The sequence below is a fragment of the Peromyscus maniculatus genome, chromosome 1 (assembly GCF_049852395.1).
Source record: "Peromyscus maniculatus bairdii isolate BWxNUB_F1_BW_parent chromosome 1, HU_Pman_BW_mat_3.1, whole genome shotgun sequence".
Classification (NCBI taxonomy): Eukaryota; Metazoa; Chordata; class Mammalia; order Rodentia; family Cricetidae; genus Peromyscus; species Peromyscus maniculatus.
In genome coordinates, this window is record NC_134852.1 from 214,071,675 (window position 1) to 214,311,125 (window position 239,451).

Below are 239,451 nucleotides of genomic sequence, written 5' to 3' on the forward strand. Positions count from 1 at the left end.
CGAGTTTTTTGTATGGTGGGAAAATGATTTATTATTTATAATCCACCTGCATTTTAAGAAGACCCCCCCCAAAAAAAAAGAATTCTTCACTAAATGTGAAGAGGAAACGAAAGAAGGAAGGGAGAGAGGGAGAGTTGGCCTAGATGGGAGATAAGATGATGGCATGGGAAGGGAAGGGCGGATGGGCAGCATCTAGGAAGAGAGCAGAGATCTCTGGAGGGAGGTCGGCAGGGAGCAAATGCTTGCTCCCTCCCTCCCAGGTGTGGACAGAACCTGTGCCTTCACAGTGTACTGACCATCTAATATCGAGGAAAGAAGGACCAGACATAAAGAATTCTGGGCCTGGCACCCAGATATACCTGGGTAAGAGTAGACACTGTCTTCAGTGACCCAGTCATTCCAGGTTAGAACTCCATGTGTCATAAAGAACCCAAATCCTTTCAGCTGGAAGAGGTTGAAAAGAAGTGTCATTCCTGCTAATGCTAGTGCCACCAGAACACAGCCTCCATGTGACCAGCCCTGACGCCTGGTGCACTGGCCACAGTGAAATCTGTCCACAGCACCCAGGTGTTTCCTAAGAGCCCATGGAGAAAGACAAGCATGGGTATTAGAGATTAAAGATTGTTCTTTACAGAGGAACTATCCATCTGTGTGAAGGATGTTTTTTGGACACAACAATCACCTAAGAAAGTTAACAAGTTTTATATGGCCTCCCACATCTTATGACTTCGCTGGTGCCTATGAACACACAATAATGGAAAAGAAGAGCTACCAGCCCCAACTCAATGCCGTGTCTCAGCAATGCTCATCCCCGTAAGCTGAGGGTATTATTGTTGTGAAATATTAGTTTAAGATGTGTTGCATTCATTTATGCTGTGGAATATGTGTTTAATGATGCAAATATATGTTGCATTCTTTTATGTTACATTTGTTTAACTCTGCAAAGCTGTGTTACTTTGCTATCTAACCCCCCGATTGGTCTAATAAAGAGCTGAACGGCCTATAGCTAGGCAAGAGAGGGATAGTTGGGGCTCCCAGGCATGGAGAATAAATAGGAGGAGAAATCTAAGGAAATGAGTGAGGAATTAGAAAAGGAGAAGAGGATACCAGGGGCCAGCCACTCAGCCACACAGCCAGAAAAAGAAAAGAAAAATATATAGAATAAAGAAGAAAATATATAGAATAAAGAAGATATATAAAGAAAATATAGAATAAAGAGGAAAAATATATAGAATAAAGCCAGGAGAGGAAAGAAAAATATATAGAATAAAGAAAGGTAAAAAGTCCAGAGGCAAAATGTAGTTACAGTCGATCAATGGTTGCTGAGAATCGGTTTTCTTCAGGGACAACTCCCTGATAAGTTATCCAATCACAAGTGGTCAGCCCTACATCTAGGTATGAGCAACACTAAATGAATTCAGTAGGCTTTTGTGTTTCATTTTGTTTTTATTTTTGCTTTGTTTTACGGGGTGTGTTATGTGTTAGTAATAATTAAGAAGAGGTCATGAATTTGAGAGGGGGTAGGGAACATGGGAGGAGCTAGAGGGAGAGAGGAAGGGGCAGAAATGATGTAATATAGTACTCATGTGTGAGATCTTCAAAAAAACACTTTCAAAAACCTTAAATTACTGTATATCTTATAAAACCAAGAGAAATATGGAGAATTCTTTACACTTCAACTCCACAAGGACCTCTCTTGCTTCCCAGAAATTCCTCAGTCTGCAGTCTCTCTTGTCCCACGACCCAGCTCCAATCTGCACCTGTGCTTCAGCCTTCTCTCGGGTTTCATTTGTTTGACTTAATTGCCCTCAAGAGACAAGCCTGAGCTGGTAGTTTACCCGCCCATTTCCCCATAGTATTCTGTAAGTGCCAGTTAAGTCACAGCCAGAGAAGGAGCTGTGGCTGCGAGCAGCAGCTCCTCATAGGCGACAGGTTTCTTTCTAGCCAGCAGAAAGCCACCAAAAATAAAGTTCCCGTGCAGGAGGATGGAGGCAGTATCCTGTCTGCTGCAGAATCCTACTTTGCCCCTCCCTTTAATTCCTTGGAGGCAGAGCATCAGTTTAAGGGAAAAGAACTGGTTCTCACACCTGTTCTCCTTCCTTTTCTACTTAAAACAAGCTTCCAGCGGAAGCAGTGACCACTGGTTGTGAAGGGGTCTGACTCAAATGCTGGTCTCTCTGATTTTGGCTGAAACAGGAACTGTGCCTGACCAATGGGCTTTCTAGTGCCCTGTGTTCAGTGTCACTCTCTGTCCTATCAGAAGACTCTCAAATGTTCTAGCAGCATTAATGTGTCAGATGCTCTGACAGATTCCATCAGTGTATTTCCTGCTTTGTGATCCTGTGACCTGCCCTGGTTAATGAGTCTGTGCCAAGGTCAGCCATGGTCATGTGATCAGCAGCAGCATTCCCTCATTCAGTGTATTACAGGTCCCACACATCCAACCCTTTGGAGAACTCCAGAATCAAAGCTAGAGGAACAGACTGAAGAGATGGCTCAGTAGTTAAGAGCACTTACTGCTTTTGCAAAGGACCTCAGTTCCCAGCACCCACAAGGTTTAGTTAAAATCCAGACATCCACGTGGTGGCTCACAGTCTCCTGTAACTGCAGTTCCAGGGGATCCAACACCCTCTTTTGACTTCCATGGACTTCTGCACACATCTGTGCACATATACTTAAACAGGTGCATGGGCATGTGCACACACATCTATATATGTGCACACACACCCATATATGTGTACACACACACACACTTTCTTAAAAAAATAAATATTTAGGAAAAAATGAAAAACTCAGAGCAGAAACTGAAAGTAGAAATATCAGGAAAAGGTCTTCATGGTCATTTTATTCCCAAGCAACTGAGAGTGAAAGTTAGCATTCATCCAACCTTTTGATGTTGTAACAAAATGTCATCTACAAAGTTCACATTCAAGAAACTCCCAGCCCATCCCTACAGACAGCTCATCAAGCTAAAAAGAACTTGTTGCACAAGCCTGGCAATCTGGGTTCAATCTTCAGGGCCCCCATAAAAACAAAAAGAAAGAACTGACTCCACAAAGTTGTCCTGTGACCTCTACCTGTGCTCTGTGACACTTGTCCCCCTCCCCCATGATAAAGTTTTTAAATTAAAAAAATTTTTTAAAGAACCACACAATCAAGTTACTCACAAAAATTGCTGGAAACATCTCAGTGTTTTAAGTATGTTTACAATCTTGTGTTGGGCCACATTATTAGGTACCCTGGAGTAGGTGTAGCCTATGAGCCACAGGTTGGGTGTTCCAAAAGAAGCACATAGGGTGGATCAGAGAAGGTGACTGAGAGGATGCAAGCTTAAGAACAACTGCCAGTTGTGAAAAGATAGGTGTGAGGAAGTTCTTGTGGGAGAGGGAGGACCCTTGAGGTGCTGGATGAGAAGCCTTCACACAGATAGCAGCAGAGGCATTACAAAACCACTTTGTATGGCTATCTGCTGGGAGTACCATGCCAGGAGTTGAACACCTGGGACAGATACTCTAATCTTCCTGGCTGAGTGATGCTAGAGACCTTTATGGGCTTGTTTCTCCATCTACAACATGGACTTCCTAACAGACCTCATTTTTTCATATCACTCCAATGAGTTTAAGGGAAATACAAGGTAAAAAGGGTTCTGTGTGGTCCAGGTCCTATATGTAAATGGTGCACAGTGAGTTTTGGCAGCCATCATAAGCCTTTTATCTTTATACTTCCCAATAGTTATTACCTGGTTTCCTACCTTGTAGCTGCCCTGGGCAGTGTGAGATTGCCATGCCCATTCTACAGATGCACCAAGAGGTTGGTTTCTGGAAGACACTATACAAGCTATACCTCACCCTGACATCTAGGACATCAACATTGTATTTCTGCACCAGCATAGCTACATAAATAGTGATGTGTGACAGGGTGTGTTGTTCCCATGTTTCATGGTTGGGAGTTAAGCATGTGCATGATATAGTGAGTGCTGGGCTTTAAACACGCCCCCAATTAAATGTTTTCTTTTATAGGAGTTGCTTTGGTCATGGTGTCTCTTCACAGAAATAAAACAGTGACTAGGACAATTTCCCTATCTCAATAGTAATTTTTATACCTCCCCAATAAGACTGGACAAAGGACTTAGAATAGCAGTTGGAACTGAGCAGGTTTCACAGTAAATATGAAGTTGTTATCCATATTTTAATGGCAAAATGACATCTGTGCAAAAGGGAAAGAGGCTGAAAGGTTTCTAGTATTCTGCCCGTCTTTCCAACCCTTCTGCTAAAACCAAGTCTGAAGCACTGAGGGCTCTGAAGCCTCTTGCATCTCTTGGTTCCCTAGCAGCTGCTGCCCAGTGGATCTGCCACAACCATCTAATTCAACTCATGCACAATTCCTTCTTCCACCAATGGGCCTTTTTAAAAATATGAAATAGGTGATTTTTCATTTCCTGAAGCTTTGTCGCTTTTTGTCATACAATCAAGAATTAAAAGTCTCAAGAGGTAAAAAGCTGTGTCATGAATCCAGAGGTTAAATCAGGATTTAAAGGCTAGGTTTTGACAGATGCCCTGAGCAACAAAAGTCAGATGTGTTAAACAGGTTGAGAGCTTAATGAATGAGTGCTCCAGCTCTCTCCTTCAATGAGGATTCTTTGAGTTCAAGTGAAACACTGGCTGGAAATGTAATATGCTTTCCCCTGCTGTGGCAAAATAAAAATCTAATTAAGTCACATAATGTGCCACTGAGAACTCTGTTGAAGCCATAACATGATTAACAAACCAGGCACTCAAACAAGTGCTGTGATCACATGCAGACTCAAGCTGTCACAATGGATGTTGGGGGAAGGGTCATCATTGGGATTTGTATAAATCTAGTACCAATCACATGCTACAAGTATTAGAATATTGCCAAAGTATGGCATCTGAAGTCGTTGCTTCCTGATTCAGTGGGAGTGTGTGTTCCTCTAAGCTGTGTGTGTGCGTGCATGCATGCACGTGCATGGGTAGGTAGGTGGTTTCTGAAATAAGGTTTCCTACAGACCTGGCTAGGCTCAAGCGCTCTATGTATCTCAGACTGGTCTCCTGATCTTTCCGTCTTTCTACCTCTGAGAGTTTTGGGATTGCAGTATGTACCATCATAGCCAGCTCAAAGGTACATTTGGAAATCATTGTGGTGATGTTGGGAGGCAGAGTGGTACCTTCAAGAAGCTGAGCCTAAAGGGTAGTGGATAGGCCACTATGAGGCTAGCAAGTTCCCAGGAGAGGGCAGACTACAAATGTGCACTTGCCCTTCCCCTCTCTGGCATCCATCTCATCACATGATATCCCTGGCTCCCTTGGACTCCCACCACAGTGACATCTGCCACAAAGGACTAGTGCCATCTCTTTGGACTTTCAGCCTCCAGAACCTGAGACAAACAAGCCAGTTTTCTTTATAAATTATTCAGCCTTGAGTATTTTATTATGGAAACAGAAAACAGACAGCATACTCTCCATTCAAAGACAGGAGCTTAAAATACTAGAAAGGAATTGCACTTTTATTTTTCAAGAGTCCCAAATCATAGGCAGAGAATCTTCTCCCCAGGCTAGTGAAAAATTATGTCAACAAGATATGACAGTTTTATCTTATACCTGTCAGAATGGTTAAGATCAAAAACACTGAGGACAGCTTATGTTAAAGAGGATGTGAAGTAAGGGGAACACTCCTCCATGGCTGGTTGGAGTGAAAACTTATACAACCACTTTAGAAATCAGTATGGTGACTTCTCAGAAATTTGGGAATTAATCTACTTCAAGACCCAATGATACCACTCTTGGGCATATGCCCAAGGGATACTCAATCATACCACAAGGACACTTGCTCAATTATGTTCATAGCAGCATTATTCATAATAGCCAAAACCTGGAAACAACCTAGATGCCCCTCAACCGAAGAATGGATAAAGAAAATATGGTAAAAAAAAAAATGGTATTATAAAATTTGCAGGCAAATGGATAGAACTAGAAAATATCATCCTGAGTGAGGCAACCCAGACTCAAAAAGACAAACATGGTATATACTCACTAGTAAGGGGATACTAGTAAGGGGATAGATATAAAGCAAAGGATAAGCATACTACAACCCACAGCTCCAGAGAAGCTAGGTAACAAGGAGAACCCTAAGAGGGATGCATGGATTGCCCTGGGAGGGGGAAATAAAGACATCTCCTGGGTTAACCTGGGGGGGGTAGTAGAGAGGAGGGGGTGGGGGATGAGAACATGAGGGAACAGAATGGCAGAGTTGGGGGAGGGACAGAGTGGGAGAGCAATGAAAGAGATATCTTGATAAAGGGAGCCTTTATGGGGTTAGGGAGAAATCTGTTGCTAGGGAAATTCTCAGGAATCCACAAGGATGACCCCAGCTAAGACTGCTAGCAGTAGTGGAGAGGGTGTCTGAACTGGCCTTCCCCTATAATCAGATTGGTGAATACCCTAACTGTCATCATAGAGCCTTCATCTAGTAACTGATGGAAGCAGATGCAGAGATCCAAAGCCAATCACCAGGCTGAGCTCCAGAGTCCATTCGAAGAGTGGGGAAGGATTATATGAGCAAGGGGGGTCAAGATCATGATGGGGAAATCTATAGAGACAACTGAACCAAGCTTGTGAGAATTTACAAACTCTAGACCAACAACAGTTGTGGAGCCTGCATGGGACCAAACTAGGCCCTTTGCATGTGGACCACAGTTGTGTAGCTTGGCCTGTTTGAGGGGCCCTGGCAGTGGGATCAGGGTCTATCCCTGGTGCATGAGTTGGCTTTCTGAAGCCCATTGCCTGTGGTGGGAAGCCTTGTTCAACCTTGATGCACGAGGGGGGGGAAGGGCTTGGTTCTGCCTCAACTAAACATACCAGGTTTTGTTGACTCCCCATAGGAGGACTCACCCTTTTGGAGGAGTGGATGGGGGGTGTTGAGAGGGAGGAGGCAGGAAGAGGGTTAGAAGGGAGAACTGTGGTTGATATGTAAAATGAAAAAAATTAAATAAATAAAAAGAAAATATATGAGGGTTTTGTTTTTGTTTGTTTTAGGTTTTCAAGACAAGGTTTCTCTGTGAAGCCCTGGCTGTTCTAGAACTTGCTCTGTAGCCCAGGCTGGCCTTGAACTCACAGAGATCCACCTGCCTCTGCCTCCTGAGTGCTGGAATTAAAGGTGTGTGCTACTACTGCCCAGCTTGGTGTGAGAGTTTTATCTGGCTGGAAGTCTAGCATGCATTCACCAAAAGGCATAGTTATTAAGAAAACTAACATGTGCTTAGGCAACATGTATGATAATCACTACAATAATGGTTGATAGGGTAGAGTGTGAATTTAAGACCACTGTCCCATTCTCCTCACTTATTTACATACGTATATAAGATCCAGCCTGGAAGAAAGATATGATCAGCCACCTGTAGATGACAAGAATACATCCAAATTAATGAAAAATCTAGACACCACACACTGAAAGTGTTTAAGCTGCTGGGAATAAAGATGAAATAGGCTCTCAGCTAGTAAGACTTGGGGCAGAGGAGGGAAGGACTCAATGACCCAGAGAAATATTAATAAGATTATCTTGAATATGAATATTCCCTCAAATATATTCTTTATTAACATATTATTCATAAGACAAATCTAGCCCAAAGAATTGCTTGTACCCAGGCATAGTTTTATGAATTTATTATATAAAATACAATTATATGAATATATTTTCTGGAATATGTTTTGAATGAATTAATTATATCTAGTGAATTTATCATCTGAAGGCTACACTCTCATGGAATGTTCCTTTGAAGTTGTGCATAATTTCCATTCTGTTTCTCTCCTCCAAGGCTTCTTTTCTCGGCCTCCCTTATTCTCCACTGTTCAGCCGCTGGCTTTGGTAACAAGGCAATGGGGCAAAGATGAACTGAACATCCCTGAAGCTAATTCTACTAAGACAGAGGGAAACTCAGCACACAAAATTACAGTGTTATGTCAGGCATAACGACTCATGTCTTCAATCTCAGCATGTGGGAGGCAGAGGCAAGCAGATCTCTGTGAGTTCGTGACCATGTTGGTCTGCACAGTGAGTTTCAGAACAACCAGAGCTACACAGTGAGGCCCTGTCTTGAAAGAAAAAGTACCCTATTTTATATCATTTCAGTTTTGTAGAAAACGCAGTAAACAATTGAACATCTAGCAAATTCAGTTCTCTATCTATTGAGTTATATGGGAAAGGTAGAAAGGTGTGAGATTTAGGTGGCCACCAGACCAGTGTGAACCCACTGTGAGAGTTAGCTAATAAGAAAACTCACACTCTGGCTGTACCAAAAATGACTTTGACCTTAACCATGGTTGGTTAAATTATAAGTGGTCAATGGACCCAAGCAAGGTTAGGGTTCTTCAAGTTGAAATTGGGAGGGAGCACGATCAAACTTGAGAAGAAAGATGGAGCTTTGGGGCAATGAGCAAACTTACTTCCTATCTGGTGAAGGAAGTTACCACCTGCAGGGAGAATAGACTGAGCGGGTTCTCAGATTAAGGGAGAGGTTTGACAGTGTCCAGGCACCTGACATTACTTTTCCTGAAACCCTGCTGCCCCGCTAATCTACCCAGAGGAGGAAGTGGCTGACTGAGGCCCAGATCATGGCCTTCTCAAAGAAGAGTCAAAGTTAAGTGTTTAGCCATTAATGCAAGTACCAATCTCTCAACTTGCTAAGAAACATTTTTCTCTTCTTTTTCAATAAATGAGATTATTTCAATAAATGAAAGAAGCTCCGGAGACACCTAGGATAGGACTATAATCTGGTGAAACAAACCCAGGAGCCACCAGGGTGGCTGCAGGAGAACTGCAGGGCATTTCCTTTCACTGCAAACAAGGTTCTTATTGAGATTCTTGAAAGATTCCAAGTTCACAGCTGGGAAGGGAGAAAGACCTTACACAAACATTAATTGTGTGTGTAGACCAGGCTGGCTTTAAACTCACAGAGGTCTGCCTGCCTCTGCCTCCTGATACTAGGATTAAATGCATACTCAGCCAGTCCATTGCGTTGTTGGAATTCTTGATTCTCAGCTGGTAGGAGAGGCTTCCACCAGATTTCAAGATGATGGGCTCCTTTCTCATATCATCGTAATTTCTATTTCTTTTTATCCTGCTTTTACCTGAAAGCCTTGCTATCAGGAATGGTTAAGTTGAAGCATTAGGAATGATAAGGAAGCTGGTATAGGAAAGGACCAACAATATCTGCCAACTACTGCTAAGTAAAAAGGGCAGTCTATGACTGTGTCTTAGTGCAGGCTGCTATGGCAGAATACCACAGGCTAGTTGGCTCAAACAGCTGGATGTCCCAAGGTCAAGGGGCCTCCAGGCCTGATTTCTGGTAAACCTCTCTTCCTAGATTGTAGAAAGGATGTTCTCAGTTCATTCTCATGTAGTCTTTCCTTTTGATGCAGACTGAACCATGGTGTCTCTTCTTCCTATTAAATACACCAGTCTCATCTGCGGGGTTAGGGCACCCCAGAAGAACCTTATGATCTCGTGGCATCACTGAACCTTAATGGCCTCCTGATTACTTTTCTCAATGCTGTCACCAAATACCTGACAAGAAGCAACTTGTCATGGAGGAAGGTTTATTTATTTTTTGACTCACAGGTTTGAGGGGAAGGCAATAGGAGCCCCAGCTTCCTCTAGGAGGTTTTTCACATGCTATCCACAGCCAGAAAGCAGAGAGCAGAGGAAGGAGGGCCACGCTGTAAAACTTCCAGCCTCACCCAAAGTGACCCACTTACTTCAGTGAAGCTCCACCTCCTAAAGGGTCCACAGCATTCAAAAACAGTGTTCAAGCATGTCCTCATTTACATCGTAACACCTCGTGAAAGGCCCCGTCTCTGGGTCCAGTTACATGGGCATCAGGGCTCCAGCGTGTGTTGGAGGAGGAGAGCACACAGTTCAATCAGGACGGTGGGTAGATTTGTCTTTCCCACTCTGCTGCTGCTTTATATGACAGCTGTTCTCAGGAGGGCAGATACAGCCAGGTGGGTGGATCCCTGAAGGGTCTTCAGGTTGGTTGGAACTGGGGAGCACCAACTTGCTCTGCTCAGGGTTAGGCAGGCCTGGAGCTCCCAGGGATAGTGCGGGAACTAGACACAGGAAGGCTGACATGGGGGTAATGTCCCACCTCCACATATTCAGAGACGCTGAAAAGCATGAGAGGACTTCCCATGAAAACTGGTGACGCCGTTAGGCTCTGTGCCAGTTACTTTTTGTCAACCTCACACAAACTAGTCACACAAACTATGGAAAGACAAGACTTCAGTTGGGGGATTGCCTCTCTCAGACTGGTCTGTATGTGGAGCATTTTCAACAATGTAGGAGGTACCAGCCCCCTCCTGGTGGTGCCTCTCCTGGGCAGGTGGTCCTGAGCTGTATATGAAAGCAAACAGAGCAAGTCAGAGAGGAAGCCAATAAGCAGTGTGGTCTCTGCTTCAGTTCTTGCCTCCAGGTTCCCACCTTGAGCTCCTGCTCAGGGATGAACTGTTACCTGGAAATGTAAGATAAAACAAATCCTTTGGTCTCCATATTGCTTTTGGTCATGTATTTATCACAGCAATGGAAACATGAACTAGACACCAGGCCTGGGACTGTGTGGGTAGAAGCAAAATTGGGTGGGGGTGAGAAACCAGCGCGGGGAAGACCAGTAACCAGGAGGCCCCCAAACCAGCAGACCTGGGGGCTGTGGCTTGACTGTGAGGGGTTTGTGAATCTGCACTGTCCTGGAACCACCTTTGAATGTCTGGCAGGGGCAGGCGTGATGGGCCCACAGTACTTAGGAAATGTTTCAATACTAGAGAAAAGCCTAAGGAAGGGAAGCACATAGATATTTCAGTAAGTATTTTGATGTCAGTGGCAGCTAAGGAAGCCCGCCACATGGCTGAGATAGGAGTAAAAATTACCCTGCAAGTTGCTGTTATCTGATTGTATGTGTGTGCATGTGTGTGCCAGTGCATGTGTATAGATGGGAAAGTGGAGGCAGAAGATCACCCTTGGGAATTGTTCCTTCCTTAGCATTTCTCTTTAAAATTGAATTTATTTATGATGGATGTGGGTAGGGATGTGATTGGGCACCTGCAAACCAGTGTGTATATGGGACTGTGTGGCTTGGTGGAAGCTGGAGAGAAGCCCTCCAGCAACAGCACATAAATATGTTTTGTGGTTCTCTGCAATGTACACACACACACACACACACACACACACACACACACACACACACACACACACACACACTCTTAGCCCAGAGTGATTTGGTAGGAAACTGTCCTTTGATACATAGTTGGTGCCATTTCTTCACCTGAAGCATTTTCTGCCAGCTCTAGGCTGCCTCCTTCTCATGCAGAAGATAATTCTCAAATGAAAGATGTTACAAATGTTGCCCCTTGCTGCCCTCCTTCCTGCTTGTTCTCAGCCGGCTGCACAGCCTAAGCATTATTCATTATCATAGCGACAAGATTACCAGGGGACTTCATCTAAAACATTTTCTTCCAAGTGTGATCAATTGGGCTCTTCAGGAGACAAACAAGCTCATTTCATTATGCCAAAGCACCCCATTTGGTACCCAATTTCCTGCCACACTCAGCCTCCCCATTTCCTCTTGGGGAAGCATGGGCATAAAGGCAGGTGTGCACAGGCTTGCCTATCTAGGGCTCCTTAGCAGCATGCAAGGCCACTTCTCCATGAATCTGGGCTCTTGGGAGTGCAACTGCCATTTATTATGTGATTAGTCTCACCAGGGCCATCTTAATTTGCCCTTCACAGGCACGTATTCCAGCCACACAAATTGAGGAATTACATCTCCAGCCTGTAATAAGACAATGCCTTCAGCAGCGTCCCGAAGCACAGCAGCACATCCTGAGCTTGGTCATGGCCTTAATTTCCATCTGGACTGAGAAAACACGTACATTCTGAGAAGCTGCAGCTTTCAGATGACCAGTACACTGCGGGGAATGTCAGGCAAGGAATGTGTCTTTGGGGACTTTGGAGAGGTGAGTGGGATGAACTTGGGACTCAAAGATCAGAGCTAGAATTATAGTTCTTTCTTACATGTGTGGTCCTGGCAAAATGACTTAACCTTCTCTATGACTCACTTCCCTCATCTATAAAATGGGTGTGATTATAAGTATCCTGTGTGTTGGACAGCCTTGGATGTTTCTTAGCATCTCTATGGAGCCCTCTCAGGAGACTATTCCTTGACTTCCTTTTAGGGAAACTTCTTTCACTATGTATACTCTCAGAGAGGTAGAAATCAAGATGTTCTGCCCCTGTCAGGCTGGGAAGGGCATGTAATCAACCTGGGTGATTCTGGGGACACCCTCAGGATGCCCAGGGCTCTTTGTTCTATTGGCCACAGTGGTGCCAGACTGGAGAGATGTTCCTTAGATCTAGGATTTCTCTCAAGTCCCAGGTACTCTGATAACCCCATTTCTCCAACTCTCTTGCCCCTCTGTGAGCTGACGAGTCTCCCTTGGAGAGAATCTTTTTTGATTCTGTACCCCAGGGCCATCTCTCTTGCTCGTGACCAAAATTCAGTTACTACAGCTCAGAGCTGGCCCACCTGCCCTCCTCCAGAGGATAGCAGAAGCCATGGTGGTTTTAAATTGCATCTCCGTATGTGGGATGAGCCACCTGAAGTCTCATCAATTTGCCTAAACCTCAGGGAGTGCAGTGCCGGAGCCTGAGATGCAGCAAATCCAAATGTGTCAGCCAGAAACAAATGCTGATCAAGTTACATTAAATTCGTGAAACCACCTTCTCTTTTTCAAGAAATAAACAAAACTATTTTGTGAGAAGTTAGACTTCATAGAAAACCACACAAAGGATCTGGAAATCATATTATCATCCACCTAACTAATAGCTGTGAATATATTGTCTATTTTCTTCTACACATTAAAAAAATGAACACTGGGAATACAGATAAGGCTCTTTGACGTGGCATTGGCTCATTCTGCTTTGATCCCTCAAGCGATCATGTGCCAGGAAGTGCACTATAGTGTGACTTTTCCTGGGGAGAAATAACACAAATGTCTACTTACCTTGATGGAACACTAAGGACAAATCAAAGTAATAATTTTACCAGTCAATTTGGTTTTTATTGGGGTTACTTACAGGAACAGGGATGACTCATGGGCAGCTCTGAGTTCCTGAAAAGCCCACCCAATACAGGTTATGGCTCATGGAAGCTGCATCTTCCCAGCTTTCTCCATTACTTGCAGACAGGTCCTTAGCAATTTGATGCTGTGGATATCGTTCTGTATAAATAAAACACTGATTGGCCAGTGGCCAGGCAGGAAGTAGGCAGGACAAGGAGAGAGGAGAATTCTGGGAAATGGAAGGCAGAGTGAGGGAGACACTGCCAGCCACCACCATGACAAACAGCATGTGAAGATGCCGGTAAGCCATGAGCCATGTGGCAAGGTATAGATTTATAGAAATGGGTTAATTTAAGATGTAAGAACTAGATAGCTAGAAGCATGAGCCATTAGGCCAAACAGTTTAAACAATATAAGTCTCTGTGTTTACTTGGTTGGGTCTGAGTGGCTGTGGGACTGGCAGGTGACAGAGATTTGTCCTGACTGTGGGCCAGGTAGGAAAACTCTAGCTACAATTTGCTGCTTTTATAACTTTAAGAGGGGACTTGCAAATCTTAGAAGTTTCTGCTTTTCTGGGACTTGTGAAGTTTGTTTACTTCCCAAGTTTCATGAGTCTTCCTTAATCCTCCTAGAGGGAATGCTTCAATTTGGATGAAATTTGCTCACATACACATTTGCACATGCACACCCACACTTGTGCGTCCTTTAATAGTATTCATATTAGTGCACCAGTGTTTTAAAAAGATCCTATATATAACTTTTGACATCTTGCTTTTCATTCAACATTATTTTTATTTATTACTTTACAAGTTTGGATATTTTTGCCTGCATGTATGTCTGTGCACCACATGTGTGCCTAGGAACTGTGGAGACCAGAAGAAGGTACTTCAGCCACTGGGGCTGCAGTTACAGATGGTTGTGGGCTGTCATATGGGTTCTAAGAAAGGAACCCTGGCCCTCTGGAAGAGTAGTCAGTGCTTTTAATCACTGAGCCATCTGTCCAGAGCAAAACTGTTTTTGTTTTTTAATTTTTATATTTATTTAGTGTGTGCAATTTGGTAGACTTTTTATCATTTGGCATGTGTGTAGTAGCGCGGTCACAACCATGAGAAAAGTAGCTAACACAGGTGCCTTTGACCCTTTGGCTACCCTGTAAGTATGAGCATCAGAGTGGATCTTGATACACTGATCATATGATTCCATAGGCTCAAGAAACTTGAGACCCCACTCTATCCCTGTGCAGAGAGAAGGACAGACAAGCTGGAGGAAGGAGGGTGTTACCAAGAAGGTTACTTGTGTTCTTGAGGCTTACAAAGGGTACCATTAGCACCTGCCTCATTAATGTGATACATCCAGGAACTGCCATTCAGGATCTGAGAACTGATAAACTGTCACTTCTTCTGGCCAGCTCAGCAGACAGAAACAGCTGCTTCCCTGGCAACCACATTGGAATCACATCTGGGAGGGTCTGTTCTGACAGAGCCTTGGTTTTTGCATTAATGATGCTCTAAACCTTGAGATCTGTCACACCATGAGAGGGAATGAAAACGCAGATACCTTTGAGTATAAATGAATCAGGTAGCTTCAAGAACAAATGTGCTTCCTTTTCCTTTTTCTCTTTTAGAGTCATAAAGAAGCTTATGAATTATTTAACCCAACTTCAAAATAAGGAACACTGCCAGAGATGAAGAGAGACCTTTCATGAAGGGGGTGGGGGTAGAAAAGAGTGTGTGTGTGTGTGTGTGTGTGTGTGTGTGTGTGTGTGTGTGTGTTCCATCAGAAGCTGTAATATTTGTAAATATGTGTGTATTTTATAACAGAGCTTTAAAATATAGGAAGCAAAAAACAGCATCAAAGGAGAAATGGACAAACCAATGGCCATTACAGGGATGTTCCTACTCCCCTCTCAGTAGCTGATGGAGCAGAGAGATTTGTAGACAAAGGCTGTGGAAGGCCAGGGCAGCACTATCAACCATCTTGACCTAGCTGACATTTATAGAACTCTCTGCTGAGAACACACAGTCTTTTCCCCATATAAATGGAACACTCACTATGATAGGTTTTTGTGCTGGACCACAAAACAAAATTTCAAAAGGTTACAAATCCTGTTAGGTACATTTCCCTATAAAGTACATTATCTCATAATAGGTAGGATCTGTATTTCAAATGTATATATGACTTCACATACACATATAAGAACATACACATGACAAGAAACATAATGGAGGACTACTTGGAGGAAGAAGGGACCAACAGGAGAGAAGACAGAAAAGAGAGAGTAATAGGGTGAACACAGGTACAGAGCAATGATACACATGTCATATTAAACATTATTTTGTATGATAACCAAAAAGTGAATGAAAGCAAAAACAAAATATCTGGAAAACTAAATATTTAGAAATCAAACAACACAAATTTATTTTTATTTTTGTCATGCTAGGGATTGATCCTAGGGCTTCATGAGCAAGTGCTTTCCTGCTGAGTCGCATACCAAACCCAATGATATTTTTCCCCAAAGGTTAAAAATGTGTGTGTGTGTGTGTGTGTGTGTGTGTGTGTGTGTGTGTGTGTGCGCGCGCGCGCGTGCGTGCGCGCCTACATGTGTTTATGTGCACCATGTGCATGCAAGTGCCCTAGAGGGCATCAGATTCTCTGGAACTGGAGTTATAGGCAGTTGTGAGCTTCCTGATGTAGGTGCTGGGAACTAAACCCGTGTCTTCTGCAAAAGCAGTAAGCACTCTTGACAACTGAGCCATCTCTCCAGCCCCCTTAACTCAACAACACAATTTTAAATAATCCATTGATCAGAGAAAAAAATCACAAAGATTGACAGTTTCTGAATTCAAATCATGGTGGTTTCTTTCCCTCTGAGAAGTGTCATGGCCAACTGCTCCTGTCTGCCTAGATCTATGTCAGTTTTGTTACATAAAATCCTAAGAAAGCCCTGGGCTCTGGGTAAACAAGGATGGATGGTCCTGGGATAAAGTGCTTGGTCTGGCTCACAGTGTCATTTTGGGCTGTGAACCAGACTGAAAGCAACACCCAAGCCTTTGTTAACTCATGATGGTTGTGTAAGTAAAGGAGCCCAGAGAGAAAGAGTCTGGCTCCCCTCAAGTGGAGGGGAGCCTAGAAGAGGTGTGGGGGGTGTCTGCTGAGGTACTCCCAAAAAAAGCCTTCTGCTTTTGTGGACCAAGGGGCTAGGGCTATGAGTGGAAAACTACTGAACTGGAGTAGATCAACTATCTTGAGTAAAACCTGTCTGAACAGAGGTACATCATGGTGAGCCTGGCATGTTGGTCCATACCAAGATATTAGTTGTCTATGCCAAACTTCCTGTATATGAGATCCTGAGTTTTGTCATACTGTATTGTTTAGTGTAGCTATGCAGACTTCGGTGATGTGAGAAATAATATAACTACTTGTAATGAAACTGGAAGACATCTACATTGAGACCACCACAGAGCTAAAATGTTAATGTCATCACTGGATTCTTTTTTGTGAGTGGGTTTATGAGGAATGTGCTATGTCCCTGTTGAAGTGTGTGCACCCTTCATCTGCAGCCCTTGCTGGGAAAATAATTGGAGTGACCCCACAATAGGATATATTGGTGTTGTCTGAGAGATTGTCTTGTGAAGAGGTCTGTCCAGAGGTGCTACTATCACAGTGTTCCCAGTTCAGGTTCCATCCCTGCTGCGAAGAACAGGAGCTGTTAAGCGCCTCAGTGCTAACATCCTAGAGGGCCTTGAGAACTCACCTTCTCATGAGGAAAGCAGCTTGACTTTTACAACAGACAATACTGCACTCAAGAATCCAGGGTGACAAATGGCAGGAATTTTACACGTAGAACACAGAACAAAAGAGCCATCCAGAATCCTCTCTTTGTAGAGGGGAAAGATGCTTCTGGATGGAACAATGAGGCTGGAGATCTTTGCACTATGGAAGAGGTTTGGGTTGGTTACATAACATAATATGGGGATATCATTATGTAATTGCTATTTATTTTTAGTACAGAGAAATATGAGACAGAAATACAGCAAAATAGGTAAGGAGAATAAGCCCATCTGCCTCCTTGATAAACACACCTAAAGCAGAATGTGCCTTGTCCACAGCCAGGATGAGATGGACAGAATGATTTACATGGAGGGACAGAAGACTTGGCAATGGCCTGCATTCTGCTGGTGGCACAGGGCAGAATGGACGTCAGGGCATGTGTAGAGCTAGTGGGCCTGGACAAGGCTCTCTCAACGTCACAGCAGTAAGCTCCCATTTTCCCACACTGGACAGCATGGGAGTAAACCAAGGCCAGGGACAGAGACTCATTAGGGCCAGGACCCCATTGGAAGACCTCATATTTGTGGGAAATTTACCTGAGTAAGGGCTCCTAAATATTAAGGGAACTCCTTGGACTGCTGCCCTGACATTGTGGAGTCGTACCTCTCTATCTTTACTCTCACTAACAGTGTGTGTCCAAATACATGTCTTCTGAGTCCAAAAATCCCTTAGAGCAATTCTCAGAAGTCCCATGATACAGTGTCCATGTCCTGATACTCTGGGTGAAAAATAATGGTCCCTACCCTTGGGCCCTACTGGCCCTACACCCCCGGGACAGGTTCCTTCCCAAGCCTACTCTATCTCACAGGAAACTTCTCCAGCTCTGGAGGGACTGGGTCTGAGGCATTCCAGGCTCTCCCCCTTAGCCAGTGCCCCCAGCCACTGCAATAGGAACTTGTTCTGGTAGAGGTCAGGCCTCAGTGATGTGATGATTAGAGATAATAGCACTGAATCAGACACAGGCCTGCTTTTCAGCTGTTTTTCCAAAAGGATGGAGAAAACATTGCTACCACCACCTAGACTGGCTGTTTACAGTCTGCTCCAGCTACCACCTTCCTTCCCAGCACCAGCTTCTCAGAAATGGAAAATCCCCACTTGCAATTAGGTGAGAGAAAGACCAGAGCTGATGGCTGAGCTGCAGGCTCCCTAAGGCTAAGTGCTTCCAAAGGCCAAGATCAACCCTACAACCTCTGGAGGGTCTGTAAAGCCTTAATAATAATAGTAATAATAAAAAACCTCCAGCAACCCTTATGAACACTCCAAGGTCCCTGCCAGAGTCCCTACAACTCGTCATGTGGATGGGGTGGGTGGCTTCCATCACCATCACCACCACTTGGGAGGTGGAGAGGAAGTGATCAATAGCTCCCTGCCTATGTTTCCTCCTCTAAGCCATATTCTGAGTGAGGGTCAGAGTGGACTGGACCTCATGCCCTCAGCCGTCAACAACTTTCTTTCTCCTAAGGGCTGAAAGCTGCCTCTGAAAGTCCCCATCCCTCCTCATTCCCAAAGACAGTGACAGTGAGCAGCAGACACTGAAAGCTCAGTGTGTCTGTGTGGAATATGTTAACCCTCTAAGCACCCACAGGAAGGACAGAGTGAAGGGAGGGGCTCTGAAGCTCTGTGTCTCCATGCACTGGCATAGCATGGATGTTCTCAGGGTGACAGAGGGGCACCCACAGGATGAGAGTATAAGAACTTCCCCTTACGTGCTGCTCCAGTCTCACCTGTGTCTGGCTTTGGACTGGGTCCGACAGGACAGAGGGGCCTCCTCACACTGGTTGTATGATCACAGGGGCCACAGCAACATATACCCTTATCGACTGTGGGTCTCAGTGCACCCCTAAAATACCTCAAGCCAGCAGCCAGGTGAAGGTTCCAAAGATGGCTGAGACTATGCCTGTCCCTGCCATACTCAGGAATCTGGCATAACCCAAAGAAGCCCCACATCCCAGAAGCTGCTGTATCCCCAGAATCCACAGTACATGATTCTAAGATATTTCCATTCTAACTTTCTTTCATCCTTGATATATCTGCTGTATCCTGTCTGTTTTCTGCCAAGGGCCTAGTGCAGGGGTGGTCTGTGAAAAGTGAAGAGCCTGGAGATACTATTTGACCCCAAAACCTCTACCCAATCTAAAGACCACCAGGCTCAGAACTGCCTCTCTCCAACTCCTCCTCACCCCTCAGGCTCTGCTGCCCCATCCATACAGCAACCATGACATTTACCCGTGTCTTGAAGGAGGGGGTGGACCAGGTGACCTTCTGAAGGTGTGTCCTGTCTCAGGCTTTCTAATATGCTGATCACAGAGTCGGTTACCACCCTCTAGGTCCCAAGTGGCACCAGGACCTGCAGGTGCTCAGCAAAGACTGTAAAGTTAATTCCTCTTCCCGTGGCTCCTGAACATGGCTGAGGTCTTCCCTGTCTGTGTCAGTACCCAGGCACTGGAGTAGGCCCTTCAGGGCTTCTTCCCTCCTCTCTACACCTCCCAGCAAGAGAGGCACAGCCAGCCTACAGGACAGCCAGTCAGTTTCCAGATGAGGATTGAATAGCTGATACCAGCCCTCCATTCACTACAACTGCCAGATGACCGGCACCATCATCTGATAACAGCAGGAAGCTCATCCCCTATAGAAACCAGCAGGCAAAGGCACAGCAGGTGGAGGCCTCATGCTCTAGTTTCCAAAGTTCCCCTGGTTATGGAGGAAGACAGGATGCAGAACCTCAGAGGAAGACAGTCAGGGCCACTAGAATTGTGGGAGACAAGCAAGTGCTGAGTCCACACTCACTCTGGCCTGCTCTGCCTTCTCAGCCAAATGACCTCCTCTCAAAGGTGAGTCTGACAGGCTTTAAGCCATGGGCCTGACTCTGCCATGAGCTGGCACTGCAGGCCCAAGGGGCAACCTCAACCAAACCACTCAAGTTTCTTGAAATTCATTTCTCAAGTGTCAAGTGCAGCATTTAGATTAAAAGATCCAGTTTTCAATCATGATTGCAGCAGATACCTCAAAGGTAAGCAGGGGAAACACAGCCTGGATATTTTGAGGGGTTCTGAGACTGCTGGGGAATCACCCAACTGCCTGTGCAATCTTGCTACCCCTTCTCTCTGGGTTATCTGAAAGATCCTCCATGGGAACCTAAAATGGACCAAATATCAACCAACCCAGAGAAGATGAAATATCACACATGTAAATTTCATGCAAACATTTTAAACAAAATTAGCATAAACTCTAAACTTGTAGAGTGGAATGTGGGTAATTAGCTTTCTTTTCTTTCATAAGCTACTAACCACTATGTTCAGCAAATAAAGCAGGAAATCTAGTTATGCAGGCACATGGGTCATTTGGCAAATTGATGGATGATTTTGATCAGAATGCAGACCCACTGAGGCTGCATCTTAATGAAACCCCAAAGGACACTTTCTGCTCTTGAAATTGAAAAAGCACTCAATTTTGAGAAATGTTTTAGCCAGGGTCACCACTAGCTTTAACAAGACAATCAGCAATAGGTGCCACCTCCAGGGTCTAATTTCATTGGCCAAAATAAGGGCAACTTCTTTGGTACTTTTTAGTGTATGTGTGCACTCAAAAGTGTGGATGTATCTATGCCAAAGGTCAACCTCAGCTCCACACACTGTAGTTAGAAGATTTCTCTGGTCCTGCCGGGCCCCCACAGTCCCATGGCCCACTTATAAAATAATCACTCAGAAGCTTATATTAATTATAACTGCTTGGCCATTAGTTCAGGTTTATTACTGACTAGCTCTTACACTTAAATTAACTCATAATTCTTATCTATGTTTACCCATGGGGCTTGGTACTTTTTCTCAGTTCTGCCTTGTCATCTTATTCCTCTATGTCTAGCTGGCAACTCCTGACTCAGCCTGTCCTCTTCACAGAATTCTCCTCATCTACTCACCCTACCTATACTTCTTGCCTGGCTACTGGCCAATCAGCATTTTATTTATCAACCAATCAGAGCAACACATATTCACAGCATACGTGCTGGACTAGAACTCACTGCTTAGTCTAGACTGACTGGCCAGTGGGCCCCAGGGATCCACCTGTCTCCACTTCCCCAGGGCTAGGATTACAAGCATGTGCCCCACTTGGCATTTTTATGTTGATTCTTGGAATCATACTTAGGTCCTTGTGCTGACAAGTGTTTTACCAGCTGAGCTAGTGCCCAGCCTTTGAGTATTTGAAATGCCCTAGAGCACATCTGGCAGCTCCTACCCCAGCTGGTCTCACATGGCTCCATCAGCTCCTTCCCTTTTCCTCCCTCTTCCCCCAGGACCTAGAACTCCAAATTGTGGTAGATGCTCTCTCTAGCATGTGATTACTGTCATCATGGCTGACAGTCATAACCAGCCATCAGCTGGGGAGAGGCTTCCTAGTCCATACTGCTTTCTAGGTGGGGAAGAAATGACTCCCTGGCATCTGGCAATTTCAGAAACAAGCCAGGTGTAGTCCAGGGCACTACACTTCATTGGCCACTTGCCTTGGGGCTTGTGGTGGATTCAATAAGAATGACTCCAAAAGACTGATATATTTGAATGCTTAGGGAATGGCCCTAGGAAGTGTGGCCTTGTTAGAATAGTTATAGCCTTGTTGGAGAAAGTGTGTCACTGGGGGTGGGCTTTGGAGTTTCAAATGCCCAAGCCAGGCCCAGTGGCTCTCTCTCTCTCTCTCTGTTCTTGCTACCTGAGGATCTGGATGTAGAACTCTCAGCTACCTCTCCAGCATCATGTCTGCCTGTGTGTGTCATCATGCTTCCCACCATGACAATAATGGACTAAGCCTCTGAAATGTAAACCAGCCCCAATTAAATGCTTTCCTTTATAAGAGTTGCCATTGTCATGGCATCTATTCACAGCAATAGAACAATGACTAAGACAGGGCTTGTCTTGGTTGGTGAGCACATCTGGAAAGAAGGCTCCTGTCTCCAAGACAGCACAGATAACAGGGATGCCTCCAGGGCTGGGAAGTAGGAACAGGGGACAGTGTTGCAGCCTAGAGTCCAGGTCCCTTGAGGCTCAAAGAGGAGGTCCTGGGAATCTGTCCAGCAACACTGCTAGCTCCACTCTCATCAGACCACCTGGGGCCTTTATTAGGGTGGGTGGCCGACTGTATGCTGAATTCTCAGTTCAGCATGTCTGGGGAGGGACACAAGAATTTCATTTCTCATTTGATTGGAGGACTACATCTTCAATGTAGTCCTGTCCCTTCCTGCTGTGTGACCAATGGCAGTGGTTGATCTCTGTGTACTGAAGTCCCTCTCTGCCAGATAAAGCTAAGGACAGTAGTTGTATCCTTGAACTGTAGTGTGGAGCAAGTAAGGAAAGAATACTGGAGCACAAGGCCCTGGTGCTAATGCACTGAACTATAGCAATCACTAGTTTGGGAAGTGTGTCTGTGAGCCTCTCTCCTTCCAGGGATCAAAAGCACTTTACCAAATCATTTTTTAATTCTCAAAGCAAACCTCTAGAACAAATGCTAGTAATAGTCCCACTTTACATATATGAAAACTAATCAGAGAAGCGGAGTCACTTGCCAAAGGTCACACAGCTAATGGAGTTCAAACTTAAACCCTGGCTTCAGCCCCAGTTGCCCTCCTGCTGTTCTTTGTACAACCATGGAAGTGACCTGACCTTGAACTCAGCATGACCAGGGATGGGGTTGGATCTAGCAAGGGTAGCCACCACGTAACTATTAGTTGTTGGTGTTCTTTGCATTAGATAAACATAAACCCAGCTCCTCTGTTTCATTGGCTTTATACACAGGGCCCCAAGGGCCACATTGGACACTGCAGTTTTAGAACATTCTCATCTGCACACAAACTACTGTTAGACAGTGCACCCCATAGCCTTCTGTACTGATGACTCCTGGCACTTCTGGGCTTTCCAGTTGCCCCATTCCACAATTAGAATCGAATGGCTGCAGGCCAGGTCTAGGGAGGTGAAGACAGGCAGATCCCTGGGTCTCACTGACTAGCCAGTCTAGCCTCATCTGTGCATATGAGACCAAAGAAGGACCTAAAACAAGGTGATGTCTGGCTCAAAGTTATCCCTCCATGGGCATGAGCATGTGGCTCTACTCTGGTTGGCTCTCCTGGCTTTCTTGACAATGGCTGGAGCTTTGTTCACAGGGCAATAGAGACTAGAAATGAGTTTTCCCCTTCAACTTTGTCTGTCTACACATGACACCCGGGCTTTGGAAAAACATGCATCTGTTATTCTCCACATGCTACAGATGCTGCCAGCCTACCAGGGGACCAAGACAGGAGAAATAAGGTAGGATGAAGGCTGGAGCCCTCAGTCTGGGCTCAGAGATATCAGGACCCCCAAGGGTTGTCAGGGCAGTTGATAACACAAATTTGACAATAAAAAATTGCTGCCTGAACAACTGAATTAATTGGTGTGCAGGTCAGAACTAGAGCACACAGTTAGCGTTCATGCCTGCTGGCTGTGTGACACTGGACTTCAGCATAACCTCTGAGCCTCATGGAACTGCTGGGAGGATGGACAGAGATTGTGTTAGTGGAAAGGGTTTCACACAGTGCCCAGGGCTGTTACAGTAACAAAATGAAGAAGGGATCAATGGTTCCTCCCATCTCTAGAGACAGGGCACCATTCAGCCCACCCTTGACACCAGCAGAAATCACTAATAGTGCTGCCAGGCCGGCACTGCTTCTGCAGAGAGGACTCTAGGCCACCAGTGAGGTGGTTTTTGTGCCCTAATGGCCAGAGGCCTCCCTCTGTGTCTCCTGGGGTCCAGCCTTGTGACAAGACAATGTCACCCTCTCCAGCTCCTGCTCTCCTTCCCTCTGGAGAACCTCAACAGGGCACCCCAGACTCAGTATGGTGGGGGGAGTTCAAGGTGAGACTTTCCAGACAAGTTCCTGCATCCACAAGGTCTCTTGCCTCCCTGCAGTAAGCTCTTCTATATCACAGCCCCAAGACCTCCCTGCATGAGACTTCCCCATTTGTTTTCACTAGCCTTCTAAAGTCTCTAATACAGGGCCCTCAGGATAAGCGGCACCCTCATAGTCTACCACTGGCTTGGAGCTTAGTAGGTGGGAATGCCCAGTCATTGCCTGAGTATCCACTCAGCATCTGATTTATTTTCTCTCAGAGCCTGCAGGAGCCAGTAGCACCCAGTAAGTGACAGTCCTCCTCACCATACCCCTAGGCTTACTGATGGCAAAATCCATGGGCAGGAACAGAAATCCTACCAGTTTCCTCCACCAGCAAAGAATGGGCCCATGTCTGGTTGCCAGAGTAACCACTCAAATCTACCTATTTAGGAAGTTAAGCATCCTATTTATGTCCATTGATGTAAGCCCCTGATTGCAGAGGGCACTTGGGAAGGGGCGCTCCACCACGAAGTCCCACTCTCACAGCCAGCTTGTTGGGTAACCCTGTATCCCAGCTAGGCCAGCAGCCACTGGGATGTTCTCACCTGAGCTGCATATATGCCCCAGGCCTGGTAGAAGGAGGGGGGCCTGGGAAGGCCCCTCTTGAGGTCCCAGCAACAAGGCTAAGGAGAGAGGCAGCATGCACTCCAGTAGGGCCCTTCATGCCCTGTCTGCTAGACCTACCAGAGCACTCCACCTCTTCCAGCAGCCACCAGGGACTCCATCATGTGGATCTGGCATTCTGTGTCCCTCTCACCCCTGCCCCAAGTCTTCCTTCGTAAAGAGAGCTCAGCGTACAGTGTCAGAATTGAATAAAAAGGTCACCGAAATTGGGAGTCTAATTTTAGCCCTGAAATGAGAAAAAATAAAAGATGACTTAAGAATTAGTCTTCAAGCAGGTTGTGGTGTCACACACCTGTGATCTCAGTACTTGGGAGGTGGTGACAGTGGGGTCAAGAAATCAAGGCAGTCTGAGCCACATGAGACCTTGTCTTGAAAAAAGAAGAGTCTTCAATTAGACAGTATGGAAACTGGAACCTGAGACTTGATCCAGCATCTTTGTCTCCAAGAGGTAGGCTTGTTATGCACAACTGAGCCATCTGGAGTGTGGAGCTGAGGAGTAGGTGCTGGGGCTACTACACATATACAGAACCAGAACCTCAGCCATGCGTAGTGGGCAAGGAAGCAACATAGTTGACAAACCCTCTCAGTGACAGCTCTGCACACAGGAGCTCAAGAGCTCTCTTCTTTGGCCAGTGAGGAAACAGAGCAGCTAGGTGGCTGGGGTCTCGGCCAAGCAGTAAGACTTGGGACCCAGCTCTAGGAAACACAGCTGTCACTGGCTGGAGCAGCTGGGCAGGCCAGACCTCAATTTGTGGGAGCCTCTGGACTCTTGCAGTAAGATGATCTTAGAAGCCTGTAAAGAAAACTTGGGTGGCAGTGCAGCTGGGTCACTGCAGTCTTTCAGCAGGATCTTCAGGGAAAGGAATGGTGAGGTAAGGTTAGCTGTGGCTTTCCCTATTTCCCTGACCTCTCTCAGGCTTTCACCCTTATATCTGGCTCTGTTTTTTTTTTTTTTTTTAAATAAGACCATTAAAAATTCGTCTACACAAGTTCCTGTTTCCTCATGCCTTATATACCTTTCTGTGTCCTGCCATATTATTTCCTGGGATTAAAGGCATGTGTCCTTATCAAGCAAAGACATGAGATCTCAAGTGCTGGGATTAAAGGTGTGTGCCACCACACCTGACTCTGTTCCCAGTGTGGCCTTGAATTCACAAAGAGCCAAATAGATCTCTGCCTCCTGAATGCTAGGATTAAAGGCATGTGCTACTACTGCCTAACCTCTATGTTTAATATAGTGGCTGTTCTGTTCTCTGATCCCCAGATAAGTTTATTGGGGTGCACAGTATATCAGTCATGATGGGTTTATTTATTTATTTTTGTTTCAAATGCTATCAGTTCCCCCACAAGACTCCTGATCATAAGAGGTGTTTCCTCAGCCCCAAAGATGAAACACTCAATAACTAGAAGCCATCGCCCATACCCAAGGATAGGCCTTGGTAGAACTGTAGTAAGATGTGGGTGCTTTCGATTACCATGACAATTGCCTAATCCAGTACACAGAAGATGCTCAATAAACATTCATTGAGTTAAAAGAAAATAAGACTCTAACTTTCTTTCCAAAAGAAAGTAAAAAAGCTATGTGAATAATGGGCTATGGCTAGACAGCACGGTAATTTGTTTTTTTAGCACTTACAGGAAACTGCTTTCTTCTAAAGAAAAAAGCCTTCTATGCCTATTGATTGTAGTTTTGATCATTTTCTGCCAGTTCTGGGCAGGGTGTGTCCCCTGTGCAGTGGAGATTGAGGATGGGGTCACACAGCTGTAGGAGCAGAGCTCAGAGACTGTGCTCTGGTTTGCCCAGCTCCCTTTAGCATCCCGTGCTCAGTACCAGGAAAGTGATCCAATTGTTATGTCCTCACTCGTCTCGTGGGAGGAATAAAGGGAAGTCGTCAGAGCCCTCTAGGGATGCAGACACCACTGTGCATTACGCATAGGTATGGAGAATGGAGGGGAAGAAAAGCAGCTCTTAGCACACAGCACCATGTGGGGACATGTGGCACACTGTGAGGACAGGGCACAGGGCTTATCATCGAGCTCTCATTAACAGCCTTTATAGAGAACTATACCCTGCTCAGAACATACTGAGACCACAGCGGCTCCTCCCTGTATTATGTGGCTGGTGGTGGGTGGGCCACCTCTGGCCCATCATTAAAGCCTACTGTGCAGGGAAAGAATCTCTGATTGGGGCCAGTCACCTGCCCCTTCTCTACCCCCTTGGCCTGGCTCCCACCCTGCAGAAGATGGACAGTCTTCTGAAAGCCAGGGACACCCTGCACGGTGGACCCTATCCAAGGCTGCAGGCCAGTCCTGTGAGCACCTGCTGTGGTGGCTGCCAGTATACTGTTGCTGCTGCCTGGAGTTGGGAAATGCGTTTTTCACCTTGTCAGGAAGCAGGGCAAAAGCAATTTACAATGGTCAGACAGAAGCAACATGCAGCTAGAGGTGTTTGACAGTTCATTAAACAGTGTGGACCAAGGCTTCCAGACATGTCCACACTGTGTATCGGCGTTCACTCATCCAGAATTGGCAGGGGCTGTGAGAAGACTCTTGGGGTTCTTTGCTGGTGAGTGATCAAGTATCAGGGGCTCTTAGGGACTCAATCTCTGGGCACTGCATTCTTTCCTCACCAACTCATAGAGAAGCTCCATTCCTTAGAACAGCAGAGCAGGACCGTGGGGTCTTTATAAGGAACTATGAAGCCATTAAGAGAGATAACTTCTGTTAATTGATGGACCTCATTTATGGGAAACACTTTCCCATAAATGAGACCACCCAGCAGGTGGTCTTTTGCCCAGGATCATTTCTATTTCCATTTTTCTACCGTAAGTCAATGCCAAGGCTCCCTCAAGAGAAACCTTGCAAGAAGCCCTGCAAGTCTTCTTCAAATTCTCTCTATATAACTTTTGAGCTAACTAAATCTGTTCTTTATGATATACTCGACCTCAGGAATTTTGTTGTTACAACACACAGAGGGCCAAGACAGGGAGCAGCCTGGAAAGTGTCCCCTTTGTCTACAATGAGATTGTCAAGTAGCCATCTTTAGATGCATTTATTCACTTGCTCACCCTAATCAGAACTGCTCTGATATGGGTAACAAAGACCCCACTTATGGGGAATGAGTTATGTGGGAAGCAGAAGCCCCCAGATGCTTTTCTAAGAGTCTCAGGATACAGAGCCTACAAGTAACAAAAACCGACTCATCTTTCAAGGTGACTGAAGTAGGAAAGACATGGGTACTAAGGAAGAATGGCAGTCCCTAAGGACAAGGCTGAACTGTAGTTTTCAGGAGTGCCAGTACCAGACAATGCCAGGATCTTCACAGCAGGAGTCCAGCAGTGTCCACTCCTGGCAAGGGCTGGCTCCTGCTAATGACAGACTTCAGCCCCTAAACAACTGCAGCTCCAAGAGAAGCCTAACTGGTTAGAATCACATGTCTACCTGCTGGTTGCGGGAGGCAGGTCCCCTTCACCAATCATACCCCCACAGCTATGTCGAACACAAGTACTGCCAATTAAATGACATGAAGGGCAGGGGGAAGCCAACTACACCCCAATGTTGGTGTCCTCTACTGTAGCTAATTTCTTTTATTAAAGCACAGAGACATGGGTGGTCAGAAAGGCTTGATGACTTACCTGGTGAAGTAATGGTGGGGCCAGAATCCCAGTGTGAACCTGACTCTAGGGTTGGCCCTCCATCTACTAATGCCCACCCTTGGCCTGTACTTCCTGCCCTCTGCTCAGCAATCCGTGACCAGCCTTTCCAGGGTGTGCTATTTTCTGATCCTATTGACAAGGTAGGCACTGGAACTTAGTAGTCTCTGGCCTCACTGAAACTGTGCTCTGGACAGACCTGTGGAATGCCTCTCCCTCCATGTACCCACAAAGCCTGGCTTTGTACTTTCAGATGCTAGGGCACTTGGTTAGAGCAGTAACCTGGAGTTCTGTTACAATCTAGAGATAGCCCATACATGGAGGATTTGGCCACTGCTGTTTATTAAGAAGAGGCTTTGTTCGCAGCCTGAGCATCTATGCCATAAAGGTAGTTAGGCTGCCATGGAGCATAGCCTGCTTTGTGGATACAAGAGAGGATGTGGGTACTTCCAGACCTTCTGCTCTGTCTAGTGGTATCATGGTTACACCTTGAAGCCCTATGCTGTGGTGGTATTGTGTTCCCCAAAACATTGTGCACCCTAATATACTTATCTAGGGCCAGAGACAGAACAGCCACTAGATACAAAGGCTAGAAAATGGTGACACTCACACCTTTAATCCTAGCATTCCAGAGGCAGAAATCCCTCTGGATCTGAGTTCAAGGCCACATTGGAACAGCCAGACATGGTGACTCATGCCTTTAATCCCAAGAAGTGAGCCTTTAATCCCAGAGAGTGATGGCAGATAGCAGAAAGGTATATAAGACCAAGAACTAGAAGCATTTAGCTGATTAAGCTTTTAGGCTTCTAGCAGCAGTTCAGCTGAGACCCATTCTGGATGAGGACTCAGAGGCTTCCAGTCTGAGGAAACAAGACCAGCTGAGGATCTGGCGAGGTAAGGTGGTTGTAGCCTGTTCTATCTGATCTTCCAGCGTTCACCCCAATACCTGGCTCAGGTTTGATTTTATTAATAAGAACTTTTAAGATTCCAGCTACACTATGCCAACGCTGGTTGGTCAGTATGACCATTAAGGCCAGCTGCTGGGACACAACTTGGTCAGATCACTTCACAGCTATGTTATGAAACAGAGTGTTAAGCTCTCTGACACAGTGGATAAATGGCTCTACCATGCAAGGGACATCACCAGCATTTGGTAAACACGAGTGAGCGAGCCCTTGGGCTGAGAAACCAGGAGACAGGGAAGGTACTGGGTTGCCGGTTTTAAAGAAGATACTAAGGTTCAGCAAGGTGAGGTGACCTATGCAGGGACACAACTTACTGGCCCAGAAGCTACCGGACCTCAAAGATATCTAGGTCTAAGTCTGGCATTCACCTACTGCAGTGTGGGACCTCCCAAAAGTTGTGATCCAGGTTCAGGCTCCAGCTTCACCACTACCTCATTTCCTCTGCAGGAGTCCTATCTCCTGCCCATAAGGGCTCATCCAGAATGACAACCTGGCATGAAATGGCTTGCCCAGCTGATCAAGGCCTAGTGTGCCTAGCAGTCTGATCCCTTGAAATGCATTTACAATCAACAGTCTCCACAGTATCTGCCTCACCTTTTCTGTTTCTTTCCTAGACCCTGTGCATCTGGCAAGCTGGGCCCTTTTAGGAGAAAGTACATACACATCTGCTTCCAAGCTTTTGATGTCCTTCCCTGTATTAGCAGACAGGGCTGGTGCTTTTCATTTTCCCCAGGCTATACTTGAAGGCTGGAAACAATTCTCCTCACTACCACCAGGGACTAATCTGAATTCTCATCCTTTTCCCTGGCTTGGGAACTGCCAAGTCTGTGGGAGAATAACTGTCACAGAATCACCATTGAAAAACCCAAGAGCAATCTGTGCTGAAGCTAAAGAAAGTGCTCAGGGAATTCCCCCAGCAGTGACTCAAAAGGTCCCTTTCCCATGCTTTCCCTGATTGGATGTAAGGACATGATGGCTAAAGTTAAACTAAGGTCAACTCCACTCCCTAATCCCTAATTGACAATCAAAATGTATTGTTAAAGGCAATGAGGTAACACTGAGAATAAAACACAACTGAACTCAGGCTGACCAGTTGGCTGAGCAGATAAAGGCACTTGTCCCATCCCAGGACCCCACATAGTGTAAGAAATTGTCCTCTCAACTCCTTGTGCCCCTCCCCCACAAGAGGGGGGGAGGGAGGGATTGTGCATGAGAGAGAGACTCATATGCTGTGGCATGTTACAGCTCAAACCATCTCAGAACAAATGGCACATTCTCCTTCTTGGTTATTAGTTTTAATACGTTCCTGTGTTGCCCTGCCCTCAGACACTCCTCACTGACAGATACAAGAACCAAATCTCTGAGATGTTTTGCTGCTCTTAAACTGACATCCTAGAGTCAGAAGCCTCTTGTTCAGCTCAATGATGTAACAGCTGACTACTGCAGCAGCCAAAGGACAATGTGGACCCAGATAACACAAGGAATATTAGATGTTCTGTCTTTGGGACAAATATCTGTAGCTTGAATCCTAATTGGTCTTAATAAAAACCAGAGCCAGATATAGGGGTAAACGCTGAAAGATCAGACCCAAAGGAACAAGCCACAGCTACTTCTCACCTCACCAACTTCTTAGCCGAAAGGGGTGAGCTTCTTTTTCCTCCTGCTTTATATTCCTTTCTCCCCGAAGCCATATCACTTCCTGTTTCAACCTCCCTAGTGCTGGGATTAAGGGTTTGTGTGCCTCCCAAGTACTGGGAGCAAAGGCATGAGATCCCAAGTGCTGGGATTAAAGGTGTGTGATACCACTGCCTGGCCTCTATGGCTAACTAGTGGCTAGCTTTGCCCTCTGGTCTTCAGGCAAACTTGGTTAGATCATACACAAACCATCACCACAAATACCCAAGAAAACAACTCCAGGAAGATTGATTTTTGTTCATGTTTTCACAGGTGTCAGTCCATCATTGTGAGGAGAGCTACTAACGTCTCAGAGGGCTGAAAGCAGAGAGAATGCTGGTACTCTGGGCTTTCTCCTTTTACTTTTTTATTCCTCTGCAACCCTAGCCTATGGGATGGTGCAGCCCACATTCAAGGATACTGTATCCCTTATTTAATCCTCTCTGGTGGCACCTTCAGAAACACCCAGATGTGTGATTTACTACCACTAAGCTCTCAACCCATTTGTTTTACCAATCTCCCTAGGCATTCCTCCATCCAATCAAGTTGACAATCATGAACTACCAGGGCAAGGCTAGCCTGGCACAAAGCCAATAGCAGCCCGCTCTTAGGGCTGTCAGGTTCCAAAGAAACCCAGGACAAACGACTGAGGTATTTATTAACATCCCAAAGTGGATGCTGGCCACCAGGCTATCTCAGCATTGCAAGTACCTGTTACAGAGTCCTGACTCTCAGCACTTCTCACCACCCCCACCCCTACCCTAAACCTCTCCTGAGGTTTACTTCTGAGCGTTACTTCTCTCCCCCCAGCTTCTTCAGCCATGTGCTCTCTAGGTCTTTGCTCTCTTGGTTCTTTTCTTTTAAGTGGATGGTCTGCACAGTGAATAAGATGTTCCACTGAGGCACAAGGAAAAACCAGGAGTTACGATTGTTTCTAAGAGAAAAGGGACTTTACCAATACATGGCAAGTCTCAGTCCCCATGTCAAGGATCAGATAGCACACAGGAGTACTCAAGGAACCTTCAAAAGACCAGTGACAGCCTCACAGTGCCAGGCCAGGGTTTCACTAATCCCTTCCTGAATATCATAGTCGCTGTGTTAGTTTGATACATATACTTTATCAACTTCCATAGAGCATGCTGACAACAATTTAAAAACATAATAAGAAAAATTAAACACCAAAGGGACTTGCTAGTTATTCAAAATACTGTCAAACTGAGGCTGAAGAGATGGCTAATCTGTTAAGAGCAATTGCCACTCTTCCAGGGAATGTGAGTTTCATTCCCAGCACCCTCACAGTGGCTCACAACTACTTGTAACTCCAGTCCTAGAGGATCCAACACCCTCTCCTGGCCTCCTCAGGCACCAGGTACACATGTTGTTCAAAGAATACAGGCATACAAAATACCCATACACATAAATAAAACCAATACATACATATAAAACAGTCAAACATAAAACACATTCTAACTTTCTGCTTAAAAACAAAAGAATGAATGATGATTTTGTAAGCCTTATCCCATGGTGAGAAGCATTTATAATAATATGCCATCTAGAAGGAGTTTTCAGAGTGAATAGGTAACAGCTTTTTTTTTTTTAGGTTGATTTTTATGGGTATTTTGCCTGCATGAATGCATACTTGCAAGCTGGTACACTCAGAGACCAGAAGAAGGCATTGGATTCCCCTAGAACTGAATTTATAGTCAGTTGTAAGCACCCTGTGGGCTCTGGGAACCCAACTTGGATCATATGCAAGAAAAGCAAATGTTCTTAACCACTGAGCCACCTCTGCAGTCCTCACACCTGATTCTTCTAGGCAAATGAGATAAAAACAGGAAAAGAAAGAGTTGTGACCCAATCGAAAGAAATTCTTGTTACGGATACTTTGGGATTATTAGATTTATGTCTTAGAGATTTTATTGCTGTGGCAAACATCATGATCAAAAGCAACTTGGGAAGGGAAGGGTTTATTTGGCTTGCACTTCCACATCATAGTCCATCATCAAAGGAAGTCACAGTTGGAACTCTAGGCAGGGAACTGGAGGCAGGAACTGAAGCAGAGGCCATGCCAGAATGATGCCTTCTGCATTGCTTCTCGTGGTTTGCTCAGCCTAGTTTCTTAAACACACCAGCAGCACCTGTCCAGAGGTGGCACCACACCCAGTGAGCTAGGCCATCCCACCTCCGTCATTAAGACCCTACAGACTGGCCTACAAACCTGATTTTATAGACATTTTCTCAATTAAAATTCCCTCTTCCGAGATTTGTCTGGGTTTCTGTCAAGTTGACAAAAACCAACCAGCACAATATGTAGCCAAAAATATCCACCCATAAAAAAATGTACTCTTAAAGCTAGGAAATAAAACCCCAGAATAAGTTTCTCTGTTGGTTTTTAAGCTATTGTCAACAGTGGTAAAGACTGTTCCTGTATATTCAGCAAGATCAGATTACTAACACCAAAAAAGCTGAAAATGTATTATCAAGTATTTGAGAAACACCTCAACAAACCAAGCAGTTGGAACTGAACATTTCTTCTAGAAAGCATAGGTATTTTACATCCAAAGGTATCAATGGGATAGCTTTTTCAGGCATAAAACAAGCCACTAAGTAGCCTCTAAAATCAAGCCTTAAACTTACCTTGGAACCAAAACATTGAGATCTTTGCATAAAGACCAAAAGAAGTTCCAGAAATAAAACATTTTTAAGGGCTCAAGGTGTAGTTCAGTGGTTCTCAGCATTACATGAAAAACAAAAACCCTTCAAAAATAACTTTTTAAATGTTTGTGTCTCATTTTTTTAGTATGATGTTTTTGTTTACAAGTTTTGAAATAATGAAGTGTGCTGGCTAGTTTTGTGTCAACTTGACACAGGCTAGAATCATTTGAAAGATGGGTACTTCAGTTGAGAAAATGCCTCCATAAGATCAGGTTGCAAGAAACCCTCTAGGGTATTCTCTTAGTGATTGGTAGGAGAGGACCCAGACTATTTTGGGTGGTGCCATCCCTGGGCTAGTGGTCCTGGGTGTGGTGACATATTGTGTACCCTAATAAACCTTGCCTGAAGATCAGAGAACAGATAAGCCACTGGATTAAACAGAGGCCAGGCAGTGGTGGCATACACCTTCAGTCCTAGTACTCGGGAGACAGAGATCCGTCTGATCTCTGAGTTCAAAGCCACCCTGGCCTATATGAAATTGACTCAGTCTAGGAGAGAAAACAGAGCTAAGCAGTGGTGACACACACCTTTAATCTCAATACTTGGGAGTTACATGCCTTTAATCCCAGTACTAGTAAAGTTGAGACAGGAAATTATATGGGTGGGCAGAGAAAGGTATATAAGGCATGAGGAGACAGGAACTAAAGCCTTTTCGGCTGAGGAAGCTCATTCGGCTAGAGGCCTATCGGCTGAGGCTCTTTCAGGCTGAAGGGGGGTGAGGTAAGAGGTGGTAGCTATGGCTTGCTCTCCTTCTCTGATCTTCAGGCAAAGTTTATTAGGGTACACAATATATCACCACACCTGGGTTCTATAAGGAAGCAGACTAAGAAAGCCATGAGGAGAAAGCCAGTAAGCAGCACCCCTTCATGGCCTCTGCATCAGCTCCTGCCTCCAGGTTCCTGCCCTGCCTGAGTTCCTGCTCTGACTTCCTTCAATAATTGACTAGAATTTATAAGTATAAGCCATAAACCCTTTCCTCCCCAGTTGTGCGGAAAAAAATATGACACAATACACATATCTACTTACCCCACACAAGGGATCCCACGACAGACCTGTAAGAGATTAGTATCTGCTCAGGACTTCTGAGAGTAAGTTCTCAGCACAAAAGAGATTTATTTGCCCTAGAGGGACAGAGGGCAGGAAATAAGAGACAAGACAGGAGATAGAGGACAAAGGAGAAGGGGAAGGAACAAGGGAGAGGAGGCGGGGTATTTGTCCAGGAGGGGAACAAAGGACTGCCTCTAGATAGAGAGGAGATAGACATAGCCCATTGTCAAATGGCAGTTTATAAAGGGAAAAAGGGGAAACCCAATGTTAGGATGAGGTGTTTAATTGGGCATGCTAATTAGGTGAGCCCAAAGGGGCTTTTGACTGATGGATTTAAATACTTTGATAGCTGGACCTTGTTAATCAGCCTCAGGAGGAAGTGGCCAAATAAGGGAAGAGACCTTGGTGGCTAGCTTTAGGAATGTAATCTAGCGGTTTGGGGCAAGGCAAAGGGAATGGGAGAGAAGGGCAAGGCCTGCCAGAGTCATGTGCTAGTGTCCCTTCAAGACCAATGTACAGATACCACCAAAGTCCAACTTGGTGAATCAGTGAGTTTTACTGGAGTTACTTACAGAAATAGGATGACAGCCAGCTGCAACACCAAGGCCCACTCCAGCATGGGTGACAGCTCACAATGCTGGGAAACCTGGAGCACACTGCACAGCCTGCAGGCAGGCTCAACAGGCTGGAGACTGACTGTCCTTTCCAAGTGACTCTGGCCTAAGTCTCTCTTCCAGACAGCTGGTCTGGTCAGTCTTCTTTGCACCCACCCCAGCTCCACCCCCAGTCGTTTTGTATTTGGCTTGTTTAAATCTTCTTTACAGCTTAGTCCTTTCCTGAGGGGGGAACCCTTAGCTTTTATTGTTTACTCTGGCAAGGGGGGGAGGGGAACCTAGGGAATCTGGCCAGTTTTGGGACTTTCTGAAGCTACTTTGAGTTTTTACCTTTTTGTTTAAAGAGTTTCCCTGCAGGATGGAATGTTTTAATCTTGGAGGAAACTGCTACACACCACCAACTTGCTTCTGATTGGTGTTTCAACATAGCAATAGTAACTCTAAATCAAAGTTTATAAAATAGTTTATGCATCCAAATGTACATCCTGTGTACATATGCAACAGTTCAAAGTCATCAGGAGACAATGCTGGGTGTGGCTCCTGGTCTTTCAGCTTGTATTTTTGAGACATGGTCTCTGTTTACCACTGTAATGCCAGGCTAACTGGTCATCAAACTTCCAGGGATGATTCTGTCTCCACCTCCCATGTTGCTGTAGGAATGCTACCACAGATAGCTTACATAGGTCCTTAGCAGTCAGACTTCGGCCTTCACACACGCATAGCAAACTCTACTGGCTGTAGCTGGAGAGTTTCTCTCCAGTTCCCACCAAGTCCCGCCAGTCCCGGAGCCCACTTATAAAATAAACACACAGAGCTGTCGGACTGCCGGGGCTTGGCCGAACCCGGAGAGAAAACTCTCCAGCTACACTGGGTGATCTCCTCAGTCCCAAATCATTTTTGAATCACACGGCTCTCACTTAAAAACCATTTTAGCACATCCCTTTAATTCCAGCACTAGGGAAGCAGAGGCAGATGGATCTCTGAGTTCAAAGTCAGCCTGGTCTACAGAGTGAGTTCTAGGACTGTCAAGGGCCAGAGAAACCCCATCTCAAAAAGCCAAAAAATCAAAATAAAAACAACAACAAAATTCCATTTTTTAAATAAAGAATAGTCTTAAAAGACACAAATACCACCCACAATAGTTCAAAAATATTCTCTCCCTTTTTTGTGTGTGTCTTATGTGTAGCAATATATGAGTACATGTTTAAATTTAAACAATTTGGGTGTGGATAGATGGCTCAATGTTGAGTGTGTACTCCTTTTGCAGAGGACCTGGGTTTGGTTCCTAGCACACAGACATCAGACAATTCAAAATTGTAACTCTAGCTTAGTGGTTCTCAACCTTCCTAATGCTTCAATCCTTTAATCCTCATGTTGTGGTGACCCCAATCATAAAATTATTTTTGTTGCTATTTCATAACTGCAATTTTCCTAGTTATAAATCATAATTGTCTGATAGACATGCAGGATATTTGATATGCAACCCCTGTGAAAGGGTCGTGACCCATAGGTTGAGAACTGTTCTAGTTCTACATTAGGAGTTCTCTCCTGGCCTTGGCATGCACTCTATGCACATGGTACATATAAACTCATGCAGGTGCACATATACACATAAGTTTTGTTAAAAATGTATCCATAAGTGCACACACTAAACACTCCATGGAGCACAAAGGCAGGTGACAGCATGTACACAGCATTTGTGTCTCATGATTATGTCCTTAAAAGAAAATTCTCCATTCCTAGGAGTGGGGATTCATATTGTCTTTTTTGTGCTGTGCTTTTAAATTTAATTTTTAGCCCATCTGGGCTTTCTTTGATGAATGGTATGACAGCAATCAATTTAATTTTCTCTAGCAGTTTTCAATGAATAACTCCTCATAGCCAGAATAACTCTTAAAAAGTCAGTGTTAATATATGCCTTCAATTCCTATTTTTACCCATTTCCCATCATCACGTCTATGTTTACACCATTGTAACTGTTTTAAATTTAATTGCACTTTTGAAAAATATGATGTATCTTTTTGGTACAGCAAGTTCCTTCTATTTTTTCTTCTTTCAATGGGCATTTTCCTATTTTCATCTGTTGACACTTCCATATGAGGTTTTAAATTATATTAAAAACAAGACTTTTGGTCTTTGGAATGGCTTTGTATAAATTCATATATTAATCCAAAAGGAAATGGCATGTTTACAACAGTCAAAATGTTCTTATTATCAAATTCTTATAAGCTTCTGGGCTCCTTCACCAAGGAAATCATGCCCATTATATATGCCTGCAGTACATTTATACACAGACCACGTACATCTAAAGCACACGTGCACATACTACACCTACAGTACGTTCATACATACATACTTTATACACCCACAGTACATGTGTGCACATATATTACCTACAGTATGCATACACACACTACCTACAGTACACATTCATACACTGTACACTACATCTATAGTACATGCTTACATAAACACCATATACATCCACAGTTCATGTCTACACACATACACTGTAATGCCTAAAGCACATATAAACAGTTTTGTAGTCACCGATCTAAAGGTTAAGGCTAACTGTGTCTGAGTTGTGGCTCCCATGTCACCGAGTACCCTGTAAGTGGAACTGAGCATCCATGTTACAACAGTGAACCAGGTATCAGAGCCAGGACATCTGCACAAAATTTATAACAAAACAAGTTTAAGGACATCTGTACAAGATTTATTTTCCATTGACCACAATGTTTTAGTAAGAATATACACCTAATACAGAAGAGTGATTCAAAATCCATCAAATGTTTATAAGGAGAGCCCACGCCAGCAGCTTTGTGCCCCAGCTCAGTAAGCACTTTAGTCTTGTTCTGTGAATGGGTGAGTGGCAAAGGACAGTACCAGATTTGCCATGCCTCATGACAAGTGGTCGGGAGACTGGACAGCAATGCTTCATTCGCTCTGCTGTGCTGGTGGGTGGCAAAAGCCTGCATGTGATCTCCAAATTTTGAATAAGCATTTGTTTGAGCCACAGTTCCTCAGGACTTGACATTAAATAATTTCTCTACAATTGCACGGCTGTAACATTGACAAATAAGACTAAGAAGAGCCAGGGGCACTGCCAATCATTCAACCAAACACACCCTAGGAGAACATTCAGTCTTACTGCATTTAGTACAGTCACAATATTTAAAAGACACATAAAAACCAATACAAACTATTTTCCAAACCACTCAACTTTTAACCCCAGAGCCATGCTGATGACTTTCCCAGAGGTGTAATCCATCAGCACTCTTCTAACAATGAATCAAACCTAAAACCAAGTTCTTCACAGCACAGCACAGATCTGTAAAATAACAGGTCCTGCAGTGAGGTGGCAGACCCAAGCCACTGGATCTGGAAAGAGGTTCAAGTTAAGGTCTCAGCTAGTGCAGGAAGGAGGAGGCAGTGACTGCAGTTAAGCAGCAGGGGGACCAGAGAGGAGGCATTTCTTTTGGGAAAGAACAAGTACCTCCTTCCCAAAGTTCTGGGGGTCAGAAACCAAGGCAAATTTCTATGTGGTAATTAAAGCACAAGAGCCATTTCTCTATGGACCGCTGCAACCTCTGGTCAAAATGAACCTCATTTTGCACACTATTACTGAAAGCACTCATCACAACAGAAAAGGCTCTCTATACTTGCTTCAGATGTCAGTTAATGGTGTCACATTCCAACCTTGAATTTTAACATCCCCTTAAAAGACCTACACATGGATAAAAGCAAATATAATATTCCAAGCTAAAAGCTCAAGGGATACACCATAAAAACAAACAAAAACTCTAAACACTCTAACAGCTGGATAGCTAATGCAGGGTTTTTGTTTTGCTTTTTAGTTGTTTCTTATTATCTCAGCTTAGTATACTCTATGAATATACATTCATAGAATAATGCTTAGTTTAATGTGGCTGTTTAATAAACAATTGAATCTTAGCTCAAGGGAAATTCTTTCTGCATACTAACTGTGGGAATAATTAACCACTGTGAGAGAGAAGAAACAGGAGAAAAAACAAAACAAACAGCCTCAATAAGACAGCAAAATCTGGAAGGTTATTTACTCTATTTACAGGGAGGTTGTTTAAACATTAAATGCTCCTCTTTCCATTACCTGCAAAAACCAGTTTTGTTTGCAAGCTCACCATGGTCTTTGCTAGTAAGTGTATGAAGCCTCTCGTGCTGATAACCTTTGATGCTGTTTGGTCTATACAGAGTACACTGAAGTGAGGAGTGTGCAAACTGTTCCTGAGGAATCATTCATGTGTGCAAATTTGCAACCTGACAGAGAGCAAACGGGGGGGTGGGGGTGGGGGGGTGGGGGGTGGGGGGGGGGGAGCTACGCAGATCTGAGCATTAGAGACATATATGCAGTGTCGTGACCAAGGGCACCTTTCCTCTGCACTCTCACCGACACTCAAACCAACTTCATCCTAGCAAAAGGGAGAGAAAGTGAACCAGAAAAAAAGACTTTTCCAGAAGTTTCAGTAACGCACACTTTGTGGCTTTCTTTTAAAGCATTAACTGCATTACACTGACTGGCTAACCAATCTGCATCATTTGGCCATTGAGGATCTGATTAAGAAAGTAGTCCTCAGTAAGGGTAGAAAAACTGCATATCTCACTGGCAAGAACACAAGACAAATGAAAAGAAAGTGTTTTCTGGAAATATAAAGTGGGAAAGAGCAGATTTTACTTCCTCATAGCTGAGGACTACGAATTCTGTTAAGATTTCAATTAATAAGCAAGGCCAATTTCACCTTGAGTATGTTTTACAAACCATGCCTTTCAGTATCAGTACAGTTGTATCCAGCTCTGACTCAATTTTACAGGCTTACCTCTACTTTGTGCTAACACAGAATGTGTATGATTATATCTCCATTAATTTAATAACACAAAAGCACACATTTTAATGCCAATTTATATAATATGATGCTTTTATAGAGAAAGTTCTATTGGAGAAAAAAAAAGAGAGTACTCTCTTCCAGTGGAGGTGGGAGGATAGAAATTAAGACACTGAGCTACTTACTTATGTCTCAAGAAATGTTCCAACTTTACTACTGTCAAAAATATTAAAGCCATGTAGAAGAAACCAGTTCTACATTATATTTACAACCTTGTGGCAAGCATTTCAACAGAAAAGTAAACTTTGGGCTTCTTGATAAAATGAAAATTTCCATTGACATTAGAGCAGAAAAAGCTGAACACCTACCTGTCTGTCTTTACTCAGGGTGACCCAAATAAACGAAGCCAATTAAAGTCCCCACAAACTACCGACTGCAGAGAAGTACCCGAAGGAGCCAAGCTGTCAGCTCTTACTATTCCTCCCCTAGACCATCATTTACAAACCCAGGACTGCTACTGGGCAACATTCTTGCCCCCAGTGCACCATTTCTAACTCTTCTGCCCACTGTTTCGAAGTAGTAACCTGGGGAGGCATTCTCTGAAGGGTCAGAATCACCGTCGGCTAAAGCCTGGTAGCACGTAGCCACTTCACAGTCAAGCAAAACTGAGAAGAAAAATATTTTTCCTTCACCATGCCTGTTTTTGTTTACCATTGAAAAAACAGCTAGAGAAAGCTTCAGACGTTTGTGAAGATCTAAAGAGCACTGTTGGTGTAGTGAAACAGACAACACAGCCTTATCACAGCTGAAGGAAGCCTTCAAACACCAGTGCACACTCTCCCCTGCTCTACTCAAATATCAAACATGATGTTGACAAGATGCAAGGCAGAGCTGACCTTTTACAAATACTAAAATGCACCCATCAAAATGAGATGGACCAAGAACTATTTACCATTTTTGGCTTTAACTACTATTGCTCCCTAGAGGGATCCAGGTAACAGCTCCCACAGCTGGGTAATCTCTACAGTATCACAGACCAGGACTCCACCCACACTAGAAGCTGGTAACATCAGGTGAGGTGACGGCAGAAAGGAAACCACTCAGTAAGAGTTGGTGCCCATGAGAACTGGAACAGAAGGGTGAATTCTGACCTCTGTCCATTTTCTCAATCAGGTCCTGCTACAAAGCCACACCAGAGGCCTTGGTAGGCCAGTTTGGGCTATCAACTTCTCCAGGAAGCATTGTGAGTTTGATGACATAGTCACATAGTTGCAAAGTGCACAAAGCTCAAGGCACAGAGTTAAAAACGTGAACTGATGGGGAAAGTTATAGTGAAAGCAATTATTAACATTTTTCTCCATAAGACTAATGCTAAACACAGACCAATTCTGAATTTAAAACAGATTGTTTGGGGCCTGGGTGAACACTGTATCGTAACATCTGCTTGGTTTTAAAGCAAAGATATCTTGACATGAGACACCATGTGCCAAGTCCACAAATGAACAAGACAAGTGCTTAAAAAATAATAAGATTCTATCGTTCTTGTATTTTGGAGGAAGCTGATTTGCATGTTGGGCTTCACTTAGCAATGGCCGCTCTCCAAGACACTTGCTCTGTAGATAAACTCATTAAAAGATTGTCCCATTTCAAAATCACCCCCAAGTCTAGCAGCAATTGTTTTTGTTAGTTCTTGTTTTTGAAAACTGAAAATCAAAGAAAGAAGTGTGGCATCCTCTCTGAGAACAGCCTTTTGACACAGCTCCTGAGTGGTGCAGGCCCCACTGTGCCTGGACAGTTTCTGCAGCTCCAGTGTCTTCTCTCCGAGAGAAAGTACTTCAGCAGTCACTATCTATATCCCCGGGAACTTGCACAAGCAGACGGACTGTCTGGGGGGAAAAAAAGGCCAGACAAAGAAAAACCATGAGAGACAGAGAGCACTCTGTTCACACAAAGCTATTTCTCTCCTGATTCCCATCTCCTGGTGTGTTAAAAACTTTGAAAAATAACAGTCTGAGAGAACTGAAAAGGAGCCAATATCACCACGAACTGATCTTGAGGCATTATCCCAAAGAATTTTGTGGTCTCTTGGCACCTGCCTGAGCCCAAGGCCAGAATGACCCCAATTTCACAAGCCATGCTGTGTCATCTAGACCACCACCCCTACAAACATGGTCTCCATACTCATCCTCAGAAGCTGGCCCATATCAAAAATTCATCAAAACAGGAAAAGCATTATCACTTACTATAAGCCAACTCATCCCCAGCTCTTTTCCGGGACTGGTCACCTCTAGGGATAAGAAAAGAGTTCAAAGAAGTCAGAAAAACTGACTAGTTTCTTTACACACAAACCAGCAGAAATAAATTGACGTGATAGCAGAAACAGCAAATGCTTCAGTTTCTAACCCAACAGACTGTTTAAACAGACATTAAACATCAGCTGGAGTCATTTACCTCGAGTATTCTTACCTCAAGGGTATATGTAGCCTGTTAAATATAGAAAGTTATTAAATGAAGGATCATCTATAAAGATGGTTTACACTGAGTACTACAAAGGTACAAACTAAAATATGTCTTTGACAACAACCATGGATTCTGCTAATATTATCTCCAATATTCTGCACGTACTAACCAAACTTTAAATATCAAAAAGAGGGGAGTTAAAAATCTTCCCCTCATGTCCCAACTGAGACCCTCAAAGCCTTTGGAAGTCAGAAACTGAGGTACTTGAAGACCCTTGTAGGTGGAGAGCACAAATCTTCATATATAGTGCCCAGACTAACCTCACAGGCCTAGAGGCAGTCACATTCTGTACTCCAGTTAAGAGTGGTTGTGAATAGGCCATGCCTCCCATGAATCACACTCTGGCTTTCTGGCTTCAGACACTAACCCAAACTCCAATGCTTAACCAATGAGCAATAATGGCTCCACTTACTTGCCTCTCAGCCAAGGTACAATCATCCCTTCTTTCTGAAATACTTTTGTTCTTAGCTTCTTCTGACCTCCCACCCACTGTTGGTGTCCTTTGTTGGCTCTGCTTAACAATGTCACAGGCCACCTTTTCTTCTCCATATACATTCTTCTCTCTTTTCTAAGATGCAGACCATATCAGTCTGTGGCTCTGAGATTTACAGGCAGCTCTGATTTCTGTCTGAGATCTGTAGGTTCAGCATTCTCATCATTAAATACACACTGAAAATTTTCCATACCCAGAACATAATGTCTGTTCAGCTCCATCCCCAAACCTTATATTATTCTTGACAAAGAGCCAGAGTGAGCTTATATATGGTATAAATAAAATTAGTTCACACCTCTGATTAAAAGTCTTCATAACTTTTCATTACAGTTCAAAATCAATTCCAATTCATTTCAGCCAGTGTCATGGCTCTGGACTCTCTCTCCCACCTCATTTTTCAGCCCTTATCACCTCCACTCAACTTTTGGGGTGATTATCTTTTTCTGTTTGCCGCTCTCTTCCCAAGGGAATCATAATCCCCGTGAAGGCCAACACCATGTATGTCACTGATTACCACCCCAACTCTAATTTACTCTCTAATACTCTTCACAGTGCTTTTTTTATTTTACTTGAAATTGTACATACTTTTACAAGTTTATTATTTGTTTGCCAACAGTAGAGCATAAGTACCACAAAAGTGAGGACTCCACCTGTTTTGTCCACCCTGGTGCCTCAGTGCCTAGCACATAAGAGACACTGGAAATGTATCTGTTGAATTAACAAATTGGTTAATAATTCACAATCTCAGATAATTACTAAAATGCTGATCTGAGCATCCCACATTTAAATTAACCAAACAATAAAACAATATCTGATTACTAAACCAATGCTAATTTTGAAATATTGTAAGATTTTGAATAATTTTCCAGATATTCCAAGTTTATTCTTTTTCCCAGTTGCTTCTAACCAAGACAGACATCTCTTGCTAAGCTAAGGATCCTTGATGGTTGGCAGAGAGGCCATAATACATGACTGAGAGGTATATGATTCTTTACAGTGAGCATCTAGAAAAAAATTCCACTGAATTCCCCAGGAACAGCCATGAGCAGCCTAAAAAGATATCCAACTTTATGCCCTACCAAAGCCAGCAAAGAGACTTATGTGGTTATAATGTTGATTAAAACTGAAGATACAAAACTTTATATCTGGAACCTCTACTTCTAAACAAAGCATCCCCATTCCTACTTCCTCACTGGTTAGATAGAAACAGAAGACCCGTACAAGTAACAGGGGAGAAATGCAGATGTGAAAACAGCAGGCATGAAGAAAGCAGCTGTTGTAGATGCAAAAGACAATACTGATTCATGAAGTCTGCAGCTGTACACTGTGCTCTGCTATGAAATGAAAAATCTCAAATTCAGGGGCCACTCTCTCAGCTAAAAAACAAACAAAAAACACCAGTATCTTTACAAAGTTCTACTGTATTCCAGAAACCAAGGTCACTTCTTCTCAGAGGGAACATCTTATTTGCCCTTGCAAAATGTTTGGTTGGGACTCTAGGCTGGCCTGAATGGTACACTCCAGCCCAAGGTTCATGTTTTCTATTCCCCAATAAACTTAATCTCCACAAGGTAATTTCTGACAGCAGACACCAACCTATCCAATCAATACAATTACCCATAAGAGAGAAAGATCATGATGAGTTGAGCTTTCCTATGTCTATTTGAGTTTTGAAATAAGTCTTCTTTGTACTTCCATGCATCTATAGATCTACTGCAGAGAATAGATCTGAATACATTTGCAGATTATGTAAAAACATTTCAAAGACTTTGACACAAAATGAAGAGCTTGTAATACCAATAAAGAACCACAAACTTGGTAAAATAAAACTCACAAATTACTGCTCATGCCCAAATAGGCAGTAAAAGAGTTATATAATAGCCTGTATATTTTGAGTTTTTCTTCTCTTTCATATCAGTGAATGTTATTTTTCTCTAAAACAATCCTAGCTAGATGACTAAAGAGAACATTAGTGTGACAGGGTATTACACAGAATGCCCATGACACAAGCAGAGACAGGCCTTCTACAGAGTTAGCTAAGCATGGCAGTCCTTTCTGATAGGTGATTAAATAAGCCTAAAAATGGGTCATAGGATATCTGCTTTGGCAGGGCCTACTCTGTTCAAAGTACCTGTCAGAATCCTTTAGAAGGCAGAGTTTAATCCTCACAGTAAATGTGTAATACACAGTGTTAACTAAAAAAAGTGGCTAGATTAAGTTTGTGCTACAAGACACTTCAATTTTACTACCTCTTGGAATACAACCTAATGTTTAAAACTCAGCCAGAAACTGTTTTAAAGAACCCCATTATAAGTAATAAAAATTCTAATTTACACAAAAAGCCCAAGGCAGTTCCCTGATGCCCTTGGCCTTGGCAGCACAATACTACAATAGTTCCTTCAAAGCAAAAGAAATATTGTATGATGGTGCTTCCAGAGTCAGCTACTCATCTCATCTCAACCCAAGTCTGACATAAGAGCCATATACCCAGCAGCTCCACACCCTGTTCACTTGTTTCAGTGCCCAAGCTAGGGCTAAGAGACACCTCTGGGTGAACTTCAACAGCTCAGTGACAGACACAAGAGCAGGTTTTCAAAAGGCAAAATTTTAAAGGTGGGAATTAATAAACTAATGTCTAAAATTAATTATTGTGCATTTATTATAAGTATTTAGGGTTGAAGAGATGGATCTGTGGTTAAGAGCATTTGGCTCTTGCTGAGGACCTGGGTTCAGTTCCCAGCACCCACACATTGACTAATAACCCAATCTGTAACTCTAATACTAAGGGGATCCAATTTCTCTTCTGGCCTCTGTGAGCTTCTGGACGTGTGTGGTACATATAAACACATAAATCTTTTTAACAGTGAAAAAAAGTATCTAAGGAAAAATTTAATTATAATTCAAACGACAGAAGTCACAAAAACCTTAACCTAGTATAGTTACACAAAAATGTAAAACCACTTTCTTGTGACTGAAAGCAAAGCCAAAAGATCAACTAAGGAATATTATCTTGGACTAGGAGCCAATTTCTTTCCTATATAAAGAGCTCCTAGAACTCAAGGAAAAAAGACTAACAGCAACGACAAAGGACATAAACAAGCAGTTAACAGAAATACAAATGCAAACATATGCTCAGCTCATAAATTCAGATTTAACTTATTCTGAGTAGATTCTACACTTTTTAAAAGTACAGTTATACTTATGTACACAGTGTATGTATGGCCACAAAGAGCATATGCAAAACGGCAGTATTAATCACATTTCCAATTATATCTAACCCTTGACCCAGCCAAGCTACTTCTGAGATACACATGCAACAAGCACAGAATAAGGTATGTTTTTGGTTTTCCAATGCAGTTCTGTCTGTATTACCAAACAACTACTAGGGCCTAGTTAAGTAACTAGTTAAGTTAGTACACCGAAAATAGTCTAATGAAGACACATAGCTGAATATGTGGGGGGGGGGGGAGAATAAAAATAAGGGAATACTTTAAGTTTACTTGTATTTATACTAAAAAACAACAACAACAACAAAAAACACAAAAAAACACTAGAAAGGATCACAAAAAACTAACAATAATGGTTACTTAATGGATTGGGGTAGACAGTGAGACAAGTGGAAATAAAAATTACTGTATTTTTATATTATTTAAAAATGAATATGGGAAGGAGGGATTCCTGAGGCTCCATCTCTAGCTGAAGAGCTATTGGCAGTTGATGGATGCTAGGGAAGGCGGAATTAATTTTCTTTGGGGGTGCCCATACCCTGCACATAACCCTACACCCATGTATATAGACAGCACTAATTGGACTCTGGATTATTTTAAATACAAACAAACAAGAAAACCATGAAGTTGAGAGGGAGATGTACCAAACAAGAAAACCATGAAGTTGAGAGGGAGTTTGGGGGAGGGGAGTTGGGTAATAGGAAGATGGGTATAATTAAGATACATTATACGCACCCATGAAATTGTCAAAGAATAGGGCATTAAATGGCTTCACTCTATGCACAAAATACTTTAATACTGGGAGATACAGGATGCCTCAATCTCAAAGAGAAAAGCCATCCACTTACATTCAAGCAACACCCACCTGCACTGACACTTCTGAGGTAAGCTGCAAGGGAGGGAAGTAAAGGGCCGGTGGAATTCTCAGTGCCTCCACTACCTTATGACTACAGATGTCACCAAAACCACAACCCGAGGCAAAAAAAAATCCAATCTGCAGGCTGACAAACAACAACAACAACAAAATTTCCTTTCTTTCTTAACTGGAAACAAATTAAGTAGGCAGCCATGGTAAAGGCTGTTTTGTTTTGTCTGTTTTGGTATGTTTCTGAAATTCAGTTTGGACTCAAAACTTTTTTAGAGGAATGTCCACCTCTGTCCCAATCTGATCAACATTCAATTTGTTGCTTGGGTCTTCTTTTTCATAAGTTTCCTTAATATTAGGAATTCAGAAACCAGAAGATAGGGGAGACAGATAAACAGTGTCCCTGACTACCTAACATAACCAAGTACTTTCCCACAGGAAATTACCAGATCTTTATATTATTTCATTCTTATTTAAAACAAAACAAAACAAACAAACAATAAAAAAAAACACCTGTACTTTCTATGATTTCTCTGGGGTATGATCATAATAAGGAATTGTGTTGTAGAATATTATTTTAAGGTGTGTTACTTTTGTTTATGTTGCATTTGTTTAACTCTGTGAAGCTGTGTTACTGTGCCTGTCTAAAACACCTGATGGTCTAAAAAAGAGCTGAATGGCCAATAGAGAGGCAGGAGAAAGGCTGGTTGGGAGTGGTAGGTGGAGAGAATTAATAGAAGGAGAAATCTGGGAGGAGAAAAGATAGAGCCAGAAAAGGAAGAGAACATCAGGGGCCAGTCACCCAGCTACACAGCAAGCCAGGGAGTAAGAAAAAATGAAAGGTAGACAGAAATAGAGAAAGGTAAAAGCCCCAAGGCCAAAGATAGACTGGACAAGTTAAGTAAAGCTGGCTAGCAACAAGCCAACCTAAGGTTGGGCATTCATAATTAAGAATAAGCCTCCATGTGTATTTCATTTGGGAGCTGGGTGGCAGGGCCTCCCCAAAGGAGTAAAACAACAACAGAACTGTAAACATTTCAGAAAAATAAACATATACATCAAAGGCAAGGGAAGGGAAAATCTGGACATTTATAAAGAGACACTCTACTTTTAAAGAACATTTAGATTTAGAGAAAACAAAACAATAATGTTTTTCGTGGTGGTGTTCAGGATTAATGTTAGAGACTCCAAGCTGGAAGGCCTTGTCCCACCTAACTGTCCATTCTTCAAAATGCACACAGAAATGAACAGCTTCCACCAGCTCAGCACCCAGTTGGAAATGTCCAGACAAGGAGTCCACAGCCCCAGCTCTCAGACATTGATTCTCAGCACTCTCTCTAGCCAAGCTAGAAGCCTAGGGAAATGGGCTATATTGCCACTAAAGGAAAAGCTAACTTGCCTGGTAAAACCGTTCTGTATAAGTTCTCTTTGAAGCTTCTGATCTTGAGCAGCGTATTCAGAAAGTTCAGATTCCACAGCTGGAGGCAGAATGTTTGGAATAAACTTAGAAAACAAAGTTGGAGCCATCTGAACCCATTCTGTGAGGGGAAACATATGATTCGTTAATAATAACAAATGAAAAAGCAAGTTTATTTAAACAACAAGAATATATATTAAACCAAATTTTAAAAAAACTTAGTCTGGCCCTATTTTGGTGAACACACAAAAATATTTTCTTTCTAAAAAGTATAAAGAAAATGGACATTTTTACATTATTGATTCAAGAAAATTGAATAAAAATCTATAACCTTTGAATAGATCTTGTAAAAAATTATAGAGATGTGGGAAAACACAAATGAGATTACTAGGCAATTCCACGTGGAAGAGGAAGTGGAGAGAAGCAGCGTGATGGCAATACCAGCTCTAGGAGCCATTAACTCAAACAACACACCAGTCCCAGAACACAGCACTGCAAAGGAAACAATCCAAACACGGGCAGGGAGGCAGAAAACCAGTCAGTGCTTTGGAAATAAAAATCTATTTTGATCCCTGTTAAATTCCAGCTCCGTGTGGGAGGGGAACACAACAGTAAAAGAGAATGACACGGTTATCAAGAGAAAGACCAAAAGAGTAATCTACAGAAAGTAAAAGGGCAAGGAGAGGTCATAGGAATATATTTCTACCAGACATAACCAACGTTTATCAGAGTATTTGTACCAATCAGGTCCAGAGATGAGTAAAGACAGGAATGGGCTGGGTGGTGGTGCACACCTTTGATCCCAGCACTCAGGAGGCAGAGGCAGGAGGATCTCTGTGAGTTCAAGGCCAGCCTGGTCTACAAAGCGAGTTCCAAGACAGCCAGGATTGTTACACAGAGAAATCATGTCTCAAACAAACAAACAAACACAGGAATGGATTATTTGAAGAAAAGATCTGCAACATTACATAGGCTTGTTAATATTAAATTAATTATTCAAGGTAAAACACACAAGCATACTGGTCCTCCATTCAGAGATGGCATCTGGCCTTCCTGAATAAGACTTCCATGAGCACTATTCAGCCTTTTCCAAGTGTTTCAGGTTAGAGCTTTCAAAATGTCCCTGTTATAAATATTCTAGCTGTTTATACTATAAAAAAACAAACAAAAACAAAAACAAAAAACACGAAAATGCCAATGCTCTGTAAAGCCAGTAAGCCCACTTTAAAAACTACACTCTGAATCTGAAAGCCCACATTTTTGATTCTGTGTGGTGGTGGCCAATGGCAAGTGAAATGTCCAACTAGAGAAGAGCTAAATTAGAGGAAACAGGCAAGAGCGGGAACATGCAGGCCAGCCTACACTTCCCTTTCACAGTGTCATGGCAAATGTTGTCAGTGGTGTGCCCCTCTAGCACGTAGCTTTAAAAAGAGTCATTAGAGTGTTCTGGAGAATGACTAGCAAATCAATCTGAGGCTCCAGAAGCCAAATCCTTTCATCAGGTGGTATAACTTCAAGTAGTCATTAAAATAAAGATAATGAAACAAAAGTGTATATATTAGACGAAAAGAGGCAGAGTAAGGTTGCTACATCTGCTTCTAAAGTGAGTTTCTAAAAACTCAGATGGAAATTTAACATCAATGCCAAGTCCTCCAAATTGGCAGTGGGTGAGGGCATGAATCTAAGGCTGAAAACCTACCAAGATGTGCTGTGGGATGGTCTGTATGTCAAATGCTCTGATTGGTCAATAAATAAAACACTGATTGGCCAGTGGCCAGGCAGAAAGTATAGGCAGGACTAACAGAGAGGAGAACTGAGAGAACAGGAAGGTGGGAGGAGACACTGCCAGCCGCCACTATGACAAGCAGCATGTGAAGACGCCGGTAAGTCACGAGCCACGTGGCAAGGTATAGACTTATGGAAATGGGTTAATCTAAGATGTAAGAACTAGATAGCTAGAAACCTGAGCCATTAGCCAAACAGTTTAAACAATATAAGTCTCTGTGTTTACTTGGTTAGGTCTGAGCATCTGTGGGACTGGCAGGTGACAGATTTGTCCTGACTGTGGGCCAGGCAGGAAAACTCTAGCCACAAAGATGATTGAAATGTAGCACACAAAGACTAACATTATTGAGGACACCTGTGGCAGAAGAAGCAGCCTCTATGTTTAAAATTCAGCTTTTGTGATATTCCAACCTTAATCTGTCAGGTGACTAGAATTTTACTAGACTAGGAACATAATGGGCACTGGCAAGACATGGAAATGTCAAAACATGTTTAATAGCGTCTCTGAAAACACCTAGGGCAGCAAAAGGTTAGTCAGAGATAAAATTCACCTTTTGAAAAGGACAATTCTCAAATACAGAATTCTCCTCACAAGGAGTATAAATCCTATTACAAGAGCTCAACCTGCATAAAACAGCATTTAGATAAACAGGCATCTACAATTTTTTTCTACCCATAGTGATCAGCTTTATTCTATAATTTTGCTGCATGTGTGAAAGGCCATCCATGGCTGATAAACCTGCCTACTTAGGAGGCAGAATTTGTCATACTACACTGGGAAGACTTCCAACATAAAAGAAAAACATCATTCATAATCTAGTGTACAAAAAAAAAAAACCATGAGGCATCTTAACACCATAGGGAAATGAAATTCAAATATCAGAAAAACTAGAAAAATAGCTTACTAGAAAATGTAATAAAATATTTTTGTAACTTTATAAAAGTAGTTACTTTATACAAATGATTTCTGTTAAAAATTACAAAGAATAGAACTCAAGGCCAAAGCCAAAGGTAGCTAATAAACATGAACACTCTACAAGTCACTGATCATTTTATAATAGCCTGAAAAGAATAATTTCTTGCCGGGCAGTGGTGGCTCACGCCTTTAGTCCCAACACTTAGGAGGCAGAGGCAGGCAGATCTCTGTGAGTTCAATGACAGCCAGGAATACAGGGAAACCCTGCCTCAAAATAATAATAATTTCTTGAATCTGCTTCCTTGATACCAGTTTCACTTGGTTCTTAATTTAGCAAGCCAAATTTTGAAGTGTCTTTTAAATTAACTATCAGTTATTAATTTGTTATAATAATCATTAAATTCAAATGATGAGTAACTACAGTTTAAAATGCTTGTTATTAGTATCAGATTAAACTCTTTTTTTTTTTTAAAGATTTATTTATTTTATGTATATGAGTGCTCTGTTGCGTGGTTGTGAGTCACCATGTGGTTGCTGGGAATTGAACTCAGGACCTCTGGAAGAGCAGCCAGTGCTCTTAACCACTGAGCCATCTCTCTAGCTCCCAGGTTAAATTTTCCATTCACATTTTATTTTTATTTCTTTGAATCTTCAGGTAACAAAATTTCACAAAACAGTAATTTCTTTCAAAAAAAAAAAAAGCATTTTTTGTGTTTATTGATTGTAGGATAGTGTTTTACCCTGAGATTTCTACAAGCTTCTCCTATAGGCATGTTGTAAATGGCTAGATAACTCAGTGGCAAGCTTGAGGCCCTACAAAGGCTCTTTAGATTGCTTTGCATCTAACCATGCTTTTACTATGAAGTAGACACACTACAGTCATTTACAGGCCTTGCTTGTGAATATAGGTATTGTTTATGTGTCTTCCCTCAAATCCTCATGACACAACTTTATCACTGTTCTAGATCCCTTTGCCAAGTTATTAATGAACTAGAAGATGTAATTTGAATGTGTACTCCTACACATCTGACAGGGTGAAATAAAGGAGAACCTCCATAACAACAAAGACAAAACTAACACCAAACACGAGATTCATTTTCTTGCTTTGTTTTGCAACACAGTCTACCTATGTGGCTTTCAGGCTGGATTTAGACTCACTATCCTCCTGCTTCAGTTCACAGATGATGACACTTTTAAGTGTCAGCACACATAGGAAATGTATCAGCAAATTATTTTCTGGATTTCTCTCTATAAAAACCAAAGCAGCCGCTTTTCACTGGTAGAAAATGAGTTCCAAGTGAGTTCTAAACCAACATTTCACACAGATTTAAGTTCTAGGATTTTTACTACAGTAAACCCAAATGTCATTTGGCCTTACGAAGCATATAAAGAACCACTGTCCTTTTGTATAAGGCTGTAATAAATAAAAACACAGGCCCAATCCCAACAGAAATGACAGGTGTTTACCTGGTCTGAGAGTGTACAGGCCTTTCACAATATTTGCCATAGTTGAAGGTGTGACCTGAAATGGTGTTGACTGGGCTTCTAAAAGTAAAGCTGGAATAAGAAGAAAAAACAGGTAAAAAAAAGAAAAAAAAGAAAAAGAAAATGAAAAAAATAAAAAAATAAAGAAACAAAAAATAAAAATAAAAAAAGAAAGAAAAAAGCATGTAACACTTGCTAACAGCAAAAATGTCTCTCTATTAGTATTTCTAAGTCTGAAAAGGTAAAGACCACAAGAAAAGAGCAGCACAAGACAGGTCAAGAGCTTATACACACAAGATTACAAAAGCCTTCAGCACAGCACTCTATAAAGCAGGAATCTGCACTGATCTGCTGCAGTACTAATAAGCAAAGCAGTGCAGAGGAGGCAGAGGAGTAAAGCCTTCCAGAAGCAACAGCACTGGGGCACTCATTGTGTGGGGTGAAGATGACACAGGACCTTCTTTCTTCAAACCACCCTCATCTAAAGTGCTTGGATCAGAAGTTGTCTTGGATTTTACTGGCTGAACATCCCTAATGTAACAAATCTGAAACACTCGAATTTCTGTTATGTTAAAAAAAAAGCTACAGATTTCAGCTAGGAATGGTGGCACACGCCTTTAACCCTGGCCCTCAGAAGGCAGAGGCAGGCAGATCTCTCGAAGTTAGAGGCCAGCCAGAACAACATAGTGAAACTCCCTCCCCATCAAACAAAGTAAATTAGAGATTTTAGAGCATTTTGGATTTTCAGATTAGGGATACTCAACCAACAGTAATTTTATTAACTGTATCAAAGCCATAGCTCCATCTTCTTATAAAAAATCTTCCAATGCAATGCTAGAGATGATCACAACTCACCTTTTCTACTTCAGCAACTTTGAAAGTAACCTTGACTTCTGACTCTGAACAGAGAGTCAGCTTTCTTTTATATTATCTACATTTTCTCTATTTTTAAAACAAGTAATTACTTCAATAACACTTCTATTATATCATTAACAGATACTAATCCCATGTTTATGGGCAGAGCAAGTGCTACTACCCTGAAACAGTTCATTTTAAATTTGTCTCTCAAAGAGTAAAACAAACAAACAAAAATACCCACTATAGAAATATTTACTATCCAAAACAAAAAAGGGGGGGGGGAGAAAGAAGAAAGAGAAAACTAAATGGTGGGATTTTATATAAGCCAGGTTTATAGTTAACTATTTTCCTTTATCCATGTCATTTTGAAAATGGAAATACTTCCTTACTTCAAGGATTTGGTAACTTTAGACACAGGTTGTGACTTGCTATGGAATTTACTAATAAAGATCATCAGAGGTGCTTTCTTTATTCTTCCTATCTTCTTCTCATCATCCACATATAGTTTCGATTTAGGATGACAAATATGAACTGTCATAAAAATCTAATGTTTAAAAACTGAAATTCTAAATGTTGTGTTCTGAAAGCCTTAGGTACTCAGCATGTACCCCAAATATAAGTGTTCTTTTTACCAATCTATGTTCCTAGTTTTTGACCAATTCCTGAGGCCTTCATACTTAATCACATACTCAATATGTGGCTAAGTAATGACTCTGCCAACAGTCCCTACCATAATTTCTATGCCAACCTGACAGCTATGAAGAAATGGCAAATTTTAAAAAGACATACACAGCACATGAAATGTGTATAAATAATTTGGGGTGAACTAACTATAAATAATTATATTCAAGAATAAATATTACTACAGGCTAGGGATGTAGTTCAGTTTGTTAGTGTTTGCCTACCGTGTACAAAGTTCTGGGTTTGACCCCCAACACAACCTAAACCAGGCATGGAAGGTGAAAGCAGAGGGATCAGAAGTTCAAGGTCATCTTTAAGAGTTTCAAGCCAGCTTGGGATATAAGAGACTCCATCTCAATAAAGCAAACAAAACAAAACCTCCAAACAATAAAGGGTTATCAAGAGCTGATAAAGTATTTTAATAATTTGCTAACATCCTCTCTTCTCCATCTACACTCTTCAGACAAAGTAAGTTTAAAGGATTTTCCAGATTTTTTTTCTCTAAAGAACTGGGACTTGCTAAGGATGCAAGGGGATGGGGTGTTTACTGCACCCAGCAAGTTCTGGCCTTTGCCATCTTTGTTTGCTTTAACTGGATGAGCATTTCATATGGTTGGGAAACTTCTATTCCCTCTGAACCCTGTAATCGCTCTTCCTTCACCAAACATATTCCACAGACTCACTTGTTTTACATGGACTGGTGCTAGTAAAGTGTTGTTCTTAGTAATTGGTTTCTTCTGAAAGCCATGTATCAAAAAACAGCGTACTTCAACAATCCTTTTACTCACAGAAGTATGTCAATCAAAGGGGGGTTAAGCCTAGGCATAGACATTAAATTCTTAAGTATCTTGCTGGGTCCTGAACTCCTCTGATGTTTCAAATATTTCTTGGTGCTAAGATCTTGCACAGGATTTTCTTTTACATTTTCATTACATTTATTTATAGTGTATAGTGCACATACATGCATGAATGCCACAGTGCATATCTGAAGGTCAGAAGACAACTTGTGAGAACCACTTCTCTTTCCACTCTCCTAATCCAAGGACTAAGATGGTCATCTTAGCAGAAAGCAACCTGACCTATTCAGCCATCTTACTGCCTTCATAGTCCAGGGGATTCTTTTATTAATTTGTTCTAGAAATGAAAACTAAAACTACATGAATTTAAAAAGTGTCAAACTACAAGGGTCTAAAAGTAAAATATAGATTCCTAAGGAAATTTAAGTACAAATATTTGAAACTATCTGCAAAGTAAACTACCTTTAACTGCAAAAGTCAACACATTATACTTTCTCTGGAAATGTCCAACCTGATTACTACATCTGCATCTGCTCAGTACAGTACCATGCAAATACTTTAATTAATGTAAATCCTCCTAGTTCTACATTCAGTTTAATTCAAAGTGAAAACAAATTTCTGAGGAAAGCAATTTTGTTACCAGTCAAAACCATGTCGCTTTATTTTCTAAGGACACATGTATGCAAAGATCATACACAGTGCTGATGGGAAACTAGCTTCACCTACAATAACAACACTCACTGTTTCTTAGTCACAAATACTAATTCATGAACATGAAGACATCGAGTACCAATTTGTTTTTAGCACACAGGATTTTATTTTCTATTTTCTTGCCTTACTAGTTTAAGTCATGGAATCTCACACACTCGTTTGAAATACTTCTCACTGAGAGATGGGGGTCCATGATCATCCCCCTCACCCCAGAAGTTTAGGCTCTGTGATTATTGCTCACCCAACAAAATGCAGAAAATTTATTCTGAGACCAGGACTTTAGACATAGTTTCCCAGTTTCTATTTTCTGAATATTAGAACATTCACTGTTGGAGAAAAACCTAAGAAATTAAAAACCACACTAACTTAGCAGTCACGTTAGCCAACAACAGAAAGCCCTAGTTGGGCCACATCAGCCAGTGTGGAGCAAGGCAGATAAAGTGCCTTACCAAGTCCTTTCCAGATTACACAGAAAATTAAAAGATGCTGCTGGTTGAAGCCACTATGTTTCCAAACAACAGTGAATGGAATAGTAGCACATCCAAGTGTGTTAAAGGCCAAAGGAAGGAAACTAATATTCACATTTTTAGAAAATTAGACACTAAGTATACTTGTATTATAGCCACTAGAGTCAACATACCAACTCTGAATCACTGTTGTTTTGACTTCATTTTTATCTCTCTGCCTCAATTTCTATGGTAATAACCACCTACCTATAGTGTCAAGATATTTAAATAATACTTGTAAAATATCTAGAACAGGTCCTACTACATGTAAACTGTGTGTGTTCCTGTTCAAAACTCCTTTAAATAATCATCTTTACAACTGTTAAAACATTTATAGAGCTCCCTTGTCCTGGGACCCAAACCAATGTGTCCTGCAGCCACTTTGTGTCTTCTATCATATGTACAATACCTACTAACTGCTCAATAAATATCTAATGTGTTTAGTTTTATCCAACTTACAAAAATTTAAGGGCTTTTTCTATTTTCTGGAAAAAGGATGTATCCTTTAAGTGTCAATTTCATGAAAACTCCAGACTAGAAAGCACTCACATCCAATCTAAGTGCAATATTCTCTTCAATATTTTTTCCATATGGCCAATAAAGTTAACTTCCAAATTATTAGCAAGTATAAAGACAAATTTAGAAAGAAAATACATATTTCTATCAGACATAGCATTTCTTTATAAAATTTTAACAAAGAAGAAAATGTGCTTTAAAAAGTTAAAAACAATGTCAGTATCCAAGGCTAAAACCAATGGCCAGAAGCTGGTGCAGCAATACACCTCTGTAATCCCACAAGTTGGAAGGCTCAGGCAAGAGGATTGCTTAAAGTTCCAAGCCAATATGGGCTAAGCAAGACCCTCTCTCAAAACCAAAACAAGTGGAATACCTCAGGGTTAACGTACAAAAATTCTTACAAGTTATCTGTCCAGTCTTAAAAACAATGCATGTTATAAGTCCAAGTTTCTGGATCTTCTGGGAGCAAAATGATGTCAACCAAATCTATACTAACTGTGTGAAAACTGTGACTTGCAAAAGTAAACTGGTCCAGTATATAAATCTCTTCTCTTATTTTAAAATCAAAAGTGACAAAAAGAGTTTGTGGTCAACCTTAAAACAATTACTTTGTAAATTTCAGTAAAACTTTTGTATGGCAGCAACTAATTACAACTAAAAGACTGGGGGGAAAAACTACAATCTACATTAGTACCAATTACTAAATACTGATCAAAACAGAGCTTTTTTGAAGGTGCTGAGTAACAAGTGATGGTATACCTGGAATGCACTCCTTTAGATGAAGAGGAAACAATGCCACCTATTGTGAGCCGGGGATGGGGAAAAACCTCACTGAGCTTGGCACTTGTATTATAATTAGCTATCTGTACAGCCATGGTAATATTTTACAAATGCTAATCCACAGGAGGCTAGCTGCTTGCTAACATGGGGAACAACAGCCATACTAGACTAATAGTAGAAACCAGATAGAATCTGTGCTGGCCTTCAGACACCCAGTGCTCCTTTGAGAGTCAATGACACTGCAGTTACATGTGACCCTGCTAATCATACTTCTGCTCAGTGAAGAAACAGCAACACAACCAGGCACAAGACACAGTCCAATACATGACCCGCCTAAGTATCTAACAACAGTGGATGATCCGTAAACCACAGTTTCAATCCCCAGGTATCTCTCTCCAGACTGAGGTAGGCTTTACAACTTCCTGCTCTCTGGTCCTACAGATGTCAATATTGGAGTTTAGTAGACAATGTTCTCAGATGAAAGGAAAGAGTAACACTGAGATGGAGAAGGGAGGGAGGAAGGAAAAAGGAGACCATGGCTAGTGCTGTCTCACCCCCATAAGAAGTAAAATTACTTACGCATTAGGCTGTAAATGTGCTTTTCTGCAACGTGTTCCGTAAACAGCTTTATAAGATCATCTTTTAAGTCTCTGTTAAGCTTAGTTTCTATGTAAAACTTATTCTGAAAAAAAAAAAAAGTTTATATATATCAACAATGGAAAGTAATCATTTCCATGAGTGGGAGAACTAAGTGTTGTTTTAGGAAATAATGTATAAATGTATCGATTTAAAAAATAATAAAATAAAAATACCCAGCAAACAGCAAAACCCAGCCATTCCTAGTCACAGGTCTTTTTGGCATGAGGTTAAAAGGCTGGAAGATCCAAACAATCACAGCAATATGGAGCCACACTGTGTGCCATGTCCTTTAAGCATTCATGAGAAGCATCAAAAGGCAATGCTGAAATTCGGGAAGGCACTCCTCAACATCCAGGCTGAAGGCAAGCAGTGGAAGCTACCAGGAAGAGTCCCTGTAAACATGCCCTTCAGCAATGGTCAGTGCACCAAATTCCAGATACTATCTCTGTTTAGAGGCAGATACCCTAATCAGGCTGAGAGCAAGCAGTCCTTGAAGGGAAAGTTGTTTCATTTATATCCAAAATAAGATGAGTTGTATGGTGTACAGCAAGGGACAAAACAGAAACCCTGATTAGAACACCCTGGGAACTGCCTACTCTCAAGGACTCAAGGTCTGCTTCCTTATTTACCTGAGTCACTTTGAATCAAGTTCTCTCTTTCTTGCAACCAAAATCAGCCTAACTAGGAAAAAAACAAACACAAATCTAAAAACATTACATTTGTTCATGTTTAAATGCTAGCTCAATGCCAAAGAATAGAAAACAAACCGCTCACTCACTCTCTTGGTTCTGAACAGTGTTTTCCCTTCTGTAAAAAAAGGCTATATAAGTCAGGCAGTGGTGGTGCAGGCCTTTAATCCCAGGCAGACGGAGGTGGATCTCCATGAGCTGGAGGCCAGCCTGGTCTACAAAGCAAGTTCCAGGGATAGCCAGAGTGGTTACACAGAGAAACCTTGCCTCAAAAAAAAAAAAAAAAAAAAAAAAATCAAACAAAAACCATAAAAACAAGATGTACATGGTTAGTTAAAAACTACAACCATGCCAATAGGTGTGCAATCAAAGCTGATCCTGTATTCTAGCTCTACATGAGTTTGAGGAAATTCTAGAGATAACATTTTGAGTCTTCCAAGGCAATTTTACCAATTCACTCTAATTTTACCAATTTATATCTAAATTATAGACCAGTTTTCTCTACAGCTTCATCAGAAATGAGTATTTCCAAGAACTTTTTAAAAAGTAATTTTAACTTGTATTTAACAATGATGTTGGATATAATTTTCCTTTTTTATGCTATGTATTTTCTGTGAACTATCCAATTCAATATCTTTTTGTCAAAAAACAGTATTGCTGACCCTTTCCTACGTAATCTATGAAAACTAGTTAGCGAAGACAAACCTGTGTCTTGTGTTTTGTAAATTTCCTACAAACTTCTTCACCTATTTTTGGTTTTGGTATTTTGCTGAACAAAGGTTTTTCATTCTAACATCAACTAATATTCTCCTTGCTGAAAGGAGTTAAAGGTCTTCTTTCAGCAAGAATGTGAAAATGGGACCTGTGGGAATATGGGGATGAGGGTGCAGCACCCCCCTTTATCTGGAGATAAGAAAGGGTTGGAGGAGAAAGTAAACTATATATACTATATATAGTATGAAATGTGAAAGAACAAATTTAATAAAGAAAATTATGAGGAAGGGAAGAAATGCCTTTCTTCATTCTCAAAATTGGGCATGATTTCGTCTCTCTCACCTTCACTTTTAGGCTTATTCCATTTAGATGTGCTGTAAAGAATAAGGTAGTGATTAGACACACCCATCTTTAATCTGACTCAGGAATGAAATGGAAATTAAAAAATACAGCAAAAGAAAACCAGAACACAATTAAGCCCACATGGTTTGGGAAAGGTAAACAGAGTTCTAACTTACCATATATATGAAAAGAGGCACGATGCTCTGCAATGCTCCCATATACTGTCCCAGAGCTATATTAAATCTTTCGATATAGAGGTCTGGAGGGCTGGCCTTTAAGAAAGAATATCAACATAAACACACTGAGAAACCAGGTGAAAGTCCTTCTTCAACCTCCTGTAATACAAACCAACTTAGAAAGAATCCAAATTCCCAGTAAGAGGGTGGGGTGGTGTGTGTGTGTGTCTTTAAAATACTTTAAAGTCAGTTAAGGTTTCTTTGTTCCAAATCAGTTTAGTCACCTTTAAAAACTGTATAACTTTAACATATTAAGATTTTAATAAATCACCATTGAATTAGGGAAGACGCTCCCTACAGGAATCAAACTACATTGGGCCCTGAATTGGGGTGGGGTGGGGGGAGGGGTAAGGAATTCAAGCATATAGAACAGGCTCAAGATACTACCAGAGGGGCTGAATAGATGCCCAGCAGTTAATTATGCTTGCTGCTCTTGCAAAAGGACCCAGGTTCAGTTCCCAGCACCCACATGGCGGCTTACAACCATCTGTACCTCTAGTTCTGGGGAACCCAACATCATCTTCTGGCTTCCACAAGCACTGTACATACAAGATACACAAACATACACTCAAGTAAAACACTTACACACATAAAATAAGCCAATCTTTTTTTAAAGACACTATTGGAGCGGCTACTTTTTATAATATTAGCTTGGTTTCTTTAGCTAACAACCTATCAACATGAGAAGTAAGGACTCAAATGACTCACATATACCTGCAGGTCTAGACTGAAGTACAGTATAATGCACACCTACTGTTACAAAATACTAAGTCACAAAAGTAACTAAGGAAACCTCTAGAAATTTACGGTATGTTGACTGAACATGTCTGATCTCCCAGTGTAGCTGTATCTAAAATAAGGAAACAAGATTCCATGAGGTCATAAGAGCATGGCCCTCATCCTACAAGACTATGTGCCCTTAAAGGGACGCCAAAGGGCTTACTCCCAAACCTTAGCTATCAAAATGTGGCACAGAGGAAAGGCTTTGGTGAAAATGCTTCTACCTACAAGTCAGCAAGAGTCCTCAACAGGAACCTCTAACCCAGAACTTGATCTTGAACTTCTCAGCTTCCAAACTACCATAAGAAATGTTTCCCAGTCTATGGTATCTTGCTGTGGTACTGTAAGTTAAGAGGTTATGTTTTACAAAAAAATTTATCCATGTACTATTTTATTTTATTCTTTATGTTAATTTTAATATTAAAGAAGCTTAAATGAAAGGGTAATTTAAAAGATTAAAATATTAGCAAATGATAAGATACACATGTTCAACCAAACATTAATTCCTGGGTCAGGGTGTTGAGGAATGGGAATGTATAAAATACAAAAACAAAACACATCCCACATAAGGCCTGTCCTTTGGAAATTTCACCTGACAACCAGACCTTAAAGACAATATCTTGCTTTCAAGTTCTGCCACACTAAGACTCCTAAGTAACAAGTCCAACAACATAAAATTAGGGGCTAGAGAAATGGCTCAGCAGTTAAGAGTGCTTGCTGCTCTCCCAAAGGACCTAAGTTTGATTCCCCAAACCCCTATACCAGGCAGCTCACAACCACTGGTAATTCCAGCACCAAGGATCCCAGACCTCTTCTGGCCTCTTCAGGCAGCCACTCACCCACACACACACAGAAATACACATTAAAAAATTAAGAATATTTTTAAAGTGAAATTACAGAAGTCATGTATTAGCTATTTAAGAAATGTTCAATGTTCTAATACTCTCAAATGTTTTTAATTTTTAAAATTTGTAATTTGTAAAATACCTCATAAATGTTTTCACTTCTACCTAGAAGCTCAGAATATATTTGGGGAGCCATCTCTACTTCATCTTTCATTACAGAGTATTTACAGGTTAGTGTTCTCTTTCCATTTCTTTTCTTAAGTCCTCCTAACTGCCTGTGGAATAAAGGTTTTCTTCATCATACATAGGAGGTAAACAGCTCAGAAACACTTAACTATTTGACTGTGATCCCAAGCTAAGTTTAATATGCACTAAGACTCAATCAGATCCTGGTGACTCTGAGATATTTTGTACTGAAACTCCCTTCTTAGTACTCTCAAATCCCCACTTTTTATTCTTAATTCTGACTTCTTAATTTAGGGCACACTGTCTACTTTTCTGCTTCTGCATCCTATATCCTCTGTATAAACTAGCCAATACCAAGTAGTATCAGTGTTCTTTTGTCTGCCCAAACATCTCTTTTCCTACCCTTCACCAGACTTGCTTTATTCCTTGAAGATATGTAACTTTCTCAGAATATCTGAGTTCCATGGCCCTTCAGCAGGCAACTCACTGCTCCCACTCACCCCTGCCACTAACTGCAAGCCCCTGAGGCAAGACCTGTGCCCTACCTGTTCCTCTCCAATCTGACCAGAATGCCTGGAATACAGGAGAGGAGACATATGTTTTTCAAAGACAGAGTCTTTTGAAATCTAAAATTTATGTATGAATCTAACCTAGCACTGTTTGAATCTAAATTTCTATTTCAGTATTAATAAGGCTTTATGATACTGAGTAACTAATTCATCCCTTTGAATTTGTTTCCATACTGAGGAGCAATACCCACCCTACACTATTTCTAAGAATGTGTCAAGAATCAGACAAAACAAACTCACATCTATATGAGTAGGAGTAAACAGCAACCATGTGCCTAACACTTAGAAAATTCCAGTGATATTTTAAAAAGCAATCTTTGTCAACCAGAGAACTTGGGGGAAATGGTTCCACATTACAGGTGAACCTAACCACTGGAAATGAACAGACTGGCATGCATCATCTTCCTCAAAGCAGCTTCAAAGAACTCAGGAAATGATACTCAGCATTCAAAGAAGTAAATTTTACACATATAGAAGAAAAAAATCTGAAAAGCTGTTATATTAAAATATTTTTCCTTTTTATAAAAGGACACTTCGTCTAAGAGTTAAAAACATGAACACTGATCAAAAGGCACATTTAACAGCAGCGAGAATAAATAAAATTGAGCTCCTTATTTCTTTACAAAGTCCCCAAACCTCAAAGGTTAGGAGTATTAAAAAGTACTTTTTGTGCTGAATCAAATGTCAGAACACTTAGCTTTTTTTACTTCTACATTTCATGCAGCACTCACTCAAAACCTTTGAAATGACAAGACTATAATGTATGACAGTCTGAGAAAACAAACTCCATCTTTTCCAGGAACCTAGAAATGAATGTCATTTTGAAAATACTAATCAAACTGTTCCTCTTTAAAAACCTACATTCTGTATTACTCTGGTCCCCATTGGGGAAAATGCTACCTAGTTTGAGTTTTACTATTCCAAAATGATAGTATCTGGCTTGGACATTAATTGGGGGAAAAAAAATCCCTCACATCAAACAAGAAAAAGCAAGCTGTGGGAAAAATAATGCCTGTCATAAACTTCTTCCAATATTTAGGGAAAGTGGTGCAAGTGCTTGGGCTGAACCAAGAGCCTCACCCAGTGCCAGACAAAGGTGCTCTACCACAGCCACACCCTCAACCAGTTCAAATGGGTTCAGAGTTTTATTTTCACTTCTTCCTCCATGAAACACCTGCCACTTAATTCTTTTCTATCCTTTCAACATATATTGCTTGTAGAAACAGGAGTCTAATAGCTCTTTACACAAATGTTAAGTTATACTAATACCAACATGTACTTTTTATAACTATCTTGGGAGTAGGTTTTATTCTATTGAGTCTAAAACATTTTGGTCTCTAGAACCATTTTCACTATTAAAAATAACTGAACATGGAGCTGGAGACATGGTTTGGCAGTTCGGAACACTTACTGTTCTTGCAGGGAACCCAGCTTCAGTTTCCAGTACATACAGGGTATTTTACAAGAGACCTGATTCTGTCTTCTTGACCACACAGGTTCCTGCACACATGGTACACATAAACTCATGTGGGCGCATAAGTACACATGAAAATAATCAATGATAAATCTTTAATCCTAAAGGCTCCAAAAAGCCTTTATTTGTGGGTTTCATCAAATATTTTTTTCTATCTGGAATTAAGAGGGTATAGTGAAGAGCACCTGTACTCCCAAGGAGGCTGAATCCTTTGAGCCCAGGAGTTTGAGAACAGCCTGGGTAACACAATAAGAATGTATGGTCCAAAAACAAATAAAACTGGACTTTACCAACAGGGTACTCTCAAGGAACACTCCAACTCTTAACCATGAAGAACCCAGACAGCAAGGTGGATTTAGTAAACATGATACTACCATTCACCAAAGCATATACAATTCCTAAAACCAAATTAGACATTTTAAGATGAGTGACTTGGTCAGCAATGGTGTTTAGATAGGCCAACTAGTTCCCAACACTTACTACTCTAACTCTACTGCCAAGCTCAAGGCTGGGACAAATGGACATTTGCCATTTACTGATTGAGAAAGGATGACAAGGCAAAGCCGAGAAATAAAATGTTCAGCGCTTACTAGTACCCTTTGGGTACTGCCAAAGTGGGAAAAGAAAATCACTGAAACGTTGAAACACAGCAGGAAGCATCCATTTTGTGCAAACACGGAGGGTGTACAAGAACAGACCACACCATGGCACAATGAGCTTCAGATATTGCAGACTAGGGTGGGGTGAATGGCTCCACAGATGAGGGTCCAGAGAACAAGCCCCTCAGTTTTCAAGACACATATAAAGCCAAGGGATGTGAATTCTATGGTGTGTCAAGAGGAAGAAGAGATGAAGTAGGATGTTTGTACAGCAAATGAGGGGAAAGGAGCCATTTTGAAGGAAGCTAGGAGTTCACCAAGAAGAATGAGACTTAGAGAGTTTTAGGAGAAGAAACTGCTTTCCTAGAAAGCAAGCTACCTCGTAGCTCAGCAATTAGGTGGCAATTTAAAAAGGACAAGGACCAAAAGAACTCCAGCTTTGTGTAACACAAAAGTCCAAGAGCATAGGTAGGTCATCACAGGCATCACCATTCAATTCAAAATAAAGGCGGCTATGCTTTATTGTTTCCTCATCACTAAGGTCTTCAAATATATATATATTATATAATATAAATATATATATATAAATATAAATATATATATATATATATATGCTTTGCAATACTTAAAATCAACATAGATGGAGACTTTTAAAAAGACTTATTACGTTTTAGCACAAATCTTAAAAGGTCTTATTAATAAAAACAAACCTGGAGCCAGATATTGGGATGAACGCTTGAAGATCAGAGAAGCAGAATAAGCCATAGCTAACCTCACCTCGCCAACTCCTCAGCTGATCCTGTTTCCTCAAACTGAAAGTCTCTGAGTCCTCATCCAAATGGATCTCAGCTGAACTGCTGCTAAAAGCTAAAAGCTTAACCAACTCTAGTTTCTGGTCCTCACGCCTTATATACCTTTCTGCTTTCTGCCATCACTCCCTGGGATTAAAGGCGTGGATCTCTATGCCTGGCTGTTTCCAGTGTGGCTTTAAACTCACAGAGATCCAGATGGATCTCTGCCTCCAGAATGCTAGGATTAAAGGCGTGTGCTACCACTGCCTAACATCTATGTTTAATATAGTGGCTGTTCTGTTCTCTGACCCCAGATAAGTTTATTGGGGTGCACAATATATCAACCACAATTATGTATACAGTATTCTGCCTGCATGTGTCCTTGCAGGCCAGAAGAGGGCACCAGATCTTATTGCGGATGGTTGTGAGCCACCATGTGGTTGCTGGGAATTGAACTCAGGACCTCCAGAAGAGCAGTCAGTGCTCTTAACCACTGAGCCCGAGATTTTCATTTTTGATAAAATTATCCAATTGGCAACATCCCAAGGCTGTTGTTGGAAGTTTTTACTCTTTTTTTGGGGGGAGGGGGGCTGCCACCCAGCTCCCAAATAAATCACACATGGTGGCTTATTCTTAATTATGAATGCCCTGCCTTAGCTTGGTTTAGTTTCTAGCCAGCTTTCCTTAACTTAAATTATCCCAACTATCGTTTACCTCTGGGCTTTTCCTTTTCTCTAACTTCTGTAAATCTTACTCTTACTCCATGGCTTGTTGTGTAGCTGGGTGGCTGGCCCCTGATGTCTTCCTCCTCCTCCCAGCTTTCTCCTCCTATATCTTCTCTCTGCCTGCCAGCCCAGTCTATCCTTTCTCCTGCCTTGCTATTGGCCACTTCTTTATTAAACCAACAGGTGTTTCACACAGGCACAGTAACACAGCTTCACAGAGTTAAACAAATGCAACATACACAAAAGTAACAGACCTTAAAATATTCCACTACATGAGCCTTTGTTACATTGTGTACCATGATAACCCTTTATATGCTTCAATGTAGCTTAGGAAATTGATACATTGCTATGATAAAACAAGTCAAATTTAAAAGTTAAAATAAATCTTTGAATGGCGGTCTATTACATTATGTTCACAAGATATATTACACAATGCTTTTCAGGGAGAGGATAAAGTTGAATAATTTTTAATAAAATTTTTCTTAGAAATATAACTATGAACATCTGAACATTAAATGTATAAAAAAGTTGATTAGTCCTAGAACATTTTAATTCTTTCTAACTTTTTTTTAATAGTCTGAGGCATATAATTCTCATTCCTTTATACTTGAATGTCTATATTCTAAAAAAATTAAATAATTTACATATTTAAAAATACAAATTAATTCATTCTAATATGATAATAGTCATTACATATAAATATACTTTTTATGAAAAATAATCTTCCAAAACAAATCCAAATGTACTTAAGTAACTTTGGCAATTATTTTGACACTTTAACAAGTCTCTTACAACTTAATTCTTGCCATCTGCTTCAATAATCAATTATTATGTTTTTTGAAGTAAAGGAAGAAAATTTAACCTCAGAAATTTGTAAATGGGGGAGGGAGAAACCCTCTGGTTTTTTGTCGTTTAGTTTTTTGAGACAGAGTTTCTGTGCAGCGCTGGCTGTCTTGGAACTTGCTCTGTAGACGAAGCTGGCCTCAAACTCAGAGATCCACCTGCCCCTGCCTCCCAAATGCTGGAGTTAAATGCGTGTGCTGCTGTCACTGCCACCTGCCCTTAGTAGCCTTTTCAAGACACAACAAATACTCTTTCTCAGAAGCTTAACAAATGATTGTTTCTTAAAAATTTGTTGCAGTGTGAATTAAGACTCCTGAAACTACCAGTGGGTGCACTAAATATTACATGGAGCTCTGGTTTATCTTCTACTTGGGAGTCTTTAATTTACATATTTTTTACCACAGCACATTGGCCACTGGAAAACAATCAGTTACATAGATCTTCTAACTGCTGACACATTTTAAGTACCTAAATCTGAATAATTAGTCTGTTCTTCATCCCATTCATTCTTCAAGTAAACATGGTGTTCTATAGGAAAGGGTAGTTTTCTCAACACTCAGACCATACTTGGGTGTATAACTAAGCATTCAAATATATGAGACTGTAGGAGCCATTCTTATTTAAACCACCATAGCTACTGTAAAAATAAAAACACAAAGGAGATGTGGAAAGCAGCATTCTTTGCAGTCCCTTTCTTGAGGACATAAATGTTGTTCATAAATGTCTTCCAATTTTTAGACTATTAGTATGGGGTCTGAATAAGTAGATAGATAGTTCATTCAGACTTCTTATAAGAACAGAAGTTCTTAAGGCATGTACCTTTGAATACAGATTTTTTTTTAATTACCTCAAAGTCAAACTTCAATAAAATGAAAAATTCTTACAGTTCTCAGATACTCTTTTTGAAGACTGGATCTTATTACATAGGCCAGGCTGGCCATAAACTTGCTGGACTGAGAAACATGCAGTGATCCTCCTAAGCCTCCCCAGTGGTAGGATTACAAGCATATGTCAATCATACCCTACCATGTAAGATATTCCTAAGTAAGACTGGATGAGTTGTTTTGTTTTCTAATTCACACATATACAAGTGAAAAAAGCTCTAGCAATTTTACCCACCACTGCTTACCTCATCACTGCAAATATTAACAATTACAAGAGGAAATAATACAAAGTAGAAAACCAGCTTTGATTTTGTAGAACCCTTCAACAAGTTTCAGAGCCCCCAGAAGTACTCAACAGGTACGTACATTGAAGAACTTCTATTCTTGTAAATGAAATGTCTGAATGTACTATTTATCTATTTATTCAGAATATCATATTTACTCATACCTATAGTCTAAAAGATGGAAGACAGGTTTATGAACAAGGTTTATGTCCTCAAAAAGAGGACTGCAAAGAATGCTGCTTTCCACATCTCTTTTATGTTTTTATCTTCATAGTAGCTATTGTGGTTTAAATAAGAATGGTCCCTAAAGGCTCATATATTTGAATGCTTAGTTACCAAGGAGTAGCACTATTTGAGAAGGATTAGAAGGATTAGGAGGTGTGGTCTTGTTGGAGAAAGTGTGTCCTCAGGGGTAGGCTTTGAGGTTTTACAAAAAAACCCACACCAAGCCCAACACTTCTCTCTGCTTGCAAATCATGATGTAGCTCTCAGCTATTTCTCCAGATCACATCTGCCTGCAACCATGTTTCCTGCCATGATGATAATGAACTAAGCCTCTGAAACTGTAAGCCAGTTCCCAATCAAATGCTTCCTTTTCTAAGAGTTGCTTTGGTCATGGTGTCTCATCACAATAGAACAGTGACTAAGACAGCAGCACCCTGGACTTGTTTTTTCTTTTGTTTAACATATTTGAGCGTTTTATCTGAAGACAGCAGTGGAGGCCAGAAGAGAATCCCTCAGAATTTGAGTTACAGATGTTTGTGAGCAGTCATGTGGGTATTGGAACCTGAAACTAGGCCTTCAGAAAGAGCAATGAGCGCTCTTAACCATGGTGCTCTCTCTCTCTAGCCCAATATTCATGTTTTTGAGTATCAGATATCCAAGATTTCCTCCTCGTAAACCTGCCATGTCTAATCAGGTATCTTAGTTAAAGCTATCACTGCCGTGATGAAACACCATGATTAAAAACAACTTGGGGAAGAAAGGCTTTATTTCACTTAAACTTCCAGGTTAACAGTCCATCACTGAGGGAAGTCAGGGCAGGAATTCAAACAGGGCAGGAACCTAGAGGCAGGAGCTGATGCAGAGGCCATGGATGGGTGCTGCTTATTTGCTTGCTTCCCATGGCTTGCTCAGCCTGCTTTCTTATAGAACCCAGGACTACCAGCCCAGGGATGGCACCACCCACTACAGGCTTGGCCCTCCGCCAATCACTAATTAAGAAAATGTCCTACAACCAGATCTTATGGAAGCATCTTCTCAATTGAAGTTCCCTATTTTCACATGACTCTAGCTTGTGTCAAGATGACAGAACTAGCAAGCACACTAGCTGAACTAAATTCTTAAGACTGACAAACTCCACGAAGGAAACAATGAACATACAGACTTCTTCCTCTTTAATAGTGGTAGCTATGGATTCAAGTTAGAGAACAAATGAAGGTACATTGAAGCATTACTGGCCATTGTGACCAACAGCATAGAATTCCTCATAGTTTCCATCCTGCAACTCACACCTGCTCTCCCCTGGAGTCTGAGAGTGGGATAGATACCTGAGAGCCTCTGTCTCCTAATACTTAGCAAACATTACTTTAGTCCTAAGTTTTTGGTTTTTTGTTATTGTTGTTTTGGGGGGTGGGTTTTTGAGACAGGGTTTCTCTGTGTAGTTTTGGTGCCTGTCCTAGATCTCACTCTGCAGACCAGGTTGGCCTTGAACTTACAGAGATCCGCCTGCTTCTGCCTCCTGAGTGCTGGGATTAAAGGCATGCGCCACCACCGCCCGGCTCCCAAGTACTATTTATTTTATGTATATGGGTATTTTGCCTGCATGTATGTCTGTGTACTATGCATGACCCCTAGAACTGGAATTACAGAAAGTTGTGGACTACCATATGGGTGCTACAATTCAAACCTAGGTCCTATGGAAGAACAGCAAGCATTATGAACTGCTGAACCATGGCTCCAGTCCCTAAGTGCTTATTTTTTAAAAGAAAATTTTTATCTTTTGAAACAATTACATGGCTACCTCAAAACAAACATTAAACAAAAATACAATCTGTGACCTGTGGGAACTAAAGAGATGGCTTGGAAATAAGCAGCATATGCTCTTCTTGCAGAAGACCCAAACTTTGGTTCCCAGCACCCATACTGTCGAGCTCAGAGCTGTATGACTCAGCTCCAGGAAATCTGACCTTCTGGCCTCTGAGGGTACCAGCACACATATGCACATAATTCCACAAACATGTAACATATACACATAACTTAAAAAATAATAAATCTTAAATTAAGTAAAAGAAATTCAATTTGTAAATGTACTCTACACATTCTGATAATAAGCAAATGCAGGTATCAGCTGTCTAAGTTCCAAGTTCAGGATCTGCCTCAACTGAAAAAAGCAGATGCCTCAAGAATCTCAGCTGTATAGCAACTTACAGAAAGTCACTTCTGAATTTGTCTGGGAAAGATCACACTAGGCCTATGATATTATAGGTTAAGGCTAAGTCTCTACTATCAAAGGCTGATGGTAAACATTAAAACTACTGTCTGAATGAGCACTTGTGGATATGGCTGAGAGTCAGTATCTCACTGGCAAATTCTCTTATAAAAATAACTTGTGATTGCAACTGCTTAAGTTCTAGTTTAGATTTAAAAACAGGGGCTACGGCGATGGCTCAGTGGTTAAGAGCACTGGTTGCTCTTCCAGAGGTCCTGAGTTCAATTCCCAGCAACCACATGGTGGCTCAGAACCATCTACAATGGGATCTGATGCCCTCTTCTCTCATGAAGATGTACAGAAGACAGAGCACTTACATAAATAAATCTTAAAAAAAAAAAAAAAAAAAAAAAAGACTTCCAGATAACTTACTCAGAAAAGCCTTCAGTATTCACAAGTGAATGATTCAATAATTGGTAATGATATATATTTTGTTTGAGATCTAGGAGGAAAGGGTACCAGGCAATTTTGTTTTAAGGTAAGTAGAGGGGTGTGTGTTTGCCTATGACCACATGTGCATGGGTACCCATGGAGTCTAGAAGAATGCATCAGGACCTCTTGGAGCTGGAGTTACAGGCTGTTGTGAGCTGCCCAATGTAGGTGGCAGAACCATATTCCAGTCCTGCATGAGAGCTACAAGTACTCTTAATCACCAAACTATTTCTCCAGCCCAATAATTAATTATATTACCTAAAATCTTCAGTCTAGTAAGGAAAAAACAGTATACTGGAAGTAAAGAGGGTCTTTGTTTGTTTTTTTTTTTTTAAGACACACTTTGTACTTCAACAGAATTAAAAATTAAGTCTTTTTTTTTTTTTTGCTAAGACAGCTGTAAGCAACCAGTTGGATTGTACTGCCACCCACTGGGCAAAAAGCAAATAGCAATGCAACACCTGCTGAGATCTCAACACCAAGACATGGCTGGCCCTTGACTTATATAAGTCAGTGTTTGTACAGCCTGAATAAAGTTATAACTAATTATGGCTTAGTTTCAACTAATTTCATTACTGATTGGTTTGTCAATTATAGTAACTAGAAACCAAGATATATTTATCTTAAAAGGTACCAAAATTACTAGTTTTATTATATTAAGGGTACCCAGTCAACTTCTTTTTAATTAAAACAGCTTGCCGGGTGGTGGTGGCACACGCCTTTAATCCCAGCACTCGGGAGGCAGAGCCAGGCGGATCTCTGTGAGTTCGAGGCCAGCCTGGGCTACCAAGTGAGCTCCAGGAAAGGCGCAAAGCTACGCAGAGAAACCCTGTCTTGGGGAAAAAAAAAAAAAAAAAAAACCAGCTGATAAGCACTTCTATAAAGTGCTGTTTAGAGGGGGCTGGAGAGATGGCTCAGCAGTTAAGAGCACTGACTGCTCTTCCAGAGGATCCCAGTTCAGTTCCCAGCACCCACATGGCAGCTCACAACTGTAACTCCTAAGATCTGACACCCTCATACAGACATACATACAGGCAAAACACCAATGCACACAAAATATAAAGAAATAAATTTAAAGTTCTGTCTGGAGATTTAAAAATGAAAACTTTTACTATCCCCTCCCCCGCTCTGTTTTTGGTTGCTCCTTGTCAGGACCTGAATGCAGCATTATCTGTGCTGTCGCCCCCACTTCGTTATTGTCTTTCCCTGGAAACAGTCTCTGCTTAAACAGCTCAGTGGGTAATACACAGTACAAGCTCCAAATGACTGAAAATGAGCAACTGTTAATGGTCAGTGACTATGAACTACATCAAAAGCCACAATGCTCAGGTGGTTAAAGTGGAGATATACTTGAAATTCAACCAAGTACATCAAATTTATCAACAAAATTGCTTGGGGGAAAAGTGCTTCACAGCTGTTTCAGTAGATTCTGCAACACACACACACACACACACACACACACACACACACACACACACATCAAATGTGGAATCACCATTTAAGACAGCTTTAAAAATAAAGAATGTTATAGTCATTAAATTAAATTACATTACCCAGATTGGAGTACAACAGAACAATTCATCTTAAATGCTGTTAATTTCAAATGTATTATTGAAAGCAAGGTGGGGGGAATTCCAGTTACCTACAATAAAGCTTAAGCAAACAGTCACCATCTTTACAATGGAATATCATTTGGGCATAAAAAGGAATGGGGTACTAATCAAGTATCACTAAGCCTTGAAAACATTGTACTACCAGAACCAGAAGGCTACATACTGTGTGATGTATTTGTCTGAAGTATCCAAAACAGGCAAAATCTAGAACAAGTTCAGTGGCTGCCAAGAGCAAAGGGGAGGAAAACAGTGACTGCTAAAGAGTAATAGATTCAAAAAGCCAGCTCATGCACCAGGAATAGATCCTGGTCCCACTGCCAGGGGTAACACAAACAGAACAGGCAACGAAACTGTTGCTCATATGCAGAGGTCCTAGTTTGGTCCCATGCAGGCTCCCTAGCTGTCAATCTAGTGTCCATGTGCTTCCACAAGTTCAGGTCGTCTGTCTCTTGCTCAGCCTTAATTGGGGGGGGGGGAGGCACTTGGTCCTGCCTCAACTGAACATGCCAAGCATTGTTGACTCCCCAGGGGAGGCCTTACCCACTAAGGAGTGGATTGGAGTGGGTTGAGGGAGGTGGGAACTGTGGTTGGTATATAAAATGAATAAAAATAAATAAATAAATAAATAAATAAATAAATAAATAAATAAATAAATAAATAAATAGACTAATAGATTCCTGTAGCAGGCTTTTTCTTTTGGGCCACCAACCAGTTCCCAAATCATGACACTGAGACTTATTAGTTTTGAGTGCTTGGCCTTAGCTTATTTTAATCTGTTTCTCTTTACGTTTTGCCTCAGGGCTTTTTACCTTACCCCCCCCACCCCCTTCCTGTATATCTTTCTGTATACTTTCCTGCTGTCTCCATGTCTGGCGAGAGGCCAGTCCCTCTCTTTCTTCCTTGTTCTCTTCTCCTTCTCTCTCCTTTTGCCTACATTTCTGCTCCTACTTATTCTCTCTGCCCACCGCCCAGCCTATCCCTCTTCTGCCTAGCTACTGGCCCGTTCAGCTTTTTATTAGACCAGGCAGGCAAGGTGAAACAGCAATACATCTTTACATAATTAAAACAAATGCAACATAAACAAATGTAACACATCTTTACATCATTAACAAAGGCAGCATAAACAAACGTAACACACCTTTACACAGTTAAAGTAATATTCTGCAGCATAAACAAATGTAACACATCTTTACATAGTTAAATATTCCACAACAGAGTCCTTTCAGTCGGAACTAACATGTCCTGAAATTAGTGGTAAGGAATGTGTTAACAAGTAGATATTAGAAACTGCTGTGCAATTCTCAGGGAGCGTTCAGCATTCAAGGAGCCTTGAACTCCTCATCAAAGGCTATGGCCTTGCTCTTGAGGGAAATGGAGTCAAAGGGCTTAAAAAGGTAGCATACGAAGTCTGAAAATTACAACAGACTAGGGGAAAGTATAAAGCCAAGATACAAGATATCTTTTCTTATTGTCTAGTCAAGCATCCAAGGAGGTTTAAATTAATGAGATGGGAAGTGAGAGATAAATTTGAGAAATTTCACAGCAGAGAAAATTAGCCAGGACTTGGAACTCAGTTTATCTTCCTACCCTGTCACTCTTCACATTTCAGAATATTAAAATGATCATTACAACTTTTCCTTAAAAAAAGCTAAAGAATAAAGCCATACTGTAATTTTTCTGTAACCCTAGTTTCTAGGTACTAGCAAGGCCTAGCATATATACATTAAATATTTGTCGAGTCAAACATTCTAAAACATTGACTTTCTATTTTCCCACCTCTAATGAGCACCTAACATTTTCTTTAAACAGAAATGATCTCTGGGTTCTGCAGCCGTATCATTTCTAAGCACCAAAGTAACTCTATGTACTCCTAGATAGTCTGGAACTATGAGACCAGGCCAGTTTTTCTCCCTTTTATTACCAACTGGTCCATAGTTTCATCAAGACTCCCAGGGCCAAGTGTATACCTTAGTTTACTCAGAGCTTGGCAAATTTAGAAGGCATTGAAGTACATAATCATGTATTATTTAAAGACCCCGTAGGGCCTGAGAATACACACTGCTTTTTCTAGGAGAAAAGTTAAGAAGAGTCCCAGTAAATTGTTCACACAAGTTTAGATCAAGTTTTGTCTGGTTTTTATGTGTATGAGTGTTTTGCCTGCACGTATGCATATGTACCACATGCAAGCCTAATGTTCAAAGCTGTCAGAAGAAAGCATCCAAATCCCTGGAACTGGAGTTACAGATGATCGTAAGCCATCATGTGGGTGTTGAAAATGGAACCCTGGTCCTCTGCAAGAGCAACAAGTGCCCTTAACCACTGAGCCATCTCTCTAGCCCCTAGATAAAGTTTTAATGCATGAGTTTGGATACCAAATTTATGAAAAGACATCCTTTTTCAGAGGTTTTTATTTTTTAGATTCTGGAATTACAGATGACCTGTCAGGTCACCACAGTCAGCACTTCCTCATATCCCATCCTTCCCACCCCAATCCATCTTATGACACTGATCCTCTAATACACAATTCCTGGCATTCAAGGGCTTCTACCATCTGAATTTAGTCTACCTTTCCCCTGCCAACCACACTGGAACACCCTTCCCTGTTTTCTTCACAGGACTACTCCTTAAGACCTGGGCAGGCCCACATCGCTCACAGAGCAGCCTCTGCCCATCAAGTCCTCTGGTCCCCTCTATGACAAACCTTCGTTGGTGCCACCATCTTCTTCACTGCCTTAACCAGGCTGGAATTGGTCGGCTTTTGATTTTAAGCAGCATGTTCCTTCTGCTCTGAACCATGGTTATCTGGGTGGCTATAAACAATGCAGTGGTCTAACAAGCTGGCATCGTGTTTTAATGCTTTCTTTAGGTCTCATCTGTTGTTTGAGATAAATGCTAAGGCTTTTGATTTTTCAAAAACTTCACTGTTTTCTAACCTAGCATTTTAAAATTTACTCTAAACCATATTTTCTTAAAACAAACACCCCCACCTTCTGTCTTGTTTGTGATAGAGCCTCTTTTTGCTGCCATTGTCATCATCTTTTTTTTTTTTTTTTTTTGGTTTTTTTCGAGACAGGGTTTCTCTGTGTAGCTTTGCGCCTTTCCTGGGACTCACTTGGTAGCCCAGGCTGGCCTCGAACTCACAGAGATCCGCCTGCCTCTGCCTCCCAAGTGCTGGGATTAAAGGCGTGCGCCACCACGCCCGGCTCGTCGTCATCATCATTTTTTTAACGATTTTATTTTTATTTTATGTGTATTGGTATTTTACATTAGGTGAGGGTGCCAGGTCCCCTGTAACTGGAGTTGCAGAAAATTATGAGCTGCCATGTGAGTGCTGGGAACTGAACCTGGATCCTCTAGACAAACAGTCAGTGCTCTTAACTACTGAGCCATCTCTCCAGCTCCCATCATCATCATTTCTGATGCATACCAAACTACCTGGCCCATGAGCCTCCAAAGATTTTCCTGTCTTCCACCATGTCCCTACAGAAGCACTGGTGTTATGTGTCTGGCTTATGAATGGGCTCTGGGGACTGAAAACTCTCCACTGAGCCATCTCCCCAGCCTTGTCTAACATTTCCAACATTTACATTCAATTTTTCTGTTTCCTTATCCGTATTTTTCAGCTGTGCCTCTTGGCAGCAACATTTGGTAGAGCTGTAGGATTCCATGCTTCTGGTTACTGCTTTTTCTTATGCAGCACTTAGCTTTTAGCATTTCATATAATGATAAACAGACTGAAGTTTAAGTTATTACTAGTCTATGCCTCATCTGTTCTTTGTGCCCTTTTCCTCCCTCTCTTGGCTTATTTTTGAATTACTATATTTTCTCCCTCTATTGTTATATTTAGTCCCCTTTAGAGGTTACCCCAAGTTTACAGTTTGTATCTTTGCCTTACTTTAGTCTAAAATAAATGAGTACTTTGCTACTTTCCAAATAATACAAGGTCCTTAGAACATCTTAAATCAATTTGCTTCCAAACCCTTATATATTATTATCATGAGTTCTGGTTACATGTATCTTTTATACCCTCTAAGAAATTAGCATCATTTGAGCTAATGAGATGGCTCAATGGGTAAGGGTAATTGCTGCCAAGCCTGAAGACCTTAGTTTGATCCCTAGGACTGACATGGTGAAGTTAATCAACTCCTGCAAACTATTCTGACTTCTACATGTGCATATGAGTCTCCCCTCCCCTTCCCTCTCTCCAGACAGCTCTTTATGTCACATACATATACACACACAAGTAAATTAATGTAAAAACAAAAACATAATTTACATAAATTTACCTGTTTTGTTACTGTTCTTCACACCAATATGAATCAAATTTTTACCTATAAACATCCTTCTATCATAAAAATACTTTTTCTTTGTTTTCCTTTTATTGAAAATAGATTCTTTTCTCATACAATATATCCTGATTACAATTTCCCCATCCTCTATTCCTCCCAGTTCCTTCCCACCTTCCCTCCCCTCTGGATCCACTCCTTTTCTGTCTCTCATTACAAAAGAGCAGGCTTCTAAGAGGTAACAAATAAATATGACAAAATAAAATATAACAAGATAATGCAAAAAACCATTATATTGAGACATATTTCTATCAAAAGAATGCTCTATAATATTTCTTTAAAGAGACTACTGGTGATGAATTATCAATTCCTATCTGATATTTCTTAAGACTTTACAATTATCTAACTCTACAACTCTGGTCATTTCTGATTGAATGCCAGACAATGATTATGAAAATTATTAACGATTCATGCCTAAGGAAGAATTATTTTCTCCAGAGAGAATCTACTTTTGCTTCTCATGACTAAAGGTGCCAGCAAGTCTAGACCATTATAATCTAAGCATGAAGAAGTCAGTCTACAGTTTGTCATTCTTACGGTTACTGGGATCTATTCCTTCAGTTTGATGAACTTTGATGGTCAATTTTATATCTTCTCCTCAAGTCTATCAGAGTTCTATTAAATTCCATAGTCCAAAGCTGAGGATGCCACTCAACAGAAGAGTCCACGCACATGTTTTGGAATATAGTGGTCTCCTCCCCTTCCAGAATAGGTAGGTGGCCCTAGCAGGCAGATGGTTCAATGTCAAGCTCCTCTCTCCTAAGTTTCCTCATCCCAGATATTTGCCCTCTAATTCCTTAGTTTTCTGTTGAGTTCTGGTCTTGTTTTTGAAAACTGTTCAGCAGGAGTGAACCAAATCACATCTTCTTATCAGGGACATTCCCACTGTACCTAACAGAATATCTTGCATACTTGGGACAGAAAGTGCTAGCTACATCAAATTTCCCAACAGAAATGCTTGCAACTAATAAACCAATTCAGCTGTTTCTTGTTTTAGGGTTTTTGTTTTGTTTTTAATAATGACTAAGAATTTAACTATAATTACTTGAAACAGGTGGTGGAGTCTTTAAGTTTCTGAACAAGAATATATGGCCACAAGCTAGGTATGCATGGTGGTGCACAGCTCTGATCCCAGAACTGGCAACCAGAGACAGGTAGATTTCTGTAAGTTTGAGACCAGCTGAGATTACACAGTAAGGTGCTGTCTCAAATACAAACACATACACATGCATGTATGCACACCACAGAATATATGGTCACAAATTTAGGGATTCTTAAGACATTATTCAACTGGATGAAGAGCCTGTAAAGGCAAACAAAAGAATACTGCATTGGAGCAGGTATCAGCAGGAATTAGTATGAGAGCCTACTAACTGATCGAACCTGAAAGCAAAAGAAAAGAGAAAGAGGACCCAAATATGAATGTGAGATCTCAAGCCAGAGAGGTGAGTTGGATCGAGGCATTCCACCTTAGCCATGAATGTGATGTATCTATCAGAAGTAATTTGAACTCAGCAAGCCATGTTCAAAGTCCTGCTCCAGGACCTCAGCCCAAGTATAGTGATTTCTATAAATTTAAACAGAACTTTGCAAAACTAAGCAGCTAGGACAGGAATGGTAGTGCACGCCTTTAATTCCAGCACTGGAGAGTCAGAAGTAGGTAGATTTCTCTGAGGCTAGCAAGTTCCAGATCAGTCATGGCTACATACTAAGATCCTGTCTCAGAAACAAACAACAAAAACAAAAACTAAGCAGAGTATTTGCTAAATTGGTAAAACAATTTTCTGTATATAATTAGTTCCATTAATTTGAGAATCAAAAAAACTAAAAACTCAAATACTCTGGAGATACAGAAAAAAATTTTTTAAATCTGAATTTCCTTATGGCATTTAAAGTGGTCAGAAATCATAGGAAGAGGGGAAAGAAAGAAAGAAAAGAAAGAAAGGAAGAAAGAAAGAAAGAAAGAAAGAAAGAAAGAAAGAAAGAAAGAAAGAAAGAAAGAAAGAAAGAAAGAAAGAAAGAAAGAAAGAAAAAAAAGAGAGGGGGGGGAGGGAGGAAGGAAGGGAGGGAGGGAGGGAGGGAGGGAGGGAGGGAGGGAGGGAGGGAGGAAGGAAGGAAGGAAGGAAGGAAGGAAGGAAGGAAGGAAGGAAGGAAGGAAGGAAGGAAGGAAGGAAGGGGAAAAGTAGGCAGGATAAACGGTCCCAACAATCTCAAATAGAATATAGACAAGCATCAAGTGAAGGAACAAATGAGAAGAATACTAAGTGGGTTTAGCTATTTGTTTTACCAATTCAACAACAAGCAACTTTTTAAGTTATCGAAGGGGTAGAAAAGACACTATCCCAAAATGAAAGGTATATGTGGGAGTGTAGAGTAAGTGTTTTAAAACACTAAGTTAGATTGTGCTACCCTACAAAAATATTTAGGTTTGACAGACTACAATATTCTCTAGCTTTTAGGTCAATACCAAAAATAAATACAGAATGCTATTTCACACGGCACTTTTGAGTGTCTCCAACAGAATGTGCCTTTAAATATGGATAAATAAGTCAAACCATAGCTATTTTAAGATGCCCCTGACAGAGGCTGATGCCCTGTGGGTCCAACCCATTGATCTGTCAACTGCAATGCTCAATCTCTGCTTATCTGCCAAATGCAACTCATCCCACAATACTACTCTGGCTCAAGAATTTTAAAAGCCAGGTTACAAATAACATGCTCTACCCAAATATAATGTCCTGCCCTGTAAGACTTGTCATAGTCTTCTGGTCTCCATGAAAACTACCTAACCATCTAGAGAACATGAAGATCAGTTATCAAAAGACTAGTCATGATACTTTTACTACTGGTACAAGTCAAACTCGGCTGACAAGCATCCACTCAACAAGTGTTTTCTGTGTTATGGCTGTGCCAGATATTAAGGCTAAAAAGAGAAACAGGACAGAGTCCTTGCTTCCCATGAGCCAGAGAAGTAGTTGGACATGAATACAAAGACAGTAACACAACCACAGTCCTAACAGACTTGTTACTAGGAGTCATAAACAAATGCCAACTGTTTATTCTGTTTTGTTCTATTCTGTTCTGTATTGTTTTGAGGGTTAGACAAGAATTCCAGGAAGGCTCTCTATAGGTGAACAGAAATGAATATAATACTGAGAAAGGAGGTTTTGCAAGGCAGGAAGCAAAAGAAAAAGGGTGTCTTACAACTTAGTGTAAAGGGACCACAGATATTTCAATAAAGCTACTTCACCTTAATGTTGAACAAGCCGACAAGATGATTTTAACATGTTTAATAAAAAGGCCTACAACTAATAAGTCACAAAGCTGTGACCAGGGTCTGAGGTCCCTTTTTTTTTTTTTTTTTCATTTTTCTTTATTAAGAAATTTTCTCTGCCGGGCGGTGGTGGTGCACGCCTTTAATCCCAGCACTCGGGAGGCAGAGGCAGGCGGATCTCTGTGAGTTCGAGGCCAGCCTGGTCTCCAAAGCGAGTTCCAGGAAAGGCGCAAAGCTACACAGAGAAACCCTGTCTCAAAAAACCAAAAAAAAAAAAAAAGAAATTTTCTACTCACTCCACATACCACCCACAGATCCCCTCTCCTCCCTCCTCCCACCCCCCAGCTCTCTCTCCCAAGCCACTCCACATCCCCCAAATCAAGGTCTCCCATGGGGAGTCAGCAAATCCCAGCACACTGAGCCTAGGCAAATCCAAGCCCTTTCCCACTGTACCAAGGCTGTGCAAGGTGTCACACCACAGGCACCAGATTCCCTGAAGCCTGCCCATGCACCAGGGACAGATCCCCTGGGTGCCTTCAAAACAGCTCAAGCCAAACAACCATCTTCCGTATCCAGAGGGCGTAGTCCAGTCCCATGGGGGCTCCACAGCCACCACCCCACAGTTCATGGGCTTCCACTATTGTGGCCGGTCATCTCTGCACGTCCTCCCATCATGATCTTGACGTCCCTTGCCTGCAGAATCCCTCCTCTCTCTCATCAATTGGATTCCCGGAACTCAGCCTGGTGCCTGGCCGTGGATCTCTGCATCTGCCTCCATCAGTCACTGGACAGAGGCTCTATGATGACAGCTAGGTTATTCACTAGACTGGTCACCAGAGTAGACCAGTCCAGGCAACCTCTGAACCATTGCCAGCAGACAAAGGTGGAGTCATTCTTGTGGATTCCTGAGAGCCTCCCCAGCAACCTGCCTCTTCCTATTCCCATTATGTCCTCATCTATCATGGTATCTCCCTCCCTGTCCTTGCACTCTGTCCCCATTTTGTTACCTATTTTAACTAGCTATTTAAAACTGGTTACCATCTTCCAAAAAAAGTCAATTAAATATTGGCAGGGTGGGGTGCGCCCATAATCCCAGCACCCAAGGAAGCTAAGGCACAAGAATCACTGGTGGTCTGGCACAATTGTAATTCAGCAGGTGTTTGTTAGGTGAAGCCCAGGTGAGATTGTCTCAAAAAAGCCAAGAACAGCTCAGTGGGGGAGCACTTGCTTAGCATGCACAAGACCCTGATTATATAATTCCCAGAACATCAAGGGAAAAAAAATTTAAAGAAAATAATATTTTTCAGACTCATTGGGATGTGTATGGCCTCTAAAAATTGCTGTGGGATGTTCTGTATGTTAAATATGTTGCTCTGATTGGTTAATAAATAAAACACTGATTGGCCAATAGCCAGGCAGGAAGTATAGGCGGGACAAGCAGAGAAGAGAATTCTGGGAACAGGAAGGCTGAGGAGGAGAGACCCTGCCAGCCACCGCCATGAAAAGATGTTAAGATACTGGTAAGCCATGAGCCATGTGGCAACTTATAGATTAATAGAAATGGGTTGATTTAAGATATAAGAACAGTTAGCAAGAAGCCTGCCACAGCCATACAGTTTATAAGAAATATAAGTCTCTATGTGTTTACTTGGTTGGGTTTGAGCAGCTGCGGGCCTGGCAGGTGAGAGATTTGTCCTGACCATGGGCCAAGCAGGACTGGGGAAAACTCTAGCTATAAAAAATAAATCCCATGATTTTACATCAAATATACCTTGACATTTACTAACAGTTTTTTAAATACTAAAAAGAAGAGCACAGCACCTTTATCTTGTTTTAATCTTTAATAAGTCTTTCCTAATAGGAAGTTAAAATTTAGTTTTGTAAAATGTTGTATTAGCTGGATGAGGTAACATAAGCTGACACAGATATGACTAAATTTGGGAGTCTAACCTGGTGTCTTTATGAACAACAAGATGACATTACCGACCAGACTGATTGTTCATCCAAGTATTATTAGTTTAAAAGCTACCTAAAGATTAATCAGTATCAATCAAAAGGACACAGGACAAACAGACCAGAGCAGCAAGCTGCCTTTAGGAGAGTTTGGGGAGAAAGGTGAGTCCAGAATTAAAAGCAAACTATTTAAGGCATAATAAACAGTCTTGGGGTTGTACAACTGACACAAGATACCCAGGCAGTAAATATATCTGTTAACAATTATGGTGTATTCAGTTACAAAAAGATGAAGAAAATAATAGGCAAAGTTGTATATTTTATAAAATGTAGCTCTGTCAATAAATGAGAAAAAAGAAGGGGGGAAAAAATAAACAACCTTGGGTCAATGAGGTGGATGAGAAGACGCCTGACACCGGCTGTAATGAACTAAGTCTGCCCTGGGATGCACACAGTGAAAGGAGAAATATGGTGATATTTTATTTGTGCTGAAATGTGATTTTATTTGTATGTTAATAAATGAAGTTGCCTGGGGGTCAGAGCTAAAGCAAGTCATTTAGCAGAAGTCTGGCAGTGGTAGCACATGTCCTTAATCCTGATCACATGGCAGGCAGAGTCTGTGTGTTCAAGGACATAGCCAGCTTGGAGACACATTCCTTTAATCTCAATACCAACCATAGAGACCTGGATGTCTGTACAGACAGGCAGTGACGAGGAGGTCATGTGGTTGGGTTTACAACCAATGAGAAGGCAGAACAGAAAGTCAATAAAAAGACACACACACAGGAAGTAGGTCTCTTTCTGAGGGGAAGGACGACAGCGAGGGGTAAGAAGGCGGTTTTGGTCTTAGCTCTTGGCTGCTGCTCTGACCTCTTGAGCTTTTAACTCTGCATTTGGCTCTGTGTTTCTTATTTAATAAAACCATTCAGAATTACATCTACAGAGAAAATCAACTGTACAGCAAGGGCACCCCGTGGTACATGTGCACACCGCGCCCCATACACACATAAGATAAAATGTAAAAAAACTACAAGGTGAGTGAGAAACAATTCACACACAAAGCCTACTGTTGGAGCTGTTCCTCACCCTGGAACCAAACTTGAGTGAGTTTCTAGGCCCTATTACTTCTACACCAGAATCCAAGTGTAGACCTGGCTCTAGCATGAAGCTAGTATCTGAGGTCAGGCACCCCACGAAGGGTTTTCTGCTGTTTCCCAGATATTAACATCTTCTGCAAGGGTTTGCAAATAGTTTCAGTTGTTCATACTACAAGTGTTAGAAACTAGGAGGCAAACCACTCACTCTTGAATGCTAACACAAATTCAAAAAAGAAGTTAAAATATATTAGACCTACTTTTTTTTTTAATTTCACCAGATAGTAAAGTTAACAGAGAACATGGTTTTAAATAAAAGAAATGCTAACGTTGTAATATGTTATGAGCTGAAATATATTCCAAATAAAAAGTTCCATAATTTATGTCAAATTTACAAGCAATTTATTCTAAAGATTAGATCATTTAGTCAGTTATCCAACTAGAAAGTATATACTTGTGTGGTAAATCAAATTAACAAGATCCCAACTGTTCATGAGACAGCCTAGTTCCACCCCACCACAAACACTCAAAGCAGCAAACACTGATGCACTCAGCTCCTTACCTGCAGCTCCTTGGAGACTCGCTCTAAGTGACTGGTTATCTTTTTAATCAGATCACTGTACATCTGTTCCGAGTGCTGCTGGCATACACACTTATATACACAACTGCAAGAAGAAACAGGCACAAAAACCAAGTCAATGAAGAAGCATTCCCCACAATTCCATGTTAAAGCACACTTTCAAAATAAAATTCACCAACCTACAATAGGTGATCAACCAGAAACTGGAAGAAAAATCTACCCTCCCCAGTCAGTGTTCTGATGGGAAGAAATGCAAACTAACTTCAAATGACCTGGACAATACACATTAAATAAGCATAAAATAATCCAAAATGAGGATATATCATCTGAATGTGGTAACCCCTTATAAGTCAGCTTCTCTCTTTTTTTAAAAAATACTTGTCAAAATAAGGAAGAGAGTGATAACCAGAAAAGAGAAAGTTTCTAACTCACAAAGGTGTTTGCAATACATTGTGGTGGTATTGTGTTCCCCAAAATATTGTGCACTCTAATAAACTTATCTGGGGTCAGAGAACAGAACAGTCACAATATTAAACATAGAGGTTAGGCAGTGGTAGCACACACCTTTAATCCTAGCATTCTGGAGGCAGAGATCCATCTGGATCTCTGTGAGTTTAATGCCACACTGGAAACAACCAGGCATGGTGACTCACGCCTTTAATCCCAGGAAGTGAGCCTTTAATCCCAGGAAGTGATGGCAGAAAGGTATATAAGGCGTGAGGACCAGGAACTAGTCTAGTTAAGCTTTCAGGCTTTTGAGCAGCAGTTAGCTGAGATTCATTCTGGATGAGGATTCAGAGGCTTCCAGTTTGATGAAACAGGATCAATCGGCTGAGTTGTCGAGGTGAGGTTAGCTGTGGCTTGTTCTGCTTCTCTGATCATTCGGCATTCACCCCAATACCCAGCTCCAGGTTTGTTTTTATTAATAAGTCTCTTTAAAATTCGTGCTACAATACATCTTCCATGTACACCAGTCATGAGGAACAACATAGATGTCACTTCTTCCTGTCACTGTGCTGATCTCATTTCCCACCCCAGTTCCTAATCTACTGCTTCCATTTACCGAGAGGTAACAAAATGCTGAAGAGAGTTAGAACTGCACATCGGCAAGCATCAACAGGATATATTTTTAGGGTCTCCTAAAAACCATGTATTTTTACAGCAAATACTCCACTAGTTTTTCTTACTGGCCTGGGAGGTTCTTCATTGTATATGACAGGCAAGCAAGCAGAGGTGGAAGTTAATAGTGTGGTATATACTCTATCTTGATTTGAAAAACACTTCTGAACCAAACCTCCAATCCACTAGGTGGAGAATATATACATCCAACTTCATCTTACATACTTTATATATCACATTCATGTTGTCAGCAATCAAATCCCATTCAAACTTGAACAAATTAAATGGTGACTTACCTGTAAATCTGTTCGTACGATATAGGTATATAATCACCAGGACTCTGGGTTAAAAGTTGATCTATGGCACCATCTAATTTTGGCCAGTATGTGCTCTTATAATCTTCAATTGTTATAACATTCATTACTACAAATAAAAATAAAATAAACATTACTATATGCAACATGGAAATACAAAGCATAGCAAGTGTATACTCATTTAAAAAAAATCTATCCTTTTATAACTTACCCATCCCATTCCAATTTTAAAAGAGAAAGAGAAAGTTAGGAGGTGGAGGCGGAGGCAGGCAGGTATCTCTGAGTTCTAGGATAGCCTGATCCACATAGTGAACTCTGAGACAGCTCAGTGACACTGTCTCAAAAAAAGAAGAGGGGGGGAAGTGAGGGGGAAAAGAGAAGAAAGGAAGAGAGAGGAAATAAGGGAGAGAGAATGATCAGAAGAGAGAGAGCATAAGCACACGCATACACACACAGTCAGGATATTAAGCAGCCATTGGCTACTTTCTCAATTTGCTGTAAGTTTCTATGATCAGTGAAGCATTCTTAAATATACCCTGACCCTCAAATACAGATTGTCACAATTATGTGATGTAATGAGCCATCAATGAACTACAAGAAGGTTCCAAGAACTGTGGCCTTCCATAATTAATCTTTATAGACACCCCTGGGGGGAAAAAAATCTACCTAATGACTGGACTACAGGGCCAGAGATTTAAATAACACTGTAGTCCCAAAAGAGGCTCCCACAAAATGTACTGAGATTTATGGTATCACAGTACCACTCAGACATACCTGGAACTTAACAAGCCCAAGGCAAAAAAGACAATGACCTAGAAACCTTGCACTGAAGGCTCACTTCATTTCAATGAACAGACTCAAACCCTCATCATGGATACTTTCAAAGCCTTAGCAAGCTGTTCCTAAGTCCAGGGATAACAGGTGTTTTATAAGAGGATACTAATGTTAAAAAGAGCTACCAGTGACTGATGGAAGCAGATGCAGAGATCCACGGCCAAGCCCCAGGCTGAGAGCTCCAGGAGCCCAAATGACGAGAGAGAGGAGGGATCATATGAGCAAGAGATATGGAGACCATGATTGGGAAAAGTACAGAGACAAATAGCCCAACTAGTAGAAATACATGAACTGTGATCCAATAGCTGAGGTACCCCCATGGAACTGGACTAGACCCTCTGGATAAGTGAGACAGTTGTTTAGCTTGAACTGTTTAGGGGGCCTCCAGGCAGTGAGACCAGGACCTGTCCTCAGTGTATGAGCCGGCTTTTTGGAACCTAGTGCTTAGGCTGAGACACTTTGCTCAGTCTTGGTGCAGGGACGAGAGGATTGAACCTGCCTCAACTGAATGTACCAGGCTCTGCTGACTCCCCAGGGGAGACCTTGCCTTGGAGGAGGTGGGAATTGGGGGGTAGTTTGGGGGGAAAGCTGGGGAGTGGGAGAAGGGAGGACAGAAGAATCTGTGGTTGATATGTAAAACAAATAGAAAATCTCTTAATAAAAAGAGGAAGAGAAGAAAAAAAAAAAAAAAAAGAACTACCCAAGGATCCCTAGATACCCAGGAAGATAAAAGGTAATAACTTCCAGATCAAGTATCTTACTGCTCATTTTACCAAAAGCTGGGAAGCAAGGTTAAGTGGCTTCCTCCAGAATGCATGGCTAATTCCAGACTGAGAGGCCAGGTCAGGGAAAGCCTTACTATTACATTACTAACATCTAACTTTAGCCATTAGGGATATATATATATCACTGCTATCATTTTATTCAATTGTCTCTAAATCAATTCACTTTTAGTGCTATAAAATGTATACTAAAGGGCACTTAAAGAATGACTTATTGACTCATAAGACAAAATGATAGTTTTTTTGTTTTGTTTTGTTGAGACAGGGTCTCATATAGCCCGCAAACTCTCTATGCAGCCATGAATGACCTTCAACTGCTCATTTTCCTGCCCCTGCCTCCCAGGTGCTGGAACTATAGCTGTATGCCAACACATTCAGTTTCAGTATAGCATAATCTTAAGTACATTTTGGGGATGTAACTCAGTAGAATACTTGTCTAGTACATGAGAAGCCCTGGGTCCAGTTATCAACATCATTGGGTGTGGGGAGCAGTACTTAATGTAAGAAGCCATATCCAAAAGTCTCCATATTTGTAAGAGTTCCATGTATATAAAAGTAACATAGGCAAAACTATAAGGATAAAAACATGTCAATAATTGCCAGGGAGTTACTAATAAGGAAAGAGCTTATTTATAAAGCTAACAGAGAGCTCTTTTGGGCATTGAAATGCTTTGTATGGAACTGAAATAACAATATACCACTCTATCTGTGTCAGAACCAAAAAAATTGTACACCATACAATGAATCAACAAAGCTGTAGGCTACAGAGGTAAAGATGAAATGGAAATGTGACAAGTCTAATTAACAAATGAATCACAGAGTCAACAATATATTGTAGAGCACTTGCCTAGCATGCATTAGACCCTCCTCAAAACTGGGAGAGGGGGGCCAATTATCCTAAAGACTTAATATCTCTATTTAGAAAATTTAAGCTCAGTGGCTGACAACTCACCTAGCATGTATGAGGCCCCAAGTACACTGCCTTAACTTTTGATTTAAAAAAAAAAAAAAAAAAAAAGTGTTTCTTATATAGCCTGGCATAGTGGTGCATACCTGCAATCTTAGCACTTGGAAGGCTGAGGAAGGAGGATTGTCTGAATTGCACAGTAAGTGCAAAGCCAGCCTGGAATGTATGATGAAAAATCTTGTCTCAATAAAAAGAAAAAAGAATGAAAAGTAAGTAAACTAGAAGATGTGAGTTCACAAAAAGACATTCCAATTCAAAATAAAACTTGTGTGATTTTTTTCAAAACAACTGCCACAAAGCCTCAAAATATATATGGGAAAGATAGCAAACTCACACAGCCTGACTCCTACTGCAAAAGTAGTTAAACTGACCATTACTGCAACAAAAGGAAACTAAGTCTAAAACATGAATAGGAGGAACCCAGGACTTGGGAGATACTATACAGTTGTCAAAAACTAGGAAACTATTAGAAATATGTCACTCATGGCAGGCACTTTCATCAACCAAATTAACTTTTTAAAACTTGGCACAAACCAGGAGTGATGGCACATGCCTTTCATCCCAGCACTCCAGAGGCAGAAGTAGGCAAATCTGAGTTGAAGGCCAACCTGGTCTACAGAGCAAGTTCCAGGACAGCCAGGACTACAGAGAAACCCTGCCGGAGTGCAGGGATGGGAAGGTGGTGTTTTGACACAAGCACCATAGAGAAGAAATTAAAAGCTAGTGCCCCAACTCTGAACTGCTGATGGGTAGTCAAAGTCTGTGAAGTGGACTAACAAAATAAGTGCTTGCTGGAGAAACAATCCAAGGCACACTATTTGCTGTTTGGAATTCCATTTCACATGGGCTGCTGCAAATCAAGGTGGTCCTACTCCACAATCCTTTTGCATTTACTTCTTGTGCTTTCGCCAGGCTGGTCTAGCTACTGCAAAGACTGATCATTACACTTCAACAGTGGTTCTCGAAGCCTGATGACAGAGGGAGCATCACTGGGAAGGCAGTTTGTCATAGGAACTGTCAGACTCCACCTATCTTATTAGGGTTTCCATTGCTGTGATGAAATGCCATGACCAAAAAGCAAGTTGGGGAGGAAAGAATTTATTTGGCCTACACTTCCACATTGCTATTCACTACTGAAGGAAGTCAGGGCAGGAACTCAAATAGGGCAGGATCCTGGAGGCAGGAGCTAATGCTGAGGTCATGGAGGGTTGCTGTTTACTGGCTTGCTTAGCCTTCTTTCTTATATATAGAACATAGGACCACCAGCCCAAGGATGACATCAACCACTATGGGCTGGGCCCTCCCACACTGATCACTAATTGAAAACATGCCTCTGATGTAGGCATTTCCTCACCTAAGGCTCCCTCCTCTCTGATGATTTTAGCTTTTGACACACAAAAGCAGCCAGTCTACCACCCTAGACCTGATCAGAACACTGGAGTTGGAAGAGACCCTAGAATCTGTTCAACACTCCCTTCACCAATGACCCTCAAGTCTGTCTAAGTTTGAGAACCATGGGCCCACATCACATACAGCTCAGTGTAGCCAGGGAAAGTCATACCTATTTTCTTCTCTGGGTTGCTAGTAAGTGGTCTGTCATCTTGCACTGTGATCAATTAAATGTAGAAATATATCAAAGACAATATTTAAAAAGGAGGCAGAAGCGCTTTCATACAAACTCACCAAAGTTCTACTTGTTACCCCTATTCCCCACCAAGAAAGCTACCTTAAATAGTATTGACTCTCTGACTTGGTAATGACAATTTTAAAATAAGCCAAGCTTAGCAAGCTAAACTGCATTTAAAACACAGCTTTTTAAATTAACTATAACTAATGACTAGGGTACCCTAGACTATTCATGACAGTGAGATACATCTGCTCCTGGCAGCACCAATTTATTTAAAAAAAAGGATGATGGGCATTGAAGAACCTCCATATGGAGTTTGTTTTTGTTGTGGCAAAGCTAGCCATTTGGGCAAGAAACTGCCCTTGCCTCAACTGCTGACAGTATGCTGTCCGAACTGAACAAGTAGGACACAAAAGAAGGCAACTGCCGAACTTTGCCTAGACAAGGTAGGAGAGTCCTTCAAAATTCCAGCTTCACAGAAAAGTCCATCAGATATTTTAGGTCTGTAGACCAAAGTTGGATGCCCCAATGTTACAGAGGAATCCTGGGGTGACTGTCCAGACAGTCAGATGTCTCTGTCATTTCTTAGTTTTGGAATTTGCTTGCTCTGCACTTCTGTTTACTCAGGTAATATTGTATCCTTCTCGGGTCTCTGATGGGGTTGAAGATTAAATAGTTATAATTACAGTTTTCCTCAGTTATGATAAAAAGTAAATCGGGTACAAAAATTTGGACTCACCAATATAGGATAGATAATAGAGTATTTTCTCTGAATTTGCCAAATACAAATGGACTGGACATTGTAAATGTAATTCTTACTTGATAGTTTTTCTTATTGTATATAATTTTACTGTATTAGAGTTAAAAACCTTTCCTTTTTATTTAGACAAAAGGGGGAAATGTTGTGGGATATATGTACATTGTGTGAAGGTGTGTCACTGTGGTTGGTTTAATAAAGAGCTAGACAATAGTTAGGCAGGAAGAGGTTAGGCGGGACTTCCGGGGACAGAGAGGTCTCTGGGAAGAAGGCGGAGTAACCAGGCAGATGGAGAGGAAACAGGATGGGCAGTACAGAGTAAAGGTAACCAAGCCACATAAAAGAACACAGATTAAAAAATATAGGTTAATTTAAATTATAAGAACTAGTTAGGAACAAGCCTAAGCTAAGGCCAAGCTTTCATAATTAATAGTAAGTCTCTGTGTCTTTTTTTCTTTTTTGCCAGCAAGCAGCCCCCCAAAAAAAACCTGTTTACATCAGGTGGAATGGACCAGGGAGAAAGTAGATGTTTTCTAAAAAAAAAAAAAAAAAGTCATCACTTGTTATCATAGCTTATTCATCTCAGTAACAAGCCAGTCAATGGGCATTACTCAAAACATAGTATCAGGCAGCACATTCTGTTCCCTCCATCAAAAGGGACTGACTGAACTCTTTGAAGTACTAGATAGAGGAGCTGAAGGCCAAGAATAAAACCTTCAGAGTGGGAAGGAAGTCCTTGGGAATAAGGGGAACAGATGGTCAAAATAAAAACAAGATGCACATTCTGTGGTGATATATTATGTGTCCTAATAAAATTTGCCTGAAAGATCAGAGGGCAGAACAAGCCACTAAATTAAACATAGAAGCCAGGCAGTGGTGGCACACACCTTTAATCCTAGCACTCAGGAGGCAAAGATCTGTCTGTATCTGTGAGTTCAAAGCCACCCTGAACTACATGAAGATTGACTCAGTCTAGGAGAGAAACACAGCCAGGCAGTGGTGGCACATACCTTTAATCCCAGTACTTGAGAATCACACACCTTTAATCCTAGCACTTGAGATCTCATGCCTTTTCTTAGGAAGCACACATGCCTTTAATCCCAGAAAGTGATGGCTGGGCAAAGAAAGGTATATAAGGCATGAGGAGACAGGAACTAGAGGCTTTTCAGGCTGAAGAGTCCTAGAGGTAAGATGTGGCAGTGACTTGTTCCTTTGTCTCCCTGATCTTTCAACATTGACCCCAATATCTGGCTCTGGGGTTTTTTGTGTTTTTTTTTACTAAAAGACCATTTTAGCAATTACAGCATTCAGGCAAATTTTATTAGGGTACACAATATATCACCACATTATTCTAATAATCAAATGGGAGTGTTTAAGAAGTAAAATCCAGCTTTAAAGAGACATAATTTACCTAGGGTGTAGCTTAGTTAGCTGGTAGAGTGCTTGCCTAGCAGGCACAAAGCCCTGGAAGGTGCACTCACTCCTGCAACCTGAGCACTCCAGAAACAGAGGCAGGAGGATCATCTCAAAACAAAAAGAAAAAGAAAATAACTTGACACAGAACCGTGACACTAAGTTACTAGAAGAACTGGCCAGTTTAAAAACTGGCGCCCAACGTGTTGGCTAGAGTTTCCACCTAAAACCCGAGTAAAAAGATTCTAAAACGAAGCTACAAACAGTTCCTAGTTGTCTCTTTCAAGTTAGCGGCAGCCTGCGTGTTTGAGCTACTATCTACTATGGCGGGTTCCTGGCGTGCTCGACCTGCAGTATGGCAGGAATGAGTCCTCTGCAAGTGGCATGTTAAACTGCATGGTGGATTTAGCCTTTGCTAGTACAAAACAAAAAAAGGTTTCTGGGCTGCACGCTGCTTTGGTAGAAGCATAGACCCACTATTTCTGAGAATTGATGGCTCCTAGAGCTGGTGGAAAACGTACCACCGCTATGTTGGGAAGCTGAAGTGGGCGGAGCCAGCAGCCACAGCACCGTTTCAGTCTTAGAATGCTGCAGTTTAAAGCAATAGGCTCAAGGTAATATAAAAAATAAGCCATGTAAAGATGGCTACCACACAGAGAATCTGGATTATGTTTTCTTTGGTATTCATAACTGAAGAAAAACATTTGATTGCAAAAGCTGTTGAGTTATGCCAAAATGTATATTTTAAAGGTACCTTGACTTCAAAATTTGGATGTAAGGATATGTTGCTTTGGAAAGGAGGCTCTGTTTTTGTTTCCACAGAAAGCCAGAGGCTATGGATTTGTTCCAGATTAAGATACATCAGGTTTGACCAGCCAAGACCCCCTGAAAGGTCTCCGATGACACCATGGCCCAGATAATCCAACATCCAGATCGGATTCAAGGCAACTGGCTCAGACGATACACCCTCACGAACTACTCCATAACCCTAAAATTTTCTTTGTGTCCCCATAAGATACAGCGCCCCCCTCCAGCAGGAAGTAGTAAGAGAAGCTACGCCCAAATTCCCAAGTATACCAAGCTGGTTTTGGAGATGTGTAAAAGTTAAAACCTTCCTTTAAAAAAAAGAAAGAAAGAAAAGGGGAAGTGCTGTGAGATGGTCTGTATGTCAAATGCTCTGATTGGTCAATAAATAAAGCACTGATTGGCCAGTGGTCAGGCAGGAAGTATAGGCGGGACTAACTGAGAGGAGAATTGAGAGAACAGGAAGGTGGGAGGAGACACTGCCAGCCGCCGCCATGACAAGCAGCATGTGAAGACGCCGGTAAGCCTCAAGCCACGTGGCAAGGTATAGATTTATAGAAATGGATTAATTTAAGCTATAAGAACAGTTAGCAAGAAGCCTGCCACGGCCATACAGTTTGTAAGCAATATAAGTCTCTGTATTTACTTGGCTGGGTCTGAGCGGCTGTGGGACTGGCAAGTGACAGAAATTTGTCCTGACTGTGGGCAAGGCAGGAAAACTCTAGCTACAAAAAACAAAAACAGTCCATTGTAAACAGCCTGTTCCTGAGGAGAGAAAATCTAACTCTGAGCCACTTACCTGGTTAGGTTTTGATTTGCCAATAAAAGAGAGCATCTACCTGAAACCTAGTAAAGCTACATTTCTTTCTACCTGGACAAATTATATGAAAAAGGTTTTGGGTATTTAGGGACTTCTAAGTTTGGGGGTTTTAGAGAACTTAAAATGCCTGCTGTGGATACTATGAAGTCACTGTTCTTATAGGTTCTAGAGTTATATTCACATAAACATATCACCAGATAACACTGGCATCTTGTTTTTATTCAGGTCCTCATTAATACATTCCTTAGGAGTTCTGCCCTATTCAACTGCTCCCAAAAAATACACTGGTCTAGGAAAGGAAGCAGCAAGCCAGCTATTTGCTACTATCTAACATACTTTGTTTCAAATGAAGTACTCTTCCCAGACACTGAAAGGTTGTAAACATCATTACTGTTCTATTGCTTAGAATGCATTTCTGCCCTAGGAATAGACTAAGAGAGTAGGCCCGCCTCCAACAGAAGATAGTTTAAGAAACCAATACTCGATGCAGAGACTACTAGCAAGATGGAAACATCTGTTCCTACAGTACAGTACAGTGTTGTGTACTGCACAACACAGCTCTACAATTCTATCATCACATTTCAACTTGAGACACAGCTGTGAACAAAAACTCATCATGACAGCACATGTATGAAATGGTCAGGGTTATCATGACATCTATTATGGTACCAACTCCAAAATAATCCAAACTCTCACCAAAGTAAAAGTATTTAAAATAGGAAATCTGTTCGCAACTACACTAACTTCAAGTATGCTGTTGCTTTAAAATTCTTTATTGTCTCCTAACATTTCAACAGGTTGATCACTCTTTAGCACTGAAGTCAAAAATGCCTGAGTTCCGAAGACGAAACAAAGACAGGTGCTGAGGTGGAGATCAACAATAAAAGGAATGTTCAAGTCCAATCAAGAGAAATAAATATACTACTTCCTGCTCCATTTATCCACCCCTTCTTTTTCTTAGAATGAAGATCCTTCTCTTGAAAACTGAACATCCCCAGAGATAGGCACTCATATACTAGCACTTGCCAATTCTTTAATAAAACAGCAGGCTTTGCATCCAATCAACCTAAAGTGAAGCCAACATTTACAACTTGGCAAGGCTGTCTTAACATAGAAGCAATCTAGGTGCTTCTAAAATAAAAAATACAGTCAAAATCTAATAGAGATAAATAATCAGGAAACTCTCAGACAATTAAGGGAAATAGAAGACAACAAAACCTAGCTAACTGACAGAAAAACTAGAAATTCCACATGACTACCAATAATTCAAGAGAATGAAGAGAACGGGAAAAATGTCAAGAAAAACCAGATACTGACATATTACAACATAAGAAAGTATCCCATAAGCTTCCTCAAGAATGAAAGTCAAAGTAGCATTTGATGCCATTCATTGTAGACAGCAAGCTTAAAGTCAAGGATAGAACATTTCAAAAGTTCCAGGGCAAATTCCAGTTAAGAATTCTTGTGATACCTAGGGGTGGGGTGGGGTCTAGGAGGGATGGGAGGTGGTAGTAATATTCTCCATCTCAACTGCCAATTAGGTAAGTATGAATGCAGCCCATTTTTAGCCAGGCAAGATCTAACATTCTTTATCAGGAACCTACTAGAAGACTTCTTCAAACATGCACGCACACCCAGACAGGAATGTATCACAAAAAAAATGCAGATGCAACCATTGAGGCTGAAGGTGTAGTTGAGCAACCATTGTTGCTGAGGGTGTAGTTGAGCAGCAGGGCCCTTGCCTAGCATGTATGACTGGGTCCAAGGTTTGACTTTCACCATCACCAAAAAATAGAGGGAACAAGGAAGAGAAGAAAGGCAGAGAGTGAGTATGTGCAGTCACTATATCCACCCGGGAAGCTGCTCAGTGACAAGTATACCTTAGCCCTAAGGAACCAAAAGGAAAAAGTGGACTGGAGACTTCATAAGCAAAGATCAAGTCACTAGATGTACAATCGAATGATGCTGTTGAAAAGTTTTAAGAATATGTTCAAGCCACCCGTGTTAGCACGTGCTTTTAATTCCAACACTTGAAAGGCAAAGGCAGGCAGATCTCAGTAACTTCTGGGCCAGCAAGGGCTACAGTGAGACCCTGACTTAAAATAAAACAAAAAAATAAAAGAGTACGTTCAACAAAAGTATGTCAAAGTTCTAGATCAAAGAGAATGTAATCTGAGTACTTTTTCAGCCCTTCAGTGACTATCAGGTCTTCTACAAGAGTATCAAATGCTCTTAACCACTGATCCATCTCTACTACCCTCCTAAACTTGTATTATTTTAATAACAGCAAAGGTTTTTGTTCTTTTTTTTTTTTTTTTGATGAAACTATAGGATCTCCAATATTCTAAGGTAAGAGAAATGAAACAGTTCGAGTTCAAACCATTCATCCTCCCTTCAACCCCAAATTTATGTAGACTCCAATCCCTAAAGACCTCTAAATATCTGAAAACCCTTCTCCAAAGCTCCATCTCTTGTCTACAGTTGCTACAGCCTCAAAATGGTCATTGTCTTTACCTCTCTCCACTCACACTAAGACACAACAAGGGCACTCAATCCCTCAACACTCCCTTTCATAGCCAACCATTTCTATCTTTTCAGGTTTAATTTGTGCCACTCCCTCCTACACCCTGTGCTTCCAAAATAACCCTGGGTCACAGAATGCTTCCTCTGCAAGGAAATCAGAGTCCAACTACTCCCCACTTCTCATTCTTCTGGCAAACTTCTCTTCATATTTATAAGGATTCTCCCTCTCCTTCCCTCCCACCCCCTCTCTCTATATATATAATATTCTACGCTATCAAGTATGTACACAACCCTAGCATCTAGTCATAACACACTAGCATTATGTCTGCTCATCATCTCACATTAATTTTGTCTCATTCCACAGCCTCATTATCAGAAGCTGAAACACTACTTTAGCAAACAAACACTTGCTGAATATAATACCATTCAGACATCTAATCACCACATCTGTAACTACATACTATAAATCTACAGAGGCTAACAGCCAAATTCTCAAAACAGAATGATGTAGTATGAATCTTAAAAGTTCTTATTAATAAAGTCAAACCCGAGGCCAGTTATTGGGGTGAATACTGGAAGGTCAGAGAGACAGAACAAGCCACAGCTATCTCACCTCATCAGTTCCTCAGCTGGTCCTGTTTCCTCAGACTAGAAGCCTCTGAGTCCTCATCCAGAATGGGTCTCAGCTGAATTACTGCTCAAAAGACTGAATGCTTAACCAGCCACATGCTTAACCAGCCAAATGCTTCTAGTTTCTGGTCCTCACGCCTTATATTCCTTTCTGCTTTCTACCATCACTCCCTAGGATTAAAGGCTTGCTTCCTGGGATTAAAGGTGTGATGAGTCACCATGCCTGTCTGTATCCTTGAACACATGGATTTCTGCCTCTGGAATGCTAGGATTAAAGATGTGTGCTATCACTGCCTAACTAGTGACTTTTCTGTTCTCTGACCCCAGATAAGTTTATTAAGGTACACAATATTTTGGTGAACACAATACCACCACAGAATGAGACACGAGACTAGTTTATAGTACGAAGACACTGGAAAGGGACAAGACTAGTTTACAGCACTGAGACACTGCAAAGGGACGAGATTAGTTTATAGTACTGAATCACTGCAAAGGGACGAGACCAGTTTACAGCACTGAGACACTGGAAAGGGACGAGACTAGTTTATAGTACTGAGACACTGGAAAGGGACAAGACTAGTTTACAGCACTGAGACACTGGAAAGGGACGAGACTAGTTTATAGTACTGAGACACTGCAAAGGGACAAGACCAGTTTACAGCACTGAGACACTGGAAAGGGACGAGACTAGTTTATAGTACTGAATCACTGCAAAGGGACAAGACTAGTTTACAACACTGAGACACTGCAAAGGGACAAGATTAGTTTATAGTACTGAATCACTGCAAAGGGACAAGACCAGTTTACAGCACTGAGACACTGGAAAGGGACGAGACTAGTTTATAGTACTGAATCACTGCAAAGGGACAAGACTAGTTTACAGCACTGAGACACTGGAAAGGGATGAGACTAGTTTATAGTACTGAGACACTGCAAAGGGACAAGACTAGTTTACAGCACTGAGACACTGCAAAGGGACGAGACTAGTTTATAGTACTGAATCACTGCAAAGGGACAAGACTAGTTTACAGCACTGAGACACTGGAAAGGGACGAGACTAGTTTATAGTACTGAGACACTGCAAAGGGACAAGACCAGTTTACAGCACTGAGACACTGGAAAGGGACGAGACTAGTTTATAGTACTGAGACACTGGAAAGGGACAAGACTAGTTTACAGCACTGAGACACTGCAAAGGAGGACAACAAACTTCACACAGTGCCCAATAACCTACAGTACAATGTGCATGGTTTAGAGCTCAGTTTACAAAAGAAGTAAGCTTTTTACTTCTTTTGAAGAAAAATTTTGTGTTTTCTTCAGAGATTTAAAACTAAGCTTTATATACAAATCAAAAGCGGGTTTGTCTCTATCAATGACATTTTACGTGATAACCAGTTTGTAAAAATCAAAAAGGCCCCAATAAGATCCTGCAGTTCAGCCTATGGATCATATTCATGGTGATGCTTGCCAACACAGTAAGCTAGGTGACAAGCCAAACACCACATTTGGAGTTTATCAACCCATTTGCAAACTGGAAGACAGGCCCTTGACAACCAAATGGAAAATTTAAAGTTTAGTAAAATCAATTAATACTTTCAATCAATTCAAAAGTTAAATTTTAGTTGATACTAGAAAAAAACAGAGTAATTTCACTAGATTCAATTTGAAATATTATAAAATGTCTGCTCACCTAGGGGCAAGAATTATTAGTGATGTGGGTTACTAAGTCTCCTCAGATCGAAGATGCCCACTGTTGCCCTCTGGCAACTACACATCCTCTCATATATGTGCACATGCAACTACACCCACACCACATCCACACACAGTCTCTTTACACTCTGACACATCAGCATCATTCACAGCAAGACCCTTCCACCCATTCAGCCATTCATTCAGCCATTATTTGTCCTGACACACCTTTAGTTCATCATGCTTTCTAATACACTCTGGAATACTCTATTTAACATCTATGGAATGTTAACAGATGTAGACATTCTGATAGTGTCTTAGTAAGGGTTTCTATTGATGCCACAAAACACCATGACCATAAATCAAGTTGGGGAGGAAAGGTTTATTCAGCTTACACTTCAACATTGCTGTTCACCACTGAAGTAAGTCAGGGCTGGAACTCAAACAGGGCAGGATCCTGGAAGAGTGCTGTTTACTAGCTTGCTTTCCCTGGCTTCCTCAGCCTGCTTTCTTATAGAACCCAGGGCTACCGGCCCAGGGATGGCACCACCCACAATTGGCTGGGCTCCCTTCCATTGATCACTAATAGAGAAAATGCATTACTGCTAGATTTCACAGAGGCATTTACTCAACTGAAGCTCCTTCCTCTATGGTGACTTAAGCTTATGTCAAGTTAACACACAAAACCTGCCATTAAAAATAGGCTACATTAAGATACGCTAATCTGCCGGGCAGTAGTGGCGCACACCTTTAATCCCAGCACTTGGGAAGCAGAGGCAGGGGGATCTCTGTGAGTTCGAGGCCACCTGGGCTACAGAGTGAGTTCCAGGAAAGGTGCAAAGCTACACTGTTGGGCCCTGACCAGTTCCTTGGGTAGCTGTTGCCTTGCTTGCTGACCTTGATCAGATGTCCTCCCTATGCTAATATCCTGCCAGTTTCATTCCTCCTAAACAGCTTACTAGAGGTTCCTTGTTTGCATATTCTGCATATTGGTGTAATGCTAGAATATAAAACATCTGTAGCGAACTTTTGCCCTCCCAGGTTCTTCCACTGTGCTGTAAGCCTGTATTTAAGGCCTCCTCCCTCCAATAAAGGGCATTCTACTGAGACGAATGACCCGCTGTCTTGTCTCTATTTTAATCCTCAGCCCCTTGCTCGGACATGGTGAATGGGTAGTAGTGTGGACGCTACACTACACAGAGAAACCCTGTCTGGAAAAACCAAAAAAAAAGGATATGCTAATCTAAACAAAAAAATTTTTTTTAAACTATCTTGTTTTTCTGTCCTCTCTTTGTCTCTACAAAACAAAATAGGATCTAAAATAAGCTCTTCTCAATAAGATCACATATGAAGCCGGGCGGTGGTGGCGCACGCCTTTAATCCCAGCACTCGGGAGGCAGAGCCAGGCGGATCTCTGTGAGTTCGAGGCCAGCCTGGGCTACCAAGTGAGCTCCAGGAAAGGCGCAAAGCTACGCAGAGAAACCCTGTCTCGAAAAACCAAAAAAAAAAAAAAAAAAAAAAAAAAAATCACATATGAAGGACCACCACAGCCAATCTCAGCCATTAATATTGTTCTGGGAAACTAGTCCCAGGCTGCACCAGGGCTGAAAGAAAATGCCCAGAGTCACAAAATTAAGCGGTTTCTATCTAAGGGGTAGGAAAAGAACACATATGTTGATGGTAATTCTCTTTATTCTCTCATGTTGCTCTCTTTTCTCATGTTGGCTCCTGCTTTTGTTTGATCTTACAGATCAAATAATATATACATACATATATATATATATACATATATATATATATATTCAATAGCCTCTTTCACATTGAATATACAGTTACATTTTAAGGTCACATTTCAGTAGACGATAACAAACAGAGCTATCCCAATACATACAAGTAACAAATCTCAACTTCTTAATTGGCTGTAAAGTACAACTACAGCTGCAAATAAATCAGTCATTACATTATCTAACATTTTGTGATTAAGAGAAATGTCAGGCTTTCTAGAAATGTTTACCGAAAGAGAGCTGTGTCATAAATGCTTTGGTAGGAACTCAGGTTTGCCTTAATTTTCTTAATATGCATTCACTAGGGTATTCTCCAATAGCACAGTGACAATAAAAATATTTTTAAGTCTTGAAATATACTTTCCTATCCTGTGTATAACTTCTGATTACCCAAGGACAACTGTAGCCCTCATTAGGGGCTGGAGTCAAATTATTTTCTGTAGCCTTGACTAGTCAGAATATATTTTTACAAATTGAGGTCAGGAATGGGTGCAAGGACTAAATCATTTGCTAGCTAGTAATAATTGGCCTATCTTTGTATTTACAACCTAGCCAGGCAGCTCAGCTGTGTGACCATGTGATAGCAAGGCACCTGTGTAGACAAATTTCTAAATGGTCTTATTAAATAAAAAACACAGAGCCAAATATAGGGGTGAAAGCCTTAGAGATCAGGGATATAGGAAAAGCCACCAGCCAACCTTACCTCACCAACTCTGCAGCTTCTAAATGCATCTTACTTCCTATTTACCCATGCCTTTATGTGCCTTGCTTTTCTGCCCTCTCATTGCCTCTTCTCACTTCCTTGTCACTGCCTGCCTGTACAGACCTCCAGGCCTCTATGGCTGGTACTGGGATTAAAGGTGTGTGTCACGATGCTTGGCTCTGTTCCCTAGTATGGCCTTGAACACATAGAGACCCTGCCTGCTAAGTGATCGGGATTAAGGGTATGTGTTACCTGACTTTGTTTACTTAAAATGACTGGCCTTTTCCCCTGATCTCCAGGCAAGCTTTATTTAAAGCACAAATAAAATATCACATTTCCCCCCTTTTTGACATATTGTGCACCCCAATAAACTTATCTGGGGGTCAGAGAACAGAACAGCCACTAGATAGACATAGAGGCCAGAAAATGGTGGCGCGCGCGCGCACACACACACACACACACACACACACACACACACACACACACCTTTAATCCTAGCATTCTGGAGGCAGAGATCCATCCGGATCTCTGATTTCAAAGCCACACTGGAAACAGCCAGACAAGGTAACACACATCTTTAATGCCAGCACTTGAGATCTCTTGTCTTGCTTGGGAAAGACACATGCCTTTAATCCCAGGAAGTGATGGTAGGAAGCAGAAAGGTATATAAGACATGAGGACCAGGAACTAGAGGTTTTTAAATTTTTAGGCTTTTTAGCAGCAGTTCAGCTGAGATCCATTCGGATGGGGATTCAGAGGCTTTCAGTCTGAGGAAACAGGATTAGCTGAGGAGTTGACCAGGTGAGGTTAGCTGTGGCTTGTTCTGGCTCTCTGATCTTTCAGCGTTTACCCCAAAATCTGGCTCTGGGTTTGTTTTTATTAATAAGACCTTTTAAGATTTGTGCTACACACCTGGTCTAATCTAAAGCTCTTTAGAAGCTTTGTGTCACTTAATGATGTACAAAAAAACCTGTAACTGTAATTCTCAGCATAAAGATTAAAGGAATTTAGCCAGTCTGGACTCAACTGTTTTCCTATGTCAGCCTGAGCTCTAATATAAAACAGTTCTCAGGGATTTGTAATTCCTGACTTGTGCAGTATTTCTTTGTATACGTATTTATTCATCAAACCCTGTGTAAGCTAACAATATTAATATTAGATGGGCAATACAGTTTAATGAGGAGTCATCTTTTAGGCAGTCCCCAGAATAAATGCCCATTAAGACTGAGATATAACCATGATATGGAAACACTGCAGTACAGCTGGTAGGGAGATTCCACAGCAGTTTCTAAACATGTGAAATTACAGACAGAAGCAAACAATATTCAGAGTCCATGGCCTCGTAAGCCTTGCTTGAAACAAGGTTCCTCCATCAGAGAATTATTCGTCGGGTGGGTTGACATTTGAATTATTAATTGTCATCTGCTGTATTATTCCATGGACCATGGCAGGCTGGAACCTCCAGCTCATTCCTGCTTGATCTGGAAAGCCCCATTCCTCTCTCCAAACCACGCCCTCTCAGAGAATCTCCAACAAAGAAAGGCGCCAAAAAGCCCAGTGCCACATCCTTGGCAGCTGTGGCAGCTCCTCCCCCTAAGTTGCCAGTAGCCCAAGACCCCGCCTGAAGTGGTCAGGTTTTTACCATACTCGGACACAAACCCAGCTTGTGGAAGACATGACATCACCCCTCACCTATAGGGTATACATGCTCCCTGCTTTAGTTAGGCCTCATGACTTCTCTGGCTTCAATCTCTGGGGCTGGAGGGCTCACCTAGGAGTTGCTTTGATCAAATAAACCTGTTCTTTTGCTTTTTCAGTTCAGTTTGATCTGGCTTACTACACTGGCGAAGAAACCTATTACTATGTTACACAGAAAAATTATTAAATATAACATGAGCAAGAAAAAGAAAGAAAAACATAACAAAACAACAAAAACCCTTTGTTATTATGTAAGCCCCTAAGATTTGGAGGTTATTTTCATAGAAAGCTAATTTTAAATGAGAAGTTTTAAAAAATGCACTTTCCAAATTAGATTCTGCCAAAGGAACACACTTTAGAGCAATCTGGAAGATCAAATCAACACTTAGGGCTTTGCAGTACTACTGATCTTTCTATAAACACTAGCTTGAGAGTTTGTGGCAGTCAAACTCCAGGGCCTCAGGATGAGACAGGTAGAGTTGCAGAGGTGATGTAAACGGTGACAAGGGCAGCAGTCCACTCTCTGGAATGGTCACTGACTTCCATCCTTCCAACCTGCCAATATTTATAAAGCACCTAAGTTCCTGTCCTCAATCCTCTCCTTCTCTGGACACCACAGTTCTTGTACTGAACTGTGACTGGCACTACCTATAGGAAACTGGCTCAAAGGCTCAGAACTAGTTTTGGTTTTCTTTCACAATTGAGTTTTACAGCAGTGATGACTTGCCATCATTTTGAAAAAAGCTCTAGCAGCACATGTGGACATGTGAAAAAATTTCTACAGAAAACAATCTAGTAGGCTGCTGAAGCAGTTATGGAAATGAGAACTAAAAAGACTATGAAATCTGATCAGAAGAGGGAGAGCCTTTTTGTCCCAACCATCCAGTCCCAAATAAACATACTTATAAAAGAAGTTTATATTAATTATAAATCCTTGGCTGATGGCTCAGGCTTATATTAACTAGATCTTACATTTAAACTAACCCACTTCTATTCATCTATATATTGCCACATGTTCTGCTGTGGCTTACTGGTCTCTGGCATCTTGCTTCTTGGGTGGCTCCTTGTGTCTCTCTCAACTCTCCCCTCTTCCTCTAAGTTCTTAGTTTGATTGTTCTGCCTAACCTTATCCTGCTTTGCCATAGGCCAAAACAGTTTTATTATCAAACAATGAGAGCAATACATATTCACGGTGTACAGAAGGCCCATCCCATAGCAAGTAGGCTTAAGGAGAATGTCTGGTTCATTCTGGCTCAAAGCATGTAAGATCTTGGCAAAACCCATCAAAGGATCTCTCAACGATTAGGCTGACACACAAAAAAGTTTATAGACAGAAAGTCTTTAATATTATGGAATTACCTTATGAATTTAATCCAAAGTCTAAACACACCTATTAAGGAAACTAAGTACAATACCTGTGATTTAACAGAACCCTGAGCCCCAGAATGAAGCCAGCATGTTGAAAGCTGATCAATCTGAGCCCATGATAGCTCCAGGCCTCTAGCTAGAATCAGACTTCACAGAAAGAGCAAGTGCCAAGAATAATGAAAAAGAGGTGGGTAACATTCCATAAAAACTAGAGAACTTTAACACCTGACACTGGCAGAAACCTGAAAACGCACTGGGAATGGATCCTGAGGGCACCAAACACTAAGAAAGCTAACTACAGATAAAAGTCCTTAGAGGTAAGCTTACTGAAGATTCTATTACCATACCACCTAGGATTTGCTCAATTAACAACATCTGGACTTGATGTCAGCCCGCACTACAGTCAGAATTCCCAAGTGAATCTGTATAAGCAGATTAGACAATAAAAATGAAAAGATCAGTGAGCATGAATACACGGCAATAAAAACTCTCTTTGTGGGCTGACAAGATAGCTCAGCAAATAAACTTACCGTGCAAGCCTGACACCCTAAATTCAGTCTCCAGAACCCACATGAAGATAGGAGAGAAATAACTCCATAAAGTCAAGTCAATATCCTCTAGAACACACACACAGTTTTTAGAGAACTATCTTTGTTCGAAGAGCAATCCAAAAAAAAAAAAAAAAAAAAGGAAGTTAACAGTGCTTCAGTACTTATGACAGAAGCAATCTGCCAAATGGAACTGGGGGTGGGGGAGATAATCTGACAAACTCTAAATCCAGGAAGCTCAGAAAAACCAACAAGAACAAACACTTTTAGAAAAACTAGCCCTCAAGAAACATCATAGTCAAATTGCTGATGCTTAAAAATGATAAAGCAAAGCTAGGAATGTGGTGGTTTAGTTTGTAGAGTGCTTCAAAAAGCCCTGGACTGGATAATCGGCTGGCATAAACTGGGCACAATTCCAGCCCTCCCAGGGTGGAGGCAGGGGCATGAGATGTTCAAGGTCATCCTCAGTTACAAAATGAGTATAAAGACAGGGTGGGCCAAAAGAGACCCTGTTAGGATAGAGAATGGATGAGTGGATGGGTGGGTGGATAGGTGGGTGGATAGGTGGATGGATGGATGATAGATTAAAAAAATATTAAAAGTAGCCAGAAAAAAAGGGAAGTATCACCAAGAGAGGAACAAAGACTATTCAGACATTCAAGAAAAAAAAACACAGACTACTTACTGGAGGGAGGGCGCTCATGACCCCCACACCCTTAGTAGAAGCTATTGAAAAAATCAGTTTTCTTTGAGGGTGTGAATTCTAGTAGGCTGATAATGCTCTCCAATGGGTGGTGACACTATGCTTAGAGTAGCACTGTACAGATGGGTTATGAAAAAAGGTACACATTAAGTTGGTAGGAGGTGGAGATACAGAAGTGAATCTGAAGTAGTTAGGAAGGAGTAGGAGGTGAATATGATCAAAATACATTGTATGCATGTATGAAATTTTCAAAGAATAAAAATTGCTTTTAAAGAAACAATGAAGGTCAATAGAAAATGGAAAGACATCTTTTAAAATTATAATAGGGGAAGTTGTGCATATAGAATTCTATATCCAATAAAAAATATTCTTAGAAAATAAAGACTTCTACAGACAAAAGCTGACTAAGTCCAAGTCAACAGAACCACATTTAAAAAAACTTCAACAAGCCAGTCAGTAGTTAATCCCAGCACTCGGGAGGCAGACACAGGAGAAACTCTGAGTTTGAGGCCAGCCTGATCTACAAAGCAAGTTCCAGGATGTCCAGGGCTACACAGAAAAACCCTGTCTTGAAAAACATATCCAAAAACAAAAATTTTTATGGAAGCCCAGAACTAAAGAACAGAAACACAAAGGATAATATAAAAGATTTCTTTCCCAGTTGTCTTAATCATTGTTCTACTGCTGTAAAGTGACCCTGATCAAAGCAACTCTTAGAAAGGAAAGCATTTAACTGAGGGCTTGCTTACAGTTTCCAAGGCTTATCCATTATCACCATAGTGGAGAGCATGGCTGCAGGCATGGCACTGGAGAATTAGGTGAGTGCTGTGGGATGTTCTGTATGTCCTGTGGGAGCCCGTTCTCAGGTTCCTCATGGCTTTACCCAGCAGGTCCACACAGAGGATGATTAGGACCACGGGCCTGAGTGCAGGTGTCTGAGATGGTCTGTACTTGGCTGTGCTGGGGGATGGTCTGTATAGCAAATGTGTTGCTCTGATTGGTCAATAATTAAAACCTGATTGGCCGTGGCTAGGCAGGAAGTATAGGCAGGACTAAGAGAGAGAAGAAATAAAAGAACAGGAAGGCGGAAGGAGTCACTGTCAGCTGCCACCAGGACAAGCAGCATGTGAAAATGCCGGTAAGCCATGAGCCACGTGGCAAGGTATAGATTTATAGAAATAGACTAATTTAAGCTATAAGAACAGTTAGCAAGAAGCCTGCCACGGCCATACAGTTTGAAGCAATATAAGTCTCTGTGTTTACTTGGCTGGGTCTGAGTGGCTGTGAGACTGGCAGGTGAGAGAGATTTGTCCTGACTGTGGGCAAGGCAGGAAAACTTAAGCTACAGGTGAGACCTACATCCTAATCCACTGGCAGAGACAGAGACTGGACATAGGCTTTTGCCGCTGACATACTAATTCTAACAAGGCCACATCTACTCTAACAAGGACACACCTCCTAATCCTAAACCTCAAAGTGCTACTTCCTAATGGCTAAACATTCAAATATATGAGCCTATAGGAGCCATTTTTATTCAAACCACACTAATTTTTGATTATTTAAAAAAACAAATTTCATCTTATGATTCTAGAATAGATAAGCACAAAGATAAAACAGACTGGGGAATTACATGAGCTGGAACATATAGTCAGAAGATTTCCTGTGTCCTGGCCTGCTGGTGGTCAGGACAAATCTCTCCCACTCACATCCCCCAAGTAAACACACAGAGACTTATATTAATTATAACTGCATGGCCGTGGCTCAAGCTTTTTGCTAGCTAGCTCTTATATCTTAAATTAGGCCATAACTATTAATCTATGTATCGCCATATGTTCTGTGGCTTTACCTGCATCCCGTTACATGTTGCTTCTTGAGTGGCTCAATGGCATCTCTTTGCCTCTCCTTTCTCTTCCTGTCTATCTGTTTGGATTTCCTGCCTGCCTCTAAGCTGCCTCACCATTGGCCAATCAGCATTTTATTTGTCAACCAATCAGAGCAATACATTCACAGCACACAGATATTTATCAACCAATCAGAGCAACACATATTCACAGCATACAGAATGGCATCACCCATCAAAACACTTAAGACACACTCCCTTCTGGGACTGGAGTATCAGTAATTCAAGGTCATCCTCAGCTACACAGCTAGGGTTAAATTTAATGCCAGTCAAGGCCTTTAAAAAAAAAAGGATTTTGATATAGAGATAGATAGATAGATAGATAGATAGATAGATAGATAGATAGATAGATAGATAGATAACTAAAATAGACAATGGACTTCAACCTTATAGTAAATGTGAAGAGCTTTCAACAGGGCTTAGAGGCTAAGGGCCCATGACTTTCATCTCAAAGGCAGAGGAAGGCAGATCTCTGAGTTCAAGGTCTCTGAGTTCTAGGACAGCCAGAGGAACAAAGAAAAACTGTCTCAAAAAAAAAGAAGGAAAGGAAGGAAATGGAAGGGGGAGGGAGAAGCAAGGGGAGGGGAAGGAGAGGGAGGGGAGGGAAGCAAAAGAAAAAAAGAAAGGAAAGGTAGACAGACAGAAGGTGCCACAAATAAATTTTTAAAAAAGCAAGATCCAACCACATGTACACAAGAAATGCACTTTTACGTTACAAACAAATGAACTAGAAACGGCACAGCATACAATGAACGTGAACATCTCATATACCAGACACTACCAGGGGTAAAGACAGGCATCCCATCATGGAAAAACATCCATAGTCCATGACACAGCAATCTCGAAAATGATATACCATATAAAGGGATTAATGCACAGAACTGAAATCTATACATACACAGTCTGTTACTTTCTTACAAAACTGCCAAAATAGCAAGAGTAGTTTTTCAACAAATATTGCTGACACAACTGGACATGTATATGGGGAAAAGAGAATGTCAATCTCATACTATACACACATACCAACTCATAATTCAGACCACAGATTAGAAGCTAAGCCCACAAAACTTCTGGGAGAAATTCTTCCTGACTCTGGATAACACAAATATTCTCAGGATAAAAAAGAAAAAGAAAAAACTGATAAAAATCAGTTAACATCAAAACTAAAAACTACTCTTCAGAAAACACTAAGAAAAAGACAAGTCAGGGGAGAGAACATTCAGAATGCCTGTTATCTGACAAAACATGCACTCAAAGTTCACAAAATAACCCAAAAAATGAGTAGCAGATCTAAACAGTCTCACACAACTGCAAGAAAGACCAGAAACCACCTAAAAAGCCAAAGGCACGTGCAAATAAAAGACACAGCAAAACCTAATACTGCCCACCTCTGTCAGGATAAACTTTACAACTGACAATATGGAGCTGTTGGAGACCAGCCAGCACTGTCTAGAAGTACTGCAGCAACAGGCACTAACACACAAATTTAGTTTAGGTTACTGAGTTTGTCAAACAATCCAAACGTAATGTTGGTGGTATTTAAACTGAATTTCTAGATTAAAATGGAGAAAAGGCATTCTTATAATAATATGACTCAAGAACATGGAAACTTGAGCCACTTAACTAGAGTCCTCCTTAGTTCCTTAGTAAAGTTTTACTGTCTCTTCTTAAAAGACTTGTGTGTTCTTGCATTATTTTACCTATACACACCATAATTTTGCTACTATTACATAGGTATCCATTTTTGATTTATTGCTACTAGTATAAATATTAACTCCCAGGCTGGTCTTAAACCTAACAATCCATCTACACTGAGTTTCTTTCGTGATTTCATTGGTTCGATAAATGATATTATTGCCAAATTCTAAAGGGCTTGTTTTGTTTTGTTTTTTGAGACAGGGCCTCACACTATATCACCTTGGCTGACCTGGAACTCATAAAGATCTGTCCCCCCTCAGGGGCATTAAAGATGTGAGCCACCACCATCAAGCCAGCAACCAGGATTTTTCTTAACATGTTAAACAGTAATAGAAATTGTTGCTCAAATCTTAGATGATCTTTTAATAAAAAAAACCCAGAGCCAGATATTGGGGTGAAAGCTAAAGATCAGAGAAGCAGAGCAAGCCACAGCCAACCTTACCTAGACAACTCAATTGAACTGTCTTAGTTCCTGTTTCCTCACGCCTTATATACCTTTTTCCACCTTATATGCCTTTCTCCACCCAGCCATGTCACTTCCTAGGATTAAAAGTGCTGTGTTCCCTAGTACTGGGATTGAAGGTGTGTGCCACCACTGCCTGGCTCTTTTCCAGTGTGGCCTTGAACTCACAGAGATCCAGTTAGATCTCTGCCTCCCGAGTAATAGGATTAAAGGTGTGTGCCACCACTGTCTGGCCTCTATGTCTAATCTTGTGGCTGGCTCTGTCCTCTGATCCGTAGGCATGTTTATTAGGGTACACAATATAGCACTACAGAAATAGGGAGCATCTACAGCTGGTTACCATCTTATAGTGAATATACTGAAAATTTCTCCATTATTACTACTATTAGCTACAGGTCTTTGGTGATGACTTTTATATAGTTATCCTGCACTCTTTGCCTTACTAAGTTTTCATCATAAACTGGTGCTGGCTGATTAGCATTTTTTAAAAAATCATTAAATCATGCTTTTCCAATCTATTGAGATAAATTACACTAATATATCAATATTGAAAAAAAACTAGGACAAACTGTTGAATCATGATTCTTTTGACATGGTTAAATCTGATGAGCTAATAGTATACAGGATTTTCATTTCTACGTTAATAGGTGTAAAAGATAATGATAATACCACTAAGCTGACAAACATCACCCAAAGATCAGCTTTGGACTACAAACTACTCAGGACAATTTTGAGATGGCTAGCTAAGATGATCCAACCTCACAGACTACTTGAACTAATAGGTGTAATATGCCTATATATAACCTTATCTAGTTTTAGAGTCAAGATTTCACTAACCCCATAAAATGGTCTTGAAATTTTGGCTTTGTCTTGCTTTTATGCCCTATGTTCCAGAGTTTATAAAAAGGAAGGGTTATTTAAATCTGACAGAGTTTGTATGCATGAGTATCTGGACCAAGAGATTTGAAAAAGAAAGTCCTCATCATTACTACTACAAGTCTAAGCTTAGTCCAAGCTTTCTACTGATAACTGTTTTGAGTAACTAGTTCCCTAACAATCATGTATTTCAACTACCTTTTCAAATTTATTACCATATAGTAGCTTTTTAAAATCTAATGTTCTATTTTTATTTTCATTTGCAGTTTTTCTCCTGGAGCAATCTTTAACAGGTCTGCATAGCTTACTAATCTTTTCGTTTTGTTTTACAAGATCTCATGTTTCACAAGCTGGCCTTGGAAAATGAAATTCTCGATTCTCATGTTTCTACCTCCAGAATGCTGGGATTACAGTTGAGAATCACTATGTCAGGTTTTATAAGGTACTGGGATCAAACTCAGGGCTTCCTGCACACTAGGCTAGCACTCTTATCAAGCCAGCTGCATTCCTAACACCCCAAACTTATTCATTTTTTCTAGGGATAATCTTTTGGTTTGGCAAATCCTTTTGCTCTTAGTTTGACTGATGACTTCTACTCTTTATGCTCACTTCCTAATGAATCAAAGAAAGTTTACTTAAACAATAATCCAAACTTCCTTCACTGTTTAAGGTAGATCACACTGCCACTGTAAGGTCTATTTTCACAACATAAATTTCAACATACAAACTATATTAAATAAACGATAGTCACAAACCTTCCTATCCACACCCACACAAAAGTCTTTGCCTAAAGCAATATCTTGAAGGCATGTAAGGTTGTGTGCTATTCCCATAAAATTTTTTCTAAGGTTGTGACTACACATCTGTACCAGGACAAATAATTTTCTCTTCACAATTAGGTGGGCAATTACTGTTATAGCTTAATAAAATTGGTAACTAGAAATAAAATCTCCAGTTGCATTACCAGATGTCATTTTAAACTTGCAGTTAACAAGGACCTGGCCACCGCTAGTGATCATGTTCCTTTTACCACACCACCTCCCAGGGCTAAAAACCACTACCCCATTCTTTTTCTAGCTATGGAAGCACATCACCTGACATTTTTGAACTACTGTTTGCCTTCGGCCCGCAACTGAATGTTAAGGCAGATCGCTAAAAAGTTCAACATGGGGCAGGGCCCTGCATATGGCCGCTTGAATTGCTTCTCTGAAAAGTGATTTTATACATCAGCTTCAAAATAGTTGTAGCAGTTCCCACTGCATAAAGAACTCAGAATTCTGTGACAGGATGCAAAATGTACAGAGCAGAGAAAAGTGTTGATGTAGGCCAACGTTCAGATTCCTGATTTGCTTAAAGTACAGCGCCTAAGTACACAAGAAGACAAGTTGTCAAATTTCTTTGCTCTCTGGCTGCAAAAAAAGACCTATTGCTAAGGAAATTCAAGACTGCCTTAATTTCCCCCCCTCGCCTTGTAAGGTGAAACTTTAAAGAGGACGCATGAGAAAAGGGCTTACTAATGTTGAGAGATGATCAGGCACAATAAAGACCCTGTCTGAAGCATAGTGCGCAGGTAAAGAGCAGCCTGGGCTGGTCGGCCAGACACCGGCTGCACACACTGAGCGAGGGTAAAAGGGTAAGAGGGAAGAGAGAGACCGAGGCCTGGAACAAAGGAAGTGGAGCACGCCCAGGGCGGGGGGATTCGGCGAGCTGATGTGGAGAAGCAGCCCAGGCTATGGGGAAAAGGCCAGACTCACGGAACTTGGAAGTGGAGGTGTTGATGTTGATGGTGGAGCTCGGGGTGGGGGCGGGGGCCGCTTTGGCCACCGCGGCGGCCGCGTCGCAGCTCTTCAACATCATGATCACCCCGCTGGGCTCTGGCAAGGGCGGAGGCCCCATCGGGAGCCCCTCCTTAGGGCCCTTCCTGTCCACGGAGCCCGAGGGCACAGCCAGCAGCTGGCCCCCCGGGGGTTCTCGGCCAGGATCCGGGATGGACGACGAGGGCGGCGGCGGAGGCTGCCGGAAGTTGTCTGCGGCGGCCTCCCAGTTGTTGTGGTTCTGGTCGTCCATCATTGCCTCGTAGGTGAGCATCTCCTCTTCCTCCATGCTCTCCTCCATCCTGCCGGCCCCCGGCGGCCTCCCAGGCACCTGCCGCCCACCTCAGCCCCCGGGCCCAGGAGCACAGCAGTCGCCTCGAGTTCACATCGCCCGGAGCCCTCGCGGGCGCGGCGGAGAGGCCAGTGGCGCGCCCGAGTGCTTTCGCCCTCCCTCGGGAGGACTCCGCTGGAGGAACCGCTGACTGCGGTGGGCACTCCCGGGATCTGGTTCTGAACAGCAGCCGCAAAGCGGCGACGTCCTCACGACATTTTACAGCAGCTTCAACAGGCGTTTGGAAAGGGCTCTGGGGGAGCGGCCAGGAAGACACGTGGTGCGAGGACCGGCCCAGAAAGAGCTGGGCGAAAAGGGGGCGGGATTATGAGTCACCTCCACGCGCGACAGGATCCAGCTGCCACCCCCCACCCCCGGGCTCTGCTTAGGCCAGGTGTCTAGACCAGCATTCACCGCCCCGCCCATGTCCGGCATTACGAGATAAAGGACTGGTCTACGCACGCGCATTCTCTAACTTGTTGCCGGAACATCTGGGAATCTGGGTGTGCCCGGGAATGCGCGAAAACGGCGGGCCGCAGCGGTTATGTACCATGCCCAGTGCTGGCTAACCTTTCCGTAGTGGAGTTACCCCACTACCACCGACACTTGCTTTTTGCCACCCAGGCCTTGGCCTCACAGCCTCAGCCTTTGCTTGGGGACAGAAGTAGAGGGTCGCAGCAGGCCCAGGGTGCAGACTAAATCGGATGGACTGCTGGTATGTGCCTGTCCTAGCCATTGGGACCCGAAACTGAGAAGTACGGAATATTGCTTCAAGAATTGCACAATACACATTCCTTCCAAGAATATGTGAAACATTTACGAAAGATAAATATGCTGTGTCCCGAAGCAAGTATCTCTGCATGTCTGAGGACTGACATCATAGCAACCACATTCTCTGATCCCAGTGCGGTTAGAAACCATTAACTGAACAATAACGAGTGAGTCCCCATTGCATTATTCTTTTGATCAACTCATGGATCCGAAAGTCATAAAACGTTTAGAACTGATGAGATCGGTACAATCGTGATAAACTTTTCTAGTAAGGCCCTGCTCAAGGAGTTTTTCCCAGCACACTAGTAAATACTGAACTCTTCATGTGTACTTTGTTAAGATACTCAATATATAAAATGCTTTCATTGGTTAAACATCATTATGGAAAAACCTAGAAACAGGCTGGACCAAAGAAATCATAGGATCTATAGGTGGTCATGGGTAAGAAACGTTAAAGGGAAATCGAATGGGCCTGTGATAACTGGTTGACTCTTACTTAGAACTTTGTGAGCCATTGTTAAATTATACTTTAAGGTATATTATGCATTAGTAGTTATTAACTTAAAACCACTGCTGGTTTGTTCAGTATTTAGAGACAGATACAACAATTATAGGAACACTGACCCAACGATGGGCCCAGATTAATAATTACTATACTCTTCCATAGTCCCAGAAGTTAACCTCTTTGTTTGGTTTTTCTGTTTGTTTCTGTTTCCTACTAAGATGTGAGTTTTATTAAAGCAGTAAAAATATAGCTGTAAAATATATTTGTAAGTTTATATACTTAGAGAGAACACCAATTTAAAACATCCACTGTTGGGGGGACAAAGGTCCTTGTGCCCACGGAGAACTAGGAAAACCAGGAATGTTAAACACAGGGATGCCTCCTCAATGAAGGAAATAAAATACCTGCATTTCACCCAGAAAACTGGGAGTGGATGTTAACAACCTAGTGACCTTTTGCTATCTGTAGAGCCTGACTTTACTCAAATCCCCCAGAGTGATTATCCCAGAGTTTCCCTCCCTAGAACTTTATCTTTAGCTCCCAATTAATAGAACCCATCCTTAGGGGGGATGTCACATGTACTTTATGGCCTACTGATCTCTATGCCACAACCAGATCTTAGGCCTTGAGCTAAAGAACCCATCTCCATGGCCACATGTACTTTGCAAAGGAGTTTCTTTGTAATCATGCCTTAAGCTTTATTGTGCATCTGAAATTGGAATGATTGTTGCCTGGAAATGTTTTTTCCAAATTCTACTTTAAATAATTTAAATATACTGGCAATAAACTACCTGGCATCGGACTCTATAAGTTTGATTCAGACCTACTAAGTCAGGCTGAACCTAGTTTTCAATCTCACCTCTTCATGGATCATTTCCCTGCCTGCCATGACATTTATAGGGAACCCCATAAAACACTATTTTTATAGACAGAAAAATGTTTAAAGCCTTAATGATTAGCAAATAAAACCATTTAAAAACTATAAATTAGGATAAATTTAAAATGTTTGTATTGCTTTCAAAAAAGGAAATTTATGTTAAATACATGGTACATTTCTGATCTAAGCATTGCTTTAACAACTGGATTCAAAATTCCATTTGCTCTGATATCAGAAAAATATAGTTTCTCTATTTTGGAATTAGTGAAAATCATCCAAAGAACCAGTCTCCCCAGATAGGAGAGACCTAATTTGTCCTTACTCTAAATTAAACATCAGTTAGTGAAAGTCTTGATTTCAAAATAATTGGTAATTCAATTATGGCAAGAAAATTAACTCTTGACATAAATACATTATGTATGACTCTTTGACTTACTTACCTGGCCTATCAAAAACATCAGATGTGCTCCTTAAGTTACAGCCAGTCATATATCTTACCATATATTTTACACCTATTTTTATTTTGTCATATTTATCAAGGGAAGAAAATGAGACCTGTATTATTTAACAATTTGTTGACTGAATGTTTAACATCCAAATATTCAGCCACATGGATGAGCCTCCATGGTAATTGTTGCTGCAGTTATTAGCAATGGGCCTGGGAAGAGACCAGAGAAAGAGAGGGGCTATGCATTGAGTGCTGGAGCTTCCCTCGAGAGCTTGTGTAGAGACAATGGTGATCCAGGAAAAAAATGAGAAGGGGGCCATGACTTCAAGACCAGGAGATGGACATTTTGAAGAGCTGGGGAGAGGGTATGACTGCAAAATCAGGTGACATCACTCTGAGGAGGCAGGGCAGAACACCCCTGTAGTTTAAGCTTTAGGAAAGAAACAGAAAGAATGGAATGGCAGCAAGGACGCCATCATCAGACCTTCCTTTTTCGGAGAATACAGTATGCCTTCAGGAGGTAACAAGGGAGGCAATACTCAAAGGATTGTTAAATTCAAGGTAAGACAAGGGACCTGGAAAAAGTAATTGAACAACAACAACAAAAAATCCATAATAATGGGTGGGAGGACTGGGGAGATGTATCATCAACTAAGAGCACTTGTTACTCTCACAGAGCACCTACATGGCAGCTCACATCCGTGGCTCTGGTTCCAGAGGATCTGACACTCTCTTCTAGACTGTGGGAATTGCACATACATAGTGCTCAACTATACATGCAGGCATAACACCCATATGTAGCACAAATCTTAAAAGGTCTTGCCAACTTCTCAGCTGAACTGCTGCTCAAAAGCCTAAAAGCTTAACCAGCCTAATTCCTGGGTTTCATGCCTTTTGTACCTTTCTGCTTTCTACTATCACTTCCTGGGATTAAAGGCTCTTGATACCACACCTGGCTGTTTCCAGTGTGGCTTTGAACTCACAGAGATCCAGATGGATCTCTGCCTCTGGAATGCTAGGATTAAAGGTGTGTGTGCCACCATTTTCTGGCCTCCATATCTAGTGGCTGTTCTGTTCTCTGACCCCAGATAAGTTTATTAGGGTGCACAATATTTTGGGGAACACAATATCACCACACCCATACACATAAAATATTTTTTAAAAAATAAAGTAGGCTGACTATGGAACAATAGTTCTAGAAGTCATAATGAAAGGGGAGGAGCATGCAAGAGAAAAAGAATGAAAATTTGCATCAGAGGATTACAGGAAAGTTTGGAGATGAGAAATGTTTTCAGGGTCACTGAAATTCTGGTGATGAAATACTGGAGTGATACAGCGTGCCTATTCCCAGTGGCATTTCAGTGGAAGAGGGTACCCAGACTAAATGCAGCTCAGCTGTGGCCAGCTAGATCCGATGGAATTGAAATGCAAGACTGGTTTTCTACCATCAGCCAGCACAGCAGGTGCTACAGTGTCCATGATTGGCACCAATGAGCACAAGACACCTGACTTTTCATGGCCAGTCAGCTCAGGCAATTCTCATCAGCATCCCAGGTGTTTGGACCAAAATGCTTTGTAAACTTGGCTCCAACACTCCCCAGGGATTAACACTAGGTGGAAGCCAGGGTTCCTTTTATAGACATGCTGATGATCTGGGAGGAGTTGTTTCTATCTTGTCATATGGAAGAGGAGGCCCATACAAATGAACCCCAGTTTCTATTTATTTCAGTCAGTGCCTTCACATATACTACTTAAAATAGCCTCCTGTACTCTAACCCCAGACATTTCCAACTTTGGTGCAATACTGTCCCTGCCAGCATGCAGCTCAGCATTGGAAGCATCCCTGTCATACACTACTGTCACTAGTACATATAGATGAAAATTCCATGTTTTCTCTCCTTGTTCTTTTAATTTTATTTTTATTTATGTATATGAGGGTATACCAGCATATGTGTGCGTGTGTGTGTGTGTGTGTGTGTGTGTGTGTGATGTGCCGTGTGTGCAGGTGCCTGCAGAGTTCAGAAGCGAGTGTGAGATTCCCTGAAGCTGGAGTTAGACAGTTGTGAGCTACCTGATGTGGGAGATGGGATTAAAACTCTAATTCTCTGCAAGAGCTACATGCTTTAACTGCTGAAGGATCTTTCCAGAAAGATCTTTCCAACTCCTCATTGCTTTAGAAAAATAAATAGAAAATGGAAAACTGGATACATTTACACTAATGTTTTTCTCTCACTATGTAGCCCTGGCTGTTTTGGAATTCACTATATAGACCAGGCTGGCCTAGAACTCACAGAGATCCACTTGTCCCTGCCTACCAAGTGCCAGGATTAAAGAGCATGCACCACCACCACACTCAATACTAGTAATTTTCTACCTTTCAACTTTTAGTCCCTACCATCTACCATAGACCTCAGGAAACTATGATCTCCAAGATGAACTCAAGGTTGAATATATCACTAAGGGTTGACTCAATAACAAGCGGGTGCTGCAATTTTGACCAGAGTCTAGAGAGGTCTGTGGAAGCCAACAATACATATGAAGAGATATGAGGCAGGAATGTTCCCCTTTGAGAGAAAATCTTGGGCCAGGACCAACCATCAAACAACATAATAGGGTCAAGCCTGAGATTGGAAACCAGCACTTAGTAAGTTTGCTGCACAAAAAGATGGAGTGTGTTTGAGTCACAGATGTTTCAAAAGTGGGCCAGCCAACCCTGAAACTGACATATCTCTCAGCATCTTACTACATGAAATTTAAGCCCCCTTGGGGTCTGAGCCAATTCCAATTGGGTCCTCATTACTGAGAAAGCCTTTGCCACCAACAGGATACATCCCAGGTCCAAATCTGGACCAGACTGAGGGTGCCCAAGAACATCCCAGACCTGTAGACAAAATGAAATGTGGAACATTCTCAGAGGCCAGGAAAACTGTCAGAGCAGTTTCCTATCAAGCCTAATTGAAAACAACAGCCCCTTAATCTAAATTTATAGCATAATCAGCCTTCTGGTTACCTAATCATAATTAAATTAGACTGGCAGTATATTTCATATATGCTAGTTAAAATCACAGAAAGGAGAAGCTGCATTTGCTATCTAGTTTTTTCTACTGCTTCCTCCTGGAGTAGGGGGCGAGAGGTGCCTGGCCTGCAAAGTGGGAGTCCTGGGTTTGAGTCCTGTCTCTGCTGTGAATGGCTGTGTGACTTGAAGCAAGTGCCCTAGCCCCTCTGATTCTCTCTGTCTTCTCATCTATCAGATTCCAAATCAAAGAGACTCGTTTGGAGACAGCATATGGCATTACACAAAGGATCATTATCACTTAGTTTCGTCTGTTCATATGTGTATTTACATGTTCATGGAGGTGCACACATGTGCAGGGGTGTGTGTGTGTGTGTGTGTGTGTGTGTGTGTGTACTTGTAGGTGCACCTGTGTGCTGAGGCCAAAGGTCAACCTCAGATATTATTCCTTAGGATGCTTTATCCATGTTGTTTTCTGACATGGGGTTCTTCCCTGGCCTGGAAGTTGCCCATTCAGCTAGAATAGTGGCCAGCCAACTCCAGAGATCCATTTGTCCTCATCTCAGAGCATGTCATAACACCTAGATATTTCATGTGGGTTTTGGAAATCTCAGGTCTTCATATTTATTCAATAAGCACTGTAGTGCCTAAGCACCTCCCAAACCCCTTTCAGCCTATTCATGAATATCACATAACTAAAATTATGCAGTAAATATTGTTTTGTGTCTAGTAAGAAGCCTGTGCTTTTTTATTTTTTTTTATATAGGGTCTCATTGTTGTCCTGGATGGCCTCAAACTTAGAGCTTGCCTGCCAATGCTTCCTGAGTGCTGGGATTAAAGGCATGTACCACCATGCCTGGCCTAGCCTATGACATTTTTTAGGGCATCTTATTGCCAGGAAATTGATGAGCTCAAAGTAGCAAAGATTTTGACTGTTCAAGCATTAAACAACTTGGGTGAGTGAGGGGACCTGCACAGGCAGGAAGCCAGTTTATGAATTCTGTGTACCTCTGACTAGAGCAAACTCTCCCAAACTCACTTTGTATGTGACTCCAGAGATGCTTAGCAAGAAGAAATCTCCTAGAGTGACGTCAGAGGTATAAGGTGCAGTGGACCTAAGAGCCCTTCTCAGAATCAGAGGTGGTTCTAAAGAAGGTTTCCCACTCATCTACTCCATACCTGCCAAGCAAAATCTCAGCTATCCAGGCCAGTGCCTCTGTATACTGCTAAACCTCTGTGTATCGAACTTTACCTGGAAGTTTGTTTACATCATTAAAAAAGAAGCCACACTCTCAGCCTGGAGTGCACTGCCCATTCACTTCAAGAGGGGGAGAGGAAGATGGGGAGGTGGTGAAGTGCTTGCTCAGAAGGTTGAGGACCTGAATCTGATCCTTAAGTCCCACAGAAAACCTGGGCACAGTGTCATTCACCTGTAATCCCAGTGCCAGGAAGATAGGAGGTTCTCCAGGGCTTACTGGCCAGCCAACCTAGCTAGTCAGTGAGCTCCAGGTTCAGGAAGAGACCTGACCTCAACATTAAGGTAGAGACTGAAGAGGACAACTAATATCAACCTTGGGCCTCAACATACATGTGTAGCTGCACACACCTGTTCTCCCCCCACTCCTCTCATCTCCTCTCCTCTCTCCCTCTCCTCCCTTCCCTTTTCCCTTCTGCCTTCCTGTAGCGGGTATTCATTCCACCTATGACCTTGGGGTACCAGCCCCTAGGTTATGACCTCTTGGCTAGCTTAAGACTTGAGGACTGAGGAGCACGTACACAGTCCCCTTCTCTCACAAGCTCTTGGATGGTGAAGACCAGGCCAGGCAGCATGAAACAGCATGAGACTGGTTTTCAGCCTTCCAGGGACTCTGCCACTGAAATTGCCATATCCCGTATCAGTGAGTTGATACCCCATATAACCCCTTAATGAATAGATTCATTATCAGTAATCCATGTATTTTCTTTTCTTGTATTACCTTTCCTTCCCCCCACCCCCTCTGTTTCAAGACAGAACTTGTGTGCATATGCACAGGGCACAAATAATGAACATATATGTTCGAACATGAGGAAACAGCATAAATGTAAACACAAACATTGACTACTCACCAAAGACGCATGTGCCCCTTCTAGAGTATGGGGTTTGCATCAGGAAGCACACAGCAGCTTCCTAGCCAGGAACTACATTTCTCAGCCCCTTGTGTTTTTTAAAATATAGATGACTCTACATAACACAGCATTTATTGTAAGGTACCCTGTCCTATAGTGTGTAGTTCATTCACAGTGTCACCCAGTTGCTCCCTACCCAAGTTTTAGAACACTTTCATCAAGCCATGTTGAGTTTACAGGAGTGAATGACATCTGGCCTGTTTTAACTGTCTGCAGACAATGTATGTTGCTTCCAGAAACATCAGCTGCTTTCATTTTAGTCAAGTTCAGTGACTTCTTGTGAGTGGCAGAGATCTTTGTTATACCTGGGCAAGAATGCTTCCCCATAAGACAACAGCTCTCAGCCTGTGGGTCACAACCCCTTTGGGGTGAAACAAGGTGCTTTTACGGGGTTTGCCTGAGACCATTAGAAAAGATACTTAATTAAGATTCATAACTATAGCAAAATCACAGTTATGAAGTAGCAACTAAAATATTTTCTGGTTGGAGATCTCCAATGTAGGGAAAAAGAGCTGGCTAAAGAAACCCACCCTGACCCTGGAGCCCAGAACTAGGGAAAGATGGCTCAGATCAGGGCAGAAAGAAACACAGTTTGGCTCAGTCAGATCAGAGCCATCTCTGTCCCTAGCCAACTAACTTGTGAAACCAACCAATAACAGAGCAGGACAGTAGAACCCTGGGCCCCAAGTTAACCCCTGGTTGACTCCACCCCTTAGACTTCCTGTGTAAACCATCCTGCCTGGTCAGTTAGAAAAAAAGGCTGTTCTCTCTACCCTAGTAGAGGCAGCTACTCTCCAGGACTACTCCTTCCCAAATAAATCTCTTTCTCTAAAGAGTTTTGGGTGTGAAGATCTTCCTTCACTGGCATAGAGAAGATCCTTGCTGAGATTCCCTCAGTGGACAAAGCAAGGGAGAACTGAAAGAGCAAAGCAAGGAAGAGCTGAACAGATCTTTTCTGAGGCATCCCTCAGAGAACCGAGCAAGAGAGAGCTGAAAAAGTAACACTTTTCTCGGAGCCAGAGGAGATTGCTACATTTCTGCAGGGGTTTTTCCCTTTTGTAGAGTGAAGCAAAAGAAGACATCTTAGGCCGGAGAGGGAGCGTGAAGAAGCAGAACTCTGCTAGGAAGCCCCCTTAAGTGGGGGCTGAGCAAAGCTCAGCTGTAGCGGATTTCCAGGAGAGGAGCAAGATTGCAATATCCTGTGGGGAGACCATCCCCCATCATACCAGGTATACCCTGACTTTCCCGAATAGTCAGGAAACCCTTCCCTGCTGAAGCAGTTCCAGGCCAGACTTTCCCCAGAAGTCAGAAGTCAGCTGTTTTTCTGAGCAGCTCAAGGTGTCCAGTATACCTAGTCCTCCAGGGCTGAACTGCCTCCTTGCAGTTCCAGCCATCAGAGCTGTGCTAAACAGCTCCAGGTGTCTGGGACACCTTCAGGGCAGAGCTGTTGTTCTAAGCAGCTCAAGGTGTTGCCTGACTCCCCAGGTAGTCAGAACACCTTTCCGCAGAGTTGTTGCAACCAATTTACTTACATTTTTGGTGCTGAAACCTGGGACCAAACCCACTGAGTTGCAATCAATTTACTTACAACCACAACATGAGGAACTGTTTTAAAGGGTCAAAGCATTAGGAAGGTTGAGAACACTACCATAAGAGCAGTCCACTTTAGACTGACTGTCGAAGATTCCAAGGATTCACAAAAGGGAAGAGCCACAAGATCCAGTCTATGGGTGAAGCCTAACCAACCAGGAATATATAGCTAAAGTTTTCCTGTGTCCCAGCCTGCCGGTAGTCAAGACAAATCTCTCTCACCCACCAGTCCTGCAGCCACTGGGGCCCAAGTAAACACACAGAGGCTTATATTATTTATGAACTATATGGTCATTTGCTCCAGCTTATTACTGACTAGCTCTTACACTTAAATTAACCTTTAATTTTTATTTATGTTTAGCCACATGGCTTGGTACCTTTTCTCAGTTCTGCCTTCATATCTTGCTTCTCGTGGCAGCGGCTGGCAGTGTCTCCTGACTCAGCCCTCCTGTTCCCAGAATTCTCCTCTTTCTTTGTCCAACCTATACATCCTTCCTGGCTACTGGCCAATCAGCACTTTATTTATTAACCAATCAGAGCAACACATTCACAGCATACAGATATCCACAGCAGGAATAGCCACTCATTGGGGCATAAACAAGCAACTGAGGCCATGGAAGTCCAAGCTTTATCTATCATAGCAACTCTGTCAACTAATGCACTGCTGAAGTTCTCACTCTGAATGCCCAGTTTCCTGGTAGAGTTCAGTATAGTTCTTCTCTTGCACATCTCCAATGTCCATCACTTCTCATCCAGGAAGGATTTGTGGGTTTCAGTAAGCAGAAATAACCAAACCAAATGAAACACACTTGACCAGAAGACTGCTGAGACCAGTGAACTTTGGAGACAGAATACAATATGCATCTGAGACTCCTAAAAGCTATCAGATATATGGCAAAGTTCTTTGTTTCCCTTCTTTCCTTCCTTCCTTCCTTCCTTCCTCCCTTCCTTCCTTCCTTCCTTCCTTCCTTCCTTCCTTCCTTCCTTCCTTCCTTCCAAGGCAGGGTCTCATGTAGCCCAGGCTGTCCTTGAGTGCTGATCCACCTGCCTCCACTTCTCAAGTGCTGGGATTGTGTGCATAAACCACCATGCCCAGTTTGTGCAGTGTTTATAATCAAACCCAGGACTTCATGAACACTAGGTAAGCATTCTACCTACTGTACCACATCCCCAACCACCTAAGTTTTCATTGAGCTGACATCTTTAAATAGGTTGACATTGAAACCTCCAGTTTACTGTATATTCAGTATTTATTTCTAGGCAAACCTGGGGCCCAGCTCCATTTCCTTGTCTCTGACCCTTGGTAAGGATCCTGATGTCCAGCCACAGGGAATCAAAGCTACCAACTATCATTCAGGCAGGTCTATGTGGTCTCTGCCCTGTTTCCTCCTAGGCTTCTATCCCACACTATGTCCAACTGCTGCCTTCTATGAGTTTCTTCCTGCTAAGCTTGCTAACCACTCTGAATGGTCCAGACCATCAACTAGAATATGCAGATATTATCTGCCTTCCTCTCCTATTGAGTATGGGCCACACCTACTCATCACCTGGAACTCATTGCCCTGTGTGGCTGGCTTCCTTTGGAATATGTGCCTAAACTACCTCCTAGGTATCTAAATCACTCCAGGACAGATGAAGGACCTGGATCCACCATGTGGCACCTTCTGCCTTCAAGAAAGTTATTTTATATCTCTGAGTCTATGCTTACTATAAAATGAGTAAAATGGCACACTGGTGACATCAGCATCGTGTGTGTGTGTGTGTGTGTGTGTGTGTGTGTGTGTGTGTGTGTGTGCAGGAAATTGAGACTCAGTGTGAGCACTCAATAGTTCTTAGACTTTTAATTTTTTTTTTTAAGGAAAAGTCCCTTTCCCTATCACCACACTTCAAAATCTAAATTCCAGGAAATCAAATGACTCCTCTTCAGGGACACCCCACCAACCCTGCAGGGCCACCTGCCCAGGACAACAGGGAAAAAGCACCAGCCTCATCCTGTGGAGGTTTTCCTTAGACAGACACAGGGACTCCTTTCAGGTGCAAACCTTGCTCCATGTCCCCTCCTTGAACAAGTAGCTGTCTCTGGTGTCCCATTGTGGTCACTGACAGCTTTTGGCACTGCCAGCCCTGCCTTGTTTATTCTGTAGCCTTTCTCTGACAAGGGCAGAGACCTGGGCAAGGGGGCCTTGGTTCTTGTGGTGGGGGTATGTCTGGTGAGGACTCACCTAACCAGACCTTGGGGATCTCCTTCCTCCTCTCTGGGAAGACATGAAGGGGCATGGTCTACCTCGGGGAGCATCCCCCATTCCTCCAGCATCTTGGGGGTAGGGTATCTTAGTGTGGCTGTGTGTTCCCTATGTATGTGTGGGGCGCTGCTTATCATGCCTTCCAGATGCTGGTGGTTTATTGGATGCAGACACACATTTGCATGGACCCAAAGGGCATGGTCCCTTCTTCTGCCCCTCTTTTGAGCACTCTGGTTCCATTCTACCACTCTCCCAGAGCTTCACCAGCTAGCAGGTGTAACCTGAGTTATATCCACAGCTGTCCAGAGCTAGGGGCCTTTTCCTTGAAGGCAGCTGTTCCTTCCATGCACTTGAATGCACAGAGGGCTCTTACAACTGGACTTAGGGTCTTGCCAGCTTAATGGAGCATCATAGAACCTGCTCCCTAAGCTTTTTGCCAGCCCTATTCCCCCTGCTTAATAGGGCAACAAGAGATTGGCGCATCCAGGGCCTGAGCCCTATCTGATCAGCCTGCAGTGACAGTCCCTTGCCCTCACCTTGGCAGCACCCCAATAATTCCTACCAGTAATTCTTTACCAACATTCCCTCTTTACTGGGCCTCAATGCAATCCAAGGTGCAGCAGCTTATACACACACCTTGGGGAGGGAAATAAACTCCCCCTCTCCAATGAGGCACACATAGAATAACTTTCTGTCCTCATCAGCCCAAGACCCAGGTCACAGGTAAGTCTCACTTTATAGCTTGTCCTTAAATGAAGCCTTCCTTGATCTTCTGATCAAAGCTGCCAGCTCAGAGGCTCTGTCATGGGCAGTGAGCCATAGATGTCATAAGTGGCTTCAAACACAGGAATGGAACAAAATCATTGCTTCCCCTCTTTCCCTTTTTTCATTAAGCCTTCAAGTAGAAGGAGAAGAAACTGAGTCATTGCATTTAATTTATAGGAAGTGCTCCCTAAAGTGGTGAAGACTTCCCTCTTTGTGATGGCAAGAAGGTAAATGTGGTGCAGCAGCTTAGACTGTCATCTAGACTGAGTGCCAGATCAAGGAGTAGGAATCCCAATTCCTGACAAAGAGGGAATTAGTTGCCTTTATAATCCTTGACTGCTGATCTCTGTCTCATTCACATGACTTCTCAGGTTTTCTGCTTCTTATTGCCAAATCTAACCATGAGAGTCTAATTCTGAGTCTGAAGCCTCTCTTCCTTGGAAAAATAATTTCTTAGATTATTAGATTGAAAAGTTGTCTGGAGAGGAAATGGTGTTTGGGACCTTATTGTTTTTCTTTAAAAGGGTTTGTGCATAAGGCATGATCTCCCTCTTACCCACCTGGGGCACCAGCTTAATTAACCCTTGAAGAATGGTCTTCACAGGTTTCAAATCAATTGAGCATGGTAAGAATATGTTAGACTTGCTATCTCTTTGAACTTGAGCAAGTCACCAATGTTTCTAACTTTATTATCCTGTTTCATTGAAATAGTGAAAAGAGGGATTGGAAAGATAGCTCAGTGGTTAGGAGTGCTTGCTTTTTTTCCAAAGGACCAGAGTTCAGTTCCCTGTACCCATGTATTACACACACACACACACACACACACACACACACACACACACACACACACACGTAATAACAATAACAATAGCAATGCCTATCTTCAAGAACTGACCTTGCCTGATGTGGGAGTGCATACCTGAAATCCCAGAACTTAGGAGTCAGAAACATGAGGATCATAATTTTTCAGCAGGCCTAGGCAATGCCAGAGATCCTGTCTCCCAAAATACCAAACTGGTTTTTTTCTTATTTCTGTGATAGGGTCTTCCTATGTTGGCCAAGCTGGCTTAGAATTGAAGATTCTCCTGCTTCAACCTCCCAAGTACTGTAATTACAAATCCAGGCCCTCTAGCAATTTTTAAAATATTTTAAGAGTGTGTGTTGCGTGTGGGTGCTCATGAGTGCAAATGTACAAGAGGACAGAAGACATTGTAGCTCCTGGATCTGGAATTACTGTGAGGTACCCAGCACCGAGGGGCCCAAACTCAGGTCCTCTACAAGAGCAGTGAGTGCTCTTAACTTCTAAGCCATCTCTCCAGCCCAATCCAAGAAATTTTTCACTCCACAGCTACTATCTTCGTGACATGTTGTTGAAGATAGGATGGAGAAAAGACAAGTAAAACTTTTACTTTCGTGGAACTCAAGGTTAGTGGGGAGAGATGGTGAAGAAAGCACATAAACAGGACCTGGGTATGTAGCTCCAGGACAGAGCTCCTCACATGTGTGAGGTCCTGAGTTACAAGTGTAGAAAGATAGATCAAGGGACAGAGCATGCTGAAGCAGACAGCAGAAAGGAATCTGGGAACCACCAGTTACCAGAGAGTCTTCTTCTGGAAGCAGTCAGCAAGGACTGGAGGTTACCATCACCAAAGCCCAGTAGCCCAGCATGTAGCTTGTGCACAGACTACCTAGCTCTCCAATCTGTGCTGTTTCTGTCCTTCCAAGCCTGGTGGAAAGTAAGATTGGCAGACAGAGGGCTTTACATAGACTGTTCCAGCATAGTGATTGGCCATTCCTGCCTGGCATAGACCCCTCCACTGAAGCTGGTTTTAGTTCTTCATATAATGGGCACCACCTGGGTCCCAGGGATTGCATCTGGCATCAATTAGTTCTAAGCCCAAGCTGGAACAGCACCCTGGCTCCACTCCCAGCTACTGGCTTTGGAAGCATCCAGATCCTGGCTGGGTGTCTTTTACTCCTGATGACCTCTGTCAGTGACCCCCATTGTAGACCCACCAGGCACACAGCTGTCACCATCATAAGCAACCTGGTTCCAGGGCAAAGTGATCAGGTGTCAACCTTCACTGTGTGCTCTAAGGACCTGGTGACTAAGGACAGCTTAAGCAACAGAGAGAGGATGAGCATGCTATTTCTAGCTTCGACAGATAAAAGCACATTCCATGTGGAATGATGGATGGGCTGGAATCTCTGGTAATATGCGCAATACTTCTAAAGCTGCTTGAAACCAGGTGGATGGGAGAGATTTCATCCCTATTTGGCTGTTCTAGTGGTCTGATCTTGGGAAAGCAACTTATATTGCATTCTCTAAGCCTTAAATGCCCTATTTTAAAATGGACATGAAAAAGAACTTACTGCATATGTGAGACAAAGATTAAGTAAAATAATTCATGCAATGCACTTAAAAATATTTAATGTATGTCTTCTGGGACTCATCTTCATTCCCTACCTCAAAAATATTTTTAAGCCTTCACTATGTGCTAGAATAAACATTCAGACATGTCCAACCTTTTAGCATGACAGTATATCACCTACACAGATCATTCTTGAGATGACTGCCCCCACCCCGCAAAAAAAATCATGTACACACACACAAAACACATAGTATTTTAAGTATGTTTATGATTTTGCTTGAACTGAATTCATAGTTGTCTTCAGCCTCATGTGGCGGCCTGTGGGCAATAGGTTGGATACATCTGTCAGCTAGTCTCTGAGGATGCAACAGGAAAAAAAGTTGGAAGCAATATTGAAGGTCCTCATATTTGCAGACCATGCATTGTGTGAGCTTCACAGCATTCAACCTGGGCTGAAGATCTCAGGCTAGACCTGTATGCCTCAGTTTTTCTGAGTAAGCAAAGCAAAGCACCCCAAATATAGTGACTTGAAGCAACACATGCTTCTACTTTCTCCTGACTCTTTGGGTGATCTGGGTAGTTGTTGTGGACTGGGTGATGCTGTTTACAGCTGGTGGTGGAGGATGGCCTCATAGATAAGCCCCAGACCCCAGTATAGATATATGCAATCATCTTGCCACAAGGCTCTCAACCTCCATGGAGCTGTGTTGTCTGACACCAGATGTCAAGAGGTTCCACAGTAAGGTGGTCTCCAATGCCTAAGTACCCTCCAAGCCTCTGCTTGCATAATATTTTTGTTTCATTGGTCACAGCAAATCACAAGACTAAGGCCAAAGTCCTCTAGGAGGGGCATAGAACCAGCAAGCAAGAACAAATGAAGTGTTTAACTGTCATGGTTAAAACTGGGGGTCACTTAGGAAGTGGTCCGTGACAGACCACTCCTTCCTATGTCCTCCCTGGCCCTTGGTGCCTTTATGTGGAGAAAGAGAGTGATATTGTTATTAATTTTGCGTGTAGATGTGTATGCAGATGTGTAGGCATACATTCATAGCTTTCTTTGGTGGGTAGATAAGAGGATCCTCAGTCACCCATGGGTGTCAACTAGAATATTAAAGGACTGGAAAAGTATAACTGCTTTCTTGTTTCTTTAAAAAATTATTTTATGTTCGTTGGTGTTTTGCCTATGTGTATGCCTATGTGAAGATGTTAGAGCCCCTGGAACTGAAGTTACAGACAGTTGTGAGCTGCCATGTGGGTGCTGAGAATTGAACCCTGGTCCTCTGGAAGAGCAGTCAGTGCTCTTAACCACTGAGCCATCTCTCCAGCCCACTTTCTTGGTTTTTAACCTCAAAGTCCTCATATTTTTCCTAAAGCCCAGGAGATCATATTGAGCATCCCATTTGGAGACCATGGACTTGCTCTGTCAAGAAAAGTATGTGGTTTTTCATATACTAAAATTGGAAACATCTACGTAGATGGCTAAATAAATAGACTGCCCTGCCGCACAAGCAGAAGGACCCAAGTTCAGATCCAAGCACTCACATAAAAATCCAGACGTGGCAATGTGTGCCTGCACCTTATAGGCCCAATGCTGGGATGTAGATAGGCAAGTCCCTGGGACAATGTTGGAAGAAAGGCTTATAACAGTAGATATCTGTTTCTGTGGGGAACAGAGTCGCAAGCTGAGGAGTGAGTGGACAATGCTCCTCTGGGAGACACTAGGATACTTCCTGCCCCTCCAGCCCCTCCTGATGACACCTGGCATTCCTTGATTCTACTTCTATGTTCCACCCTGGTATTGCCTTTCCCCTATGGCTGTCATCTCCCCTGTACATCCTGGGAAAAGGGCCCCTGATCATGCCTGTTAAGGACTGTAAAAATAATTTATTCTTTGAAATTTCCATATACGTATACAATATATCCTAATCATATCTGTCCCCTCTCCCCTATAAGGGATTTTCTTAGTATAGATTTATTGAGGTAGGAAGACCAAACCCTAAATACGGGTGGCACCATTTCACCTGGACTGCATAAAAGGGAGAAAGGGAGCTGGGCACAAACATTCATTTCCACTTCCTGACTGTGGATGCTCTGTGACCAGCTGCCTCACGCTCCTGCCACCATGTCTTCTTGTTACCATGGACTGTACTCTCAAACTGTGAGCTAAAATAAACGTTTTTCCCCTTAGGTTGCTTTTGTCAGGATAGTAATTTATTACAGAAACAGGAAAAGAAACTAACACACACCACCCCAACAAAATCAAAGAAGAGAGGAAGGAGGAAAGATGAAGAGAAAATGAGGAAGAGAGAGAGGGGGTCAGAGAAGGGAGGAAGGAGGGAGAGAGGGAGGGAGAAATGGGGGAGAAGGGGAGGGAGGGAGGAGAAGGGGGGAAGAAGGGAAAGGGGAGGGAGGAAGGAGGGAGAGGGAGGGAGGAAAGGAAAGGAAAAGGAAAAGGAAAGGGGCATAAGAATCTGTTTGCAAAGACACCTCTGAGATTTGATATAGGGGTTCTACCACAGCATGTGTGTCTCTGTGACGTCCTGTCCAGTGATGTAGGGGCCCCTTATGAGTGACTCCTTAGAATGATCCACAAACACAAGATGAATACCAAAAAACTACCAAGCCTCCTGGTAGCAGTTCATCCTCCCAAACAAAAACTCCAAGTGTGTGGCCCTGGAGATGCCCTTGGTGGCCTAGGTGAGATTGCCCTGTTGTATCTAGTGGCAGCTGAGTTTTTAAAGGCAAACTCAGTTCTCAGGAGTCTCTTTCTCCAGCTGAGCATCCCACTCCACTCTGTATTCAGTTCTTTTAGGTAACACACTGTCATTATATGTCATCTAAGCTTGCTGACTATTTAGGTAACCTGATTGCTCTGCCCACATCCTGGGCACATCAGAAAAAGTTCAAGGCAAGCTAGCATTCAAATGGGACCCAAGAGATTATAAAAGATAACTGAATCTCAGGCCATCCTGTGGACTTGCCCAGCTTTCTCCTGCCTAAGTGCTACCTCCCTAGCTCTTCTGCAGAACACCTGTCTTCTGCTGACTGCCTGGCAAACTGCTCACCTTTCAGAAAGTTCAAATGTCAGTTGCTCTACAGATGTGCCTTGGACACTGCTAAATGACAAGTAGCTGAAGTTGGGCCAGCCCAATAGGGGACCACGCTCTGTCACCAGTGAGGTAGGTAACAGTGGCCAAAAAGTTTAACTTTTCTGAGGTAAGCTTTAGATTTCTCCCACTTGTAAACTATGAATCCAAATTATGGCTCAGAGATGCCCTGTCTTGGGCTTATGCTGAGGCTGATCTGAGCCTGTGTGAGAGGCCCAGGTATAGAACAGGAGCCTCACTCTATGCAGGCTGTGGGACTGGGGCACCTTGCCATGAAACTTATAGTCAGAGGTTGGGGACATGGCTCTAGTGGTAAACTGTTTGCTATACAAATATGAGGACCTGAGTTCAGCTTTCCAGCACTTATATAAAAACCAGGCATATGAATATACACCTGTAATTCCTAATACTAGGGATGCAGAGACAGAATGATCCATGGCTGACTGGCCAGTCTAGCTGAATTGGTAAGTTCCAGGTTCAGTGAGAGGTTTTGTTGGCAAAAATCAGATGTAGGGCTGGAGATATGGCTCAGCAGTTAACTGAGTTTAGTTCCTAGCATCCATATCAGGAGGCTCACAACTGTCTATAACTCCAGTTCCAAGGGATCCAACACCACTGGCCTCTGCAGGCACATGAACTCACAGGCCCATATTCACAAACACACACTCTCACACACAACTAGAAGTAAAAGAAATAAATCTTTTACAAAGTAAAATATAGATAAACTGTATTCACAAATGAAATTACCAAAGAATAGATTTTAATAAGTATAAGATGTAGATGATTTAGGTTGATAGATGATGCTAACACAAACACACACACACACACACACACACACACACACACACACACACACACCTTCTAGACTGTACAACAACTCTTTTCAAATTAATTGAGGAATTACTAGGCATAGTTAGAAGGCAAGTTTTAGTCTGTGGACACCTGAGCACCTCATGCATTCCAAACAAGTTCCAGAAAGTGTGGAAGCCATAGACCCCAGAATCACACTGACTGAGCTGCTACCTTCCTGATCATCAAGAAGGAAGCACAGAGCCTAAAAGGGGCTGCTATTTACCCACAGAGGCCCACAAAGCTGCTGGGAATGACAAGCTAGAAGGCTCTACATGGTGGAGTTGAATGGTAATTCATTCACTGTTTAAAGCAGCTGCTAACCATAAACCATGAGCGTTTTCTCTGTCCATCGCAAGTGTGTTTCTTCCACTCCACGAGCCAACACTCTCAATTGCTGACCAAGGGAAGCTGCCTTTCCAACTTGTCTGAGATGGAAGGAAGAGGAGGTGAACTTGAAAATCTCAAGAGCAAAGACCTTCAGCTTGTAGGAGTTGTCTGGACACAAAGCAGCCATGACCAAGATCTCTAGGATTCCGAGAAGGGTTTAGGGACAGTCATTTCTCTTCTACCATGGTTATCAGACTGCTCACATTAGAGAAACATAAAACCCATCCCTCTTTGGGGAACACCAGCTAATGCAACTCTGCTGTGGGGCATGCTGAGTCCTGTGGAATTCCTAAGTATACCCTGGAGTTGTTCCACAATTAAGAGGGCATTTTGTTCTGCTGCACCAAGGAGGGGCTGCCCCCTAAACAAGCCTGTTCCATGAGCTCTACACCTTGTTCTCCACATCTGATCATTCCTGCTACTAGGTACTTTCCATAGGTACTTGCCAAAGCTAGGCCCACTCTTCTAAGCTCAACTAGAAAGGGATGTGCTATTCAAGGAGAGAGCTGGAACCCACTAGCTCTCAAATGTGAACTTGTCAAGACTGTGCTCTGTCCTAAGGCTGATGCCGGGTAAGCTCCTGGAACCACAGCCCTAGTGCATTGCCCCCATCAAGTCTGGGAAATGGAAACAAATTAATCATTAGGTGCATTTACACCCAGAGGATCAAGAGGAACCCAAAGGACATGTACTGGAGAAGGCTCATTCATACTCCTGCAACATGGACTCCAGCAATCCTTACCATTTTCTACCACACTCCCACACATCTTTGTGCTGTGCTCTGGAAATAAGACAAGTGAAACATCTAGCTCATGTCCTCAGAAAGTTGACAATTCTGTAAAAGACATGATACAACATGTGCTGTTTAGTTTTTGTCAACTTAACACACAAAAAAGTCACTTGGGATGAGGAAAGTTCAGTTGAAGAAATGCCTCCATCAGATTGGCATATAGGCAAGTCTGTGGGCATCTTCTTAATTGTTGACTGATGTGGGAGGGCCCAGCCACCTATGGGTGATGTCACACCTGGGAAATCAATCCTGGAGAGTGTAATAATGGTGATTGAACATAAGCCATGGAATCAAGCCAATAAGCAGAGTTCCTGTCCTAACTTCCCTTCATGATGTACTGCAACCTGTAAGCTGAATTAAACCCTTTCCTCCCCAAGTTGATTTTGGTCAGTGTTTTATCACAGCAACAGAAACCAAACAGCCAAACCAGGACACAGACTTCTAGGAAATAAAAAACAAAGTTGCTCTGCTCTAGTGAGGATTACTGATGGAGGACATGAATTTTACCTAGTCTTACCCATCATAATTTCATGGTCATATATTTTCAACTTTCCTAAGGATGTCTCAAATATGGGAAAAGTCTTATAATCTAAAGAACAGGAACCAGAAATATTGTTTGTAAGCAGTCTTCTGTTTTTATAAATGTGGGATGTGTGTAAAACTAACTGTATAGAATGAGAATAAGAGACTTGTGTATTATAAATACACATCCATCCTGGGCAGCTCTGCACTGTTGGGCAGATTGTACACTATGTAGCAGCATCTGGCCACAGATTTAGTGGGGACTGAAACTCAGCTGTGTACCTTGGCATAGTGTTATATTTACACAGAGGAGGAAAACAACGAACCCCCTTTTCAAATTTTCACAAGATACCCTTTGCTGGTAGTGGTCTTAAATCTGAGAGATTAAAAAGTACTTCACATCAAGGGCTGGGGATGTAGCTCAGCTGAATACCATTACTAGAAGCAACTTAGAAAGGGGTTTATTTCAGCTTATAGTCCATCATCCAGGAAAATTGGGGCAGGAATCTGGAGGCAGGAACTGATGCAGAGGCCATAAGGGTGGGTGGGGTGCTGCTTATTGGCTTACTTACCATGGCTTGCTCAGCCTGCTTTCTTATAACACCCAGGACTACCAGCCCATGTGTGGCACTGCCTACAGTGAATTTGTCTCTCCCACATCAATCTTCAAGCAAGAAAATGCACTACAGGCCAATTTGGTGGAGGCATTTTCTCAATTGAGATTCTTTCTTCCCAAAATGAGTCTGTGTGTCAAGTTGACATAAAACTAGCCAGCACACATGGAAATGTTATTTGGCTTAGCTCTAATATTAGCACTTTCTCTTTTTACTACTTCCCACTTGTTTTTAGTAAAGCAACATGGGGAAAATTCAAAGATGTTTTGAAGTAGGTGCACACATGCTGTTGAACAGAGCTGTGCCAGCTGTGGGCTGGCAGGTAGCACCACCTTGGGGTGGCTCAAGTTATTGTTTCAGTAGCCGGCACATGACAGTCTAGGTTCGTGCTAGGAAGGCAGATTAGGTGTGTCTATGCACGACATTAACGAGGACAATGCTAACACTCACACAAACATAAGGTGGTGCTACAGAGTGCTGAGTGTCCCTTAAAGATCTATGTGTCAAGGGTTTGGGCCCCAGACTGCGGCACCATTGTCAAGTAGTAGAAACTTTAAAAAATGAGGCCTAGTAAGAGATCTTTAGGGAATGTGCCCTGAAAGGGATAGGAATACTCCAGCCCTTCCGCTTTCCCTCATGTTCCTTTCCTGACCATGAAGTGAATGGCTTTGCTTTATCAAGCATCTTCTCTGTGATCCTTCGCCTCATCGCAGGCTCAGAAGTGACCGGACCCACCAATCATGGACTAGTACCTCCAAAACTGAGCCAAATGAGATTTTCCTCATTATAAGTCGATGATGTCAGTGTTGTCACAGTGACAGAAAGCTGGTGTAGCAATTACTTCTCTTATTGCTATGACCAAGTCCTATGTGAGAAGCAACGTAAGGGAGGAAGGGTTTATTTAGACTCACAGTTTGAGGAGATACTCCAGCATGGCAGAGTGGGAGATGGCTGATCAATATTGCATATGGAGTCAAGAAGCAGAGAATGGACAGGAAATGGAGTTGGCTATAAAAATCTCAAGGTTCAGCCCTATGGAGGAGGGGTCCACTTCTGTTAGAAAGGCTTTCATCTCCTAAAGATTCCACAATCTTCTAAAATAGCAAAACCAGCTGTGGACTAAGTGTTAAACACATGATCTATGAAGGACATCTCACACTCAAACCACAAGAACCAGCTAACACCCAGTGGGTCGATTTCGGCTGCTGCTAAGAATTCTCACAGAAGCTACCTCAAGGTGTAGCCTGTGATGCTTGTTTCCCTGCTTCTCTTCTTAGAGAGGCCTGGGGCTCTCCTTTGTTCATGGCCTCTTTCAGCACCCTTTGCTTTCTTGGAAGCAGTATTCCGACTTGAGTCCTGACTCCACAGGGACTTCCTTCTCACAGTGTTGTCTGGCGCTCCCCTCCACACACACACACACACACACACACACTCACACTAGTGGCAGAGGCTGCTATCATTCTCAGAAGTCTTTCACTCTCTTACCTCCCTTCTTCTTGAACTTGGCACCACCTCTCAGGGTTGGGCCTCCCACTCCTCTTTGACAGGCTCTGACCATCTCCACCTCAGCATAGGACAGTGCTCACGAAACAGACCCCATTCCCAAGGCCTTGGCAAGGCTCAAGCTCACCAGAACTTAGAACATGGAATTCATAGGGGCTCCAAGTAGAGAACAAATGAAGAACAAACCTTATTCCCAGGATCCATACCTGAGTCACTGCCAAGCTGCCTTCCTGGAGCATCTCAGGGGAGTGAGTAGCAGGGGCTACGATTGCGAGGAGACTCTGCTCCATAGCTTCATGGAGTAGAGTTTGACCTGTTCTCCCTCCTCCTCCTTCTCTTCCTTCTCCATAACTCATGACAGATAATTAGGTGGGCACAGTAATGACAGCAACCAGCCACAGGCAAAAGGCCAAAGCCAGGCAGCAAACACAGGGGTCACTGCAAGACTGGGCACCTCACATCTATAGGGACTGTGACCAAGACACAAAAATAACTGTAGTGTAGCCCATAGTTTTCCACTACTACCAGGTCCTGGTGGTCCTGGCCTCCACTAACAAAGGGACAGAGAAGGGCAGGGAGCCTGCAAGAAAGCCACATTATGAAAGGATCCAGACAGGGTATTTCTCTCAGAGCCTGACCCACTCTCAGCCTCTGCAGCTACCACACATGCCCCTGTCAGTCCCAGCTCGTGCCTCTGTCATATACCTGCCAGGTGACAGCCATTTATTTCCCAAAGCAGGCTGCCACTGATGATTAGGACAAAGAAAGCTGGCAGGATGGGTACAGGTGGCCACAGCTGTAGGCAGAAGTCATCAGGGACAGTATGGGTGACTTTCACCACTGTGGTTTTGAAATAATGGCACAGAATACAGGAGCCAGACAGCGAGAGCCACTGCCATGTGGAACTTCCCTAACTCCCCAGGGCTTGTCCTGTGGCCAGCCTCTCCATCTGCAGTGGAGGAAGGGGGGCAATAACAAGTGTGAATTCACAAAAGAGGAACAGGGACATATAATGTTCCCAATCCTAGGGAGACAAGCTCAGGCCACTGTCACCCTTAGACACTCCCCTCAGAGGAGGCATCAGGAGGATAAGGCATGGCTCCCAGCCTTGTCACTTTCTCCTTGGTTTTTCCCAGCCCACAATGGGCCAGCAAGGAGGCTGGACATATTGGGTACAGCTGTTAGCTCTGTGTGTCCAAGAATAAGAACAAGGCCAAGTCTCACTTACTAGAGATCCTAACATAGGCTTGTGATGTGAACTGATGTCTGATGTCACTCTCAAGGCAGGGATCCAGAGACAAAACTTGGTCCCTTGATGTGGCTTGGTGAGGGGATGGGGAAGAATGAGGGAGTGGGTGAAATCCTCATACTCTTAATGGGTTGTGTGTGCCACCAAATTCAGGGAGGTCAGAACTGGCCACACATGGTCATTCATACAAGCAGATATGTCTGGCTGAGGACTGTTCCCAACCCACCACAAGCTTCACAGATTAGCACCCAGGGAAAGGGAACTATCCCAGTAGTCTTCATCAGATGGCATATATCCTGGTTGGTTTTATGACAATTTAACACAAGCTAGAGTTATCTGAGTAGAGGAACTTCAGTCAATATCAGATTGCCTATAGGCAACTCTGTGGGACATTTTCTTAATTAATTACTGATATGGGAGAGCCCAGCTCACTGTGAATGGTGTCACTCTGGCCGGTTGCCCAGGGCTGTAAGAAAGAAAGCTGGGCAAGCCATGGGCAGCAAGCTAGTAAGCAGCACTCCTCCATAGCTTCTGCTTTAGTTCCTGCCTTGAGTTACTGTTGCACAATTCCTAAATATTTTTATAATAAAAAACTGGAGCCAGATATCAGAGTGAAAGCTGAAGGATCAGAGAGACAAAGGAATAAGCCACTAGAGAAACTTTTCACCTCGCCAACTCCACAAATCCTCTGACTGAATACCTCTGAGTACTCAGCCAAAAAGAACTGGTTCCTGTCTCCTCATGCCATATATACCGTTCTCTGCCCAGCCATTTCACTTTCTTCCTAGTGCTGGGATTAATGGCATGTGTGCTTCCCAAATACTGGTAGCAAAGGCATGAGATCTCAAGTGCTAGGATTAAAGGTGTATGATTCCCAAATACTGGGATTAAAGGTGTGTGCCACCACTGCCTGGCTCTGTTTCTCTCCTAGAGTGAATCAATCTCATGTAGTCCAGTGTGGCTTTGAACTCACAGAGATCCAGACGGATCTCTGCCTCTCCAGTGCTAGGATTAAAGGAGTGTGCCACCACTGCCTGGCCTCTATGTTTAATCGAGTGGCTGGCTCTGTCCTCTGATCTTCAGGCAAGCTTTATTTGATACACAATATATCACCACAGCTAGTAAGTAGGCTCATCTGGTTAAAAGGTGCTTGCCACCAAGACTGACTGAGTTAAATCCCGGGACTCACATAGTGGAAGGAGAGAACAGTCTCCCTAGTGTTGTCCTCTGACCTCCACACACACTCTGTGGAATGCACATACCACCTCCCCCAATAAATCAATGCACTAAAAATGAATTTATGGGGATGGATGGATGGAGAGGTGTCTCAGTGGTACTTGCAGCTCTATCATGAAGACCTGAGTTTGGATCCCAGCACCCATGTGGCGTGGTTCACAAAAAGCCTGTAATTTTATCTCCAGGGATCTGACACACTCTTCTGGCCTTTGAGAGCATCAGCACACACTCACACATAAATACAATAAAAACATTTACAAATGGATTTATGAACCCATTTCCTCTGGTTCCACTCCTCCTGAGCACAAAATAAGCTAGTGTACAGATACTGGGAAAGGAAGGTGTTCAGACTGGATGGGACAGAAGTTAGTAGTGATTCACGAAAGCCTGGACACTCAAAGTCAGTCTTTGGAGGCAGTAAGCCTCACAGTGACTCTTGTATAATATTAGAAGGACCAGGGGCTTCCCAGGGGCTCAGGAGAGAAACTACGAATGGCAAGGACTATTTTTGGGAAGTAGAATCTCAACACACCGAGCTCTATAGTCAGTCCACTTGCTTTAATTCCTCTGGGATAACATCCTATCTACACAGCTTCAGTTCTGGTCTCATGCCTATCTCCTTTCTTGCCTAATTTCTCTCTATATTTATCTACTGTTCCCTCTAAGTTCTATCTTAATTCTGCCTTATCTAGGTCCTTTTCATCTTGTTCTTACCCAGCTAGTACTTCCCCATCTGACTGTTCCTCATCTTCCATCTCGTCCACACATACTCTCTGGTCAAATTCCTTCTTATTCCTCTCCGTTCTCTATCTCTAAGTTCTCTAGGTTCCTCCTAAGTCTCCCAGGAATCCAGTTATAAACCCAAACAATAGCAATCCCCTGGTCGAGCAAGGTCACCAGGCTTGAATTCTACGTGGTCATAAAGGCAGGTAAGAATTTTCCTCAGGCAGTGACCACCAGGCTTCCACAGTCAAACGGAAGGGTGATAAGAATCACATAGAGGAGCAGTAATTGATCATTATCATTTGCAACCTAAAAGGGAAGTGACTAATGAATTAACTAAAGGCTAAATTCGGGTAATATCCAAGAAGAGGGATCTTATGTGCTCAACTATAATCTTAAACATGATTGGTAGAAAATGTTAAGAATCTATAAGTTGCTAGGTCAATGGGAGAAAATAAAACTGCCTTCTTTTTTCCTGTGGTTCCTATCTGTCTAAGCTATCTGCCGTTTTTTTCCTGCAGGGTTGGGGAAAGTGTGCTTGGTCGCTAAGCAACCTGTGTACAGCTAGATGCCTCTGGTGATAGTTAAAGGGAGATCTGGAACTGGACGTAATATTTGGGAAAGGAGGAAGTTAAACTTAATTGACACATCCGCCAGGCCTTCTCAAACAGGTAGTCTGGACTCTTAAGAGAGTACAGAGGTGTCTCTGATAAGGTACTTTCCTCTGTCTGGGGATGGACCTGGCCGGATGTTGCCAATGACAATAATTACAGGGAGGCTTGAACTGGGGTTCTAGCTGTGCATAGCTGTCAGAGCACAAGGTTATCTAAATATTCCTTTAGTAGAGGGGAAATGGTGCCCAATAAATGATGGAAAAGCTACAATAGCACATGCGAAACTCATAGCAGGAAATGACTGATAATCAGAAGCCAAATATCACCAAGGCTCCTTGAGCCTCAGCTTGACCTCTGGAAGGCCCTTGGCTTCTTCCAGGTATTAGCTTTGTCATAATCAGCTGAAGTCCTATTTGTATATTTTTGTGGCTTGCAGCAGGTGACAAGTACAGACTAGCAGGTTCCTGGACGATTCTCTGCTTTTCAATTTCCCCTTCTCACTTTTATTCCTGTGTTTTGCCATTTGTCCTTGCTGCTGCTCTGTTTATCTATAAAATACCTCCTGTCTGAAGACCCTTCTTCCTAGGAATAGGGAGATGATGGGATTCAAGCACTCATCTTCTGTTTGGTTCTCGTAAAGGAGAACTCTGACTCTAGTGTAGACATAAGAGAGGGTGGCTTGTACCATGACTAGGTGTGCCCAGGGTTGCTGCTCACAGTGTTACCTGTACCCTGTGGGGTCCAGGAGCTCCACCATCACCTGTTTCACAGTCAAGCTCCAGCCCCAGAAATTTGCCTAGAATTCTCATAGGACCCTTAACTTGATAAACTTCACTGAGGGCTCTCAAGAGGACCAAACAGTGAAAGGTCAAGTGGTTTCTTTTGAGCATCTGGTATTGGAGTAAAGAAACAAGATCCCCCAAAAGCAACAAGTAGCCTTTGCTTTTAAGCATTTCCTTCCTTGTCTCTCAGATCTCATAAAATCTTTTCTTGGCTTGCTAAGTCTCCTGGTCCCAGAGCACATATCCTTCTTCTGAATGACAGCCACTGATGAATGAAGTGCCATGCTGCCATCATTTCTACCACCCCTCTGTTACAGCCAGGCAAAGCAAAAAAAAAAAAAAAAAAAGACCCACTTAACAATGGAGACATTTGGCTCTCTGGACAATTAGTTACCCAAAGTTCCTCTGTAAAGTTGGGGCATCCATCTTCAGCCTACAGGCCTAGAGTATCTGGCAGACTTTTCTGTGAAGCAGGAATTTTGGACTGTCCTGGCTTGTTTTGGCAAAGTTTGTCAGTCACTTTCCTCTGTGTCCTGCAGAATGTGTGGCAAACTCTTCTGTGAAACAGGAATTTTGAAGGACTGTCCTGCCTTGTTTTGGCTAAGTTCAACAGTTCTTTTTCCTGTGTGTTCTGCCTGTCTAGTCTGCATATCACATTGTTAGCAGTCAAAGGCAAGAACAGTTTCTTTGCCCAGTGGCTAACATTACCATAATGAAAGCAAACTCCATAAGGAGTTTCTTCAATGCCCATCATCTCTGAAGTAATTTGGTACTGTCAGGAACAGATGTGTCTCATTATCATGAAAAACTTTGTTAACAGTGCTTCACTGTCCAGAAAAGTCTAAGTTCTTAAAACATTTTAAATGCCATATTCTGTAGGTCTTTGGAGTGTTTAAAGATTACCTACCTAATTGAAATATTCCTTTGTATACCTAAAAAACTTAACTAACATGACTATAAGTTTGATTATCACAGATGACTACTAATCAGTATTTATTAATTATATTTTACAATTTTAAATGAATTGCATAAACATAGTATCATAAACAAGAGTAGAAATATACATACAGTATAACAAAATTAACTTTAAATTTGTATCAATAAACTAAAATCTATAGCAATGTTAAATATTTCAGACAAGTTGCTTTTTAAAAGTAGATTCAATAATCTACCCTTTTATCCTATCATATCTATAACCTACATTTCTGTATCACCCTCAATTAAATGTTTTCCTTTATAAGAGTTGCCATGGTCATGATGTCTCTTCACAGCAATTGAAACCCTAATTAAGACAGCCACCGTTGAAAAATTCCATGTGGGACTTTCAGGGGTGTGACCCCTAACTTTTAGATGTGGAGGGAGACAAGGCTTCAGTCAGGATGCTGGTATGTAAATATCCTCTAGTATAAATGGACATTTCCTGTCCTGCCCACCTGCTCCCAAATAACCAACACAGAGGCTTAATATTACTTATAAATGCTTGGCCAATAGCTCAGGCTTATTATTAACTAGCTTTTATGTTTTAAATTAACCCATATTCCTTATTAATGCTCTGCCACATGGCAGTACCTTTATTAGCATGGCATGTTCATCTCCTCTGTGTCTAGCTGGTGACTCCTTACTCCCTCCTTCTTCCCATCATTCTCAATTTGGTTTTCCTGCCTAACTTCCTGCCTAGCTACTGGCCTGTCAGCTTTTTATTAACCAATGAGAGTAATACATATTCATAGTGTAGAAAAGGATTGTCCCAGACAGGCAGTGGTGGCACACGCCTTTAATCCCAGCACTCAGGAGGTAGAGCCAGGCAGATCTTTGTGAATTCAAGACCAGTCTGGTCTACAGAGCAAGATCCAGGACAGGCACCAAAGCTACACAGAGAAACCATGTCTCAAAAAACCAAAGAAAGAAAGAAAGAAAGAAAGAAAGAAAGAAAGAAAGAAAGAAAGAAAGGAAGGAAGAAAGAAAAGGATTATCCCACAGCATTTCCCCCTTTTTGTCTAATTAAAAAGCAAAGGTTTTAACTAACATAGTAAAACTATACACAATAAATACAATAACTACATACAAATATATACAGGCAAGAATTACATTAACAATGTCCAGTCCATTTGCATTTGACAAAGTCAGAGAAAATATTCTATTGTCTATTTTATCTTTGTGAATCTAAAGTTTTGTACCTAATTTATCTTTTATCATAACTAAAGAAAACTGTAACTATCTTGTCTTCAACTCCATCAAAAACCCCAGAAGGGTGAAATGTTACCTAATGACAGGGACTTCAAGCTGCCTGGACAGTCACCCAAAGTTCCTCTGCAATGTTGGGGCATCCAACTTTGGCCTACATGCCTGGCCTGTCTAACCTGTGAAGTAGGGGATTTTGATTGACTGTCCTACTTTGTCTTGGCAAAGTTTGGCAGTCACCTTTTTTACTTCCTGTTAGTCCTTTTTGAACAGTAACTGTCAGCTATTGAGGCAAGGGCACTTTATTTGCCCACATGGCTAGCTTTTGCCTTATGTAGTTTCTTTGATGCCGATCATCCTCTTTGAAGTAATTGGTGCTGCCAGGAGCAGACATGTCTCACTGTTGAGAAAAGTCTGTTCTTAAAACATTTTAAATGCCATATTCTGTAGCCCTTTGACATGTTTGAAGATTACCTATCTATCTGAAATATATCTCTGTATGACCTTGAAAAACCTAATTAACATAACTATAAGTTTGTTATTATAGATGACTATTAATCTATTTTTCTTAATTATATATTATATTTCTAAATGAGCTGCATAAACATAATACCCAAACAAAAGTAGAAATATATATACAGTGTAACAAAGTTAACATTAAATTTGTATCAATAAATCAAAATTCATACTAATGTAAAATAATAGTAAGAATAATAGTTGCTTTTTGGATTAAAGTATATTCAATAATCTACCCTTTTACCCTATCATTTATATATCTCTCCTTTTCTTTTTAGAATGAGATCCTTGAATCTAATCTCCTTGTTTAGCTTCTTCCTGACCATTACCAATAACAATTTGTAACCAACCTCCCTTAAATGATAATAAACATTCATAACCCATTTTTGGGATATGTGAGCATAGTTTTCTAGGTTACTTCCTGTTGATTGGGGGCACTGGTAATCTTAGGAGAACCCTGAGAAAATTTAGGATTAATGTCAAGTCCTGACTAGAGTATTCTGTTAGGCTGGATCATTTCAGCCAGCAGCCTTGAAGCTGTTCTGGATGCATAACTCAGAGGAAATTGCAACAGAGGTGCTCAGAAACATTGGGTCATCTGGGCCATCTGTTCCCATAGGCGATTTTTCAAGGGGTCTTCCTTGATCAAACCTTAATTTTCTTAACCCAGAATGAATCCAGAGCCTCTTATTTCCTGTGAAATAAAAGCAGAACCTCTTTATCAAAGCAACATATCTTTTGACTTAAAATTTGAAGTCAAGATATTTTAAAAAATATACAGCTTGGTTTAATCTAGCAGCTTTCATGATAAAATATTGTAGAACATTTAAGATGTGTTACCTTCGTTTATGTTGCATTTGCTTAACTCTGTGAAACTGTGTTACTGTGCCTATCTAAGACACTTGATGGTCTAATAAAGAACTGAACAGCCAATAGCAAGGCAGGAGAAAGGATAGGTGGAGCTGGCAGGCAGAAAGAATATAGAGAAGGAAAAATCTGGGAGGAGATAAAAATAGTAGCCAGAGAAGGAGGAGGACTCTAGGGGCCAGCCACCCAGCTACACAGTAAACCACAGAGTAAGAAACAAAGAAAGGTATACAGGAAGAGAACAGAAGAAGGCCAGAGGCAAAAGGTAGACAGGATAATTTAAAGTTAAGAAAAGCTGGCAAGAAACAAGTCAAGCTAAGGCCAAGCATTCATAATTAAGAATAAGCCTCTGTGTGTGATTTATTTGGGATTTGGGTGGCAGCTCCCCCATAAAAGACCAAAAACTAACAATAACAGTCAAATATTTCTTAGCAGTTATCATCTGTTCATTAGTAGTCAAAAAATTTAAAGACAACACAATAACATACAGTATCCCAGACTCTCTGTATTTTACATCTTTACATTGCTTATTTTATTTTTTATTACTCTATTCCTCTTTAAGGACTTTATTTTAAAACCATATTTTTTTCATCTAAAGTTGTATATATTCGTTTTTTCCTCTCTCTTAAGCCTATGAATATTTTTTATAGACACTGTGACCCATTTAGAGGCTCTTTTTGTCTGAATCTGTCCTTACTGCACATTGGTAACCTTTTCTGTCTGCATGAGCAAAAAAAACTGCTATGTAACTTAGATCATGGTGTGCTGGTACTGGCTCCTCCCCCTTGGTAGGAGGCTACCCTCATGGTGATGGAGGTACATTTACCACCAGCTCTGAAAGCCATGTTTATTGCCCCAACTCTGGAAGTTTCTGGATCCACACCATCACTGAATAGCATGCTGCTTGCTGCTCATAAACCCCATTTAAGTGTTTGGTAGCAGGGCCTCTTAAAAGAGCTGCCCATTTTTGCCATTAGCTCTGAGCCAGGAAGCCATCTCTTAAAGGAGCCATGCCTCTGCTCACTACCAGCAAACAGATCCCATCTGAGAAAAATGCAGCTACCAAGAAGCGGTGCTTTACTCCATTCTTGTGTGTCTAGAATTCTTTTTTTTAAGCTTTGTCAGGTTCTATGTGGAAATTTCAGCCCCACATTGAGCACCATATATAAACAAACATTTCCTGTCCCAATCACCTGTTCCCAAATATTGGGTAGCCGCTTCCCAAACTACTGCACAGAGGCTTATATTAATTTTAAATGTTTGGTCAATACTTCAGGCTTATTACTAATTAGCCCTTACATTTTAAGTTAACCCATATTCCTTATTTACACCTTGCCATGTGGCAGTACCTTTATTAGCATGGCACATTCATCTCCTACTCCCTTGCATCTGGCTGGCAGCTCCTCACTCTGCCCTTCTCCTTCCCATCATCCTTAGTTTGGTCACCCCGCCTAAACTTCCCACCTGGCTACTGGCCAATCAGTGTTTTATTAAACCAATTTGAGTGAAAAATCTTTACAGTGTACAAGAGGATCATTCCACAGCACTCTAGCTATTCCTTGACATCATAACACGCAAGTAGTTATGGACATTTTAACTTGCAACCTTCCTAAGCTCTAGGAGATGACAGCATTAAGATGTCCTTAGAAATCTCTGTGCTGCTGGAGTCTGGCAGCAGACAGGAGGTACATTCTGTACCTCTTCTCATCTACTACTCAAGTACAGAACCCTGTGGCAGTCCTTAGTACTACCCAGGCCTGCTGGCAGCCAGTGTCTCAATACCATTGGTGATGCCAGCCCTGAGGCTGAGGACAAGTTCTACTGCTCACAGCCTGGCTGCATGACCAAGTCACCCTAAACGGCATAAGTTTGCCCAGACCTGGGTTGGCCCAGCAAAGACAACAAGATTCCTGCTTCAGTGTCCATGGCTGTTGCTCCATTCATCACTCCACAGGCATCCAGCCTAGTCAGATTTTCCTGTTTAAATAGATGTCATCTAGCATCCTGTGTTCTGCCAGCCCCTGCTGCAAATGGTAGATCCTGACAGTAGTCATTTGAGTGGCCCTGCTGGGACCACACCTGCCATGCCCTCTGCCCTCTCCCCACGGCCTGTCACCTGTCTCTCAGCTTGAGCTTGTTCCCTTTCTCTTCCCATACTCCTTCCAAGACTGGACATCGTGGGTCAGTAGCTGGACAAAGTCTTGGCCATCATGTCAGAAAGGAGCTAAAAGGGAGCAGTGTCCCCAGGGTGGAAGTGCTGCTGCTGGAGGATCAAGGTAAGAAAGAGAGGGAAGGATCTGGGTGGAGGCTCGATCTAGTACAAACATGACAGAAAAGAGCATCTGTGGGGCTGGACATACTTAGCTCTTCTAGAGGACCAGGGTTCAGTTTCCAGCCTTGTTAGATGGCTCACAAGTATCTATAACACTAGCTTCCAAGGGGATCCAATCCCTCTGGTCTCTGCAGGCACCCAAATGCACATGTACACAGCCACACAGAGACACACACATATGTACATAATAAAAAATAAAGAATTTTTAAGATTATTCTGTGTATGAGTATCTAGCCTGAATGTATGTAGGTGTACCATGTGCATACTTGGTGCCAGTGGAGGTCAGAGTTACAGATGGCTGTGAGCCACCATGTGGGTGATGGGAACTGAACTCAGGTCCTCTGCAGAGAAAAAGAAAAAAGCAAGTTCTCTTAACCCTGAGCCATCTCTCCAGCCCCTGAAATAAATACTAAATAAATAAATAAATAAATAAATAAATAAATAAATAAATAAATAAATAAATATCCTGTGTGGATTCGATAGCCACGCTCTGGGTAGTTGAGGGGTCTGACTTCCAGGTTCAAATAACCTCCAGTGACTTTGGGTACACTTCATTTCTCTGTCATCTGGATTTCCTTCTCTGAGAATCTGCCAGATTCAGGGAACCTGCCCACAAGCAGCTCGGAAGTGACACCGAGGTCATTTCAAAAGGTGAGGAGGATTCAGTCTGGTCACCAGGAAGAGAAACAACTCTTTTCTAAGGCTCAGGGGTGTTGAGCCTCAGGACACTACACATTCTTTCCAAAACAGTAGGCTGAGAGAAAAACTATTTCCAGGCAGGAAGAGACATAGGGCCAGTAAATAAGGAAGGTGAGGCCCAGACTGCTCAAACTGAAGTTAGGGGCTCAGCCTTCAGCTTCTAGCGTTTCCTCTTCACTGAGCTGGGTCACAGGCTAAATCGTGGGGCGGGAGTCTGGAATGATCAGGTTGGCTCTGTGAATGGCTGCTTGCCATGGCAACAGGCACTGCGGAGATTCAGAGCCTGTTCTAATGGGAGCCTCTTCTGATGGGCACCTGCTGCCCAGGGACACCTCAGAGCTCTTTACTGCAACAGCAGGCTGCTTCTAGGAGGCCTTCTGGGATCTGGACTGGAGAAAAGCCCCACGCTCCCCCATCTCTCATCAGAGTCCACTTTTCCTCCAGCCAGCTTTCAAATCATGTCTAGTGGAAAAGCAAGCAAATTGGGCACAGAATCTGTCCAGAACCACCTCGCAGATTTCCCAGCCTCGGCCTGAGCTTCCGCCAGCAGAAGGCAGCAAGCTGGAGAATGCTGCCTTCCCGCTGCTTGCTGAGCCAAGCATTGCTGCTTCTCCTAGGAGGCTCACCCATTCATCCTTCCAAAGCACCAGTGACAAAAATTGACAGGCTTTCCAGGGAGCAGTGGAGGCTGCGCCAGGCCTCCCCCTGGTGGTGGCGGCCAACAGGATGCATCTACCAGCATCCCTCTCCTCCCTTCCCCATTGCTGATATGGATGGCACTGATGCCCACTACCCCCTACCCCCAGACACCAGGAGGCTTCCCAAATGTCACCCTCTCAAAGTGGCTATGACTCTCCACGGGGACTATGAATAAAGATAGTCCCGGATGTCAGCCTTCCCTGGAGATGGCCTCCACTAAAGGGAACTCCCCAGTCAGTGTTGGTTCCTGATAGCTCAAGCTGAGTTATGGTCCTGCCGTCTCACCCCAGGTTGGAACTTCCCCATTTTAGTTGACTTGGGCTATATAGTAAAATGCCATAAATGGGGTGGGGAGAAGAGGTGGTCATAAAAAATGGAAGTGCTTTTCCTGTAGTTTAGAAGCTACAGAGTTCAATTGGCTCCTGGGGGTTCTGTCTGATGAGGGCCTGCCTGCCTAGTGCAGAAGCCTGTGTGAGAACTTTTTTGGATTCCTTTATGCAGGTGCTAATCTCATTATTGGGCTCTGTACCTATGACCAAATTACCCCCTCTCCTCTCCTTGGGATGAGGATTTCAATACAGGAATTTAGGGGCAAGAGAGACAGTCATGTTCAGACCTCACTGAATGCTCACAATTCAGTGTAGTCCTGTTCTTTCTCCTTATCTCCTGTACTCCAGCCACCATTGTTCAAATTAAGGCTGGATCCACTGAGACAAGGAACATTAAGAGGCAACAGATAGGAAAAGAAGGCTGTCCATCTGCAACCTACGATCCAGAAACTTCAACCTAACTGATAAAACCCAAATTCTAGACACAGAGCTCAACTTCCTAGACACTACCAAACAAAGCTCAGCAGATGAAAGCACCTGCCACCAAGCCTGGGTTTGATCCCCAGGACAACAAGGCAGAAGGAGAGAACTGACTCCTGCAAGCTGTCCTCTGATCTCCACATGAGTGCTGTGGTGTGCACACACAAATAAATACAAAAACAACAAAAAGTGATTCCCAAGGCCAGAACGTCTGTGACCTGGAGTTCATTCCATCAGCATCCCCTCTCATCTCTAAATCTAAACAATGCACCTCATTAAATCTCCTTACAGAGCTATTGAGACGGCTCAGTTGGTAAACGTTTACTTACAAACATTTAGTTTGAGCCCCAAATCCATGTTAAAAAAAATAAAAGAAAAGGCATGGTGCATGCTTATAATCCCAACCCTGGGGAGCAGAGACAGACAGATCCTTGGCCAGACAGCCCAGCCTACATGACAAGGGTCAAGATAGTGAGAGACCCTGTCTAAAAAATCAACATGGAGGAGACTGAAAAGATGGCTCAGTAGTCAAAAGTACTGCTCTATCAGAGGACTGGGATTCAGAACCCAGAAACCACTCTGGCTGGCTCACAAATACCTCTAACTTCAGCTCTAAGAGATCTGATAACACCCTCTGACCTTCATGGGCACCTCCACACACGTGCACATACACCAAAATACATAAATAAAACAAAACGAAAAGGACAGTGCCTGAGGAACAATACCCCAGGGTATTCTCTGACCTTGCAGCACATACCCACACATGTGCAGCCAAACACAAGCCATACACAAACACATACGTATTTCATTTACACAGGAAATTCTTTACTGTAAGAGAAATAAGTAACCAGCTCATATATTTTTACTTAATTTTTAAACTTAAATTTTAAGCTTTGTTCCATCTTTGAACCTTGTTGTGAACTACATCCTTTGACTAACATAACTTATAAAGCCCCCAAAACACACATGCACAGCCATCATAGACACTAATGGTGACTCTCTCTAGTGAGAAGCCCATATTTATGTCCAATTGTACTAAAGCCACAGCAGTTCTTTGAATTTTCAAAGCCTGCAGAAACACACTAATGTCCCAACTTCCTTTCTGGTGCCTGAAGGTCTGGTAGTACCCACTAAAAGCCTTCTGCCTCACAAGGCAGAGAACTGCTCTACAGATCCACCCCTTTAAAAGCCAGTGTGGTACAGGTACTGAGACTTGGAAACCTCCTGCAGTGACTAAACCACTGGTCACCACAACAGGTCCATGTACCTAAAGTCACTTCTCTAGTTTTAGGAGGGTCTTTCCACTTCTGACCCAGGTACCTCTGACCCTCTCCTCAGCCCTAGGCTGCTCCCAAAGCATACATTTCTGCCTCCCCAAAATATGGTTTGTGCCACACCAATTGCTACAGGGTTCACGGTTGTTTCTTTGTGGCCATGTGCCCCTGCTTGACCATGGGACACAGACTCCACTATCCATCCCAAGGTGACTAAGAAGCATGGTGGACAGAAGATAGTTGATCCCCATTGTAAGATGAATTGCTAAACGGTCTTACTAATAACAAGCCCAGAGCCAGATATTGGGGTGAAAAACTGACAGATCAGAGGACTAAGACAAGCCACAGCCAAGCTCACCTTACCAACCCTCAGCCTCCAGAGAGAGCTACTTCCTGTATATCCACACCTATATGCCTTCCTGTTCCTACCATCTCACTTCCTCTCTCCACTCAGCTACATCACTTCATCTTTCTGCCCAACGCTGTCACTTCCTGTCTGTCTGTAAAGACCTCCAGACCTCCATAGTTAGTGCTGGGATTAAAGGCATGTGCCACCATGCCTGGCTGTGTTTCCAATATGGCCTTGAACTCACAGAGATCTGAATGGATCTCTGCCTCCCAAATGCTAGGATAAAAGGCGTGTGCTACCAGTGCCTGACTTGTATGTTTAATATAGTGGCTGTCTTTTTCCTCTGATCCTCAGATAAGCTTTATTGGGGTGCACAAATAAAATATCACCACACTCCATTGTCAGCTCTATTGGATTTGGGATCTTCTAGGAGATAAAACCCTGAGTATGTCTACAAGAGTATTTCTAGAGAGGCTTAGCTGAGAAGACCCACTCTGAATGTGAGCTGGGAGCCCAGACTGAATACAAAAAGGTAAAGAAAAAAGTGAGCCAAGCATCACTTTGTATCCTATTCATCTCTCTGTATCCTAACTATGGACTCATAACCAGCTACCTCATGCCTCCATCACCACAGCCTTGAGCTGCTCTCACCCACACCTTCCCTGCCATGATGGACTCTATCCTCAAAGTGTTAGGAAAATCAACCCTTCCTGCCTTAGGTTCTCATTACAAAGCTCATCTATACAGTCACATAACACACATCTGAACTTCCCCAGGGGGACCTAAAGCACACCACCTAGAAGGTGGGACAGTCTATCCAGAAGGGCAAGCACCCCAGTGCTTTATTTTAGAACTTCACACTAGTTTCTGCCCTTGTCCTGCCCAACTCTCTCATCTGATCTTGCTTTCTGCTTCACAAGTAGAGTTGGGCTGGGTAAGTCCAGGACCTTGGCCTTGTAAATAGTCTGCTTGAAGCCATTAGAGGATCAAGAGGACATCAATCACAGCCCTCACAAGCTAGGTCAAATGTTTGACCTGAACAGCATTTCCTGGGGTACAGGGTTCTAGAAAGTTTGTAGAAGTCCTGGAGTTAGGGTCTCCCTAGTCCTTATTCCAGCCTAAAGATACCCCTGTTTGGGTGTCTGCTGATGAGAGACCACAGGATGCTGTTCTTCCCAGAGCTCTCAGCTAACACCTCACCTATCAGGTCTTTGGTGACAAAGAATGGAAAGGGGGTGTTTTTAAGGAGTCGAGAATGAAAACTTGGCCTAGACATGTGGCTCAATGGGTAGAGTGCTTCTCTAGTATGCTCAACTCTCTGAGTCTGATTTCTAATCCTGAAAAAAACGGAGTGCAGTAGCCCATGCCTGTAATCCTAGCATTCAAGAGTAGAAGCAGGAGTATCAGAAGTTCAAGGTCATCCTCAGCTACATGGTACATTTGAAGACAGCCTGGATTATGTTCTTCTTAGTCACCAGGTTCAGAACTGGGATGGGTGATAGGGTATGTGTCACATGAACACAAAAAAACAACCATAGACGCCCCCCGCCCCTTGCAGTCAACAGGGAATCAGGGGCAGCACAAACCAGAGTCTGAAGCTACAGAAATGTAAACTTTGGGGTGAAGTCAGAGATAACACTTTCTCAATATTAAGGGGGCAAGAAGACCCTGGCCAAACTAAACAAGTGGCATTAGCCACTTGAGCCCACCGTGGTGGCCAACAGCTGTTTAAAAATAGTAAAAATAAATAAACAATAAAACATTAGTAATTTAAAAGCTAGTTGGTCCATACCTGAAGACTTGCCATGTCAGGGCACCTTGTGGCTAACTAGCCTCTCTTTTCCCCACTGCCCTGTGCCCATGCCTTCCTGGGAGCATTCTCACCCTCTGTCAGGCACCATCTGGCCATGTCGTTGCAAGGCTGGAGAGCAGCCAGGAATTGGCACAAGCTGAGAGTGAAGATTATGGGCCTATGTGCTGGACCTGGCTCAAGGGACCTTGGCTCTCTCCTGATTTGATGGCTGGAGAGGGCTCCAGCTGCATGAAGAGTGGCCTTCCAGGGCTGACAGATGGGCAGCCCCAGGAGAAGCCACATGGCAGGGCTTGTTGTTAAATGCAGCTCATTAGATTTTATCCACAAGATGCAGCCGACTTGGCAGGGACACACCTGTCCCCAGCAGGAGCAACCCACAGTGGACTGCAGTGGGGAAGTTAGAGGAGTGATATGCCTCTTCCAGACCTCAGAGCCCCTATTTCTTTTGGGGTGACCTCAGGGAAAGCCTGAAGAGCATGATGGCTGTGGCCAAGGGTCTTCATTTTCCAGCCTGCTCAGGAAAAGTGGAGCAGCCAAGGTGGAAAGAAAGCCAGGTCTCCCTACTGGCAGAGGCTGGACTCTGAAAACAACTACACCAGGGACCAAATAGCAATCACTTTAGGCATTGTAGACCAAAATCCAACATGTGAATACAGTGTCAGGATTTGAAATATTGAGAATGTAACTATTTATAATTGTGAAAGCCATTAATGGACCATACAGACAGAAGGCCATAGTTTGCCAAGTCCTGGAGTTTTTGTGAGTCAGGATGCCATCAGAAAAGGTCAACTGTAGATCTCCTCTAAAGTAGTGCTCTCTCATGAGGGCACTATGAAGGATTCTGGGGAGAGCTGACCTTGTAATACCTCTGCACACCAACCTCTGTGACAACACCTGCATTACGTCTCATTATTGTGACCAGATAGGCAGAAAGATTTATTCTTGTTCAGTTTCATGGCAGAGAAAGCACATCAGTTGGACCAGCACCCTCTAGTCTCAGATTGCAGAGATGAGTTCAAAGGGTGCTGCATAGGGACCCCCAGCAGTGCTCAGTCTTGCTGTTGCCCCAATCCCTGTTTACAGATATAATGGTCAGTGCTAGGTCAACTTGCCCAGCTATCTTAGGACAACTCTGTCAAGTATTACTTGTAGGTGGGCCCCAGAACCTAAGCCGGCCACATATGCAGCCACTTACTCCATTTTGGTTCCCTTATCTACCAAATGTTATTACTCACCCTCCCCATTCTCGGAAAGACAGCAGAAAGGCGAGTGTGACACCAGGTAAGCTGGCCAGAAATCTTGCCAGGGACACCTGGAGCCAGTCGCTCACCTCACTTAGATCCATCTTCCTTACCTGTAAAAGGTGTAGCCACGTGCCCAGCTCATGCTGGTTGTTGAAGTTCCCAGTGTTGCTCATCTATACTTGTCTCAGGTTAGTCCTCAGTGGCAACTTACAGGATTCACATATGAAATGGCAGCACAAAAATATCCGGAGACATGGATACAGGAGTAAAGGATGCAGAGAGAGAACTACCATGGGTGAGGCAGGGAGGTGCTGATCTGAGCGGAGTGGGGGACAGAGCTCATGGGATGACTGAAGACTGAGCCGCCACTGTACCCCACTTCTCAGGGCAGCACCCATGAGTCTCTGACATGAAGGTGAGAGAGACATGGAGAAGTATGTGTGATAATGTTAATAGTCAATTAGACAGAACCTAGAATCACCTAAGAGATAGGCTGTTAGGCATGCCTACGGGAGGTTATCTTGACTACATTCATTGAAATGAGAATTCCCTAGGACTGTGTATGTGGAGAAAAAGAACTGAGCAGAAGCATGAATTCATCACTGTCTTAGTCACTGTTCTATTACTATGAAAAGACACTATGTTTGAAGCAACTTTTATAAGAGAAAGCATTTAACTGGAGGCCTGCTACAGTTTCAGAGGTTTAGTCCATTATCGTCATGGCAGAGAGCATGGTAGCATGCAGGCATGGTGCTGGAGAAGAAGCTGAGAACTACATTGTGATCTGAAAGCAGAGACAGAAAGAGAGAGATCGAGAGAGTAGGGGGACCTGGCTTTTGAAACCACAAAGCCCACCCCCCAGTGACACACTTCCTCCAACAAAGCCACACCTACTCGAAAAAGGCACACATTCTAATCCTCTTCAAATAGTGTCATTTACTGGTGACTAAGCATTCAAATATATGAGCCAACTTGGATTCTGTTCCCAGCACACAATCAGGCAGCAGACAACCACCTGTAACTCTAGTTCCTGGGAATCTGGCACCCTCTTCTGGCCCCTTCACATATGTAGTAAATGTAAACTCATACAAGTACACACACACACACACACACACACACACACACACTTTTTTTTAATGTGTATGGGTAGTTTGCCCATATGTCTGTCTGTGCACCATATGTGTGCCTGGTTCACACAGAGGCCAGAAGAGGGCATCAGATCTGGAACTGGAATTATAGACAATTGTGAGCTGACATATGGGTTCTGGGAATGTAATCCAGATCTTCTAGAAGAGCAGCCAGTGCTCTTAACCACATTTCCAGTCCCTACACATAAATTTTAAAACCTGGATGTGGTTATCTATTTTAATGTCTCCACAGTTTTAAGAAGACAGTATTGAGAACTTCTTCCTGAAATGATGGTGGGAAGATGGTGGAGACTTTAGGAGGTGGAGTGCAGCTAAAGGAAGATCACTGGGACAATGGTTTTGGAGGCTATATCGGGTTTCTGTCCATCCAGAGGTGAAGAAGACCCTCTACCATACAATTCTGCTACCATGATATTCTGACCAAGTACACAGGGCCAAGCAGCCAAATACTGAACTCTTTACAAATCAATCAAAATAAATCTTCCCTCATTTATATTGTTTCTGTAGGTATTTGTTCATACCCATGATGAAACTGACTAGCATATATTTCACATAACAAGAAGTCTGAGGGCAGGAGACTCAGGTAGTAGTCACATCTCCATGACATAGGACTACTTACTCTGGGAGATTATTTTACTGCTCTTGCTCTCCTGGTTTTAAGATAGCTGTTGCAGCCATCATTCCCCCACAAAACACTTGCATCCCTACATGGAGAGAGACGCTTTTTCATCTACATCAAGTTCTTTATAGTACCATTGGCCAGAACTGGGTCACATGTCTAATCCAAAAGCAATCCTTGGCAGAGAAGAGACACCTGAGCCAGAGTTTACCCTACCACCACCACTTGAGTGCATCATGCCCCATACCTGACCACAGTTAGAATCCTGTTGGAAGAAGGATGGTGTGAGTGATGTGGTGGAAAACAATTGAAATGCCAGGCCTTATTAGAAATTTTGCTTTTTAGTCTCTGGATATTTCTAACCAGAGAGATTATACTGTCGAGACAAGTGAGTCATCATGCCCTTCTGACAGAAGTCTGGTGAATTAATGCTTCCATCCAAATTCCCAGGGAGACACAGATGCATGGACAGAATAAGTCAATGAAAATGTTGGGCTGTCCTTGGAATCACAGCAGGAGCTGAGAGACTGTGTTTATAGAGATGGGCTGGACTGGAGTCCCTTGCATAAGGATTTTGTAATTAATGGCTTTTATTCATCCACTCTATGATGGGCACTCTGCTAAGACACAAAAGAAACAGTTCATAAAACACGGAGAGGAAAAACAGATTGTATTTTCCAAATACTTCATGCATGGCTCCAACAGGGATGGGATGAGAGTGCTCTCCTAGCTCTGTTGAACACTGTTGAATCCATCATGACAACAGACCAGGAACAGGAAAATACCAGCATTTTCATTCTAGCTCTGGGACTCAGGTTCTTCATTTGCAAAAATAAGCTTTGGGTGTTAAGTTCAAAATCTTTGCAATTCTGTCCTCTCTAACTACAACTTGGTACCACAAATGATAGCAGAGCCCAGAGGTCTGAAACCAGTGGTACTATAGGCTATAGTTATTCTCTTTAGACTGATAAAATAATGTCCTGCTGATAATTACAGTATTACTCACTGTGGTGGTGGTGGTGAAGGTGGTGGTGATTGATAATGATGGTAGTGATGATGCTAGTAGTGGCAATCATGATGACGGTGATGATAACTACATATGATGATGATAGTGGTTGGGACGGTGATAGTTGGGATGATGATAGTGTTGATGGTAGTAATGGTGACGATACTTAACTCACTGAGTCCTTGCTGTATGATGTGCATTGGTGTACATGTATGGTGTCATTTAATTTCTTCAAGAACTATAAACCATGTACTTTTTAAAAATAAAGCAATGTCTCATTTAGTCTAGTCTAGCTTCAAATTCTTTATGTATCCAAGAATGATCTGGAACTTCTGACCCTCTACCTACATCTCCTGAGTGCTAGGATAACAGGTTTGTGCCACCATGCCAGTAAACCAGATGCTTTTATTATTGCCGTGTAACAGATACCGCAACTAAGATTTAGGGAGGGTCTTGGCTAAGGTCATTTGTTATGATCTACTTGTGTGTCCCCTATCCTTAGCTCAATGTCCATATATTGAGGCCCTAAACACCAGTGTGACTATTTTAAGACACAGCCTATGACATAATTAAGGTTACATGAAGTTGTAAGTGTAGGCTCTAACTCAAAATAACTGATGTCCTTATAAGAAGAGGAAGAGAGGCGGGTAGGGTGGTTCAGTAGTTAAGAGTACTGGCTGCTCTTACAGAGGACCCAGGTTCAATTCCTAGCACCCACATGGCAGCCCACAACCATCTGTAATTCTAGTCCCAAGGGACCCAGTGCCCTCTCTGGCCTCCACAGATAATGCATACACATGGTACACAGATATCCATACAGGCAAAATGCTCATATACATAAAAAAAATTTAATTAGAGGAAGAAACAATAGGAGGTAAAGCATGTGTGGTCACAGTAAAGTGACAGCCATCTGCAAACCAAAGAGACTTCAGAAGCAACTAATCCTGCCTATATTTGACCTTGGGCATCTATAGTATTTGTCTGGCAGCTCCAGTTGACCAATAAATACCCAATGGTAAAACCAACATTAGAACCAGATGGTTAGGTTCCAGGCTAATATTCCTAAGGACATTATTATCTATAATCCAACCCTTTGTTTGCAGGGATGAAGAGTATCTTTATGCCTGGGGTAAGTGTAAAACATAGTAGGTGCAAGATGATCACTTCTCATCCCATTCCCTCCTTCCTTTGTATAATGGGTGATAATCTATTCAGGAGTAGCCAAGACCCACATTTTGGATAGAACTGGTCCCAGGGAAATAGGAGTGAGAACAGTGTGTGGCTAGAACCATCTGGGTAATTTGCAGGGTTGGGTCATGCCTAAAATGGCTGCAGGCCTGGAAGAGATTTGGACAAGAAATGGACAACACTATCACCATCTGCTTCCATGGAAGAGTCTTGGATACCACTCCAACCAAACAGCTCTGAGTTTCACTTCTGCCTTCCCCAAGGTGTGGGGCCTTGGGCAAGTCACTTCTTCCTCTGAGCCTATGTCTCCATCTGTCACACAGAGAGGAGCATCTGACTCGACAGTGGGCCTGTGAGGATGAGAGCATTTGCTAAATGAGAAGCTGCTTCACAGATGGTCTGAATTCAGTACCACTTAACCCCAGGGACTACCTAAATCTCCTTAGCATCATCAAAGCAAAACCCACAGTTACAAATCCCCTGGCAGATACTGCCAGTAATTTCTGGAAGGAGCTGAGTATAAATTATAGATCACAGCTTCTTGGGTCAGCTGTGATTCTGGATCTTGCCCACCTGCACACTAGGATCTGGGCTGACTCTCCTTGGAGTGCTGTTCATGGCCTCAGGGGTCTCTGCTCCCCCGCAGTGCCTACCTCCTGCTCCAGATTTCCTTCCCAAAGAGCAAATGCTCCTTGCTCTGGTATTGAGAAGATGTTCTGGAAGGACTCATAAAAAAATGTCCTCCCATTGGACCCCAAGGCTTGGAACCCCTACACCTGAGCCCTAGCCCCAGCTCCACTGAGTATACCCACTGTATCTGCCTCTATCCTTGGGCAAAGATTCCCTATCAGGAAATCCAGGAAGAGAAACAGAATCTCGATGGCATTCTGTCTTTAAGACTAGGAGACTGCCAAAAGGCCAGTTCTCTGAAGGATCTTACCTGCCTGTGGGATTAAAGGAGGCTTCTTGGCTTCCACTCTGTGGGCCCCACCCTTCCCACCTACCCTAAAGTCATGCTTCCAAAGCCATATGATGCAGTGGGGTCCCTTTCCACCCCAAGCCTGCCTCCAGAAACCCCAGTCAGCAGAGTAGAAGAGCACTGGCCCATGCTGTCACCTCTGGCTTCGTCTTTTGAGAGGTTGTGCTTCCCTGAGATCTTTTCCTCATCAGAAAATGAACTAGTAATGAATTAAGAATGAAGCTGCTGTCAACATCCACATCACAATGATGATGTGAGAACGAAAGGAGATGATGCACTAAAATGCTTAGCACAGGCCTGACAGGTGAGTCTCAATCATGCCAGGTATGTGATACAGATCTGGACTTCCCAGTATATAAAACCTAAGGCTGTGACAGTGAAGGTTCCCTTTGTTTTTGTGCCTTGGACACCTTGATCTCTTCAGTTCTACTCAGAGAATGTGTGCAGGTGACCTTGAGAGACATAAGAGATGCAAAAGGCCTGAATCACCTGACATTGGCCTTAGCCTTGAGGAGAATGGAGAGCAGAGCTCAGCCTGCAGGGAGCACAGTTCCTGGCATCAGCAAAACTCCTACAGTCTTCTCCGAGACTGTGTTCTCATCTTAAAGGCTAATGAGATTGGTTCCTCCTCATTATCTTCATCACAGAGCTGTGCGGAACCAACTAATATACTAGAGAGAAAGCTTTTGTAGACCACCGTGGGATGGACCACTCCAAAGGTAATGTTTATGAGAATGGTTGCTACCTACGAGTCCACTCACCATAACCCAGCCTTGTTCCTAGCAAGTTCAAAGACACTCCAGCTATTAAAAGTCTCCGTTAAAAATAGCCAGATGCCACTCAATTCTTTTGCTTCATCTTTGTATTTGAAGTAAATAACGTAAAATTATCCAACACAGGAGCTGGTAATGAAGTGCTTGATGGTAGGATACATTCATCTTTTCTCCAATTTAGGTTTTTTAACCACTGCTACAAATTACCTATTGCCACTTTCGTTAAATTAAATTGTAAGGAAAATTAGGAAACAGCTCATATTTTAATCAATGTTTGCCTTGACCATGAAAAAAAGAGGCTCCTCTTTTGCCTGTCTCTAATGAGGAGTGTTAATTATCTTGGTTACATGCTAGCAAATTAATTATGAACTAATGAAGTTAAAGGAGGTCATTTGTTAAGGGAAACAGATCACATATTGTTAACTCTGGGGGATTAAATGGAAAACCTCTGTTAGAAAAATGGTTTTTAAAATTAGACCCAATATTTGGTTTGTGAAGTTGCCCAGAGGACAGTTTGCATAACAAAGTACCCTTCCCCCATTCCACAGATCACAGAGTGCTGCCAGTCTAGAACAGAGGGCACCACTCTGGACACCATTTACCTCTGCTGGGTGGTTAGGTAACTCTGGACGTTTCCTTTCTTGGTATGTGTGTGTTTGAGTTGTGGGGAGGGACTTTGGGGGATTTAGTGGAGTCCATGATAAAGACAGTTGAGAGCTCAGTTAGTAAAGTGTTTGTCTTGAAAACATACAGGCCTGAGTTCAATTCCCCCAGAACCCACATGAAAGAGCTGAGTACAGTGGCATCTGCTTATGGTCTCAGCACTGAGGAGATGGAGACAAACATTCCTGGGATTCATTGACTGACCAGTCTATTCAAATCAGCAATTTCAAAGCCAGTGAGAAGTACTGTCTCAGGAAACAAAACAAGGTAGATGTTATCCTAAAGAATGAAATCCCAGACTGATCTCTGGCTTCCACATGTACATGCACACAGGTACAGGTACACCTACACAACACATGAGCACATACATATCTACATACATATGCCAAAAATTGTAGGAGGGTAATTGGAAAGTGTGTGCAGAGAGCAAGTCATCTTGGTGGGGATGAAACATCAACACCCTGATATACACTGAAGCCTCCGCCCCAGCCCTAAGGCAGTTCTGTATTCCCCAAACATAAACCCGGTGTGGTGAATGGAAACTGTCACACTGGCTCAGGTTTCCAAAAGCTGAATGAGATACAGAATTCCTGGTTTAGTCAACAGCTGAGCTCTCTGGTGTGAAGTGTGTCCAAGGATTTGAGTGCCCTGCATAGGGTGAGGAAAACTGCTGCTTGCCTCTTGTGTTAGTTACTTGTCTCTCTACTGTGACCAAATGCCCGACAAGAAGCAACTTAAGGGAAGATTTATTTGGGGTCATGATTTGAGGGTATAGTACATCATGCCAAGGAAGGCATGGATGAAAGATCAGCTCTCAGCTGTGATGGTGGGACTGTAAGGCTTCTTGCTCATATCTAGACAAATCTCGAAGCAAAGACCACTCAGCAAGTGGGGCCAGGCTATAACCCTTAAGGCCCACCCTTGGAGATATACTTCCTCCAATGAGGTTCCACCTTCTAAAGGTCTCATGACTTCCCAAAACAGCACCACCAGCTAGAAATGAAGTGTTCAAACACATGGAACCTATAAGGGACATTTTACATTCAAACCACAACACCTTCCAGTGTCCCTTTTGTCTGTTCTTAGTAGAACCCCCAGTTCATTCACCCAATTAGAAAACTATGGGTGCCTACTTTACACCTGAGTAATGAAATCTCAGTCAGGGAAATGTGGGCAGAGAAAGGTAGCTGGTTATAATTTCTGAAGAAAATAGCTGATTTATTTTTTTCTTTTCTCTACCTTGTTTCCCTCATGGTTGTAGCCATAATGGCTGAAACTTCAATGCTGAACAATTTGAGGAAGAGGCAACCTTGAAGATGAAAGCCATTCACTCACTGATGGTGGCAATACAGGAAAAGCAGAAGCCTGATGCAAGCCCTGCATCTTCTTCAGATGCATTGCTACATGAAAGGGAAAATATCTGATGTGCATCATGCATTGTGGTTCTTATTAGATGGCGTGGTGCAGCTTTTTGTTCTAAACTGAATGATCTCTACAAATCACACAATGAGGAATACAATCATCTGAGTATGGGCAGCAAACTGTTTTGTCTTGCCTGCCTAAGGTACCTGATTGGTCTAATAAAGAGATGAATAGCCAATAGCTAGACAGAAAGAATAGGCAGGGCTGGCAGGCAGAGAGGATAAGTAGGAAGAGAAATCTAGGCTTGAGAGGAGAAACAAGAGAAGGAGGAGAGAACTAGGAAGATGCCAGGGACCAGAAGCCAGCAGATACAAGAAGCAGATACGAGATGAAAGTTAGATACACAGGAGGAAAAAAAAGTAAAAGGCCCCGAGGCAAAAGGTAGACAAAGAGAAACAGGTTAAGTTAAAAGAGCTAGGCAGAAAAGAGACAAGCTAAGGCCAAGTATTCAAAACTAAGATGTCTCCGTGTCATCATTTGGGTTGGTGGCCCAGAAGAAAAAGCCTGGCATGGCATCTTTTATGCACCATGGTAAAGATGGGCTAGGAAAGCTTCCTACCTACTTTTCTTAGAACACGAGGAGCCTCAGTGATGATCTCAAACCTCCATGTCATATCAAGGAGAAACCGGAAGGCAACAGTGGCTGAAATGTATCCAATTTTTAACCCAACAAGGTCAGAGGCCAACCAAAATTCCTAACCTAGCCTCATCCCAGGATGGATTAATGAAAACTCTTAGTCATGGGGGCCTTGTTAATTAAGGGTCAGGGAGTGTTTTCATGACACCTCTTCATAGTCCACAAGCATAACCTCAGTCATATTCTAGAAAGCCTGCCCACTAAAATATGCACACATAAATCAGACTGTCTAGTAGCCACATTAAGCAAAAGGAAATAAATACAATTGATTTTAATATTTTACTTAATTCTATGTTTTCAAAATAGTGCCATTTGCTAAAATTACTCCTTATTTATTGCTAATGTCAGAGAGCATGGATGCACATGAGTGCAGGTAGGTTCCCACAGAGTCAGAAGAGGGCATCAGGTCCTCTGGATCTGGAGTTACAGGTGGCCACCAGATGTGGGTGTTGGGAAACAAGCTGGGTCCTATGAAGGAGCAGTATGGGCTTTAACCACCGCACCACCTCCCCAGCCTCATCCTTTGCCTGTTTCAAAACTTGGGGGAGAGGGGGTCTTACTTTGACTTTATTCTCATTGAGTCTATTAAACATATGAGTTCTTTGTTAAAGATGAAGTCTGATGTCTGTGCCTCTTTCTGTGTGTGTGGTACCTTGTGTTGATCTGAGTTGTTTTTAAACAGTCAAGTATTCCAGCCTTGCTGTTTATAGCATCTAGATATTTTGACTTACTGAAGAAGGCGTGCACTCCCCCAAGATGACAAAAATACCTGCCTATATTTTCTACAAAGATTATTCTATTCTGGTTCTTGTTTGTTTAGCAATGTGTTCCATCTGGGAAGTATCTCTGCCCAGCATAATTCTTATACTTACAAAAATATGGTGCTAACCCTGGTGCCCAGCTGGAGAGAAAGGAGCTCCCCAAGGAGACTGGAAATGATGAAAGAAGAGTTCTCCAGGAAGGACCAGAGATTACTTGTTGGGTGGGAAACGCAGAAGTACTGGGAGGAAAGTGCCTCACTGGCTAAGCCAGGCGGCCAGAAGTGACAGCAAGAACAGAGGCCAGGAGCCCAGCTGACTCCTGCCCCTCCCATCCCCTCTATAGCCTTCACAGGGACTTAACCAAAGGAATATTTTTCTCATCACTTGGAACCTTGGTTTATCACCAGTAAAATGGGGATCTTAATACCACATGGAATTGTAGTTGGGTCTAAACATCCTCTCTATGTCTCCCTTTTTTGCTCTCTGAAGGAGAGATCACCACAGCTGGGATGGATGTGGTGATCACATACACCAATATTCAGGGGCTAGCAACAGTGCTGAGGACACCTTTCCTAGCTTTGAGGTGCCGGGCTGGACAGCTCTCATCAGGAATCATCCTGGTCCTTGAAGTCAAATACCACCTGGAGCTTCAGTGAAGGCTTCACTAAGCCAGACATCTACTCATCTAGCATTGGAGGGACTGCTGGTGGGGAAAGCTGCTTTAGGAAGGTAGAATTCTTACCTGAGTTATTGCAGTCAGGACCTAGACCCTGGAAGCCTTAGCAGGTGAGGCTAGTTCACCTGTCTTCAATAGGTCATTAAAAAAAGAAACAAACAAACAAAGTAACAGTGAAAAGCAAAAAGGGGGAATTTATTTAATGTAACCATTTTGGGGAAAAGAGCAAAGAGGTCCAGTGACTCCTCACCCAAGTTCATCTTTGGAGTTCCAACATGAGGCCTAAGTTTAAATAGAAGGCAAGAGATGTGCATAACTAAGCAGCCTTGGTCAGAGTGTGGTCTACCCGTCACCATTGTCTGGGCTCCAGTCTCTCCTGCAAAGTGGTCTGATAAGTTGTCAGAACTGTGTGAAACCTTCTACCAGGAGATATGTTCCTCCTCTGGCTGGTACCAGGCCTTTCCTTCTCTCCACATGAGATTCTGGAGGAAATTCCAATTCCTTGGGGATCATTGTTTCAATAGTCTAAGAGCCAAAGGGGAACAAGTATCTCTTTTGAATCATCTTCATTTCCAGGGCAGCTACAGCCGATAAGGGTTTCTCTAAGAAAGTGATATTTGAGCTATTGCCTGATTGATAAAGGACACAGACTGGGGGAAGCTTGACTCCAGATGTAGGAACAATTATGACACTCCCTGTATCGAGAGAGTCTTACTGCAGATAGAAGCCGCATGGGAAGGTACATCAAACAGGCCAGGGGTAAGGGCAGCTGATACTATGCATTGGAAGAAAGTTATCTGGAAGAGAGAAATACAGTGAAAGGAGTGTGCAGAAAGTCTACCTAGCTCAGCAGGAAGATGAGATTGGAGCCAGAACCGTCCTTCCTCTGGGAACTGTCCCCCTGAGGAGTCTGTGATAGCTCCCCACTTACCCCAGTAGAAATATCACAATTGTAGACATAATACAAGACAACAAGCCTTCTTTTTTTTTTTTTTTTTTTTTTTTTGGTTTTTCGAGACAGGGTTTCTCTGTGTAGCTTTGCGCCTTTCCTGGGACTCACTTGGTAGCCCAGGCTGGCCTCGAACTCACAGAGATCCGCCTGGCTCTGCCTCCCGAGTGCTGGGATTAAAGGCGTGCGCCACCACCACCCGGCTACAAGCCTTCTTTTATGAAGCAAGCCCAGCAGGCTTCCAAAACACCCTTTGCTCTGTCCCTTTTCTTTGACATGAGCAGCTGCACTAATGTAAGTTTACCCATCAGATTAAAAATAATTTGTTAAATAACTGTGGAGTTATTTCTAAGTGGTTTTGGTTGTTGGCATGACATGCAGGATTCATGCTCTCTGGGTAACTGCAAGGCATAGCTAGACAATGAAGAGGAGACTGGAAACAAAGTCCAGGTCAAATAAACCTGTGTTATATTGTCACTAGGAGAGATTGTAGCTTGGATTATTTTGCTCTTTGTTCACAATTCTCCCTTTTATTGTGGCAAAGATTATTAAATACAGGGCAAGATTTGGACTTTATTTATTTTCCATGAAAACGAAAACAAGACTATCCTGAGTTGGCACTGAAGTTGGTACTTTGGGGAAAATCATGATGTTGAATTAAGACCCAGTTCCTGTCCTTGGGAGCTCACAGACTGTTGTGGAAGGTGGAGAGACAGATATATAAACAAGTAGCTCTTAAGAAAAAATGGGATGAAATAATAGCTGACCTCCAGCCAGTTCTGCACTCAGGAGTTGGATGAAGGCAGATGAGTCACAGATAAATTCCCAGAGGACAGATGTTGGTCTCATTAGCTTCTCCAGGAGCACTGGCAGGCCCCTGCACTGCTGTTAGAAGAGGTATGGAAACCAGGGGTTACCCTGCATGGGTTCTTGTTTCTAGCTATGCCTCATTTCAGTTCAGCTCTTGTATATACTTCAGACAGCCAGGACTGGGCCCATAAGATCAAAGGCCAGGAACTGTTTTCCTTATTGCATACCCAACTACAGTGATTACAAATCACCTCGCTCCTGACTCATGAGGGTTACAATTCAGAAGGTCTGTATATCTAACCAGCTGTAGGAAGTTCTGAGCCTGACCCAGGACCACATCCTAGTGATAAGGAAAAGTGAATTCAACCTATGTTCCTCTCCACTTGCTCTGATGTAAGGAGGCACATCCTAGCAGGGCAGGAGGGTGTGTAAGGTAAGCAATGTAAACTTGGGGGAAGGAATGACTCAACTGAGCTTTTCTTTTCTTGGCTACAAAGTGAAAATAAATACTTTACTGGTGTGTCAGAGGAACCAAACATGATAAAAATATATGATGTATAAGTTACTACGTTTTCCCAATCAGAATATTTGCAAGACCACTGTGCTGTTTTGAAAGAAAATGATCCCCAAAGGGAGTGGCACTATTGGGAGGTGTGGCTGTGTTGGAGTAGATGTGGCCTTGTTGGAGGAAGTGTGCCACTGTGGGGGCAGTTTTTGAGGTCTCATATATGCTCAAGCCACACCCAATATCTCAGTTCACTTCCTGTTGCCTGCTGATCAAGATGCAGGACTCTCAGCTCCAACACCTTATCTGCCTACACACTGCCATATCCCATCATGATGATAATGGACTAAACCTCTGAAACTGTCAGTCACACCCTTAATTAAATGATTCCTTTTATAAGAGTTGCCCTGGTCATGGTGTCTCTTAACAACAATGGAAACGCTAACTAAGACAACCACCAAAATGACTCAGCAGATAAAGGTACTTGCCCCTAAGTCTGACTGCCTCAGTTTGACTTACATGGTAGAAGGAGAGAACCAACTCACACAGGGTTTTCTAACCTCCACATGCATATACATACAAAGATTAACTCATTTCTATTAGGCCAAGACCGAGTGGCCAAAGCTGCATTTACTCTCTCACATCAGCCAACCACCAAATGAGCAAAATGCATGTGACAATGGTTTTCAGTCCCAAGGGACCTTACATTGTGAGGGACAGTGATGCTGAAGATGCAGGAAACAAAAAGGATGGATGCTTCAGCTTCCTATTTTCAGGGAAATCCCAAGACGACACAGTGCAGGAAGGAGAACCTCAGAGGAATCTACTCTGTTCTCTGGTTCAAAGACACAGAGCTGAGAAAAGAGGGAGACTCATGGATCTAGGGGTTAAAGGACAGAGAACTAGAGAAGGGAAAGCCAATCAAGGGGAAGTCAGGAGACCCATAGAGGGTGCCTTGAGTATTTAAAGGTTTTTTAAAATTTATGTTTGTGTTCCTGGATGTATGTCTGTATCTACACCATGTCCATGCAGGTGCCTGGAGTGGCTAGAAAAAAACACCTAGTCTAAGGACACAGCTCAGTGGGTAAACCTTAGCTCAGATCCCCAGAACCCACAATAAAGTTGTACACTGTAGTATGTCTCTCAGTGCTCATACGAAGAAATGGGAGGTGGAGACAGGAGAATTTCCAGAAGATTGCAGGCCAACAGGTCTGATATAGGCAGCCCTGACTCAATCAAAGTAGAAGGCAAGGACACCTGAAACTGTCCTTTGACTTCCACATGGCAGGCACACACACACACACACACACACACACACACACATGCGTGCATAAGCACACATGCATACAAAAATCTTAAAATGGCCATATCTGTATTAAACAGTCTGAACACCTGGTTAACTGATTATAACTTCCATCACTGGGAGAGCTGGAATGTTGCAGTTTAAGAGCCAAATCATCTTGAGCTGTCGTTGGCCCTCTAAGTAATCATTCATCACTCACCTCTGTGTGACTGCCAGGTGAATTTTCCCATGGAGTGATATGAATCCTACTCATCCCAGACAGGGCAGCAACAACAAGCCAAAGAATGATTCTCCCTAAGTCCATCTCGACAAGCCATGAGTTTATTGCGCTTACTTGCAGAGTATGGGTAAAGGTTACTTGTAGGAACACAGATAACCTCAAAGCAATTACAGCTCTGAAAAGTCTTACCCCACATGGATGGCAGCCTCCTAATAACTGAATAACAGAAGGCCTCTCTTGGGTAAACCTGCACATTCTATACACTCTGTCACCTCCCAAGACCATGAGCATGCGCAGAATCACATATAACTAACTGGAAAGGAGGTGTAAAGTAGACTGGCTAGACTCCCAGATGATGGTCAATGACCCTTGCCACCTCTTCCTCCTATGAAGGAATCTTGGCAGGCACAACCTTGAGAGTCTTTTGCAAGTAGTCATAGCTAATCTGATGAAGATAGTAATGGCTACTATGCCCGGGGGACAGTGTTCTATAAAGGTGACTTAGCATCCTGTGACTATTGGGTCAATCTTTTTGGAATGTACAGATACCTTGATTTTACCAACTCAAAGGCTAAGAGTGTCATCAGATAGCATCTAATGCCTATAGTAGAGATTTTCCTGTTTTACAATGTTTCTACCAATATCAAAGTGCCTTGGTTTAAGATATTTTTGTTGTTGTTGTTTTGTAACTGTAAAAATTTTGTAGAACTGTTGTCATGTGGAGCTTGGAATTGGGGAAACCTAAATCTGTCTTTCTCAGCCATGGCTACTTGTATTTATTTGGCTCTCAAATAAACTGTCTGTTATTTCTTTTGAGGTGAGAGGTGTGTTTTTACGTCATCAAAAGTCAGAGAGCAAGTAGTTCACCTTTGTGAGTCACAGCCTCTGCAGCTGCTTACTGCACCACTGCAACACAGAGCAGCCTTCAACACTGTGAATAAGCAAGCACACTGAAAATTGACACTCAGATATTTTACATGTTAAACAATATCCTTTTTTCCTTCAATTTTGTTTGCTTGTTTATTTAGAGAAAAGTTATCACTATGTGGCCCAGATCGGCCTAAAACTCACAATTCTCTTAGCCTTCCAAGTGCTAAGATTATGAGCATATACCACCATACCCAGCTTACAAACATTTCATGATCACACAGTTATTCTCAGCTCAGGCTAAACTTGGCCCACAAGCCGTGACATACTGAACTCTGCATTAATCCATTCACAAAAAGCCAAGAGCCCAGGGTCTGGACCCCCCAAATCAGTCTGCCCTTCCTCCTCTTTGCTTGTCTTGCACTGCCCTGACCTGTTTGATTCCCAGACTGACATTAGGTCCTATGAACCAAGATAGAGTCACCACTATCCACTCCCTCACCTGCCTTAACAAGCCTCTCTCTGGGAGAGCAAATGACCCTTTCCCAGAGATCAGACACCTCATTGACAACCCATATAGGAATTCAAAAGCAAGTATTGATTTTTCAAAGAAAATTCTATCCTTGGTCTGAGCAAATGGCTCAGTGGGCAGAGTATTCATCTAGCACTCATGATGCCCTAGTTCCATCTCCAGTACCACATACCCTGGAGGTGTGAGTATACACTGGCAACCCCAGCATCTGGGAGACAGAGGTAGGAGGATCAGAAGTTCAAAGTTCTTCTAACCTCCACAATGAGTCAAAGGCCACCCTAGGCTATATGAGATTCAAAGGAAGAAAAGGAAGTGGAAAAGAAGGAGAGAAAAGAAAAATTCTATCCTTACCATCAGCTTGCAGCCCCTGGCCTAAATTCAGAGGCACACCTAGCCACAGGTAAGACTGCTAAACCATTTTCAAGTTACACTGTTGGGCGGCTTTTCACAAACTTCCCACTCTGCATTTCATCCTTATGTTCTCATGACACTCAGCTCTTTTCCATGGATTAGTTTTTAGCTGCCAGCCAGTTCTATAATCTCTATCCCCTGGGGTCAAGTTCAAAGAGAAATTCCAATGTGATTAGGTAAAGTTATGCAAGTCATAGATTTATGTACTACTGTGCTATTCTTTGTGATGTCGGCACTGGGGGCAAGGAATCTTAAGAGCTTCAGTGGCTCTGTTGATTTCCTAAGATATTAACTCATCAGTCTCCACTGTGGATGAAAGCAAAATGGGACATTTGAAATTCAAAGTTATAGTACTCTCAGTTGAAGAGGAGGAGACCCAAACAGAGGATAATTAATAAGAGAGGGCCTGTGAGGAATGCAGACTGTTTGTGAATGCATGCGGCTCATGGAGATGTGTAGGTATTTCAGTCCATCACCACTGTGAAATTGTAAATGGTACCTGGATCGGTGGGCTGGAACTGCCTCATGCAGGGAGTTAATGGAAACAGGGAGAGGTTTTTTTCTTTTAACAAAGTACTTGAACAATTATCTTAGCACACCCACAGAGCAGGGGACCAGCACTGAATTGCCCAGGCATTTAGAGGCAAAATAAATTCCTTGACAGCCTTTGTGAGCCAGATGCCCTGATCCTCATTTGCCACTGACAGAAAGTTATAACTGGGACCCAAAGTCCATTGCAGCCAATCAGAAGCCTGCTCAAGGAGTTCAAGTCACATCCTTTTCCCTGTGGAGGATTCACCCATCACACCCCACCTTCCACAGGCAAGAGTTCCATTTCAGAGTTGACAAAATTGTGATTTAGAGGGCTTCCTGGGCAAAGCTAGGGCTAGGATGAGTCAGCTGAACCTGGATTCTTTCGTTTTGCCACAACAATAGGATAGATCCCTAGCAGTCTGAAATATTTTCATGATTCATCCCCCAAATCAAACTCAAGCAAGCCTTGAGCTCAATCAAAATTCTCAGGGTGAGGAAGGAAACAAGATGGCTCAGTGGGTAAAGGCACTTGCTGCCTACCCTGAAAAGTTGGGTTCAGTCCCTGGAACCCACATGGTAGAAGGAGAGGAAGGAGAGAATCATTTCCCACAAGTTGCCCTCTGACTTCCACATGCACATCCACAAACATACATACACAAAAACAAATAAAAAAAATAGCAAAAGAAAAAGTTATTTAGGATTAGAGAGAGGGATATGCAGTTAAGAGCCTGTCTTGGGGTTTCTATTGCTGTGAAGAAACACCATGACCACAGTAACTCTTATAAAGGAAAACATTTGACTGGGGCTGGCTTACAGCTCAGAGGTTTAGTCCATCATCATCACAGCAGCACACAGGCAGACACAGTGGGGAGTAACAGCTGAGGTTTTACGTTTTGATGTGCAGGCAGCAGAAGTAGACTGTGTGTCACACGGACCAAACGAGTTTTTAAGACCTCAAAGCCCACCTCCACAGTTGACATACTTCCTCCAACAAGGTCACACCAACTCTAACAAGGCCACACCTCCTAATAGTGCCATTCCCTATGGGCCAATCATTCAAACACATGAGTCTATGAGGGCATTTCCTATTCAAACCACCACAGAGACCATACTGCTCTTCCAGAAGACCCAAGTTCAATTCCCAACACCCTTGTCATAAGATTTACAACCACCTGTAACTCTAGTTCCTTTGAGTACAACCTCACATATATGGCATACCCCCTACACACACACACACACACACACACACACACACATACACACACACACACACAGATTAAAACCAATAAATAAATAAATTCACCAAGGAGGGGGAAGTAGATGGGTCTGGCCTTGAACAAGAAAACTAAGAGAAAATGGGAGGAAGAAGAAAAAAAAGAATAAAGACTGGAGTCCCACTCAGATCTATGAAAACAGAGCCAAATAGGCATGTCTGGTACCCTCATGGTATTTTTTGCTAAATCTGTGTGCATGAAGGCCATACTGTGTTGTATAATATTTTGATTGTGTTCTGACAAATAAAGCTTGCTTGGAGTCAGAGGGCAGAGCCAGCCACTAGCTGACCAAATTAACCATAGAGGTTTGAAGGACTGTGGACAGATAGGAGACAGGAAGTAATAAGTCAGGGTGGAGAGAGGATCTCTGCCCCTTTTGGAGGAAGGAATGGAAGAGGTAGAAAGTCACTGGTGGCTGCTCTCCTGCTTCTCTGATCTTTCAGGTTCTTACCCCAATATCTGGCTCTCAATTTTTATTGATAAAGAATAATTACATGGGGCTCGAACCTATGACCCTGAAATTAAGAGTCTCATGTTCTACCAACTGAGGACCACCTGATATGGGACAGAAAACAAAAATTAAGGGACTATTCTATTGCCACTAATCTTATAATTCTTTGGTTTTATTTTAACTCCTTAAACTTTACTTTTTTTCAGTTTTTATTAAATTATTTTATTTATTTTGCATACCAACCACAGTTTCCCCTCCCTCCTCTACTCCCATTCCCTCCCCCCACCTCCCTTTTACAGCCTCCCCCATCCACTCCTCCTCCTTCTCCATTCAGAAAGGGTAAGGTCTCCCATGGGAGTCAACAAAGCATGGCATATCAAGTCAAGGCAGAGCCAAGCTCCTCCCTGCTGCATCGAGGTCAAGTGAGGTATCCCACCATAGGGCATAGGTTCCAAAAGCCAGTTCAGGCACCAGGGGCAGGTCCTGGTCCCACTGCCAGGAGCCCCACAAATAGACCAAGTTACACAACTGTCACCCACATGCAGAGAGTCTAGGTTGGTCCCATGCAGGCTCCTTAGCTGTCAGTCTCGAGTCTGTGAGCTCCCACAAGCTCAGGTCAGCTATCTCTGTGGGTTCCCCTGTCATGATCTTGACTTCTCTTGATCATATAATCCCTCCTCCCTCTCTTCAGCTGGACTCCCAGAGCTCAGTGCAGTGCTTGGCTGTGGATCTCTGTATCTGTTTCCATCGATTACTGAAGATTCTATGATGACAACTAGGGTAGTCATCAACCTGATTATAGTAGAAGGCCAGTTCAGGCACCCTCTCCACTATCGCTAGAAGTCTTAGCTGGGGTCATCCTTGTGGATTCCTGGGAGTTTCCCTGGCACCAGGTTTCTCCCTAACCCCATAATGGCCCCCCTATAGAAATATCTCTTTCATTGCTCTCCTCACAACTCCCCCAACTCTACCATCCTGACCCCTCATGTTCCCATCTCCCATCCTCTTCCCTCTACCTCCCCTACCCTGTTTACCCTGGAGATCTTATCTATTTCCCTTTCCCAGGGCTATCCATGCATCCCTCTTAGGATCCTCCTTGTTACCTACCTCCTCTGGAGCTGTGGATTGTAGCCTGGTTATCCTTTGCTTTACATCGACTATCCACTTATGAGAGAGTACATACTGTGTTTGTCTTTCTGGGTCTGGGTTACCTCACTAAGGATGATATTTTCTAGTTCCATCATTTGCCGGCAAATTTTAGGATGGCATTGCTTTTTACTGTTTTTTACTCCATTATGTAAATGTACCACATTTTCTTTCTCCATTCTTCAGTTGAGGAGCATCTGGGTTGTTTCTAGGTTCTGGCTATTATGAATAAAGCTGCTATAAACATAATTGAATAAGTGTCCTTGTGGTATGATTAAGCACCCTTTCATGCCCAAGAATAGTTTTGCTGGGTCTTGAGGTAGATTGATTCCCAATTTTCTGAGAAACCACCATACTGATTTCCGAAGTGGCTGTACAAGTTTGCACTCTCACCAGCAGTGAAGGAGTGTTTCTCTTACCCCACATCCTCTCCAACATAAGCTGTCAACATTGTTTTTTATCTTAGCCATTATGACAGGTGTAAGATGGTGTCTCAGAGTTGTTTTGATTTGCATTTCCCTGATGACTAAGGATATTGAGCAATTCTTTAAATGTCTTTTGGCCACTTGAGATTCTTCAGTTAAGAATTCTCTGTTTAGATCTGTACTCCATTTTTAAATTGGATTATTTGGTATTTTGATGTCTAGTTTCTTGAGTTCTTTATATATTTTGGAGATCAGCCCTCTGTCAGATGTGGGGTTAGTAAAGATCTTTTCCCATTCTGTAGGCTATCGTTTTGTCTTATTGATAGTGTCTTTTGCCTTACAGAAGCTTTTCAGTTTCAAGAGGTCCCATTTATTAATTGTCAATCTCAGTGTCTGTGCTACTAATATTATATTCAGGAAGTAGTCTCCTGAGCCAATGTGTTCAAGGCTACTTCCCACTTTCTCTTCTATCAGGTTCAGTGTAACTGGATTCATGTTGAGGTCTTTGATCAACTTGGACTTGAGTTTTGTGCATGTTGATAGATATGGATCTATTTGCATTCTTTTATATGTCAACATCCAGTTATGCTGGCACCATTTGTTGAAGATGCTTTCTTTTTTTATTGTACAATGTTGGTTTTTTTGTCGAAAATCAGGTGTTCACAGGTGTGTGGATTTATGTCAGGGTCTTCAATTTGATTCCTTTGATCCACATATCTGGTTTCATGCCAATACCAAGGTGTTTTTATTACTATAGCTCTCTAGTAGAGTTTAAAGTCAGGGATGGCTTGTGGCTTACCGGCATCTTCACATGCTGCTTGTCATGGCGGTGGCTGGCAGTGACTCCCTCTGCCTTCCTGTTCTCTCAATTCTCCTCTCTGTTAGTCCTGCCTATACTTCCTGCCTGGCCACTGGCCAATCAGTGTTTTATTTATTGACCAATCAGAGCAATTTGACATACAGACCATCCCACAGCAACCAAGCCAAAACATAGATAAGAAATATGGGTTAACATAAATGCAGGAGTTAGGTAGTAACAAGCCTGAGCTATTGGCTGATCATTTGTAATTAATATTAAGTTTCTGTGGTTATTTGGGAGCAGGCTTGTAGGATGGAAACATCCATCAACAATGCTGTCTCTGGATAGGAGTAAGGCCAAGAAACAGGAGTCTAGGTGGAAGCTATTGGCCCAGGAAGCAAAAGGTTGATAGGGAGAGAGTCTAATGCAAAATTTGTTGTTTACATTAATTGTTTCCTGAGCTGGTCACTGTGGACTCGTGGTGGGGTTTTATAGGGATCAGAGGCTAGCAAGAGGAAAGTAGTTTAGTGTCTACTTGTTAGCAGTTGAGTTGACAACAAGCCCAGATCCCACCCTGCTGCTCTCTAGTGTGACCTTGTGCACATGGACATGCCTTACCAATGTGAATTGAAAGATTTAAAAAAAATAAAATAAAATAAATGATTCCATAACTTTCTAATGCTATTAATCTTAGCTCCTTCCATGAGGGAAAAATATATGAAGGAATCCATATTTGAAAAAAAAAAATCTAGTAAAGACTCTGTAGTTGAATAAAGTAACATTTTTCTTTAACTCAAGAGATATATCAACATACCACATTTAAAGCTTCTGGAAAATCCTGATTCAAAATTTAAAAACTGTTTCAAGGGATTGGAGAGATAGCTCAGGGGTTAAGAGCATTTGCTGCTCTTGTAGAGGGTGTGGGTTCATTCCCAGCACCCACATAGTGCCTGACAACCTCAATTCTAGTTCCAGGGGATCCAACACCCTCTGCTGGCCTCTGTGAGCACTGTATGCACATGGTGCACATACATATATACATATAGGCAAAACATGCATATTTTTTATTTTTTATTTTTATTTTTATTTTTTATTTTTTATTTTTTTGGTTTTTCGAGACAGGGTTTCTCTGTGTAGCTTTGCGCCTTTCCTGGAACTCACTTGGTAGTCCAGGCTGGCCTCGAACTCACAGAGATCCGCCTGCCTCTGCCTCCCAAGTGCTAGGATTAAAGGTGTGCACTACCACCGCCCGGCTATATTTTTTATTTTTAAATAAAACAATTCCAAATGTATCACATTTGTGGAAGTATTAGAAATCTAAAAATCACTTTAATCACACTTGTGAATGACAATACTATTATGGATGTGTTTTCTTACAAAAATGGTCCTTATATGTATTTATCTCAGATAAATGACAAAATATTTAAAAATAAAATAGGGTATTAGAGATTTACTTCAAAATAATATGTGCCAAAGACCTAACTAAGCATTTATTTTTTTTAGAATATGTGTGTGTGTGTGTGTGTGTGTGTGTGTGTGTGTGTGTATGCCAAGTATTTGTGGGTGTCCAAGGAGACCAGAAGAGCTGCTGGAACAGCTGGGGATGAATGAGGATCAGTTGTGAGCTGCCCAATAAGGTGCTAAGAACTGAACTCAGGTCATTTGGAAGAACAGCAAACACTCTTAACTGTTGATCCACCTCTCCAGCTCCCTAACTAACATTTATTAAAAGACTTTCAAATGGCCATCAGGTGTATGAAAAATGATCATGATCACTGATCATCAGGGAAATGCAAATTATAACCATGATATCACATCACCTCACACCTGTTAGATGGACTATTATCAAAAGGACAAAAAGGAGGTGCTGGTGAAGGTGTACAGAAAATGGAACCTGTGAACTTTTGATGAGATTGTATTTATACAGCCATTATGGAAAACAAACTGGAGGTCCTTCAAAAACCAAGAATTTGATTCTTCCCAAGTGGTCCATTAACTCTACTTCAGAGTATATAGCCAAAGAAACTTAAAGGGCCACTGCACTTCCTTGTTCACTGGAATATTATTCACAATAGCTAAACAGAGATGTAAATCAGATGCTCATCAATGTATGAATGGATAAATAAAATGTGGTGTATATACACAGCAGAATATTATTAAGCCTTCAAAAGGGACGGACTCTCTTTTCAAACATCATGGATAAACATGGAGGGCATTGTGCTAAATGATATAAGCCAGGGAGAGAAAGACAAATACTGTATGATCTCACTTAGATGTTGAATCTAAAGAAGTTAGAATTCATAGCAGTGAAGCGTAGAATGATGGAGCTGGGCGGTGGTGGCACAAAACTTTAATCCTAGCACTCAGGAGACAGAGGCAGGTAATTCTCTGTGAGTTCGAGGCCAGCCTGGTCTCCAAAGCAAGTTCCAGGAAAGGCACAAAGCTACACAGAGAAATCCTGTCTGGAGTGGGGGGGGGAGGGGAAGAGTAGAATGATTGGTTACCAGGGGCTGAGGAAAGGGTAGATGTAAGGGAGAAATCCTGATAAAAGGATACAAAATATCAGTTAGGCAAGAGCAACAAGCTTTAATGATAATGTCTACAGAATAAATAGTAATACATTGTATATTTCAAAAATGCTAAATTGTTTAGTGTTCTTTCACAAAACCAAGTGACAAGTGGGAGCTGAAGAGATGGCTCTATAGTTCAGAGAAGCTGTTGCTCTATAGAGGCCCTGGGTCGGATTCCCAGCACCCACATGCAGGCTCACAACCATCTGTAACTTCTGTACTAGGGGATTTGATGCTCTCTTCTGACCTCTGTGGGCATGAGGCACACATGTAAAGCACATACATACATGCAGGCAAAACACTCACACATACTTTTTTTAATCTTTGAAAAAATGTATGTGAGGTGATGGATTTCTCAACTAACCTGATTTCATCATTCTACATGGTGAAAGACATCAAAATATCATATTGTCTCTCATAAACCTACAGAATTATCAATTAAAACAAAAGTAAGTAAAATTATATGAATACTATTCAGAAATGAACAGCATGGGAGGAAACCCATGGAAACAGCATGGGAGTAGATAACAGAAAAATTATGTCATTTTATTATTTCATATTTTACACATATTTAATTTTCTATTATAAATAAGGCAGAAAAGAGGGTGACTAAGATGTCATATATCAGTACCCAAAGCAGTAGCTGGCAGATTTAAATCCCTAAAACCATTAGCACTTGGAAAAAATATGAAATATTTTTGAAAACCTCTAAAGCCCTCAGAGGTGTGATGCTTTGTGATTCCTCAGACTCTTGATTCTGCAGCCAAACCTTTTTTGGGGGGGCGGGGTTTGAGTCAGGATTTCACTGTGTAGCCCTGTCTGTCCTTGACACCAAGCTATCCTTGAACCCATAGAGATCTGTCTGCCTCTGCCTCTGCCTCCTGAATTCTGGGATTAAAGGCGTGCGCCACTATTGACTAGTGTGCAGCCCAGACAAATGCTAAATTTTGACTCCAGAAAGACCTCAGTGAGCTCTGGTCTTCATTGAGGGGTCATAGTGCCTGCAGACACTGAGGTACCAGGAGACTCCTGGCCAAAAATAGCAGAAGCCTAGCAGAATGGTGAGTAGCCCACAGCCCCATCTGGAGAGGAAAGACTTGATGTTTCTGGTCCCACCCTGAATTGCCTGGATGATTTTTGGAAAAGAGTTGAGGTCCTGTATGCACAGACAGGAGAGAGCCAGGTTAATGGTATTATTTGTGTTGATTCTCATATGTTCATAGACTGATGAGGTTTGTAGAAAGACAGGTGGGTGTGGTGGTATTGTGTTCCCCCAAATATTGTGCACTCTAATAAACTTATCTGGGGTCAGAGACAGAACAGCCACAATATTAAACATAGAAGTTAGCCAGGGGTAGCACACGCCTTTAATCCTAGCATTCCAGGACAGAGATCTACCTGTATCTCCATGTGTTCAAGGATACAGCCAAGCATGGTAACTCATGCCTTTAACCCCAGAAAGTGAGCTTTTAATCCCAGGGAGTGATGGTAGAAAGCAGAAAAGTATATAAGGCGTGAAGACCAGAAACTAGCAGCATTTGGCTGGCTAAGCTTTTGGGCTTCTAGCAGCAGTTCAGCTGAGATCCATTCGGATATGAGGACTCAGAGGCTTCCAGTCTGAGGAAACAGAATCAGCTGAGGAACTGGCAAGGTAAGGAAGCTGTGGCTTGTTCTGCTTCTCTGATCTTCCAGCATTCATCCCAATGCCTGGTCTCAGGTTTGTTCTTATTAATAAGACCTGTTAAGATTTCTGCTACAGTGCTCGCTTCGGCAGCACATATACTAAAAAAAAAAAATTGGAACGATACAGAGAAGATTAGCATGGCCCCTGCGCAAGGATGACACGCAAATTCGTGAAGCGTTCCATATAAAAAAAAAAAAAAAAAAGATTTCTGCTACAGGTGGGTTATTATGGCTCACAGAAAGGTAAAGATGACCTGAACCAACCGGAAAGGCTTCCTAGATACTCAATCTGTCACCTTTCTGTGGGAAGAGAACTAATGCTGCCTTCTGCTTTAGGTCATTTAAAACCCAGTGGATTTAGTTGCTTGGTACCTGGGCAAAGCTCAGGGGTCACAGCACACAGCCCCCTCTTTTCCTGAGCAAATATTCTTAAATCAGTTGTGTTCAACTTTTGGAGAGCATCAGAATCATGAGTTGAAAGTGCAGGTGTCAATCAACTCCACACCAGACTTCTGAGGGCAAGCCTAGAAGAACCATAGTCCTTAATAAACCCTTAGGCTTCCAGAACAGGTTGTCTTTCAAGATAAAGGGGAGGAGCAGGAAGCTTTTACTCACTCACTCCCCTTCCCACCAGTTCCAACTAAGGACATACAAGACTACCGTGTCCCTAACCTATAGGGCAAATGCTTGCAATGTGTCTTAATGGTGATGGAGAGTCACAGAACAGTCCAAAGATGACAAGTCCAAAAGACAAATATAGACATAAAGATAGAGATTTAGGTTTACTTTTCTTTCATCACTGTGAGGGACATTTGACAGAAGCAGCGTAAGGGAGAAGAGGTTTACATTGGCTTATGGTTTCAGGGGAGTTTCAGTTCATCATGCAGGGCAGGCACAGCACACTGAGGAGCTACTTAATCAGTGCTGATGGTGGGAGTGTGTGGCTCCTCACATGGAGGCTGGATGGAGAAGCAAACAGGACTGGAAGAGAGGCCAAGTTAGAACCCTCAGGGGCCTGTTTTCAGTGACCCAGCTGCACCAGGGAGGGTCACAAGTTCTTAGGATAGCACTACCAGCTGGAGACCAGGTGTTCAAACACATGCACCATGGGGACAATTCATGCACAAATTGTTAATGGCCAAGGCCAGTTGATGTCTATTTCTGTGAAACTCATGCCTGACTTCCCTCCTGCTGATCTGACCAGCTCATGCAGAGATTGCCAGTCTTTCCAATTGCTCTCTCTTCCTGTGGATCCAAGAAGAGAGGGAGGCCTCCTGGAAGAGAGCAGACATGTGTGGTGATATTGTGTTCCCCAAAATATTGTGCACCCTAATAAACTTATCTGGGGTCAGAGAAAAGAACAGTCATTAGAGATAGAGGCCAGAAAATGGTGGCACTCACACCTTTAATCCTAGCATTCCAGAGGCAGAGATCTGCCTGGATCTCTGTGAATTCAAGGCCACACTGGAAACAGCCAGGTGTGGTAACAAGAGCCTTTAATCCCAGGAAGTGATGGCAGGAAGGAGAAAGGTATAAAAGGCATGAGAACCAGGAACTAGGCTAGTTAAGTTTTTAGGCTTTTGAGCAGCAGTTTAGCTGAGGTTCATTCTGGATGAGGACTCAGAGGCTTCCAGTCTGAGGAAATGGAATCAGCTGAGGAACTGGCAAGGTGAGGTAGCTGTGGCTTGTTCTGTTTCTCTGATCTTCCAGCATTCACCCCAATACCTGGCTTGGGTTTGTTTTTATTAATAAGAACTTTTAAGATTCATGCTACAGACATGGCAGGTAGGGCTGGCTGCCTGAGGACACCCTCTGAGCTGCAAACCCGGGACATGAAATACCAAAAGGAAAGAAGACCCCGCCACCACCCTGTGGCCAGCCTAACTCCATGCACTCCCCTCCACCCTCTGTCTTCTTCAGAATATTCCAGTCATCTCTACTCAGTCCTTCCCAGTCTTTCAACATTCTAATTCTTTTCTATCCCTCTCTCTTCTTTGCTTAAAGAGACAGAACATGCCATAGTCCTATTGAAATCCCAGCTAGGGCTCCCCTTTGCCTCAAAAATAGTCTGCTACCCTGACCAACATCAAAGGCCTCATCCTCCTCTTCTGCTTTGCCTAGTCATCTGTCCATCCCACCTCCTGCCTGGTCTACAACCATCTGGCCCTCTGTACCTCTGCTCCTGTGGGTCCTTATCCAGGAGCACCCTCTCCAGTCCATGACCTCCTCTACCCTTCACAGAAGTTTCCCCAGTGCCCCCATCAAAATGAGCAGCTCTCTCCATCCAGAGCAGGTTCCTGTCAACGGGAGTCAAACATCTGTTTCATTCTGTTATCAGTTCCGCATGTTGTGTCTCATACTAGATGGAATCTTCCTTCAGAACATGCCTGGCTTGGTGTGTTTATTATAGATGGGGACTTAACTTGTTCATTGACTAAACAAACTGTCCTCTAATGTTTGAAAGATGAAAGTTTGTTTTCTAAGTAAGCCAGCCACCACTAATGCCCACGGCAAACAGGAACCCCCAAATGGGGGTGTAAAACTGTCTTCCACCCCCACTCCCTAGCAAGGGCTCGCCTTCCTTAACCAACTTAACTTCAGTTACTGGGGACAGTGTGGTGGTATTGTGTTCCCCAAAATATTGTGTAGCCTAATAAACTTATCTGGGGTCAGAGAACAGAAAAGCCGCTAGATACTTAGGATAGGCAGTGGTAGCACATGCCTTTAATCCTACCATTCCAGGGGCAGAAATCCATGTGTTCAAGGATACAGCCAAGCATGGTGACTCATGCCTTTAATCCCAGGGAGTGATGGTAGAAAGCAGAAAGGTATATAAGGCATGAGGACCAGAAACTAGAAGCATTTGGCTGGTTAAGCATTTGGCTGGTTAAGCATTTGGCTGGTTAAGCATTTGGCTGGTTAAGCTTTCAGGCTTTCGAGCAGCAGTTCAGCTGAGATTCATTCTGGATGAGGACTCAGAGGCTTCCAGTCTGAGGAAACAAGACCAGCTGAGGAACTGGCGAGGTGAGGTAGCTGTGGCTTGTTCTGTCTCTCTGATCTTCCAGTGTTCACCCCAATACCTGGCTCAGGTTTGATTTCATTAATAAGAACTGTTAAGATTCCTGCTACAGGACAGTGTCTAAGTCAGCTGCTAGAGATATACTGTGGATTGAGCAGCTTAAATACAACAGGAAGGTATTGTTTATAAATCTGGAGGCTAGAGGCCCCTGATCAGGACACCAGCATGGCCGGGTTCTAGTGAGGGCATCCTTCTGGCTTGCACACTGAAAGCTTCTCCCTGAATTTTAACATGGTAAAGAGACTGTGAAAGAGACCTCTAGGTTGTTTTCACAAGGACATTGATCTATCCATGAAGTCTCTACCCCAATACTTAATTACCTCCCAAAGGCTCCATTTTCTAATTCTATGTTGCTGGGTCTAGGATATTCACATGAAATAGGGGGCACAAACATTCTGCCCATGCATAGGAGAGCTTCTGTGCTACCCCATAGGTCCTCTTGGCAATTGAGACTCCTTCTGAACTATAAACGGCCTAAGAAACTTCTAGAGCCCCAGAGTTATGATACTTTTTATCATTGTTACAGAATGCCTGTGCTAAATAACTTAAAAGGAGGAATAACGGTTCATTTTTTCAAAGGTTTCAATCCATGGTTGGCTACTCCCATCACTTTGGGTAGGTGGTAAGTAAGAGCCTCATGGTGGGCACACATAGTGGAGCAAAGCTGATCACCTCATAACAGCCAGGAATCAATGAGAGATTAGAAGGAGATGGTCCTAAAACATAAAACATGCCCCTGTAATCTTCCAAATAGGTCTTACTTCCTAAAAGTTCAGCCATCTCCTAATAGATATCAGCTGCATACCTAAGCCTTCAAAGTGTGAAATTTGGCTAGAAATCTAAGGTCCCAAACAACATATTATTAGAGTACTTACCAAGGAGCTGTGCCAGCTATGGATCTGGCCTCGAGTTGATACACACAGGCACAGCAGAGATACAATCACTATGCCCATCAGTCATGTAGATGGCAGACCCTTATAGTCAACAGACAGCAGATGCAGAGGGTACACACAGTCAATCCTGAAAGAGACTGAGCCAGCATGGCTTATTACACATCCCTGTGAGTGACCAGGGAAGAGCTTCTTTCCTTGACCTCATGGTCTCAAATCTTGAAGAGACTGAAACATAATTTGGGAGTAATAAGACCCATTCTATACCCCTTCAAGCCAGAAGCACTTTATGCATTTGCTCAAAGAAGATCCACTCCTACAATGGATCTTTTGGAGGGAAGACATTTTAGATTACACACCACAGGTAAAGCCTCATTTAAAAAAACTCACCTTTAACAATTCCCTGTCAGTCCTCCAGCCCTTCAGCCATCTCGTCTCCTGTTATGATTCACATCTATTGTGTCCCTAAGGGCTCACACACTCTTAGTCCCCAGGGCAGCAATATTCAGAGGTGAGGCTTCTGGGAAATGATTGCATTCTGATGGCTGTGACCTAATCTGTGGGTTAATCTGCTGACAGGTTCATAATCTAGTAGCTTTAGGAGGTAATAGAAGCTAGGAGATAGGGCTAAGTTGGAGGAAGCAGGTCACTGGGGAGTGTGCCCTAAGAAGGCTATGTCTTATCCCTGGTTCGTGTTAATGTTTCTCCCTCTCTCTCCCTCTCTCCCTCTCCTTACCTCTCTATCTCTCCTCCTTCCCTCCCCTGTCTCCTGCCTGCCCTAAGCAGCTCTGCCATGATGTTTGTTTGTGTTCACTTAGGACCCAAAAGCCATTGAGCCAAGTGACCTGAACTGAAACCTTTGATATTATGACCCAAAACAAATCTGTTCTCCTTTAAGTTGATGTTTTCAGATATTTTGTCACAATGTATTAAGTCACTGCTCAAATTGTTCTGTTATCCTCATTTCTGGTCCTTACCAGAATCCCTAGTATGCAAAAAGGACACTAGCCATCTATTTTGACTGGCAAGACGGATATACTTATCCTCTGGCCACATCCTAGGCCTCTTAAAATATACTCTTAAGTTCAACCCCCACTCCAAAAATAGATATCTTGGTGTGAGAAAGAGTGTCATCAAGAGAATAAACTAGTCTCCACAATGACACAATAATAATATCACTGTTTTATTTCTTTCATGAATTGGGCACTGATTTAGGCTCTGACTTGCAATGCCTCACAGGTTGCCTCCAGATCATCTGAAGTAGGTAGCCTGACTAATAAGATAAGGAAATCTAGTCCTAGGAGGATTGAGCAGCTACACCAAAGTCAAACACTAATAGAAGACAAATGACCACTGTTTTTGAATGGCAAAGATTTGAACAGCCATTTCTCAAAAACATCAAATGATCCGTGAGCACAGGAAATAGTGCTCACAGCATTAGGGTGATACAAGCTAAAACAATGAAATGCCACTTCACACTCACTAGAATGGCTGTAACCCGAAAGACAGATGATAAGAGCTGGTAAGGGTATAGAAATGTAGACTCCTCCTGCAGCACTGCTGGGACTGTAAAGTGGTTCAGTCACTCTGTCGAGCAGTTTGGCAGCTCCTCCAGAAGTTAAACATAGGATTACCATAGGATTCATCAAGTCTTATTCCAAGGCATGTGTGCCACAGGATGGATAACATATACACACAAATACCAGTATCCAGATGTTCATATCAATACAACTCAAAACCAGAAAGTGTAAACATCACAAGTGCCCATGGAAAGACAAGAGGCTGGATGAAAAGAAATACAATAGACCCTTTAATACAATTTTATGCAGTGAAATGAGGATGCTGATCCATGCTGTGGAATGAATAAGCCTCCCAAACACTATGCTAAATGAAGACCATAAATACAAAAGGCTGTAGATTGTGTGATTTGAATGACATGACATGCCTGAAATAGCCAAATCACAGAAATAGAAAATAAATCAGGGGCTGCTCAGGGCTGGAGGGAGGAGAAGTGGGAAGTTATTGCTCATGAACATGGAGTTTTATTTTTAGTGATGATGAGATAATCTAGAATTAGATAGTATCAGTAGTTGCAAAATCTTGTAGAGTATACCAAAAAAACTGGGTTGTATGCTTTCAAGGGTAATTTTTATAGTACGTGAATTACATCTCAAAAAATGCCAGCTAATAAACACAACAGCCAAGAGTCTAAGTGAGCACTCAGGCTCTGGCATCTGTCCTACTCAGAGTTGGTCACAGTCAGGGCCACTTATGAGGAATATTTTATTAACACATTTTGCTGGGATAGAAACTTTTTTTTCCAATAAGGTTTCATGTAGCCCAGGCTGGCCTTGAACTTGCTGTGTAGCTGAGAATGACCCTGAACTTCTCATCCTCCTGTCTCCACCTCCCAGGTGCTGGGATTACAAGTGTGTGGCACCCTAACCCTAACCCTGGCTTATGAGGTACTAGGAATCCAACCTGGCAACTTGTGCATTCTAGGCAAGCAGTCTACCCACTGAGCTTCATCCCCAGCAGGGAAGCTGACATTTCTTCTTACTCCATGACTTTGGGAAGGATGTCCTGTACTTACAGCTAATTGCATCAAAGGTGGGTCTGGAGTACTTGCAACCTGATCAGAACTGTGGCATCAATAGCTTGCTCAGATGGACCAGGACAATCAGATTCCCACCCTCCGCATTTACCTTCTCTCTGGGATTTGGGACTGGGAATGAGGGATGAAAAGTCAAAGCAGGAGAGCTGGGCATGAGGACATGAGGAAGGCCTGGATTCAAGTCAGCCTCCAGAGACAGTGAGCCAACAGAAACCAGGATGAAGCAGCAATGGCCCAGAAGCCAAGTGTGGAGCCAGAATAGGAAGGAGAGGGCAGTGAGTGAAAGACAGCCTGGGGCAGATGCCGTCCTTGCGCCGTCCTGCTCCTCAGGCCTCCAGGACTCTGACACTAATATTCCTGGAGCCCTTCATTGGGCCCCACAGTACCCACCTGTCCTGCACTTGAGCTAGTTCAAGTGGGATCTGCTGCCACTGCTGCACTGAAAGAGCTCGGACCCTCAGCAGGCATTTGTAGCCTCCAACCTTGAGCTTCCTGAACTGGTGGCCTTGGCAAGAGCCTCTTGGTGAGCTGTCCCTTTCAGAGAAAACAGCAAATCCCAAAAGACAGTGTGGGAAAACAGGCAAGACAGCATAGGCAGCTGCCTGAGAATCAGGCAGAGCCCAGGAAGCAATAACTAGACAGGGGCTTACAAGACTCTTGGCCATGCCCAGCAAAGCGCAGGTGTCACCAGGTGTGTACCTGATGGGTGTGGTCCATACCTTTCCTTTGTCTCCTGACTTGATATGATTTAGATGCTGCCCCCCCATCCCCCACTGAACAGAGAATAGGAACCAGTGTGGAACAACCAAGGTAGCTGGGAGGACATCTCCAGGCTGACCTTGAACACATTCGTTTTCTTCAAAGTAAGAAGACATTTCATGTTTCACTTTTAATGAGAAAAGAAAAAGAACTGTTGCTGGAAATATTTACCTTCATCCTCTGTGCCGAGAGACTAGGAGATCTGTCGGCTTTGATCTCCACTTGTTTAATTACCAGGAAATGGAGTACGCCTGAGCTGGCAGGATCAGCAAGGCTCACTCTTCTGCAAAAGTTGGCAGTGGGGCACCCAGAAACCTGGCCTTTCATTTTCCCAGATCAAAGCTGAGCCAGCCCTAAGATGGAAGAGATTTTTGATAAAATGGTGGGGTCTTGCTTGAAGGGGTCACTGGACCAGCTATGAGATCTCCCTTCTCCCTTCCCAACCAAGGGAAGGACCCTGTGCAGGTTACCCATCCCTGGTCTCACAAGCAGTCCCAGATCCACACAGCCCAGGCAGGCATAGAGGTAGCTAAGATATGGAATGCAAGACAAAAGATGGCTTTTAGGGGGATAGACCACCTGTGATGAGGAGGCTGGGGTTTGACTTGTCAGTAACTCAGAGGTAGCTAGTAACCATGGAAACAAGGACAGACAACATCCAGGGAGGGCACTGCTGGTCGTGTTTCAGAGCATCCAGGCCTCCTTAATATACTCACCTCTAAATAATGTAGATAACACTGCCTAAAAGACTTTTAATGTGTGCCTTTGTGGTTCTATGCACTGAAGGGCTGTGTGGATGAGGATCAAGAAGGGGCTCCCTAAGATTATAGTTGGAAGCTTCTACGCAGGCACTGAGGCCACTGGTAAGAACAAAGTTGCCGGGTGTGTAGGGTGCTGGGACTGCTTACTTCTGTGCTACTTAATGAAGAAGGCACATGGCATGATGATGATGACAATACTGATGATGAGGATTACTGTTTATTGAGCATTCATTCAGCCAGGTGCTTTAAAAAGATTTAATCCTCCCAGACACATTGGGAGTCAGTACTACTATTATCCCCATCTGACAGATAAAGAAACCAAAGTCAGGGAGGTAAGTCACTCATTCAGCTTCACATAGCTGCTAAGTCACAGAGGACAATGTAAAGATGTTACACTCTCCTTATATTCCAACCAGAGAGAGAGGGGAAAAACCCTTCTGAAACAACAAGATAAACCAACAAAGGAACATGGCATACTCTTAAAATGCCCAGTTTTAGCAAAGAGTCAGAAAATTAAAGCCTATTAAACCTGAGGGTTGCAAGAGAAAGACCAGTTCCACAATTTTTGAGCCAAATTTGAAGCAAGCTTTAATCAAACACTGGCCAGGATGATGGACTCTGGCCAGGACCACTTTGGGGTTCCCAGAAAGCCAGAAAATGGGAATGAGTCACATTTCACAGAGGCTTAAAAAGCCAAACCCATAAGGCCACCGTATTTCCCATCAGGTCCAATTGGGGCAAGCATATATCCTGATATACTTTCTGCCTGTGTACCTCCTGCCTACATCCAATCAGGGGCAATCAGGGACAGGCATACATCCTGACATATTTCCGTCCTACGAACTTCCTGCCTACATGTGATCAAGCACATTCAGTGCAGTTGGGTCAAACAAACTTGTTTAGGGGAGTGAAAACAAACCATAGCCTCCAGCATTTCAGGAAGGATCTGTCCTTAGGCAAGGGGCTTACAGGTTAGAGGCATTTTTGTTTCATGGATCTCTTAGGCACAGTAATTAAAACTTAAAACATAACTTTGGCTCTCACAAGACCTTGCACCAAACACAGCACACTGCCTGTTTCTATAAATAAAGTTGGATTGGCACATAGCCACCCCCATTTGTGACACGTTGTCTAGAACTACTTTTACCTTGCACTGGCAGAATCAAGAGCTCTCAATAGAGACCTAAAATATTTATCCTCTGGCCCTTTAAAGTTTGCCAAGGCCCTCTCCTACAATCAGTTGGCTCTGTTTGCCTGGGTCTGGTGGAGAGCTTGAGATGCAAGACTTTATATTTTAAAACCAGTGAAGTCCTGGACAAACTGAGACATCTTTCCTGCCTCAGGGAGAGTGGGGCTCTCAGTGCAGTTCTATGATATATGTAGGGCATCAGGAGCATTCCAAACAGGAAAGGCCAGTGGGAATCTGGAAGAAGACAAGCACAAGACAGTTGTTGGGGGTAAGGCTAGGTGATGGCCCAGAGCACAGTGCCTACTGGGAAGCATCTACCAAAACCTCCACCAAAGTGACATTCATGCAACATTGGTATCAAAAACTGGTCCCATCTGCTAGACAGTCTGTAAATGTATGCCCAGATGTTGAGTGTTGAGGTGCATGTGCCTTTGGGGAGGTGACTATATGAATAAGCCTAAATCAATATGACTCCCCCTCTCCAACCTTTTTTTGAGCAGGGTCTCATGTAGCCCAAGATAACCTCAAGCTCTTTTTGTAGCTAAGGATGACCTTCAACTTCTGGTCCTCCTGCCTTCACCTCCTGAGTGCTGGGATCACAGGTATGCATCACTACACCCAGCTGATGAAGTGCTAAGGATCAAACCCAAGGTTCCTCCAATTCTAGGCAAGCACCTGACAAATGAACCCCACCCCAGCTTTACCCTTGCCTCTTGAAAGGTGATTTTGAAGGTCTTCTCACTTTGATCCCTTGGTTTTGAGTTCAGACAAGCAATCTGACATGCTCAAAGTGATGTTAGCTGACCTGACTCCAACAGAGATTTTAAAAGCCCTTATGTGATTTCTTCATCTCTCTCATTCTTTTAACTGGAGAATATGTCTGCACACTGTATAGCAAAACAAAGCCATCTTAGTTTCCCTGGTCAAGGATATCTGAGGTTACCCTACTAGTCACTGACTCACAGACAAGAACAAGCCCAGCGTAGCCCAGAAAAGCAGCCCAAATGGGTTCAGCCTAAATTGCCAACTGTAAACTTGTGAGCTCAACAAATGCCCTATTTTAAGCTACTAAATCTGGACACTGTTTGTTACACAGCATTACTGTGCAAATAAGTAGCTGACAACTAGGTTAAATGATGGGATATCAGCCATTAAAATATACAATGCTTATCAGTATTTGCTGATATGGAAAGATATCCACTCACATTAATTAAAAACACTGCAAAAACTGTGCCTAAAGGCTGGAGAGATAGCTCAGTCAGTCAAGTATTTGTTGCCCAATATGAGGACCTGAGTTTGACCCCTAGCACCATATAAGAAGCTGACACATGTAGCATGCACTTGTAATCCCAGTGTGGGGGAGACAGAGATAGAACAGCCTGGCCCATTTAGTGATTCCCAGTCACAGTAAAAGACTATGTCTCAAAAAACAAGACAGACAGCTCCTGAGGAACAATACCTATGGCTGACCTCTGGCCTCTACATACACACATGCACTTGCACACTCATGAAGATGCACATGCGCGCGTGCACACACACACACGTATTTAAGGTGTAAACTATTTTCCCCAAAATTTGAGAGAGAAAATATCAACATTGATTTTTTTTAAGTCATAGATTCTTTATCCTATTCTGTGTTTCTTGAATTTTTAAAATGTTTACATGCTATCTTTACAGACAAAAAAAACTGGAAATATCACCAAAGAAATGTTTCTATCTACATTTTTCAGAATGTAACCTTCCAATCCTAGAAAAACTGCTCTCTGTGTCCCTGCTATCTACCCTAGAATAGAATGCAACCTTGAGTTATTTGCACAGGCCCAGGAGTTCTTATTTGCACTGATCCCATGTCAGTGGGGGGTGGGGTGGGTACAAAGTCCCAGAAAGATATTCCATGAAAACCCTAGGGAAGAAATCCTCCTTTCCAACTCTCTACAAATAGAGCAAAGGAAATTAGCCATGGAACCAACCCCAACCATGTTTTTAGAAATCCGTCCATGTAAGTCATAATATTTTGGAAGTGAGATTTACTTTAGAATATTTTAATAACTCTAGCACTGTGACTAGAAGTCCTTTGTAGCTGGTCTCAGGGGCCTTCCTGGGATGCTGTACTTAATGAGGTTTATAATTCAATATAACTACATCTGCATCTTTAATTATGCCTAACATTTAATCTTCATTGCTCCACTTGAATTGGAAGAGCTAAAATTAGGCCTGCTGTAGTTTAATCTGATAATAAACATCCATGACATTTAGAGCAAAAATGTACTCATTTCATTAGAGTAGCCGACACATTTACCATTTGCCTGAATTGAACAAACACTCTCACAGCCCTCCTGACTATAGCAGAGATCACTGTTTTAAAGGATATTCCTATTGACATTCTGGACTCTGATATGTACAAGGTCTTGGAGGTTAAGTATCCAACACTATATGATTTTACAATCAAGGACATTAACTGAATTTTAAGATAAATTGGCCCAAGGATATACAGCAAGTTAACAGGTGGAATGTGTTATAGGATATAAGACCCAGGATTTTTTTTTTTTTTTTTTGAGACAAAGTCTCACAATGTAGCTCTGGCCTAGAAGTTGGTATGTAGATCATGCTGGTTTAGTTCTCACAGAGACCCACCTAGGATTCTTTAGTCCTTTTTTGGCCAATAGATCATAGTAGTATTCCTCTACTGCCACCATGTCACAGATGGTCAAATAGAATATTTTGCTGGCCAAGCACCCATCAGACATCACCATCTCCCTTTTCTTAAGGAACCCAGGAAAAGTGCCTAAACCTGAGCTCCATTAACCATAGCAAAAAGGGGAGGGGAGAAAAAAAGGTGTATCCTCACTAAAATTTAAATATCTCTTTAGGCCAATCTCCTTCTTCCCCCAGTACCTCAAAAAAATCATTAAGTAAGATGAAGCTCTGGCCTGGTTGGCTGCAGGTCCAGGAACAATCAGAAGTGGTCTATATGTGAGGGGGCACAGTAAAGAAATGATCAAAATGGCCCCTCCACGGTTGGATGGGGTTATTGTGGGTAAGAGAGAGAGAACACCCAGAGGCTTCTGGAAGAGTCCAGAACATAAGGAAAAAGAAGCAGACTAGACATGGCCAGGGATGTATGTGAGAGAAGGGAGAAGAGTAGGGAATAGTAAGAGAGGTTATCGAGAATAACAGGAATCGTGGAAGCAGGGTGAAAACCCTGTCATCATATAGAGAATGGAGGGGTATCTGGAGAGCACCAGAGGAAAGCCTGTTAACTGAAACAGCCTGGGAGCTTAGGGTAAAAAGAAGGGTGAGAGGGGCCAGGATGCTAGTGTGGACTTTGATACGCATAACTTGTAGTTGTGAGTAGGAACTGAGGGAGCCTGGATGCCAGCATGAGCCTTGATATGCAACCACAGGTGTGTGTCAACAGAGAGCCAAGTCCTTTCTGGCAGAGGCAAGGAAATGACTCCTTGAGCCATTTCACAGGTCCTGAGGAATGCTGGCTTTTATCTAACCAGAAATCCTTCTATAGTTCAGTCTCAGCTGGGCCAAGGATGTTATTTCTGAGCATATGAACTTTCTGAGACCTAACAGATTCTGGGACACTAAATCCTAGAAAGTCCCATTTAGGACAGAAAGTGGGAAGCAGAATTACTGATTTAAAGCTGGGTCCATGGCTGAAAAACATGTCACTGGACAGTACTAGGATTGTCATTTACATGAGGAGAGGGTACAGATACCATTGTCCAGCAACATGGGGACCATATCACCTGCTGCCTTGATGGCAGTGACTGTGACATGCTTCCTACCTGCCCATAGGACCTGATTCTTTATCATGAGACTTCACTTAGAAATGGGCCTCCGTGCTGATGAATTACTATAAAGTCAGTTATGAGGGAAGAGTAAGACAGCAGAGAGAAGGAGTCAAAGAAAGACTCTTGAGATAAGCCTGAAAACAAAAGCTCCCAAACGATGGGAAAGGTGAAGAGAGACAGCATGGCTGACTGGCCGTGCTCACCACAAAACAAAGAGTGGAGCAGGCTGGAGATGATTAGGAGGTAAGTATGCTGACAACCTTGAGGTGACATCATGGAAGAATGGGCTCTAACAAACAGAAACAACTAACCATGAAACAAAAATGGGCCATGTGATGGCAAAAGCAATTTCTTCATGGCATGGCATGGCCACTGGCCATTAAACATAGGTTGCTGTGATGACCTTACATAATGCTTGGCCCTGTAGTCATAGCAACAAAATAAGTAGACCAATACAATGTTAACCAGGGCTATGGTAATGACAGCTGGGCTGTTAACACCCTCTAGTAGGAGGAGAGTGTCAGAGACTCTCACCTGAGATCATATTCAGCACTTCCTTCTTCTGCTCTTCTCCCAGCTGCATGTGATCATGGAAGGTTAAAGGTTAACTGAAGATGTAACTCTATGATGCAGCTTTGATGAGCTGGTGATGATGAGTGGGCCTTGTCAGTGATGCAGCTGTTTTTGAGTTATCAACACTCTTGTAAGCAACCCCTCACCCATGATCCTGTAAGAAAGCCCAGTCAACTCATTGGTTCACCAAGTCAGACTTGGGTAGAATCATTACTTTGTCATCAGTGCCCTATCTGGGGTAAACATTTGAAAGTTTACATTTCCCAAGGAACAGCAACATTGCAGGCCATTTAAAAAAAGTCAGAAATCTTGGAATGAAAAAAATGAAGTCACTGAGGCCATTTGGGCAGGTGTGAACTTCAAAGGAGGCTGGGAAAGGCATTTGGAAATATGTCCAGGTTGGACAAACTGAAGCCTATAGAAGTCTATGACAACAAGACACATTCCTGACTGGGTGAGATAACTCCTGTCACCACCCAACACTGAGCCTTGTCCCTCACAGGCCATGCTCAGTTTCAACTAAACTAACAATTCATTAACTCTAGCAACTTCAGGGAACAAAAAGTTGAAGAAAAGGCAATCTCCTACTCTCAGGGATCAAAGAGAACAGCCATTCTGCATCAAAGCAAAAGAAATGAGATAAGACTGAAGCAAGAGCCTACAGAGGGAGATATATTAAGGGGTGCAGTAGGGAAACAGACTCACTAATACAAAGCAAGGTAGATGGGCTGCAAATCCACTGCTGATCCGGCATCTGTTCTCCTCAAGGCCAATGGGGACCAACTGCAAGCTGCTTCCTGCCACCTGATCTGGTCTCCTCATCCCAAGAGAGAGTGTGGCCCTCTCTCTCTCTTCTTAAGTGGTCATGTATGTAGACAAGAAGCTACTCCCCAAGGTTTGTACCCAAAAGCTGTCTAAATAAGAAGGTTCTAAACCTAACACAAAGCTATATACATAAGAACAATTATCAAGTATTGTCCAGGAGAAAGAAAAAGTAATAACATAAACAAAACTGGAACTACAACCAAAAAGAACAACACCAAGCAAGAAACACATATTAAATGTCCAGTACAAAGGTAATTGATAAATTAGACTACTCCAATAGCTGTCCTGTCCTGAAGAATCTAAATCTTGTACCTGATATGCTCTTAGCTAAGAAAAGAGAGTATTATAACTATAACTATCTAGTCTTCAACCCCATCAAAGACCTGAGAAGGAAAATGATATTACTTAAGTAAGCAAGAAGTACAAACAAGTGACTTCCAAAAAATGCAAGGTATGACAGAAACAGCTGGATACCTGTACAGTCACCCAATGTTTCTCTGTAACAATAGGGTGTCCACTCTTGGCTACAGGCCTAGAATATCTGACAGACCATTTTCAGAAGCAGGAAAATTTGAAAGACTGTCCTATCCTGTCTTGGCAAGGTTCAGCAGTTGCTTTTCTTTGTGTCCTGCTTGTCTGGATTGGATATCATGCTTACTGTCAGCAGATGAAGCAAGGGCAGTTCTTATTTTTGCCAAGGAGAAGACAAATTCCATATGGAGTGTCTTTGATGCCCAACATCCTCTCAGGAGTAGTGTCTCACATTAACAGAATTGTAAGTTATTAAAACATCTAAATACCATATTCTCTAGGTCTATGAAGTGTTTGAAGATTACCTATCCATCTGGCATATATCTCTGTTTATCTATAAAACCTAACTAACATGACTATAAGTATGACAAGCATGGGTGACTATTAACCTGTAATTCTTGTCAACCTATATAGCTTAAAGACTAAGGCTTCACATAATAAAATTAAACAATCTGTAAACAGATGACAATGACCTTGAATTAGTGACAATATATAAAAATACCTTAATCAGAGGTAGAAATATATAGTTCAATATGACAACAATATCCTTAATTTGTATCATATACAAAATATTCTAAGCAGAAGTAGAACATGCATACAGTATGACAAACATAATTTTACATTTGTATCAATTTACAAAAATATTTTAAACAGAGGTAGGAACATATGTACAATATGACAAATGTAGTGTTGAATTTGTATCAATATACAAATTATCTTAAACAGGAATAGAAAAATAATTTTACATTTGTATCAATATACAAGAATCCATACTATAGTATGTAAATTATCTAAAACCAATAGTTGCTAATTTAGTTTATAAGAAGAAACAATAATTTGCCTTATTATCCTATCCCATCTATCCCCCTTTTTTCTATTTCAAAAGAGATTCCTGAGTCTAACTCTATCATTCATCCCCTAACCCTGTAACAACTTATAACCAATCCTTAACAGATGACAATTATCCATAACCCTGAGAAAACAAAAACCTGTTGGGAGAGAGGACATTATTTTCTTATGATAAAAGGTAAATTAGATATAAAACTTGAGACTCACAAAGATAGGACAGATGATAGAATATTGTCTTTAATTTTGCCAAATACAAATAGACTAGATATTATAACTTAAATTCTTACTTGATAACTGTTTTGTTATATGTAATTTTACTTTGTTAAAATGAAAACCTTCCTTTTTGATCAGACAGAAAAGGGGAAGTGCAGTGGGATGTCTTTCTGTATGCTGTGAATATGTGTTGCTACCATTGGTTAATAAAGAAGCTGCTTTAGCCTATGGAAAGACAGGTTATAGCCAGGCAGGAAATCCAAGCAAAGATACAGGGAGAAGAAAGGAGGAATTGGGGGGAGACACTGCAAACCACCAGGGGAGCAAGATGCAATAGAACACAGGTAAAGCCATGAGACACGTGGTGATACATAGATTAATAAAAATGTGTAAATTTAAGATATAATAGCTAGCTAGCCATAAGCCTGAGCCAAAGACCAAACAGTTTGTAATTAATATTAAGCCTCTGAGTGATTATTTTATAAGCTGCTGCAGGGCCAGGCGGGACACTGTAAAGCTTCCAGTTACATAAGTCTAGTTTTTATTTTATTTTATTATTTTATGCCTAGGGGTGTTTTGCCTGCATGTTTGTCTGTGCACCACATACCTGGTACCCACAGAGGCCAGAAGAGGACATCAGATCTGCTTGAACTGGAGTTGTAGACAGTTGTGAGCCACCATGTGAAATCAAACATGAGTCCTCTAGTAGAGCATCCAGTGCTCTTAACCACTGAGCCATATCTCCAGGCCCAGGTTCACTCTTACTAAACATTAGCAAGATAAAAAGGAAAAAAAGTATTAAGAAAAAGCAAAGAAAGAAATAGAATGGAGGGAAGGAGAGAGAATAGAAAAGGAAGAACCCAGGGCTCAGGGTGCAGCTCTAAAGAAAGCAACTGCTCAGCAGGTACAACAAGACCCTAGGTTCCCCCACAGCACCATAAAAGGAATAAAAAATAAAAGGTGAGTGCAGTCAATAAGGAAATTCCACAAGCTCTTTCTACTGGAAACAAACCTAATAAGACTATTCATTCAATAAGACGAGGGGTGGGAAGAAAAGAAGATTCCAGAAACACATGAGTTCCAAAACAATACCATTTCTAACCCTCCTCCCAAAAAAAGATGAAAACAAGTAAGAAACAGAATATACACAGATGGAATGAAATTGCTGGCACAGTAGAAAGCCTGGAGATTATCCTACTACTTCTGCGGATATGCAGTTGGCCCTAAAATGAAGCTGATGCTGTGATGGCCAGAAAAGAGAACCAGGAGCTTGAAACGTGGCTCAGTCAGTAGAGTCTTTGCTGTGCAAACACAGGGACCCAAGTTAGACTCTTAGCACACATGTCAAAAGTGGCTCACAGTCCAGTCTGCCTGAAGCATCCACAGGCACAGTGTGGGTATCATTATGATGAGCAAGTATATGGTGAAGAAATGGGAGAGAAAGATTGAGGCAGATTTATTCATGTGCTGTGGTAAGAGGCAGTTCTGAAGAAGCAAGGATGGTGAGGAATGGGCTGGTGTTGGCAGTCTGCTTGCCACCTAGGACCAGGGTAGTGTCTGGGCCCGAGCTGCTGCCTAAGACCACATCTGGGTCCATGGTCCTACCACAGCTGGGGTCTGTGTTGACATCCATGACCCATGTTGCCATCAAAGCCACCAGGATACCCCCAGTCTGGGCCGCCACCTGGGTCCATTTTGGTGTCCAAGAGCCATGCTACCACTGGAGCCATGTTTATCTGAGTGGTCTGTGCTACCACCGGGGAACATGGTAACATCTGAGCCCAGGCTGCAGCATAGGGGCCATATCTGGGTCCATGGCCCAACCGCAGCCAAGGTCTGGGTTGATATCTGTGGCTCTCGATACCATCAAAGTCCATGCAAATACCCGGGGTCTGGACCATCACCTGAGGCCAGGTGGGGATCTGAGGGTCATGCTGCAGCTGGGGCCATGCCAATCTCAGTGGCCTGCACTTACACCTGGGGCCATAGGGACATCTAAGCCCAGGCTGCCACCAAGGACCATGTCTGGGTCTCTGGTCCTATCACAACCAGGTTCTATGTTATACAAAATCTAAATTGGTCTTTTAATAATAATAATAAAAAAAAAAACAAACCCAGAGCCAGATATTGGGGTAAATGCTAAAAGAACAGAGAGACAAAAGAACAAGCCACAGCTACTTCTCACCTCACCAACTCTACGAATCCTCTCACTGAATGTCTCTGAGTCATCAGCCGAAAGGGTTCTAGCCAAAAAACTTAGCCAAAAAGGGCTTCAACTGAAAAAGGCTTCTGCCGAAAAGGCTTCAGCCAAAAAGCTTCTAGTTCTTGTCTCCTCGTACCTTTATAGACCTTTCTCCGCCCAGCCATGTTACTTCCTTCTTAGTGCTGGGATTAAAGTCACGTGTGCCTCCCAAGTACTGGGAGCAAAGCCATGAATAATAAGTGCTGGGATTAAAGGTGTGTGCCACCACCGCCTGGCATCTATGCTTAATCTAGTGGCTTGTTCTGTTCTCTGCTCTTCAGGCAAATTTTATTAGGCTACACAATACATCACCACAGTTCTATGCTGATGTCCATGGCCTATGGTGCCACCAAAGGTCATACAGATGTCAGGAGTTGGGCCACAACGTGTGACCATGTTGGTGTCTGAGGGCCCTGCCCCCACTTGGGGCCATGCCAATCTGGGTGGCCTGTGCTGCCCTATGTGGTATTGTCCAGGCAGGCCCGGGCTGCTGCCATGGTCCATGTCTGGGTCTGTGTTCTTGCTGCAGCTGGAGTCTGTGAAGATGTCCACAGCCCATGTTACCACAGAGGGTAATAAGAACCATGCATGTTGAAATCTGAGGCAGACTTGCCCCTCACTGGCCCTGTGATAGTTGGTCCTGCCCCTCAGCGGACACTGCAGCAGGAGAGCTGGTCTCTGCACTAGGGAGAGATGGCCCAACTGCTCATGATTGGTGTGGGAAAGTTGGCCCAGATGGCATGGCCTAAGAGAGCTGACTCTACTCCTCACCTGAGGGGACAGTCCCAGTTGCCCAGACTTGACTAGCTCAGCTACCACCCAGACCCACATCCTGGACCTTGGGTTGGACCACCCTAACATCTACCCCATCTATGACTTGCTGGAGTGTATGAAGGGACTGGTCCTTCAGAAAGATACCCACAGGATCTCCATAACTTGAGATAACAGCAAAATATCCGAGAGGAGTTTTGGTAAGGATCCAGTGATGATGGTGTGCCAGAGGCCTTGAACCAGACCAATGACCCACTGCAATGAACATTTTACAGGTAGGTTGATTGGACAAAAGGGTATACTTTGTGACACATTGCAGCTCCAGATACCACTAAGATGAACAAAGAGGTGTTGGAAAGACAGAAGAGTAAAGTGGTTTTTTTTCCTTGTTTTGTTTTTAATTAATCTGGGGGGGGGCAGATGTGGAGGGACTTGGAGGTGAGTGGGATTGGGGTACATGATGTGAAATTTCCAAAGAATCTCTCCCACCTGCCAGTTCCTGAATAATCACTCAGAAGCTTAATATTACTTATAGATGCTCAGCGATTAGCTCAGGCTTGTTACTAACTAGCTCATACACTTAAATTAACTCATAATTCTTACCTATGTTTAGCCACATGGCTTGGCACCTTTTCTAAGTACAACATTCTCATCTTGTTTCCTCTGTGTCTGGCTCTTGTGCTCAATCTCTTACTGCCCAGCTATTGGCCAATCAGCTTTATTATTAACAATGAGCATAATCCACACCATTTCCCCTTTCTGTCTAATTAAAAAGGAAGGTTTTTAACCTTAACACAATAAAATTATATACAACAAAAACAGTTATCCAGTAAGAATTACAGTTACATCATCCAGTTTATTTATATTTGGCAAAACTAGAGAAAATACTCTATCATCTATCCTATGTTTGTGAGTCTCAAGTTTCATATCTAATTTACCTTTTATCATAAGGAAAATTATAATTATAACTATCTAGTCTTCAAGTCCATCAAAGACCCCAGAAGGATATAATATTATCTGAGTAAACAGGAAGTATATTGCAAGCAATTTCCAAAACTCTAGAACGACAGAGACATCTGGCTGCCTGGACAGTCACCCAGAGTTCTTCTGTAACATTGGGGCATCTATCTTCAGCCTATAGGCTTAGAGTATCTGGAAGACTTTTCAGTGAAGTAGGAAATTTGAAGGACTGTCCTGCCTTATATTGGCAAAGTTCATCAGTTGCTTTCCTCTGTGTCCTGCAGAATATCTGGCAGTTTCTTCTGTGAAGCAGGAACCCTGAAGGACTATCCCACCTTGTGATGGCAAAGTTCAGCAGTCACTTTCCTATGGGTCCTGCATGTCCAGTTTATGCAACATACTGTCAAGTAGTCCAGGCAAGAACAATGGCTAGCCTTGCCACATTGAAAACAAACTCCATAAGGAATATCTATGATGCCCATCATCCCCTTTGAAGTAATTGGTGCTGCCAGAAGCAGACATGTCTCGCTGTCCAGAAAAGTCTAAGCTCTTAAAACATTTTAAATGCCATGTTCTGTAGGTCTTTGAAGTGTTTGAAGATTACTTATCTGAAATATCTTTGTATACCTAGAAAACCTAACTAACATGACTATAAGTTTGACTATTATAAATGACTATTAATCTGTATTTCTTAATTATACACTACAATTTTAAATGAGTTGCATAAACATAATATCTTAAACAAAAGAAATATACAAATAACAAAACTTTAAATTTGTATCAATAAACCAAAATCCATACCAATGTAAAATATTTTGAGATTAACGGTTGCTTTTTGTACTAAAGTAGATCCAATAATCTACCTCCTTTATAATCACAGTAATCTACCTTTTCCCCATTTCTATATCATATCTCCCCTTCTTCTTTAGAAAGAGATTGACTATGACCACTAACAATTTATAACAAATCCCCCTTAAATGAAAACAAACATTCATAAACAGTATTTTGGGAATTTGGGCATAGTTTTCTAGATTACTTCCTGTTGATTGGGGCACTGGTAATCTTATGGGGATGCTGAGAAAATTTAGAATTATGGTCAAGTCCTGACTAGGGTATTTTTTACAGCTGGTCCATCTCAACGAGCAGCATTGAAACTGTTTTGGATGCAGAACTCAGAGGAAACTGTGACAGAGGTGTATTGAAACGTTGGATCATCTGGGCCATCTGTTTTTTATTGGTGTCTGCTCCTCTTGTTCTGAAAATATATAAACTTTTAAAGGTAACATATGTATCTGTATTAATACAAATATAAATTATGTATTGTACACAAGCTAGTCAAAGATAATTTTTTGTTTTATGTTTATACTTCACATCTTGTAGTTACTTTAGGTTTATTTTCCCATGTCTGTAATCAGGATTTTCAGGGATCTTCCTTGATCAAACCTAATCTTTCCCAACCTGGAATGAAACCCAAAGATTGCAGCTTATTTGTGAACCTTTTTCTTGATCTTTTGGGACAGGATCTCACTATTCAGCCTGTAGCACGAATAGTTAGAAAGCCTTATTATTAAAAACAAACCCGGAGCCAGGTATTGGGGTGAACGCTGGAAGATCAGAGATAGAGACAGAACAGGCCACAGCTAACCTCACCTTGCCAATTCCTCACCTGATTTTGTTTCCTCAAACTGGAAGCCTCTGAGTCCTCATCCGAATGGATCTCAGCTAAACTGCTGCTAAAATCCTAAAAGCTTAACCAGACTCTAGTTCTTGGTCTTCGTGCTTTATATACCTTTCTGCTTTATATACCTTTATATACCTGCCATCACTTCCTAGAATTAAAGGTGTGTATCATCATGCCTAGCTGTTTCCAGTGTGGCTTTGAACTCACAAAGATCCAGATGGATCTCTGCCTTCAGAATGCTAGGATTAAAGGCATGTGTGCCACCATTTTCTGGCCTCTATAACTAGTGGCTGTTCTGTTCTCTGACCCCAGATAAGTTTATTAGGGTACACAATATATTGGGGAACACAATATCACCACAGCAGTCCATGTTGGCCTAGTGATCACTATGTAGCTGAGGCTGGCCTTGAACTTGTAATTCTCTTGTCTCTACCTCCCAAGTACTGGAATGACAGTTAAACACCATCATGCCAGGCTTAAATTAACATTTCTGTACTAGAATGAATATCTATATATAATAAGTTTAATTTTTCAGATGTTCCTTAAACTAGTTCTAACAGGTTCCAATATTAAGGAGTTAATTAAATAAAAATTAAATTTTGATGTGAAAATAGTAATAATTCTGTGTGCAGCAGTATACTGCAATCCCTGTACAAAGAAGTCAAAGACAGGTGGATCCCTGAGGCTCCCTGGCCAGCCAGTCTAATAGAATGTGCTAACTCCATATTCAGTGAAAGATCCTGTCTCAAAAAAGATAGAGAGCAATTGAGGAAGACACCTGATATCAACAACTGGTCCTCACAAATGTTCATGCACATGCATATTTATGAACACACACACACACACACACACACACACACACACACACACACACACACACACACAGGAGGAGAAACAAATGTCTTTGATGACTTCATCAAGTTCAGCGTCACACAGTCCTGAAGTCCATTGCCCCCATGGACATTCACTCAGGCAATAACATGACTTCATTGTCATTGTTATTGTTTGTTTGTTTTTAGACAGGGTCTTTCTATGTACTCCTTACTAGCCTTGAACTCCTTACTAGCCTTGAACTTACTACAGCTCAGGTTGGCCTCAAATTTGTGGTCCTCCTGCTTCAGCATCCCTAGTGCTAGGATTATAACCATTCTTCACCTTTTCCTATTCAAGTAGATTTATTTGTTAATTGCAGCTTTAAAAATTTCCCAGTGGCTGCAGCACCCTTTCCCAGCGCCTTGAGTATTCTAATAATCTCCAAAGAAAAAATAATTCCTTCCTCTCCATCCTCCCCTCACCCAGCCTTCCTCAAATGGCTGTCAGCTGACATTATTAGCCTTTATTGAATTCAATCCCAAGAGGCCTCCAAAAGTAACACATGGCCTCACAGAAGACTGTTCTTTGGTGCTGTGAGCCAGCCTTGGGAAGCACAGGCCCAGCATGGAGGCCACTTGCAAAGGAGTCTGGTCCCCAACCCCTCCTTCCCTTCGTCCTGCACCAAGGGCAGCTTTACTCAGGAAGCTGTGCACTCTCAATTGATTTCTAACTACAGCAGCAGGTTCCTGCACTGCTGCATGCTGCTTCTGGCTGCTCACTTGGAATCAAAGCAGCTGAGAAGGTGAAATTAGCTTCATTCTACCAGCATGAAATAGAAATACACAGCAGTCCCCGGACTTTGGAGAGCAGGAATCTGTGATCTTTCTCACCTCTCTGTGAACACCAGTGCTCAGGGTGATAGCAGTTTGAGTATTGAAGACTGTGGTGTAAAAGAAAGGCAGGCAGAGGGAGAAGGCTTCCAGGAGAAACACAAAGGAGCAGTCAGCCCATTAAAAGTCACCACATTCACTTCAGCTGGCAAGGGACAATGGTGTAAATGACCCTGGGCCATGTGTACCACCATGTTGGCCACCTTTTTTATCCGCTGTGTTTTATTAAGTTTCGACATCCTGGGGTTTTGCTGATGCCAGAGAGCCTGTCCCTTTGAGGGAGATTCCTAGAGATAGTTAAGACTGGCCTAAAAACATCGTAGTTAGGGTTTCTATTGCTATGATTGTTAGAATCCCTAGCCACTCCTTAGCTACATGGCCACGCATGCGCTGTCCATCAGTCAGGTGGAATGGTTAGTCATCCCAGGGCCTATGTAACACATGCGCCGAGTGATCTCGTAATCTTCCAGCAGCATGATCACATAATCCATGTGCATGCGTGGTATGGCTACCTAAGCCCATATGCTCATGTTCAGGGGGACCCACAAAAGCAGATTCCACCCATTCCCTCACCCCTTCTTCTACACTGGTAGCTTCTAGTAGGCATATTGCACACCCACTCTTTACCCTCCCCTAATAAACTCTTGCAGTGGGTTTCGTTGTACCTCATGGTTTCTCTTGTGCCACAAATAAATAACAATGATAAAACACATGACCAAAAGCAACATGGGGAGAAAAGGGTTTATTTCAGCTTATAGCTTGGAGTCCATCATCCAGGGATGTCAGAGCAGGATCTCAAGGCAGGAACCTGGAGGTTCTGATGCAGAAGAACCGATGAAGAGGCCATGGAGGAGCGCTGTTTCCTGGCTTGCTCAGATTGCTTTCTTTTTTGTTGTTGTTGTTGTTGCTGTTGTTTGATGATGATGGTGGTGGTGCTGCTGGTGCTGCTGGTGGTAGTGGTAGTTTTTTGTTTTGTTTTGTTTTTCAAGATATGGTTTCTCTGTGTAGCTCTGGCTGTCCTGGAACTTGTTCCATAGACCAGGCTGGCCTCAAACTCACAGAGATCTGCCTGCCTTTGCCTCCTAAGTGCTGGGATTAAAGGTGTGTGCCACCACCTGGCTAAGACAGCTTTCTTAGCCATGCAGGACCACATCCCTAGGGGTGGCACCACGCACAGTAAGTTGGGGTCTCCAACATCAATCAAGAAAATGCACGGTAGGCCAATCCTATGAAGGCATTTTCTCAATTAACAGTCCCTCTTACCAGATGTCTTAGTTAGGGTTTTATTGCTGTGAAGAGACACCATGACTATGGCAACTTTTATAAAGGAAAACATTTATTGGGGCTGGCTTACAGTTCAGAGGTTTAGTCTATTATTATGGCAGGAAGCATGGAGGTATATAGGCAGACATTGTGCTGGAGAAGGAACTGAGAGTTCTACAATTGGATGCACAGGCAGCAGAAAGAGATTGAGCCACTGGCCTGGCATCTGAGACCTCAAAGCCTGCCCCCAGTGGCACAATTCCTCCAACAAGGCCACTCCTCCCAATAGTGCCAGTCCCTATGAGCCTATAGGGCCATTTTCACTCAAACTGCTACACCAGATATGTCTAGGTTTGTATCAAGTTTATAAAAAAAACAACCAGCACGACATCCTTCATACACAAACCAACCAACCCAAAGCACATATACCTAATCACCCCTAAGGAAGCACTCCCCATGCCTGAGGTCAGCCCTGAGCCAGGCACTCAGCAACTACACACCACCTTTTATCCTAGAAGCCCCCAGTGTTACATAAATTTACTCAAATTTGACTTTCCTTTCTTATCCCTCCTCATAAATACCCCAGTGAGGACTAACTCTGGCCTTGCACCTTTTGCTTTCTTACTAACCTAGATGCTTCCTCCTGTGGCCTTGGGTGGTTTTGCATCTTTGTCCTCTTGGGAACTGCAATATGTTCTTCTTTCAAGTTCCTTTTGTATTTGCCATCTTACCCTATCTGATTAAAACAAAATCCCAAATACATTTAAAGGAAAACCCAGCCAGTTATAAGGGACTCTCCACTAAGTACACTTGCATGCCCTGTCTTAAGCAATGTCTACCATGTTACAACACAGGAATCATTAGCTCCATTCTGTATGTGAGGAAGGCAGAGCTTGGAGGTTGATTAACTTGCCAATGCTGGTTGGCAGGGAGACTGATCATGAGCTAAGAATGTCACCAATTTTTTTAAGATGTGTAAGAAATTTTGAAGATGGTATTTTGCTGTGGGATGTTCTGTATGTCCTGTGGGAGCCCGTTCTCGGGTTCCTAGTGGCTTTACCCAGCAGGTCCACATAGAGGATGATTAGGACCACAGGCCTGAGTGCAGGTGTCTGAGATGGTCTGCATTTGGCTGTGCTGTGGGATGGTCTGTATGTCAAATTACTCTGATTGGTCAATAAATAAAACACTGACTGGCCAGTGGCTAGGCAGGAAGTATAGGCGGGACTAACAGAAAGGAGAAAAGAAAGAACAGGAAGGCAGAAGGAGTCACTGCCAGCCGGCACCATGACAAGCAGCATGAAAAGATGCCGGTAAGCCACGAGCCCTGTGGCAAGGTATAGATTTGTGGAAATGGATTAATTTAAGATATAAGAACAGTTAGCAAGAAGCCTGCCACGGCCATACAGTTTGTAAGCAATATAAGTCTCTGTGTTTACTTGGTTGGGTCTGAGCGGCTGTGGGACTGGCAGGTGACAAAGATTTGTCCTGACTGTGAGCCAGGCAGAAAAACTCTAGCTACAGTATATGGTGGGAGAATTGGGTATTGTTGATCAAACATTAAATACGTTTTATTTTAGAAGAGAAACATTAGTGGAAACAAAACATGTTAAGTAAACACATTCAAAATAGATGTTGGCAAAAAATGGACAAATAATTAGAAGGAGCTTGCCAATGTCAGACATTAAAACCTGTGAGCTTCTGTGAGTTGACTTTCTCACACTCTCAAGCAGAGGTGAACCCAGCTAGAATGCAGCCAACTGGGCCAGAATCCAGCCAAGGGAATCTCTCCATGGAATCCCAGATACATGGATATGATTTCTTCATTAAGTGGCTTGTACTGAGACTGTGGGCTTGTTATGTACCAAGGTACAACAGGCTTAATGAAGCTCCCATTGCATTGATCAAAATTAGTTTATGAGGACATTACCAATTGTGGCTGTATAATTCTTAGTCATGGATAAATGCCCTATGCACTGTGGGGTATTTAATACTATCCCTGGTCTCTATACTGGATGCCAGAAGCATCTACCCATACTCTCCTAAGTAATGAAAACTAGTAACAGCTCCATACATTGCTAAATGTGTACAAAATCATCCCCTCCCTCCACCGAGAACCACTGAATTAGACAAAGCCATCCATGACTTGATCCCACATCATCTGTTCTACCTTTGGCCATCAGTGTGTGGGAGAAAACCCCAGGACTTGGGTTGTGGAGTTTGACTTTGTGGACAGGGACGAATTTACTGGTATACCAGTATTCTAGCTCTCTGCCCCTGCCATGGAGAGGAAAAGCCCCCAAAGGGATTGAAGACAGGACTCCAGAATGCTAGAGAGAAGCCAGGTAAAAGCCATCTTTCTGGCTTCCTTTCATCTGGGTTCTTTTCATTTCCCCGTGTATCTGGAGTTAGGAGTGAGAAGGACCCACCCTGGACCACAAGTTCTGAGACACAGGGGTCAGGCCAGAGAGGCGCTTCATGGCTGCTCACTTTTGACCGAGTCCTCTTCCCTCCGCTGGTCTCAGTTTTCACTTCCAGGTTGGAGACAATGTTTCCTTTCCAGTTTGCCCATTCAGTGAAGATCCTAGAAATGATGAAAGGATAAACTAGGATTCACCAACTTCACAAGGCTGAATTCCCAGCTGGGAAACAGACTTAGGTAAGAGAGAGTCCGTTGACTGTCAGCCCCCAGCCAGCCTGAGAAGAGGTAATAAGTCCCCAGGAAGACCATGAACCTCAGGAGGGAAATCTCACCATAGTACAGTAATGGGCAATTATTGCCTTCAACTGACACAGGGAAATGATGACCAGCACTAGCCCCAGACCCTTCTAGACTAGATAATTTGGGAGCATAAGACTGTGTGGCCACTGCTTCCTTGAGGCACACTAAGACAAGAAGTGTTGAGTCTTACTAACCAAGCCATCCCCTAGCCTCAGGTTCATCCCAGTATTTGCTAGAACCTAAATAAAATGGGCCTATTTCAAGGCCTGTCAGCACAGTGCTGCATCTAAAGAAACCCAAGTACAATTCCTTAAAATTTCCTTGGAAAGAAACTGCTACACACTTCAAGAGGAAGTCACAAAAGAGAGGCTTCCTGTGCTAGCTGCTTCTGCCAACACTATGACAGAATACCTGACAGAAATAAGGGAGGAAGGATTTTATTGTGGCTCACAGTTTGAGTGGAAACAATGAAAAAGGCATGCAGAATAACCAGCTCCTGGGATGAGGGGTGGGGCATGAGGCTACTTGCTCACACCTGGGGGCAGGAAGCCTGGTCTAGAAGTGGAGCTGGTCTAGAACCCTTAAGTCCCACTCCTACATACCTATGTCGGCCAGCTAGGCCCCATGTCTTAAAAGTTCTATGACCTCTCAAAACAATATTATTACTCCCCACCCCAATCTCCAGAGTCTCTGTCTTCTTCTATCTTCTTTCACTGTGCCATAGCCAATAGTGTTGCAAAATCCCAGCCAACTGCCATGTCTGTTGGAAACAGATGTGGCTTCTTGAATCAGAAAAATACAATTGTCAGAGGCTTAAACATCAAAGCTCTGGGGATTCTCTTTCTAGGGCTTCTTTAGCCTTGCCCCTTTGCCTTCCATTCTCCCCTCTGCTGTGTGAAGCATGGTCACAAGCAGGTCTCTGAGTCTCCAATGATTTCCAGCATCAGAAAGGAAGCAAGACAAGAAAGTCACATCCATATCTATTTACAACATTTCCCCCAATTTTTGCTAGGGTTTGGGAGATGAGAGGATTAAAAGGCATTTTTTAATTACACTTGTTTGTTTGTGTATGTATGTGTATGCACATGTAACATGGTACTCATGTGGAGATCAGAGGACAACCTAGGGGAAAACAGTTCTTTCCTTCCATCATGTGAGTCCTGGGGATCAAACTCAGATCTTTAGCCTTGGTGGCAGGTTCCTTTACCACCTGGGCCACCCTGCCAATCCCTGAAAAGACTGTTGATCCTGTGGTAATAACAAGAAAAACCTGGACAAAATAAAAATCATACAATTTTATGGGTCTTGAAAACAGTAAAGAATGTAAGGAAGCCCTGATAAAATGGATTCTGAAAGGAAGCAAGCCCTTTACAGGCGAGCAGAGGACCATGGTAGCTTCCATACCTGAAAAATGGTGGGGAACTGGTCTAGGAATGAGGGGTGTGGGATTCAAGGAGAGAGCCTTCAGGAAGGATGAGGCAGAATCAACCTAGACTTAGACTGTGTGTCCATCAACGTCCATCAGAAATACACAGTTAATTCCCAGGGTTCAGGACCAAGGATATTTTCATGACTTTGTCATAACAGTCTAGTGATCCAGTTGAATGATCAACACTGTTATTGCCTGTGTAACTAGTGAGGCTTGAAGCCACTAGGGATCAGTTAGAAAGGAAACTAAAAATGGAAGAAAAAAAAAGAAGAAGAACAAGAATGACAAGGGTGAACTGAGAGGCACAGGGATACCATGAAAGCGCAGTGAAGGACTGTGAATATGGCTCAGCTGACAGAGTGCCTACCTGGCACACAGGAAGCCTGCCTTCAGTCCTCAAGACTCACAAATGTGTCATAATGACACACTGCTGTAATCCCAGTATGCAAGAGGAGGAAGAAGCAAGAGGATCAGAGGTTCAAGAGCACCCTCAGCTGCTGCATAGTGAGTTAGAGGCCAGCCTGAACCACAAGAGACCCCTTTCTGAAAACAGAAGGAAGAGGAGGAGGAGGACAAGGAGGAGGAAAAAGAGGAAGAAGATGAGAAAGGAGAAAAAAGAGAACTCTCATTACAAAGTGGTGGGGGGACACTGGAACTCACATATGCCAGTCTTTCTAAATTTGATGATGAGCTACAGAAAAAGCTGTCACCCTTGGCCTGTGTAGGACAAGAAGGGGGGAAACAGAACATGATGTTGACCTGCAGCTTGGAAAAGATAGAAGGTACTGCAGAGGAGCCAAGGGAACTAGGGTCAGCTGCTGCCCATACCAGCTAGTATCCCTGGCACCTCACTGACCTTCAGAATGTAAAATGATCTACCTGCAACTCTGCTTCTATTGTTCAAGATTTATGAACAATGTCTCTTGTGGCCTAACCTGGCCCAGAAGCACAAGAAAGAGAATTCTGGGAAGCAGGGCTCCAGATTGGCCAAACTGAAGAAATACAGAACTACCAGAAATTGTGTGAGCTGGCAGGATGCATGAGATCTGGAAGTATCCAACAGGTAAAAATAAACTACCCAGACCAAACTCTTCATGTTGCCAATTAAGGAAGTGAGGATGTAAGAGCAAGAATGCAGACTAATTACCCAGCTCTACCCAACTTCAAGGCAAATGGACTGGGAAATGCAAAGTAAACTACAATCCAGTCCCTGCCCCCCCCCCAACTCCAATACCAACAACCAAATGAAGGAGACACAAGTTTGGGATGGAATCACCACAGATAAACTGCACCCAAGAAAGACTGCAGTGAAGTCACACTATAGGAAGAATCTCAATGGTCAGCTGCAAGACAGATGTATGCGCCTTGAAAAGTAAACAAAATAAATACAGTGAAGCATGCAAAGAATAAGAACATGAACAAAGAGTGAGGAAAGTCAGAAACAATCAAAAGCAGATCCGCGGGTGACCTAATCATTAGAAATTAATGGGTAAGAAATTAAAATCAGCATGTTAAATATCTTATATGTCAAGACTGATAATGATGGCTGGATAAATAGCTTATTTCTACCTAAATATAGGCTTGAAGAATTAAATAGAAATTCTAGAACTGAAAACAGTAACAATATAGATGGTTCCCATTTAATCGTTTTTCAATTTTGTAATGGTGGAAAAGCATATCTATATGGTACTCAATACTGGACTCATTAATTGTACAAGCTAATCAATACTTTATTATAAGATAGACTTCATGTTGGATGGTTTTTGGGTGTTTTTTTTTCTTATGTATTTTTTAGGTATGAGTACTTTGCATGTACACCTGCATGCCAGAAGAGGACATCAGATCCCATTATAGATGTTTGTGAGCGACCATGTGGTTTCTGGGAATTGAGGTCAGAACTTCTGGAAGAGCAGCTAGTGCTCTTAATCACTGAGCCATCTCTCCAGCCCCCAACCATAGGCTAATGGAAGCGTTCTGAACACATTTAAAGCAAGTGAGGCTAAGCTGTGATATTTGGTAAGGTGAATAAAAGGCATTTTTACTTACAATTTTCTTGACTTATGATGAGTTGATCAGGCTATAATCCCATCATAATTAGAGGAACATCTGTATATGGTTGGGTGCATAATAGTAACTATAGCAATAGCACAAAAGATGGGAAAAAGTTTTGTTCATGAATCTAATACTATGGCAAAGTATAGATACATAGTTGATCCTTAGAGAATACAGCACAAAAGTATTAAGAGATGTGACTGAAAGCCACATAAAACATATTTAAAATTATAAAATACATTTGTTTAATCCAAAAGAAGACACAAAAGCATAAACCACAAAAAAAAAAAAAAGCGAACTCGATGGGGCTAGGAAAACAGCTGGATTGGTACAGTGCTTGGCCAGCACATGTGAAGTCATGGGTTCGAGCCCCAGACATAAACCAGATATAATGGTACATACTTCTAATCTCCTAATCTCAGCATGTACAAGGTGGAGGCAGGAGAATTATAAGTTCAAGTTCAGAGTTCAGAGCTAGCCTGGGCTACATAAGACCCTGACCCAAAAGAAAAAAAGAAAGGTAGCTAGTAAATAACTTGCATTTCATCAAAATTAACTTTTCACTCCTTTGGAAAATATTCTTAAGCAAGTCATGGACTAGAAGAAAATATATAGAGAATACACAGCTGATAAAAGATTTGTATCCAGGCTGGGTATAGTACTGCATACCTTTAATCTCCCAGAACTTGGAAGGCAGAGGCAGATCTCTGTGAGTTCAATACCAGCCTAATCTACATGGAGTTACAGTCCAGCAAAGGCAACAACAAAAATGTTTTTTAAGACTTGTATCTAGAATATAAAAAAGAATTTGTAACTCAAGCAGTAGTGTTGTGGATCTCTCTATATATAAATAAAATGTGATTGGCCAGTAGCCAGGCAGTAAGTATAGGCTAGGTGTGTGTGTGTATGTGAGTGTGTGTGTGTATCTATGTGTAAGCATGTGGAGGCCAGAGGTTGATATGAGGTTGTTTTCCTCTATTGTTTTCTATCTTATTTTTTGAGACAAATACAAAATATAGAGGTCACTGATTTGGCTACACTGATAGCAAGTGTGCTCCAGGGATTAGCTTGTCTCCGGAGCCCCCAGCACTAAGGCTGCAGATGCATGCCACCATGCCCAGTTTTTATGAGGTACTGCAGACCCAACTCAAACCCTAATGCTTGCACAATAAGTACTTAACTAAATGAGCTATCTCTCCAGCCCCTGATACAACTCTTATGTGGATAAAACTCGAAAACACAAATGCTGAGTGAAAACTAATTATATACACAGTATAATTCTGTTCTTTTGAAACCCTACAAGGCTAACAGTAAAGGCAGATTTGTGGCTGGTTAGGCACAGGGATAGAGAGGAAGGATGAAGGTTAGCTGTAAAAGGCATCTGAAGGAATTCTTGAGAGAATGGACATGCTTGTATCTTGCTTTTGGTAGAGGTCAACAACACACATGCTTGTGAAAACTCTTTAAACTCTACATCAGAAGTGGATAGAGTTTTTTAAAATATAAGCAATCCATTTTTTCAGTGGGCAAATCAGGCATGTAAGAATATGAATAGGCAGTAAGCACACAGAAGGATTCCATGAGATTTGTCAACAGTCAACTGGGAAATGCAAATGAAAACTGCAATATATACCAGCAAAATGCCCACTAGAATGGCTAAAATTAAAAATATCCATAATAGAAGATGTGAAACAACTTCACCCTCCTATGCTGCTGGAAGAAACTGCAAAATAAAATGACTTTGAGAGACTCCTTGGCAATTTCTTATCAAGTACACCCTTACCCACCAACCCAAAAAATTCCATTCCTTAGAGAAATAAAAATACTCTACAAGAAGATTTATTCAACAATCACCACAGCAGCCTTATTCCTAGCATTCCTAAACCAGAAACACCAATTGCCTGTCAACAGGAGAATAGATAAAATATGATATATCACTGCAAGGAACCATCACTTGGCAATAAAAAGGAATAAACAATAGTTTCAAGCAACAACATGAACAAATCTCACAGTGGGCTGAATGAAAAGAGCCAGAAACCAAAAGCTTATAGACATGCTATAAAACTGCATTTCTATTTCAAGAACAGGCACTAGAGGCTGAGGCATACAGTTTATAAGTTTGAGACCAGCCTGGGCTGCATAGAAGACCCTATCTCAAAAGCAGGGGTCAGCAAAACTAACAGGTACAAGTAGTTGGTTCAGGCTTAGGGAGACTTAGAGGATCATCTGGAATAGGGCAGGGAGAAAGGATGCATCAAAAAGGGAGATATAAGGGACTGGCCTGGATAATTAAAAAAAAAAATCCTTTGTCTCAAGTAGAGTGTGAACATGTGTCAAATTCTCTTGGGTCATACAACTAAACTCTGTATGTAAATTATATGCTTAACCCTATGTCCATAGGATTCAACCAATTTGGATCAAAAATATTATATAAAAGATCTGGAGATAGAGATTCATGGTACAGCACTTGCCTAGTGTATATAAATCCCTTGATTTAACCCCTAGAACCACATCAAACAAAACTACCAAATATTTTTCATCTCTTGAACATACACAGACATTTTTCTTGTTATTATTCCATAAATAATACAGTACAACAATCATTTTCATAACATGTTCATTGCATAAGGTAGCAAGCATGAGTAATCCAGAGTTCAAGTCTGCAGGAAGGATATGTATAGTTTATATATGATTGTGACACCATTGGATTTCAGAGTCTTGAAATTCTGTGAATTTTTGCATCTGAGAGGGAGTCCTGAAATCATTCTCTCATGATCAGTGAGCACTGTCATACTTAGTTGTTTTTAATAATGAAATAAAAGAAAACAAAGGAGGTTAGATCTGTCACTTGTGCTTGGATCTCAAACCAGAATTCAGTCACATGGTCACAGTGGATATGAGAGACTGAAAAAGCAGACTTCATTCCAAGCAACTTTGTACCTTTTTTAAAATTTGGAGGTATTTTTACTGTAGAAGCGCAGAGACTTGATGCAGAAGGACAATTAAAACCATCTGTTGTTGCCTTCTTCTGAAGGAGTTGGGTGCAGGAAAGACTTAAATGCTTATTTTTTAATTATTTATTTAGGATTTATTTTTATTTTATGTGCATTGGTGTTTCTCCTGCCTGTGTGTCTGTGAGAGGGATCCCCTAGAACTGGAGTTACAGACAGTTGTGAGCTGCCATGTAGGTGCTAGGAATTGAACCTGTGTCCTCTGGAAGAACAGCCAGTGCTCTTAGCCTCTGAGCCATCTCTCCAGCTCCACTTAAACACTTATTATCCAGTAGCTCTTCTAGTTTCCCCTGCCAGTGCTACTTGCTGTAGTTTTTAAGATTGGATTTTCCTTACTGCAATGAGGAAAGGCCATTATTTCAGCAGTGACCATAACCTTGAGAATCTGCCAAGAACATACAAATGGAAAGGGGCATAAGGGAAGGGGGGTAGCAGGGCTAGGGGAGAAAATGAAACAGCTCTTAAAGTGAGAATGAGGGTGGAAACCTACACAAAACACTCACATGTGTGACACCTGCCAACTTCCAGCTGGAAGGAACCACAGCCTTTGTGTTCAAAGATCCACTTGGCTTCCCTTCGGGTGTGCACGGGATTTCCTTGGGTCTAGCCTGTCGCAACAGATGCAACAACCTCAGTGTTCTATTAAAACCTTGAGTCCCCATAAAAATGGTATTAGAGATATCTGAGATTCCTCTCACCAGATAATTTCACATCAGCCCTGCTCTCAGGCTATAATACTCCTGCAAAGAATCTTATTCCTTTGGCAGAAGTAAAGAGGCTTGTGACTTTCATTTCCCATAAGAACTGGGCATAAATTTCATGGCTGTCACTAATTCCATACCTTGCATTTGTTTTCTCCCTCTCCATCATAATCATTCAGACAACAAACATTATGGAGTTTTTGCTTTGCTTGGCTCTGGGGTCAAAGCTGGGAAATCTAGGAACACACACACACACACACACACACACACACACACACACACACACACACACACGTACATCTTCCACCTTCTGCCTTTGTCCCTTTGGCATTGATGTCAGTCAGTACCACACCCAAGAACCCCAAGATTTGAAGCTCTGGGGATGAGCCTGTCTACCACTCCAGCCTGTCCCTCTCCAACTCCCCCACTCTAGCCCTGATGCCAGCCTGCTCTCGCTCAAGCCAGACACAACCTCTTTCCCAATATAGACAGATGAGAGATGAGCAGGGTTTGCTTGATGAAATTGGTCCATGGGCTGCCTCCAAGATCTGGCTGCAAGGAGAATGGACTGGAAATTGCACAGCCATTATCTTGGCTGACAACCCCCTCCCCATCTTTTCACTATAATGAATTGCATGGAAAGCTCAGCTGTCATGAAAGCTTTTGAATTCCAGCCCTCCTATCCTCCCGGACATCCTTAGAGGTTATCTCAGCAAGGCAGGTGGAAGAGGAAAGAGAAAAGCTTAACCCTATAAGAATAATTATGATGTATTATTAGCAATTGATGGCAATCCAGTGCAGAATTTTCAATATAGATGCTACTGCCTGCAATTTTTCTCTGTCATATTACACACACACAAAGGCTACATTTAATGACTCCAAAGTTCAGAACAGTTTTTCAAAACTAAATTTAGTTCCTTAGAAGCAGCATCTTAATACAAGGAGTTTAAATGAAATAGAGATACAGCTTGAATACTGAAGATATTTTCCAGAGTACAGGGAAATGTTATGGTTAGTATGTTTTTATGAAAAGATCATTGGTTGGCATTGGTGTTGAGTTATATGGTCATACTAAGGGTACTAGATAGAAATCAGAGGGGCCCTCAAAATGGCAGACCATCTTCCCATTAGGATCTAATTACTAGCTTGCAGTCAGGAAGTTCATCATAGTAGTTTCTTTGTCTTCAGTCCCTGGCACCATGCTGGGCACAAGCAGAGGAAAGAGTGGATGCATGGATTGTTGGATGGATCAGTGGGTGTATATACACAGACCTGTAATGACTTATTTTAATGTGTTGAGAAACCAATCCTGTTACAAAGAGGCTGCAATGGTTGGGATGCAAGTTCAAAATGATGAGTGTCTGCAGTATGTTTTGTATGGTTAAAAACTACTAGTATCTGTGTATGTAAATTTCTTTCTTTTTTTCTTTTCATGTGTGCAAGCTCAAATGTATGTGAGTGTGATGCCTGTGGAGGCCAGAGGAAAACCTTGTATGTTCTCCTTAGAAATACTATCCAACTCCCTTGAGAGAAGTCTCTCATTGAGACCTAGGGCTCACTGAATAGGCTAACCTGACCGGCCAGCAAACTCCCAGATCCTCCTGTCTCTACTTCCTCAGCTCTGGGAGTATGTATACCACCATACTTGAGTTTTTATACAAGTTACAGGAAGTCAAATTTGAGTTCTCATGCTTAGGTCACAAGCACTTTACCAACTGAGCCATCTCCCCAGCCCCTGAAGAGATCATGTCTAATTCTTCCTCCGGAGGATGAGGACAATTTCTTTCCAAATAAGAGAGAGGTGGGAATTCTTCTAGATTACTCTATACATATGGATGCACCAAGCTGTGTAGAGTCCATGGAGACGACAGAGTGCATGGACTCACCCTTTTGGAAAGCACTATGGATATATTTATCCAAATCCAGAGAAGTGTCTCCAGTTTCTGCTGGATGATGTTACCCCCTGGAATGGATGCTAGAGCAGGAACTCCAGGAAAGCCAACACCTCCCTTGTTAAGGTGTCCCTTACTAAATCTCAAAGCTGTAAATGTCCTTCATCACCTACAAGATGGACTACACTGGCAAAACTTGTTTGAAGCCATTACACAATTCACTGCAGGGCGGCAGTTCCCAACCTGTGGGTGGTGACCCTTTTGGGGGTCGATTGACCCTTTCACAGGAGTCACATATCCAAAAATCCTGCAAGTCAGATATTTACATTATGACTCATAACAGTAGCAAAATTACAGTTATGAAGTAGCAATGAAAATATTTTTATGGCTGGGTGACTACAACATAAGGAACTATATTAAAGGGTCATAGCATTGAGAAGGTTGAGAACCACTGCTGTAAAGTGTTTGTGGAAATAGAGAAAAGACAATGTTGGCATGAGGTCTGCATGACAACATGAGAGCTGAAAGGAAACCTGTAGAAATGAAAAATAAGAAAGTGAAAGTTCAAAGAAGTTTTTTAAATGTCCATGTTAATGCCATGCTACTTTTACAGGTTTAAGATGGCTTGCCTACCAAGTGTCTTCTAGCAGAGCACAGGAAGTCCATGGAAATTGTCCTCAGCACATCAGTGTTTAACTTGCTGAAGTTGATACTGAGGTAAGTCTCTGAAACAAACGAAGAAATCATTGGAGAGACCAGTTGCCTAGTGGGAAACTCCGAACTCCTTCCAGCCCCACAACAGGTAGAATAGTTAACATCATATAAAGGCTTATAAAGTCTTTGTGTGTATGGGGAGTGATATATTCACATATGCAAATAAGCACATCCATGCATACACAGGAGCCAGAGGAGGATGAAAGGAGCCCAACTTTATTACTCTCCCATGAAACAGGGTTTCTCAATGAAGCTGTAGTTAGGCTGGAAACCATCAAGCTTCAGTGATCCTAGACTTCTATCTCCACAAACACCCCTGGGTTACTACTGGGGTTAGATGCATGCATGCCATCATGCCTGCCTTTTAATGTGGATGCTTAATATCTGTCAGGGACAAGGACAGAATCTCTAGTTAGTGGAAAAATACAGACCCCCAATAAGACAGGGAACTAGATCAGCTAATAGTCAGGTTGCCTAGCAACAGGACATTGAGTCAGAGCCCTTGACCCTTTCACTCTGTAAACATCCTATACAAACATCCTGTTAGCTTGCCCCACCTTATGCAGATGACAGCCTCTTGCTCCCCCCACCCTGCGGAACTATATAAACCTTTCTGGAAGAGAAATAAAGTGGCACCTTGATCAGAATCTAGACTTGGTGTGTTTTCCTTTGTATCTCCTGTCCCTACATTCCCTCCTTAGGGTGGTCGAGAACCCATTGTAGCCCTGCAGGCGGGGCAAATATCTTTACTCAGGTCTTTATAATTGTCCACCAATCACTCTGAGCCATCTCCCTAGCCTAATCATAAACTCGTTAAAGGATGTTAAAGAGTTGTGATGAGACAAACAGGTGACCCATTCTGCTGTTTAGAAGCAGGGGAGCCCTAACAAATGTCTTCTAGTAGAGACAAGGGAAGGATGCCAAGAAGGGAAGCAGAAATGGGTGGAAACTTGTGCCCATTTCAGTAGCTTAATAAGGCATTTACAGTTGGCTTACAGCAATGGATTCTAGCACTTCTTATCCAGTCCTTGAATGAGAGGCTGACTTCAGGCTACTTCTGTTATTAATACCCAGAAACAGGCCTTGCTCATGGTCTTTCTTTCTCCTATGCATGTTTAGATTTTATTTAAAATAGAACCTCATTATGTTGTTCAGGCTGGCCTCAACTGCCTTAGCCTCCTGAGTAGCTGGAATATAGGCACATACACCACCAGGCGCAGCCTGCCTATGAATTCCATAGTCAGAGAAATATAGAGAAACTGAGGACTGTGAACTCATGGAGGCTCAATACTATCTTTTTAAGTTAACCAGGATTCTGGACTTTTAAGTTAAGAGAATAAACATGATGATGTCTCAGGGCATTCATATCTGGCTTAGGCAAGACAGGTTTAGCCTGGCTTTCTGAGAGATCTACCCCTAAATCCACAGTAAAACTCAGTATCTAAATGATACCTCTAGTCTTTAATCTTGCTGTCTATACAGGATTTGCCAGAACTGTGTCTCAGGACAAGTATCTCAGGAGGCCAAAGTGAGCAGAAGACCACTCTTAGGAATCTTCTAGAGCAGTTTAGCCAAAGGCCCCTGGCTTTGATATTATAGTAAGTACAGGTTCCTTGGCTCTAAAGAATGGGGAAGCATATGGAGGCAGAATGTCATAACAAACCAAGCTAGTGTATCACTTCACATAGCATCGGCATGCTAGCAAGGCAGTGAGCAGCAGGTAACTATAAGACCAATTAAGTTCCCTGTTATGCAGACAAAAAATGTGGGACAGCAGGCAAGAGATGGTCAGTGAGTCATTTCTATTCTCATAAGAGCTGCAGGGTCTTCTCATAACATAGCACCCTGGAACTGTGCACAATACTCAGTAGTACTCACTTTAAAAGGGCCCAGTCTCAGGCCATGTCCCCTGTGCTGTTCAGACAAGATAAACATCATCTTAGTCTAGGCTACCCTAGAAAAAGTGCCTGGAAAATGACATATAGTTTATTTGGAAGGTTGAAAGTAAATGGGTATGAGACTGAGAGTAAAAACAGAGAAGAGGAGTCACCCCAAAACCTGATGTAGGTTCATCCAGTAGACAGGGCTACCATCAAGCCAGTTAGCACTGCAGGCAAGAAGGTTAATCCCCTAGGGAAAGCTCTCAGAGGCAAAACAAAGCATTACCCATCGGAAGCATGAGAGAGCAAGGATCGTTGGTTGAGGGCCATGTGAATAGGGACATTCATTCCTGGTGTTTCATCACTAGCATCATGGGCAAGCAAAATAGTCTCAATGCCACAAAAATGTTCTCAGGTGCTAGCAGTTGGATGAGGGAATGTAAGCAGATCACCAATGTCACCACGTTTAAAGATCATTTGCTTCATTGGCACAGACTTTTAAGTGGCCCTCCCAAGACTCCCTCCGGTTCTATCCACAGTTTCCTTCACTAATAAGGAACCATGTAAGGTAACCCTCATTTCTCCTGTCAAAGAGCAAAGGTTTTCCCTGCAGTGAGCCAACAATAACATTCCTGCAACTTCCACCTGGCTGCAAGCAGCCACCCTGCTCCTTCCATGCACAATGGTAATTTTTTTATTCAAGCAAAACTGCAAAGGAATCCAGAGCACTTTAGGAAAAAATTCCATGAAGGACTTGTCAAACCCCAGAGTTAATTTGGGTTAATTCATTCCAGAGTTCAAGTATTCAGGTGAGTCCTGTTTATTCTTCTACCAAAAGGAATGCCCATTATATCATTGTTTTTAGGTGGACCAAGGTCTGCATGTATTTATCATAAAGTTCAAGGCTGAAAGTTCAATATAAGGATGAAAGCCAAACCAAGGCTCCCCAGGAGACAAGGAGCTCTGCTTTCAAAGCTTGAAGGAGAGAATATTGCCTTTCTGCAAATAGTGCTTCTAATTTGATCCCACAGAGATTTCTGCAAAAAGGAAACCAGCAAGATGTCAGGAAGATGTGGAGTATGTGGGTATCTACACAGAATTTTTATCATGGCCACATTCTTCAGGATCTCAGTCATCAATTATTTGTGACAGGTGGTCAATTGTGTATCTTTCAAGAACTTCCCATTATGTATCTTCCCTGGTTTATAGTAGGCAAGATCGTCTATTTTCTCCTCCCCTTTAAGCTTTCCCATTACTTACTGCCCAATATCCCCATGGAATGTCCTGAAATGATAGGTTTTCTAAGGCTGTGAGAGAAATTACTTTGTGATCCCTGCTTGCTATTCACAAAAAGGCACCAGAGCCAGCTCACCTAGAGGAAAGTAACCTGCATGTGTTGAAGCAGATGTTCATCTGCAATCCTCAGAGAATGAAAACATCTGGAGACAACAACACCCTGCTTTTGTTCAGAAAAGAGGCAAGTCTCTGCCATGGAAATAATTTTTCCTTAAAGCTAGCCTGAAATAATTGCATATTTGTTGAGGATTGACAGAAGAGACTTTCATGAATTTTGTTATCTTTTGACAGTGGCAAATAAGTAGGTAGAGAAATGTACTCTTTCTTGGGGCTTTTAACAGAAAAAAAAAATCACAGAAAATTGTGCCAAAGAGCATGGCAATATTTCCATACTTTTCTGCACTTACAGGGATAAAATGGGCATTAAGGGTAAAAGGGCTGTTATAAAAACAGTAGTTCTATTTCCAAGTCTCTCCCTTGCCAAAGCCTCAATACCCCAGTCCCTAAAGTGGAAGAATGCCAAACCTGAATTTCTATCATATGCCTTGCAAACAATTAGATTTATTCTTAACAGGGTCTCGCTGCATTTTGGCATTACACAGCATGTAATTATCCATTAAATGACTTAGCAAGGACTGACCCCATTTGTTGGGCCAGTGCCCAATGAATGATTTCATGCTGCTCTTCTAGAGCCATACTATGGTGACTTGGTTGCATGGTGGAGTCCAGTGGGGAGAGAGGCTAAAGAGCTCCTAGCTTGGGAACCTGGGCTGACAAATGTGATATTAAGTAGAAACCTTTAACTCACCTACAGCCTCTGTGGATGTTCAAGGCCTTATAGCCAATGCAAATCCAACCCGTGTATTCCACTTCAGCCTCTCTCAAGTCTTCTGTGACTCCAAATAGGAGACACCAATGTCTCTCCCTTTCTGTAATATAAGGAGACAGGTCTGAGGTGTCAGTCAATAAACATATTCAATTCCTACCATATGCCCAGGTGATGCTGGGTGACAAGGTTGACTACCGGGGTAATAATCTATGTTTGAAGCATTTGTTGCATATACCCGTACTTCCATCTCCCTGTGATGGTTACTCTTCATTGTCAACTTGTTGGGATTTCAAATCACCATGGCAACACAATCTCTGGATTTGCCTATGAGTGTGTTTCCTGAAAGGTCTGACAGAGTAGAGAAGCTCCACCCTGAATGTAAGTGGTACCATTCCCTGGGCTGGGGTCTCAGAGTGGAAAAAACTAGCTGAGCACCAGCATTCATCTCTCTGCTTCCTGACTGCAGATTCAGTGTGGCCAGCTTCCTCACACATCTATGCCTTCTCTGCTGTGACAGACCTCAGACCAAACTAAAATAACCCCTTTTTTTTGAGCTGAGGATCGAACCCAGGGTCTTGCACTTGCTAGGCAAGCGCTCTACCACTGAGCTAAACCCCCAACCCTCCCTTCCTTTCTTAAGGGTTTTTGTCAGGTATTCTATCAAGTAAGAAAAGCAATAGCTAATATACTTCTCCTCCATGAAAGTAGCCAGGACTGAGTGCCTCACAGCTCAAAGGAAGCCAACATATCTAGGCTACTTGCAGAAAAGTCTCCCTGTCTGGCTGCTGTGGCTGCATCAGCTCTTTGAGTAAACATCGGTAATTTTATGTTCAGAGGGCACTAGCATCAGACAGTTGGCCAGGGAGGTGCTGCCTCTCTAAGATTGGGAGGAAAATGAAAGTTCCCTAGGTTCTAGATGGAAGACCACAGTAGCCTGACAAGTGGAGGATCCCTGAAGAAGCCACTGAGAGGACCTCCTACTATAGGCCCAGGGCTGGATGGGGCCCTGGGATGACCAGAGATAAGCACAGGCATCTACAAAAGCTACAGAGCCCTGATCAGCCTGAGGCCCCTGTGATATGCACTTGGTCCAAGCCAGAGGAAGGAATACCAATCAGGACAGTAGTTCTTAGCAGCCCACAGAATTGGGCAATAGAGTCAGGATGGCTCTAGAGAGGGACCAGGCACTTGTGCACCTCCAGGCTCATAAGCAGCAGTCATGTTCTCAGATGTTGGTCCTGACTGATGGCCTAGGGATGTTCACCTTCTGCTGACATTGCTGCTACCACCTGCACCAAGGCTCAAAGATGAAACAATTATGGTCATGCCTGGGGTCTCTCTTGGCCCGTAGTCAGCACGGCTTAGAACAGACCAGAAGCCTGGCAGAACCAAGATGGAACCAGACCATTCCTAGATCCCAGCACCCCTCACTGTCTTCCCATGTGTGTAGGTAACTTCTCAGACAGGGTTTTCACTCTCATGTGTTGTTTATTGGTTTGGTTTTTGCGGCAGGGTTTCATTATGTAGCCCCAGGTAGTCTAGGACTCACTCTGTAAACCAAGCTGGTCTTCAGCTTGCAAGATCCCCTGGCTTCCCAAGTGCCCCTGCCAATCTGGTCCCTCTCTAGGTGCTTCAACACATAGAGTTTGAGTCATGACTGACAATCCAAATGTCTCCTTCCTAGGCCCTGACCACTTGTAATAAGAAGATTGGGAGCTGGGAAAAGGGGTCAATCTCAGGAGGCCAATGGTAGAGCCTTTAGTGTGAACATATGCTGGACTCCAAGTGAGGAGGCAAAACAGACAGCCAGGTAAAGGATTCTAGAATGGTCATTCGGTAGTACCCTAGTTTCAGAATTCCTTGCAACATAAAACTTAGCCATACAAGGGAGCAAGGCTTGGCCTACTTGTCTTACTTAGGGTTACTATTACTGTGATGAAACAATTATCAAAAGCAGGTTGGGGAGGAAAGGGTTTATTTGGCTTACACTTCCATATCACTGTTCATCATCCAAGGAAATCAGGACAGGAACTCAGAGCCTGGGTCTGAAGGAAAGAGCTGATGAAGGAGCCATAGGGAGTGCTACTTACTGGCTTGCTCCCCATGGCTTCTTCGACCTGCTTTCTTATAGAACCCAAGACCATCAACCCAGGGATGGGACCACCCAGAATGGGCTGGGCCCTCCCCTATCAATCACTAATTAGGAAAATTCCATACATCTGGATCTTATGGAGGCATTTCCTCAACTGAGGTTCCCTACTTTTAGATAACTCTAGCTTGTGTAAAGGTGACATAAAACTATCCTGCACAGCTCTCATCCTGTAATAGAAAGAAAAAGATGCTAGTCGCCATGAAAGAATAAAAGTGAATATCTTAATAAGCCATTAAATTATAAAATGATTAAAGAAAACACAGTGCCAAACATCTGCTGGAAGAGAGAATTGGCCTAGGAGTGTAGGACTGAGCTGAGTGGCCATGAGTAGATGAAAGATCTAACAGCTTAAGAATAGACTCCATCATCATTTCCAACTTCTACAATCAGGGCTTTGAATTACAGTGTACTCTTCACAAAAAGACAGGAGGTACAAACAGCTCTTAACTTTTCAAAAGCAATTTGTCAAAACATTTCAAAGACCTTCTAACCTTTGGTCCAGTAAGCTTACTTCATGAAATATATTGATAGAGATGAGTTTAAAAACACAACAAAAAGGAAAATAATAGAATGTAGTACCTACTCTGTCAGAGGCCATTAAGAATGACTTACATGTCTGTTTTCCTGTTTAATTTTCATGAAGCTGAGAGACAAATGCTACTCCATTCTTGGTGACAAGTGAAGCACCAAGACTTTAAACCTCTTTTCATACAGTACTGTAGGCAGCATATAAACTAGAAGTCCATGTCCTTGGCCACTCCCTAATGCTGCTTCCCACAGAATTCCACAAAATACTGCCTACAATATGGGACATAGGAGACAGCTCTCTGCCCAGCAAGGGCAGAGATGTATATAAATGAATAAACAGTATATAAATGTGAGGATAAACTGGGAGATGCCTATACAGAATGACACAAAATCACAAAGATTTTGTGATAATCCAGGCTGTAGAGGGTGGAAAGGGGGAAGGATGTCTATAATGAGTCCAGATGACCTGTAAAACCCATCATGTTTAATTATAGAAATTTATTTTTATAAATTTCAAATTATAGAAATACCAGGGGCTGGAGAGAAGGGGAGATGTAAGCAGAAGGAGCCAGACAGAGGATGGAGGCAGGCCCTTCAGGAAAGTGGGGGACGTAAAGTGGCCGAAAAGAAGTCAGTACTGCAGCTGCATCATCAGAGGGCCCAGAGAACACAAGCAAGCAGCTCTGAGTGCAGACGGGATGTGGTAGGAAGGATCCCAGAGCCACTCAGGTGGGGGAACCATTAGGGCTTTCTGGAGAGTGCCACACGGGACTGGGTGAACACGGACACAGCAGGAGGAGAGGAGCAGACTCCCTGAACAGAACCCGGCTTCTTGAAAGCTGTGTGACTACACAGGTACATGTGTAGTCTGTGAGCACATACATATGTAATTTGTGTGTGTGAGTGTGTGTGTGAGTGTGTGTGAGAGTGTGTGTGAGAGTGTGTGTGAGTGTGTATGTGTGTGAGTGTGTATGTGTGTGAGTGTGTGAGTGTGTGTGTGAGTGTGTGTGAGTGTGTGTGAGAGTGTGTGTGAGAGTGTGTGTGAGAGTGTGTGTGAGTGTGAGTGTGTGTGAGTGTGTGTGTGTGAGAGTGTGTGTGAGAGTGTGTGTGAGAGTGTGTGTGAGAGTGTGTGTGAGTGTGTGTGTGAGAGTGTGTGTGAGAGTGTGTGTGTGTGAGAGTGTGTGTGTGTGAGAGTGTGTATGAGTGTGTGTGTGAGAGTGTGTGTGAGAGTGTGTGTGACTGTGTATGAGTGTGAGTGTGTATGTGTGTGAGAGTGTGTGAGAGTGTGTGTGTGAGAGTGTGTGTGTGTGAGTGTGTGTGAGAGTGTGTGTGAGAGTGTGTGTGAGAGTGTGTGTGTGTGAGAGTGTGTGTGTGTGAGAGTGTGTATGAGTGTGTGTGTGAGAGTGTGTGTGTGAGTGTGAGTGTGTGTGTGTGAGTGTGTGTGTGAGAGTGTGTGTGTGTGTGAGTGTGTGTGTATGTGTGTGAGAGTGTGTATGAGTGTGAGTGTGTATGAGTGTGAGTGTGTGTGAGAGTGTGAGTGTGTGTGAGAGTGTGTGTGTGAGAGTGTGTGTGTGAGAGTGTGTGTGTGAGAGTGTGTGTGAGAGTGTGTGTGTGAGAGTGTGTGTGAGTGTGTGTGTGAGAGTGTGTGTGAGTGTGTGTGAGAGTGTGTGTGTGAGAGTGTGTGTGTGTGAGTGTGTGTGTGAGTGTGTGTGTGAGTGTGTGTGAGAGTGTGTGTGAGAGTGTGTGTGAGAGTGTGTGTGAGAGTGTGTGTGTGTGTGTGAGTGTGTGTGTGAGAGTGTGTGTGTGAGTGTGAGTGTGTGTGTGAGTGTGAGTGTGTGTGTGAGAGTGTGTGTGTGTGAGAGTGTGTGTGTGTGAGTGTGTGTGTGAGTGTGTGTGAGTGTGTGTGTGAGTGTGTGTGAGAGTGTGTGTGAGAGTGTGTGTGAGAGTGTGTGTGAGAGTGTGTGTGAGAGTGTGTGTGTGTGTGTGAGTGTGTGTGTGAGAGTGTGAGTGTGTGTGTGAGTGTGTGTGTGAGAGTGTGTGTGTGTGTGTGTGTGTGTGAGTGTGTGTGTGTGTGAGTGTGTGTGTGAGAGTGTGTGTGAGTGTGTGTGTGTGAGTGTGTGTGTGTGTGAGTGTGTGTGTGAGAGTGTGTGTGAGTGTGTGTGTGAGAGTGTGTGAGAGTGTGTGTGAGAGTGTGTGTGAGAGTGTGTGTGAGAGTGTGTGTGAGAGTGTGTGTGTGTGAGTGTGTGTGTGTGTGAGTGTGTGTGTGTGAGAGTGTGTGTGTGAGAGTGTGTGTGTGTGTGAGAGTGTGTGTGTGAGAGTGTGTGTGTGAGAGTGTGTGTGTGAGAGTGTGTGTGTGAGTGTGTGTGTGAGAGTGTGTGTGAGAGTGTGTGTGAGAGTGTGTGTGTGAGTGTGTGTGTGAGTGTGTGTGTGTGTGTGTGTGTGTGTGAGTGTTCAACATGAGAGGTAAACCTCAGCACCTGTGACTATGAACTGATGCTGCTGGATCAACACAGATGGGGGTGTCATGCAGCAAGGGTTGATGAACAGCCCACTCTTGACTTAAAGGGCACAAGCAAACCCCAAAACAGCTGGAGAAGATACAAGGGTCATTACATGTGACCTTGTTCAGTCACTGGAGCTCAGTCAATGGCAGGTGTTACTTGGTCATTTTAGGGACAAAGCTTTAGGTCACCACTAGGACTACCTGTCCGCCCTCAGCTCTTGTAGAGCAGTTTACAGTTACCCTGAAGTCATATGTACCAGGCCTTTTCTTTTAGGGCCACCAACCAGCCCCAAATGATGACACAGAGACTTATTAGTTATGAATGCTCGGCCTAGCTTAGGCACATTTCTGGCTAGCTCTTTTAACTTAAATTAACCTGTTTCTCTTTATCTTTTGCCTCGGGGCTCATTACCTTTCTTACTTCTGTATATCTTATTTTCACTGCTTCTGTATGCCTGGCTGGCATCTGCCTGGCTTCTTGCCCAGGCATGTCCATCATTCTCTCCTTCTCTCGTTCTTCCCTCTTTTCTCTCAAGCCTAGATTTATCCTCCCACTTATTCTCTTTGCCTGCCAGCCCTGACTATCCTTTCTCTGCCTAGCTATTAGCCATTCAGCTCTTTATTAGACCAATCAGGTGCCTTAGGCAGGCAAGGTGAGACAGATGCACTACATCTTTACATAGTTAAACAAATGCAGCATAAGCAAATGTAACACACATTTTCACAGTTAAAGTAATATTCCAAAGCATAAATAAATGTAATACATCTTTGCCCAGTTAAAATAATATTTCACAATAGTCATACATAATCAAACTCTTTCCAGGGGCCACAAAGGACATTAAACCATGAATTATGCCCTCTAGGGTTCTGTCCTCTCCCCCAATGTGTCCTTGCCATAGCATCAACAGTATTGGCATTTGAAATGGCACTTAATGACCCAAAATCAGCAACATGTCTCTGGTGGAGCTGGAATATTACTTGCACTAGGGCCATTATGGTCCAGACTTAGCTGTGGTGGTATTGTGTTCCCCAAAATATTGTGTGCCCTAATAAATTTATCTGGGGTCAGAGAACAGACAGCCACTAGATACAAAGGCTTGAAAATGGTGGTACTCACACCTTTAATCCTAGCATTCCAGAGATAGAAATCCCTCTGGATCTCTGTGAGTTCAAGGCCACATTGGAAACAGCCAAGCATGATGACACACATGCCTTTAATCCCAGAAAGCCAGCCTTTAATCCAAGAGAGTAGTGGTAGAAAGCAGAAAGATATATAAGGCGTGAGGATCAGAAACTAGAAGCATTTGGCTGGTTAAGTATTTGGCTGGTTAAGCATTCAGGCTTTTAAGCAGCAGTTCAGCTGAGAGCCATTGGGATGAGGACACAGAAGCTTCCAGTCTGAGGAAACAAGACCAGCTGAGAAGTTGACCAGGTGAGGTTAGCTGTGGCTTGTTCTCTAATCTTCCAGTTCACCCCAATACCTGGCTCAGGTTTGATTTTATCAATAAGAACTTTTAAGATTCCTGCTACACTTAGCCCTGTCCCTGTGCCGTGGCCTGCCTTCCTTGGGCAGCTACTCCAGAACATAAGGCTCCACTTCCTTTCCTTCTCATCCCTATCCTTGAGATGCAGGCTGCTTCCCACTGTGCCCTCTGGCCTGAAAAGGGTTTGGAAAGAATACAGAGCTCTCTCTATACCTCCCCCAGATCCACCTATAAAGACTAGCACCACAGACCTGTGTGCTCTGTGTCCCCAGCCTTTATTCTCAAGATGTTGGGGCTGGTAGGAACTTGGAGGACCACACAGCCAGCGGAAAAAGTAAAGCCCAGAGAAGATAATGGACTTGACCCACCATAGACAGAAAGGCAGGGGACAGGAGTCTGGATTTCCTGACACCCAAGTCAGTGACTGAGATACATTCCTCACCCCAGAGCCTCCTTTAACTACACCTAAAGTCCTGGAAGGATGGCTTTCTCAAATTCCCAAAATTACAGGTGTGTGGACTCCCGGTTTGAAGACCCAGTCATATTGTTTCCACCTATGTTGAATTAATTAAACCTGTACTGAGCAGCTGTATCGAGGGCCCTGCTTTGAGTCCTGAGGATGTAAAGATGAAGTTTATATGACCCTGATACTGAGACACTGTGGGGCGTTTACCCACCACCCCCACAGCTTCCCAGAGTTTTCTTGAGTGCGAGCAGCAGGAAATATTAGATAGAAGGATTTATAGCAGAGAATCTTGCGGAGATAAACAGATAGAAAATAAAGGATAGCCTCGAGAGGGCCTGGAACCTATTCCAACGGGCCCCGACTGTCTCTGGTCCAGGGTTTTTATAGAGACGCCAAGGGGTGGAGCAAAAGACCTCCTCCCCCAGCACAGCCAAGTGCAGGCCATCTCAGACACCTGCACTCAGGCCCGTGGTCCTGATCATCCTCTATTCGGACCTGCTGGGTAAAGCCACGAGGAACCCCAGAACGGGCTCCCACAGGTCCCCCCTTCTTAACATATTAAAAAAAATAACTATTAATGGCTTACAGCAATCTCCATAGCTGTTACACCTCCCAGTATGGGAGTAGAGGATGATATAAATGGCATTTCTCTTTTGAATTAGGTCCAAGGTGACCACAGCAGTCCTAGCTGCCTCAAGCCCTTTCTAAACCAAAACTCTTAAGGCGACTACAAACTTAAAGAATCCCTTAGCTTCATCATTACCATTAACAGGTTAACATAAATATTGCTATACATAGTCACAATTCTCTCAATCTTACAACTCAAAGCAAACTCTTAACAGAACCATTAGAATTAGCATATATGGCGCTATATATAGTTAACAATTTTCTCCGTCTTACAACTTTAACTCAGGAAAAACTTCGATGTATTCACATCAAACTTAAACATTTCCTCAATTCCACCAAGCCAGGGTGCATTAATATCAATAGGTTTCTGCAAACATAATTCAATCTCATAGCTCCTCCTTTTCTTTATAATTTTTAAGCAAAATCTCAAGCCTAGTTAGAAAACCCAAACTTTTCTGTTTAAACAGTTCCATTTGTAACACAAAACCAGTTCCATAAATAATTTCATTTTTACATAAACAGTTTCACAAAACAACTCATAAATCACCAGTTAATAAAGCATATACGCATACACAAAATTGCATCTTGATTCTAAGTAGAAATACATTTCTTCATTTAAACAGTTTCATTTTTAACCCAATTCCAGAAAACCGTTCCTAGGTCATTACTATAAGTAAGCTCAAAATTGTCCCATTGCAATGAAATCTCTATTGTTCATTTCATTTAAGTACCAAAATTCAAATGATAAATATTGGTACTAGCCTTCCAAATTTGAAGAAATCCATAACCAAAATGTTTTTGTAATTTTATCTCATTTTAAGTTCAAAAAGTTCAAACAAGAAATAAATTCTGGTATCAGGCTTTCACTTCCAAATATGAAGAGACGTTTTTCAACCAAAACTTTTTGCAGTTAATTTTTGTTCAAACAAGCATCTCTGCAACTTTTGTTCTCACAGACAGACCTTTTTAGTTATAGTAATATTTTAAACCGCACCGTTTTTGCTGTTAGCTCAGGTTTTTCTGTGCTTCGTTGATATTCCACGGATCTCAGTGCGGATGCCTTGTGCTGGTTCTGGCGTCCGCCATTCTTAGCTTCTTAGCGGCTTCTGGAGCTTTTGAAACCCTTCAGACTGCCTACTTTGCAGTCTATTAGGACACTATCTCCTATGTCTCAGGTGTTTTCACCATTTACATTAATAGACTCACACTTAACATTTACACTTTTTCACAAACTCACATACAACATTTTTTGCCTTGCAAAGCATTTAGACTCATATTCAACATTTACACGTTTTTACAAACTCACATACAACATATTAACATCTACTTATTTATACTTTATAGAACTACTTTAGCAAATATATTTCCTATTAATTCTTATATACTTATATTCATTCCATCTTATTTCTTATTTAAACTTACATTTACAACTAGCATCTTACAAGCTTATTACTACATGTCTTAAGACTACCTTAGATACTTCTTACAAGCTTACATTCTTAAAGGAACTCTATTGATCTATTTTACAAACTTATATAGGCTACCATTAGCATATATCTAACTTAGCAAACACCTCAAGATTTCTTAACACAGATCTAACAAGACAGAATTTTTACAAACTCGCATCTTATTTTCATCTTTCTACTTCTTACTCTTAATTATTATCACCATCTTAACTAGACAGGAAGTACGTACATCATTTCTAAAATTTAGAGTTTATAGTCAGTTTTGTTATAAAGCACTGGGATTTAGTGAGTGTTGTCATTATAGAGTTGTGATACTTGTTGCTAGGGGACTGTAACATTCTCAGGACAAAGCCACACCCCAAAGTTGCGAGTTCTCTCAGCAGTTCCGGACAGGCAGAGATGCACTGTCAGCGGTAAACGGTTTTTAACTAGAGGCTGTCCCTTCACCCATATTCATAATAGTTCCCCTAAATGCCTCAATTCAGACAAACATTTCTATTACAGCAGCACTTTTGGTTTGTTCTATGGAAAAACTTCACTTCACACTGAGGGTGAAGCTCATCACCAAATACTGCACAGCTATTAGGTGATATAAAGTATAAAGTATATTAGGTGATATAAAGTATTTTTCTAAAGGAGCTAGTAAAGCCCAAAGCGGCACAGCTCCGAACTCTTATTCCTCACTGTTTGCATTAAACCAGTGACAAAACCTCAGAAGCACTAATCGAGCCACTTTCATTCTGGTTCCTTTATAAGAACCTCATTGGAGCTGACCTTCCTTAGTTCCATGCTCCTTACAAAATGCTCCAGTAACCACTGAGCTTCATTCTCCTCTTGTGAAAAAACACAGACATGTCCTCAACCCCCTATTAAAACAGGATCCGGACCCTTCCAAATCCCAAGCAGGGATCTTTCCATTTCACTTGAGTTTCAGGATTTAGTATTTTCACTTCGTTAGCTTTAACTCCTGATGTTATTAGCAGCAGTGATATTTAGCATTGATTTTTTATAAGGAACTTTCAGGTAAAGCAACTCTTTTGTAAGACAGCTAGATTTTCTGAAGTTTGTTTCCCATCTATAAAGCAGTCTTTTCTTTTTTGAATGCCTGTTTCCTTGTCTCCTTATTAGATTTGCAAAGGAATTACTCATTGCAGGCAGTTTGTTCAAAAGGCAAAGAACTTTAATTTCAACATAAGTTTCTTCATATCTAAGACAACGTTCAGTGTATAAACTGCTTTCCCTTGTTAAGGATTTTAAAGTGGCTTGTTTGCTCTTATAGGTAGCTTTTTGTCATCCAACTACCATAAAAACTTTGCACAGCTATTAGGGTAAATAAGGCATTTTACCAACGGAGCCCCAAACCGCGAAGCGCCTAGTTCCGTATCCTTTCAATTTTTCATTGGAACTGACACTTAAACTCTTAGACGACTTTTCCCCTTATTCTTTTAAAAGCTGTATTTTAATTTTAGAGCTGACAAAAGTGTTTCAGGGCAATGTTGCCATCTTTAGCAGAAAAACTACCTTTCCCAGAATGCATTTCCCTTATATCAGTCCATAATAATATCAGTCCCATATCAGTCCCTTATATCAGTCCCTTATATCATTTCCCATATTTCTTATCGGGTTTGAGAGTCAACTGGTTCTCTTTTACCAGACTTGCTTACAAATTCTTGCCCGGGAGGTTTGAACAAAGTTTTTTGCTTTTGCAACGGGAGATTTGAACAAGCATCTTACATTTTCAATTATGGGACATTGGGAGGTTTCTGGTCTCTCCTCAGCTGACTTTAACAGGTGTCTCTCCTTCATCAGACACTGGCCCCCAAATCAGAACCACACCTGCCTCGTTAGCGCGCATTGAGGCTGGCATTTCTGATAGCAGCTTTCCTCGGGGCTTGTGTTTGTTTTAGCCAGTCAGTGAAAAACAAGATCATTTGCAACAGAGCTTTTCCATAGCTCCTTCAGAGGTTTTTCTCCCACTGATCTTATTCTCATTTTGCTTGTTCCTTCCCCCCCAGATGCAGAGCTTCAGGTATCTGTCTGCGGCTCTGTACCTCTGCTAGCTGCCTTTGGAGGTAGGGGCTTTTCTCCCCCTGAATCTGCCTCAAACTCTAGCAGGTTTCACAGGTCATGCATTTTCTGGGGAGGAATCTGTCCCCTCTGTTTCTTCAGAGTCTTTCTCCCAGACAGTTCCCAGTTTGGTCTCAGTTTATCCCCTCTACCCCAGAAACAGTTTCCGACACTACAGTGGCGGCTTTCCCTGCTACTGAAGGTAGGGGCTTTAGTCCGTTTCTATTTTTCGGGGTCTGAGGTTTGTGTTCATAAATCAAGCTTAGCAAGGGAGGTTTTCACCATCTCTCAACTCCCATTAGGACAGGTGCTTTGCCTCATCAGGCCTTCACCTGGCCCAGTCCCCCAGTGGGTTGCATTTGCTTGTCTGGGTGCTCAAGGACAGAGTTTATGCCAGAGGCAATCACCCCTTAGGGCTACACTCCCTCATCTCATTGGGAGTCAGTTGAAACAAAGCTTTTCTCAAAGAGATGCTTTCTCTGACAGAAAAGAAAGCTTTACTCCTGGACAGTTCTGTTCTGCCCTGGCTGGGCTCTTTCCCCAGACAGCATTCTGACTCAGCAGCACAACTGCTTCAGACACAGTTCAGCTTTACTGTTTTCCCAGAAAGGTCCTTTCTCTGATAGGAAAGCTTTTTCTTTTTGCAGCTGTGGACCTATCAACTGGGACTTGTAGTAAAGCAGGCAACTGTGCCATTCCCACTGGCTTTAGCTTTGTTTGTTCATTAGCAATCTTCCCCTGGGTGCTGCACCTTCCTGCCTCAGCTCTGTGCTCCAGGAAGTTTACAACTGCAGGAACCCTAGTATCCCCGAAATGCACTCCAACTCAGAGATGCTGGCCAGTCACCTCTGGGTTTTTGGTCAGAAGCAAGGATTCAATGCTAACAGTTTGCATTGCTTCAGGGGATCTTTGCATTAGGAGGATTAGGAGCACCTTTTCATTCTGAAATGCTCACTCAAAACCTTTGCTGCCTCAGCTCAGCTGTAACTGTGAAGCTTGACTATTTTGCTTTTCTCAGGTAAAGTTTCCCGCCCTTTTGGGCTCTCTGTAACTCTTCACCCACACTCTCCCCAAGCGTTTCCCTCAGGGTACTCTGACCCACTGTCTTTTACTAGCTTGAAGAGACAGAGCTTAAAAGAGGTTTTTAGGAACTTGTCCCTGCCTCCTGCATTGCAGGGAGGATTTTTAAAGCTCGAAAGAGAACTTAGAGGTTTTGCTGTCTTAAGTTTGTTGTTTTCCCTTAGAGCTAATCACAGGTGGTCCCCATACTAAAATCTTCAGGTGATTCTAATTTTTGTCCTTCTGAGAAAGTTAAAGGCTTTTGTTTCTAAGTTTCTTAAGAGAGAAAGATTAAGGCTTTTTAGAGAGATTTTCCCCCCAAGTTTTCCAAGAAAAGCTTTCTAGTTTAAGAGAAAGGTTTTTTTTTTCCCCAGGAGAAAGACCAACTTTTCCCAAAACTTCCCAACTTTAAACTTTGACTTCTTACACCCCCATTTTTGCCTCAGGGAGAAATTACTTTCTCCTGCTGCTTGGATTTGGCTTTTCAGCTGTCCCCGGGTCAAAAGCTTCCATAGGAAACTTCTTCCCCATAAGCTCAAAGAAGAGCTTTTTTACTACCCGTAAAGCCCAAAGAAAATTTTTCCCCCAGTTTGCTTTCATTGCCCCCAAAGTTAGAAAATTGAGTATTTCTGTCTAGTTGCCTTACTTATTTTTTCTTACACAATCTTACACTTCTAAGTTTTTCCTACACTATATTACTACCCTATATCTTACTTATCACAGATAAGAAATTGAGAAAGGAATAGAAGATAGAAAATTTTGACAGAAGAGAATTTTGCTGCAGCATCAGACATCCTTCCAGTCCGCTTTCCTTTTCTCTCGAGGATAAAACCCCTGCCTTCCCAAAAAATATATATAAAAATATATATATTCCATAACACCGGCATGCCTTTCCACTGGCAGGGCTGACTCAGCACTTTCACCAAAAACTCTAATAAAACTATTATTTTCCTTTATCTTTAGTCCCTATTACTTTGTCTTAAGTCCCTGTTCATTTGTCTTTAGTCCCTTTTTTTGTCCCTTTTTTCCCCTTTCTTTAGTCCCTTTTTTTCTTTAGTCCCTTTTTTTCTTGAGTCCCTGTTCACGGCGCCATTCTGTGGGGCGTTTACCCACCACCCCCACAGCTTCCCAGAGTTTTCTTGAGTGCGAGCAGCAGGAAATATTAGATAGAAGGATTTATAGCGGAGAATCTTGCGGAGATAAACAGATAGAAAATAAAGGATAGCCTCGAGAGGGCCTGGAACCTATTCCAACGGGCCCCGACTGTCTCTGGTCCAGGGTTTTTATAGAGACGCCAAGGGGTGGAGCAAAAGACCTCCTCCCCCAGCACAGCCAAGTGCAGGCCATCTCAGACACCTGCACTCAGGCCCGTGGTCCTGATCATCCTCTATTCGGACCTGCTGGGTAAAGCCACGAGGAACCCCAGAACGGGCTCCCACAAGACACTCAGGGTCTAATACTTCTTCCTACATGTATCTCCATTGTTCCCATTAGTTCAGTCCACCAACCAACAGTTACCCAGAATCCACTGAGTGCTAGGCATTGTGGTTGGGCCCAAGAGCTCTGTGCCCAGGGGCTCATGAGACAACAATGTCTGGTCTGCCTCCAATTTGCTTTTAGGCCCTCCCTCACCATTTTCCAGCCTCAGTTTTCCCATCTTGAACACTATCACTTGATGGTTCTAAAAAGCTACACTAGACGTTGCCCAAAGTCTCTTCAAACCCTGTTCCTATCCTTTTCTTCCTGATCTTGGGCAAACACTTGAGGTTGGATGAGGGGTCACTAGCAACAAATATAGTTATGGGGTGAGAAGGAAGCAGCTGACAAAATGGAGCTCTTCTTGCTTACAGAGGAAGCCCCTTCTCCCTCCCTTCCTGGTTACCTCTGTAGACAAAACATGGAAGAATCTCACAGACAATCCCTTCTTTCTGGCCAAAGAGTCCCTGAACACTTGCCACCAACACAGCTCCAGGGGGTTCCATTCACACCAGACTCAAGTAAAGGCTACCCAGGTTGCTAGGTGGCCAGATGTGGCTTCCAGGTCCTTGACATCAGAGGGCAAGCCCCAGAGCTTTTGACTTGGGAGCAGGAAGTCAGAAGAGGGATGTGGAGGTAGCCTGGGCAGGTGGTAAGAACAGGCGTCTGCAACTCAGAGCACAGAGAGCACAATTTGGCGCCAGCTGTTTGAGTCCTGTCGAGACTGTCTTGGCTGCTAATGAAGACAATGCTAGGAAGAGGGTCACAGTGCTGGCTGAGCATGAGGGAAAAATCAGTTCAGACAGCCTGCTTTAGATTTAATTGTTTCATTTCAAAGGTCCGTCTGGTTGCTGGGCTAGAGACCATGTGGGTGGACCTGGCTGGGGTGGGGGTGGGGGAGCTGTGACAGAACAGGCTTTGATTGGATTATCACATCTCCAAGTACTCAGGGCAGCAAACAACAGATCCTATGTCCCCTGCATCACTGCTCCTGGCCCATACAGAAAACCTTCAGTCAATTTAATGAAAGTCTGCAGCCCAAAAATCCCAGAGTGAGACTGTGGCTGAATGTCTGGCTCAATACTAATTTCCATTAGCCGGGTGCCCTAAGTAGGGGCAAAAGACGGAGGGATTCAATGTAGCATTATGGGGTTCAGCTGAGGCTTCACCGTGGTTCTGGATTTTTCCAGTAACACATCAGGAATATCACCTTTCTTTCTTCACCAGATGGTCTTTCCCCATAAATGGAGCATTGGGGGAGTAGTTAGCCCTCTCATTTTTCTCACGATTACTACAGTGAGGACACACATACTTCCTAAGTTGGTAATTTCTGGGGTTTGTTTTTCTGAGGTCGAGTCTCATGTGCCTAGACTGGCCTTGAACTCCCTATGTAGCTGAGGGTGGCCTAGAACTGATCTTCCTATCTCCACCTTGAGAGTGCTAGGATTATAGGTCTATGTCTTACACTCCGTTTTTCTCTTCCCTTCCCCCATCCCTTCAACTCTATTTTAAGAGACTAGAAAGAAAAACTTTACATGGATAGATATGCGTCCCCTCCCTTGCTTCTACAGCCTCACTCCCCATCAGATATTGCCCTGCATAATCTGGCTGCCCATTGCCCCCTCCCAGCAGGCCCATGTATAGTCAGTCTTAGAACCCTGAAGCCAGGCGCAGAGGGTACCTGATCATCCCTGTTAGAATTCTGCCCTCACTCCAGCTACATGACCACACAGGCGCAGGTCAGGAGTTAAGCAAAGGGTCTTGCGTCTTACATGTGGCGTGGTCACACAATCAGCACATGAGTGGTGTAGCTCCATAAGCTCGCTTCACTGGGAGCCCTTAAAAAGCCAGACGCAGACCCTACCCTCTCTCTCTCTCTCCCTCTCTCTCCCCCCCCTTTCTTCTCTCTCCCCCCACCTCACTATCCACAGTGATCTCCCACTCCCTTCCTCCTAATAAAACTCTGAACTAATACTGGGTTCTGTCATGACCGTGACTTTCCACAGGGTAACCAGCGCCGTTTGTCATTCATTTCAATCCCACCTTGCTCTTTTCCCTGAACCTAACAATGCTGTGCTTCGCTGGTGCCATTTCCCTCTCTGGGTCTCCAGAACTCCCTCCCCTGAGGAATGAAAGTCTCGCAAAATTCTTGGACCACAATGGTCCCTCCTAAAATATCTCTTTGAAATTTTTTGAAGAACTCACAGATGAGACTACTCCACAACGGTCATTTCTGTATCTCAAACAGATACTGCAGCTGAAAATAATGTACATAAATTTTGTGATGTCCTATCTCAAAAGACAAATGAATTTAAAACTCCCACATTGCCCACCTTGCTCTCCAACTACCTCGCTTGCTTCCTTCCTCTAATATACACATTTCTTTGTATCAATTGTCTCCACTCCTCTGTCTCACAGGTCCACTAGATTTGCATCAGTATTACTATTACTCACCACCACCCAACCACCCCACCGTCACTCCCACATCACCACCCCCTATCACCTAGTCACTCCGCCACCCCATGTGAGGATCATCAGTGACCTCCAGATCACTAAATGCCAAAGGCGTATGTCAGTCTTTATCTTTGCTGATCTTTTAGTGGCATTTGGCATAGTTGGCTCTTTTCTGCTTCCTGGAAGTCTTACCGGCCAGATTTGAAGGCTGACTTCCTTGTGCCTTCCTCATATCACACTCACACTCACCCATTTTATACTCTCCCCAACCACCCCAGTGATCCATTGATTCTTCTGCCTCTCCCGAGATCTTTAATCACATCACCTGAATTCTATATGCTGGTGACTCACAAGCACTGAGTAACTGGCATGGCTCTCTCCAATGGCAGATCCTTGTGTGGAAGGCATGTGTTCTACAGTGTTATATGGCACCTCAGATTCAACCTTTCCCCCAGGAAAGTCTGCCTCTCCTCAGTGTTCTCATCTAATGAGTACTCACCAGTCGTCAGTCATCCCAAAAGGTAGGCCTCTAGATTCCTACCTTCTTCAAAATCAACCCCATCTTGTTAGATGCTGAACTTGGCTTCCAATATATGCTTTTTCTCCAAGCCCCCAATTCACTCTATCCCTGAACCTGTGGTCCTCACCCAAGTCCCTGGCTCATCCAAATTGTTTTGTTTTTTCTGGGTTTTGGGGGGAGAGTTGTTTGTTTGTTTCTTAAGACAAGGTTTCTCTGTGTAACTTTGGCTGTCCCAGAACTCACACTGTAGACCAGGCTGGCCTTGAACTCAGAGAGATCCATCTGCCTCTGCCTCCCAAATTCTGGGATTAAAGGCGTGTGCCACCACCTTGTAGTCATCCACGTTTTATTAGTTCCTCTTCTTGTTGCTGTAACCAAATACCTGACAAAGGAAAGTTAGGAAGGATTTGTTTTGGCTCACAATTGAAGGAACAATCCATCACATTGGGTAAGGTCTAGACACAAGCTAGACACAAGCGTAGCTCTAGCCATGGTGGGAGTAGCATAAGACAGTGATCACACTACCTCCTCATGAAGCAGAGAGAGATGAGCACCTACTTTTCCCCCCTGCAATCAGTCCTGGACCCTAGTCCATGGGATGGAATTCCTTATATTCAGGCTGTGTTTTCTCTAGTTAAACATTCCACAATATGCCCAAAAGTGTATCTGCTGGGTGATTCCAAATCCAGTTAAGTTGACAATGAAGAGTAAGCCACCATAGTCTTCCTCAAATTCAAAATGATCATCTCTTAAAAAACCTAGTGATCATGTCTGAACTTGGGAGCTGCCCAAAGCCTCCCAAGTAGAGGCTAGTTTTGTCTGCAGTCTCAAGGCTTTTACCTGTCCCTCCACCCTCTCCATCCTGCTCTCCATCTTAACCTCGAACTGAGTCTGGGTTTTATTTCTCTTTCTGAATCTTCTCCTTGTGCTCTCTGCCTAAATCCTATTAATCCTTTAAGTTGACTGACATGTGTCTTTCCCTAGGGAACCATCTTCCCCTTAACTGATCCCAGGATCTGAGTCAGATCTCCCTCCGATAGTCTATAAAATACTGATGTCTCATTAAATTCTCTTAATATTCCCCTTTGAGGACCTTGAAAATGTGCAGAAGCTTACCATCAGCAAAATGAACCATATCCCTGTTTACACAGAGCAGGAAACAGACACTGAAACAGCAAAGACCAGGAACACGGCAGACACCTGTAAGTTCAGCAGGAGGACCAAAAGTTTGAATTCAGCCTGGGCTAAACAGAGAGTTTAAGGCCAATGTATGCTGTACAGTGAGGTCCTGTTTGAAAGAAAGGAGAAAGAAGGAGGAAGGAGAGGAGGAAGGGACAAAGAAAGGCAGACAGGCAGAGAGGGAGAGAGGGAAGGAGGGAAGGAGGGAGGGAGGAAAGAAGAGACGTGATAAGAGAGAAGGAAGAGAAAAAGAAAGGGAGGAGGGTAAGAAAGGGAGGGACAGAGAGAGGAACAATGTAAGAGGGCAAGAAGAAAAAAGAAAAAGAGTGAGGACAGGAAGACAGAGAAGGAGGAAAAGGAGGAAGAGATGAAGAGAAAGGAGGCAACAGACAATGAAAGAAAATAAAGCCACAAAGACCATAAATGTATCAGCCTATAATGTGCCAGCCAGTAAGGCAAGGCCTTCTGTGGTGGCTTGAAAGAACATGGCCCCCAAAGGGAGTGACACTATTAGGAGGTGTGACCTTGTTGGAGGAAATGTGTCATTGTGGAGGCAGGCCTTGAGGTCTCATACATGCTTAAGCCACGCCCAGTGGGACAGTCCACTTCCTGTTGCTTTCTGATCAAGATGTCTGCCTGCACACTGCCATGTCCCGCCATGATAATAGACTAAACCTCTGAAAATGTAAGCCACCCCAATTAAATGTTTTTCCCTTAAAAGATCTGCCGTTAGCCAGGTAGTGGTGGCACATGCCTTTAATCCCAGCACTAGGGAAGCAGAGACAGTCAGATCTCTGAGAGTTCAAGGCTAGCCCCGATTACAGAGTGAGTTCCAGGACAACTAAGGCTAAACAGAGAAAGCCTGTCTTAAAAAAAAAAAAAAGAGTTGCCATCGTCATGGTGTCTCTTCACAGCAATAGAACCCTTACTAAGAACACCTTTCCCCAGCTTGTTGGGGCTTACTTCTATTACCGGTGTTCTCTAACATAGAATTCCTAGTGATAACATCCTTCTAGAATACTGTGCCAGAGGGAAACAATTTGCTTTATCTGAACACTTGTTTCTTTCCATTAGACAAAGACACTAAAACCCTGTCACACTGACTTTTTCTTTTGCTTACCAGCCAGGCCAGAGCCAGGTCTAGACCTCCATCATAGGCAATAGATTTCTAGCTTCTGCATACATCTCCTTTTTTCCACAGGGTCGTGGGTTCGTGCCCCATGTTGGGTGCCAGATATTGGTGAAATTATTATGGCCACTCCATGTAGTTAAAAGAAAGATTTATTTAGTGGGTAACTAACAAAAAAGAGAAAGGTAGGTTGTGGGGTCTGGGGAAGGTGTATCGAAGTCCAGCAGTGTTCTCTGGAGCTCTGCTCGGTCCACCTCCACCATCTAGTGTCCTGAAACAGAGAGAGCGCGCGCTCGCCCATCCAGCTCTCGGGTCTCCAGGCGCCTCCCCTGGCCCTGCCTCGTAGGCGTGACAGTTGCCAGAGTCTCAATGGGGGTTGGAACTTCCAGATCCAAGCTGGAATGGCTACCCACTACACCATATACTTTTTTTTGTCTTTATTTTCTGTGTCCCTATATCCCTAACACATAAACTTCATTGTAACTTTATGCCTGTGCCTCATGGAAGCAGATAGCATGCATGGTCCACCCAGAACCCAGCAAGAGCCAGCACATTTATCCTATCTGCTGTCTTCTCACCATACTGAAACTGAAGTTTCCTTCTGCACCACCCATGACCCTGACAGAGTTCAAAGACATAAGCACTATGTCTGGCCAAGATGCTCCTGGGCAGGTCCACATAGCTGCATCCCACCCTTCCTGCATAGCAATTGTGCTAATTAAAAGACAAGCTTTCCCATGCCGTAAAGAGCAAAATAAGAGAAGGAAACTCTTGTAAAGGACAGGCCAGTTGGGCAGAGGATCAGGGCAGGGAGTCCTAGCAGCCACTTATAATATTTGGTCTCTCTTTCCTTTATCACATTCCCAGCAAAAGGATGAGGCAACTGGCATTTAGAACATACCAGAGAAGCCTCTTAATGCCTTCCAGGATTAGTCTTACCACAGGGGATCACACTAAAGAGGCTATAGGTAAAGTTCAGAGAATTGCACTAACTAGCACTCTATCTGACATGCTACATGACCTGCTGACACCATGTGCTGTTCTGCAGCCAAATATCTCAATGGCATTTGGTGGGTACATTCTTGGAACTTCTAGAGTATACAGCTGTCAGTAAGCAGTTGTTGATCTCAATTAGATAGTGGTAGTATCTGAATAGAGTCTCTTACAAGCAAATGATACCTTAAAAAATGATGCAACATGTTTATGGTTCTATAAACCAGCACTCATAGTGGCCCTGGAATACTGGCAGAGTATACACCATCCCAATCTTACAGACAAGGAAATTGAGGCTCTAGGAGGCCAAGTGACTTGATCAAGATGGAAACTTGGGACTTCTTTCTAAGAGCAGAGAAAATATCTAGTTTGAACCCTTGCAATGCCTGTATCACTGCCTTGTGCCAAAGTGGCTTTGTTGTACCCATTTCAAGAAACCCCCAGAGACCACCAAGGAGCCAGTTTCCAATACAAGCACATAAGGGTTCTTTTATTGTCAGGTTTGGACCTGGGCCATCACGCAGCAGATGGAGGGAAATGTGGCAGCAGAGGCAGGCCCAGGGATAGAGAGTTTTTATAGGAAATAACCAGAAGCTGGGAATTACATGCTTTGGCATCTTGGGATTGGGTAGAAGGGATATGGGGCAAGATGACTTTTTGAAACTATTGTGTTGGACTTTTTGGCAGAGAACCACAACTTACTGGGCAGGATAATCTGGATTGCTCAACAGGATTATCAAAATATCTTCAAGGGCCATAAACTGCAGACAGAATGTCTGCAGGAGCATACTGCTCTGTATCTGTTTGAGTTGCCATGGCACATTCCTGGGGTCTTTTCTAGAACTGAGTACAGCAGGTGGTCTAAGATGGTGGCCCTACCCTAAGATGGAGTCTGTATTGCCTTCACAACTTATGCTCATGAGTGTTTAGAGACAAAGGACTCACACTCCACACTCCTTACCCTAGCCTTATTGTGGCTGCTGATGGCCAAAACTGCCACACCCCCAAAACACACCAGTGGTGGAATGCACTCTCCAACTTTGGCATCACTTGCCTGGTCATTACCATACATGCATGTGTCATCCACAGAATTGGGGTGAAAAGTCACCCTCCAGATGTCCCATCACATTTGCAACTGGAGGCAGATGCAGGGTCACACATCACAAGAATTGGCAGGTACTTTACAGATCTTCAAGGGCTCCACTTGGTGCCTGTTCCTGGATGGCAAAGTGCTTTGTCAATACCCATTTGAGCAGCAGCACTAGGGATTATCCTATCCTTTGCACTTTTTCATGGTAATGACCCTCTGCCCCAATACATCCCTGGTGTCTTAGTCAGTGTTCTATTGCTATGAAAAAAAATCATAACTACAGCAACACTTATAAAAGGAAGTGTTGTTTGTTTTTGCTCTTTTGGGGTGCCTACCACCCAGTTCCCAAATAAATCACACACAGAGGCTTATTCTTAATTATGAATGCCCGGACTTAGCTTGACTTATTTCTGGTCAGCTTTCCTTAACTTAAATTATCCCATCTACCTTTTGTCTCTGGGCTTTTCCCTTTCTATTCCTGTTTACTTTTCTTTGTTTTTTTACTCTGTTGCTGATTATGTAGCTGAGTGGCTGGCCCCTGATGTCCTCCTCCTCTGACTACTTTTTTCTCCTTTTCTTGCTTCTTCTGCTATATATTCTCTCTGCCTGCCAGCCCTGCCTATCCTTTCTCCTGCCTTG

The 239,451-nt window shown here is 42.6% G+C and overlaps 1 protein-coding gene, 5 long non-coding RNA genes and 1 other non-coding gene across 20 annotated transcripts; 3 read left to right on the top strand and 4 right to left on the bottom strand.

Moving 5' to 3' along the window:
* Window positions 1-37,854: 37,854 nt before the first annotated feature.
* Window positions 37,855-119,348, bottom strand: Cacul1 (CDK2 associated cullin domain 1). Of its 2 annotated transcripts, XM_006978467.4 has the most exons (9): window positions 111,734-119,348; window positions 85,375-85,501; window positions 83,942-84,044; window positions 60,137-60,232; window positions 58,156-58,258; window positions 52,710-52,799; window positions 48,524-48,662; window positions 42,263-42,306; window positions 37,855-41,905 (listed from the first exon to the last, which is right to left on the bottom strand). In XM_006978467.4, the coding sequence occupies exons 1-9, from the start codon at window positions 112,092-112,094 to the stop codon at window positions 41,865-41,867; spliced, it is 1,104 nt and encodes a 367-aa protein (XP_006978529.3). In that variant the 5' UTR covers window positions 112,095-119,348; the 3' UTR covers window positions 37,855-41,864. The 2 variants fall into 2 exon arrangements, with proteins under 2 accessions (XP_006978529.3, XP_006978530.3); XM_006978468.4 differs by lacking the exon at window positions 52,710-52,799.
* LOC121824708 (uncharacterized) lies at window positions 61,028-71,795 on the top strand. The gene is made up of 3 exons (XR_006066654.2): window positions 61,028-61,319; window positions 61,991-62,051; window positions 71,497-71,795. It is a non-coding gene; the product is annotated as an uncharacterized LOC121824708 (long non-coding RNA).
* A 7,774-nt stretch (window positions 119,349-127,122) lies between the features above and the next one.
* On the bottom strand, window positions 127,123-134,752 carry LOC121824710 (uncharacterized). The gene is made up of 2 exons (XR_006066655.2): window positions 134,632-134,752; window positions 127,123-127,230 (listed from the first exon to the last, which is right to left on the bottom strand). It is a non-coding gene; the product is annotated as an uncharacterized LOC121824710 (long non-coding RNA).
* On the top strand, window positions 133,975-160,746 carry LOC143271198 (uncharacterized). 13 transcript variants are annotated; one of them, XR_013048439.1, is made up of 6 exons: window positions 134,904-138,063; window positions 140,525-140,638; window positions 144,985-145,093; window positions 155,913-157,280; window positions 157,401-158,679; window positions 159,674-160,746. It is a non-coding gene; the product is annotated as an uncharacterized LOC143271198 (long non-coding RNA). The 13 variants fall into 13 exon arrangements; XR_013048441.1 differs by lacking the exon at window positions 140,525-140,638 and adding an exon at window positions 133,975-134,897 and having other exon boundaries at window positions 137,952-138,063; window positions 155,913-158,679; XR_013048431.1 differs by lacking the exons at window positions 155,913-157,280; window positions 157,401-158,679; window positions 159,674-160,746 and adding exons at window positions 134,819-134,897; window positions 153,417-153,677 and having other exon boundaries at window positions 137,952-138,063.
* A 15,729-nt stretch (window positions 160,747-176,475) lies between these two features.
* Window positions 176,476-176,577, top strand: LOC121826935 (U6 spliceosomal RNA). The gene has a single exon (XR_006069096.1). It is a non-coding gene; the product is annotated as a U6 spliceosomal RNA (small nuclear RNA).
* Window positions 176,578-177,134: 557 nt separating this feature from the next.
* On the bottom strand, window positions 177,135-184,250 carry LOC143272526 (uncharacterized). The gene is made up of 3 exons (XR_013050171.1): window positions 183,901-184,250; window positions 180,342-180,496; window positions 177,135-177,661 (listed from the first exon to the last, which is right to left on the bottom strand). It is a non-coding gene; the product is annotated as an uncharacterized LOC143272526 (long non-coding RNA).
* Window positions 184,251-201,046: 16,796 nt separating this feature from the next.
* On the bottom strand, window positions 201,047-218,679 carry LOC121824707 (uncharacterized). Its single transcript, XR_006066653.2, has 4 exons — window positions 217,599-218,679; window positions 213,534-213,625; window positions 210,811-210,915; window positions 201,047-203,677 (listed from the first exon to the last, which is right to left on the bottom strand). It is a non-coding gene; the product is annotated as an uncharacterized LOC121824707 (long non-coding RNA).
* Window positions 218,680-239,451: the final 20,772 nt, after the last annotated feature.

Bases quoted from the DNA above. Each gene is read 5' to 3' on its own strand.
- Cacul1 (XM_006978467.4), bottom strand. From the start codon at position 112,094: ATGGAGGAGAGCATGGAGGAAGAGGAGATGCTCACCTACGAGGCAATG. The intron at 85,502-111,733 runs GTGAGTCTGGCC...TTTTATTTGTAG, and splicing joins CACCTCCACTTCCAAGTTCC to TAATGAATGTTATAACAATT. The intron at 84,045-85,374 runs GTAAGTCACCAT...TTCTTCTTGCAG, and splicing joins TCGTACGAACAGATTTACAG to TTGTGTATATAAGTGTGTAT.